This window comes from Pelecanus crispus, chromosome 13 (genome assembly GCF_030463565.1).
Source record: "Pelecanus crispus isolate bPelCri1 chromosome 13, bPelCri1.pri, whole genome shotgun sequence".
Classification (NCBI taxonomy): domain Eukaryota; kingdom Metazoa; phylum Chordata; class Aves; order Pelecaniformes; family Pelecanidae; genus Pelecanus; species Pelecanus crispus.
The window spans coordinates 3,358,414-3,646,111 of NC_134655.1; the positions used below are offsets into that span (position 1 = coordinate 3,358,414).

The 287,698-nt window shown below is 43.0% G+C and overlaps 7 protein-coding genes and 1 non-coding gene across 15 annotated transcripts; 5 read left to right on the top strand and 3 right to left on the bottom strand.

Annotated features, from left to right (window-relative positions):
• The first annotated feature begins 18,083 nt into the window (after nucleotides 1–18,083).
• Nucleotides 18,084–29,567, top strand: FGF16 (fibroblast growth factor 16). The gene is made up of 3 exons (XM_075720725.1): nucleotides 18,084–18,378; nucleotides 24,891–24,994; nucleotides 29,322–29,567. The coding sequence occupies exons 1-3, from the start codon at nucleotides 18,102–18,104 to the stop codon at nucleotides 29,565–29,567; spliced, it is 627 nt and encodes a 208-aa protein (XP_075576840.1). The 5' UTR covers nucleotides 18,084–18,101.
• Nucleotides 29,568–38,161: 8,594 nt separating this feature from the next.
• ATRX (ATRX chromatin remodeler) lies at nucleotides 38,162–127,583 on the bottom strand. Of its 8 annotated transcripts, none has more exons than XM_075720749.1 (35): nucleotides 127,512–127,583; nucleotides 113,046–113,158; nucleotides 109,848–109,903; nucleotides 107,930–107,982; nucleotides 106,161–106,285; nucleotides 104,749–104,868; nucleotides 100,930–101,039; nucleotides 98,908–98,975; nucleotides 95,043–97,972; nucleotides 91,545–91,623; nucleotides 84,733–84,863; nucleotides 84,051–84,230; nucleotides 82,275–82,368; nucleotides 81,625–81,733; nucleotides 80,805–80,984; nucleotides 80,264–80,405; nucleotides 78,970–79,079; nucleotides 74,107–74,253; nucleotides 73,726–73,903; nucleotides 68,182–68,319; nucleotides 67,066–67,241; nucleotides 64,972–65,089; nucleotides 61,113–61,243; nucleotides 60,730–60,818; nucleotides 60,392–60,564; nucleotides 57,802–57,955; nucleotides 57,398–57,501; nucleotides 55,399–55,507; nucleotides 54,142–54,319; nucleotides 52,543–52,737; nucleotides 43,693–43,842; nucleotides 42,367–42,492; nucleotides 41,335–41,430; nucleotides 40,605–40,733; nucleotides 38,162–39,750 (listed from the first exon to the last, which is right to left on the bottom strand). In XM_075720749.1, the coding sequence occupies exons 3-35, from the start codon at nucleotides 109,866–109,868 to the stop codon at nucleotides 39,472–39,474; spliced, it is 7,122 nt and encodes a 2,373-aa protein (XP_075576864.1). In that variant the 5' UTR covers nucleotides 109,869–109,903; nucleotides 113,046–113,158; nucleotides 127,512–127,583; the 3' UTR covers nucleotides 38,162–39,471. The 8 variants fall into 8 exon arrangements, with proteins under 8 accessions (XP_075576864.1, XP_075576861.1, XP_075576860.1 ...); XM_075720746.1 differs by lacking the exon at nucleotides 127,512–127,583 and adding an exon at nucleotides 125,328–125,465; XM_075720745.1 differs by lacking the exon at nucleotides 127,512–127,583 and adding an exon at nucleotides 124,437–124,807 and having other exon boundaries at nucleotides 84,051–84,227.
• A 1,638-nt stretch (nucleotides 127,584–129,221) lies between these two features.
• Nucleotides 129,222–141,374, bottom strand: MAGT1 (magnesium transporter 1). The gene is made up of 10 exons (XM_075720376.1): nucleotides 141,282–141,374; nucleotides 139,979–140,148; nucleotides 138,994–139,111; nucleotides 137,500–137,640; nucleotides 136,865–137,005; nucleotides 136,438–136,527; nucleotides 133,991–134,054; nucleotides 131,876–131,950; nucleotides 131,320–131,410; nucleotides 129,222–130,136 (listed from the first exon to the last, which is right to left on the bottom strand). The coding sequence occupies exons 1-10, from the start codon at nucleotides 141,372–141,374 to the stop codon at nucleotides 130,121–130,123; spliced, it is 999 nt and encodes a 332-aa protein (XP_075576491.1). The 3' UTR covers nucleotides 129,222–130,120.
• Nucleotides 141,375–142,212: 838 nt separating this feature from the next.
• Nucleotides 142,213–142,328, bottom strand: TRNAL-CAA (transfer RNA leucine (anticodon CAA)). Its single transcript has 2 exons — nucleotides 142,291–142,328; nucleotides 142,213–142,258 (listed from the first exon to the last, which is right to left on the bottom strand). It is a non-coding gene; the product is annotated as a tRNA-Leu (tRNA).
• Nucleotides 142,329–142,588: 260 nt separating this feature from the next.
• Nucleotides 142,589–145,037, top strand: COX7B (cytochrome c oxidase subunit 7B). The gene is made up of 3 exons (XM_009479485.2): nucleotides 142,589–142,695; nucleotides 144,170–144,294; nucleotides 144,838–145,037. The coding sequence occupies exons 1-3, from the start codon at nucleotides 142,659–142,661 to the stop codon at nucleotides 144,910–144,912; spliced, it is 237 nt and encodes a 78-aa protein (XP_009477760.1). The 5' UTR covers nucleotides 142,589–142,658; the 3' UTR covers nucleotides 144,913–145,037.
• Nucleotides 145,038–146,892: 1,855 nt separating this feature from the next.
• Nucleotides 146,893–175,587, top strand: ATP7A (ATPase copper transporting alpha). Its single transcript, XM_075720835.1, has 23 exons — nucleotides 146,893–146,924; nucleotides 156,784–156,920; nucleotides 159,942–160,431; nucleotides 161,169–161,903; nucleotides 162,939–163,145; nucleotides 164,211–164,374; nucleotides 164,914–165,075; nucleotides 165,680–165,756; nucleotides 165,928–166,153; nucleotides 166,713–166,946; nucleotides 167,258–167,349; nucleotides 167,772–167,899; nucleotides 168,080–168,234; nucleotides 168,541–168,675; nucleotides 169,575–169,769; nucleotides 169,986–170,168; nucleotides 170,485–170,698; nucleotides 171,357–171,503; nucleotides 171,949–172,091; nucleotides 172,426–172,629; nucleotides 173,242–173,359; nucleotides 174,048–174,150; nucleotides 174,991–175,587. The coding sequence occupies exons 2-23, from the start codon at nucleotides 156,813–156,815 to the stop codon at nucleotides 175,265–175,267; spliced, it is 4,497 nt and encodes a 1,498-aa protein (XP_075576950.1). The 5' UTR covers nucleotides 146,893–146,924; nucleotides 156,784–156,812; the 3' UTR covers nucleotides 175,268–175,587.
• A 12,680-nt stretch (nucleotides 175,588–188,267) lies between these two features.
• On the top strand, nucleotides 188,268–202,281 carry PGK1 (phosphoglycerate kinase 1). Its single transcript, XM_075720605.1, has 11 exons — nucleotides 188,268–188,364; nucleotides 191,149–191,199; nucleotides 192,307–192,462; nucleotides 192,581–192,725; nucleotides 194,866–194,969; nucleotides 195,704–195,823; nucleotides 198,429–198,543; nucleotides 198,846–199,025; nucleotides 199,578–199,755; nucleotides 200,026–200,124; nucleotides 201,835–202,281. Exons 1-11 carry the CDS (start codon nucleotides 188,300–188,302, stop codon nucleotides 201,873–201,875), a joined length of 1,254 nt encoding a protein of 417 aa, XP_075576720.1. The 5' UTR covers nucleotides 188,268–188,299; the 3' UTR covers nucleotides 201,876–202,281.
• A 29,732-nt stretch (nucleotides 202,282–232,013) lies between these two features.
• On the top strand, nucleotides 232,014–265,804 carry AMOT (angiomotin). Its single transcript, XM_009487810.2, is given in 13 exon segments — nucleotides 232,014–232,139; nucleotides 232,142–232,193; nucleotides 233,658–234,576; nucleotides 241,095–241,551; nucleotides 243,387–243,531; nucleotides 244,960–245,052; nucleotides 247,726–247,871; nucleotides 258,330–258,479; nucleotides 260,290–260,480; nucleotides 262,553–262,675; nucleotides 263,354–263,586; nucleotides 264,442–264,666; nucleotides 265,704–265,804. Coding segments are annotated over 13 exon segments (2,961 nt in total).
• The last annotated feature ends 21,894 nt before the right edge of the window (nucleotides 265,805–287,698 follow it).

The window sequence follows — 287,698 nt, forward strand, 5'->3', positions numbered from 1 at the left end:
GGTTTCTGAACAAGAGAAGTGATGATTTAGGAAAATACAATGAGAAAGGGGACTAGCATTGAGATAGGAATGGGAGGACAACAGCCTATAATACAGAAGCTGGGTGAGAGGAGAATGTAGAAGAGATCTGACGGGAAACAGCACAGGAAGAAAATCAAGAGCTTAATGCATGTTAACCACTTATTCAAAAATACAGTTTTGTCCCCAGTCTTTCGAGGACTAACTTTTTTTCCTAACGCTTAACAAAATGTAAATTCTAAAAGAAATAACACAAGGAAATATATGTATATGTTTTCATCTAGACTGAACTCTCAAAGATCACAATTCAACACAAGTACAGTAGAGAGGAAACAAATGATCTTGCAGTTACATTAACATTGGATTATTTAGGGAAAAAAACCCCACCACTTTCCTTTATAATCCAAAAACTTAGAAAACTGATTTGCTTGTTGAGTTGGGTCATGCTATTTCCTGCTGTTCCCATTCGGCATATTTAGAAATACTGTTACTGAGAGAAAAAGCAAAACCACACACCACCATTCACACTAGCAAATACCAATGCAAAAAGGCAGAAAAACAGATTGGGTCAAAACTGCAGCCTGAATGCATTTGTTTCTATCCATAATAATGATTACTATTTTGGCAACACCCTGTATTGAGGATATAAAAACAACATCTTCTCCCAAGAAATGAGTCAATGTCTTCACTGTCAACTATCTGTGAGATTCCTTGGAAAGAATTTGAAATCCTCAGTGCACAACTCTTATTTCATCCCAAAAAGCTGTCGGACTTTGCAGAGCTGCAGGGGAGTGCTTCATCACAATCTCATACCTGTCACTGCGCCTCATGATAGCCACTGCAGCTTTGTGGCAGGGACAACGCCTCTCAGTTTCAAGTTAGGCTCCCAATATTTCTAAGCATCTTCACTGAGAATGACATAGACAGAAACTTCAGAACATTAAAAGACAAGTCAAATGAACCGTGGTTCTGAGCCAACACCCATTAGACTCTATTGGAAAGCTCTGCATTAACTTTCTTTTCTTCACGGTTCATCTTTTTGCACTCTTTTCCAGGATTATCTAGAAATACAGAGATACAGGACTAAGTGCTACCTTGTTTCATCACTCAGTCGTTTTTAAATAACTTCAGTTATATTAACCAGAGCTTTCTTCTTATGCACATTTTACAGGAAAGAGTAGTATAGAAAAGGCTATAGCACCATCTTTTAGCTCAATTAACTGCCTCTGCTACACTGAGGCCGAGAACCCCTTTCTGCTTAAAGCAATTCTTCCGGGCTTTTGAAAAAATACACAAAATGCTGAAAAATCTGCTCCAACAGTCATTCAGAAAAGTGCCTATGTTCCAGATGCAGTTCCTGGGATATGTCCCTAGAAATAAAAGTTTTTCTTAGGCTTGGCAGGTCTACTGACATTTTATTTGCACAGACCTGGGGTTCAGACCGTGGCTCCAATCATGCCCAAATGGCCTCCATCACTCGACATTTACTTCATTTAGTGCATGGCACCTACTACCCCACTGGAGAAGTCAAACTGAAAACAGGATTTTTTTTTTTTTTTAAAAAAAGTGTTTGGCTCGCAATTTGGGCATAATGTATACTGTTTGGGAGCCAAATGGATTATGCTGCATATGCACAGAGCAAATAGCTTGAAAGGCTTTCTAGCCTGAAGGTTCTCCGATGAGGTAGGTAGTTCAAAGGAATGTGCAGTAGCTATTGAACCTGCCCTGTACCCAGTCAGGATAAAAGTCCAAGCTTTGGCAGAAATCTGAAAGGAGACGGCGTGGTGAGGGGGAAGACAGCATATGCGAGAGTTTTCCTCTGTAAAGGGGTTGTTTTTTTGTTTTTTTTTTTTAAACACAGCAGAAAATGCAGAAGGAGCACAAACTATTTTTGAGAGCAGGATTATGCCTGCAAACATCACAGGAGGAAGGAAAGGACATTAAGGCACTGAGTAGGAAAGTGGATTGGGGGAAGAAAACTGAATTTAAAGGAAAAAGGGAGAGGTAAATGGGTAGACAGTGGAATTTGAGGGAGGAAGCGACAGAAGAATGGGAAAACACTACACAATGAGTATTAGGGGCTTCCTGTACCCTCTTTCCACATGAGTTGAGAGGTGTAAGTGTCTTTCTCCAAATCAGACAGCTCCTGAGGAGATCATGGCTGGAATCACTGCATGAGAAAACCCTGGCCGTCTCGGGTTTTTTGTGTCTTTTCCCACCCTTACTTCTGGGCTAGGGCATTGGTGTGGTCTTTGAATTTAAGCTCAGAAAAACAAGTAAATACATAAGACACCTGCGAGGCATCCATGTGATTTAGCAGAGAAATACTTTCCTTATTTTAGGAAGCATTTTAGATGCTGACATAAAGCAAATAGTAAATTAATAGACCTGAATTTGCCTCAGAAATATCAGATTTGTCAGCTGAGTACTCAGCTGAAATTTACTTTCCAGGTAGGTTCTTTTCCGCCAGACTGACAGTTCCAGAACCCAGAGGACCCTTTACTGTCTTGAGTAAATAATTAGTCTACAGCTTAATTTCAAGGTAGAAAGTTGAGTTAGTTCCTTTCAAAAGACCATCTTCAATGTGGAAACATACTTAGGAGGATACAAATGCAAAGCAAAATGGATTCCCCAAAACTACCCAAGAATAAATTACACCTAATATTCATTCACTCAAGAAAGATGCCATCTGGCTTCCAGGCTTCAGAGCAAACATACAGCTGAAGGCAGGAGCACAGCATATCATGTGCTCCACAAACAGCATTCCCATGTCCCTCTGATTACAGTACCCAGAACACCTACTGCTCAAAACTCTCTTATGCACTTAGTCTCTTCAAGCATATCATTCCTCGAAGGTGGACAATAATTCACATTTTAGCCTACATTGACTTCAGCGACTTTCCATCAGACAGATATCTATTTTCCCAGGTTTGATATAAATCCTAAGTACCCTGAAGTTAAGGGTGTTCAAGGTTTGCTTGCTCATGAATTTCTCAAAAAAAAAAAAAAAGTCAAAGAGAAGAAGACATCAGAGGCAGTCATGCTTTTATCCATTCCCGAATTTTTTTACTTGAATACATAGGCCATATTCTGCAAAACATCTTTATGGCCATCTCTTCAAATTACAGAACCCTATGTCAGCTGCAGCAATTGAAAATGCAACTGAGAGCAGAGCTGTTTTAAGGCCAGCCAAGTTGATATTTCATGTAATCTTTCACAGTGATGAGATCATATTCTACTACCAAGCTAATACTATAATCAAGATAAGTCCCTGTTTTAGAGGGGCCATGACTGACACATTCCTTCCTTCTGCCTTAAAGGCACAATCCTGCTTCTACAGCAATCAAGCGTCCAATGTTTTTTCTATCATTTCTTCAGATTTTAGAAAAAAAAAATACTTATTTTGCCATTACATATGAAAATAGAAGAACGAGCTCATTTAATGAATAAAATACCCTTGAAATCCCAAGTCAGATTTTAACTTGTGTAAATTTAGCTAATTTCCTCAGTGGCCCACACTCCGCTTAACTCTGCACGCATTGCTGCCTCAGTGTACAGAAAAGGCTTTTTAAGTGCAGCCTACCTTGCTGCCTTCCAGATGAGGCTCTTCTCAGGCAGCCTCTAAAGAACTTGCGCTGCAGATCTTTGCACCTTATTTGCGAGTGGTCTAGCCAGGTTCACCCAAGCATATTTAGTTGTCAATCTGCAGAAAGGCAAATGTGTTTGTAATTAACAGAGTCCTTAGTTTACTGTATATAAATCAGGAAAACGGAAAGATACTGTTAAATGAAGACAGCTATCAAAGGAATTATTTAGCTTCCAATTAGGCTTATAAGGAAAAAGAGTTTTCAACGACTGGTTTCCGTTGGATCTAACTAGATGGTCTCATTTGTTTTGCAGAGGTCCAAAGATTAGCCCTTCATTAGGGCAAAGTTAAGTGAAATGGCTAATTTAAAACTCATTTCCCTACTCCATAGATTTTTGTCTTCCTTTTAACTGAGATGATTTGCTGGTAGGTCATTTATCTTCTCTGACAGACGCTGCTGTTTAGCTTCTGATCACTTTGTAACGTACACACACTCAAACCCAAAAGATTTCAAAGAAATTTTATGACACGGAAACAAGAAAAAATGGCAGCTTTCATAATGGGGTTGATGTTTCTAAGACATTATCCAGCCACAATAATTAGCTAGCTATATTCTGTTTGTTACAAACCCTTCATTTTACTTTTTTTCCTGTCTGTTTTAGATTTCAGACGTAACACTTGTAACTAAGCAATCACTCAGATCAAACAGGTATAGTCAGTATTTGACAAGGTAGACAGACTTCCAAAGAGCTCTTAAGAAGCACTCTGGAAACTGGCGCAGGTAGACTTGACACACAACACACTTTCTTTTCAAAAAGTATTAAATAAAAGCATTGCTAAAAGTACCATTTTTAAGGACAAGTACAAAACAGTAACTCTCACCATTTGTGGCCCTTAATATAATCTTTTCTTACTTGAGAGAGCATTTTTTGTGCAAACTATGGTTCAGAAGGCTTCAATAAGGAAGAAAGCAACTATTTCCACAATCATATATGAAGGAGGAGAAATGCTACCCTACCCTCATTAAATTCTACTAGAAGAATTACTTCCACCCTCTCAGACTTGTCCCATCTCATTGCAGTTTCTAATTCACTTCCTGGCTCAAATGGCTAAAGCCTAGGTGCTTCGGTAAACCTCTCCTTCATTAACTCTACAGAGGCAGTAGCAGTACCCAGGCAGCTATAAGAAAGATCTTTTTTCAGGATGTAAAGTTCTTGGGCATCATTCGAGGTAACCATGCTGTTATTCATTGCATTAATGAACACAGCCGCCGTTATTCACTTACTCTGGCTACACAATATGGCCCTTAACAGCATACAATTGCACATTACCTCTCTTCTCTGAGCTACGATACCAAGAGTCTCCCTTACCCAAAGGAAAGCTGAGTAGAAACACGCTGATGTTGTTTTGCAGCCCTGTGCTATTTGATTAAATCCCCATTTGTTGTGTTCTTTTGCCACCCCTTTTCTCAAGGCTTTATCTATCACACAGCTGTTCCACATTGAGTTGGGGAATTCATTTGGAGACTCAGGAAAGCAATAGCTTGGCAATTCCAGCACCGCAAAGGCAAAGCTGAAATGCCTTTATGCAGCACCTGCTGAGGGGACCTTTTACTGCTTTCATAATATGGAACAGGAGTTTGGCCCCAAGGGGAGGATCTCACTATACACAGGCAAAACCCCAGGTTCTGCCTCATTATAGTTATTGGCCTACCAATTAACTTGCTTCCTGTGAGAGCTGGGAGGAAGGCATTTTGTTCACTCAGATATTCAAGTTCTACAGTTTGTGAAGTTTTTTTAAGGACCGTGTATGTCCCTAATTGGCGTTTGTCACTAGCCACTCAAAACACTTTTCCTAGGCCCGACACTATACAGAGCATCACGCTTCACTTTTTACAGATGGGTAAACCGAGGCACAGGACAGGACAGGACCTCTGACCACAGTAGTGCAGCATGTCCATAACCCAGCCCAGTTCTCAAGGCTCCAGGCACCGTGTGCAATCGGCTTCCACACAGCTTCTCTGATCGCCCAAGTATCAGATAACTATTTGTATGTGGTTTTAATAAGGAGTGTCAGAAATACTCATTGCTGGAAACACTCTGTGTTTGAGAATATATGTGGGATGCCCGGTCTTCTGTGAGTTTAATCTAGATCATTTAAAATGTCTTTGTGGTACATCATTCAGAGTCATCCATTGGCAATACCATCTGCAAAAATAAGATATTCCATTTGTAATGACTGTAAGAGTGGAAAAAAACATTAACAAACTTAAAAATGCCTGAAATAAAAGTTCTCCTCTAAATAAGCTGCGTAATGCTTGCAGTCTATTTAATATAAGCAGCACGTATGACGTAGCACATACCTAGAAAGTGTTAAACTGTGCTACTGTAGTAAAACTGTCAGCTTTGATTATTTAAAAGGTGTCTACCTGTAGGCTTCGCTTTCATTCACTGTTGTTATTAGTACATCCCACATGTCTGATCAGACTGGCCAATGCTCCACTCCGTTCATATTACACCCGGCCCCTGCTCCTGATTTATCAGCCACAGAGACGAAAGTTTGCCTTACCCTTTCTGAACAACAAAGATTTATTCTTGATGGCATCCCTCTGCAGTCAGATAAAATTCACATACACATTTCTCAACAAATCCACATTAATGCCATAAACATACATCAGCGTGGCAGCCAAGACAATGACTGCTTGTTGTGATAAAAGATGGGTATCACGCGAGTGCTGCAGTTGATTTTAACGTATAATAGAGATGACATTGCATGAGCCATAGTTTCCAGGCTCACTTGTTCCTTCCTGCCCACCACTTCTCTTCAAGTTTTTTCAGCTCAGTCTGCAGGCCCCGTCTCATTCTCCACATCTGCAACTCCCATTTGAACTCAAGTCTAGCCCATATTCATTCCATGCATCACTGAAAACAGGAATACTATCTAGTCAATCTCTACACCAGAGTTAAACAATTTATACCGCCTTCACACCATGACAGAAAGAACGTTTATGCAATCTTTGTGATCCTATTAAACATTAACATGCATGAAGTAATATGGGCTAGATTCTAAGCTCATTGTTGCTGGTGGACATGGGGAGTAAAATACTTTTCTTTAATGGAATTACTCCAGAATCTGTCCTTTCACAAACGCTACAATAATTCTAAAATTTAAGGGGAACTTTGCCTGATTCAGAAGTTTTTAGCAAGAGCTTTTTTGCAACCAAAACATGCTTTAAAATAAATACGGTCTAGATTATCTTTGATGTGAACCTATAGCTGAGATTTGTATTGCTTACCAGATTAATTAGACTAGCCAACATTTTTAATACCATCTTGCATGCCTCAGAGAGACAGAAAGATTAAGATTTACTTTGCTATGACTGGGCCATTACTAACTGTGAAATTGCTTACTGTTATCTACAGCAAAGCTCTTTGTGGTCTAGCTGTATTTGTTCTGCATAATGAAGAGAATGCCAGTGGTTTCCATCTACATACAGCTCTTCACTCAGGGCACTTTACAGATATGGCTGACTACCTTTACTAGTTAAAAATGGAGTTACCAGAGGCAAAGAAGATTTAGCGGTCAAAAACCAAGTCTGTGGCAGAGACAAGAATAGAACTTAGAGCTTCTGAACTACTCCCAAAGGCCTGTTTTAACCACTACACAGCACTATGCTAGCAGGATGCAACCACAGGTCGAGTTCAGCGCCAAAGGGAGAAGCTGTCTACGGTGTTGTCAGCTCCACTGTAGCTGTGTGCGCGTGCACGCTGCCGAGCATGTGTACATGCACATTTCCTTCCCATCCCCCAAATCTTTACGGAGCTTTTTTTATGTGTCACAAGAGAATAAATGCCTGAGACGTTATCTGCCCATTCCAAGAGTCCAGAGAATGTGTATGACATCATGGGCATGACTCCCCCACTAATCACATTATATGCTGTTTAACTTAACACTGCTAAGCTTTGTCTGATAACATTGTAAATACCATTTTATTGTAAATTAGATTATACAAACCTCCTCAGAGTTTAGGTCAGTTCTTGTGTGAGGTCCTCATTCCCCCTCCCCTCTACTACCCCAAATTGAATCTTTTTGGTGTCTAAGCCAGGGCATTTCTACAGAAGGAAGCACAAGAAGAAAAGAAGGCTAAGCCATTATCTGCTTCTAAGTCAGCACTGCAGCTTGCAGTAAGTGGACAGAAGACTCCATACATCTGTTCTTTTTCTCTTTCTTCCCTTGGAATAAAATCAATAGGTTTTGTTTTTCTCTTGAAGCTGGCTGGATTTCATTACAATCTTCCTGTGAGGTAGCATATACTTGAGACCTATCATTTCCTTCTATCAAGCCTGAGCTGAGTTATTCCAGTTGGTAGCCACTGTGTTCTTATCCTGGCCTTCAGGTTTCTGATTCGTTTACAAAGCAAGCTGCAGAAGTATTATTTTGTTTTCATTTTTGCATTTGATTCTGTTTGCTCTAATGAAAGAACCAGACTCCGACTACATTAAACCATGGCCCCAGCATCAGCAAGATTTTCAAAGCAATTGACATGCTGATGCTTCCCAGTTTCTGAGAAGGATATTTTAATTTTCACGTTTTGACACATTTATTGCTGAGGGAGATATCAGAGAAGTTTCTAATCTTTTAGAAAACCTCAGCAACAGGATTTCCCAACATTTTTAGACTACTGCATGAGAAGATGCTCCTCATCTTTCTTCCCTAATTCTATCAAGGCCATACATATCCCATGCTATTAAAGCAGAGGTTTGAGAATCCAGACTTCTGAGGTCTCGTCTCAGCTATGCTCAGCTCTGCATTTCTGTCCTCACTACAGTCAACACCGGCTCTGAGGGTCAACCTGAATTCTGCTTCCCATCCATAGGCAAAACTCCGAGGCTGGTGACGCTTCAGCCAGAGCTATACCACCCGGGACCAGAACTACCAGCTCTCAACACCAAAACAAGGCTTTGGTTTTTGATGTTGGAACCACTGTACATCCTTAGGGTAATTTTCTTGCAAGACATGGTATTAAGGAATGCTAGCAGCTCACAACGGGAATGCAACACGATCCAGGTGACTACTCAGACCAAAGCACAGCTAACACAAGCGCTAGTAAGGCACCAGTTAGCTCCACGGAAGACAGATTCTCATGTCTTTGAGCAAACCACCTGCCTTTTGCATTCCTACGTGTTCCCATCTGGAGAAAGGCAACAGCAATGCTATACAAACACAGCAAAGGATGCAGTAAAATAAACATTTTGAGATCTCACATGAAACTCAATCTACCTGAACTGTGATTACTATATACTGCGTTTGTGTGAGGTTAATGCTATAGAAACTGGATTCTGTTAACTCCTGATTTCTCGTGACAGATTTTAATGAAACTCATGTTACGAAACTCAGGTAGCTGTCCTGAAAAGAAACACCTCTCACCCTGAAGGAGGTTACAGCACATTCCAGCGGGTGTCAATCAGATGCAAGCAAGACTGTGCTCTCTTGAATATGCCCTCCCTATCCTTTGGCCACTTGCAGAACTCATCAAAAATATGCCTTTACAGTGGTTTTCATAACCAGTTAGTTCCTCTCTCCACAGAGTTACAGTGACGAAGCAAGAGGATTTGTAGGGCAGTCGGTTGCTCGATCATGGAATTCTCATACAATTAACATTTATCTAGTCAAGTTTGCAAAGTACGTGGCTGGTTTTTTGACAACAGAAGAATAATGCTGTATTTTGATTCACTAATTCATTAGAGAAAAGAACAAACCTAGTAAGGTATAAAGAATTTATACACAGAAAAGAATAATTACAGAATAATTAGCAAATCAGGTTATTTACCTTTTTAAACATTTTAGGTGTTTCCTTATAAGCATACTATACAAATTAACCCAGTACTATATAAATGAGCTTGAGTAATGTTACTCACGTGTACCATTAGCAGTTAAGCTGAAAAGCTTCAGTCATCAAAAATGCCAAATCTGTAGCCTTTTAGCATAATTAGGAAAAGGGGGGGGGGTTATTTATTTTTCCCTTTTCTGTCCCTCTGTTCTTCATTTTAGGATGTCCCATCTAATCACATACTTCTAGAATAACTTTGAGCTCAGACTTCCTAACTCCACCTCACACGCCAATATATTTCAGTTTTAGCTCTCCAGTGAGAGAACCAGTGTCACTATCCTTAAAGAGAGATACAGAGAAGTTCAGCTACTGGACCAAAAATCCCAAAGCAACTTGACCACAGAAAAATACAGAACTCCGTTCCAATGTGTAAATCTGTGCCTCAGTCTGAATACTACCAAGAGTTGACTGAGGTATTTAAAAAACGCGCCCAGGTGATAAGGCGATAGCAAGAGAGCTCAATGAAGCTTTATATCTATGTTTAACACAGCAACTTACAGCCTTTTTGCAAGGAGAATGGATTTAAGGCAGCAGCACAGATGAAAATAACAAAATGATATGAGGGTTAACTGATAATCCCCACAGGTGCTACATGGGAAATTGCCAGACTGTTAACTATAGGATGAAATATGGTACGAAATTGTTGGACTCGATGATCTTGGGGGTCTTTTCCAACCTAAATGATTCTACGATTCTAAATCTAGCTCATAAACAAGCCTTACTGCAAGATGAATGAAAGCGAGAATAAGTGATATAACGGGTGAAAAGATCATAACCAAGAGAAATAGGTGTTCAATGTCAGCGATGTAGGGAGCTCCCCAGCAGCCTCTGAATAGGGTCTGTGATGTGACTGCTGCTGTTTCATATTCCATAAATGATCTGGAAATGCTGTAGGTAGGTGGCCGATGACACAAAGCCATTCCCAAATACGAAACCTACAATTTATTCCGTGAGTGGGTGCTAAAATAGTAAATTTAATTCAAAGTTCATAAATGAAAAATAATGTATGAGGAAAAAGCCATTCTCGCTGTGCTTTAAGTCAGCTATTACCAGTCATGAGAGAAATCCTGGAGAAGTGGATAGTTCTCTGAAAAGATCAGCACAGTGTCAGCAGTTGCAAAAACCCATCCTGTTAGGAATTTTTAGGAGAAGAATGAGAAGAAAGCAGAAAATGGCATTATTCCTCTGTATAAATCCATAGTATGCCCATCTCTTCAATACCAAGCACAGCTCCAGTAACTGTGGAAATAAAAAGCTACAGAAAGGGCAAGAACAATGGTGCACCAAAGCCGCGCAAGAGATGTTGGAAAGCCTTAGCATAGGGAAAACTGAAGCAAGCCAGAGCCTTTCAACCTGGAAAACAAGGAGAATAACAATTAAGTTCTAGACAAGCTGTTACAGCATGGAAAAGGTAAACAGCAATGATTATTTTAAAGTAGTCTTAACAGAAAAAAAAAAGGCGCCAACTCAAACTGGCAGGCAGCAAATGGGTTCAAAAGCAAACAAAAGGAAGTTCATTTTCGCACAATACCTAATGATGTGGTGGAACTCATTGCCACGGGATGTTATGGCAGCCAAAAATACAAGTGGGTTTCAAAAAAACGATTAGACAATTTTATGGAAAAATGTCCATCAAGGAATATCAAAAACAATGATACAGCTGCAGCCTCCAGCTCAGGAAGGTCTCTAAACCAGAAACCTCTGGAAGCTGGGAGGGTTTACCAAAGGAAGTATCACTCTATACTCGTCCTGTTTTCCATACACAAGTTATTAGCCATTATCAAGAGGCAGGATATGGGGCTAGACAGAGCTTTGCTGTGACTCTTTTTTTATACTTGACCAATACTAACTGACGCAGATATAAGCACATACCCCTACACGCTCGTGGATAATTCTGTAGAAGGCTGCTAGAGTTAAAAGGCGCACACTTAGAAGAGTAACATAATAAATTACAGCATTTTTTATTTGAGCAGGACTAGCACTGGCTTTTGTGTTTCCTTAGGTATGTTCTGAGTCTATGCTTTCCAGAGAGGAGTTATGATGTTATCCTCCTTTTTATTACCTAACTACTGCAAAAGAGACAAATCCAGTAGAAAGAACGAGCTCCAGATTTCAGCTATAAGCTACACAATGACTTATGTCCTGGTGACTGAGAGCTTCTTAGCTTAAGAAACTCTGGAGAACTACCAAAGTAACTGCCTATCAAGTTTGTCGAATACGGCCACGCCACACACGTGCTTTAAAACACAGATTAAAACTTCCAGTCATACTCTAGGTCAAGGACAGAATTTGAAGTCACGGTAAGCCTTCAACAATAGAGTGAAACAGTCCTTTAAGATCTTGTTCCTTACAGACTCCATCATCCTGAACATGCTTTGCAACTTGAATGGCCTCCTTATCTTCTCCATCAGTGAAAAGAGAGAAGGAAGTGACTCACTGCTAACTCGGCACCCCAGTGCCCCCTTAGCAGCTATGAGACTACAAATCAGACAAGCCTGCTATAACACATTACTTACCACCCTTTTCTTAATTGTTCCCCAAACCATGGTTGAAAAAAAAAAAAAAAAAAGAAAAGAAAAAAAAGACAACAACAATAACAACAATGAAGGGATTTTCCCAGGATACCCTTATTCTAACTTCTATCATGCCCCTTGGTTCAACAGCTGGGAAGGAAATGCTGCTGTCTTGGCATGAAATTACAGCATAAACTACAACACAAGAGGTACATGCAAGATACAAACAGTGTGGAGAGAAAAATTGTGCATCAATCAGTAGCCACATGGCAAGTTGCATTGGTGTGTAATATACCAGGGGGTAGAATTACGCAGGTACATATTCTCTGGTACACTTGGCCAAATACTGAAGGCCTAATGACTCAGTAGTCCTGTAATTCTAACCCAAATCCCAAGAATAAAAAAGTTACAAATGGAGATGATTATGTACCACTTCACCCCAATAAAGAAGCCTTCCCCATTCCTCATTCAGTATCTAGCACTTGAGGATGTATTCGCATGAACAATTTGAGTCAGGACTCAAACCTGTGCCTAGCCATGCCAAGGAAAGGTGTAATTTTTCAGGGAGAGTAAGTACCTGCAATTTTCAAATGGGACAAAACCAAGGCAAAACTGTGTACATGAGGGTCAATGAAGCTCTGATGTTTGTTCGCCCATGCTTGTCCATAACTTGTTCCCCTAAGGACTGCAGATCTTAGCCACAGCAATTCGGTCCAAATGGGGGTTCTTGTGAGTCAGAGGTGAGGCAGAACGATTCTGCTTCCTACTTGTTAATCCACACTGGGATTACTAAAACCAGCAGATCCATGTTTGACACCGAAATAACAATAACTGGAAAATGTGGGTACTTCCTCTCTGGAAAAATCACATCATTTATTTAAGCACCTGATCCCAAGACCCAGGTAGGCAAGTCTGGACCTTTATCCTTAGATCTTTACCTTCATTCTGCCACCAAGTCTAAACTTGCCACAAAAAAACATATGTACTTCTATACATTGACTGGAATTCTGTTGCCTCATCCATGTTACCTTCCATTGGAAATCCTTCCACAAGACAGAGCAGTGAGATTCCTCAGGTCAAGGACTCCGGTTTGTTACGCACTTCTTAACGCAGTACCCAGCACAAACAGCGTCTAGGGCCTGGAAGTGGTACTACAAAAGATAACAATAATACTAGCTTAAGTAAAAACAATCAAAGATAAAAACCAATAAACCATCCTCTGCTGCCCTTAAGAAAATTTGTTTATTCACCCCCTCACAAAGGAGGTTGCCCTATTTATCTGCCAGGAAACCTCAGACATTCCTTGCATGTGCGGCACAGATGGTCGCCACACAACAAAAGGCAGAAGGGCTCCCTGCACATGCACGGTGGACGTGTCTGGTTTCTGGATATACAGAAGCTTGGTCAGAGCTACTGCTCCAGCAGGGCTGCTATGCATCCAAAATCCCAAACAAATAAAGCAAGCCATCAATATCCTTTGAACAACATCTCTTAGAGATGTTGAAAAGAAAAAGAGACTGTCTGGGGAAAAAGGAGACGCACAGCGACCCTGGCTGTGAGTCTTAATTCATTAGTGTTTGTAAATTGTTTTGAGATCCCAAGGTGGGAAGTGCTAAGGAAGCAGAAGTATTAGTTATTAAAGCTCAAGGCTCTGTTGTTTCTTTATCCTCAGATATTCTTCACATCTGATTTTTCATTCATGGCCATTGCTACTTCAAATTTTTTTCAGCTGTCTTGATCTTTTCTATACCAAATGGGACTGCCCCAGGCAGAGGATATGCAGTATCTACATTTGCTCATTGCATTTATTTATCTTACTCTTTCCTAATTAATTTACTGCTTTGACCCCAGTCCTGCTCTTCCTTTGATTTTATAGTCAGCTATCAAATGTGGCTGCTCTCCATGAATAGTAATTATTTCGAAAAAAAATGCCATTAACATTTTTATTACCTTGCTAAACATACACTTCTACAGTGTATGGGAAGCGGACTGCAAGGTCCATTTTAGCAAACTGAGTATAAATATCGTTGCTAATTCTTCTGTAAATTGAAAGATGGAGCAGTTTGGCAGTAACCATTTCAGTTCCCAAGGTAGGCAATACAAGCTGTAATCAAAGAATAAACCTGTGGAACTGCATGAACGGAAACAAAGCAGAGCAGAAAATTAATTCTGTAACACATTATGCTCTGTGACACAAATTGTATACAAGTTTCTGTCCTCCTTCAAGAAATTACTGAGTGCAGAACTGTATTCTATGCAATTGAAAAAAAAAAAAAAATCACTAAACATGTTTCTTCTTTTGAAGGAGTTATTCTAGCTTTCAGTCATTAAAATACATGCTTTTTTTTTTCTTCAAACAATACAGGATATAAATCTCTCTGCTTTTTTCTCAGCTTAGTAAAAACACAAATAAACCAGGAAATTAAAGACCAAAAAAAAGAGAAAGCTACCTTTTCCGCATCCTATTGTGCCTAAATAGAACATGTAGTACCAGCCTGTACAACTTCTCAATAAAATGTATTGCGAACATTTCAAAAGCTGACCATAATCATGAGAGTTAAGCGAGGAATGTCAGCTTGGACGGGGGATTTCGCTGCTTTTGTTTTACATTAGTTAAGCACGCAGGTTTGTGTTTTTTACTTTATCCTGGATTTTGCTGTAACGTAATCGAACTCTGTTACCTTTTCCAGTATCCTAAGAGTTCCTCTAAGAGCCTGTATGGATTTGGGTTTAAGGATATTGTAACAGATCCAGAGGCTACTGAAGTCAGTGGCAGAAGCCGCTGCAGCGTTTGGTTAGTCCTTCGGTGCGGAAACTGGTTTTTCCTCTCTCTTCTTAATACCCCTGGGATCAACCTTCAGACATGTTCAGAAATAAGGTGACCGCTATGAATCCAGTGGCAAAACTCACACTTACATCAGCAAAACCAGGCTTTGCAGAAGAGCGTATTTGATTGTAGTGGGATCATTCACATTACATGAATTTCATGCATTAAATTCACAGCATTTACAGGATTATGTCCTTAATACTAATTGCGGGTTTGGGGTGTCCCACCGTTGTGTCTGTCCCCCCCATCTTGGACCTCTGTCATTTCCACCAAGGCACAGTTTATTTCCCTCAGTTACCTCATCACACCTGAGTCTTCACGTAGATACTACAGAAATAAAAATCGTAATCTTTGCAGTGAGATGCTTGAACTCCTCAGACAGTGGTATCTCCATGTAACCACACAGCATAAACAAATAGCCAACACGCTTCTGTAGGTTTTACTACCTCTGGAGCAGACTATATTTCTATAAAAACCACGGTTTTAGGCTTCACGTGTCAAGTTCTGCGTCAAATACACCCCTTTTACAGCCACAGCTCTGACAGGGAAAACCACCCTCACCCCCCGGTTAAAAACCAGATTCCTCACCCACTGCAGGCACACGTGTGAGCGTTCCACGTCACAACATCACAATTTCCTTCGTATCTTCGCAAGCGAGCGCTGCCTGGGCCTGCAGGGAGAGGAGACTGCGTGCCACGGCCCTTTTAACCCTGCCTCTGGGGTGGATGTGGGGAGAAGCACCTCGCTGTGGGGTGAGACCTGATGAGGGGGTATCCACGGTGGGGGAGAGACGCTCTGAGGGGAGAGACCTGCTGAGGGGGTATCCATGGTGGGGGAGAGACTCTCTGAGGGGGTATCCATGGTGGGGGAGAGACGCTCTGAGGGGAGAGACCTGCTGAGGGGGTATCCATGGTGGGGGAGAGACTCTCTGAGGGGGTATCCATGGTGGGGGAGAGACTCTCTGAGGGGACAGACCTGCTGAGGGGGTATCCATGGTGGGGGAGAGACTCTCTGAGGGGGTATCCATGGTGGGGGAGAGACACTCTGAGGGGAGAGACCTGCTGAGGGGGTATCCATGGTGGGGGAGAGACTCTCTGAGGGGGTATCCATGGTGGGGGAGAGACGCTCTGAGGGGAGAGACCTGCTGAGGGGATACCCACCATGGGGTAGCCTTGCTGAGGGGAGACCTGCTGAGGGGAGAGACCTGCTGAGAGAAGACTTAATGAGGGAAGAGCGCGCTGAGGGAAGACTTGCTGAGGGGAGAGACCTGTTGAGGGGAGACCCACCATGGGGTAGCCTTGCTGAGGGGAGAGACTTGCTGAGGGGAGAGACCTGCTGAAAGAAGACTTGATGAGGGAAGAGTGCACTGAGGGGAGAGACCTGCTGAGGGGAGAGACCTGCTGAGGGGAGACCCACCATGGGGTAGCCTTGCTGAGGGGAGAGACCTGCTGAGGGGAGAGACCCGCTGAGGGGAGACCCACCATGGGATAGCCTTGCTGAGGGGAGAGACTTGCTGAGGGGAGAGACCTGCTGAAAGAAGACTTGATGAGGGAAGAGTGCGCTGAGGGAAGACTTGCTGAGGGGAGAGACCTGCTGAGGGGAGAGACCCGCTGAGGGGAGACCCACCATGGGATAGCCTTGCTGAGGGGAGACCCACCATGGGGTAGCCTTGCTGAGGGGAGAGACTTGCTGAGGGGAGAGACCTGCTGAAAGAAGACTTGATGAGGGAAGAGACTCGCTGAGGGGAGAGACCCCCTGAGGGGATACCCACCATGGGGGGGACCCACTGAGGGGATACCCACTGGGGGAGAGGCCGCACTGAGAGGGGACCCACTGCGGGGATACACCGTGAGGGAGACCCGCTGAGGGGGGCACGACCGATACCTCAGCCCTGGCCGCTGCCCCCCCTGAAGGAGCCGCTGCGGCCCGGGGCGCCTCCAGCAGCAGCGCGGGCTGGTGGCCGGCGGGCAATTTCGGGCGTTTGCCTGTGGTTCTCCCTGACACGAAGGAAGGCGTGGACGACACCTTACTTCAGGGACATGGCACCCACGGCTGCCCACCACCGCCCCCCCCCACCAGCTCCCCGCCGGCCGCCCCGCTCCCAGCGCCCAGGGCGGGCGGCGGCGCGAGCAGCAGCGCCGCCTGGCGGGCAGGGCGGGGAGCGGAGGGGGCGGCCGGGGCGCGGGGGCGGCGGCGCCGGCCCTTCCCTGCCCTCCCCTCCCCTCGCCGCCGCCCGCCCGGGCCTGCCCGGGTTCGCGTCCCCCCCGGCCCGCCCCGCACGTCTCCCCGAGCCCGGCTCCGTCTGTCTGCAGCGCGGCCGGCAGCTGCCGTTACAGATACGGTGCCGGCGGGCCGGGGAGAGCGCGGAAACACCTGTTTCCAAGATGGGGAAGGTGGGGAGGGAGCCCGCGGCGGGGCCGGCCAGCGCCGCTCGCCCTCCCTTCACCTCCCGCCGCCTGTAAACCCGGCCCTACAGCCCCGCGGGAGCGCTTTTCAAAAAAAAGATGCCTTTCGATTTTTACACGTTCACCTGAAAAACGCCTCTCGAGCCCTCTCCTCACGTGTTATTTTTTCCACCGTGGTCGGTTTGGGGGGGGGGCACAGCCGGGGCTGAGGCGGCGGCGGCCCTGACAGAGCGGCGGCCCCGAGAGGGCCGGCCCGAGCCGCCGCCTCCCTGCCGGGCCCGGGGGGGACGCGGCCGCGGGGGGACGCCCGCCGAGGAGGGGCGGGAGAGGGCCGGGGGCCGCCGGCGGTGCGGGGGAGCCGGGGCGGGAGCCGGCAGCGCCGCATCCCCGGCTGCGTGCGGGGGCTCCATGATTTCATCGGCGGCTTCGCGGGGACCTGCCAAGAGCTGTTATGCCTCACTGCGATGTGTAGCTTTTTCCTGCCATTTTTTTTTTTTTTCATAATAAAAAGAGGGAGTGAAGCTGGCTTTTTTTCCTCTTCCAAAAAAAAAAAAGAAGCCAAATGGATCAGAGAAGGGGGGGGGGGGAGGGAAAGAAAAAAAAAAAAAAAAAAGCAATAGCCAAAGGGGATGCCAGTGAGGTGTGGCTTGCATTTAAATATCCAATATGTCAATGTAAGGGGAGTGTGTACGTATATAAAGTGCAGCTTGCATCCGACCGCGGGACACATCCCGCTATGGGAGGCGCGGGCAGCGCGGGGCCGGGCCGGGGCCGGCAGCGCGGGGCCGGGCGGCCGCAGCCCGCGCTCTGAGGGGGCCGCTCCGCTCCGCTCCGCGCCGCGCCGCGCCCGCCCGCGGGCCCCATGGCCGAGGTGGGCGGCTTCCTGGGCGCGCTGGACCCCGACCTGCACGGCTTCCCCCCCGCGCTGGGCGCCGGGCTGCCCCTCGCCGACTCCCCCGGTTTCCTCAACGAGCGGCTGGGGCAGATCGAGGGGCGGCTGCAGCGGGGCTCGCCCACCGACTTCGCTCACCTCAAGGGCATCCTGCGGCGGCGGCAGCTCTACTGCCGCACCGGCTTCCACCTGGAGATCTTCCCCAACGGCACGGTGCACGGCACCCGGCAGGACCACAGCCGCTTCGGTGAGGGGGCGGCGGGCCCCTGGGTGGGTGCCCGGGTGGGTGCTTGGGTGCCCGGCCGGGGAGCAGGTGCCCCGCGCCACAGAACTAATTACCCCGCTAATATAAATCATCCCGGGACGGATATAATTAGGCTCCTAAACAAATGCCCTCACTCCCCAGCGATGCGGGATTTTTTATTTCGAATTTCCTACTCTCCCGGCGCTCAAGCCCTTCTGCAGGTGCACAAAAACGTGCCTTAGCCGGGGGGGGGGGGGAGGATTAAATAAAAAATATTAAAATTTAAAAGGGGAGGGGTGGCCAGCTCTAGCTGTGCCTCTGAAGTTAGCGGTGAGGGAGGCGGAAGAAAGGAGGGAGCGCACTGGAAAAAGAAATTCCTAGCTTTTTTCGTTTGTTTGGGTGGGTTGGTTTTTTTTTTCCCCTCCTCCTTTTCTTTTCTTTTTTTTTTTTTTTTTTTTTTTTGGCCTCCGCAGATATTTGCGAGCCGATTTCTTTTACTTGCATGAATCGCACTAGAAAAGCGTCTTCCCCAAAGCGGGCAGGGATCGGTTGGCTGGATGGGTGTCAGAAGCTCGGTTTGGGGAGGTTGTTGGAAAGGGAAGGGGAAGCTTGGAGGGGGAAAAACGCTTGGGGGACCTCAGGGAGAAAGGAGAAGATGGAACAATAGGCAGAGCACCGTGGATTTACCTTGCTGCCCGGGATACAGCTGGAAGACTGCAGCGCCTGTATCAGTGTCACACGAGAGCAGGGATCTCTAATGAGACTGTATGTAATCTTCAAAAAATGCATCCCAAGCCACAGGCGAAGAAGTACAGTAAGTTTGAGCACAGCTAAGAAAAATTCCCGCTACTTCAGCATCTAGTGCAGGTGTCTGTGTAAGCTATCAACAAGTCCCATGCCAGTGATCTCAGCAGTGTTGTCAACAGGTTGCAAGGAGCGCTCGCAAGACTTTTTATAGTTTTCAAGTGATTTAACTCCTCAGTGAAAGGAATTCTTTTTTTTTTTTTTTTTGCCTTTAATTCTTTGCAACCGGTTCTTTCTGATACTTCAGGAACGCTGCTGCTGCTCTTGTTGGTAGTTTAAGGCAGGTTTTTGGAACAATTGGAGAAGCTTATCTGCGTACTGCGCTTTCCATAAACACCAGGTGTGTGCATAGCATGTCCCTGCCTTAATCAACAAGAAAGTCATAACCTGCAGGTCAGAGTCAGGTACTAATAGGCTCGTGGGGCAAGCGTTCTTTAATTACCTCCCGAAAGACACGCATCTCTTAACCTTTCATGCTGCGATACGTGATGGGTTTCCACGTTAAACTGAAAGCAAACCCATTGCATCTGCTTGGTTTTAGTTCAATCTGCCACGTAGTATTTCTATCAGTCCTTTTTACTTATCTTTATCCAAGTAAACAGCCAGTTTCAAATGGCAGCATTTTGTCTCGGCTCTGTTTTTTTATAAAGAGCAAGTAAAATTAGTGTATTTCCAAACAAACTTTGGAAAACTGCGTTAAATGGGCTAAAACTTTTCATGAATTTTGCACGCTTAAGTCACACGGTGCGTTCAATAAATCGAAACACTGGCATTCCCTAAGTGTTTTAGCAGTCAGCATCCAGCTACGTAAACTAGACCAGACTTCAGATATAAAATATTATAGTTTTCTGCTTCAGGGTTTTCCCAGAGGCAGTGTAAAATAAATAGTTATTTGTTGTAATTGCAAGACAAAGCCCCAAAGGATTAGACTGGAATCCTCGTGTTCAGATAAAGTTGGACTAAACCTCGCTTCAGCAGAGACTCAAAGCAATAACGTATTGGCACGCAGTATTCACCATCTGCATTCAGTAGCCATGAATATTTAAATTCCAATGTTACTGGTATGGTTCGTATTAGGATGTCATGTATCAATGCATTCCTAAATTTTGCATGCAGCAGTCAGAGAGCAGTAACTTATTACAGAAATAGGCAGCCTGCGCGATTCTGGGGAACTACAAAACTGTGGTGAGGGATGCAGAGCTAGGCGAGGGTTTCGGGCTTGCAGCTGAAAGCTGCCTTAAATCTAGGGGCATCTGGGGAAATACTTAGAAATCCAGTGTGGTGGTTTGGTGGATCAAGCCCACAGGGCTGGAAGGTGCTCCCCGGTATCATGAGCAGATAATTAACGTGCTCCACGGACGGCTGCGACACCGCAGCAGAGGCACGTATCCAGCTGCAGATGGGATGTAGGGTGGAACCGGACTTTGCATCCCCGTCTCCTAATACTGGAAGGGGTTCAGGAAAAGACGGACAGTATCTGCACCCTCCCATGCGCAGCCATCCCAAAAGTTACCAGATGTGCAAGACATCCAAGTCCTCCAGAGAAGAAAATAAAGAGCCAGAGCCCTGGTGATGCAGAACAGAGTACCAAGGTCCTAACGGCGAGGGCTAAGGGAGGGATTCTTTTGTACCACGGCATCCGGGGGATGCGCCCCTAGGACACAGGGGAGGTAGCAGCATCGTCTCCCCACACTGCCTCAGCAATCACAGTGACTATTCCCTCTCATCTGTCGAGGACTGGAGCGTTCCTAAATAACACCTGTCTTCTGGAATGCGGTATTTTATACTTGTAAAAATTCATGCAAGAACAATGGGGCGCAGCTTATTTTTCCTAAAGGAGGCTTAATGCAAAATTTGGTGGAGCCCTCCAGGATCGTTGGAAGAAAGCTCGTTCTCACAGTAGAGAAGTGCCCAGATTTGCTCTCTGAACTGGCAGCTCCGCCTAAGTCATCCCAGAAAGAATAAAGTGTTTTCAAAGATGTATCTGCTCCCACTGCATCTGCTACAAATCTTCCTGTACAAGGAAATAAAGGACGGTCAAAATCTGGAGGGGGGTCGGACTGACATTAGTGCCCCTACGAGAATCCTGAGAGTGAAACCAAGCTAAATTCGCCAGGAAAATCCCTGCCAGGAGGAACTGCTCCTTTTCTGCCTCGTGTCTGTTTTACAGCAGCGTTAAACAAGTGACACCAACGGTGCTACTCTTAACTGCAAGCGAGGAGAGAAAAAGGCCTTGAGTTTGTACTGCAGACCAATAAAGGCAGCAAATGAAGCTCTTCTGGGGTACGAACCCGCTAATGGATCTGTAACACAGTCTCCTAGAGAAGCTGCTGAAACCTCCAGAGAAAGTTTTGCTGTAGATTTTGACATTCAGACCGCAGTGCACCTGTTGCTGAACAGTTGTTGAGGTTTTTAGCTGAAGCTTTAGGTTTGTAGCCATTAATACAACGTCTGATGTTTCTGCGCCCCTGCTCCTGAATATAGTCATGTAAGAAGAGACAGGTGCAAGGGCTGAATTGTTCTTTGAGGGATGGTTTGTAGTAAGGCGAGAGTGTGCGGGTCCGGCCACGGCAAAGCTCGGGAGATTATTCAGTGCTTTGGTGGTAAATGAATCCAGTCAGAGTCTTAATCAAATCTCTCCAAATATTATCTAGAAAGGCTGAAGGAACAAACAGAATGACTAATCAAAGAGTGAAAAAAGAGGCAAGTCCTCCAAGAAAAAAGAAAAAGGAAAAAAAAACCCCATGTTCTACCACAAAAACACACCGCTACAATTGGAAAGCAAATTCTTGAGCTGGCCCCAGTGGCCGCTCCCTGTGCTGCTAGAGATCAGATGTACAAAGCTGCAATTTTGTCTTAGCAATTGGAGTGAGTTAAGGACAGGATGGATATCCGCCCACATTTTTTCAGCCTTCACTCCGTCTCCTGACTTTTGAGGGTTTAAGTTACGTTCTTAATGCTATTTCAACATAGTCGTCTTCCGTGCGTGTCTCTAAGTGCCACTCAAAGATCAGAAAAGGGGAATATTGCAAGGGCCATTGTCAGAAGAGATTGTCACAGGCACACCTTGAAGAAACTTCGTTTGCAAAACCAGCAAGTATTCACCCGCTGCGCACCAGATGAGGGATTTCTCACCCACCTGCTCAGAGAGGGGAGATGCTGATGCTGCTCCTGGGTTGCTCCTTACCAGGTCTTTGAAGACCTGGGTCCACATACCACGTACAGAGCGTGCTTGTGGGTATACTCAAGAAAAGCTCTTGGTTTCCCTGCCCCAGACATCCCTCAGTTTCTAAATGGGACCAGCAGCATTTTCCTGCTTCCCAGGGGTGACAGAAGACAAATTAAAAAACCCAATATGCTGGTGCTGAGGACTGTGTTTGTACCTATACGAAGGTCGATCAGCTGCTCTCCAGTTATCAGATATTGCTCACTTGAACATCCACTTGTCTCCAGCCAGGGAAAGACTGCCCCGTTTCTGGGTATCCCTGTACTCCTCCTTTCCCCCTGTATTACTTTTCACACACTCTCTAGTTGTTGTCAATCTTCCTTCACTCCCTCCTTTTCGCACAGTGGCTGTCATCATTTCTGTCCTGCAGATGGGAAAATGGAAGCACGCAGCAGTTCCGTAACTCCCTCCACGTGTCAGAACTGGTGGGTAGCGGAGGCAGAAGACCACCCCTCATCCCACGCCTCTTCCCTCCCTATTCATGCTTCCTTTCAGATAAGAAACCACAATAACTACCAGGGAGCGAGCAGAGCAGAGCCAGGGTCCTGGTTTGCCTGCCTGGCTTGGGAGGGCTGCCTTCCCTGCCTGCACTGCCTGCTCCTGGGGTTTCTGAAGGCAAGATGTGTCCCCAGGCCGGGGCGTGTAGCTGGGCATATTTCAGCCTGGAAAATGTCTGCACTGGTCCATAAAGCATGTTTTCTGTCGTTTGCTTCCCTGTTTGGCTCGAGGAATTGCTGCTCCCAAGTCCATATTTCATCTCCCCCCGCACCGGCTGGCTGCAGGGAGGGCTGGATTCGATGCACGAGCCCCAGAGCAGGCAGGGCAAAAGGAGGACAAAAAGTCTGATATAAGGTAGGAAGAATTAATTCTTGCACCCAGCTTAGCTGCCAGCATCTGACTGACGAGTCCGCGTTGAGCAAAGGGGCCAGAGGTGGCCATCGCTGTCTGGTCTGTCCTATATTTAGGCGGTGACGCAGTTATCCTCTGAGAGTTCCTCTCACCCGCGCCTGGCCGAGCAGAAGGCACATGAGGGGTGACCGGGAGCTGCGACTGCCGCTGAAGTCAGCTGGCTCAGGTGGCCGCGCGTCACACGGTGATTTTAGACTCGAGGCATACTTCTAAGAGGAGCTCTGCGAGGTAACCTGATCAGAGTGGCAATCGCTCAGGACTGGCCGGTTTGGGAGCTATATTAAGAGACCTGGAGCCACGCTAAAGGTTAGAGCGACTTTGTCCTCCTGTCAATGCAGGTGTCTTGTCCAGTCATTAGATGGGATGGTCAAGACCCTCTTCCTTCCTCTGCTGCTACCTCCCAGCTAATTAATTCCACACCGGACATGGGCAAAGACTGCCCGTGACCTCTAGCGTGTGGTGCCCAGAGTCTAACACAGTCCCACTAATGCCTTTGGGAGGTTTTCCTGTGAAGTTGGAAGGTCTCCACCACTTGCGAAGTCGGCTTTGTTCAAACTGGTTAAAAACGCACCTACCTGGGGGCCGTTTGGTTTTAAGTGCTTCACCAAGGGTTCTCCTATTCCACATCTTTCCTCCATCAAAACAGCTGCCGTCCCCCTTACTGGCAGCCGGGGTGCAGCAGGCAGTGTGGCAGACCCTGCTAATTTCTTTGCCTGAGGAAATGAGGCTGCCCCTCATTATTTAAAGTGTCCGACACCATCGTTGTAGGCTGAAGCCCACAGGTAAAACGATTGCTCTCGCAGGGCCGGGGACGGTGAGGACTGATGCTGCTGGACCGGGAAGGGGCTGGCACGAGGCCGGGGCAGGCAGCAGGACATACAGGGCAGGAGGGGGGTTCTGGCAGGGGGTGACGGAGGAAGGACCGGCAGCTCCCCGGCTCCGAAGGCTGCAGATGAAGGTGCATTTCTACCTGCGTGTCTTTGAAGCTGGGTTTTATCCCTGCGGCTTGTATATACTTTTGGGGGCAGCAAGTACCCCACTGGAGTGCCAGGATGAAGGTGGCCCTCACAGACATCTCTCCTACTGCTTTTTACTTATTTTTATTGACCTCATCACTTTTAAACCTGTGGGAATATCATCTCAATCCAGAAACCCCATGGCAACATAAATCACTCTCCTTTTGGCGAAGAATAAAACCCGGTGTGGTAAAAGCCTTCTGAAATCTCTAGTGGGCCAGGCACAAGTTTCTACATCTGTCTTCTTGGTGAGAGTTAGGGGGAAAAAAAATAAAAACAACCCAAAGACCAAAACAAGAAAACCTAGGAAACCTTTTCTTGTTAGCAAAGGTAATTGCTCTTGGGCAAGTCAAATTCACAATGCTGGGGAGAAGCCTAGAGTGGAAGTCAGAGATTGCACGCGTATGGGACTATAGATTTAAGAACTGTGTCGTTGTAAATAAGAAAAATGGGATCTGTAGGAAGCTCTGCAAAGGCTGGGAAAGGCTGGTTCACGTTTGTCACTGGAGCCTGGTGTTGGTTTTATCCTCTGTATGATTTGGACTTCTTTTCTGTTTTAGGGATTTTGGAGTTTATTAGCCTGGCAGTGGGGCTGGTGAGCATCCGTGGGGTGGACTCAGGACTCTACCTCGGCATGAATGAGAGAGGCGAGCTGTATGGGTCGGTAAGTTTAAGGTTTTGTGCCGATTACAACACTGTATCAGACACAGCAATACATTGGTGTCACAAGCTGTGTCTCTCACAGGCCTCCCAAGTCCTTGGGCTCCATCCTACCCGCGATGCCGCTGTTGTTATAACATAAATTATATATATATGAAATAGGGTTGCGGAGGGAGGTTACACTCGTGCGGCGAGAGCCCGTGGTGGTGCCCAGCCCCTGGACACCACTTGGGGCCGTGCCGGGGGAGCTGGGGGGGCTTACCGAGGTTTTGCCTTTCAGAACCGTGTGGCAATGGCCAGCTAAAGGCAGAAGGGGAATTTGGCATAAAACCAGGGGCTACTCGTGTTTTCATTGCCTGAGTAACACATCAATTTTATTCTCCACGTGATCAGGATCTGCACCCATCTGCAGATTTTACACTTCTATTAGAGCTTTTTAACTAGTGGAAGCTGAAGTTGTGGTCTGAGTGTTATTTTATTACAACATTGTCTACAACTCCTTTTAGGACTTTAGGGGAGTTGCTCATAATTTTCTAGAAGTGCCCTTTTAAGACTAAAATTTTCCGTGTTTTGCCAAAAACCAAGTGTAAACCCCTTGTTAGTTTTATTACTCCACATAAACTCCTGAATACCTATAAACTCTTCCTAACATCACCTCAAGCAGATTCTGCCTCATCCTGTGCTGCTGTGGGATGGAGAAAGCAGAAGACGCCCTGTTTCCCATCCAGGGTCAGGTTTCTAGTGGCAGCTTGCGAATTTGTGGTTTGTCCCCTTGGTTTGGGCCATGCCCTTGGAGCCGTGGCTCGCGGGTTGTGCTGCCGCAGCCGGGACCAGCTCAGGTCCACCTCGCTGCTTTTCTGCCCAACGTTACCCAACCTGCACCGCCCTGTAAACCACTTTGAACCCGGGCAGGTGCTCTGATGAGCCAGCCCCAAAAAAGAGAGCGTACCTCAGGGTTTTGCTGGATGAATCACCGGCACATGGAGCGAATGCTTCTGCGGAACTCAGCCAGGACTGCGGGGAAGGGGTGCTGTGAAGAGCTTTGGCATCACAGGCAAAGTCTCCATCAGCCTGAAGAGAGCCAAGCTCTCCTCTGCTTCTTTCTATTTAATTAAGTGTTAAGACTTGTCATCAAAATGTCAGGTCTTAACAACTGGGTAGAGGTGCTTCCTACAGGTTAATTTAACTCAATTCCTAATTATTTAACTCAGCTCAATATAAAATAGTTATTTCTAGTTAGCTAGAAGAATCACTTCTATTTTGAAAAATTAATTGCATTCTAGATAGGCATTTTTAAGTTTCCTTTTCTGTAGCTGCTGCACTTTGGTGCTTTTTCTTCAGGTGCCCCATTGCCTTTAATTTGACCCACCACCTGTGTGTGATTTTTTTAAATGCCTCTTTCTAGATCACAGCACTACCCTACGTGAGGATACTGATTTTTAAGGATGGATCACCATCAATTTAAAATTAAATAAAATAAACCAGTTTTAAACAAAAGCGGAAGGCACGTAATTCCTCTAACCCAATCAGATCAATCTCATAGCGTAGAAATTCAAACTCGTGATCTCTGCATATAGAGAAGCCTTCAGAAAGCCTTTGCTTCGCAAACAGTAACAGTAAACCACAAGTTTCTGTCATCTTTTCTTCTCCCATTCCCATCTGAGACTGCCACAGACCCTTTCGGTATTTAACTGATGTTTATATGAGATAATCAAATACTAGCATGCACCCACAACTGTTCTTTTTCCACTTCACTTCTGTAATAACATCTACCCCAAACAAAAGTTAAATGCTGAGACAGCGGTTAAATTACAAATGGGCAAGACAGATAAAAAGTAAAATCACCAGGAATCCATAAAACACAAAAAAAAATCCTAAAGCACGCTTCAGAAAGCAGGGCTGGAGCCTACAACTGTGCAGCAGCACCTCTCCTGTCAAACCCCAAGGCTGCTCGGCAGCTCCTGGAGTCGCAGCTTTTCCTTGTGCCTGCTGAAAAGGAGGATGCAAGCCTGCGTATTCCCGTCTGTGCTCTCAAGCCCTGCAGCTCTGATCATGAATCAACAGTTTCATGATGGGTTAATTAAATTCTAGGGCTTGCGTGCACGTTACGACGCAGAAACAAAAATAGGGTAACATTCTACAACGCTTCATCTGGAAACAGAACTGACCTGAAGACATAATCATGGGACTTTTCTCTCTGTCATTGCATCTTGTACAGCAGACAATACACTGACTGGGCGCTGCAGGGACGCAGTCAAACCGCTGATCCAAACCGTGCAGAAGTCACGAGCCAGGTCCCCAAATAACCCTGGAGTTTTAAAATCCGGGATACATGGGCTGTACAATGATGGCTTTTCGAAATCGAAAGCCACTACAGTATTCTTAATTAAAGGTCCATAAAACAGCGCCTAACAACAGCATTAGCATTACAATGTATTTTAGGAGATGACAGTACAGCGGTATTTTAAAATTTTCAGCAAGTTTATTATTTCCCTCTGTGCCACTTTTGCCTGATCTGTGTGTTGGTATAGCCAGAGGCAGCCATCCCCGCAGCGACACGTGGAGTCCCCTCGGGACAGACAGCTTTTCTGCCTGTCCCCGTTAACCTCATACCAGCATTTCTGTTAAGCTTTCCACCGATTTCAGAGACGCAGCTGATACTGAGAGCAGCAAAAGTCGTGGGCAGCACCTTGCACGCTGCCTGTACGGCATCGGGCTCAGTGGGGACATCCCAGGGTTTGGAAAGAAAGAAATCGCAGCTTGCAGAGTCACCCCCGGCTCTCCAAACGTTTTACACCAACACTGTAGCTCCGAACAGCCCAGGGAAGAGCAGGTAAACTGGGGCAAAGCAGCAGCGCACGAGGTCAGCCGGTCAGCCGTTTCCAACTTATTCTGAGTAGATGGCATCCTAGGGGAAGGAAAAAAAAAAAAAAAAGTCTTATGTTTATTGGCAGATCTGGGAAGAGAAACCCCCGGTTCCCCAGGTCTCAGATGGCAAGGGCTGTGGCACAGGCTTTTGGAGGGCTCACAACTCACCCTGGGGTTTATTTAATTAGCAGCAAAGCATTCGAAACAGGTTCTGAGCGCAGGTGAGCTCCTGGATTGTGTTACAAAACATCGACTGCAGGCAATAACATTTACTTAGCACTCTGTATGCCGCAGATAAGACACATTCCCTACCCGAACGGTTTACAGTGTAGGTACAGTGTTTGTAATATTAGAGCATCCTATGTTTGCAGACTGCCTTTTATCTGAAAGGACTCCCACGTCCCCCCCGGCAATCCCCCCGTGGGACGGGACGGCGTGGCGGGTCCCTCCGCGACACGGCACGGCGGCGCCGGCAAAGCCACCCAGGTCCTCGCTGCGGCTGGGCACGGGGGAGACGGGCGGGAGAGGGAAGGAGCGATGGGCATGAACTGGAAAGCCGTCACTGAACGGCCGCTGCCGACCGCGCCCGGCTGTAAGGGTTGGAGGGGAAGGCTGGTTGCGGCCGCGGTGACGCCAGTGCCATCCGTTCCCCCGGCCCGGCGTGGGATGCGCCGGCCGTGGGCTGGCACACACTCATCGCATCACCTACCGCCGCCGTAAATCTTCCCCGGGGTTAGACATTCCCGGAGCGCTGCTCCCCATCCAGACCTCCCCGGGTCTTGTTATGGCCTCCCATCGCAGCTCTCCGGCGCTTCAGAAGATGAATAGGCCTGAGGAATGCTTTCATTCCCATCGCAGTGTATACTCTTCTGTGCCTTGAACTTCCAAAGCGGTGCTCGCTCCCGTTTAAACCCTTCAGACGCGCTTGCCCGCTGCTTCTCCCGGGGTCGCCTCTCACCTAAGAGAGCGTTTTTGGGGTGTGCGCGGGTACCGGCGGACGTGGCTGCGGGTGGGCAGCCCTCTGCTCAGGACACGGCCCTGCCACAGCACGGCCCCCCCAGCGAGCTCCAAACTCACCCCATTGCCGAGACCCGGCTGTCGGGCTGGGAGTTTTGCTGGGGCCCTGGTTTATTCTTTTATGGGGCACCTTTGCAAAACGCGCGCCCACCTTCTCCTCCTCCTCTTGTCTCCTCCCTCCTCCAACTTCAGAGGTCTTTGGGTCCCGGCTTCTACGGCTTGTGCCCAATTAAATTAAATAAATTTAATTTTGCTAATTAATTTCCAGCTCTCACCCGCGGGAAAGCTCCCCGGCAGCGCTGTCCCCATCCTCGGGGGAGCCAGGAGGAGGTAGTAGCTAGGAAAATGATAGGAAAATAAAATGAAGGAAGGCGGAAAAGATTTATTTTTTTTAATTTTTGACACAAATGTCTTTTTCTTCCCCTCCCGCCTCCGCCCCAACGCAGAAGAAGCTCACCCGGGAGTGCGTTTTCCGAGAGCAGTTTGAAGAGAACTGGTACAACACGTACGCCTCAACCCTCTACAAGCATCCCGACTCGGAGAGGCATTACTACGTGGCTCTGAACAAGGACGGCTCCCCCCGGGAGGGGTACAGGACTAAGAGACATCAGAAATTCACTCACTTCTTACCCAGGCCTGTGGACCCCGCCAAAATACCCGCGACGTACAGAGACCTCTTCCACTACAGGTGATGTTTCCTGCGGCTGCCCCGTCAGTGTACATACTTGGGCTCCCAAGCTTTTTCCCAGAGCACTCTATTAATAGTCATTCCATCGTTCCTGAAAGTGTAGATGACGTAGGAAAGCACTTACATTGAATTCAGACACTGCTGTTCCTCCTTGTTTCAAGCGTATATCGAACCTGGGTTATTTATGGGGGTGGGGGTAGGGGAAGGGAGGGAACCCTACATATAATCTTTTCGTTTTCGTTCACTTTCTTTACCCGGTTGCTACAAGAGAGGCCGAATATTCAATGTTATGGTTGCTTAAAGGAACAAGCAGGTGAGCAAACCTGATCACTAGGGAGGGGAGGAAAAAAAAAAACCAAAACACTAAAAATGAAGAGAAGGAAAGAAAACAAAAGACCACAGAACTGCTGCAGACGCTGCTGCTGAGCTCGGGATGGTTACCGGCTAAGAAAAAGCCTTCCGAACGGTACCCTGCTTAAGCAGCCCGGGAGTTTGCTACATGGATGATGATGCGACATGGACTGGTCCTGATGCGTGGGGTTTTTTTCCTGCTGTTGGGGTGGGAATGGGGCGAGGAACATTATTCAGATGTAAGCATGGATACTGTGCATAAGGACAAAACTATTTATAAAATGTATATGATATTTATTTTATATATTTATTTATTTCAAAATAATTTTATTTTTAATGAGAGATGCTATGACCGGATTTTCATCAGGAAGAATAAGGTCCTACTGAAACAGGAAAAAAAAAAAAAAAAAAAGAGTTTTAAGAGCTTATCGGCAATAAAATTGTCTTTATATTGTAGATTTCTTGCTAGCCCTTTTTTTTGGCGCTCCGTAACAATTAACCCAGTATTTCCCCAGCAATATCAATATTAAGACCACCTCTAAAAAGGCTTCATATGGTAGAGGGAAATTACCCAAACCCCAAATTCTTGTACAAGGATGACATCAAATTATACCTGGAATGGACCTTGGAAGCGTGACCCCACCAAAACGACCGGCTGGGGGTCTAATGAACCATCATTGCCCAAAACGGCAAATCCAGCCCTCTCCTTTCCTCTGATATGGGCAAAGTAGGTCCTCAGGCAACGCCAAGCACCAGGCACGGCTCAGCCCTCGTAGCCTTCCGATGGGATTGCCCCAGAATGCGCGTCACCGTCGCCGCGACGGGAGGAACCTCGCGGGCACGGTCGGCATCCTCGGGCTCTCCCTTGCCTCTGGCCCTGTGAGCCCGGGAAGCGCCGGCACGGCTCTCGGCCTGAGCTGTCGGCAGCTGAGACGCTTCGGCACGTGACGCAGCCGCTGTGGATTCCCTGTCCTGTTGAAAATCAAGTGGTGAAACATTTGGAGCACCTGCGGAGCGTTTGGATGGACCCATCGCTCCTGCAATAAAACCACCACATCTCACATGAGACTCACCTGAAGCATTACGGAAAAATCAGTGAAGAGAAAGTAGAAAGCAGCAAAAGCAATTAAAAAAACCCCTCAGTTATAAGCAATTACCGTGGATGAAGATCATCCCCGCAGGATGTTCATGGCTGCGTGGCCTTTTCCCCTGCAGAAGCTGCCTGGTCACGCAGTCCCATCACCTTTCCCCGGCCCCGGGGCAGCTCCTGCCTCCCCGTTGGGCTCAGCCAAACCCGCCAGCGTTTTGGCAGCCCCGCGCCAGCCCCGCGTTTCCACCCGCTGCCGGCGCCGTGCCGGGGAGCTGCGGCCCTTCTCCAGTCGGGCTGGGGACGCTCGCGCTGGAGGCTTTGCTCTGCAGCTCACCCCAGCAGCCAGCACAGGCCCGCGGTGACGCTTGTGCCACACGTCTGCCCTCGCTGCCTGCTCGGGATGGCGCAAAACTGCAGGGGAAGCTTCCAGGAATGATCCTGGTTTATTTTTTTGTCCCCTGTGATCAGGAGAGAGGTGTTTTTAGCACATGGTGAGAGCAGGAGTGTGGTGTTGTACAGGCGCTTTGCAGCATGGATGAGAACTCGGTAGGAAATGTGGTTCTCCGGAGCGTGCAAAAATCGTACCAACACAGATGTAGTGGTTTCGAGTTGGGGTTTTCCTTATCGCGACTGCATTTTTCACAGCACTGTTCCTCAGCCTCCCCCTTGCAAAGCAGCTGAGGTAAAACCTCAGCTCCTTCAGCTTCAGTCCGTGAATTCCCAGAACGTTTCACTGGCCTAGGGCCGATCCACGCCAGCTTCTTCGCGAGCTGCGGCGCCAACGGAGCGGCAGCCCTGGCAGCCAGCTCCGCTCCTGGCCCCCTCTCGCCCTCCGCGCCGCCTCCCGCGTCCCGTCGCCGTCCCAGCCGCTCCCGCGCCGGGCGCAGCAGCCACCAGACGACGGGCTGCGGGTCACGACGGGGAGATTACAGGAGCTTTACCTTGAATGATCCAGACATGAAGGAATTTAATCCTGTGTTTGAAATAAAAAGTGTTTATTTACCTTCTTCCTCTGAGTCACTGCTGAAACATCTCATCCTCAGCTGCCATGTCGGGAGCACGACCGCTGATGAAAAGCGTCCTAAAATGTACTTTTGACCTTCTCTCACGCGCAGGGGAATCTCTCAGACCTTGAACTTCGGTCTGCTCCCCAGGATGCGCCTGCCTCCCTCGAGCCAGGGCTTCCCATTGCGCTTGAAGGTAAATCTAGCAGTTAAGAGCTTGCTCCTCCTCTTCAAAATGAAGGTCAAAACCAGATCTCAGCAATGCCAAGTACGTTTTTCACCAACTCGGAAGGGAGCTGATGCGGCGCAACGCGATGGACTCGTTCGTCCGATAGCCAAATTGAAGAGCTGCCTCGGCAGGGCCTCCTGCCGCGAAGGGACGCGCAGGCACAAGGGACGACGTAATGCACCTTCTCGGGATCTGGATGCAAAAAACCGATGCTTGCAAACAACAAAATCCACAAAGAATTTCCTGGAAACCCCTTGGTAAAGGTTGGTGTCATCTCCCACGTGGGACATTCTTTAAAGGGGGAATTCGGCTTTGCTAAATCCCACCTGAATGGTTGCTTTCAGCAGGAATTTGCTGGGTTTGGTTCTGGTTCAACAAAACACTCAAAGATACGAGTAACCTGACTGACCTGGGAGCTCAACAGCACCAGAATTAACCACCGCGGGCTTTGGCTGCATTTTGCGCGGCACGGGGAGCTGCCAGCGCGGGTGCTTCCGCGCGGATGCGCTCACCTCTCCAGCCGTCCCGCGGCGCAGCGGGCTGTCGCCTCGTCCCGCCGTTACCCGGCAGCTGCCGCGCTGCCCGGCGAAAGCCAACCGGAGACGCCGGCTGCTCCTGCGGCTCGGGCGCTTTTACGGGGCTGGCGGACGGACCGTGCAGCTGCGGCAGCGTGCGGGGCCGTGGCCGAGGCGCGGCTGCTCCAGCGGTGCCGGACGGGTTCCGGGGGCTCCCCTGCTCCTGCTAGGAAAGTTTTAGAGGAAAATACGTTTGCGGTGCTTCAACCTGAGAGACTCTCTCCTAAATTAGCAAGAGGAAACGTCAACGTATGTTTGGGATCTCGGCTCGTATCGTTTCTGCATGCTTCAAAGTTACAACGGCCAGCGGAAAAAGCTCTCCCAAAGGGAAAGCAAAGGCCATGGTCCTGCAGAAACCCCGCTGCGCCCTTCACCCCCCAGTGCTGTTTTACACGCAAAAAGCCGTGGGTCGGAAAACACTACAGTAAACAGGGCAAAAGGCATTGCTTTCAAGCCTTCTCCTTCCACCCGAGAGGGCTGGGCACGTTCTAAGGGAAACATTATCCTGGGAACAGCTGTGCAAAGCAGGAGGGAGGCGGCCGGCGGCAGAGGTGGGCAATTTCTCGACTCTCGCTACAGAAGGGTGCAGAAATGGAGGGAAACCCTCCGCGGGAAGCCAACATGGCGCTGAGCACATCACAGCGCAAAGCCAGCAAAAGCGTCCGTCTCCCCAGCTTTGGCGCATGATCCGAGGCACGGGGACGGTCTCGGAGGGGGCCGAGGGGACAGACCGACGCGTGGCAATGCACACGTGGCCTCAGGGCGTCCCTGCAGAGACCCCGCTGCCTGCGGGGAGCTCTCCTGGGCGGGACAGGCGCCTCAGGGCTCCTTTCTCCGTGAGGGGAAGGAGCGGAGGCTCCAGAGACTTACCTCCCCTGGAGAACGTGACGGAGAGCCCGAAACTGCGGAGGAAGTCCAGAAAGTCATCGCCGATGGGCCGCGAAGGTGCCTTTCTGGTTAGGTGCTGCCCCGCCTGGCAGCACGTCCGGAGAGAGGCATCGCAGCTGCCCGACCGTGGCCGAGGTGTTCCCCAAAGGGCACCCAGGGGTGGAGCATCCCTGAAGGAGAAGGGCTGAAATTCTTGTTGGTGGTGAGACAAAGACATCCGTGCCCCTCGGGATAGCGCTGGTGGTGGAAGATGAGCCCGGGTACCTCATCCGAAGGACGATGTCCTCTCCCGCAACCCAACAGCTGGAGTCAGCTCGTACATGGTGGGGGTTGGCTGAAACACCAACTATCCCGGGGCGGGGAGCGGTCTGCAGGGCCAAGTCCGGCTTCAGCTCAATCCAGAAAGCTTTATAACGGCAAAGGTGCTGCGAGGAAATAAAGTGAGGTTACCAAGCGCTCCCCCTAAGCCATAGGACATACAGTACACCAAGGGCGATATTTGCATTACCTGACATCTCAGTATCATTTATTAACCAGCGGACGCAGGTAAATTATTTCTCTGCTCTTTGGAGAGCAAAGCAGCGCCGAGGTCTTGCTGGAAAACCACTTGGATGGGAAACAACGTAGCGGGGACCTGTGCTGAAAGTAATTAACGGGCAACTGTGCAACGTAGGTGCAACGCGCTGCTTCTCCAGGTGCTGCAGGCACCCGGCGCAGCCATCGGAGAGGGAGACAGCGTCAGACACGCAGGCGCAGAGCTCGGCTCCTGGCGCGGAGCTGGGACGCAGCAGGCAGCGCCGCGGGAAAAGCACATTCGATGGCTGAAGCTCCACGAACGCAGCCCCTGGTCCTGCTTTTAAGGTAAAGACAAAACACACCTGCAGTCAGGAGGGGAGAACCGACAGCAAAACCCAGCAGCAGACCCGTGATCCGTGCAGCGCCGGCAGCCAAAATGGCAGCGTGAAGTGGAATTGTAGAGAGGAACTTAAACCGAGAGGACTAAGTCGTGCAATAGGGAGTGTAAGGCTTGAATTTTTTTTTTTCCCCCAAAGCAAGTAACTGCTTCGGAGGCATTAAATTCTCATCAAGTAAAATACCAAGGACATAGTCTTGTCCCTGTGCTGGCTGGGTTTGAGTAAGAGACCTGCGAAGTCAACTCCGCTGAGGAGGCTCAGGCTCTTCCCTCTCTGTACCAGGAAGTATTTAGCACCACGACGCCCGTGACGGAGCGTGGCAGATCACCGCCAGGATGCTGCCAGCGCCCGCATCCGCCTGCGCTGCTGCTCGTGGGCATCCACAAAAATCCAGAGACATGAGAAACGCACTTCGTGGAACTGAGCTGCGGAAGTGGCTGTTGTCACCGGATTAAGCTTCGATTAACGCCCCAGGTATGGATTACAGTTTCACATTCAGCATCTCGGATAGTTTTCCTGTGCACCGGTCGTTGAACACAAAGCCAAGGTGGCCTTTGAAGCCTCGGAAGCGGCCGAGCGCAGGCCCAAGGGGTGACCCCACCTCCCCCTGTGCTCGTCTTCCCCCCGAGCCTGCCCTTCCCCAGGGCAGCGTCCCCATTTCGGGCCTCAGCCCTTCCCCGGCACCCTCCTTCGGGCACCGGCTCCCCACGGGCACAGCAGGCACGGGAGCTACAGCCAGATGAGAAACGGCCTCGCTGCGCGTCTGCCGCGCAGCGCCTGCACGCGCGGAGGGGCCCAGCGTCACGCACGGAAGGACGAACCGCCCATCCCGCGTGGACACGGCAGGCCGGCGGCTTCTCCAGACCCTTCGCTGCAGAGCGCCCGGCCTGCGATGGCCGGAGGAAGGCCCCTGCACGCCTCCGAGGCCCAAGCCACCTCCGAGGCCACGGCTCGCTCCCGGCCTTCGGCAGCAGTGCAGCTCTCCCGAGGACGCGCGCGGGCGGCAGCCTGCCCGTGCTCTGCCCTGGGACGCGTGGCCAGGGCGTGTTCCAGCGCACGGAGGCTGCACACGGGGTTATTTCAACCCCTGAGCGCGTCTGGGAAGTTCAGATGCTGCCTGCTTACGTGGCCGATGCTGCAACACCAGCGTTTTTCCAAACATCTCCAAGCTGGGAATTGCTTAGGACATTTGTCTTTCCATAAATACTGAAAATTTATCCAACTCCAAAACTCTTTTTCCTTGAACTGATGGGTTTCTTTACGTGCCCTGAGCGGTTCTGCTTTGAAGGTGAAGACAAGGAGCCCGCAGGGCCAGCATTAGCACCGACACAGCCGGGCGCGGCCGCGGCGTTCCAGCAGCTGGCAGGGCTGCTTCCGACGGGCGCTCGCCCAGGACGCGCCCCAGCCCAACACAGACAGCCTGCACCTCCGCCACAAGCCTCCCGCTGCCCTCTGTCAAAGTACTGCACCGAGCTCAAAGTTACGGGGATATTTAAAACCACGTGGCCCACGCTGCCCCTTGTAGCACAATTTTCAACCCCGGACACCATTTCCGTGGCATCCGTCCCTTCCCAGCTACCGGGGAGGGCAGCGGCGCCTCCCCGAGCAGCGGCATCCGGGGCAGGAACGCGGCCGCGGCGCTGGCCAGGAGCCACAAAAAAGCCTCAAGCACAGGGAACGAGCGTAGGGGCGGATTTCAAGCACAACCGTCACGCGATTTTGTCTAGGAAAGGGTTTTTTGCCCAAGAGGTGGGATTTAATAACTAAGAAAGAGAGGCGTACAGTTCTGAGGTTAAAATATGCCAGTAGGTTATTCTAATTTGACCAAGTCGAAGTTCACCTCGCTCTTAACCATTTCTCATTGCTGGGCGATAACTCAACTCTTCGTTTTTAACAGAGATTGGCTGCAGAAGCTACTATTAATTACAGAATCACAGAATCGTTTAGGTTGGAAAAGACCTTTAAGACCATCCAGTCCAACCATTAAATTCAGTCAATCTGAAAACCTGGACCACAACTATTTTCCCTAAAAGAAATTAACGGCTACATGCGGTAGCGGGTACCTCGCTGTACAAAGAATCCGAGAGCTTCAACTCACAGCGCAGCGCGGTTCTCAAAAGACACGCTCTCAGCCTGGATCCCTGCGGAGCTAAAGCTGTATTCCGAATGTAGCACAAGGCACGTTGATGTATTTTGGTCACTTTATTAAATGAGATATTAAATAGTTTAAGTTTCAACTACTAAACAGCACTTTGAATGGTGAAAACACAGATAGTATATCGTCATACTTGAATGCTTCTTCTCTTTAAAAACACATTTCCAGTCCTTATATATATTACAAAACAGCCTTATAGGAAGAGGTGACACCTTTTCTATAGTACTTAGGATATTTAATACAGAACTGAAAAGCCATCTAATAGAAACAAAGGCAAGTCTTCACAGCTGTATGATTTCAGCAGCCAAAGCTGGTTGATGGACTGAAACATTACTATACAACTGGGACAAAACATATACAATATCACAATACTAAGCAAAAACGCTTTACATCCAAAGGAATAAACAGGTTACAAAATGTGGAGAATTTAGCAGGCAAAACTGTATTACAAGCAACATTTTTATTCGTCATCTTAAGCCATTTCATCTAGTTAAAACATCTAAAACAAATATAAAAATGAGCCTTTTATTATCTTACTGATGTACGTTCTGTCTTTAAATATTTGTTAAAGCTTGATGTTATACTCAAAGCACATTGTTATGCAGCTAAAATGTCAAGTGAGAAACATGTATGCAAAGTGGTCCAAGTTTTCTTTCAATGCTTTTCTCTGATGTCTTCTTATGCGTTAGGCTTCTGTTATCCAGAGTTTTGTCCAGAATGAAAAAAAATGTGCCTTTAAATGTTGCCTAAAACTTCCACATTTAAGTCTTTGAGTTACTGTAAAACTCCATTGAACATTCCCAGGTTTGGTAGAAAGTATTTCTCTTATTCACGATACGTAGGAATATCGGTGAGAGTTGCCCAGAGTACATTTGCCTTCAAATGTTTGTCTCAAAGTCTCACGTTTTGTTTCTTCTAGTGTGAATACGTCTCTTTTTGCTCCCCTCCTCCCAAATTAAATTTAATTGTAGAGCTGGCAAAGCACTAGAACATACTGAGGTTCTTTTGTGGTATCTTGTAATAAAGGAGTCCAAGACAGCAACTTGTGAGCTGGTTTTGCAACAGATCAAACAAACTCTGTTCAGATCACAAACCAAGTTTCCAATCACAAAACGAAACGTCGCGTAAGATTTGCATATTTAGATGCAAAAACCACTTGTCCGTTCAGGGCAAGAACTCAAAACTCCTGCAAGAAACCTTCCAGAAACCAAAACAATTTTAGTTCACGTCAGCAAGTCGAGGAGTCCAGCAATATCTGGAGCAAATGCCTCCGTCCGCTCGTTTCTCCAGAGTTCTGTGTAGTCCATACACCGTTGCCTCAAATGTTCCTGTCACTTACTTTTACCCCCAGATTATCAACTTTTTTTTTTTTTTTGGAGGGGGGGGGGGAAAGAATCAACCAAACTATATTCAAAGGAAAAGCTCTATTTGTATTTAATTAGATCTTCACAAGCACAAAAAGTGTGGGTACAGAGAGTCCTAATGATACATAATGAACCAGAAATTTCTCTCTGGTCTACATTAAAACCAAAACCAAAAGAAATCAAGCTCTTTGTGTACTACGTCCTGTTTGCACACAAACGAAAGGGACCGGGGAGGAGTGCATAACCAAATCTCTTACCTAATAGAGGAAAAGTTCTTTCACTCTTCTGGCAGCTCTGGAAGTTGCTACAGCACTTTCTTTGTATCGATTTTAAATCGGCAATGGTTCTGCCATTTTAAAGTTCTGTATATAACAGGGTTTGACCCTGGCCACCATCACTATTTTAACCCCCCAAATACCAGGAATTTCATTTTCTTGGCCCGTCTCCCATTGCCGGCAATGGGAAGAGACAGTAGCACCAGCATTAAGGAGTTAACAGAAATGTGCTTTGTATTGGACTCCGCATAGAGTAAATTAGCGTGTGAAGGAAAAACATCTCCAAGTCTAAGATCACCGTTTGTTATTCCATCACATAAAACTGAAAATAAAAAATGGCAGAAGACTGGGGAAGAACAACCACCTTCCCCAAGTCACTATTTAAGGCTGTATACACAGTTTCTATGTAACTGCACGACTCAAAAGTTTCAGAGCAGTAGTATTTAAGAATATTGCACTCAATTCTGTTTCAAAGAGTATTTTCAGTTCCTGTTTCATTCAGCATAGATGACAAGAGTATGAGTCCAGACCTCAGTCGAAAGGAAACCAGACTATTTCTGTTACAATATTCCCACTAATATAAAGAAATGGGTAAGCAGAAAAGTATTCCATAATTTGAGGAATCAACTCTAATCGAGAACTCAGCTGTTTACAATTCACATATGGTATATACTGAAACATACAGACCTGCAGTCCTTCCTAAGCTTCTCAAATCTGATGACAGCTTCGCAGCTACTAAAAGCAAGCGTAGGAGTTTAGACAGGAAACCTGTGGAGATGCTACTATTACGGGAGGACTTGTTTTCACTGAAAACAACTGCTTATCTCCTGTACTCAACATATGTAAGAAGATTCTAGGCAACATCACTGACAATGGGGAAAACATTATGTCCTATTTAAACAAAGCTGAAACACCAATATGGAACATGGCATTTAAGGGGACCAACCAAACTTTTTTTTTTTTTTTTTTTTTTTTACAGTTGAGTTCTGTTAAGCCATTGATTCCTAAAAAAATAAAAGTTCTTTCTCTGATTTTAACAATCCTTTAGGCTTTTAGTGCAAAATCACATTGATTTCCCTTGGGAAGGCCCTGGATTTTTGCCTCTCATTGGGGGTGGTGCTCGTTGTAACGGCGGTGGCTGCATACCACCCGACACTGACTGATACATTCCTCTCATATCTATCTGTTGGTAGTTGGAAGGATTCATGATTAAATTTGGAGGCTTTGGCATCATGAGATGACTCATTGCTGCTTGCTGGTAAGACATTTGCTGCTGTTGCTGCTGATTGTACTGCTGCTGTAGTCTTCTGTTCATAAGTATCCTCTGAACACAACTGATCAACTGTGAAGGGAAAGCAGAGCTGTTACAACTGCATGACCCGTCGCAATGCTGCAAGTATCAAGTTCAGAGTTAAAATCAATTTGTTAGGGATAGCGTGGCTGAAGGAAGAAAGCACCATTGTTATCACCATCACTAATGCGATGGTATTCACAAGCTCATTACTGTAGAAACCATTTAGTAACACCATTTAGGGCTAAGCTCTCTTAATGACTTGCCTATTGTATTGCAGGCAGCATTTAGGTAAGTTACTACGGCAACATGCACTACACTGTGAAATTATTCCCAGATATAAGTTACAACGTTATTTGTCAGGTACCATTTATCTTCCCTTTGAAAGTCCTGCACGCGGACTGTCGCTAAATGTTTCTTTGCCTAAGAGAAAACTCTTCCCATTGACATAGTCTGGGCAACTTTCAGATTTTGCAAAATAATTCTAAGCTAAAAAACCATTACCAATACTTTCTAAGATGTGTGTTTCGTAAGTTGCTTTCTGAGCTCTAGGAATCAGATTTCTTTTTAAGCCTCATGACCTTCAAGCAAACTACTTCAACAGAAAAATCTGGCAAGTGTTTTTTTTTTTTTTTTTTTAAATGAACTTCTCATGGAGTCTCCTTTGACGAGGCTGAGCAATGCAATCCAACACACCGCAGAAGTCACCGCCTCCTCATGTTACGTCACATACACCGTTACACAATGCCAGCAAATACCTGACCCGTTGAAACACACATTCTGTAAGCACACATTTATGTACTTAAACATATACTTCTATTTTATGAGCACACAAATGCAAAGTCCATACTCAACATCCCAGTTCAAACACAGACAGTTGATCAAATAAATATTAGATATTTTACCATCTGTTGTTTAGTAAGGACGTCGTTATAGATGGCTTCTCGGCGCTTGACATCAAGCTCCTGGCTTGCCTGCCTGCTTAGTGCCAGGGCCTGTACTTGGCTCTCTGTGAGCGTAACATTTTCTTTCCACTGAAAAGGAAAAAAACCAAAACCTTCTTGGCACTAGTCATTTTAACAAAAGCATAATGGTAGCTGAGGTCTTGCATTATGTTCAGAGTTGCATCAAGAGTTAAAACACAGCCCGACTTCCAGTAAATGCAATATTATGCTTCACCAGAATTGGAACTATGAGTTATTAGTTCTTCTAACTGCTAATTAAAGTAATACACCTCTAGATTATTGGGAGCAAGGGACAAATGTGGCAGCCCAAGATAGACAGATAAGGACAAGATATAGGAAATACATCTTTTTTGTGTGTAATTATTATTCTTATTTGTAGAAAATCAGCATTTTCAGAGCACGGCAAGTAATTATGGATCTAAACTGTTAGGCCTCTGAGGCTCTATGTCATCTAGATACCATTATGGGTTACAGCAAGCTGCAGGGATAAAGGTATAATACATATATAAGGTATAATATATTATATATATATAAAAATACAAACTGGAAATTGTATTCATTAGTAATGCAATTAGCTGAATGACCATATACAATGGTAATTTCTTTGCCTGATAATGTTTAACGTTTCCCCATCTCCTGACCTAAACCTACAGTTACCCGCATCACTCACTATGGTTGAAATGATGTCTTCAAGGGGCTGAATTCTTGCTGCAGTTACACTGTTGGTTGCTTCCACAACTTTCTCTCTTCCTTGATTAATAAGGTCCTGAGAAAACACCAGAAAACTAATTATAAAGCACAGATACAAATAACACATCTCTTTGCCAACCTTCTGTAAGGTTTCTTCATTTTTGCCTTGTGTACCTAGACTTTAATTACTTTTTCCTCTCAATTTGCACAAGTCAATGAGTCTAAGCTTCCACACAAATGAATTTCAGCATAGAGTAACTGCACAGCATGTATAAATCTGCCAATCTGTACAGTGGACAGTATTTGTAACAACTATTTTTGTACCCAAAGGTTTTCAGACCATCACAGGAGTTCTACATTTCTACCCAGGCAAATTTTCTGTGATACTGACTTTCATGACATTACAGTTTCAACTCATTCTATGTGTTCAGAATATTATCTATTATGCTAAATTACCTATTTTAGCACAATACTGGCATATATTGCGTATTATTCCGCAACACAGGTCCCCCTGGTTTGCACACTTTGTTAGAGGTTTTCATTCTTCGGCAGCGACTCCCCACCAGGCACCAGCAGGCATCCTAAGACAACTGTGCTTCACCTCCTGCAGTTTACAGCCTGGCATCTTATTAGGAAGAAATGCCCTCAGCTACTTCAGCTAAGATGGCAAACCAAGACCTGAGACAACTGGGAACAGAGCATGCGTTCCTCTCCCATTCCTCCTTGGACAGAAGACAGATGGAGGTAGAAACCTAGATGTGGTCATTCATGTCTGCAAAGAACGCAGTTAATCTTCCAGAATCCTGAGATACTACACAGGTATAGGTTTATACGCATACAAGTTAGGCTTCAATATAGCTACACACACGCACAGAAATCCTATTAAAAATAGGATACAGTTACCTAAATATCAAGATATTTAAGAATGACATTATCCATTATTTGTGACAGAAAAAACCCACGCACGCCTACAGCAACACAGACACGTTACACTACTCGGATTGCTACTCACCTCCAGCTGTTGATTACTCATTGCTGACAGAGCACCCAAATTGAAAGGAATATATGGTGTTTGAGAGTTGAAATTTGTGGGAAGCATATTGGTCCCGGTTGGCATGTTGAAACGCATAGTCAAGCCCTTAAAAACACAAAATGCGCTTACATTTGAATAACTCCGGTAATTTGTGGTCTTCTATAGTAACTCATGAAATACCATATGCAGACAAATCAGCACTCAGAGAAGACGACAAGCGCTGCACATTGCGCATGAAGGCTAACCTGTCTCAGTAAACCGAAGATCCTTTCCAAACCTCAATTCAGAAGGGACATTTTAGTCACAGAGGAACCTAAGTTCTAGTCTTGAGCAATACGGGAGTTTAGCTTAATTATAATTATTTGGTATACTAAGAAAAAAAAAAAAAAATGACCAAGGCTTATCTCTTAAGTTAAGATGCATTTTGAATATTGCAAACCCACTACTTAATGTTGAGTTTGAGCTCACTGTAATCAAATTTTGAAGAAGTGAAACGCATAATTTATTAGCGGGAATATAACGCTTATCTCCCATATGGATTTCTCAGAGGGCAATTGCAGCGCTAACTGTATTATATCTTCCTATTTCTTCTCCCTCACAAAACCCTCTCCCAATATTCCATTTCACTTGTCATTTGTTCACTCAAGATGGTCAGTGGCAATTTATACATCCGCTTTTTGTACTTTCAGAATACTGATCAGATCTGAATACCAAACTTTGCCTTTCCAGGAATTTTCTGCTATTAGACTCCAGTTACACCAAGTTACCATATTCCTTTTGCAATAAAAAAAAAATCCCAAACCTGTAGCCAACTTACAATTTTCTTCATTCTACCACCTGCTTAAATATCAAATAAACAAGACACAGGGAATAATGGGGGGTGGGGTGGGGGGGAGCAAGCTTTTAGGTCCTTTCTGGCAGATGCTTATATGTGTGTGGGATCGGGGCAAAAAATTCTGAAATCAATTGTATACCTTTAATGGAGCTAGAAATTTCCCATAAATGGTGAAACAGAGGTATTACACAAGACAGCAATTAGGTTTTATTATGAAATAGAAAAAAATGTGTCTGTAAAAGGAAAAAGTAACTTTTAAATGAAAGTATCAAAGAAAATACACACAAAAGGCCAGCTCAAAAGAGCAAACAAGATATGGTGTCTCCGTTTTTCGTGTCAAAATTTGCTTTACATATCCATTTCTTGGCCTGCAAGAAAATTAATTTCCCCCAAACAAACTGAAAAGGTAAGCGGTACTTAAATCTGGAAAGGTTATTTTCATATATGTAAACCTGATTAGATAGCTTTACCTTCTTTTCGGCTTCATATTCTGCCCATGCTGCCTTCCTTTCTTCTTCAGTGAGCTCCTCTTCCTCCTTATGGTCCAGGAGCGAATCATGTTCGTGATACCCAACTATATACTCTTTATTGATTTGAAGCAATTCTGCCAGAATTGTATCCTGTTCAAATGAACAGACGATAAAACGAGAAGTCACTGGGTAGCTCTGCTATATTTACTCTTTCTGCATGCCTAACTTACTGCTTTGACCCAATTTCACAAATAACAGCTCGGAGCACTTCACAGCAAAACAGAATTAAAAATGATTTAAAAGTACAATTTTCCTCAGAGGGAGGGTAATGGATTAACAATCTGTTACAGAGATGACAGTCCAATCACTTAATGAACCACAGGAATGCACTCAGATTCCACAACAATAAATGCAGTTTAAGAACCTAAAAAGAATGGAATGTGCTCAATGATTTTTTCCTTTGCTTAGGCTGGATACCTGAGAGGACCCATCAATAATCTGCATCTATAATATATAAAGAGCACCTCTACCGGATTTAAAACGCTAAGTAGTACTTTGGTCCATCAACTGTCCATCAGCATTCAACAAAAAAGGCTGCTTCTTAAAACTCGTCGAGATAAATAGTCCCCCACCCATCTGGACGAAGAAAGGTCAAATCACCGCTATGAACCGGATTTGATCAGCAGGTTGCACTTTAGACCTCTATATTCCACAATGCCCCTAATGCTTAATTGCTTTTAAGATTAACCGAAATATTTACAATGTCCTTTATAACGGTAAACTCTTGCGAAGGTTTTGGTCACAGGCATACTAACATTTTATATACATATATCTTTATTTTATCTTTTTTATATATATATATGAAGAAAATTTAGTTTTATATATAGTAAAAAAAAGAAAGCTCCAATAAAAGAAACCTCAGTGTTCAGTCTAAGATTCATAATACAAAAACATTATCGCATTGAACTTTTGGACCACTCCTGAAATGAATTACAGTGAATACACGGAATATACTTTTTGCAGTAGAATTATAGGAATACCACTCCACATCATGCCTTTATTCTGCTAGGCATTTGTACAAACAGGAATATAAACTGTCCTACCCTGACCTTTTTTCATCTAGATAGAACAACAATTGGGAAGAATGGCTTGTACCCACAAGCAAACAGATTTTTGCAACCCTGGGAACTGCATGTGGAAGTCCTGACCAGTGGTTTTGTCACAACAGCTACAGAAAGTTGTTTGTTTTTCTGTGTGTTTAAAACTCAATTATGTTAACCAATTACATAAGCCAGTCTTTGTTTCCTCCTTCTACTATCTGGTCTCCCTAAATTTGAACCAATGCTTGCAGCGCCAGCTCCTCAACAAAATACTCAGTGTAGTATCTGCATGCCTAACGGGCACAAGGAACAAATAATGGGTTTTTTGGGGTGGTGGGAGAGAAGGCAGAGAGAGAAAAGGGAAGCAATGATAGGATATGATGAAAACATCTACAGGAAGTGGGTGAAGAAGTCAAGCAGATGTTACAAAAGTAAGCTAACACAATTCAAGCGCTCCCAGCTTACCGTAGCTGTACATCAGTGCGTGGAGGGTTCCTGGACATGCATATGCATTAATTTCCATGGTAACACTATTATTGAAAACAATACTGGAATATAATCCACACTCACTTAGCCAACGCAGTCTTCAAAATGTGGTTTAAATTACATCCAACTGTGTGTTTGCTTTTCTTTGTCTAAACTTTATTTTGCATTAACTTTAATGATGGAGCTCAAAAACTGGGATATGGAAGGTACTGCCATTTAGTCTGTTTAATTTTACAATGAAAAAAAATTCACCGTACACACGCAAAATATCATCAGAATAAGTATTCCTGTTCATTTGTTTAGCATGTTGATAGAACAATGATTATCAATTGGTTTATAAGCTTTAGGATGAAATCCTGGTGATGAATGAAAAAAAATGAAGAGATACTGAAAAAAGGTTTTGAATTTTAAAGAAAGGTTTGTCTTTTTAAAATCCTGATGGAAATTAAATGCTATGGACAGCTAAATGTATTAGGAAGGAAATCTTCCACGAAGGAATGCAAATTACATTGTAATTCATAAACAAGTTTTTGTCAACGAATTGAACGTTTAATACCAAGGTTAAAAATAAAAATAAATTTAAATAAGCAACAAATTCTTCCGATTCTGAGATCAACAGCCTTTCAAAATTCACAAATTGTCCCCTAGTATGGAACTACAGTGAAACACATGCCCTGAGCTAGTATAAAGTAATGATACACTATATCCAACTGAATCTGAACTACTATTTTAATCTGCTTTTCCAGTCTGCGTTACATGACCTCAACTGAGCCAAGTTTTCATTTCACATAAAAATGGGACTGCGACTCTAACGCACTGAACACGCTGACGTGGGGAATAAGCAAGGAACAGAGGGTGCAAGAGTGCCAGCTCCGAGGGACACGCAGTGCCCCCCTTTTGTCTTTGTCCAGCCCCTACCTCATAGATACGCTCTGAAATACGTATGGCACTGGCCAAGGTAAGGCACAGGTATTGCACTTACTAACAGTATTTGTGGTGAAAAAACTTCCCGTTAGCTACGTATCAGCCAAGTCTACCCCAGTATACAATCCTTCGGGAGCTGAGTGTTAAGAGTCTGTGAGAACCTACTTTAAAAAAAAAACCAAAACGATAGCCCAGTCATAAATCACACAGATTTAAAAAAAAGACTGCAGATCCACTGTTAAACTCAGAGCAAAGTAAAATGTAACACCCGAAATACAATCATAATACATTAAACCGCATTTTCTCACTTCACACCATCTTTTCCTTTTGAATTGCTAGTCTGCAGAAATAACAAAACCTGCTTATCTCTTTAGTCTGTGTTAGATAATGAGCCGCTACATCTCCATAAAGCTCATAGCCTATATAATTATTTCTATACTTAAAACACAGCAACTTTGAGTGATTACTCGGTCTTAAGACACCTGTTACACCTTTTTGGGACTGACTTTCTGAAACAGTCCTTTTGTCGGGGTTCAGCCCCAGGCAGCAGCTCAGCACCACGCAGCCGCTCGCTGCCCGATGGGACGGGGGCGAGAATTGGAGGAGTGAGAGCGAGAAACACTCCTGGGGTGAGATAAGAACAGTTCAATAATTGAAATAAAATAATAATAATAACAATATAATAATAATAGTAATAATAATATCCAAAGCAAGTGATGCCCAATGCAATTGCTCACCACCCGCCGACCGATGCCCAGCCAGTTCCCGAGCAGCGATCGCTGCTCCCCGGCCAACCCCCCCAGTTTCCATACTGCCCATGACGTCATATGGTATGGAATAGCCCTTGGGGCAGTTGGGATCAACTCTTCCGGCTGTGCCCCCTCCCAGTTTCTTGTGCGCCTGGCAGAGCATGGGAAGCTGAAAAGCCCTTGACTGGCATGAGCAGTGCTGAGCAACAACTAAACCATCAGCGTGTTATCAGCATTCTTCTCCTACTAAATCCAAACCACAGCGCTGTGCCTGCTGCTAGGAAGAAAATTAACTCTATCCCAGCCAAAACCAGGACACCTTTTCAACTCTGCAGGAGAGCAGATGAATGAAATCAAGCGGTGGAAGTTAAGGCTAATTTAATAATTCATGTGAACAACACTCATAATAAAAATATCCTGTTAAAACCAAGTATTTACATTTTTCCAGATGCAGAAGCTGTTTCGGAGAGGTAAAGGCAGATAAATGGCACTATGAAGTTACAGCTGCAGTGCAATAGGCGTTTTCCCCTGAGAACCGCATGCACCAGCTCCTCAGCACTCCTCGGCAACCTGAAGGTCTCGTTCAGACCGCAAAGGGCAGAAAACTGCTGCTAAAATTAAAACTTGACATGAAACTTTGATAAGCTTCCAGGAAAACTACATACTGCACATTCGCCGTGTGCCTTTTTTATATAAAATAGCAACATTCAACATCTTCCCCCCCCTTAACAACACTTTCTATGAAAACTGGTCTTTGACTGAAACTTGGATTATCACAAAACCAGAATTCTCAAGGATATATTTTAAAAATCAAGCAGTATTTGTTTCTTTACTCATGTAACGGCTTTACTTCTGACTTTTAAAACAATATAGAATGAATTCTCCTAACCCATTAAAAGCAAAAGAATTAACCCCCCCCCCCTTTTTTTTTCTTACATCAAAGAAGTTGAAAAGTGTGTTAAAACTAGGAGTTACCAGAAGAACCCTAACACTCAGCTCTGAGTCACTCCTCCTCAACATACATTGGGTGCTGGTCTCTTCTCCCACGGAGTTAGCGGTAGGACGAGAGGAAATGGGCTCAAGCTGCGCCAGGGGAGGTTTAGGTTGGATATTAGGAAAAATTTCTTTATGGAAAGGGTGGTCAAGCATTGGAACAGGCTGCCCAGAGAGGTGGTGGAGTCACCATCCCTGGAAGCGTTCAAAAAACGGGCAGAGGTGGCACTTGGGGACATGGTTTAGTCTAGTCTACCCTTGATTGGTTTAGTGTGGACTTGGTAGTGTAGGTTAATGGTTGGACTGGATGATCTTCAAGGTCTTTTCCAACCTAAACGATTCCATGATTCTATGATTCTACACGATTCCTGGCTGTATTCCTAAGGAACCTTCCTACTGTGGGGCGTCACTGAAGTCAAGAAGTTCTCTGACTTAGCAGACATCCCGCAGAAAACCTATTACCCCTCCAGGTTTTTCCACATTCATGCTTAGACAGTTGGAGAAAAGATGGGAAACATTTCACCTGATTCCTATTCGTAATTCCCTCTAAAAAGCATGCTTGGAAGGGGTCCATTCTAAAATGCATTATTTTTCAAATATCTTTGTACCCGTGTTCTGAGGAATCTGTTCTTTCAGAGCCTAGCTGGATCTCCACTTGACACTTTTAGTATATTTATGTGTTTTTACCGTGCATTTCACACCAACGGTAAGGATTACAAAGGTAATCCCTTACCTCACTGTCTGCACAACAGTAAAATTACAGTGATAACATTGTTCAGCAGACTATGCTTTGAAGATGTAAAAGAGGCCTGAAGACAATTATACACAAAACCTGTAAAAGGCAGAACTAAAGCTTTCTTTTAGCCTAAATGCTTATTTTGCTTTGCTGGTAATTATAAAGGAACAGCTCAGTCTTTGTAAGGAAGGGGTAGACAGCTCAATGATGGAAGAGTAATACAGGTAAAGTTTTAGTGGCCTTTGTTTCCAGCTGAGAGCTGCAGAGATCGGGGAGGGGTGCTGAACTTACCATGAACAAAGCACCGGAATATCATGCAACATGATCTTGAAGAAAATTTTAATCTCCAAATGCTGTGTAATTAATCGATGTTAAAATAAAATGTTTCCATAAGCATTATCAATAGTCTTTTTAATAAATTTAAAAAAAAAAAAGCTATGAGAGTGTTGTTAAATTCATTTGTTAAGAACTTTTGCAATTATAAAGCTAAATCATGCATTTCTGCTAAAACTACACTGAAATAAGGATTAGTTAACTTTCTGAATGAATAACCTTGCACAATTTCAAGAATAACATCCACTGCAGTTATTCCCTACATCTGATACTTGCTTTTCATTGTTTATGTAGGATTTTAGAGAATTGGATAGACCAAAAAAAAGACAGAATAGGAAATAAAACATAAAGTTACGCTATTATAAATAAGGTATGAGCCACAATTCAATTAAACAGATCACAGGAATCAAGTAAGGAGTCACTGCATCTACTGGAATAGCTCGGCTTTGTGTGCAAAGCAAGAACCTAATTGTGGATAAAATCAAAATCAAATATCCCAATCAGCTGAGCTTCACAGGGAAGACAAACGGAGCCACAAATAATTTTAAAAAAGTGGGATAATCAAAATAGTACCAAATGAAACAGAGTTCTCCAATATACATTCGTTCGTGACGGTTTACTACCTTGGCACTAAGCCCTGTTCACCCAGGCGAGGCAGGTCAATCAGCAGTCACCCCACATGGAACCATTCGCTTGGCATTTTCCCTTGGCTGAACCACCCCGGCTTCGTTCACGGCAACTCGCCCCTCGGGCACATCTGATGGCCTTACAGGACAGACTTCGCTCCTACCCTCAGACTCCCTGCCCAGAGCCCAACCGCAAGCAATACTTTACATGATGACAGCTACTGATTTTTATTAACACTCCTAGAAACACTCCCTCTAACATTTTGAAGAAGTTTTCACCGTGACTATACCAACAACACACGGAAACACCAGCTACCACGCATGCCACAGCCTACTCTGGCAGCCGGCTAAAAACGTGGATTGGGAGTTACGTACTTCCTCCGGCACGTCCCACCTGCAGCGCTCCGCTCCCAGCTTCTGCAGGAGCTGAGGCAACTCAGCGTCCAGCGCGATTCTTTCTCACTACCCAAGACTAATTCAGGGGGAAGAAAGAAAGGGGAAAGAAAATTTGGGGGTTAATGACTAGCTTCCCATATTCTGTGAGGCTATCAGGAGTGCAAAGCCCTGCTTTCAACAAATAAATACAGAAACTGCTAAAACAAGATGAACCTACCTGATTATTTACAGCCTTTTCAACCAACAAATGAAAAAAAGGGATTAGAAATTTCAGTATGTACTAAGATGCACATCTTTAAAAGGATGAAATTCCATTCAATACCATTTGCTAAAACCAGGAAAAAAACCAAAGAGCATTCCAGTACACAGATTTGCTCTATTCACAGCCAGGGACTTGGTTAAAAGCTTGTACTCAACTTAACTTACATGAACCTTACACTGATGGTTGGAAGGGAATTAATATGGAACTTAATATTTAAAGCTGAATGATAAAGTAAGTTTGGAGTTTATAAACTTGGCCTTTTACATTATACTTCGTTAACTGATTTATTATTGTAAAAGAAAACAAGTAACTTTCAAAATACAATTATTGCATTGGACTGATCAATGCTATGAGTAAACATACTCAGTTGCTTCCTAGGTTTTTGACCTATTATTATTTTCTTAAAAATAAGTGGCAGCAGCAAATGGTGATGCATTAGCTATGATTTTGTGGAAGCATAAACGTGTATAGCATAAAATAACTAAGAAAGTAAGAAAGATAAAATAAATACTATTAATTACAATGTAAAGGAAGATGTTTTAGGAGGTAAAAAACCCGAATTTGCCAAAATAAAAATGTATAGCATAGTAAAAAGGCAGAATAAAATTTTCAGTTATCTACAATTTACTGCTTACAGAGAGAAACACTGCAATAAAAAGAGCTTAGATACAGTCATTAAAGTTTGTTTTCAAGGGTTTTAAAATGCATGTGTAACAGTGACTAACACTTACGGGCTAACACTTCCTAAATCCCCCCGGCAGCTGCACTGACACTGTAGGTGGTCTAATAGACTGTTCCAGAGAACGGCTTAACTATTAAGAATGCCAATGTGATGCCTGACCACAATTTATTATATTATAGCGGTCTACAGATAGACTAGAATGGAAAACATACCATTTTTCCTTGGAAATAAATAGATTTACAAACTGGAAAACCTCCCTCCCCACACCCAGATGCTGTATAATGACCTAAACACAGTAGTAACTCGGAGATTTAACCAGTTAACTAACCACAGCCCACACATTCACATGTTACTATACTAGCTATTCACCTGGTACGAAGCAAAGATAATTGCACAACAGCTTAATGATGAATTAGTCTTTACCAGACCACATACACAAAGAATATATAATATAATATAAATTAGAACATAAATTGGACGAAGTACAAAACCGCAGCCTAATCTTAAATGCAAACTGACTTGGAAAAAAAAGAATAAAATAACCGAACCAGTTATTCTTTCCCCTGAAGTTTACTCCTGCCTGACTATAAAAGTTGTAGTTTTTATTTTTAAATTCAGTTAGTAAATTTTTCGGTTCCCTAAGTATCACAGAGAATAGTGAACCACTACTATGGAGAGCAGTGACAATGAACCACTACTACACACACACCACACCCATTACAAATCGATTTAGGCAGGCCTCAGTGAAAACAAACCATTGCGATCTTAAAAGTTCATTGAGCACCAAGTCAGAAAACGGTCTGACATCACTACTTCGTATTATCTCAGAGTACAGAATGGCAGCATTCTCACTAAGTTGTGTAAATGCTGTAAATGATTGCCTACAACAACGTCACTGGTCTCTGCTAGCACTGGCGACACTAAAAATAGATCACAAAATCTTAGCTTGTCCACTTTTCCTCACTTAAACAGTAAGTAAGTGCAACTTTTTCCCTATCTCTACTGTATCTCTATTAATGGTCCCTTCAACAGAAACAAGGAACTAAAAACCAAAAAGGCTTGGCAAAGGAGAGCATGGATTAACTTGGCTCTTACTAAGTCCCACCTAGGTAGACAAAAACCAGACCCTGCAGTACAGTCTCACCTCACAGACTGGTTATCACAACTCGAGGTAACGCTAGGTATGACCAGCACCCATCTAGATATTAATTTGAATCTTGGCTTCCACAGTTTCCTGCAGTAAAACTTTTATTCATTCAAATTGTGTGAAAAAGTATTTTTGTTTGTTCTGATATCAAATTTTTGTCTTTTAACCGCAGGTCTTTTTCTTACACTGTCAATTACATTGAAGGGAACCTCATTATCTAGCTCATTATACCATCCATTATATTAATTACGTATTTTATTGTGTCACCTGCTATTCACCTCCATTCAAAGTGAAAAATACTGCTCTGAAGCGAAAACACAGCACTCTTCTCCTTCCAAGGAGAAATACCTCACATCCTTAAAGAGATGTAAATTATTTTTATAGCATATAATTCCTCGTGATGTGCATCAACTTACTTTTGGCAACATTGGCGTATCTCTCTTCTTCTTCTTTTCTGAATTAGGATCATCCAGCAAATCTGGCTCAAAAGTGTACAGCTCTGTAAGTTCATTCATAGTAAAATGACGTTCAACTTGCTGTTGGTCGACAACCCGGAAAGACAATGACTGCTTTGTTACCTGACGATCATAGATCTTATCTTCCATCGTTCCCTAAAAAACAAGGCGCTCACTTTCATACAAACACTGGACCTTCTTGTCATATAGGAAAAAAAATTAATAGATGCAAAAGAGCCGGAATAACAACATAACAGTGCCCTATTTTCCTTGCTTCTTTGACCCTGTATCTACAAAGTTACCTGAAAACAAATTTGCTGACAGAAAAGAAAAAAGGAAAAAAAAAAACCCTCCTGGAGGTGAACACAAACTAATATGAATTGCGTACATGACGTCATCTAGCTATTGACTAGAGTAAGAAATGTATTTTTTCATTAGTGTTTTGAAGAGATCTGGTTTTGCTTCAATTCCCCAAAGCAGGATTATGACCAAAAAAATGGCAATTTCCACAGCATGTACCTTATTTTGCTGCTTTGAGCAGCCTGTAAAAATGAAAACAGATACCATATCACTGGGGTGGAGAGGAGAGGGGAAGGGAAGCAGTCAAGTCTAATTCATCACAGCTGTGTATGAAAAAATTAGATCCTTGGTGAAAAAAAGAAAATTACTTTTTTTAAGGGGAAAAAAAAAAGATTACTACGAGAAGTATGAGAACAGCACAGCCTGTTCTGAACATCGTAATTTAAAAAGGGTATCAACAGTTCAAAAGTGCACATAGAAAACTACAAACATAGACTGAAGCCTGAAGAAAAAAACCCCATGCCTGACAGGAACGTGTTACAAAAAGTAATCTATTGAAGTTGGCAAGTAAATAGTGACTCGATCAAGAGTTAAGCACTCTTACTGGGAAAGGCCTTCAGTCTACTCTATAACACCTCAAGAACTAGAAGATGAAGCAAGGTACTTCCTAACAGAGATAACAGCATTATACTTAAAAAAAAAAACATAGACCAGTGACCATCAGAATTATTACACATCTTTAATATCTGTAGGGTGTGATACAAGTTTTCAAATCATGACTGGATGCCTTTTTATAAAAAATTCTTTAGCTTCCTGTGTTCTCATTCCAGTTAGACCACCAGGCGCCCACGGACCGGGGGTCTGTAGAAGACAGCGACACTGAGCAAGCCTACAGCCTAAACAACAACCATCCTCTATGCAGTCTCTTCAATTAAGAACTTTTAGTGGTGTGCAAATGAAAAAAGCCAAGAACACTGTTCTGAGGCTGGATGTGTGAATCACTGCTAGAATTCCAGAATTTATGCTACACAAAGTGTCAGATGAGGTGGGCTTAGCAGGAAATAATGTCAGTTGTTATTTATTTTACCAATCTTTCCTTCAAGAGCTTTTCCAGTGGCCAAATACTGCTATCAGATTAGGCCTGGAAGGTGACCGGATCACTGTGGACCACTACAGACTTCAGCACAAGTCCAAATAGATACAGTTTATAAATTTGATTGCAGGACCAGAATATGACAAAAATATCAGACAGAAACCTACCTGAGCCAAAAACCTGTACACAAACACAGGTTTGTTCTGCCCGAAGCGGTATACTCTGAAAATACTCTGGATGTCATACGATGGGTTCCAAGAAGCATCGAAGATGATTACTCTATTAGCAGCCACGAGATTAATTCCGAGGGAACCTGCTTTAGTGGATATAATAAACAAGCGGCCTCTGGAAGAGAGAAAAGTTGCAAAATTTTAATGTTTTGGAAAACAATTGTTCCCATGTTGCTGTGTTACTGTGGAGTTGTTCATACACTGAAGTAACTCAAAAACTTCATTAAAATACTGTATTAAGCATAGAAGAGATGCAGGTTTTAAAAGGACAAGACTTTTAGCAAAATATACACTCCCAGAAACACAGATCACGGTCTTTTGCAAACCAACTGTTAACAAAAACTGGTGGATAAGAAAAAATTTTTGGTTTTGCATTTTAATAAATTTAGTTATAGCAAATTAAACTATAATTTTAAACAGGCATATCCCATGCTATTGAAACTGTTTCCTGGCTAGCGCACTTCCAGAATAACTCTAGAATGACACTGTCCCTTTGATTTATCTGTTTTTTGAATACCATCTTACTCAGGTTCAACTTCAAATGAGCTCTTGACAGATACCTGACAGAATAAACTAAGAGTATTAACACTGAATTAGTTTACTTTGTTCCATTTAACTCCCCCCCCCACCCCCATACATTATATGCAACATAACTACATATTTTATTTTTTAAACCAATCTAGGAAGGTGAAGCTCCTCAATTTCACTAAACTTGTGCAAGTTTGTACCTACCTACCTATCCAAATCAGACTTGAAAGTCCTGTCTTGTATGAACAGTGGATGGCCAGGAGACAACTCTGGAGATAGCCGAGCGCTACATGCCTCTGTCTGGCCACGCGACTGCTGTCTCCTCGCCAGACCCCACAGGGCTCTGACCTTCCTAGCTCCTTATATCCTTCTAAGTAATTGTAATAAAAAGACTGCCTCTGATCCAAATTACTTCCATTTGTACTCATCAATACTTGTTCAGCGTTTCCTTGCTGGTTTCATTCTTGTTTAGATTGTAAGCAATCTCAGGAAACCAGAAACCTATTGCTGTTGCACATTTTTCGTGCAAGTTCTGCACTTGACAACATTGTGGTATTTATTTGCCTAGCCTTAAGAGGTCATTAACCTAATACAAGTAACAAAGAAATAGGGAACAAAAGAAAGACAAAGGAGAAAATTAAGCATATGTATCAGAAGAGATCTCACCTCACATTAGTTTCATCATTAAATTCTTCAGCCCATTTCTTTCTTGACTGAGCTGTAGTTGAACCATCTAAGCGATAGTAATCAATGTTTCTGAACCACTTTCCTTCACCTATAAATGTAATAGTCAAGTTATTAAAATGCTGATTGTGTAAGTAACCAGACTGGTAATACTGGATATACACAACTCTCTAAATAGTAAAAGAACAAATATGGAACATAAAACACACTATCCTCTGACATTTTAAAACAACAGGAGAAGACTATAGGTTATTTAAGACACAGAATGTTTTTGCAGGATATAGGTGCTTGCCACAGGCACGCCTTGGAAATTGTGTAGTGAAGTTTGCGTAACAAAACATAAAGTATGTAATATGACAGAAATAATAGCAATAGCATTTGTGATGACAATGATCATCCACAAGCCTGCAACAGCTCCTACAAACCCTAAACCAATTTTGTCTACAATGATTCAAAAATAGAATAAATGTTGTCAATCTCATTTTGCCTTGCAAAAAGTATCCAGCATCTATCACCATCCATTTCTTCTGAAGATTGTTATTATTTTACAAAAAGATCAACTGATATTAAGTGAAACTCCTCAAAGCAGTTTTATACAGTTTGGAATTTAAAGATACGAATTTATAATCAAATTATGTTCCAAGGTTAAATTTTAATTGACGTATTTGAAAAGACCTGAGCTTTTTTTGGGTAGTTCCTGTTTGTCACTATTTCTAGTTGTATATACACGTCTGTAGAGACATGCCTTAACTTGGAGCCCAAGTTAATCTAAAAAAGTAACTACATCTAATCTTTAGGCATTATAGTACTAATTGTACTTTTCTAATTGATCTGTGTAGTTTCACGTTTCATGTTCTTCTCTCCCCAATTCACACGTAACCTTTCATTTTCATGGGCCATCAAGGTGTATGTACACAAAATGAACCCCACTGTGCCATCAGTTATAAAGAGAATAGTGTTTTTAGGAGACAACACGGCTCAATACAATCAATCATGAGAAAGAGATTGTTGACTCATGTCAGGAAGGTCTCTATATGGTGAATCTTGCTGTGATACATAGTCTAACTGCTTACCAAAAGAATTACCACAAATGAAAAAAAACCCCACCCCTTAAAACATTATCTCAGACTAAAGGCACGGACTCCACAAAATACACAGCTCGTAGCATCTGAAGATGACAAATGTTCAGAAGCTAAGGAAGCAACAGCCAGAAACAATAAACCTGAGAGAGAGATACCAGAGATCTTCATCTAACTACGGTGTTGGTATCACTAAGCCACATTTCTCTTACGCAATTGTTCAACATGGTTACACTTAGAAATAAGATACTTGAAAGGAATGGCAGATTCAAAGGAATTCTTCAATCAACACGTACTGGGAACTGAAACTTCACATAAAGATGAACTGCATCATCAGCTCTGGGAGGATCTCACAGAGTAAACAGAAGAAACATCCTCCGCAGAGGACATCTCTGGCTAGTGAGAAATTCCTCGTCATTTGAGCATCACCAGAATAATAATTAATGCAATACTTTGCTCCCTTATGAAATCTGTAAAACAATCTACTGCAGTACATATAAAGACTAAATTCACATTTTGCATGTTCTACACCCAAAGTAGTCTAATTTTCTTCAATTATCTCTCTCCCAGTAGGAAGGATCAGAATTTGCCACGCATCAGCATGTAACATCATTTTTGTACAGAATTTAACAAAATGCCTTCTCTCCTTTCAGATGATGAACATTTAATCTGCTTAGGCTATATTAAGCACGGATGATACAGAATGAAATCAGAAGCAGGAGTCCATAATGGGATAGCAGAGACCACCTGCAGAGGAGACCAATAATCCTGCCAACTTCAGGAATAGTACAGAGCATGCAACACTTCTAATGAAAACAATTATTTCAAATCCATTCCCTCTGGACCGAATAGAGACTTGTAAAAGAGTTATTAGCTTTGCAATTGTTCAAGGGGACACTCACCTTTATAAATAGGAGGCTTCTCTTTGTCAGTTTTCTCCCTGTTTGCCAGCTCCAGAAAATCTTCTATCAAATCCAGAGATATTAGGGACTGGCTAAACACTAGGCTGAAAACAGAAACAGTGAAACACAAAATTTGCCTCTGAGGTTATTATAATTATTGTATTGCTTTATTTTTCTTCCTTCCTCACCCTGATACTACCTTTGAAACAAACACCCTTTCTAGACACAGAGAAAGACTTTGGTGGAGTACATGCATGTACGGGGAAACTCACTTATAAAAATCAATGTAGCATGCACATTTGATTCAGAAAACTGAGCTACAGCATTATGAAGACTGAATGAAAGAACACTGTCAGACTAACATATTTATAAGGTCATTAAAAATATTTCTAGAACTGACTTACACTTTGTCTCCAAGCTCTTCTGCCATTCGAAGAATTTCAAAGAGAAGCACCATTTTCCCCGAATGTTCCAACACTTCAGCATCTGCATCAGTGACAAAATCTTTGTACCAATCTGGCGCTGGGCTACCAGGATTAGAAGAGGATGTAGCTTTGCCTATAAAAAAAGAAATAGAAAGATTTTTAAAAGATAAAGGCATGGTCTTTTAAATGCTTTGAAATGTCTGAACTACTGAACTGTTTCTTCGTTATTGGGCTTAACTGGTATGAAAAGAGTTAAACAGAGAAAGAAAAAATAGTGTTTGTGCTATTAGCATTACCAGATTAGCAGTTATCAATAGCACAAGTCATCAATTAGAGTCACAAATCCCCTTTCTGCGTTGCACGTTATTTGGACATCTACCAGACATCTGCAGGTTCTACCATCTCCATCTTTTCCCCAAGAGTATCTATCAACAGCTTTGTTTCCAACAAGTACGCATCTTTGAAAACTCATCCATAAATGTTACAGCCATTGAAAAGCAGCTTTCCATTAAGAAAAGTATTTCGAATCTCAAACAAACATCTGAAATTGTTGGAAAAAGAGAGTGGTCTTTTGGGTTACCTAGTTCATCTATCAAGATGAACTCTCTGGAAGAGTTTCCAAATGTTACAATAGTACAGGTGTTTCAGATGAAACCCATAAAGCATCTCCTCTTACTTCTGTTAGGCTCACATTTAGGATCTTTTTTTCCTAAGCTAATTTAGAAGACAACATTAGCATATAGGAAAAAAAATACACCCCCCCCTTTTATATTAATTCACAATAGAGGGGGAAAAACCAAACAAATTCCACCATCATATTCTGCTTTTTTGCAAAGTTCTTTAAGCAAGTTTCTTGTCTGCTCATCTGCTAACACACTATTACACTAACAAAACCTGTACAATACATACATGGGAACAATCCCATTTTTAACATGTTACTATTTTGTTAATTTGACCTAACCCCTTAAAAATATAGAATTACTAGAAAGAATTACAAAATTCAGTTTGTCATTGTAAAAATACACCACAATAACTATGCACCTAGCAAAACAGGTCTGTGGGGGTCTGTATCACCCAGTCCGTGCTGATCCTTAAGGATACTCCCATTATGTTTATTCTGAATTGCACCCGGAGAAAGCATGTATTCAGCATTGTAATCAGAACCAGAAAGGCAGACAAGAACCATGAATTATCTTGATTTACACTACTTCTTTAATGCTATTTCTATGATCTTCAATTTAACCTCCTTTGCATTAGAGTGATAACAATTGATTAATCAGATTTATAACTCTAACTTTTTTCACATAAAAACTTTGATCTACTGAAACATTTACTTACATAGAAGTGTTCTATCTCACCAACAATTCAAAACATTTACATTTTCAGACTATGCACTGCAAATCAATCGTGACACACCAGGAGATTTCAGGTGCAAGACAGAACTGATCTTGACAGAACTCACATTTGAGCCTTCCTTCATACAACCTTTTAAATAACGTATTTTTCAATACCAGAACAAAGAATGAACGAGTTAATCAAATAAGAGACCTAGATGTGCTGTGGGAAAACCCTATACACATGACCTATTTATTTCTAACTTCACCCCTAAACTTTGCAGAAGGGCCTCCAACAGCTGCAGTGAGATAGAAACTTGCCCACAAGCCTCATCCAGTGCAGCATCAAGTGTTTGTTTAGAAATTCCGTACCTACATTAAATTGAAGAAGGCTGCATGAGAGAGGGAAACATTTAAGTGATCCAGAGACAGAAACTCATCCTGCCTATATGCAAGTAATTACTTTAATACATTTAATCTGTATGTGCATGTATCTTACACACACACTCTTGCCCTTACATGTCTGCATTATGTCACTGGGATGGGGACCAAAAAAAAAAAAAAAAACCCAAAAAAAACCTTCTCACCTTAACTGTCCCCCAAAAAATTGTTTATTTAGTGGAAGTGATTAGATGGACAATAAATGATGCAATCAGAAAACTAGCTCTGTGATACTAGATACGTGACAAAAGCTAGATTATTAAAGGAAAACCCAAAAATAAAATCATAGAATCATAGAATCATAGAATCATCTAGGTTGGAAAAGACCTTTAAGATCATCCAGTCCAAAGTAGTTTGAATAACAATCTTTAAAAAGGTCTCGTATTCCTTCTGCATTGTATTTGCTTGCTCAACATCCATTTCAAATGCCAGGTGCAACAATGAATGGCATGCATATTTCTTAATCTTTCCATTAATCTTTCACCAATATGTTTAACAAGAGATGAAAAGCAGCACAGTTCCTCTGTTAACTTTGTATCGTTTTGTACTTATGAATTAAAAAAATTAACTCTGCAGCTTCCCTGCCACAAGATGCCCGAGTTCTACATCAATGCCCCTTGTTTTCCTAGGACAAGTATACTGTTAGAAGTAACAGGAGCTGTAAGCATAGAAGCTGTTCATGGAATTAAGGAATTGGCCATTTTGCAACAAAGCAGACTCCTGACAGCCCTCTCAAATCACCTTTTGCAAAACGAAGCTGACTTGTGCTTTACTTACTTGTATACTATACTCACCTTCATCAGATTTTGTAACAGATGGAGGGTTGTTTACAAGTTCTTCTGCATTTCCTTCTCCACCTCCACGAGATCTTGAATTCCAGACTTTAATGACTTCAACATCATTGTCACTGCCACTTCCACTCGAGCTACACTCTTTCTTCACTTTTTTCCCCTTGGATTTTTTTTTCCTAGAAAGGTAACATTGTACACCCCATTGTTTTTTAAAAATTCTACTGCTAGAGTACATATTCTAACAGCTATATAAAATAAAAAATAAACATTCACTTTTACAGAAATCAGTTAAATTCTAAGAGGGAAATCCAACAAACAACAACAAATAAAAGCTCAATTACTTTGCATAATCATCAGAACTTAAGCTCATTGACGTTTCATCGGAATCAGAAGCTATGAACTCATCCAGACTGTCTTCATCAAAATAGCCCTCAAAAGAGAAAAAACAGAAATTTTATTAAGTATGGTCATCCAGAAGCTTTTCTTAAACATTTAGCCATCTGCTTATTCTTCATTTAAACAATGGTAAGTTCTACAAAGGGTAGGCCTTGCAAAATGTTTTAAGAATGACAACATACCCAGAAACAAAAATATGACAAAACCAGCAGCAAAATTACCCCACAGCAACAAAGATTTCCATTAATTTGACGAAACTTTACCTAGCATTTGGCAAAGCTTATTTGGAAAGTTCTCAATAGAGAGTATTTTGATATATCTAATTTACCTTATTTTCTTTGCTAATATAGTCCAGCTGCAAACACCAAGGGTGAGTCCAGATTCTGCTCAACATCTGGAAATCCTGGAATAGTTTAGCTCCAGCTTTGCCTCTTCCACCTTCATTGCCACTACCTACACCTGACAATAAAGTTCAGGTTTTAGAATGAAACCTTGAAGTAAGTTTGCCACATACCATTCCCCCTTTGAACAATCCATTCGTGCAGTACTGAGTGTTCTTTCCAGATGCACATCATATTGTAACGTCTCTTGTAAAAGAGGTCAAATTACTGAGTCACAGGCATTTTTTTCCTAGTTAAAGTTGTCAAAATTAGATTTTCCCCTTTTTCTTGATAATGAGAAACATGATTACATTTTTACATAAACGCGCATTTTTCCCCAGTATAGGAATGAATCCAAATCCTCTTAAAAGGACAGTCATGTCTATTTAGGTTTTGTAAAAGCAGCCCAAGGTAGAAAACAAAATAAAATCCGCAGTTAGGTTTCAACGAACTTGGCTTACTATTTTGAGCTACCTTTATTTAATGACTTGTAATGCTGTGTAGTATTCTGTTACAATCAAGCATCTAAAAAAAGCCCAGCCTATTTTTATATTGTACAAGCACAAGTTAATGCAAAGTCGTACAATGTTCACAGAGTTAAATTTCTTTTTTGTAGTCTCAATGTCTCATTAAGTAGCACATTAACTTTAGGTTCTTGAAACAGATTGGTTTTCATATTTATTATATGCATCATTTAAGGCATGTCTACGCACAAGAAAATAGTATTTATTGCATCACAATCATCAAATGTCTACAGCAAAACAGGCACAAAGCTTATTTGGTGCCTTTGCTCAATGCACAAGACAATCCCAGTAAACGTCTACAGAGTATAAATATTTTAACAAAGCAAGCTCTATGTTTTAATCATACAACAGCTTCAAGTATCTTCCCATTTGTGCTCCCCTATGACTTTGGAAAATGGAATTGTAAGGACGACAGATATTCTTAGATTTGACTTCCCTAAACCTTAGCTACCATCAGAGAAACTTGCTGTCAACAAGTTTCAAGTTAACAAGTCCTATACACTTTTTAATTTTCTATATTACAGATGTGAAAGAAAATATGTATCATTTTCATTAAATGAAGGAAAAAGTTGGTAAAATTGCATCTAAAACACGTATTTTACTTTATGCCTGTTACAGCGCACAGAAAATCGTAAATTTAAAAATCTGCAAATGAGCAGCAATTCCCCTTTTGTATTTATCTTCAGTAGCAAGACTCCCTTTTTTATTGAATGAAAATCAGAAAGCATGTTGTCATCTTTTGAAATACTAAAGTAATGCAAAGACTTGATGTGGGCATCAACAACTAGCACAGAGATTTGCTCTGAAGACTTGAGCCATGGTCAGCTTAAGACAGCTTTTTCCCCTCTAAAAGAGGCCGTTGGTCTTCCCTTTCTCTTGCTTCCCCTCTTCTTTCTCATATTGACTCTGGCACTGACTGAGCTGACCAAACTGGCAGGACACTAACCCAAGACGAAGACAGAAAAAGGCAGCTAATGCTCCCTACTTGCTCAGGGAGGTTAAGCAGCCCACAAAGGGCTGGTAAGTCATGGAACAGTACAACCCCTCTTGACAAACGCAAACTTGGCTAAACTCAAATAATTCTGTTGAGCCCTTGAAGTCTAGGCAGATTAACCGACCTACCTGTTAGGCAGCGCGTTTTCTTACAGTTGCACGTACAACCTGTTAATAAATTAAATGGCTCCAACAACGCAGCAAATTTGAAGCTCACTGTAAGAGGCTTTTTGCCAGAGCAAACCTTTCCCTTAACTTTAACAGACACTGGACTAGGGGCTACTTCCTCTTATCTGCGGCCTGCTTCATTAAAAAAGGAAGTATTGAAAGCTGTTGTATGTAAAGGCTTCCATAAGGAGTAAGAGAAAACCAGCTGCAAAGATACAGCGCTAGCTCTTACGCTAACCAATGATCTGTAAAAGATTTACATTGCCATCTAAAAGTACAGCAGACTAACAAAGCCAGTGTTGGGAGAGTCTGAAATTACAAAACCAGCCCTGCTTTGTATTGGAAATAGGCCAGAGATAACCTACCAAACTGCCATAACCGATGCGATTAAAAAGTTCCTACGAAGAGTGACAAAGATTTAACCTAAACCATTTAGATGCACGCCTGTAGAGTAAATAGCTAATGCTTGTCGTTTTTAAGCTACTAGCTTTTGGAAGGCGTTTCGCATGATGCAGAAATAACAGAACACAAATAATCTGCTTTTCAGAACATTTGTCTAGAGAAGAGCCAACACAGAACAGACTGCAGCACAGAACTAATTAGAAATCGGCACTATGCATATAGGTTTGGGCTTGTTTATGTACTGTTTTGAAGTACCATTAACGTAAGAAGGGGGGGCTTGCTTTGTTTTGGTTATTCTGTATTTTTTAAAATAAAACACAAAGCTGTTACTCCTTTAGAGTAACAGAGCAAAGTGGGCAGTTGGCTTTTAGGCATCCAATTATTACTGGAGGTATCAGCAGAAGTGAAATTACTTTCACTGGTCCTTCAAAACTCTTTCCTTCTATAACTTAATCAAATAGAGGCAACAGACAACTGTGGAAATGCAGTCTAGCTAGCAGTTGATCTAGGAGATCACAAACCGCACTATACAGAATCTGAAGTCATTAAAACAACACAGTGAATTTCCTACTACTATAAATCATAGCTTAATTTGAGATACAATTAATCTTTCTTGTAACTAACCTTGGGAGAGTAACCAGAATAGAAAAATAGAGTTAAAAAAACCCCCAAAACATCAGCAACAGACAGGCATTTTAAGACAGGTGGCGTAGCAAGTGCAAAAAACCAAACTGGCACAACAGACTATGTAGTATGTTTTGTAATGACTGCAAAAACTGAATACACGCTTCAAGCTTTAGACAAAAGCCTAACAGCAGTGCCTTAAACTTTCTTGACTATGGAAATCAACCCCTGATCATTAAGTCGATTATTATAAACGGTATTTAAAAAACCAGAATTGCTCCAGAACCCAAAAACTGCTGCTGAGGAATCTGGCTGCAAGAAGCACAGCAGTACAGGCAACCTCACTAAGAGTTCCTTGAGATTGCCATTCTAACAGTCTAACACCTTGATATACTAAAATTTACAAGCTGCAGTGGCTTATCTCTAATATAAGTGAACAGCACACCAGCCCACAGCAACGTATTTTGGGTGGTTTTTTTTCCTTATACACCTTTTCAATTAAACAAATATACATTTTATTGGGAAGATGCAAGTCCCCAAGACAGACCAGTCAAGACCCCACTGAAAGCTGATGAAAAGCATGGTGGTTGTGAAAACCAGACTTGTGGGTTTTGAGAACAAAAGAAGAGAGAGTTCCACAAAAGAGCCAGTATTTGACAAATAACAGCTTCAGCCAGCATAATGACAAAAGGAAACTGCAAGGCTTGGCAGCGCGCTTACACCAGGACATCTCAATTTTGCATTCTCTCTGTCCAGTCTTATTGTTAATATCTTGTTTCTTGGAAGAGTAAGACATTAAATCAATTACATTTTATGTTTAGAAAAGGAAGAAAAGAGAGATGAAGCAAAACCTGAAGGCGGACTACTGTTAAGAGATGCAAATATTATTATTCCTCAAAAAAAAATTTTTTATATGCAACCAAATGTTTTGCTATAATTCAAGTTTCAGAGCTAAGGTAAATCTTACAGGAAGCAGAAAAATACATCTGTATTTTATATAATACATATAAAAAAACCCCAACCTACCAACTATGGCAAAAAGCCCCTTATTAAACGACCATCAATCTTGTTACCCGAGAGAATTGTAGGCACATACCTGTCAAATGATCCAAGTAGTATTGGTAGAGTTTGCACTGAATAGGTGTCATTCGAACTTCTAGAACATACTCATATTTTGGTGGGAGGAACTTTGTTAATGCTGTGTAATCTTTCCTCTGTAATTTTACAAACAGTACTTTAGCCATATAAACATGAAAGCGACTACTGAGAGCTTAAGAACTTCTGGCATCTTAAACGACAAAGCACCATGCATGAATTACAATGATTCAGATGCTTTCCAACCACAAAGGGAAAAAAAATAGCCCACTAAATACAATCCAATTACAGGCACTGTCTGCAGAAGCCCATCTTACCTAGTCAATGTGGTTGTCTCGTCAAAAGCCTATGACCCGTTAACCCCATGTCCCAGTTCCAAGTCCTTGCAAAGTTGACTGCAACTTCAGTAGCTGCTCTGGTAACTACTTTTGTGGGGTTTTTTGAAATACTAAAACCTTTCTTTGTGAAAGCGTGGGTAAGTCAAGAAGCTAATATCAGTGTTTGGATCACAGATGGACTCGCTCACATTCAGGTTAACCGTTTTATGTTTTAGAGTACGTAGTTTCTGAATACTTGCCTGGGGCAATGCAAAATTTATTTCTGTTTTCATTTTTTTGACTCTTAATGCTAGGCTACTTCTATCCACCCACCCCTTCATCCAAATGGTGAACAATGTATTGATCCTGACCGAGAGACAGCTGCATGTTTAGGAGTTAAGTGACCTTCATCAGAGCTAAGCTGTCCGTGCTGTGCTGCACAAACGCCTTGGCTGCAGGATAACCTCAGCCCGCTCGCTGCAAGAGAGGAGCCCACGGGCAGCTCCCACTTGGTACTGGCGATTACGCCACCTGCATGGCCTGCTGTTATCTAGCAGCGTAGCAAGCAGCTCTCATGAGAGCATCCTTTAGGAACAGAGTTGTTTTCTTCTAAGGAAATTACATAGCAGCTCGAAGGACCAAAAGGGAGAGCTGCTCTCTATGGACAGGATCTGCTCTGCGCAGCGCACTGTGAGAAAATCCATCTGGGCTCCGTCTGATGCTGCACAAAACACGGGGTGCCCACCATCTGAAGGCACGCAAGATTTACTTGCTATTTATGTTCCTCTTCTCGTTCTGTCTTTCCGTTTGTGTTCCTGTACCGCTGTATAGATGTGTAGAATTATGCATGCTATCCTCTCACTACTATTCGTATTTCCAAGATCATAATTTTACGATGGGAGGTCCTTTACCAGCCTTACACATTGCCATAAAACATTTTTATTTCTGTTAAGGAGAAATAAGTAACTGCTTGTGGGACTATCCAACTATAGCCATTTCACCCAGCTCACGCCCACTTGGACTATTTAATCAACTACCAACAAGTCCACAGCCAGGAAGAGGCACTTCGGTGTCACACCTTCGATCAGGCTGCCGGTGTCTGGGTTTACAAAGCAGCAACACCATGCTGATAGCACACGAGGTGCAATACCATAGCAGGTTAACTGAGGAGCAAGGCATCCAGCCCTCATGCTGGAAATCCAGGCAGTTTTGGGGTTTTTTTTTTCACCTAAGGTCTTTAAGATAAGAAGTTCTTAACCCTTTCAGACCTGATTAATCTTCCTTCTCTTCCCCATTGTTCTGATTCTCACAAATCAGAAAAAACAGGAATTCAGAGCCAAGTGACAAACTATGCATCACCAACTTTCTGTGCAGTTCTTAAGGCAGTCGAGTTTTTAAATGTGTATTCTTTAAATGTGTATATGGAATTAAAAGAGAGTATTTCAAAGGAACTGATCTCCTACTCTGCTATATAATTTTCTAGTCTCCTAGCAGGAAAACAGCTGTATTCTCTAATGTACGTACCTGTCCAGCTTAGGATACACTGACATTTGGATAAAAGCTATGAAATTTTTTAAAAAGTTTTTCTGGTCACAATAAATAATGCAGAGGTCTAGCAATCAGTGAAAAGATTTAAGTCAAAAGTAATAGCTGGATTCAATGGAGCTCTCAAATAGCAAGTGTACAGGCCTTTGAGTGCTCATCAGAATGAGATGAAATAACTCCTCCCCCTCCCTGCAGCTAATTCAAGTAATCAGTTATAGTAAAACTGTTCTTACCTGAACACATCCAGCTAACATCTCATAGAGAATATGGGCACGCTTCTTCATTACTCTGACATCTACCAGAGTAGAGTCTGCACACTGACCGTTCTGAATTGGATTTATAAATCGATTCCGGAATTCCTTAATTGAACCGAGCAAATTCTCCTTAATAAAGTTAACCATGCAGTGATCTAGGACAAAAAGATCAGACTTTAGTTGTTCAAAATGGAAAGTACAGTACTGGGATTAATCCTAACAGAAAATAAATGTGTCATATCTAAAACTAAGAACTTTCTGTTGAGCAAAAAAACCCAAACCACCCCTATGTTTTCCAGAAAGGGCATCTTAAATTGACACATAGTCCAGGCACAGAGGCAACTTCTAAATTTAATGTCAGATTTAAAACTACCTCATCGTGTTTGTTACGCAAAGTTTGAAAACTGCTGTACACCAAAGCAATCATATAACAAATTCATACTTGTTTTTTAAATAGATTCAAAAGCATGTTAATCAATAGGAAAAAACTTTACAGCACATTAACAAACAGGAGCAAATGTTACAAGCTAGTTTAGAATGAAATCCCCAAGACAGTAACATAAATCACTGTTTAGTACGTTCACGAGGAACACTGCTCTCCAATGGTTTAAAACCATTTAAATTGATGCTGCTGCACAACCTGGTCCACCCGTTTCCCCTCTGAACATTCTGTCCCTTCCCCATTTGACATGCTGAGACTCATCTGATCCTTTGGTTGGCCAGATCAAGGAACTAAACCGTCGGAAAGCTATTCACTTCTGCATTGTTCATGTTTTGATACTCCTCATACAGGCTCCCTGAGGAGTCAGATGTCTGTAAGGCCACGCCAAGGGAAAGGATGGAGCAGCGGCCAGATTCCCAACAGCTTCATTTTAATTTGGCTTAAACCATCATGGAGCCACATCTTGAGACAATGTTTTAAAATGCAAAACGCAAAACCAGCTTGTTAGGGTTTTTTTAGCTATAGAAACCTGGCAAACAGCTTCACCGTATCAAATTCTTTTCTTCTAATCAAACTAAATCTATCTATATATTGCTGAAAGGCAAAAGTATATTCAAGGAAATAAACAGTTCTTAAACCAGAGAACTACTCACATTCTATAAGATTATTTTGCAGTGGTGTTCCTGTAAGAATTATTCTTCTCCTCGATCGAATAGAATTCATTGCCTTTGAAACAGCAGATGCTTCGTTTTTTAGTATGTGCCCTTCATCACAAACGACAAAATCGGGGCCTAGAAAGAAATAACATTGAATCTCTTCCATCTTTTATAACCACAAAGAAGCTGACAGCCTAAAGAATCCAAAATTTGTTCTACTAATGTTATTAAGTTTGGGTTTTGTTTTTTTTTAAACTTTTGTGTGTGTGTGTGCGCGTGTTCTGTGGTGGGTTTTTTTAGCACCGTTAAGGTTCTCACTCAGCCTCTGCACAAGCATTCCCAGTAGCCATTCTGGTAAACTGCAGGCTATTGCTTGTAAAGTCTTCACGGGAAGGATTAAATACAGCTTTGCAATATATTCCTATAAAAATTATCTGTCCATGCAGGTACTGTGTGCATGTCTACATTTCCATTCACCCTGACAAAAAAAACTTCATAAAACTGTTTCTTAACTCCAGCTTAGGCTGCCATCTACTGGTGCCCAGTCAATTTTAAAGAAAACCAAAAATCAGGTAACCAGTAATTTTTCATTAAAGCAACATGTCAGTATCAATAGGGGTAAACTGTGCAATCAAAAGTCTTATCTAAGACAAGACACAATCAAATCTGATTTGAATTACAGACAAGTGAATTGCCACCTTCCAGCTGAAAGTCACCACAGAAATGTCCTCAGCTTTCTTCCAGAAGATAAAAAACAAGGATTCTAGACTGCTATTTCAGGCTAGTTGCATCAGGAATGTCAAAACCACACCACGATACATTTCCATGGTATACAAAGCAACTCTTAATAGTATTATTAGGGGTTACAATTTGGGGTTTAAGATAAATAATACCAAACTTGGCAGAACAGACTTACACACCCTAATGGTTTTCATATTTGGGGCAAATTCTGGAATCTCTTTCCTTCAAAGTAGTAGTAAAAGATCTTCTAGGATCCTGCTAGTAACTTAGAATGAATGTTTTACCAGATCTAAACGTGACCTCAATTCCAGTACCATCAAGCACAAAGTCAGCTGAAGTTGAGTTTATGCACCTTTGAAAAACGCTACACAAAGCCATCAGCTGGGCTCATCTATTCAGCTCTAAAAAGGCTGGTATTTGAGGTGGCAAGGAGTATTTATCAGCATGGATAATCTAACCTTTTATAACTTTCTAAGAACAGTTTTCCTCCGACTAACTTTAAACTGCCTTGTAAAGAAGAAAGTTAACTCTAGGACAGTGATCAACAACAGAGAATCAATTACACCTTTGACCACTTGCACGATTTAATTGCAGTGCCAGTCATCTTAATCATGCCATTTTAAGTGTCAAAAAGTGATCCGAATCTTACATGCTAACAGAAAAGGAATCGAGAATATATTTTTTCCAAGCAGAAAAAATATGTCTGTCTAACCAAGTCTAGAGGACAATTATGAAAATCCACATATGAATTCCGAACACACTTCAACTTGTCCAACCCTACTTATTTCTGAATGTTCACACCTCACAGAAACATCTCCCCATTTCCTTCATGACTTTTGTACCTTCCCCAGTTCTGACAGCATGCAAATACTGAGTGGCTACACACAAAGCCTTCCTTTAATTTTAGGCAAACATCTCTTAATAGCAACAGATGCTTTCTCTAGTCCTCATGCTGGTATTTCCTGAAGAGTAAGTATCTTGCAAGCAAGCTGCGCATGCGGTGTACAGTACTACTGAGATGGTTTGGAGCCACTTTCTAGAACTGAAGCATTTGCAAGGCTTTGCAACATCTCCCCACCAGATGTGAGGGCTTGCACATCAATGTATCATTCTCAGAAACAGATTTGGTCTAATACATTATGTTTACAACCAGAATCAAAGTACATTAGAGAAGAAGGATAATGAAGTCTTAATGATAGATAGCAATCAAAATTGTGCAAATACCCCAGAAATCAGTTTCAGCAAAGACTGCGATTCATTAACATGAAGCGGTTAGTTAAAACAAAACCAAAACCAAAACTAACAAACCCACCCCACAAACTATTGTTTAGAGCAAGTGAAATGATAGTAAAAATATGAAAAAACTATCTTAGTAAAATTATTTGTGGTTTGTTTGGCAGGCGTGCAGCCTTGGTATCTTGAACTAACATCTTGGCTACGATTCAGTGGCAGGGATTTTCATAAGTCTGTGGGTTTTTCCCTTGTTCTTAGAAAACATGAATGCAATTCATTATGGACAGAACATTTCTCAAAATATTATAAAGGAATGTAAAACTTAAAGGGACCTTAAGGGATCATTTAGTCCATTTTCTTCATCTGAATAAGAGTCATGAGAAAGGGACATATCCTCCCTGACAGAAGTAGGAAACTCCATGACCTCTCTCTTTTGCTAAAACGCTATGCAGTAATACCTGATTTAAATGATCTTTGCTGCAAATCAGAATAAATTCTGCTCTTTCCTTTCTCCAACTGATGTAAAAAACAACTGATAATGGTCCTTTCAGTAACCAGCTCTTACATGGTAGGAAATTTGTCAGTTTAGTCATCTTTTTTCTAGGCTAAAAAGCCTTACTCCTTCAGTCTTTCCTCAATGATCACAGTCTTCATCTTCTTATCCTTCTTGCAGTACTTGCACGTTACTATATTGATATACATGAAACATACTCCATGATAGATATATAGATATACACACAGTTCTCCTTTTCCTCTGAAGTCTACAAGAACTTAAGTCTGCTTCATACAACTGCCAATCAAAGAGCAGTTTCCAAGTCAAACAGTAATGGAATGTTTATTAGTAGCAATAAGTGAGAAATCACGAAGTTATTGAAATGCTGCAAGCAAAGCACGACAGCTATCAATAAACCAAACGGCATTTCATCAGTTGCACAAAGCATTATGGGAAACCATTTGTTGCTCTGCATGGGTATATAATCCCGCTATTATTTCACATAGCAGAGCTAGTTAATTAATGAAATCACTTCTCCACCATAAACTTTGGCTAAACCTTCCCTCTCTGGTCCCCTCTTCTGTAGCACACCGTGCAATACAAGCTTCTACTATAGAATATGTCTACCCTAGCAGTATTCATTTTAACCAGACAGATATCATTAAATTATCGCTCAAATACCACATTTGCAACTTTTTAAATGAAAAATGCTCCCAGAGGCAAAGGTTTTCCTGTTTACAGTCACAGCAGTAAGCCACCACATAGCGTCGTAACTCTTTTACTGGCAGCCTGCCATATGGCCAACGCCGCGATTCACAAAGATAGCAAGAAACAAATAATGGTCGTTACAAGATACCTCTCACCCATTTAGCCAATCCAAATGTCTCCAAAAACTGATGGATAACAACAGATGAACACTTCTGGTTTTTTGTAACTAGTTAAAATAGAGAAGATATGAAGCAACCTAAAAATAATTACGGAGTTATTTCAAGGTTAGTTTTCCTAACAGTCTGATTCCATCCTACCGACCAATTAGTCCAAGAACAGAATAAAACAAGGGGTTCCATGTTCATATGAAATTATTCAAAACCTACAAGACTCAATGTGCTACAGTTTTTGACCTTGACTAAATCTACGAAAGTCAATAACCTAATTGCAAACACTGCTCTACGATGTTGTCCTAAGCTGTCTAAAGAGGTCTGGAAGTAGAACAGAACCACACCTGTAAGCAGGATGTAAAACCCAAGAGATTCAGAAGAGATGGGACAGGGAAGGTTACACAAGTCACCATGTCTCCTCCATAAAACTGCATGCCCAACATGCCACCTCACGCCACAGTCCAATATTTTTGAAGTTACATAAATACAAATCCATGAAGGAAGGGACAATATTACTGTAAAGAGACATGTCAACAACCCCTATGTTTAGCCTCCCTCACACTTTCTGCAAGGAAAAAAACCCACAAAAATCAATCACTGTAAGAGTGTATAACATTTTGTTTCATCATTGCACCAGAACATGACCCACTGAATACAAAGCTCCTGTCCTGTCAGGCTACTGTCCCGTCACCGCTACTTCAAGACAGCAGTTCACACCTTTTCTTCTCTAGCTTTGACTTTCCTGGCACCATTCTCAACAACTGCAATATCCTGAGCAAATCACATACAGAATAAGACTGACAGCACAGGGTTTCCCCCCCGCTTTTGTTTGTTTGTTTGTTTTCAGTAACTGCAGCATTACTAGGAGGAGTCAGAAAACCCCCTGGCAAGAAGTGCATTTTATTCATTGCTTAAATAATGCGTGTGGATTCAACATGATCACAAAAATAGTTCATCAGCTACTGTACTGAAGCTTCCCTGACTCCACTGTAATTATGTGATTTAGTGAGTCAAACTGGCAGAAAATTAATTGACGTTTTAGCTGCTCAAACAGGCGTTCTGTAGAGCTGGAGATGCCAATTCCAATTGGCCAATGCCAATAATCACCAAGTTACTTTTCCCATTAGGAGAATCCCTTTGTCTGTTACAACAAAATTCACAGCCCTACTATTATTTGAAACTTCACAAAATCAAGCTCACCAAGTTCAACTATAAACCAGACCAATGCTGTACTTCATCAATCAGAAAGGGGAAAAAAAGAAAAAAGAAAATCAACCACACTGTCAAGAAACCTAAAGTCCAGCCAGATAATTAAAACCCAAGAAAACCTAGCTCCAGAATCAAAGAAACCATATACCCTACCTACCGTATCAGCATTCTCAATTTAAAGAGAAATAGCAAAGTTACGGCAAAAGTGCCTTTTAATAACAGTTTTTAAGGTACACTGCATGCTGCATAACCGTAAGTTGTTTTCAGACATCAGTTGCCAGTTCAGAATCTGTAGGAAAATTTTGCTATTCTGGTGAAACTTGCTAATCCTAAAATGTTTAGTTCTTTTTGGTGACCACCTGATTGATTGGTTCTATCAACTTGGAATATTTTCAAGTGCTTACATAAGTTTGCTCAGTTCAGCTGAACTTTAAACCAGACATCTGTTTCTTAGACTGAAAAAATGAATTAAGTGCTTTACCTGCAATCAATTCATTAGCACTTAATTAACACTTGTTTGTTCACACTTGTAAGGTACATCCTCAACTATTTTTCATGTGTAGTTGCTTCCTTAACGGTAGATTTCTATCAAGGATGAAGCAGCTCGTGGTTGTAACAAATTAGCAGATTAAAATAACCTTAGGTTCCCAACAGTCACTTCAAATTACCTTGCAAAGAAAGCAACGCTAGCAAAAAAGATACCTATTAGGAAAAGTTTCCAGTATACATTCCTGTGGTCATTTCTGTATTTGATCTAATAGAAAAGGCTGTTACAGAAGTCTCTTTATAAAAGCAGATGGGGTAGTTTCTGAACAACCATTTCTGTAATTCAGCAATAGCCAACGAAGAAAATCTGACAAATCTTGCTAACATTATTGTCTAAAATTATTTGCCCAACAGATTTCCATTTGCAAGATTACTTAGCTCATATACGTAATCCAGAAAGTACAATATATATAACACATACTTGTATTAATTTTCACTTACCTGGATCAACTAAAGCTTTATTAAATATTTCTTTAAGTTTTCTACTCTTCACATTCCTGCCTTGTGCAAGATTACGATACATCTCATAGCCTATTATCATCACACCTCCTTCATCTTGCCAACGCTGGAGCATATAGCTTCTCTCTTGAGGACGTTTCACAGTTGCTAGTTCACAGACCTTTCAAAGGGGGAAAAACATGCTTGAATATCTCTCAGAATACTGAAGTACTGGTGTAACTTTTAGATACCTAAGGCTTATTAATGCAAGCAGATTTTTCACATAAAGTGCATTCCTTAGCCTATATTTTGAGTGGTGGAGCTTCCCAATTACGTAAACCGTTCAGTTATTTCATTTTTAAGAACTCTTTTTAAGCCTTATACCTCTAGTTTTTCGTCATCTTCTAAACCTTCTTGCCATTTTTCAAACTCATTCAACCAGTTCAAGGCAGTGTTCAGCGGACACACTACTAGAGCTGTCCGAAAATCCAGCTTGTCACACAGCAAGACTGTGTGAAGAAAACTTACTACCTGCAAGAGGAAAAAACAGACAAAATGCCAAATAAAACACTGAGAATTAAACACTAGGGAAGAAACACACAAATATATAATCACACATAGAACTTACCAACAACAGTGTTGTTCAAACATTCTTTTTCTGTTTGTTAAACAACTCGCTGCTTAAAATTTAGGACACATGTATTCTGAAGTCATACACTTACCACTCTGCGTTACCTGGCTGCATACAGCTTTCACATACTGAGATACACAGTTTTGAATTGCATCAGATAGCTTAAAAATGACCTCACAGAAATTTTTAGTTTATGAAAATGATTGGTGAAATGTAATGGGAGGGTTCCTTATTTATGAAGTCGTTCAGCTATCTCCCAATACTCGCCCCAAAGATTAAATAAGTTCACCTCTCTGGACTTCGTAAATGTATCAAGTTTCTCGAAAGTAAACTTCAGTCTCAAATCAAAGTTTTCCACATTTTTTCAACATACTGGCAAATTCTCTCAAAAGAGCTCTGAAGCAGGTTATTGAAACGCTTTCCCAGTATTCCCCTTGTAGCCAGACTGGCTGTATGCTGCAGATGACAACACCTCCTTGAGGCCTGGGAAAAAAACTTAAATCTTTTGATGTCACTCAAGTGTTTCTGCTGGACTGCCTATTTTTGAGCAGACAAATAAAGATAGGACTCGAGGTAACCTGTAAAAACCCAGGAGCAGAAGAGTCGGTGATCCCATGGCAGCTCCAGCTCTCACACCAGACTTCTAATGGTGAAGGCTGCACCCTAATCCACATAACTGTACAACATCCGGAAAGTTCTTTCCAAATCAAATCTTGCTATCTGGCAATTCTGATTTGATAACACTGTTCAAAGCAATTTCAAACTGCATGACTATGCCTGGAACACTGGGCAACAAACTGCTTTTAGATGCATGAATATAAAAGGAATTACCAGTGGTTTAGCGATCAAGACCAAAGCATCTCATGTTCAGATGCAAAAACTACCCACGAAGACTGATCACAAAAGTCCTACATCCTGGACAGCCAACAAGTCCCTAATTGCCTTATTTCTCTGATCCTTTACTGACATTCTCCTCGGCAGTTTGCAAACTCTGCTAAAACTTATCGCTGATTTACCTCTTTCAAGAGCTAAACAACAAATGGCATTAGAAAGTACAGTAGAAGGACTGGCAAATGACCACATAAGGAAAAAGCCAACTACCTAAGCTACAAACACTGGCCAGAAAAATACTTGATACACACTTGCAACTGTGGCTTTCTTTGATTATCAAGAAGTTATAGTCAAACAAATGTCATGAACGCATCTGGATCACATACAAAAATACCTTCTGCTGTGAAATATTTCATCAAACTATATAGCGTATAAAGTGTAAGTGTACAAAGTCAGCTAGACTGCATTGCTACATTAAAGCACAACAGTTCTGCAAAACACTGCAAATCTCCAGTAAAAAGTGTAATTAACTCCTGAAGAAACATAACACCTAAGCTAGAATTAAGCATGTAAAAATAGACTCTTCAAAGGTGATTTTCAAAGTATGTATGAAAGTCCTCTTCTATAGGACTGCAGATTGTCAAAATACTGTGTCTGTCACCCCAACTTCCATAAACAAAGCAAAGCTACATACACTGCAGCTGGAGTTCTTAAAAACATGCTGTCCACATGCTGTGCACAACCACCAACCAAGACTGCAGCTTGTTTTACCTAAACGGTCTACAGTGAATGCCCACAGCCCCTCTGATCATCTACAGCTCTGTGTTACTCAAAAAAAACCCCACAACCCCACGAAAACTCCCAAAATCAGAAAATCACAAACCCCAAGCTGCTCTTAATACCCTTGAGCCTGTTCTTTGCAGAGGAATCTAAGGGATCCAAAGAATCCGAACTGTTATGCCAGCCTATGCGCTCCATGACTAGATCCTGCAATTTGCAGGTCAAGAAAGAAGATTCTCAGGATCAGAAAGTCCTAAATAAAATTTGTCTGAATTAGGTCAGGAGAGCAGGATTACGTATTTCTCACGTAACTTCACTTTTTGAAGAATCCTGGGTTGCAATGGTTTAGAGGGAAGACACAAGAATAAGGAAGCCATCTGACCCAGTACAGCATAGCTACCGCTAGCAAAGAGTAACAGGTATCTCCTGCTAGATTCTCTCTGAAGATTTTCTCTCTGAGCACATTTCAGGTCTCTAAAAATAATAAAGACAGACTTCAAGCCAAGCCAAGTCTGCTCTCTAGCAGCATCCAGGTGTGCGGACTATGTCAAACCCCAACTAGCAAGGCAGATGTGAGCCCTACAGAGAGTAAAAACTCCTGAGACACCTCATTCCAAAGATACAGGTGTCAAAGACTAACTGCTTGTCAACAGGATCTGACAGCATTTTGTTTGCTAAGTGACTAACAAAGTCATAAAGCTGGCTGTTGTCACTTGCTGACTATGAATCTAGCTACGGCACAAAAACGTTGCGACATCTTTCATACAGCTTGGAATTCCAGTACATTGATATACTGACCTCTCTACGAATGAACAGATCTTGAGCCTTCAGGTCAGGTGATAGGGCTTCCCAATCCAATGGGGAAGCTTCTACCACAACTGACCAAGATGGAAGAGGATGGTGAAATGGCATTTCCTCACAGACGCTTTGAGGATCCCATCCTCACTGTAGGAAGAAAATAACCTCTTTGAGAACCATCATCACCATGCTAAAGAGACTGTGCTCCAGGGAATGCGTAAAGTGCATCCCTATTTGGAGTGTGAGAAGAAAGAATTTAGAATGAAGTGTTGTGCAAGTGCTGGCTGCTAACATGATCTAGACTTGCTGGTCACAAACTCCCCAGAGCACTAGGCAGATCTCCTGTCAAGTGACTTTATAGCCAAGAACCACTCCTGGCACAGGAAGGCCCCGATTGATCCCGACTTGAAATCGGTTCTAATCAATTCCAAAGTCTGCAGAAGCTGTAAGTTAGATTTCTAATGATTCAGTTCGAGCCAGAGATCAAAAAGATTCACAGTAATTCATTTCAGTAGCCAGTTGTCCTGATAAAGATACGGGAATATCTCCCTCCTCCAGAAATGGTTCCCCATTTCTGGGGAAATTCTGTTTCCACAGAACATCAATGAAGGCTAACAACAGGGAAACCAAAGTGGCCTTGCTTTCCTGAGGGCCTTTTCAAGCACAGATAAGGTTGTTACCCTCCTTTCTTCTTCCTCCTCAGAGTTCTCAAAAATTTCCCTTTCTCTTTCCCAGAGTCACAGGGATTCTGTGAAATGCATCAAATGACTTCTGCTAAAGAAATTCTCAGGAACAGACCGGGCAGCAGAGCAGCAAGACAGGCAACTCGCCCCAGTTCTTTGCTCGTACTATTTGTGGTGATGCTACATCTGGTTAAATGCAAAACCAAAATTTTGCATGGACAGATAAATACTTGGAAACAAGCAAACACAAAAGAAATTCAACACTCCTGACTACCCTGAAAAGGCACCAGCATGAATACCGAGATGCAGGGAATTCAAGAAAACTTTTTGATCTTTTACCTCTTTTGAAGGTCAAGGGCATAAGCTTCTCCTGAGGCCTGCAATGATTATACGAGGCCCAAGAAAAAGAGCAATGAGCACTGTTTTACAGCAACTGCTTGGGTGATCAGTTTCAGAAGAAACATTTTAAGATGGGGACTGAGCTTCAGATTTTGAAGACTAACAGAAATGATAAGTTGTTCACTGTGCAACTTTTAACATGGCAGAAGAGCCACTTCTACCAGACCAAGACACATGGAAAACTTTTTTAAGAAATGCTACAATATTCTGTTTTTAAGATTTTTACAAAGCAGTCTTCAGGAGTGTAAAGGAGAAGGACCATGCGCTGAAGTGACAATGAAGGTTTGAACCTGAAGGGCTCAGGAAGCAAAGAATTGTAAAGCCAAAGAAAGAAAGAAGTGAAAAAGGGGTTGAAAGTATGCCCTATAGTTAACTGCCAAGGCAATGAAAGTTTCTCGTCTTAACTGTTTGTGATGCAGAATGACCCAAAAACATGAATGTACATATGGACAATTACTGGAATAGAAAACAAATGCCCCCTGTCCCTCAACCCAGAAGAGTCTAAATTGTAGCAAAACATTGTTTATACTAAAACACAAAGCATCTGACTTTAGACACTAAAAGTCTGGCATAAAAAAACCCAAACCAAAACAAAACCAAAAAACAAACAAACCCTGATAAACCTCTACTTTACCAGTGAAACAAATAAATCAAAAAACCACTGAGGAAAATAAACAATTTAAGGAGCAACACATGAACGAAGAAGACCGTAAAAAACACAACCTGCTGAAGATTAATAAACTGTCTTAGAAACACAGGTTCCAGAAGCATGTCTCCTACTAGCTGTATTTTCTTGTTCTGAGTTGCAAGGGAGCTACACATCACTTACAATTAAATATGACCTTTTCATATGAATATCAATGATTACCTAATTTCATTTTAGATATTTTAAAAGTGGAGAAAGCACAAGCATGTATCAGAACTTTCACAGCTGTGTACTACAAAGCCAACTTCTTTCTCAAGACCTCTTTACAAAATGTTTTCCTCCAGCAACCCTCATCAAGTCACTGCCCAGGAAACAGTTAAGTTTTACTATGTTCTGAAAGTCATCAGAGTTGCCTTTTGCTGGATCAGCTTTTGAGAGCAAGCTACAGACCAGAAAACAAGAGGACTTTTGTTTCTTACCTGTAATGTTTTCCCCAGACCCATACAGTGAGCAAGAATGCATCCAGAACCAGGAGATGTCTTTGTTTTTTTTACAGACTCACAACAGCAATCCCACATGAACTGCACACCTGAAGAAAATTATTGAAAATTACACATTCATTTTATTAAAGTTCACCTGATAAGAGATAGGTGTGATCACTGTAAGATGATGATAACTCTTAGAAAAGCAGTGCTCAGGATAATTATTGATTAATTTCTGTCCAATGGGTTGTATGCAGGGTGATCTTTGTCTTAAACATCATTGTGTTCACAGTTTTCACTGAAGAAGTGGCAACTGGGTTAGAAAATACTACGGTGCAGACTGCAGACGACTGTCATCTTGGGGACTGGGAGAAAAGAGGACACAGAACGAAAAGTGGCAAGGACCTCATGAAAAGACTAAAATGATATTGGTAAATTAGCAAAATTATCTGAAACCAACTACAAGAAATTCTGCCAAGACAGATCAGATGTGAAGTTCTATGCTTAAAAAAGAAAAAAAAAAAATCAAGAACTGTGACAGCTGAAAAAGGAGAGGAAATATATGCTACATAACAAAACACATTAACATCATGAGGGTCTGCTGGGGGATTTTTTTGTTCTTTGCAATATATTTATTGGGGAGTTGCATTCTACTGTGCTGTACTAGCACAGATGAGGCTTCATGTGACTGGTGTGTCTGGTTCAGGCCACCTCCCTTTAAGAGCTGAAGCAAGTCCAGAAGTTTCTTACTAAAATGGAAAGGTTGTAGATTATGAACTTCGAGGAAAATTTAAAATAACAGAATGAGCTGTGAAGAAAATTGTGACTGGTTATTCTCCTTTTCTCCTTCTTCACTGGAAACAGAATACGGAAAGAAGTTGCCTTGATGTGCAGTCATGTCAGGTATCAGAAAAAAAAAAAAATTCTGTTGAGAAACCCAGGAAAATACTGCAAGATTTTTAAATCTTCACTGAAAACTGTAAAAAGTGAATATACTAATTCCTCAAAAGAATGGGTAAACATATATGTGATTCTGCCTCAGTGTGGAGAATGAGACAATCCTGAGGACCCTTCCAACTTTACATTTCTTAGGTTCTTTGCTTCTAAAACAGAACCATGTATTGCTGATCTCATTTACTTTTGTTCAGATGTTCCAAAAATACAACGTTAAACCTGACGTTCTAGCATTTGCCTGCCAAGGAGTTTTTCTCATTATTCCAATTCAGGTTGCATAAGGTGCTGTGCCAGTGGAGGGGGAAAAAAAAAAAAAATTAAAACTTTCTTTCCTTACCATCTACTTGGTGTGGTTTCAGTCTGGTAACTATATTCCTGTGAACCTGCACTAATGGTTCTTTGGTTTCTTCATCTTCATCTAAAACCAGCTTAGTTGTAATGGGACATTTCAGAGGTGAAGCATCTTCTATCTCTATCACCTATAAGCAGAAACAGGGCATCACAGGAATACTTCACACGTGAGTGGTACCAAGCATTTGACAGAAACTACCTTTAGCAAAATGGAAGTCATAATTTATTTAGCAAAGAGAAATCTCAAATTCTTTACTATGCATCACAGCTTACTTTGGGAGAGTGCTTTTCCCCAGGGGAAGTAAAGCAGTAGGCAATTGAAACAGCTTTCTAAAGATCTCAGTAGCCTTAAATAAAACTTACCAATGTTAACCTGCAGGAAACTACAGATAAAACTTGTGGCGTACAAGGCTACATATAAGTACTTTTAAAATTACTTATCAAATTAAATTGAGGTAGAAATATGTTGTCTTAAACATCATCATCAAGTCAACTTCCTAGCATTTTGCAAACAAAACAGAACATACCTCTCTCAATTTCTCTCTCTCCCGTTCTCTTTCTGCTATACGTTTTCTTCTTTCTTCTTCTTCTTTAAGCGCATTTTGTGTTTCTGTTCTAAGCTTATCATCTTTAATAATTTTCCTTATTTTCTTCCTGCCTTTTCCAGGAGATTTTGAATCATCATTGTCCTCATCCTCAGAATTACTCTATTACAAATAAAATAAATTAAGTATTAGCAAGAAAATTACGGCACAGACCATCAAATCCTTGATTTTTAGACAAGCTCCCAAAAATTTTTATATACACAGCTCGTAAGAAAAAAGGTACTTTTTTAAAAACAACTTAGCCAGCATGACAGAAGTGCCACCTTAACTATAATGTATTCTGAGATGTTAAAGATTAAGCCCAACTGTGCTAAGGCAGTACTGAAGGTACTGTTATCATTTGATAGTAACTAATGACTATTAATAAAGAACTGTTTTTCTGCTCTAGTGGTGCTAGACCAGATCAGCTATCACCTACTCCACAAAGGAAAAGAAAACCTAATCGTAGGAGAGTCTTAAACTACTATTTGTGTCATCTTCTACATTTAGTTTAAAAATTCCGTTTACTTAAAATATATCATGCTTTTTTTATCAATATCTAGACAGGAAATGGTTGTAGTTAAATGCAATGTTTTTTCTCCATAATGACGCCATTTGACAAATTTTAGCACTGTACTGACATTGAGAAAAGTTGTAATTTTTTACTGTACTTGGTACAGAGCTGTTGGAGATACCCAAGTCCCTAAGCAGCTGGCAGAAGAGACAGGAACTCCTTTTCCCATTTATTAATTCAAAACAGTACCTTATTGTTGTTTTCACTCGAAGAATCCTCTTGAACCTTTATACGCCTTCGTTTCTTTTTCTGTTTGTAACTGCGCTGGTTTTCTTCTGCCTCAGCTTTCTTGGCAGATCTATATAAAAAAAAAAAAGGCAGTATTACTGATTAACAATAATAATTCATTGCCTCACTGAAAACCAATGATAAAAAAGTACATGAACTACATTGCTAATTAATAGAATATATATGCCTTTTTGTGCAATCAGGGGTTTACTTCCAAATTCGTTCCTCCCCCTCAACTCACTGCACACACATAGCAACAGTCTATTCCAAATGACCCTGAAGAATCTCAGAATAGTTAAGTGTGAGTTTTCTACCGCGATCCACTATTCTTCAATTTTGACGTTGACATATTTGGCATAAAGTGCTCATTTTTTTGGTTAATCTTTTTTTCGTACTGGCCCATCAAATTTGTACCACATACTTTGGTACAAATGAAAATTCTTGCATTTGCTGCGAAGTTAATCAGCAGGTATGGAATTATAGACAAGTATAATCAAAGGTTTTAAGGACTGATCCAAAGTCTTTAACTTTCACCATCTCACTGCCTAAACTGCACTATTAAATACCAAAACCCAAAACACAGGATAAGCATAGTTAATTTTTATTTATACCTCGTTCTTGGACGTTGGTCATCTTCAGACTCACTGACTTCTTCACTGACTGCAGACTCATGAAACTCCGAGTCATTTGAATCATCGCTGCTCACTTTAAAAGTAAAGTATGATTTCATGTTGAATATTATTGCAAAGTTAGCAACAGTACATATCTTCTAATTATACAAAAAACTGTTTAAGATCAACAAGCACTGTAAAAGTTCATTTCAGACAGTATGGGACCCATTAAACATACTAATAAGAAGCAACAGGTATCTAAGGGGTACAGAGTAGAAAAGCTTAATATGTAAGCACTAGCTGAGTCCTGATAGATGGCATATTATGCCAACAAGACTTGAGGTCTTTAGGCATGAATGCATCTAAGTATAGTTTACAAGCAAACGACAGACAGCATTATATTAGAAAGCGTCACATTTCGAAGACAGCGGGTGAGGAGGAGAGAACACAATGGGGAACAGTACAGAACTTGAGAAAACAAAAGATTATTTTTAGTTAAACAGAAGCTTTTGTTTCAAACGTTTTGGATGTAATTTTATAATCATACTTCACAATTCATGCAAACCACCCTTATTTACTAACAACGTATGCAATTATTTTACTGTATTTATGGCTTGAAGTTTCTTCAGGTAACGCAAGCTTAAAACTGACTCAAAAGACAATTAAAAATACACCTAAACTAGCAGCATTAGGTAGTACTTCCATAACTACTTTTAGGAGCTGTCACTGGCATTTATGGGTAATTAAAACCAGCGTGCCATTTAGCACCATTAGAATTTCAGTTTGACCTTGAACACAGTGGAAAGCTTAACTGTTTTATGAATAACAAGGCTTAAAACAAGGATTGTTTTACATACATGGGGAAATGTAATATTAATAACTTAGGGCTAAAAAAAAGAAGCAAGCTGAAATAAAGTATATTGTTCTACTTGAGACTAGTGAACTGAAAAGACTTACACTAACGAATCCTTAGAATTAGTCTGCCTGCATCTTATTTGCACACTGCCACTGTAATTTACAATTACTCTTCTTGCAAGAAATGTTGTTGGCAGAGTTACAATTCCATAAGGGGGGAAAAGCATGAAGATACATTCAGATAAAAATGAGAGTTTTCATGAAGGAAAACAATAAACGAATCGCATTGCATCTTTTAGTCTGTGGAACACCGCAAAAGATGGCTAGCGTCAGCGCAACACTAAGGACAGGAAAGTACCGTGCACCCTTACTTCTGCTGCCCATGAAACACTATCAACGTCTACGCTGACCAACATGGTAGCAAGCATTTCTCTTTGCTGTCGTCCCCCTCCTCTGCTCAAAATGATTAAATGCAAGGGGCCGACAGATTCTTTGTTCTTGCATCATTTCACAGTGCCATCTGGTGTTCAGCTAAAACTTGCAACATTTAAAATCCAGGATGGAGAAATTTGTGATGCACAAGGGCCTACTACCAGTTCAAGTTGAAGAGAGAAATTACGTAAAGGACAAGGTTGATTTTCGCAAATTAGATGTACCTGGCTTGCCTCTTATTTAAGATTAATATTCTAAGACTCAACAAGATTAATCCAATTCAGAGGATACAGTAAGCGGAGAGAGCTGCACTTGTATTCAACATTTTAAATAAAACTATTTATCAAATACAGATAAGAGAATTCTAGATTTAATCCACAAGGAAGTTTATACAGAGATTTTAAATTTCAGATCTCCATTCTGACATGCTTTGGACTTATTTTATAGAAGCAAGTACTCTTTGTGACAAAAAATGTTTGGATTATCTACCTTTCCTTCTATTTCTGCGCTTCCCTTCTTTTTTGTCTTTTGGTTTCACCTTTTTTTCTTCACCAGATTCTCCATCACTCACTGTCAGCTTGTGCCTCAGCAGTCTGTGTCTGTACCTAGGCTTCTTTGATTCTTCTTCCTCTGAATCCGATTCAGAATTATCTTCCTTTTCATTCTCTTCTGTCAGAGATAAAAGTCAGTACAACATGCACACTGGTCATTTTTTTCTTATTAAAATCTGAATTCATTTCGGCTATATTCTCTGCTTTTCCAGGAATTATGGGCAACAGCATACTGCTGCTCCCTCAAATTTTAAGTATTCTACGCTGCCTGAACACTTGGAATGTCTGTTCCAATGACTGTATATGTTAGTCAAATCTCTCCTGCGCATCTGCATGTCTTACGTTCTGTATAGACTATTCCTCACACATCCCTAGGACTTCTGAATTGGTTACAAAAATCAGACTATTAACAAAAAAATACACTTACAGAAGAGTAAAAGTGATGGTAATCCTCATGATCATGTACATTGGCCTCTATTTGGCAACTACCTATCAACATCAATGACATTTTTTTGTTGAAAACTGAAGAAACTTTAATAATTATAATTTTCCCAAGTGACCTTTGAAATTATGACAAGTGCTACAGCACCACCTTTTCCCAGATGTTTTTTGGTGCTCACCATCATCTCCTGTGTTTTCATTTTGCTTTCCAGTTTTCTTTTTTCCTTCATCCGATTCATCATCTGAAGATGCATCCTCATCAGAGGAAAGATTGGCTTTGATTTCTTCTAAAAGCATTTTCTTGGCAATTCTTTGAAGTAAAACAGAAAAAACTATTTATTCCATTGTTCAAGAAAATCTATGAACGCTTAAGTGTAATCCTATACCATTCAGAACTTAAAAAAAAAAAAAAAAGTCTGAAAGCTGAACAAAAAAAAGACACATGATGAAAAGTCACTGTGGTAAGACAGGATATATCAGCAAAAATCTCATGTTAAATGTAACCTGTTAACTTGCTTTTAGAAAGCAAATCTGTATAATGCTTCTTAAAAAGGAGTTTCATGCTTTACAGCAAGACTGGAGATAGCTATAAAATGTACAAACTTAAACATTTCATTTTGTTCATGGTCTATTTGGATGAACTCGTCAGTTCTGGGATAGGCACCTATATGAATTCTAACTGTAACAAGAACGTGAAGATGCTGCAGACCAAATCCTAATCCTCAAATCATTCCCCCCAAAAATGGTTATCATGCTTACTTGATTTAAATCAATGAGATTAATTTCCTGAGGCACTGAATCTACTTGACTGGTGTATATGTGAACAGCAATAGTTTCAAAACCAGCGTATCACTGAACACATGTTTTAAGCAAGGAAAAGGTTATTGCAATATGCATTAACTCGCAGGTTAAAAAAAAAAAAAAAAAAAAAGACTTTATTACCCTACCTCTACATAGCTTGCCTTCAACTGTGTTACCATTCTAATTGCCCGGGCCCACCCTACTGCAAAGAAATACTGTAGTAATTGAAGCAACTCATGATGTCTCAACATGAACCGATATTAAGTGCCTCGGGAAAAAAAAAAAAAAAACACACTGAATCCCTCATCTAACTACAAGCACTTGCCTTAGAACAACTATAGCAAAAAAATATACACACAAAAAAACCACACACACAAAAAAAGTGCTTTATCAAACATTATGGGACCTCAACTTCAAAGCAAAATGAGGATCTTACTTCCCGTTCCACAAACTGTTCGCTCAGCTTCTCAGAGTTTCATTTCAGCACAAGAATGTTTTCAGCTAACGTACAAGAAGTTACTATGGAAAAATGATTTCTTTACATGCTCTTGCAACATTAAAAAACCCCAAATCTTATATGAATCTATCCAAGGCAAAATACAAAGTATGTCACAAGCACAGGAAAACAGTGGACTTATCTGAGAACTCGTACTTCCAGGGGGGGAAAAATCCTGAAAGAATGAAACCAGGCCTTCCTCAAATAAATATCAGAAATATTATTGTTCTCATTCCTTGGTCGTCAATTTTAAATGAAGATTTTTTTTTTTTCCCCTAGGTCAAATCTGGTCTGTCTTGCCTTTCAGGAGAATTAATGTATACTGTATGTGCATAGTTCCGAACAGGACAGCTTTTATACCAGTCAACACAATAGTTCAAAACCCATGCAACTCAGCCACAATCTAGGCTTCACTTGGAAATGGCAAAGACAAAAACCAGCAATCTCTTAAGTACAGCTTCTTATACAATAGAAAATTAAGTTGTTACTTTTATGTAGTATTATAAAATAGGTTTTAAAGAATCCGCATTTCATTTTTCAGCATGTAACGTATCCCTAAAACAAAGGAACTTTTCAAAGGGAATTTTCCCAAGGTATCTTTCCTAACACTTCATACAGTATTTTCTGGTTTTTGAGTGGCAGGATATTTTCCAAAAAGATTCTAACACTAATGTATATTCAGTTATTATTAAAAGATGGAAGTAAAATGGTTTAATAAACATTTAAGATAGCTCAGTGAGTCACAGACTATCCATGAGCATCCAAACCACGCCCCCCTCTTCTGAGTGATGGCTTGTGAAGAAATAGCCGATTAAAACTTTAAAATGCATTACTTCAATTCCACATACATCAACAGATCACAGTGTGAACCCAAGGAAAACTTCCTAAAGTCCACAGATAACTAACAACCTCTTCCAAAGGTTTTTTGCATTAGGCCCTTCCAGAGGATTTGGAAAAGGGACTTAGGTTTTGTTGTCGTTGTTTGTTTGTTGTTGGGGTGTTTTTAAAACCCACCACATCATCCATAATAGCAACAGGAATAAATAGCTCCTTATATAAGAAATTAAGACTATATTTCTTCCATCTCTTAATGGTCTGAAGAACTTTTTCTTCAAAATTAAGCTGCTTGGAATATCACAGCTGGCTTCTTTTTAAAAGCTTTTAATGTAAATTATTAACCTTGAATCCTACTCCAGAAAATGCAGAGAGCAGCAGTTTGGCAATTTTTCTTGTTTTAAAAAGAATAACAATATCATCAGCAACATTTTGCTTTGGAAGAGGGGAAAAAAAAAAGTAGAAACACTAAAAAGAACTGCAAAATTGTAAAATTAAATCCTGAAAAGTACTGCCTAGTAATACTGCCTTTGACTTATTTTGGATTGTCCTCAATTGCATTAGCAAAGTTAACACAACTTGTATGTGGATAACAATACTTACCTTTCATACAAGTCACCTTTAAAAAATTATTTATATATTCTTAAACAAAGGTTGACTTTGGTTCTTAACAAAAGACAACACACATTTTTATTTATTATTTTCTGAAATATTTTTTCAAAGAGAAAAAAAGAAGACACAAGTATATCATTCACCTAAACATACCACGCACAACATCTACTATACATGAACAGCAGATGCTGTTATTTTCCTACTAATCATCACCATTAACCACCAACCAGGCTGGGTAAACTTATTAGTTTCTAGTTAATTATTTATAAGAATATTGATTAGTAAGTTAGTGGTTTTATATTCTGAGATAGAAAAAATTAGATGTATTTTTTTAGCTAGGATAGCGATTCAACCACTTTGAATCAAACTGAGATGGAACTTTGTTTAGTGAAGAAAGCTACATTCTCTTCGATGCGTTCTACTGGTATGATGTTAGGCTAAAAATGTAAGACATTGTTGAGATGTTCAGAATTTAAAAGATTCCTATTTTTAATGTAACTACATCTCTGATAGGAATTAAAAGTGTAAGCAATATTAGAACCAAACAGATTAAGCCTTGTAAATGCATCTGACAAATGACCGATGTAACAATTGGCTCGTATGAGTTAGAATAAATTGAGTACTGGACTCCTGAAACTGGTTTTAAATTGAATTATATGTGGCTCAGGATAATATATCACATTTCTATTTGAAGATATAAACCCATTTAAAGTGACCAGGTTTCTAAGCTAAGAAACTTCATATGCTAGCTTTAACATTTTAATATTTGCATTAACATCAAACTGCAAGTACCAAGAAAAACAAGCTATGATAGTGCAAAAACTCCCCCGCTTGCATTCTTCCAGAGAAACCCATGAAAATCAAAAGATATCGTAGTATTTACTCGGGTCAAGGACATAAAAGAGATATTCTTGGCCAACCAGATGTAATAGTTGAACACTATAAACAAATTTAATTAAGAAGCACAGAGAGCTATATGACCTCCAGCACAGGACTTCAGGTAGTATTAAGAAAAAAAAAAAAAAAATCCCTGCATTTCATTTATTTCTGCCACTGATCTGCTGTGACCTTGAACATGTCATGTAGCCTAGCCCCTCTCCATCTTATCTAAACACATCATGAGATTTGTAGAAAGGACATTTTCCCAACACGTATTTGTACAGTGCCTTATAGAATGGGGCTGTAATCTCAACCAGGACACATAAAACCAACTCTAGAATAAAATAAGAGTATATATAATTTTATCTAAATCAGGATTTAAATATATTTCACCTCTGTAAGCATGACACCAACAATACACATTTATAAATAATGACTTGGTTACGATGTATTTTCTAACTTACACTAAAAGAAAACATTTTTTAAAAGAGACAGGCAAACTGGAAGTTATGTGGGGGTCGCTTAGTCACAGAACAGGACTACTTTAGCCTTCAGACATTTCAGCAAAAATGGAATAGTAGGTGCAGCCTCTCATGATGTGGAGTTAAGTCCACAGGATAATTTGCACCATTCTTGTTCATGAATTTTAGAGTGCCAATACGATGGACTCATTTACAGATTGTCAGAAATCTTGGTGAGACAATGCCACCGCTGTAAAAATAGTTTTTCTTCTTAAAAAGTCATAATTTTAAATATTGCTTAAATATAATTATCGTGACATATTATTACCAATTAGATTGTATCAACTCACACGTAGTGTTCATAAGTACCTACTAATTATATGTAGAAATAAGGTTGCCCAAAACAAGCCTTTGGGGTGGGGCGGAGGACGTTTTTATGTGGCTAATAAAAGCCACCATTCTTTCAGCTAGAGCACTACTGAATTAAATGGGCCTTTGGTATATTACTAAAAACTTAGAACCATTTAAAATCTATTTTAAGAGTTGAATATTTGGATGAAAGGTCACGTTTAAAAAAAGAAAGTGAAAACTGCCAAACACCTTGTTCTAAATACTGTACTGTCTTTGTTCAAACAGTCCGATTTTCAAGCTGTCAAGAGTTGTATTAAATTAAATGCTTGGACAAGAAAAATGTTTTACAAAAATTTATTGCAACCATCAAATACTTAAAGGCATTCTGCATTAAATACACTATTAACTTCTTAATAAACAAAACTACTGCAAACATATTAAACAGTACCATTTAAAAGATCAGAAGGACCAATAATAGATAATTACACAACATAAGATGAAAGCATACAGCACTGTATGTCATATTATGACCCACTTGGATATTGCATTTTGGCAAAGATGATTTCAAGACTATTAATATTCATGTCATGCACATCCAAAGGTATGCAAACAACAGAACATCTAAACTAGAGACTTGCAAACACGAGAGTTCCCACACTATAAATACCCGGTAGGTACTACGTACCCTCTTTGGCCTGGAAGAAAATAGGCAACTTATCTGAATAGTAGGTAAACTATTTAAACACTTTGTGTTGAGTAAACAGAAGAACAAGCTTTTAACGTCTCGAAATTTGTTCCATCTTTTTACATTTTATATATCTGATTTTGGTGCCAAGTACAACACGTGATGAATGTAAAATTAGACTGCAGTTACCAGTTCACATGTCTGAAGGTTGACAAAACTGTTTATTGACAAAGTATCTCCCCATCTCATAAATATATATTCAAAATAGTCCCTAAATAAAAACTTCAGCAAAGATTCAGCTTAAAAACAAAGTACAGAAACTGATTTTTAAACCCCAAATCCACAGTACTGATTTGTCTGTTATCAATTGGGTTAACTCATTTCCCAATGTAGCTCTTAAACTAATAATTAAGATCTGTCAGTAACATTCGTATGGTAAATGCTGACCTTTGACAAAAGTGTATTGGCTTAGGTATCAACCAGAAACACTTAAGAAACAAACAAAAAAGGGAAAAAAGAAAAAAATCAAAACAGGACTAAAATTAAACCATCATTTTAATAAATCTTGTATTACCAATGTTTACATGTTCTGCTTATGACCCTGTGCTGTCAAGTCCCTAAAGAGCATCGCTCTTTAAAAGTTGAATTTTTGATTAAATTTGATGACTGAAAACAAGCAAGAACTACATCAGCAGCAACATTTTGATGCCAAACTAAAGGATATAAAACAGTGTTTTTAAAATTTACTTCAGCCACAGATCAAAACATACAACTCTGTGAAACAAAGATACCATATTCTAAACTAGTAAGGCTCAGAAGCAGAAAAAGACTCCATCAGCAACTGTGCAAAGCTATGAAGCTGGTCCCATACATGCTATATGGCAAAAAAAAAAAAAAATCAGTTTCTGAAATACTGTATAAAAATTTGTTGAACAACTCTTTAGTCTAACTACAATAACTTCCAAAAAGAAAGTGGAGTTCCAAAAAGAAAGCCATTACTGTGGCTCGTAATTGAGCAATACTTCATGTTGTGCACTCACTCATTAGGAAATGAAGCTTTTACATTTTCTAGCCAGGCTAATTTTGGTAACTACAGTGGTACTGGTGAAACATGACATGTCTTAACTAACTCTGTCTTACACAGATTCATTTTTATTGAACTTGAAATTGAAGCAATACATATAAGCCACAATTCTGAAAATACCTATGCAAAGACTTAAAATTTCTATGTATAATTAGTCTCTTTGATACCAGTTGAGCCTATGCACAGTGCTTGTAGAATCAGGGCCTTAGCTATCACATTAGTCACTTCAGGTATTGTTTAGTGGATTAAAACTCAGTTTAATTAACAGCTGAGAATATCTAATACTGTTTTCTCCACATTTGTGTTTTCTCTTTACTGAGAAAAGGTATTTCAATTAAAAAAAACAAATTATGTAACAGTAATAACCAAATTCAATCTAAAAATATTTTAGCACTGCATATTGCACAGATGCAAATTTTACCTCCTATTCATAAAACTAGCTGAAATTCACATTTATCAGAAGTAGGTTTTTACCTGCCTGAATGAAATGCTTGTCACAAACCTCACACTTTCAATGGGAACATAAAATGGACAGTGCTGCAGTGCATTTATAACACACCCTATGCAAGGTGTGTTAGCTAACACTTCTAAATACTTTCTTTGCATTTCTGGATTTTGGCCTCTGTTTTCTGGCCCCTTGTTCAAACTTGCGGGAAGCCCGTGAGCGAGTCTTTACAAGGCAGGCAGTCGTGGTTTTTACAACCTGCTTGCTCTTCCGTTGCGCCGGTTTGCGCCCACGCCTAGGGTGTGTTATAATCTTTTTTAAGTCCTTACAGATGGTATCATACCTATTCTCAGGATCGTCATCATCATCATCTTCCTCCTCCTCCATTGGAACAGCCCTTGATTTAGTCTCTCCCTCATCTCCTGGGGGAGGAAGGGGAAACAGAAAACCAGAAAACATGAACACTTAATACATGTAAAAGCAGCAATAAACACCACAGCACATGAACTACTGTCTCCATCAAGAACCCCCATATAAAAATAGCTTGGTAATACCACCACTTTACTACTAGCAAACAAAAAAGCCAGTTACCTATCTTGATGTGTAAAAATAAGTATTTTTATTAACAGAAGTATCTGTTTTTTCAAGCAGCACTTTCATCCACGTTATCCTTGCTACTACACACAACTTACAAGTCCTTCCTTATTACATACTGTGAAATTTGGTTTTTTACACCAAAACACACAGAGACTGAATACTCCACTCCAGATTCAGAAATTAAGTTTCCTAAGAAGTTAGTAGCTCCACCTTCAGAAGCTCCACTACTGAATTTGTGTAAATTGAAAAGAAGGCTCAAACACATACGTTACAGAATCACTTACCAAACTTAGGAGCTACCCTACTGCCATCAGGAAGTACTCGAGAACAATAATCCTTCCCTATTTTTGCCTTCAGGGTATGAAATACAAGGCATGTACAGTTGCTGTGTATGCATGAAGACTTCCATTTTGGAAACTACACATGCTCTGCTTACAGCAGATACCAACTCAGCTGCACCACATGGATACCATCTCACATGGAAAGCACATCAAAACCAACAGCATGGGACATGTAATAGAGAAAGAATATTATATCTGCCTTTAAGCTCCTCTGCACTCTCCTGGCTGAACTGAGAGGAATTCAGATTATTTCCAGCACGCTCCCAGGCCTTTCCCCTTTCTCTTCTCTCGTTCTTCTAACTCGCAGGTAAGTCAAATCTTCTAGTTAGTAAAATTAAGCTTAGGAAGAGAGACCTCAAAATCCTAATGAGCCAAGATCCCCTCATTCATAATTTCTGTTTATTTTCTACCTCTGGCAAGTAGACTAAAACTAGGCTGTGAGAGGCTTGCTCCAAGTTGTTTTAACATCCACTTGCCCTAGAATTACCACTAACCAGATGTCCGACAGGACTGTATAAGAGCTGATCACAGAAAGTCCCTCACTCTTGGGCTTAGATAAAGAGAAGTATCCAGATTCTAAGTCTCATTCAACGATCTACCTACATAGCTTGTTCAGATGCAGAAAAGACTCCTTTATTTATTCACCTATTCAGCCAAAAGCAAACTGAAGAGACAGGGCAAGTTTGTCTCCTCTTAATATAACAAAGGCACATTCTCATAGAATCATACAATAACTAATGTTGGAACAGACCTCTGGACATAATCTACTCCAACTCCCTCCTCAAAGCAGAGCTAAATTCAAAGCGAGATCAGTTTTTTCAGGGCCTTGGACAGTCAAGTTTTGAGTATTTCCAAGGAAAGAAATTCCAAAATTTGACAGGGCAACCAGTTTCAGGCTTTGACCATCCTCAATGTAAAGAATTTTCTCCTAGTATCTAGAGTTTTCCTTGCCAAAACTTGTATCCATGGCCTCTCATCCTTTCGTCATGCATCTGGCTCAGCCTTCTCTATAACTACCCATTAGGTGATTAGAAGACAGCAATTAAGACTCTCCATTTTTAGCATTCTCTCTCCAGGCTACACCAAACCACTTCTCTCTAACTGTATCATCAATCATCCCACATCACCATCTCATTTTTCCCATTTGTACACTGTTATCCGTCTCCCATCCAGTAATTATCCAATCTTTCCACTTGTGACTTGCAAATAAAACAATCACTCCCGCTGCCTCAGACACCTTCTGATATATTATTACAGCCAACTTTTTCCTCCTGGGCCATTTCAATAACAAGTCTATGAACATACACTGTACATGAGCAATTTTAGTTTTAAATTCTTTGATGGTCCAGTGATGCTGAGAACTGTTGCTCTGAGTACCATCAATCGTCTTATTTACGGGAAGTCTTTTAACAGCCATGACAGCTACCACACGCAAGACGCTAGTTCATTACTATGCAAACCGTTCATTATTTGCAATCTCCCCCAGCAGCGACATCAGTGGGGAAAACACTGTTTTGGCAGCCTGCAAGGAAAAGCCTAAAAGTCCCAGTATTACACGCACAGAGACGCAACTAAACTTACTTCATCAGAGGACCTCGAAAACCAAACATTACAGGGCTGCATAATATGCAGAATAAGAAACTTACTTCCCAACTGTTACTCTACAATGACGCAAAACACCATTAATCAAAGTTTGCTTTCTTACAGGGCTCTAAATGCAAAGAAGCACAGCTCCTGTGAAAAGCCACCTTTGCATCTGCAAAGATTAACAACTCTCCAGAAGCTAAACTGCAGGAAAACTTAGGCAAGAAGTGGGTCAGCATCAAGTTGGTAGGGAAAAGGAGGAATGCTGTGTTTAATTTAAAATCTGGGTGTTTTGTTTGTTTGGGGCTTTTTGTAGATTTTTTTTTTTCTTTTTTAAAGAAACTACAAATAACAGTCACCTCATTTTGCATTTAGTGTCTGCCTACAAGGGCTTTTCGGGAAAGCCAAAATTCAATTATGTCCCTTCTGCTATCTCCATAAACATATTGCTATTTTATTCATTTTTCGTTTAGTTGCAGTTTCGCAAACTACTGTTATCTGAGCCAACAGTTACCGTAAAGTCATGGACAGAAAGTTCTATGAAACATCATTAGAAGCAAACAACGAGGAAACAATTTATCTGTCACGGTAATTAAAACAATAGATTTCGTTTTTTCTAGTTGAAAATTCATTTATTTAAAAAAAGTGTACTGTCCAAGTACTGTGAAAACTACCCTTCTAAGTTCTTTAAACCCAAGTGTTCAAATTCAGCAGTTCTGAATTTCTTTCGAGTTTCCCAAAGATATAATACAGTGATAAAGTAGTCAAAAAAGAATTATTACTATTAAACCAGCTATGAAAACAGTAAGCAATGACAGATTTCTGTTAACTGATACCAGCTGCTCTAAGGCTACATGGGTCTCGCGAGGCACAAAGATCATCTACTTGATTTTTGAAATGTATACTACAGTGCCACAAGTCTTCAGAGTCATCTCTAGTGCATAACGGTGAGCTGACAAATTTGAATTCACGGGATACCTACTGCTTAAAATCAGCTTCTGCTAAATAGTACCTGGGCAGCCAAAGACAGGAACAGGCTTTTGAACGCTGTGCTGCGAGGAAATACCTGCTGGAATTACAGATTATAGCTTCTCAAGCTTCTCCATTTCCAGTGACGCCCTTTTTTCCCCAAGTGACAAGCTGCACAAATTGAAATGGATGCTTCCGAATCAGTATCGGAAAACCTAACTGACTGCAAACATTTAAATGTGTAATTATCTACTTATGAATATTTTCACTTCTAGGTTATTGTTACCCAGCTGTTCTAAATTTCCTGTGAGCGTGTTAATAAGACATGTAGATGAACATCTTTTGCACACCTGATGACTGACAAAATCCTGTACCAGCAGACAGCATTAAGTTTTCAGTCACTGGCATAATTTTCTGCTCATCACTGCTTCCATCACCTGTTGAATTCTGTTCATCATTTTCTTCCTTATCAGATGAGGAAGAGGAAGTGACAACCACCTTCTTTTTTGACACTTTCTTTTTTAAGTTACTCTTTTTACTTTCTTTCATTGACCCTCTTTTGATCTTTTTCTTACTGTCTTCATAAGACTCCTCATCAGAAGAGGACAATGAGGCATTCTGTTCTTTCTTGGAAATTTTCTTTTTGTGACTTATTTTTTTCTTTTCTTTAGTTTCAGTTTGTTTTTTACTCCGCACAGCATCTTCAGAAGAACTCTCCTCTTTTAGGGGAGATTTCTCAGCATCAGAGGATAAATCAATCTCTACTCTTTGAGATACTCTCTCTCTTAAATTCCTACTTGTCTTTTCTTTAAACACAGGTTCATTTTTAGTTTTGTCATTTTCAGAAGAATTGCAACTTCCTTTCTCCGGAGATGACTTTTCAACATCAGAAGAGGAATCATCTTGTTCTTTCTTGTAACTTTTCTTTTTCAATTTTTCAGATTTCTTTGCTTTGCTTTCTGATTCTTTTTTGTTCTTGAATCTGTCTTTTGAAGAATCAAAATTGTGCTCTTTCTTTGCAGATTTCTCAGTACTCTCTGAAGAAGAATCTTCCTGTGCCTTTTTCTTCTTTAAATCCTTGCTCTTCTTCACTTCAGTTAGCTTCACGCCTTTCGGACAACTCTCCTCTTTCTCCAGTAAAGACTTCTCAACATCAGAAGACTCATCATGCTTTCCCTTTACAGTTTTTTCTTTTAAGTCTCTGTTTAGCCTTTCCTTAGCAGCTGACCCCTTACCAATTTTTTTATCTTTAGAAGAATGATTAGTCTCCTTCTCCAGGGAAGACTTTTCAGCATCATCATCTTCAGAAGATTTCTCTCTCTGTTTCTTCAAATTTATCTTTCTCTTACTACTTACTTTTTTCCTCTGGTCTTCTTCAGAAGAATCATAACTATCTTCTTTTCGTGAGTATTTTTTCTTAGCTTTTTTTGCAGACTCAATTTTACTCAGAATTTTTATTTCTTTTTCTAATTCAGAATCATAGTTTGAAGAATCTGAATAGTTTTGTCGTTTCTTTTTAGCAGCAGCAGAATTTTTAGCTGATTTGCCTCTCTTAGCATCTAAATCTGAACCAGAACTGGAGCTTTTTCTTTTTCGTTTTCCATTTTCATCCTTTACTGGTTGATTCTTTAGAAAATTTGAAGTCTTCTGATCATTCGTTGGTGCTTCACTATTGCTATCGATATCTGAAGAACTGTGACTCATCATAGCTACTTCTTTAAGAACAGCTGGCATCTCATCAGAATCTGAGCTATGGTCTAATATATATGGCTTTTTTGATTTAGAAAGTTTATTAGGGCTAGGACCATCAACAGTACTGTCAGAAGAATTTCTTTTATCATTTTTCCTCCGTGGCTGTTTTGATGATTTTCTCTTACGTTTTTCATTACATGTGTCATTGCTATCTTCTTCTGAATTGGATGTTAAAGGATTGATGTCTGTTTGGCGCCTTAGAGGTGTGGTCTTCACACGTGGTGATCTCCTGAGATCAGATTCCTCTACAAGTGAGACAGTTTCGTTCTCTGTGGAAGGTTCACTGCCAGCATTATGATTTTGTTTTACAGAATCACAGTTTTCTGCTCTAGGTGTTACATTGACATCCTTACTTCCCTTTTCTAGATTGCCGTCTTGATCTTCAGCTTTAACTGTAGACTCTGAAAGGGAAACAGGAGTCAATTTTACAATCAATTCTTTTGTTCCTTTAGCGGATGATTTTAACTTAGTACCACCTTTGGTATCTTTCATAGGAGTGTTCAATTTTGTATTTGAATTTAGAGTCTCATGATCTGTTCCTGTATTTCCACTGTCTTGCTCATCTGATGTAATCTGAACCTCCATACCAGATTCTAGAGTCTCAAAAATATCTTCAGGAACAGATGAGGGAATGGACACTATATCCATGTCTAAAGCCTCTGTACTATTAGGTTCATACTGAGGTTCTTCACTTCTGCCAGACCTTTTATCTTCACCAGAAGTACGCTTGTTATCTGTTTGTTGCGCTGTTGGAACACTTTGATCCATGGGCTCGCCGTCAGGCTGTTCCGATACAACTTTTTTCTGTGTCTTTACGGCGTCATCCTCTTTTAATGCCACATGTTCCTTTCCTTCATCTTTTTTCACCTCATTTGTTTCTGATCTAACATCAGTTTTTTTCTCTTTGGTATTTTTATCTTTGATTTTAACATTCAAAGCTTGAATCTCCAGGTTCAGACCTTCTTCAAGTGCCAGATGAGCTTTTTTCATGTCACTCAACACAGATTTAAATGCTTTTAGCTGACAAAGTTGCACAGTTGGGCTTATTTCTACATTTTCTGCAGCGTTTTTCAAAAAGCTTACAAAGCTAGAATTCAGATTTGCTGTAGTTTCAACCAGTTTTTTTGTTTTCTTAAGCAAGTCTTTTGGCACCATTAGTGCTTTATAAGAATATGTTAGTGAACCTGAATACGAATCATCTAGTTTTTTTTCTTCACCATTACAATTTGAATTATTTCTCTTTGGAGAAAACTTGACTGTGTGGTCATATATTTTACTTTTTTCATTTTCAACTCTCATCTTTTTTTTGTTTTGTTGCAGTAACTGTTCTAAATTTTCAAAGACACTGTCACATGCAGTGACCAAGTCCAACAAAGGCTCCGGATGGCAAATATAGCAGTGCCACTGGTTATTTTCATCCAGTATAGTCGACAGCTCCTTTCGACCCAGGTTGCGCAAAATGCACTTTTTACAGAAGGCGTTATGGCAAAAGTCACAGCAAATCAAATTTCCACCTTCAGCACACCACCTGAAATGAGACATAAGAAATGTAAGAGTCTTATCTCCACATCAGCAAGGTGAGAAATTTGAGGAGTTTACATATTTTTCACTATTTGATATAGAATTTGCATTTTAAAAATTCAGGTGGACAACAGACAGCCATTAATTGAAAACATTATTAAAAGCATGACTGAAAAGCACTCAGTTGAGAATTGGAAAGTCAGAAAATTAAGGTATCAGATTAACAGTTCACAAAGCTGAAATGGTCAACAGTATCCAAACACAATTTCAGCACCGATTTTAAATAACAGAAGAAATTAATTAAATTTTATTTTCCACGGTTCTTCTGAGATTTAAAAAAAAGTGATTTCTTTTCTTTTACAGCAAAACAAATTAGCTTAAGTCTTTCTAGCCTTAACTGGTAGATTACTACTGCAGGCACTTACGGGAAAAAAAAAAAAAAGTTTTTTGATCTACATCTAGATTGCAGTGTCTTTGATGAAGACCTGAAAAGCAGCTGACAAGTAAGCTCACAGGCACAAACTGCACAATTTTGACTAGATTACACATTTAGCTATTCGACATAAGGACAGAGAGGTACTTTAGTATCTCAAAAGTGGGAGACGCATCTGGAAAAGTAAGTTTCTGTGGCTCCCAAGGTTTAGAATGTCAGATTCTATCCCTACCTTTAAAGTATTTGTAAGGTGACAGGCTATTTAGTTAAAAACATGATGTCTTGCAAGTGTTTGCTATTGGATTTCTTTATAAAATGTTTTCCTGTTAACTACTAAAATAACAATCAAATATTTACAAAAACCCTGGGGTTGAGCATTTCTTGGTGAGAAACAATTGTTGATTAAACTCTTATGTACTGGCCTTTATCTGTCAATAATTTCATTATTGCAAGGAAAACAAAACAAAACAGAAGAGCTGTGGGCATTATTTCAGTTTTTGTACACTTACCTACACTGTTCATCCATTCCATCTGAATCACGGCTAATGTCATCGCTCATGTAATACTTGTAGCAAGTCTGTAAAGAAAGAGACAGGACAAAGAATTTTTTATTAAATCTCAGCTGGACTTCAGTAATTCCTATGATTTCAGCATGTCTTAGAAGCAAGCCGTTAAAAGCAGCAGCTGCAAGGTCTTCAGCATTCTAACTCTTTTACATTTGAGTTAATCTAAAAAACATCTTCCATAGATACAACAGGTCCTAAACCATGACTTCTTATTTAGATGGCTCAAGGTTTATTTGAAAATTAAATAGGCTTTTGTTTGATGGCTACGTATTTGCATGTTTTCAAACATCAACTGAATGTTTCTCTTCAAATCTGCAAGCTTTTTCCATCTATTTCCTAGGTAAATCAACACCACATCTTCCCTGACACAATTAATCCTACATAAATTACAATTTTCAACTGCATGCTCCTTATGTTAGCAATCGATCCCATAAAGCTTTAAATAAAAAGGTCTTCAGTATTTATCCTGATGTTAACATCCAAGGCTTCAACTTCCAGGTGCAAACTAAGCAACTGAAAAAGTGGTAATCGTAAGAAAAAACCCACAGGACTCAGCTAGTAGTAGCAGTGGCTTCAGTTGCTGAATTCTTTAAACCGAATTTTGAAGGTGTGGGGTTTTTTTCCCATTGCTAGTTAAGAAAGTTCTCCCAGACTTGAAGCTCTACTTTGAACAGGGATTAATACAAGCTATTAGCTAAATTCTGTCCTTTTACCCAGTGAATCGGTGAATTCAGAATCCAGAAGAGGCTTCAGCACCTGAATTTAAAATGATGATGCCCCTTTATCCAGAACAGAGTTATACACCTGTTCAACTAAACTAAACTAAACTAAAGAAAAACAAACAACAAAGCAAAACCAGTAAAGCTGATGTTTAGACACTTGACAGAACATTTATAGTCAAAGGAAAACAGCTTCTCAAGTCTGGGACTGTTTACCTAAGTAGGAGAAAAATAAGGAAAGAACTAGGCACACTAACTAATGGAAGACATGGAGTACGCAGATCAGGGACTTCCATTCCTCGCTCTCACATTAACATAAGGCCATGTTCAATTAAATAAAGATACAGAAAATTTATGGGAAACAACACGTGATATAATTATCTAGCAGAGCTCACAGTCAAGAGCTGCTATTGAACCCAACACCCTAAACAAGTTTCAAAAACGGATCAGGTAACTTGCATGCATCGCAAGAACATGTACAGCTACACGTTAAGGATTTTCAAGTCTAGGAGCAAGAGTTAGGACTTCAAGGAAGACTGAAAACAGTCGTCTTGTAAGCTGCTTTTTCTCTACAACTATAGAGATATAGAGAGATACAGAGATATCTCTTTGACAATTAAAAGAGGTCTCCAAAACAGGAGGTAGGGATGTTTCCTTCCTCGCCTGTTCCCCACCTCTTCCCATCGCAGGCAACTTAGGGCCTAACTGAAGCCACCATGAAACCATGGAGCTGAAGACCCAGATGCTGGTTTGGGGTTACCGACTAGGCCATCATTGCAGAGGCTGCCATAAATTAACAGTCCAGGAGCTGTACACAAGTGAAACTGAGATGGCTTTGAAGCTACTTCTCCGCTTCTTATTCCGACATTGTTTTAAATCCAATGCTTTACCGGGAGATCCAGAATTTAATCTGCTCTTACGATATATTATAAGTAGGCAGAAATTTCAGACAGTTCATTTAACAAAAAAAATTCACTAAAGTTATAGCCTTAAAACTGTAAAAATAAATTACAAAGAAACCACAATGAGTTTAACTGGGGTATAAGAAAATAGGAATATAAATTTGTAAGCTGTATTTGCCTTTTCCTTTTCTGCTTTTAGTTTCCTTAATTCTAACGGTTAATGACTAAAAAGTTTATTGTCTAATAAACAAGAACTACTCCCACAAAAATCCCACCCAAATCAACTAATATGACATTTCAAACAAAAACAAACAGTACAAACTGTAGAACTGTTTACCACATACCTTACAAATAAGAACTTTCAGTGTAGGATGTCTATAGATTGAATCCTTTTGAAAATGGTTCACCTGTTGCCCACAAGCTGTACAGCTTACAATTCCATGTAGTCCTTCCTCTATAGAGAGGATTATAAACCACACATTAATTGTTTTCATTTTTATTTTTTTAAGAAATCTGTATATACCTATTTCATTTTCTTACAGTATTTTGGCCTGTTAGGTTTTTCATATGCCTTTATTACTTTACCACCCAGCATTAGGAAAAAAAATCTTTCTGTAACCACTCGCCATTTAAAGACTGAAAGAATTTTCCTCTAGTTCCTATACTCCACTTGGGGCCAAGATACAATTTTTTTTCCTTTGAGAGATTTAATTTGGATTAACTAGTCACCTCATGAGAACACACCTAAATAAGAGTCATCGCTAAAACTCTTTCAAAGCAGCCCTGATATTCCGTATAACCTTCCTCATTTAATCTTTGTTCATAAAATATGATTTTCATGTTTGTATTATGGTATTCCTTTCACATACAGTTTTAGTTTCTCAAAGAAAAATATGGGAAACCATTACAGAAGATGCACGAAATCGTTATAATAGTGCCTGAAAAATCTTTTTTCACTTTTTGTTCCCTTCTTGATGGTGGGTTTTGTGGGTGGGTGGGTGTGTTCGTTTTGGGGTTTTTTAAACTACAATTTTGCTGTAATACATGTGTTCTCACCATCTTGCTGATTGCTCCCACAGTTTGCGTACCAGTGTGCTGCTGCATCTACATTCGGTCAAGAAAGCATTTCTTTAATGTCAGTCCCCCAACTCACTTTGAAAGGTGGTGAACTTGGGGTTGGGAGGCTCACTATATGCCAGGCTGTTAAATCAACTAATTAATACTATGAGACCCTTCTGTTTTCAACAGCAGTGATGCTTTCAAGAAAAAGGAAAATAATTTGTGAAAGAACATACACTCAGTTCATACACCTCCAAAAACTTAATTTGGGATCAAGCAGATAGAGGTTTGATACGGGATCACTTAACTGTGACTTGTCCTTTGCTGTCATGTTCAGTAAGCAGTATAAGGAAATTAACTCAAATGGTTAACTTAATGGCTACAGTCTGGAGTACAGACTTTTTTTTTTTTTTTTTTTTTTAAATAATCACTACCACAGAATTAGAACCAAGCACCAACACCACAACGTTAAGGAACTGAATGAACATTCTCAAGACACAATATAAGTTACTAGCAATTTCCTATTGAAGCACAATCTCAAACAGCCTACAGGCCAGTAAGAACAACTAATACACCCTTACAATTCAGTGAAAATAGCAGGTCTGAAAGCTTGAATACAAGATTTGTTGTTTTCAACTCCAGTGCATGCACGGTTGCATGTACCGCAGAGCCCGTGAACTTGCAAAGCACCTCTTATGACCTCAAAACCAGCTCAAACACATTTCAAACGCTGCTGGTAAACCTCAAATAAACATAACCATCGTATCGTACTACTTGGAAAAGAATACCACGTTCTATTATACCAAGCAGCACAGAAGCCTACCCAGGCTTTTTCAAACATCACAGTCCTTGAATGGGAGTAAGAATCACAGAGGGCAACAGCCACCTGAGGGACAACAAGCTATTGCTGTGAACTCCCAAACCACCTTCCCCTTTTCTGCAACTTTAAGAGGAAGCACTACTGCCTCCTTCCTAAAATCTGCAAGTTGGCACCAGAAAAAAACAGAGGATAATTTATGAAGCAAACCTTTGTAAACCATGTTACTACTACAAATGATGATGATCCAAAGAAATGAAACAACTACTCATTAATACCAAGAAAATATTTACTTAAAAAACATTCCTAACTATATGTTTATTAGCAAAAATAGAACCATAACCATTCTGCAGACACAAAACTTGAAAATAAGGACTGACACAATGCCTCTCACGGTCTTGGATAAGAGCATTTGGATGCTAGAAAGAGTTCTATTACAACTACTATTTCTAATATAAACAGGACATATAACTCCTAATAAAAATGCGAAGGTGCACTCCACAAAGAACAAGATGGACTGGCGTTTTTTATTTTATTGTTATTATTTATTTACTTGCACCGTGCATAGAGTTCAGGATCTTAAGTAAGTTGGGACTACACGCTTACCTGCTTAAACCAGTAACGCTTAACTGTGTACGTGCACAGGCTAGGCACCTCATTCTAGCAGCAAGAGAAAGCTAAGTGCCACTTCAGGTAACTAGACTTGCTGCATGCAGGTGTCGAATAAATGGATCTGCACTACCTCTTCTGTTCTTTCACAAAATAAAACTATTTTGATACATTCCTAATCCAGCTGCTCTCAAGGTAGACTGCAGCCATGTCCCTCGCCTGGCTATCTTTCCTGGTCTGGAAATGGGGACAGCACAGGAGCAGGCAGTACCCCTCCCGTTTCCCTGAAAGTTGACTGGAGCTTAACGCTAATACTGGATAGCTTTAAAATTAAGTCAAAGATTATTAGTAGTGACAAAGATACAGCAGAGCTTGCCCTGGATAAAGGTATGGCTTAAACAAACTCTTTATGTCCCTTCCAAAACTTATCTTATGTCAGGCACCAGTAAATTAGTAACCAGTCCAAATTAGACAAAGGAAAGCCTGCAAATTCTCTAGGGATGGAGAAAAAAAGAAATGGAAGGACAGGTCATACGAATTGTCCTGGGGATGCAGACACAGGCCACAGAGCTCAAGCAGAAGAGTCCTACCTTTTTAACACTATACCCCTGAACATTTATGTTGGAACTCTTGTAAAATTGTTATAAACAAAAATGGAAAAAGCATTCCTATATGCTGAACAGGACATCTTGCATGAACAGAACAGAACTGACTTTCCAAGATTAATAATTTATAAAAGATGTTCAAAATGCGATTAAGATCATGCGTGAGCCCATACGTATGCACAAGCACATTTCCACACAGTCACATTTTACTCCTCTTCAACCACAGATGGAGAAACAGCACTTATGAAATTACTATAACACTTTAGAAGAGAGCAAGTATCTCAAATGATACAATGGGAAGAATGAATAGTGCGTACCAGAGGTGTTTGTCTGAATATCCTGGGTACTGCTGTAGGTGTGTGAACTAAGATATTGCTAGTAGTAACAAAAATATCTGCCTTCTTACTGGCTACTTTATACATAATCCTCCCTCTCCTTTAGTTTTGGGAAAAAAAAAAGAGAGAGATGAATTTCTGTTACCTACCTAACTTCTCAGTTTTAGCAGCGGTTATGGAACACCAGCTGGCACTGCAGCTTTTCAAAGACAATCCTTAGAAGGGCCCACTGGTAGGGAATTTCCCACAATTTAAAAACAAAACAAAAAAGTCTTTGAATTGCTAGAGGTTTTAGGTTCCTTGTTAGCTCACTGATTGATAATATGCCTATACATGTCCCTGCTCAAGCCTTCCTGGTGAGTCAGTGAGCGTTCCCGTACCAATGGTGTTCCAATATAATTCCTTAAAAAAGGAATACCTGTAACACCTGGTCGCAACCAAGCAACTGTTCTGAATACAAAGCAAGAAGGGTCCACATCGAGTACCTAATGATGCATCCTACAGCTACTGAAAGTAAGAACTTTAATGAGAACTCATCTTAGCTTTCACTGCTGCACTGCAGGGGCAGCAATGGAGGCTAATTTCAGCCAGCTAGAATCCTTAATGAACAAAAAGCCAGAAGAGTGGAGGTATTTTTAGGATAATTTATTAGAAATATTAACAATTTTTAGATGTACCAAATGTGGTCATAAGCAACAATTTAAACCCGTTTTAATAAATGTTTTAAATTGTATTTACCTCCACGCTTTTTGGGAGCTTCAGGTTTCATTTTAACGGCATTTCTGCTTCTAAATTCAGGCCCTTTAAAATCATCTTTGTCTTCATTCAGCACTGGCTCAGGCTGTACAACCACTGTACCTAGAATAATTTTATTTAGAAATTGGAAACCATTACACATCCAAATGAAGTGCAAAAGTCCCGTTTAAATAAAGCCAACATAGTACCTTCAAAAAAAAAGTGCAATCTGTTGACTAAAACTCAACAAAGTTTTGAATGCACAGATGTTCACAGAAAAAAAACCAAAAACAAACAAAAAAACCCCCACCACACACTTCAAACTATGTCTGTTTTGCAGCTGCAGGACAAAAGCCAAAGACTGAATGGGCCATGAGAAGCAAATTCTGCCCTCTCTGCCCTGATGTGGCACATGCAGAACAGGACTGGCATACTGCTGGGTTTGTGTAGTACAGGAATTCACAGTGCAATGCTACAAATAAAGGATTTTAGTTAGGTCACTTAAATCTATCAAAAGCCTTAGAGTAACTACTCTTTTCTCTCTCTTTTCCCCCTTCTATCCAGTTTCCCTGATCTTAATGTATTCCGGCATGAAATAAATTAAAAAGCAATAGAATAAAACCTTTCACAAACTTCAGAAATTCACTTCTTTGTTTCAACAGAGAAGAGTACTAATCAAAACTATGTGAATGAAAAACCATCTTTCCTACTTAAGAGCTCAGTTTTCATACTTTCGTTGTGAGAACATGGGAAATAATCTAATATTCTGAAAACATAATTTTGAAGCGACTGCTTTAAATACTGCTACTCATGCAGTAAACAGCAGCGTTCCCTCTAATTTCTCCTGTAACTTTCACAGGTAAGAAGTGGAAGAGATTAATCAAACTCACGCTATAGTTAAGAAGAGCAGGATGTACGCTTATAGTATTAGATGTTTTAAAAGGGTGCTTAAAAATAGATCCAATGACATCTCCTCCCGAGATTTAGTTTTGCTTTTGTTGATCTAATTGTTAATAGCCTCAAAGACAGAACAGTAAAATAAATAAGACTTGCAAGTGACAGAGTTTGAGACTTCTACAGAAGACTAGAAATAAATCATTCCCCCCGTTTCATGTTGGTTTTATACAGATGTCAGTAGACATTTGAAATTAAGCCACCAGCACATCCTGGCATGCCCACAGATTAAAGTATGCTGGGTTCAAAACTAAAGGTGCTTGGTTTCCTCTTTTAAATGTGTGTGCACAGGGTGTGCGTGTATGTACGTTCGTGCACGAGCGTGTATGTTTATATATAAAAGCCAACAGAACCTAAGACAGGCATTTTACTAATACATGTGCATTCTAGTTAATTATTTATGCTGCATCATAATCTTGGCTAATTTGCTGAATTCAGAAACAAAGACAGACATGAACTACCTTTAGGCAAGCTTTTCATATCAACATCGTTTTCTGAGTTTTCATTTGAAATATCTTCATTTACAGTTTCATCTAAGATTTGTTCATCATCTGATCCAACATATTTTGTTACAATTGTAGGTTTCCTGCACAGACAGAAAAAAACCCATACCATGACAAATATTACATATTGCAATACAGGTAAGTCTGGCACTTTGCAAGCAAAACATGGTACTAATTGGGGAAACCTATGTCCTTTTTAAATTCATTTAAGACATTATGAGATGGGATGCTCTGAGTTACTACAGTAAGTTGTAGGCTAATTTTCTTGTTAGGAATTCTCCCCTCCTATGTGAAATAAAAAGATACAATAATAAAGTATTCTTCTTTCACAGGCTTGCTGTATTTTTTTTGTAAAATCAAGGTTTGATGTGTTTTTGAGAAGGTATGCAGGAAAGTCGCACTTTTAGGAAAAAAGCCTGAAAGAAACACAAGTGAATGCCTGCTCAGAAATTTCACGTATCATTCCAAGTTTAACAGGCAGCGCAAAGAGAACACACAGATACTAGCAAATGACAAAAAGCAGCTTTGCAGAAAAGATGCTTGCAAGGAAATAAAGAAAATGCAGAAAGAAATGGAAAAGCTGACTGTTGAATAAAAAGACCAGTTGCCAGAATTTCATGCAAATGTAATTCAGAACTGAATCCATTAAAATGAATTTACTATGTCAGGGCAGGGAGGAGAGAGAAAAAAAAAAAAAAAGAATGTTAAGCATAATTTTCAGTAGTCTGAAGGTTAATAGATGAACTACTGCAGGATACTGTTTTTGTCACGCACAGTATGATAAATATATGAGTGAAAATACCTTTACTGATAGACAGGAAGCAAAAAACCAAGACTGTAAAAATTATATAAATGAAAAAGAGTTCAGGAGGACACTGTATTCAGAAGATGAGGGAGAAATTAAAGCCAAATATAAAACCATGCTTGCAAATATGGAATCAAGACAAATAGAAAAGCGAGAATGAAGGATATTACTTAATTCCAGCAGACATGATAAAATAAACTTGGATAAAAAGCAGAGTGAAAAGAGATATACAACACTTCTAAAAAGCAGTAAGGCGACAGCTGTTGAAACTGTGCATTTAGAAGAGCTCACCTATCTGTACAGTATACTAGGATTTAAAAAAAAGTATGAAGGACACAACTTGAATGAGCATCAGCTGAGAGCAAAAAATGAGTAGTTTTACTGGAGTAAGTCTGCTGTTACTTAGGTCACAAATAATTTGTCTCCTGTAGGTTCAAACTGGTTGGTAATAAACAGTTAACTCCATACTTTTTTAAATCAAAGAGCAAAAAAGGATTAAGCAGAGATACAGCAAATGGCAGTTTATGCACAGGCCAACTTAATAGCACGTTTTGATTCTACACTCTCCCAACAGTAAGGTATATAAAGCCTTTTTTCCATATGACCCAATTTACATTTTTGGAAGAATCCTGCATGTAGAAACAGCAAGAGTGAAGGAACAATTGTATAAACACCTTTGTCCTGAAGATACAGGATAATCTTACTGTCTTTGTTAATAAAAATCAACCTGTACGATCTTAACCTTTGACCCTGAAGGATGGTTTGCATTTTAAGTGCACTATGAGGCTTTTTTTTTTTTACCAGCACTCTGCTAACTTAATGGATTTATACTGGTGTACACTAAAAGCATCTGACGTAGTGCACGGACTTTGCTATAGTTTCACATGCCAAACAGTAATTTATTTTTATTTTCCAAACCAACCTTTTTGAACGTGATGATCCTAAGGATTTGGTTCTTTCTGAAGAACTACTGCCCTAAAAACAGAAAAAAATTAAGAAGTCAACACATTTGTGACTAAGTGACCTGTCAACAAAACCAGTTTCTTATATTAACTAGAACACATCTCAGAAGTCACCAGCGTTCTTCCCCCCCCACACCCCAAAAAAAGGCAGGAAAAGCATTAACAAAAAGTAACACATAATTTCAATAGTCATGCCAGTTCAGTTAAACTAAATCTATGGAGTTTCAAATCAGTAGTAAGAATCCAAGAAGTCATTATTCTTTTAAAAACAGATTTAAAAATAGGTGTCACCAAACTCTAAGCTAAGTCACTAATGCTCACTAACCTCCCTATGTATGTAGCTTAAAAGAAGTTATTACTGTTGTAAGTTGAGACGTTCAGAGAGAAACACTGCACGTATCTCAAGCACCGAGTCTTCATGAAATTGAGGGAATTCTCTCCTTGCAATTCTCAACTTGCACTACCTGCTGAAAGTTCTCTCAGCTTTCTGGAGAAGGGACTGAGAAAGGCTCATGATCACTGCTCGCTCCTAACCATCGACAGTTCTGGGGCCTCTTGCTCTGTGTATCTTCGCTGCAATGTTAACTTCCATGATTAAAGGTCTTTTCCAACCTAAACGATTCTATGATTAGCACAGGGAAGAATGGCCTAACTCACAGGTACCCACCTGCCTCCACCTTGCTGTGCATTTTCACTTTTTTACAATTCACCAGCATTCCTCGCAGCACTTAGTGCTGCAGTAGCTTATGCAGGTCTACGAATGTTTTTCATTCTATGTGAAGAAACCATCACCTTTGCTGACATACAGATAGGGAGGGTTCTTGAAGGCTGGCACTAGGGAGCTATCACTAGTATGCACCCAAGAACTGCCAGCAGAACACAGACACTTGTTATCTGGCTCGTATGCCAGAAAGGGCTGGCTGTCTTTACGGAAAAGGTGACTTTTCAGAGGTTTGTGCACACATATCATAACTAGGTTTAGACAGTATCAAATAAATACCTGAATTTACTGCAATAAAGGCAAAGTAAGGCGGGACACTGGCACTTGTGCTTCCTCTACAGATTAACATTGTCAGCCAGAATGTTTCCAATAGGAGAGCAGATCTTAGTAAGATGTACCCCATGAAAAATGTCTTTCACGTATGTAACACACCGTATAGAAGAAATTTGCCCATGTTTAATAAAGATCCCGTATCTCCTTTTTTTTTCTTTTTTAAAAAAAGGAAGCATATGTGCCTAAAAGGACAACCAAGTACCTACTGTTACCCGAATAACAGGGTGTAAGTACAAATATGAGATAGAGACCGATTCTTTTAAACCAAAAATAATTAAGAGCCCGCTTACACATAAGCCAAAGAACAGAATATATATACTTATAAAAGAATATTAACCGGATTTCTTTAAAAAGAAAAACTCACTCTGCAATATACTCAATCTGAATCAATTAATGACCCTTTGCATTTCTGAACAAAAATGCAATCACATACCTCAGGTAAGTAAAACCTAACTCACTAAACTGTGTTAGAGACATTCTTCCCCAGAATTATCGTCCATCAGAAAGACAACAAAGTCGTCCAAGTAAATTAGTGTATTTCAATAATTTAGAAATAAAGAAAGGGGGGGGGGGGAACAGGATTGCTTGCATATGCCTAAATCAAAGTGAGTATAATTCAAAATTTCAAATTTAATCTTACATTTATTTTAAAATATTTTACAGCTAGTGTTTCTGTTCAGCAGATACGATGACATTTAGTGCACAGTTCTGACAATATTCTTTAAGTATTTATTGTAAAAGCAACAAAATGAACTCAGCATTTCCTATACTAGCCATTCTGCACTAGTCATGCAACTAAAATTCAAAAGCATTTTTATTCCTACCTCTTCTCTACTGTTCTCCATTGAAGCTGGACTACTTTTAGGTTCTCTACTTTTACCTGTGGAGAGAAATTAACGGAATCCACTGAAATGCAAGAAATATCAAAAGTTCTTCACATTGTATGTCATAGCATTGTTTATGTTTCACCAGCATGAATAAAGATGACTGTGTGACTTTCAGAGACCAACTGCTGCACAACAAAACACAGTCCACTGTATAGCATAAATTTTACAGAAATCATTTAGAAATTATTTTAAGTCGCCGACAGGCTGAAAGACAGCTTTCCCATAGCTGAAGGAATACTGAAGAAATGAAAGTGCAACTGTATACACAGAAATAATATAGTCAGTGCCTTTTTTTAATCTCTAAGAAGTTACTTTAAGTATTTTCTCTTACACATCTTGACATTAAAAACACAATATTAAATCTGGGATCATGGAACCACAGACAAAAATCCCATTTGATACAGGGTACGACAGAAAATTCCCATTTCTCAATCTTGGTAACTGTGGAATATACAAGCTAAAGACACGCAACCTATTAGTATCTGTTCCATCCACCAGTCCAGGTAACGGAAGGGAAAAGTTTCAAGTTCAGTGATTCAGTGATACTTGTATGAAGTTGCTCAAAAGACTTAATAACTGCAGTATTTTGATAGATGCACTACTGAGAAACATGCAAGTAAAGCGGTAGTATAATTACAGGATATGTATCATGACCATTTGTGATTTTAACATAAGACTGCTAGCATTGCAACTTACTATAACCTTACACTTCAGTTCTGGGAAAACCAAACCATTTTCTTTTACACTTTAAAAAATTAAATCACTTTGATCAGAAAATTTAATGCTGGGTATTTGACCCAGGCTGAATTGTTTGGGTAAATTTTAGCCCAAATTATCCAGCCTTTTCTGCATGTGAAGCTAAGGTAGGTGGAAATAAAAAATGGGAACAGACACAATTTTTTGGCCCTTTTAAGTACCTGGAATTTCTTCTCTGGAGTATTACAGGCATTCTCCCATTCTGAGGAAAGAACCTGAAATTTGGAAGAAGGGCGACATTTCTTCTGGAGACTAGACACTGCCTACCTTCTACTCGACCAGTTTTGCCCAAGTGATAAATATATGGAAAATACCAGTTTGTACACGCTCAGTAGAGATTCCTTTGATTCTGGCAGCTGCAATCTCTGCAGATTCTGCATTCAGACTGCTAACCAGACTGCACATGCGCTATTCCCAAAAGCAACTGAACATGCTCCCCTGTCAGTGTCTAGGTGTGACCGGACCGCACATGTGCCATCCCCACAGAATGACCGAGCGTGCTGCACGCCCGCACAGCTCCTAGTGCTGACCCAGCCGCACACACTCCAGCCCTTTCAGGGCTACGACAGCACAGGATTTCCCCTGCGACTGCTGCTCCAGGGCAGGGGCTGGTCACTTGAAACAAGAGCAGGAAGTCGGTCTCTCCTACGCTCTCAGTTATTCTCCTGCTGGCACCCACGCAATGTAGAGGAGTGAGACATCCCATTTGAATGCCGAGAGGATAAAGAAACATTATTAAGGCTGTAAAATCGAGTCCTCAAAAATTAAGAAAAGCCAGAATGAAAGTTACCAGTGCAATTTCACTTTACTTATTCCTAGCACATAAGCATTATGGTACAGTTCAGCTCCGCAGCAGTGCACAAGATGGAAGTGCTCATATTTTAATTGACCTGTGTGTGTGGCACGGACATGTTCCAACTCTCTTGAGCCACACTTAACCATCTTCATCATCATCTCCCTCCTCACAACACTCCACCTAGTAGTTCACGTATCCTCCAAATGCTGGAACAAAATGAGTTCCATTAGTATATAAACCTGATTTGGCCCCAATCACATTTATCGCTTGTACACTGAATGAGCATCCTGTGGATTTAAAAAAAAAGCACAGTTGCTGAAGACACTACCACTATGCACAGAAAGCTGGGAGGGGAAGTAAATTTGCACAGTTAATTCTGGCATTTCCTAATATTTAAGTATTTAATTCTTGACTTTTCAACTGTAATATGTTCTTTTTTAAAAAATAAAATCTGAGATCTCAAAAACAACCCTGAAACATGTGTAAGTGCACCTATTTCAAAGTAAATCTGTATTTTAAGGCCAGGAGCCAAGTTTTACTCCGTAACTACACAGGGTAAAGCAAAAAGATTTCTCTTTCCCAGTGTGCTCCTCAGGAAAATTTCACTTTGAGATGCATCTACATCACAGTTTAATTTATTATTCTGCTGAAGTATCACATGAATAATTTCTTTTTCCTGTGTTAACAGTTCAGTTTGATGCTGACACAAGGAGGTTAGCACCACATGGCAGCAGACTCTCTCTCAAGACAAAACATTAAAAGATAACAACTGCACACCAAAACACCTATGTAAGTTTATTACTTAGGACACCAGGAGTTTGAAAACAAACTCCGTAACACAGCCAACACACTCTCATTCTCCTGTACTCTATCACTTCAGCACAACTTTTAGCTCATTAAACAGCAGAGACTGAAAGGTTTTGCACCTGTATCCAGTCCTAGTTAAACAAGGGAACAGATTTAACCTAGTTAAATTTGCAAACAAGCTTTATTCAGTAGTGTTATGAAATAATTTCACTTTTTATGACTGTAATCAAAATGTTTAAAATCCTTTACCTATTTCTAACTTGTAAGTAAAAATTTCTAATACCAAATTCAACCTAGTGTAGGACTCAAAGTTTTTTTCCAAAGTATTATATTGTTTTCTCATGTTTCCAGATTACATGTAGAAATCTTTTTCAAATAATTATGAAAGCATAATCTCCAGAACTTCTTCACAACTACAAGGACTGCAAAAGCTTTACTTCAGCAGAAAAAACAAGATACTGCACTTACACGTACAGGAAAGCTGAACAAGGAACCCCTACCACAGCACATGTGTACATGTTTGTCATCTCACGTTTCACAGAAGGTAAATTACCAGTAGGATTAGCTTTTTTCCACATTTAGAAAAGATTCAGAACTGAAAAAAAATACTGTATCAAAGGCCTGTTGGATATTTGTTAAGATATCACCACTGAAATCACATTAGGACTTTGCATAATTGCTCCAGTGAAGTGCGATATAGTGAAATATCAACACAAAGTCATTTGACTTTAGAATCATGTATACATTCAAAATGAAAACGTAAAATATCTTTTTACCTATGGTTTTGTTTTTAGATAATGCTGGAGGAGAGTTTGCGTCCTCAGATTCTTCCGATGACTGAGCCAAGAAGTCATGAAGTTTCTGCACCAATGTATTCAACTTGCTTTCACTGTTAAAATACAAGTAAAACTTGAAGTTACCTATATATCTCGCCAATTTAACAAGCTTGAAAGAAATTATGTTTAGTTGCAATTAATACACACCTACATGAGAAACTCAGTTATTGCTTAAGCATTTCTTTCTGCAAGAGAGTATCAAAGTAAATAAAAACCATACAATTTTGTTAAACCCTGAGTAAATTAATAGATGCAGCCTTACTGACAAAAAGGCACTAAGGACCCTGTTAATAATAATAATAAAAAGCCTGTTTTAAATGGTTTTTACCATTTAAAAGTATTTACAAAACTCAAGAAAGTCTGAGTGGTAATACTGCTATGACATGAAGATAGCAAAAAATTCATTTAAGATTCTACTTTGTCAGAAGCTGAACAGGTAAGAATAGCAAAATCTTTACTTTATTACCAAAAATGTAAGCTTTGGGGATATAAAACGCAAAAAACAATAGCAAAATTTCACCTACAACTTTAGAAACAAACAGGTCCATTGACTGTAACAGATCTACATGCTTATGCAAAGCTTGCATTAAATCAGCCACGTGCACATACGCTGCGTATCCTGTATTTTGTCAAAAACAACCACGTAGGATCAGATCATTTCTTGATCTGCTTGTATGAGTATTCATAATTTATAAAAAGTATTACCCTAGGAATTTGCACTAGACAGTTTTAGGCACCAGGAACCGTTAGTCTTGTGTATACATACTCGTTACAGTAAAAAGGCAACACCTTTATCCTATGCTTTTTTTAAAAAGCTATACCGCTTCATAATGTGTATGTTATTCCCTCTCATTTTATGCTGTTTACTTCCGATTTTCTCCTCCCAAAGCTTCTACAGTTTCCTGAGAGAAGTGCCTTTTCTAGCTGCAAGCAGCCAGCCGCCCCTCCAGCCCGGCGGCAGCCGCCAGCGCTCCGGGCTGTTTGTCACCGCTTCCCCCCGGACGCTGTCGCGCCCCTCGAACCTGCCAGCCGCCACCTCCAGTCATCGCACCCCATCTGCTGCCGGATACGGGCCTCCGCGCTGCGCTGCGCTACCCCCTGCCGAACTTAACCCAGGTAAAGGACACAGGCTTCCGTCCATCTCGCTTGTTATCTCCCTGTTACTTTCAAAACTGTCTTCTGAGAGCACCAGGAAATAACATTTTCTGTCCCTGTTTTACAGGTTGCAGGAACTTTTGAATATTTACCGGAAGCTCAATCCACTCACCTTTACCATCTCTACTATTTCTCTGAACACATTAATTTATTAACTTCTGACTTTCGATTTAACTGTTATTGCTAAAAAACCAAAAAAGCGCTAACCTGTTCTACAAGGACATGCAGGTGAGCACTCTCTTGAGCAGTGAGTGAAAGGGTATCACCACATTAATGCAAACGACTATTTAAACCAGTAAAAATAACCACATGTAAAACAGCATAAAACATCCATTTAAAAAAAAAAAATCTGCAATTTCTTTAAATCTTCTGAAGTACTCGACCAAAACAAAATAGCGCTTTGGAATGGAAAGATTTCTGCGCGAGTAAAGGACACTTCTTTTGAGGCTGCATACAGACCATCAAGCACTTAGGCAACTCTGAAAGAGAGTGCAACAAAGCCTGTTTTACTCTCAAGTGTATCTTAAATTTTTTCTCTCAGTCTGTCTAGAAGCCTTTCCCTCTAATTACTGGACTCACGCTGCCACACAACTGCCAGTCCCTAAACTCGGGCTTCCCTTTTTGTCATGGATGGAGGGCATACTTGGAAAACATTACAGATGATGATAACGGTACACTTCAGTTTTCACAGACTGCACGCTCTACTTTAGAAAGGCAATTTAATGACAATTCACATTAAGTTAAAAAAAAAAAAATTAAAGAGTTGTTCAGAATTATGTGATATTAGAAGTACATGAAGAGATTTTATAACCATCCCAGATGGTCTGAAGAACTAATGCACATTTAGAGAGGCCGCAAAAAAGTACATTTTTGGTAGTAAAAACAAAAACAAAAAAACCCCACATGGGGAATACTGCTCGTTTAGTTTATAAATAACTTGTTTTGGTAACGTTTTAGAAAAGAAAATGGGAACTATAGATGAGTTGTAATATTATTGTTCTCGGTACAACACATTCAGAATAGTATGCATGTGTCTTTGTGACTAACACTTGGAACATTATCTCCTACCATTTATTAACTCTTACCCTAACTAGCCTAAAATTATCGTTTTCAGAGCAAAATGGTCATGCTGACAAACAATAAGCAAAAAAAAAAAAAAATCTACAAACTAATACTAAAAAGTCTTCTCAACTTGCTTTTCTTCTTGATTATTCAGCATTTTGTACCTTAAGTCTGTATTAAGGAATACCAGGTCAAATATAAGGTGTTACACTTAACTATACTTCACCACAAAGAAATTTTAATGTAGGGCAATGCTTTACCTGTTTTTGTACAAAAGCGATTTTATGTCATGCATTTATAGTTGAGAATGTATTATCTATAATCTTTTTTAAAGCTTCTACTGCAAAATCCTTATTCTTTGTAATATATTAATAGACCCACCTACTATGAGATTGATCACAACCTATAAAATAGGTGTTTTTTTAAAAAACATAGGAACCTAAAAATTTAGAACCATCTCAGAAGCACTAAATGAAGCAAGCAGTCTCCTTCTACCATACAGCAACAGTCCCTACACCAGTGTTTTCAGGCTTACATGTTCTAAGCAAATGGCTTCACCACCAGTCTGGAGCTATTTCAACACTGCGTAGCCTAATTAAAACAGGAATGAAAGGAAAGGTGTCCTACTATTATTGGTTTGGCCGTGAACCTGATTTATGACCTTGGGAAACTATCTTATAAGAATACTATTTCTTACCCAAATTCAGAGCAAGTGCTGTAATCTTAGACAGTAAATGCCTGGCCCTTACTAGGATAAAGAAAAAAAGTACCTATTAGGCAAACCACGTATTAGGCGAAATGATTCTACAAATCAACAGAATATATAAGAAGAAAATGAAGGGATGGGTGGTGTCCTAATCTAGACACGACATACTTAATTCAATCTGGCTGTTAACTGCTGTCCCCTTGTATGGGCTTACCTGTATTGCGTTTGCGTGGCAAGGTTTTGGTAGCAGGGGGCTACAGGGGGGGCTTCTGTGAGAAGCTGCCAGAAGCTTCCCCAGTGTCCGACAGAGCCAACGCCAGCCGGCTCCAAGACGGACCCACCGCTGGCCGAGGCCGAGCCCATCCGCGACGGTGGTAGCGCCTCTGGGATAACATTTTTAAGAAGGGGGAAAAAAGCCTGCTGGAAAAAACAGCAGCGGGAGAGAGGAGTGAGCACGTGTGAGAGAAACGGCCCTGCAGGCACCCAGGTCCGTGCAGGAGGAGGGCAGGAGGTGCTCCGGGCACGGAGCAGAGATTCCCCTGCACCCCGGGTGCAGCCCATGGCGAGGCAGCTGTGCCCTGCACCCATGGAGGCCCACGGGGAGCAGGGGTCCCCCTGCACCCGGGGAGGAGCCCACGCCGGAGCAGGGGATGTGCCCCAAGGAGGCTGGGACCCCGGGGGAAGCCCGCGCTGGAGCAGGCTCCTGGCAGGAGCTGTGGCCCCGTGGAGAGAGGAGCCCAGGCTGGAGCAGGTTTGCTGGCAGGGCTGGGGACCCCGCGGGGGACCCACGCTGGAGCAGTTTGTGGAGGACTGTCTCCCGTGGGAGGGACCCCGCGCTGGAGCAGTCTGTGAAGAACTGCAGCCCATGGGAGGGACCCACATTGGAGCAGTTCATGGAGGACTGTCTCCCATGGGAGGGACCCCACGCTGGAGCTGGGGAAGAGTGTGAGGAGGAAGAAGCAGCAGACAACGTGTGATGAACTGACCGCAACCCCCATTCTCCATCCCCGCAGGGGGAGAAAGCAGAGAAATCGGGAGTGAAGTCGAGCCCGGATAAAAGAGAGGGGTGGGGGTAAAGCATTTTTAAGATTTGGTTTTATTTCTCGTTACCCTACTCTGATTTGGTTGGTAATAAATTACATTTCCCCAAGCCGAGTCTGTTTTGCCCATGATGGTAGCTGCTGAGTGATCTCCCTGTCCTTACCTCGACCCACGAGCCTTTCATTGAATTTTCTCTCCCTCTTCCAGCTTTGGTGGGCACCTGGTGCCCAGCCAGGGTCAACCCACCACATGATTTCATCACCTGTGTTAGTTAATGACCATGCTTCTGCAAAGTGAGTCAAATCACCTTGAACAAATAAAATTTTAAGGAACATTTTTCATTTGGATCCAACTTGCCACACATTCACATGATCATTCTCTCTGATGGCAGGTGAGGTGCTGAAAATTCATAGCCAGGGCAGGGGAAAGAGCAGGGCTGCCCATTTCAGCAGCAAACCTCGGTCACATTGGATTATACTGTGAAACTGCACTGGAAAAACCTTCTTATTGCGCTCAGTTTCTATCTACTTTGCTCAGGCACTTCAAAAATGTAGGTGGGGAATGTCCCAGTTATTGTCAACATCTGGAATAACGATTTTAAAACTCTATTTTCTTTAAACAAATTAATTTCTCATTCTTCCACACGATCCTACCAACTTTTAGTCCAAATAAGTGCCCCTCATCTGAATTTCAAGCGGCTGCTGAGAGTCAGTGAAACAGGAGTGCTTTCCAGCTTTTCATCTATCTCACTGTTGACAAATACGCTTTCGCAAAAATTTTCCTATCTTAAGCACTCACCTTCCTTAAGTTCAACACTTGGCTAAAATTTATCTATGTTTAAACTTTTAAAATAGTTCAACGGCACAAGTTTTTTAAATTCATCTTTACAGTTGCTTAAAGTTAAGTCCCAATCATTTTTCACTTTTGAAGCTGAAATTAAATACTTCAGAACAACAAGCACTGAGCAGACAAAATTAAACAATCCTTAGGAAAAAAAAAAAATTTAAAGAAAAAGAAAACCAGATGTGCTTTTAAACTGCCGGTCTGTAGACTACCATCCTCTGCTTCAGACTGCATCCCTATGTGAATGACAGAAATCCGACAACCCACAGCAAAAGTCTGAATATTTTAATTTAGCCAGTGGGAAAAGGAATGGGAAGAACTACATCTACATCAGAACACAGGCAGGTTTGGTGCTGATGACCCGATCCCCATGCTACATACATTGCAGTAATTCAAACTAGGTGTGGTCTGGTTCTGCAGACTGAACAAGCACTAGCAGTCAGAGCACAGAACGCTGGAGCGCATCTTTCAGCTTAGTTCCACCCAGAAGCAACGCAGTTTGTGCACTCCAAGCCCCCCCACGTTATCAACGAAACTCAATAAGCAAGGACAATCTGGAGACCTTTCTCTAAAAATGGACTTCTTAATTCAGATGCTAATATGGATGCACCCAAAGTTCTGAAGGAGATCAGAACATATTTTTCCAAAGCATTTCTATATCTAATGTGTTACAGTAATTTTAAAAGAGGATCGTGTTTGGTTTATAGTAAATAAAGCTGAAATTTATGTAATTTAATTAAACATACAATTTCAAAACTGGTACTACACATCCTTCCCCCCCCAATGTATAATTTCCTTTCTTACTACCTAAGCCTTAATATAATCAGGCCAGCATTCTGTCACTTGCAAATCTTCATAAAAGTTTTTCCTGATGAGAAGGAAAAGTGTTAGACTACCCCAATTCAAAGAGTTCAGTTACAAGGGCAGAGCCTACATAGCTGTTTCATTCGAAACATGTCAATATTGTGGCTGAACACGCGTGAATGAAATAGCTTAAGACTGTTGGAAAATGTGAAAGATGATAAAATCTACAACAGAAGTTCATTTTCTTATCCCTAGTAAGAAAAGGAGTGAACACACCTGCAATATCCTAAGACTACTTCTCTCAGAAAAAATACGTAACCAGAAAATAAAGTCAGCCTACCACTGTATCAGTTGAGCAAGTAAAAGAATATGGTTTTCTAAAGGTGGGGAAACAGAGCACTGCTATCCTGGTGGTTGTTTTTTAACTCAACAATGGCTTTTCAAGGGCAAAGCAACATGATATTGTATAGCCTAAATCAGATTAGTATTTTGTAACTTATTTATACGGATATACCTATTACACCAAAACAAGGGAGGCTTTACAATCAGGATTCACACAATCTGTCCGAGTTGGCGTGAACCAGCTCTGCTGCCAAAGGACACAAACCCTCACGCCCCAACACACACACCCGATGCCACCCACACCTGATGCCACCCACATGCTCAGTTGTCTCCTTTCTCCTCCCTTTCAGCACAAGTATTTGTTCTGGCATACGCACAGAAGCTGATCCATATTAAAAGTAGCCATTTTTTCTACGGAATGTAGATAATTTCCCTAATCCAGCACACTGCTCACTGCTCTGAATGTTCCTGCAAGCAGAGGTGATGACAGTCTGAGCTGCGGAGGAAGGGACTGTAGCTTCAGTGGCAGCAGCACACTATGTGAGCTTGACCTATCATGCAGCAGCAAAATTAAGAGTTGGTCAGGTAAACGACACCAGGAATCACAGAATTATTTAGGCTGGAAGGGACCTCTGGAGATGGCTTAGTCCCACCCCCCAGCGCAAGCACAGACAGCTACAGGAGGTCACCCAGAAATAGGTCCACGCAGGTTCCGAGTACCTCCACAGATGGAGGATCCACAACCTCACTCGGTGACCTGTTCCAGTGTTTAACCATTCTCACAGTAAAAAAGCGCTCTCATGTTTAGACAGAATTGTAGAACATTAAACTTACTATATCAGATACAGCCAGAAAATACCTGAATACCGAGGCGCTAACTGAAAAGAGATGCAGGCATCTAGCACGTCATCAAACTCGGAGATTCTATGCTTAAGACTTCATTAACACAGATTCATTCTTTTACTTTGTTTAGAACCAACTTTAAATCCACAGGGGCTTAATCAAGTGGTATCTAGTACAGCTGAAGACACTCAATGATGTGGATGAAGGAACTTTGGAGCTTAAGTACAGCATAACAGGTTCAGACAAGTAAACAGAATTATTTTCCTCCAGACACACAAGGGGAATGAGAAAGCAATAGTTCAAACTCACTAAGAGACTCTTTATTCTGTTCAAGGAAGATTATACAATTTCTTTTTGTTGAGATGGTATCCAAACAACCATATCAGGATTTGGCTGAGAGTTACCATGCTTCACTAAAAAGTGAAAAATTCTTTGGTTTTTTAACCTGTTTCTTTAATGGGAGTTTAAAAACAAACAAACAAACAAAAAAAAGCCAAGACAAACAATCTCACTGTTAGGTTGGCTTGAATGCCACACAGAAGTCTACAACTTCAATGGCAAAATAATCTTCAAACTGAGAAAGAATGACTGGCGTCAACCACTTGAAAATCTAAATACAGTATTTTCACCTTTACAAGACAAAAATCACAAAAAGCAAACTGAATACCTTACTATATTAACTCAGGAAAGGAAGCTGAAACTAGCATATATACATACAAAACAGAAAGTTGTATTTAAAAAGCTTAAACGCATTTTCTTTAAAGAAAGAGAAAGAGGGGCTCCACATCCAATAGCATCGTACCCCTCTAACTCTACAACTGCCTTCTCTTTTACTTCATTTGCCTTCTGCTTCCTGGAGTTTATCACAGATTCTCAACAAGACATCGTTCATTACAAACTCCGTCTACGAATTCAAGCGTGTCCCTTTGAGTCTCCCAGACATTTCCAATCAGGTTTGCTACAGGTTTTAAGGGTTGTAGCCCACCTGAAGCACAGTTTTTCTATTTTACGAAATAAAAAGTCATCTCAGTTTACCCCACTGTCAGTCCTGAACTTATTGCCTTATTTTTTTTGGCTTTGCTTTACATGTTTTTACTTTCATTATAAATGATCCAGCCACCAAGCCAGGAGGCATGGGGTTGCTACTCTCCCCTTAACTGGTTTAGTGGTGGAGTTGGTAATGTTAGGCTAATGGTTGGACTGGATGATCTTAAAGGTCTTTTCCAACCTAAACGATTCTATGATAGATATATTTGCCCAACAAAGCTTCTACAGTTGAACCTATTAAGACCTACAGTTGGACCTACTAAGATAGCAATTTCTACAACTGTGCAGCTTTCAGACTTGCAAATGAACTGCCTAAATAGCACTAAAGTTGACAGCGGTCAACAACCTGTGTAACCAAGTTCTTTATTTTTTCAAGGTTTCAATCCTTTTCTAAAGAAAAAAAAAAAAAGAAGAAAAAAAATCTCAACATCAATCAATCCATCATCCATCTTGAATGATAGATGCCTGGTGGCTAGCTGTTGTAACAAATATGAAAGCTTTATACTCTTCCTTTAGTAAATCAGGGCGCTTTACCTACCATCTTTTGAAGTCAATATAAAACCTTCCACTATATTTGCCACTGAATTTCTACAATTTCTTCTTTCACCTCCTGACTCACCACTGGAACAACTTGCCACCGACCTATCCGTGAACTGATTCATGTTTCCAAATCACCTGCAGGCACAAGCTGAGCTCCAGCGATACAAAATGTGATTGCACGAGGTTCGGTAGTATCCTTAGGCTTTCCCATTTATAAAAGACACATCTAGCGATCCAATCTAAAAACATACTTTGTCATATACTGCAGGCATTTGTTTTTATGGTGAACACACCACATTTTAGCATTATTTTGGTATTTTCTTTTGGTGAGGTATATCCACATAAAGAGCACTAACTTTTCCTCCCTTCAAGCAGAGGGTGCAAATGCTCATCTATAACCGAACTGGGAATTTCAAGTTTCCACCATGTTAAGGCCATCCTGCCACAGAATTTGTATGATACGCCCCTTTGTCACACAAATTATTTCGCAGAAAATGAAGACACCTTCAGTCAAGCCCCACAGAGACCCTGACACAAAGTTTACAAAACCCTAAGAGAGACACTATTGTACTAAAACAGAAATAATGAAGTCTCTGCAGTAAGGTCCTCTCTTAGAGAATTTAATTTAAGTAAACACATTGGCTCTGGGGTACGTCTGGCACAGAAGACAACAGCCAGCCTAAAGTTTTGCTCCTTTTGGAGGAAGAGTCAAAGAATCTGCTTACGCCCATTCCACATGATTGTGTGAAAGACAGCTACCTTACACTATACCTTCCGAGAATACGGAAGATTGCTACTGACTTATTTCCAAACAGATTATTGTGGCTTTAAATAACATGCCTCAGACGATCCTGTAAGTCAATGAGAACAAAGAAACTCAAGTGACTCAAAAATGCAGAAAATTTAACAAAAACATTAAGACCACGCTACCAAAATACGATACTTAAAGTTGAAAAGCCTGAATCAGAAAAAAAACGAAGTTTATTTTGCCAACTTAAAACAACGCTAGTATCACTACATTGACTACCAGATGGTTCAAGCGAGTGAGATTCAAAACTTGTCTTCTTTTTCTATTGTTGTGCTTATTTTGTACAATGTATGAACTGATCGGTAGGAACAGGTTAGGTCACTACGACAAAGATTCCTCCACTTTAAAAAAAAGGAAAAAACCACCAAGTTTTTTGGGCGAAAGTTGTAGAGAAATCTTTATAAACATTTACAGAGGCAGCATTTTTTTTTTTTTAAAGTTTTTTAGGAAGTTACTCCAGTTTTCATCATGCTTTTCAGTATTCCAAACTTTTCATCCTAGACATTGGAGACTTCTAGGTTCTTATTATTAAATAAGAGTATTCCTTATAACAGAAGTTTAAAACTTCATAGCCAGCAGACTAGTATTGATTGACTGCTTTCCTTGTAAACACTGTAAGTCTCCTTCAGAAGTGCTGGGAAAAGATTTTCCATCAAAGTTCTACTGTTTGCATATCTTCCAAAGAATTGTAACAACAATCTCCTAGCTTTATTTCTGTACACGTCTTACGTGAGCGAAACTGCAGATAGCAGAAGATGAAATGAACGGGTAGGGTGACAGTGCAGGGTGACAGAAATGCAGGCAGCTGACAGGCCAACAGGACTTCTGGGAAATGGGAACAAAAGAGACAGAGGGTGTGTTTCTTTTCCCTCTGATTCCCTCTAACTTTAAGTACAACTTGACTTGACAGAAAATAAGGAAAAGCCCATGCAGTGTGTTCATCAGCTTATAACCCTGAAACCACGGCACCCTACAATGAATGTCATGCCTAGTTCCTGGCATGGAACTGTTCCTGTAAAATAAGAACAAAATGTTCAGAATGAGCTCTATATGGGATGAGAATGATAAAAAAACATTTAGACTGAATGAGAACACAAACAGCAGAAAAGTCTGGAGCACCAAAAAAGTATTATGTCCATCAACTCAAAAGTAGTTTGCCCCAGGGCCTGCTTATTATGTGGGACAGATCCAACCCAAAGCCTACATACAATCTCAAATCTATTTTGTACATACTTTTTGATCTTCAAGATTACAAATAATTTGAAATAATCCAATTTACCTGTCTGTCTGCAGGTAATCTGAAAAATGGCACAGAAAACATATGAGCTTCTGTATCCTCTTCCACTGAAGCACCAACTAAAACAGCCCCTTAGCAGTAATGCTAATTGTTGCAATAATGACCAGGCAAGAATATGGAAAGGGTTAAGTACAAAACCTTCATAACTTAGACCAGGAACAAGTGGTTCAAAATAACACAACAGTCATCGTAAAATAAAAAGCAAAGCAGTCCAAATGGAAGAGCATTTTTCAGAACACGTACTACTAATTATGACCATAAAACAGTCAATAAACATTAGTAAGGCAGATCTTTTTGCTATATAAAAATCAAACTCTACCCTTGATTTTCAGGGATTGGAGAAGAAAAAGGAGAAAGCCCCTTAATTAGTATTTCAGTCAACACACAAAATAATCGATTCAACACTAAAGTGGTTTAAGCTGTCAAAGTACTTTTAAGAACACAGAGGGGAGAAAGTGGGAGTGAGAAAAAGAAAGGAGACAGAGATGGACAATTCCTGTCTTACAAAATAAGGAAGAAAAGATATGCAGAAGAAACTACTAACCGTTGTGAGGCTGTGCACCAAATAACGTGTATTTGCAATACTCAGGACTTGCATCCAGCATGTGAGCAACATCAATAACGATGACAAGCTTTTAAAAATCTCTTTTTGCTAGAAGCAGACTACACATGCACTACTTCCTCAGAAATGTTAAGGCTTTAAAATCAAGCAATACAGAAGAGGAGGAAAACTACCATCCCTTTAACTTCTGGCTGAAACTAAACAGCAGTTACGAACTACTCAAAAAAAGCCTAAAAGTGGGTGGTGAAGATACACAAATAGGACAACAGAAAAAACTTTACCCAAGGCTCAGCACTTCAGACAGCGTGATGCATCCCTGTAACGCTGTTCGATTGCGAAGATACATGCAACATTCGTGAGGGTCAAGTGACAATACTTTATTGTTTATATAGCGCCGCAGGCATTTGGAATATTTGTGGGTGACGGGCTGTGCTGATCAGACCCCTTGAGAGAGCGATAAACTGGGAGCGCACAAAGCCAACTATTTATTAATAGTTTAACATGGCGTCTTGCTTAAGACTGACTTTACTCGGTGTTTTGTCGGCTTACTTTACGCAGCAAAACAGGAGCCGTTCCTAACAACGAAGGCGGCAGGAGGCAGCTCCTCAAGGGTAGAGGGAGATGTTTGTAAACCAGCACGAAGAGATCCTTCCCGGGGGGATCGGCGGGACTCTACTACGGCACCAACACGTGGGGCGGGGGCGGACGACCGGAGGGCGCATCCCCGCGGCACCCGGCGGCGAGGGCATGGCGGCCGGCGGCGGGGGGCGATGGCGGCCCCGCCCCTCCAGGCCTTCCCGCCGGAACGGGACGGGACAGCCCTGCCCTGCCCAACCCAGCCTTGCCCGCCCCTCGGGCCCGGGCCCGACCCCGCCGCGCCCGGGGAAGAGCGGCGTGCGGCTCCGGCTCCGGCTCCGGGCCCCGCCGCCCGGATGCGCCCGGCCGCCTCCGCCCCCTCCCCCTGCGCTCCCCGCCCGGCCGCCCGCCGCCATCCCGCCTCCGGCCCGACCGCCGCCAGCGCCCGCCGCCCCGGGCCCGTCCCCGCCCCAGCCCCAGCCCCGCCGGGCGGGAGGGGGGGGCCGCGGGCCGGGCCGGGCCGGGCGGTGCAGCCGCGGAGGCCGCCCGCCAGCAGCGGCCGCCGCTTCCCCGCAGGGGCGGGCCCCGCGCCGTACCTCACGGGCTCTGCGGTCATGTCTCCGCTGCCGCTGCTCGGTGCGGCCGGCCGGGCCGGAACCGGGCTCAGGCGCTGAAAGGAGACAAAGCCGCTATTGCCACCATCGCAAGCTCCGCCGCCATCTTATCGGAGGGAGGCTGAGGGAGACCTGCCTCCTGCCGCCTTCCTCCTTCGCCGGCTCCCATTGGCTCCTTGCCGCCCCCAGCGATTTTCTAATTGGGCGGCTCCGACGGGGCCTGTTGCTAGGGTCCTTCACGTCACCGTCCCAACCTTCCCCGCTCTGATTGGCTGGAGGGAGGGTTACATCACCGGCAGGGGCCTGACGTCACGCACCAAGTCCCGTGACATCATTCCAAAACAAAGTGTACTGACGACTTTGCCCAGCAGGGGGCTCCAGCCCTCGGGTGCCCCGGTGGCCGCGGCCAGCGCGGCGGGAGGCGAGGGGCGCGTCGCGAGGGGCGCGTGGCACCTTCTCCCCCCGGCCCAGCCGCCCCCTTCGTCGCCAGAGGACAGCGGCTTTGGGCAGCTCCGCAACCTGGCTTCAACGACATCGCGTTAATCGTGGCATTTCAACGCAACAGCCAGAGGCAGGGTGACGCGGTGGAGCCGGCCCAACTCCCGGAACAGCACCAGAACGACCCCGATCCGCTGTGGGGAGCAGCCATCCAACGCACCGCAGACCAGGACACGAGCACAGGAGCTCTGGAGGAGTTTCCCACGTACCGAATAAAAAGACAGCAAGATATGAGCAACGTAAGCTACACTGAGAATTATCGAGGTTGAACTTGTTGAACAGCACCCAAGTTGCGCTGCTAGCTAGAGCTTCACTGAACCCCAGCTTCGCTAGAACTTTTTTTTTTTAAAAAAACAGAAAATTCTTTAGATAAGGAAACGCGTTGTTGGCAGCTTCACAGAAGTATGCCAAGATAATTTTCCCTGCTTGTACTAGCAGCTTCATACAGATTTTAACATCTGACGGGAATGCAGAAGAGAAGACGACTGGAACACATCCCTATTCTGAGGGAAAGAAGCTACGTGCTTTCACGAGGCGGCTACCGAACTCCGCTGGCTGGGGTTTTCATGGGAACATCCATCTCCCCACATGACCAAAACAGAATGGATGACCAAAACCAAGTCCAGTACCACACAGAATTTGAAACAGGTGACACAAGTATTATTCACTTATTATAAAGATAACCAGTTTTGAAAATTAATATATTTTTCTGCAGAAACTAAAAAAAAAAAAAAGTACCAACTCACCTGGTTTCATAACGCAATGTGCAAAAGACAAGAAAAAAAATCGTAAGTGAAAGCCTTGACATCTTAAGTATAACTACTCCTTAATATCTATTTCATTCTAAAAGGCAATGATAATAGAATAAATAGCATTTACGCACTTCAGCACATACAAGCTTACACATCCCAGGGAAATTCTACAAACTGGTCTAAACACAATTTGCTTTAGAATTTAACATTTTACCCAAGAACTGCATCCTGTGTTTGTTGAATTTCACCAAAGAGCAGATTTAATAACAGCTTTCATGGTCAATGCTACAGCTTTAGAAGACCAAAGCATCACCTGCCTTCTAGCTAAATTTTAGAAGGAAAAAAAATAAATCCATGTTAACTGGCTGCTACAAATTCTATTAAAAACCTGCAAAAAGCCATTCTATTTTTTTGCCACCAGACAGATAAATTCAACCAGAAGCATTACCTATTGTTAGCTTTGCATTAGTATTCCAATTGTGTGATTAAAGTAAGAACACAAAACATTTTTCCTCTTCAAGGGATTTAGTCTGCTTTATGGACTAATATCCTACTGATTTAGAACAACTAAATAGATACATTTATTACTTTTACTCTGTAATTTTTTTTTTTTTTTTACTATTTCCTTGGGAGATGGAAGAACGTATTTGAAAGCAGTTTAAAAAAACCCAAATTTAATTGCCTCCAATTCATAACTTATATGTAAAGTCGCACATGAAAAAGAAATCCTACGGCGAGAAAAGGTCAAGATAAAGTAAGAATGGAACCGTTTCCATCTCCCAACAATTACCGCAGAAGACAAAATCTGGCACTATCATGAGGTTGTCAAAAACCAGATTGTAGAAGCACACCAAAGTCTGCGTATGGGCAGCTGCTGTGTGCGTCCGTAGAGAAGCATTCTGCACATCTAACGTACCTACGGGTAGTTCCCCCAGCGCACAGGACCCCTTCCCCCAGCGCTCTACTAGTAGACACTGCCGGCTGCTCCAATATACCTGGAAGAATGAGGATTCAGAGCTTAGTTTGCAGGACAAACCAAGGGCCACTGTAGAGTCTCATCACACCGATTATTTTTTTCATAAGCGTAGTAATTAGTTTTCTTAAGTAGGTATTAGCCTACTTTTAAGAAAAAAATGTCTGAAAGACATGTAATCAATTGACAAGAGAGTATTTTAATAACTTTATGTGCTCCTGACCTAGAAAATGCAAACTACATATACATCTTTTCCAGATTATTATCTGTGATAAAAGTAGCACAATTAATCCAGAACAATAAAACACTATGCTTAAATGAAGTTTATAGGAATGGTCAAGATCTGAGCTTTTAAATGGAATAGATTATGTGAAACTCATTCTCTATTCGTCAAAGAAAAAGCACGACAAAAACTGAAAACAGATGGACCACTTACTCAAGAGCCTCAAGTTTGTTCTTTGTTTTGCTGTTACTCTATTCCCCTTAATAAAGTTCAAAGTGGTGGTATGGCATCAGTTGAGTAGTGGTTTGTATTTGATGATTAAACATTCTCAGTATCAGAAAGCAGTAAACCTCAAGATCCAATACAGAAACAAACACCAGTACTTTTCCAAATCCTTCGTGAGAATTCTCATAGCAGATGAAAGCACTTTGAAATTTTAACTTCTTAAAAAATGCGATTTCAGCATGAATTTCCGTTACAGACCAGTTAATTTTTAAAACACGCTATCAGAAACCATTGCTGATAAACGTAATCTTGGCTCCAGAATGCTAAGATTCTTCACCTCAGGGACAGCTGTCAAAGTAAAAACCATGCAATCTTTATGCTATTTGTTGGCTACATGAGAAGATCTCTAGTATTGACGTTTTGGGCTGTAATTTCCTGCATAAACACATATATGCTACTAATCCAGTCTACTCAGCCATACTCAGGTTATTTACTGTACACAGACATTTTTACTAACACACTGAAGCAACAGCGGAAGAAAAGAGGTTGGTTTGTTGTGTTTTATGTTAAAGTTCAAGAGACACAGGAGCATGGATTAGACTAAAAAATTTTATTGAAACTTGTCCAAAATCCAGTCAGGCACACAATTTATCCATTCCACTAAGGCTTGTCATTCTGTATGGCATAGAAAAATGCATCTCAACAAGTTGAAACATCAAACAACTAAATTAGTGAAGTTAAGGCACTTGAGATGTGTGTTAATTTAGCAAAATTGCATAAGAATAACATTCTACTTTGAATGACATAGTCCTGTCCAAGATTCGATCTAAAGCGTCCAAATTCTGTAACCCCTTGAGACAGGGGCGAGGCAGAAGCAGGAGACAAAAGTCTCATCGTATTTTCCTCTGACTAGTAACCTCCAAGGCCACCACAGCCTACGGAAGGAACTATTACTGCATCAGGCTGCAAAGATTTCCTGTAGTACAGGTGCTGAACTACACAACAGTTTGGGCTGAGGCACAATGTCTTCCACTCAAGAATACTTAAGGCAAAGTATCTTTGTGAGATGAGAGAACAAAAGGAGAGCGCAAAAAGCACACGCATTGAATTGTAAGGCTAACAAATCCTTCCTGGGGTAACAATATTTATCCTGGGATTCAATCTCTCTGCCCACTCCCATGTCCTCCCCAAGGATAAAAACTTGGAGACAGTAAATGGATAACGCAAGAACTTACATAGTGATCAAAAATCTGATACCTGTTGCTTTGTCAGGTCTCTGAGCAGTAAGTCGAAAACCAGTTAGCAACCTTTAATTCATGCTACAGATCACTAGTTACCTTTGTAGCTTGGATTTGTATTTTTGAGAGTGTGAGCACTCGTCAGTTAAGAATATGTTTTGTGTCTCCGAGCCAATGTTTACAACTTAAATGTTGCAGTTTCAGCATTTGGCAAAGAAAGTTTTTAATGAATAATTGAATTAACTCGGTTCTGCCTGTTGAAAATTCTCCCTTCATCTGTGAAACAACCTCTTGCATCATACAGCAGTTAAGTACTCTTCTCAAAAACGAGATAGAGCTCCAGGATATATACGCTCCACACTGGAATTTAGAGTATGGTCCAAGGGTCGCACACAGAGACTGAAGGAGAAGACTTCCAGGTACATGAAGATGTTTTCTCAACCATGAAAAGGCACAACAGAGAAGCTATGGTCACTTGCTATGCACAAACAGGAAATAAAGTGATAAATATTTGTGGGGAAGAAGAAACATAAGGGGAACAGATGATCCAATTGAACTTAGAGTACTGTTTCTAGTTAGTCTACGGAAATGTAGTTCTAAGCATTAAGTTCTGAATTTCACTAGAAGTAGAGTTGTTTAAGAAGATGTAAAGCTTATGAAAAAGAGAGTGCATCTTAATACTCTGTGTCCTTCAGAGCAAATTGCTTGTTATATTTAAGGCACTGCATGTCATCTTTGGTTCAGTGTTTAACTATCTCATTCAGTGTAAAGAGAGGTAGCACGAACCATACATATTTAGCTCTTCCATTCCATTACACGCAATTTCAGAGTCGCCACCTTTCTGATGTTACAGATTCTGGAATCCTTTAACTCATTAGGAAACTGCAGGAACAAAATAACAAACATTCTTATTAATTTTCTAAGAAACAAAGGTGTGCAACATTCCACTTAGCTTTCAAATATGCAAAGAAAATCAGAATGAGAAACTGGGCTTGATGCAGCTACGAAGTAAGTAGAAGTAAGGAGAAGTCACTTAAAAGTGAGTCTTCTAGCAACTCAAAAGCCAAGACAACCACATCTTAACTACAACAAAGTTAGCAGAGGTACGTAAGACCATTGCATAGACTAGAATAAAAGCTGACCAATTATTAAACAAGGAGTAAGTTCAGCTCTCTTCTGGTCTTGAGAAAAGTCTTTATGAAATAACAAGTTCTATTATTTAGATATTTTTAAATAAGAACTGACTTCTCATAGAATGGGGATAATATTTGCCTATGGGATTAGCCTTCCAGACAAATTAAATTCTTTGCAGAAGCTGAGATGGTTAGAAGCTGGTCCCTCAACGTGTATGTATTTTGAAGGAACAAATAAAACCCAGTGAAACCAGACAAGATCTATACCAATCATATATATACACACACACACACATAAAAAGCAGTCAGTCAATAGTGCTAGACTCTTTACAGAAGCAATCCCAAAATGTATGCAGCTTTAAAGCATCAGCCATCTTCCCTGTTCTCACAAATAATGATTAATAATCAAGATGTACAAATATGGAAGAAAAGAAAAGGGGAGGGGGAAGAGACACAGAAGTTGTTGAAGAGCTCAGAAGTTGTCTGAGCTATTACTATGAAAACGGAAATATTTTATACTATGTAATGACATGAAAAGGAGAGTACCACAATCCTTCCTTTGGCCAGACTGAAAAATCGTGATATCCACTAAATACCACTATTTCTGGTGATTATATTGACCAATATTGCCACTCTCTGAGAAGCAAGTAGAGCGTTTTTAAAAGAGTTTTTCCCACCAAATTAGATTTCAGAAAATAGGCCCTTTGCCTATTTCTCCGTTCTGGTTTATATTAATATTACCAGACAAGGAAATACCAGTCAGCAAGAACAGATTCGTTTGTAAGCATACAGTCCAGATAAAAACCCCAAACTTCTAGTATCACCCTCAATCTTTAAGTCCTCATTTGTGTTTACCCACTTCCTTCAAAAAAACTTGTAGCAGTATTGCAATGCACAGGAAAACAATGACTGAAGCAGCAGAAAAAACGTACCTGTACGGGTAGCCATGGTATTTAGATCTGAAGACAGACAGCAGCCAGCTGAAGAACACCACCACCAAGCCAATACCAGCAATACACATGACTGCAAGAGATGCAGGGTAAGATTCTGGTAATGTGACAGCTGTCCCTGAAACCACCACAGTGATGGGGTTTTCAAAAGCATTCTGTAATATTTACAGATTTGATCAGATGAGACCTCTATTAGAGTCACTGAGAAGAACTAGGTTAACACCGATTTTCTTTCAAATTCCTACTGTAAATCTGTTTTATACCATTGCTTTAAGAGAAACTAAGTCCCTTCTTCTCTCCCTTACTAGCAAAATGCTGCAAAGCATCTTTATATCGCCCCTTCTCCCAAAAGGGCTTTGAGTTTATCTTGCAGTTTGCTAAGCAACTCCAAATGCTGCCAAAAACCCAAGTGATTCACTTCTGCTTAGAGGTGGGAAGTGTACAAAAACCCACAGTGCAAAAGCATTTCTATTAAATAGTGGATCAAAAGCCTTTACTGAATATGCCTTCTCTAACAGAGAAAAGCATTAGTACTTACTTTTTCTTTTCCCCACATCCATGTCAGAAGTAGCAGCTTCGTGGAGGAGTACCATTCCTAAAGTAACACCACCATCTACAAACGCTGTTTAAGGCTAAATCAACAAAGTACAGTAGACTCAATATGCTCATTCCCAATCTCGTAAATTAAGCTCCCACTCCATACCTGGGGCATTAAAACTCACTGGAAAAATTAAAGACTTCCCAGCCAAACCAGCAATTATGGGGGGAGGGAGGGGGGGGGGGGGGGGGGAACCCGACTGAAAGGCATTCATAATGGCAACTTTTAAGACAAAAATAAATACAAAGTTTAAAATATAAACTGGAAGGTATAGTAGGTCTTGACACAAAATTAAAAACATGCATTTGTTATCTCAGCTTGTAATGAAACAGCATTCCTTCCCAGAAAGCTCAGTCCACTCCTACTACTGTTCTACTCCACTGGAAAATCCCCAAAGGAATTCAACTTCTGCATTTTACTCAGCTAGTAGAACGAGTAAAATGCATGCAATATTTAATCTAGCAGGGTATCTTTCAAGTAGCAATATTTCAGTCTTTTCTAATTCTTCAATTAAAAAAAAATTAAAGCTTGTAAAATTAAGGAAACACAGACAACTTAAAAGGCCTGACATTTGCAAAGAATGAATCCTAGCAAAATAGTGGATCCAGTGGAACGAAAGACAGAATTCCCAAAGATTTCATTCCATTTCACTGCAGATGTTCAGTCCCAATCCTCCTCCTGAAATGAGAAATACTTATCATTGACTGCAGTGGGACAGCTAAGAAATCTTTCCATTTCAGATGCGCTCTACCTTCCGCACAAGAGAAAAGCGACTTCAGCCTACAGGAACCTTGCCAGCTTCTACCATTTTAAACGTCTCCAGCAACCGGTAGATTGGGTCCATAATGCGACGGATAGCAATAACACAAATAAACATCAACAAAAAGTTTCTAGGTTGAATTTGACTGAGTGCATCAGAAGTACAGTAATAATTAGAAAAAGATCCCAAGTCCCCCTCCAAATGGATGTTTTAAGTTAAAAAAAAAAAATCTTTGATAACGAATACACAGCAAGAAAGTAAAGTTCTTTTAACACCAGCATATTTAAACATCAATTGCTTACTTTATATTATTTTATTACAAAAACCCCAATGCATCACTTGCTGAAATTGGGATTTTGAATAGATAAAAGGAGAAAAGAAAGAAATTAGCAGAAGTGTCTCTGTTAAACAACACTGCTGTTGCAACAGAAAAGACTCGTTAATCACTGTCAAGCAGTGAAGAGGACAGGTACTTTGAATGAAGTTCTGAAATGATGTGCCTGTAGTAAGTCTGCTATTCTGTACACTTCTGTACTGTAAGATGTAAGCAATTTGGGACCATGAAGCTGAAAAAAAAATAGTATTAAATAAAATAAAAAATCCTGAATAAAAGATAAAAGAATGCACAGGCTAGCACAGGTGATGAGACAAGGAAGAAAAGGTTGAGTCAGAGATGACTAAACTTACAAATGATGGATCAAAAACATACACGTGGGAACAGAAGAACACTGAATTTCAGAGTATTCTTATGACTCCAAAGAAACATTTTTTTATACAAATGAGAAAGGCAAAAGCTCTCATCCTGCAAGTTTCCATTTGCCTTTCTTAATGGCTTAATACTGGCATAGAAAAATCCTGAATCATTAGCATGGACGAGTGTAAGATTAAAAGAAGGTAAGCAAAGAAATAAAAAAAGAAACATCAGTAATAGCGGAAGGAATTCAACACCAAAGCAAGAACTAAGTAAGTGAGATTGAAAAGAGACATGCACAGAGGAACAGGGCCTATCCTGAAGAACCTTATGATTCTACAAAGATCCACATCTCTAACGCTGCGTTCAGTTCAGTCATTAAGCAAGGAAGAAGGCGGTGAGAAAGCAGTAAACGTTTTCCTATGCAACTTAAAGATCACTGGCACAGGAAAAGCATAGCTGTCAACACAGAAAGGCTCTACAAGCTTCTGCATCAGCATTAGGTGACAGTGACGAGCCTTGACAGAGTACTCATAGAAAAGGCAGCAGCACAAGCTAACAGGAAAATCGTCACCAACCACATGCTTCTCAGTAGGAAGGATACTAAACAGAAGAACAATGTGTGTTTCTGCCACAAATTGGGCTTGGCTGCTTCCATGGATGTAGTTCTGTAAGAGACAAAGAGAAATTGAATTTAGAAAAGACTGGAGTCAACTTTGACATGATTAACAGCAGCTACAGAGCTTGGAACTGGGTTTTGCACTGTCTCAGGAGACAGAAGTTGGAGCACAAACAATTTCATCTATTGACTGTTGGTTTTTGGAGGAGCTGTGTCAGCATCAAAAATCCTTCTTCTATTACCATGCGCAATCAGCCCAAAGTACCATTCAAATTATAATAAGCACAAGTGCAGCTACAACCTTTATACTCCAGATCCCCTGTTCAGCAGGGCAAAACACCATAATTATGCCCCCCTGCACCCACTGTGATCCAAGTCTGATCCATTCCCTGACTTAGATTCTTAGGTTACGTACGTTGCTCCTCAGTTTAGGGACAGGCTCTTCAATCTGTGTGAACCCTACTCGCTTGGCTCCAGAACCAAGCATTTGAAATCTTTTTCATGGCATACCAGGAAAAGGAACATCACTACCAATACCATTGAAGCTTTATTCTTCAGTCTCAGAAAGGTTTAGGAATGATGTAAACAGAAGAAATAAAAGGCAGTGTTTTCAAGAATTAATGAATCATTGAACAAAAGCCTGTAGGACTGACTTTCCTATCAAACATTTAAAATATGAGAACTTCCACTTAGTAAGTTGGCTCAGTTTTATTTACAATAATAGTTTACTAAACAACTGGGTCAACAGAAAATTTGAAATTTGTGAAAGAATATAATTTTTTAATCCCTTACAGGAAGCTCTAAAACACTATGCTTGTGATGTTATATCTAAATAGCAAAAAAAAAGCTTGATAAGCAGATCCATTTTTTACAGAAGAATACAGAGGGCTTGACCCACCTAACTGGGTATGAAAGGACATTTCACCAAATTAATTCCCTTCTGAGTGAAATAAGTGAGAGAAGCCAATGTGTGATGTGTAAGCACTTGAAGAGATGCAACGCTCTCGATATATTCCGAGTACTTTTACAGCGTCTCATTCTATATTATGTGCAGAGCAGTATATTTCAAGTGATGTTAAAATTGATTTTTCTCCAGGAAAGAGATTTCATAAGTCTAAGGTCACTAGACACTGCTTTACCTCAAGAATCTCAAAGAAAGAAGTTTTTATATGGAAGTCATTAGATGGGTGTATGAGCTGAAAAGACCAGGTTAAACATGAAATTGCCAGGCTCAGCAATAGGTCTGTTTAGCATGTCAGACTCAACATAAACACCTTTATTTTGCTGTTAGCAATTTAGAACTATCATATCTCTTCACTGCTAGAGGTACAAGGTATGTACAAGAAACAGGAAGGCAAATGTCACACGTAAATAAATGCTGAAAAGAAAACGTGAAAACAAATAGGAATGGTTAAAAGAGGCATAGGAGGTCAGAGAGATGGAAGAGATTAGGTAATTTAAAAAGCAAGGGGAACCCCCCATCCAAGTAACTTGTTATCAAATAGTTTTTGTTACCCTGTATGCTGTCCTCTTTACCCTAGAGCATTATTTCAGTATCTTCTCAGCTTTCTGTGAGTACTGGAATAATCAAAGTTTCTGCACACAAAAAGACCTTGAACTCTCTGGGTATTACTACAACAAAAATAAACTCAGAGGTAACGCTTTTGAACCAGTATGTCCCGTTTACAGCAGAGTACCATCCATATCACTGCTGTCTAATGCTTTATTGCACGGTAAGCACTTTGAGCAGTCTCTAAGAAAAAACTGAACATGCTGCTAAATAGTACATCATTAATCTTAATATTTCTCATCTGATTAAGAATTGCACTTCTTGTCCTATCTCTTAAAAGCTTATTACTGAGCACAGAAAGCAATACACCTAAAAAACTCCTAAGCAACGTTTGTCCTTACTCTGAGAACATCACAGAACTAATTCTTACAGAATTAATGAATCATTGAACAAAAGCCTGTAGGACTGACTTTCCTATCAAACTGGAATTCTAGGTAATGGCTGAAGTTACCACACAGCAATTACACAACAGAGCACTTTGGTTTGGATTAAGATCAGTATTTTGTGATTTCTTAGTAGTAAAATACGAGTTTGCAAACAATTTCTTCTTCTATTTGAGCCAAGAAAAGGATAAAGCTAATTGGAAGAAAATCTAAATCTTGACTGGAGCTCTAACACGCCTTCTGTTCCAAACTAAACAAAACCCCTCTTTCACAGGCATATTTTAAGAGAAGACAGATCCTCTCTGAACTAAGCAACAGCTCTCTAATTTGCCTTGCTCACTGCAGGAGAGGTTAGCCTCACTGACTCACAAAAAGAAGCCAAGAATAGGATTTGCACTCTGACTTGCTTCTTTTAGTATCACCTTTATTCTGTAGAAATACAACAGAAGTGCAGGAAACAAAACGAAGAAAAGACTTACCACTTGTCCTGTATGGGGATTCTTATGAGCATAGGGTGGACCTCTAATGTGGTTCCACATCTGGCCTGATGTCATTGCTAACACAAAACACTGAAAAGGAAAGAAGTAACACTATTTAATAAGGAATTTCATTATTATTATTTTTTACCCCATTTCTTTTCATTTCATACCAAAATGTACTGGTTTGGAATACAATCTTAGGCTAGGCATTGTCCCACCTCTTATTTGTACAAAAGGCATTAATCAAGCATCAGCTGAGCTGAAAAGGCCAAGATCAAATAGTATTATCAGACTACCAAGAAGTAAAACTAAATGCACCTCATTTTCGTCTACCTGGTTTAAGCATCTCTAAAATACACACGCTTTTGAAGACCTGAATTGCTACAAAACTCAAGACAACAGGCAGACAAGAGTTATAGTTACTCACCAAAGCAGCAAATGCCCAGCCAGTTTTGTTATACAGAAAATCCAGATTGCTTCCACGCAAATATACGAGGCCTCCGATGACAGCCAGCAGCAATCCTAACATCAACGGTCCAGCATAGTTTGGTGGCCTTATCACACGAATCTAAACGGAGGATATTTAAATTATTTTCCCTCAATGGGATTATACATTGTACCCGCACTCCTGCTAACAAAACCCACAATATATTGAGCAGAAAAAAATACCAACACACAAAACAACTCTGTATAATAAATCTGACTAGGGAAGTAAGTATTGCTTTTCCCCCCCGCTACTGTAACTTCACTTTTATACACCTTTACCCTAGCTAATAATTTAAAGACTGGGTTTTTTTCCACAGCAACAGAAGAGGGAGAAGGAAGGAGATGAGTTTTACCATCTTATTAAAAACAGAATTATGCAAAACATTAGAACACAGAATGTAAGAAAACTTAAAGATGTAGTCATGTGCCCAAACTAGATTTTGTAGACAAGAACTATTTGGAGTATCTGAGAGCAGATCGTTAGCCACAAAACACAAATGACATATTTCACAGCTGGAATTATATAGTAAGAGCGCGCTGCAGAGGTGGTGATGGGGAAAGTCTGTAAATACTTACATTGACATCAGTTCTGTCAGCCACCCAGCGAGCAAGCTGTTCAGCTGCAAAGCCGCGCACCTGAAGTTCGTATGTGTCACCCCGTTTAGGCTTCCCTTTAGCAGGGAAGTTAATGAAGGTTGGAGCAGAATTCATGTTTAGCTGTATTTAGAAAATTCATAGAAGATAACAGCACCATGAAAGGTCTACTTAGTAACACACAATTCTATTCCATTTGTATCTTGCACCATCGTCACTGAATCAATCAGAAAAAAGTAACTATGCAATAAACAGATTTCACTGACAATGACTTAAAAGTAAAGACAGCACACAGTAGCTTGCATTTCTCTATTTCATAAAAAGTAATCAATATACTCCTGCAATTTCCCTTTTGTGTTCCATGCTGTTTTCTCCTTTTAGTACTGAGAAACACAATTTTGTCAGCTCTGCCCACAGCTGTTCTGGATGTCTTAGAAAAAAATTGTTACTTCTGAGTAGGCTTTTTTTTTTTTTTTTTAAAAACCACAGTGAGCATGCTTTCTAAAGTGACTGACATTTCTTTGTTAGTACTCATATCTATAACTACCGATTCAAAAGATTCAGACCGGTTAAGAGGAGATTGTAATAGGTAAATAAAAGTAGTTGTTTAATAAAATGCAGTTCTATCTTCTCCTAACACTGTTTTTCCCCACAGCATTTCAGTTTTTTTGAACCTGTTTCTTCTATAAATACTACTTTTGGGAGAGAAATCTGCAAAATTGGAATATATACAATAATCTATAAAGGCCGTAGCTTGATGAATGAATATTTGATGTAACGCTATGGGAAAATTTAACAAGAATAAGAAAAGACATCCCTTTCCACTCCTCCAGTCAAAAAACTTCCATTTAATAAAATATTATTTTTTTATGTACCTAAATTGTGTAGCTTTTAAAAAGAGATGAGTATTTCTTAAAAAAAGAGTTAAGATTTGCAAAACTATAATGAACTATTAATTTGATCTACAATTGCAAGCATACATGGAATGTTCTCATACATTTAAAAATAAAAAATCTGGTAACATAATGTTAGTAGAAGAGCAAAATGGCCGGGTACTTGAAAAGAAATAAGTTAACCAATACTGAAAGCCTAATCTATCATCCCCTAGTAATCTAAAAATTGTAATAGCTGTTCCTAACGATATCAGTGCTTTCTATCTTTCCTCTTTGTGTATCATAGATGAATTCCATTTAAAATTACACTGTAAGTTATTATAGGAGACAAACTTGGAAGAAACAGTCAGAGCAGCCAGGCACTCCTTGTGCCTGTTCCAGATTTGTCAGTTCTGTTAACGTTACTGCCAACATGCTACTGCCCTGTGCTCTTTACCTCACTTCTGAAAGCGGCAGCTTTTAACTTTTCGATTACTTCTTTAATCGTTGTAACACTAGATTTTGTACACATCTTCACCTTCTTGACCCAGTCTCCAAAACCCGAGTTAAAAATAATATTAGAAGAGAAAAAGAAAGACATTACCATCTGAAATACATCTGAGCCTTCATCAAAATCTACCATAGCAAAAAAAATCTTATTGGTAAATGCGCTGGAATATCGCCAGGAGTTTGCCAGAATCTGGTATTCCTCATCAGCTTGCCTGTAAAACACACGAAGTGAAATGCTGTATCATACGGCTGTCCGGAACACGAGTTACAACACAGCTGAGGGAGCTGCAGCCACCCACCCCACCCCACCCCATTAATGGGTGCATCCCACACACCCCTACATTAATTTTCTAGTATTAAAGAAAAAGTTTAAGGCCAGACACTCATCTAGCAATCAAGTGAAGCATTTGGCACCGCTATTTCTTTAAATGCAAGGGCAAGTTTTGTTGAGTCCATGAACATAAGCAGTGGTAATTTCTAACTGAAATTTGAAATGGAACCCAGCAGCTCTTAATTTGCTAGTCCACAGAGCACCAAAAGAAGTATAGGTATGCTCTCTTTTCCGTGTCAGACGACAGGAAGCCAATTAATTTCAACTAACTAGGTACAAAAATCATCTTTACAGACCTCTGCCACCTCCAGATTAACACATGAAAGCCATAATATGATTAAGGATCCAGCATATTATAATTGTAAATAAGTGCCAATCAATATATTAATTAACAACAACTTTTAGACTGCATGGCCAGCAGTAATTCTACAAAAATTTCTTCAGCAGCTTATGCCAGGAAAGTTGAGTTTTAACACCATCTTTCTCCAGAAGCCTGTCAGCGTGAATATTGTTTCTACAAAGCAGGGATTATTGTAGGAGGAAGACAAATAATTAAGGACTACATTGTTTTCTCAAATACATGTTACAAATATTCCCACACACTTAATTTCAAAGATAATGCAACTATCATGTGCCCTACTGTATTCCTCCCATGTACGCAAAAGTTTTACCCTATTCTTAAATCTAATTTCCTACAAAGTATATAATGACTGTCAAGTTCTAATTTAGGACTAAATTAAGCCCGTACTTGCACACAACACACTGTCTGTGAGGCTGAAGAGCAGTGAACATCACAATCACCGAGTAATTTCTGGGTGGTGCCTTCACAAGGCGTCGAAATTTGTCTCCATTCATTCGAATAACCGATCTTTTACTAGCCCACTCCATTAGCTGGTTCACTTTTTCCGATAACACCATCTGAAAATAAAGTCAGAGAAACACTTGGGGTTTTTTTTCTCCCCCAATCTCACAGTACCATCTTGAAGATTTTTAGATTTGAGGTAACAAACAGCTGCACTGTATTTCGTAAGAACACCGACCACAAGATGTGATACTTCATCAAGGTCCTCAAAGGTTTTCACAGACCCTTTAGACAGTCACGTTAATATTATTCATTTACTTCAAGCACTTGCTGGTTAAGTACTTTTTCATGTTGCTAATGGTAAGATTTCTTTTAGATGTACAAACTGCCCCAAATCACTCCTCGGTATTTGTTCAATACTAAGCATCACATTCTGTTTCAGATTTCAAAATGTGGTGGAAGTGGAATCAACGCTAGAGATGGAAGCATGCTGGAAGTGAGCTCAACGTCTCGTTTTTAGCATTGCTGGAAAAAACTTGATTAAATACATATTTAGAGAACTCAGGAGTGCTCAGCACTAAGCTCTGCTTTAAAAATGAGCCAACCAATGCTGTAACATTATACAAAGAAGTATTAAGTGACAAACCCCAAAATGTTACATTTATCATAAACTACTTCTCTACTCCTTACGAGCACCCTTCGCCAGGTAAATACTTTAGAGCAAGTACAAACTACCTTTCCTTGACTTACAAGCGACACAAGCATATAGAGAGGGATCTTTCCAAAGCCTAGGAGCCAAGCGTGCGGACAGCTGCGACATCTTGGCGATTACAGCCAAAGCCAGCCGGCCCACCCGCCCTCCCCCTCCAAATCTCACGCGGCAGGAAGGCAACACGCTTTTCACGGGAACGGAAGAAGCAGGAATCAAACACACTCGAAAATAAGAGGGAAAATTAGAATCGCGGGATTCTAAAAAGACAACGGCTCCGCTCGGCCCCCAGGCGTGCCCGCGGGCTTCCTCTCAGAGCCCGGCCGGTGCCGCCGAGGCCGGCCGAGCCTCAGGCTGCGGGGGCCGGCGGGCGCCCCAGGCCCGGGCCAAGCCGCCCGGTGCGCGGCCTGCGGGCCCCGCCTCAGCCCTCAGCCTCCCCGGCGCTCTACGACCTCCGCACAGGCCGGCGACCGCGGGAAGCCGGCCCGCCCCGGGCAGAGCAGCGGCCGCGGCCCGGCGGGGCTCCCGGTGCCGCCTCACCTCCTTCCGCTTCTGCCCCGCGGCGCCCGGCCCGCCCCGGGCCAGCAGCAGCAGCGCCAGCAGCGCCAGCACCGGTACCGGCACCGCCGCCATCGCCGCCCCACTCCGCCGCCTCGCGCCTATTGGCGGGCGCCGACCCACTGGCGGCGCGGCCCCGCCCTCGCACTTCCTATTGGCGGCGGCGACTCGCCGCCGGCCTCCGATTCGTTGAACCGGTCTCCAGCCCGGGCTGCCGCTAGCCCATAGGAGCGAGGCAAGCTGGAGCCGCTCGATTGGTGGAGCCCGGAGGGAGGGCGGGCACTGCCGGGCTGAGGCGGGCCGGGACCCCCGGGGATGGCGGCGGTGCCCGTGGTCTCCTCGCCGCCCGCCTTCGGGAGGTGCCGCGGCTGCCCTGCCGCAGCAGCCCCTCACCTTGAGGGTACACCCAGGCTTTTCTCAGCGCCTGCGGCTCTTTAAGCATGGCAAACACAGCCCCGGTGCGCTCGGGGTCCCGGGGGGCGGCACCGCGGCGGGAGGCCAGGCCTCACGACAGTAAAGACCCAGGAAAGCAAAAAAGGGGCGTAGAGTAAGACTCCAAGGAACTTACATCGGTAGCTCCCCAAAGGCCTACGCTTGCTTCGTTTTATACGCGCACGTGTATTGCTGGCTCGCCTGTTAAAAGGGTGGTTAAAATCGTTAAACGCGCTGGGGAAATGGTTAGCTGGCGTGTAACGGGTGACGGGCTCTCAAGCGTAATCGCCGCGGAGAAACGTGGTTTTGCGTGTGCTTCGGTTTTTCTTTCTTTCTCTGAGGACGTCTACGCTATATAAGTTATACCCGGCGGCGCGGGCGTCGCTGCATTCTCTATTTGCCCTAAAATCTCTGGCTTTAGCTCTTCGGCCCTTTTATGAATTTAAAGTCGGGCACAAAGAAAGGGGGGAAAAAAAAGTGGTGTCAGAAGTGGGATTCGAACCCACGCCTCCATACGGAGACCAGAACACCCAACCCGCCGCGGGAAGGCGCGGAACGCCTTGAGTCTGGCGCCTTAGACCACTCGGCCATCCTGACACTGCGGCAACAACTCCCGCCGCCAGCCTCTTACCGCTTCCCTCACGGCCGCGCCCGCCTTCCCCCGCCCTCCGCGGGGAGCGCTTCCAGCCCGCACGCCGGAGAGGAGCTCCTGTGCGCGTCTCTCTGCCGGCCACGGAGCTTTCCCCGCTCTGGCTGCGGCCCAGCGAGGCGCTCCCTGCCCTCCGCCATTGCGCGGCGGCGTTACCCACAGGGCCCCGCTCGCTAGCGCGCCGCAGCGGCCACTTCCGGCGCGACCATTTTGTTTTTCACCGCTCGCCAAGGGTAGCCGCGTCCCGCCGGCGGTAGGGCCGTGCTCCGCTTGTCACCATGTTCCCGGTGGCTAGGGCTGCTCTGAACCTCACTGGTAAGCAAGGAGGAGGCTTTCTGGAGTCGAGGGGTGCTGGGGGTGTTCCGCGGGAGCGGGCGGTTTTGTCAGGGGCTCTCCCCCCGGTTTCTTGCCTGCCCTGTGGGGACTGTCCCTGAACAGCCCCTGGGCTCGCTTCGCCCCCGGGAAGGGTTGTGAGGGCAGCTGAGGGGCTGCGGGCGGCTGCCTCCTCCTCCTTCCTCTTGCTGCCTTTTTTTCTTTCTTTTTTTCTGCGTCTTTTACTTCCTAGTTGCTTTTACTTGAGCTGACCTTGGGTTCCCTTCCTCGGGGCTTTTCCTCTTTGATAGTAACTAAAGGCATATCCAGGTTTTGTAACCTGAGGTGGCAAAGTGTAGTCAATGACCAGCCCTTAAACTGAAGGGTAAAGTTGCCTCTTCACTGATAGACTCCCCAGTGCTTAACCCAGTCCTCTCAAATCTGGTCCAGATTCATGATGTGCTTAGCCCGAGGTGCACGCATCTAAAGTAAACGTGCTTAGCAGTGTTTCTTCTGGTAGATGTTCAAGCTTTTCTTTACTGAAAAAAAAAAAACCAAAACAAAACAATTTGTGCAGCCTCACAGAGCGTGGTAGGGATGTAGTAGCATTCTGGGTATTGCCATCATCTTTTCTAGTCATGTTTGGGTAAATGTGAACCATTGACCTGAAACTAAAAGATTAAATTTTGTAATGTCTATCTTTATGCAGAGATCAGTGTCTCATCAGCTGCTTTGCACGCAACTACTAAACAGTCTCTGTGTTTTGAAGCTGGTGGTTTGATTCTTCATGCTGTCTTCTCCTTAACAAGTGTACCTTTTATAGTGAACATTTATAATATACATCGTACATTCTGTCATCTGAAGATATCCTCCTGTATTTTGTTCTCTATGATTTACCTCATGCGAAGGCCCACGGTTATTTCCGCTTCCTTCTTCACCTCCCTCCCCTTCCTTCAAAAATCTTGAAGGAATCAGAAAGGTGTTACCCGTACCCACTGTCTTCAGCTTCTTAATTTGATCATGAGCTTCATCCTGAAAATGCTTATATTGGGTACACATACTGGCAAGATAGATATTTACGTATAGAAATCTGAAACTTTTAAGTACCAAACAAAGTATTTTATTAGAGAAGTAGTAATACGTAAAAGTGTACTTGAACTTCCACACTGAGGGCCCAGGGGAAACATGTTAAGAAAGAAGGTAACTTAGAGGATTTTCTTACTGGAATTAGACTTCAGGAATAACTTTCTAGAGGGAGATTGGGAGAGCTGAAACAAAATGCAAGGCTTTCTGGATATCCTGTGGTTTGGAATCATTCCAAAGCTCTAAGTCCAAAAGATTAATTTTTTTCAGCTTTTCTTAAAGTCTTTTAATGCTTACACTTGCCTCTCTGTGGGTGGGAGATGAGGATTGTGAATGGTTTGAATGTGTATTTCAGTTGATTTCTGTACTCCTAATTCTCTTTAACATGCATTAGCTCGTAGCATTCAGCGTACTGCGGTAAGACAAGCTCATCGCAAATATGAGCCTGACTTCCATGATAAATATGGAAACCTGGTACTCCTTGGTGGAGCCGTAGTTTTTACTGCTGTCTGGGGATATGTAAGTCGTCCTTTTTTTTACCACTCTGTTGTGACTATAGCTGTAAACTTGCAAACTATTAAGTTTCACAAGGGCTTACTTGTTTGAAATAATTTAGGTGGTCAGAATTTAGGCACTTTTTATGTAACTGAATAGTAATGTGATAGAGGTGAAAGTTGTGTTCATATTTTGAGTTGTTACACAAATTTCTGAGTCAGTCTGTTGCTTGGTTTTGAAATGTAGTAGAAATGCAACTGTTCGCTGTTTTACTGGGGATTTCTAAGCTGTACAGGTAGAGGTTTCAGCAGAAGAATTTATAGATGAAAATAACAGTATGGTGATGAGGTTTTTACATTCCAGATTCTTTGTTCTAAAGCTAGATATTTTGAAATGGAAAACTGAAGTATTTAAGTATTATTCAATATAAATATATTGCACTTGCTTTCTTAAAAGATTAATGAGATGTCATGTTCTAATACAAGAAGTCTAAACTGAAAAGAATAGAAATATCAGAAGGTTTCTTTGATTTCAGAGTTAATAATCTTGATTTTTATCTTCCTACAGGTGTTTACACAAGCTGGAATTGAGTGGGGCTTGTCACCTGTGGGCAGAGTCACTCCAAAAGAGTGGAGGGAGTAACAGCCTTTGCTTGTAATGAACTGGTCCAAACTTTCACTGAAAGAGTGATCATGTAATGGCATTTGTTCCCTGATTACCACTTGTACAGTGGCATTCCTGGTCTAATAAACATACCTAGAAACCTCTCTGGCTCTTCGAGGTTTCCTCTATGCTCAGTGTCTGCTGAAGTATAAGAAACAGTGTAAAAAGTCAAAATAATTAAGTCATATTTTAGGTAGTCGCAGTTGTGCCTGTGAAGGTCAGTCCTGGATAACGGGCAAACCCAAAACACCGTATAGTTTTCCATTTAGCCAGATGTGTGTGCTTAAATGAACCTCACATGCATTCCCGCTGCAGAGTTCACATCGCTTTACCTCTGTCTTTGGCTGCACGTCTGACAACAATGCTTGTGTTTTCTGTTGAGATCCTGTTTTCTTCCACAGAAGTGTTTTTATGTCTTGCATCACGCTGCGAATAAGCTGCTTCTCTCTGAGGCCTTTGAGAGTTGTGAAGAACTTAAATAGTTTTTGAGTCAGAGACGCTCCAGCAGGCAGTATCCCAGCACTGCCGTTCACCAAGAGAAACATAACTTTTCTAATGAGTTCTTGTGTAATCAGAACTTGTTAGGAAATAGATTGCTGTAGATGCAGACTCTGTAAATGTCTGGATCAGTTTGAATCCCTGAAAAACACAAATACCCTGCTTTTTGATGCAGCAGAGATGTACGAAATGGCTGCCTTTACTCTCCTCAGAGATTGTAGTTATGAGTTTCTTCCCTACTGCTGCTTTTCCTGGGCTGAAGGTGAAAATGCGTGTGTCGTGGTTTAACCCCAGCTGGCAGCTAAGCCCCACGCAGCCGCTCGCTCGCTCCCCGTGCCCCAGTGGGACGGAGGAGAGAATCAGAAGGGTAAAAGTGAGAGAACTTGCGGGTTCAGATAGAGACAGTTTAATAATTGAAATAAAGTAAAGTAGTAGTAGTAATAATGATGATGATGAGAATCATAGAACCATAGAATCATTTAGGTTGGAAAAGACCTTTAAGATCATCCAGTCCAACCATTAACCTACACTACCAAGTCCACCACTAAAGCAATTAAGGGTACAGTAGCAATTTCATGTTTCCTGGCTTGGTGGCTGGATTATTTATAATGAAAGTAAAAACTAGAAATCATTAAGATTGGAAAGGACCTCTAAGATCATCAGTCCAACCATCCACCCAACACCCCCATGCCCACTAAACCATGTCCCAAAGTGCCACCTCTGCCCGTTTTTTGAACACTTCCAGGGATGGGGACTCCCCCACCTCTCTGGGCAGCCTGTTCCAATGCTTGACCACCCTTTCCGAGAAGAAATTTTTCCTAATATCCAACCTAAACCTCCCCTGGTGCAGCCTGAGCCCATGTCCTCTTGTCCTATTGTTATGTACTTGGGAGAAGAGACCAACCCCCACCTCACTACCCCCTCCTGTCAGGAGCTGCAGAGAGCGATCAGGTCTCCCCTCAGCCTCCTCTTCCCCAGGCCGAACACCGCCGGCCGCTCCCCACCAGCCCTGAGCTCCAGACCCCTCCCCAGCTCCGCTGCCCTTCTCCGGACCCGCTCCAGCACCTCGGTACCGAACGCCAGTGCGGCACGGTGCCTCGCTCACCCGGCGGGGAGCTGATGCCCAGCCGGTCCCCGAGCAGCGATCGCTACCCCCGGGCCAGCTCCCCGCGGTTTATGTACCGAGCGTGACGCCGCAGGGTACGGGAACACCGCGGCCGGTTGGGGCCAGCCGTCCCGGCTGTGCCCGCTCCCAGCTTCTCGCTGGCCGGGCACGAAGCCGAAAAGCCCTCGGCTCGGTGCAGGCGCTGCCCGGCACCGCTCTGCCCCCGCAGCCAAGCGGGGCGGGCTCGGCGGGCGGCCCCGCCCGTGTCACGTCGGCGGGCGGGAGGAGGCGGCGGCCGCCGGCGGTCACGCGGCGCGGCGGGGCGGGGGCGCAGCGCCAGGCGCGGCCGCGGGCCGGGCAGAGCCGCCTGCGCCGCCCGGAGCCTCCGGTGAGTGCGGCCCTGGGCGCCGGCGGGGCTGCGCCGCCGGCCCTGCGGGGAGAGGCTCCCGGGGAGAGGCTCCCGGGGGGGCCGCGGGGCGGGCGGAGCCGGCACGCCGTCCCCGCGGGGCTGTCGCTGCCCGGCGCCATTGTCACGGCGCCGCGGGCTGGCGGGAGCGGCGGCGCGGCCCGGTGGTGGCTGCGGGGAGCGGGGAGGGCTCGCCCGGTGCTTCCCGCGGCGGGGCCGGGCCGCGCTACGTGTCCCTGAGGCGCGGGGGCGGGGGGGTCCCGCCAGGCCCTGCCTGAGGCGCGGCGCGGGAGCGGGCGGTCCTCAGCCACCCGCGGCGGGGTCCGAGCCCGAAACCGGCGGCTCGGGCTTGGCCGCGGGGGTCTGCAGCGCCTGCGGGCCGCCCGCCGCGGGGGTCTGCCGCTTCGGGGGGGCGAGGAAGCGCGGCGAGCCCCCCGCCCCGGGTCTCAGGCGAGCCGGGCGGCGGGGCAGTACGGGAGTGACTCGGCGTTTCAGGGACGGCGAGCTAGCCAGGGCTCTGGGGCCAGAGCAGGGCTCTGAATCCAGAGGCATTTCCTGCTCCGCCGCCGCCTGCCTTCCGCTTGTTTCCCCGGTGCCGAGCGAGCAGCGGTGGCAGGGGTGGCCCCAGGGCGCCGGCGGTGCCCGTGGGGTGCAGCCGGGCCCGGCGCGGTGAGTGGCTGAACGGGGCCGGCGGGCGGCGTGGCGGGCTGCTCCGGGCCGTGGGCATCGGCGGCCGACATCTCCTCGCTTCTTGGGGTGCGGCGCGTGTGCGCTCGCCCCTGCGCTTGAAAAAGTCCCTCCGCTACCGTTGGCCATCTTCGGAGGAAGACTTACAATGAATTTTAGCCTGGAGAAGAGGAGGCTGAGGGGAGACCTTCGCTCTCTGCAACTCCCTGACAGGAGGGGGCAGGGAGGGGGTGCTGGTCTCTTCTCCCACGTAGTTAGCGATGGGACGAGAGGAAATGGGCTCAAGCTGCGCCAGGGGAGGTTTAGGTTGGATATTAGGAAAAATTTCTTCTCGGAAAGGGTGGTCAAGCATTGGAACAGGCTGCCCAGAGAGGTGGGGGAGTCCCCATCCCTGGAAGCGTTCAAAAAACGGGCAGATGTGGCACTTTGGGACATGGTTTAGTCCAGTCTACCCTTGATTGGTTTAGTGTGGACTTGGTAGTGTAGGTTAATGGTTGGACTGGATGATCTTCAAGGTCTTTTCCAACCTAAACGATTCCATGATTCTGTAATTTGACTGCGCAAGTCGCTGAGCCTCTTCTCCAAGGTCCTTTTCCTCAAATCGGAGCTGCTTCACTTGCGCCTCTGAAACACCTTTACTTAGCTTTTTGCATTGTGATGGCAGTGCTCTGTGCACAAGTACATTTTTCCGATGTTTTCATTAAAAAAACCAGCATAGATATTCTGGAAGAGGGCAAATAGTTGTTTACGATGCTTTGGGGTAAAATCTCATTAAAATGAGTAAGAGCAAACCCAGCTTAACTATTGCCTCCCTTGTATCCACATTCTGGAAATGGCACACAATTATTTTTAGTGTGAAGTTCCTTAAAATCTTTTATTCCATCACCAAAGACTGCGTTTCTGTGCTTAAATACTTGTTGAATTGTAATTGTGGATGTAAGTAGACCAAGAATTGTTTCTGTTTGGTAATGTGGAACTTAGTTGTGTGTATTGCGATGCACTGTGTGAGCACAAACACAATTAGACTAGAAATTAATAATTATAGTGTATTTTGTTGTAGAGAAAAGACCTGAAGTTTTTTTCCTTCCCAGGTGGTGAACCAAGAAAGTAAAAGCTAGCATTACGTGTCATTTACTGGTTTATTCTTCTTATTTTCACTTGTATAGTGCATTCTACATTGTTCTGCCTTGTATCTTGAGACTAAGCCCAAGAATGAGGAGCCCCAGTTGGCCTTAGTACGCTCACATGACAAGCGTTCATAAATCGTATTCTGTTCCTAATACTTGCTATGATTCTTCCAGGGGAACATTTCATGCTCTCCAAAAATCTGACTTGAAGAGGTAGTGAAAGGACACGAACAAGTAAAAGGATTTGCTAAGAATTTGTGTCAAGTATTATAAAACCCTTGTTAGAAGTGAAGTAGAATGTTTGCAGTGTGTACTTCTTTTCTTTTTTTTTTTTTTTTTTTTTTTTTAAATCCAGCTTGTATAGAAATAAAGTTCCTTGGAGCAATTTCCACAGTCTGCTGACCAAGCAAGGCTTGTTAAAGTCTTGAGCAACATGAATTACAGCCTATTTAGAGTATCGTGTAGCTGTCTGTGACAGGTATTTATTACAGATGTGCAGTTTGTCCCTCAGTGATTAAGCCTCATCTGTCTAGTTGTACTTTCAAATGTATCTGTTTGCCAATGAATGTAATAAAACCTTGTTCTTCCTTATTGGACCTGGTCTCCTGTAACCCATTCTCCAGCCCTTCTGTAAGCCCAAGGGTGGGATGATACAGCTTTTTCCTTTCATGCCGTCTTTTGCTCTTTTTCATAGGTCTTTGCGGACTTTTAGGGACAGGTACCTTTTTTCCATTTAATGTAATTAGTAGTTCATCTTTCTGCTGCCATAAATAAAGTGAGCTATAATGCAGGACTCAGCCATTTAGAAATTTAATAAAGTCTAAAGGCTGTAGTTAAATCTGACAGGTTCTGTTTCTGGCATTTGTGTGATTTTTCCCAGCTTTCACCTCTTCTAGTTTCAGCAGCTAAAAATTCAAGATAATTCTGTATAGAAAACTTTGTCAAAAGCTGAGGTTGTACGCTTAGCCGGAAACATTGTGTGCTTCTCAGTTATGTATCCTTGCTGATCCTAGAACAGGCACAAAGCGCGTTTGTGTTGCACAGTGCTTGGTTACACCGTGATGCCTGGGTTAGCTTGCATACTGGAAACACCGAAGTGTTTTTTGGTGGGGGGGTAAAGGGAGAGTTTGGGTTTTTAAGTCTTGTAACTTCCTCTTTGCATTGCTCATATTTTCTTTATTTAATTTTTTTTTTTTTTGGTAGTGTGAGGTTGTGAATGACTTAACTTTGCCGTCATCAAACCTTGTCTTGCTTCAGATATTTTACTTACAGACTGCTTTTAGCACATCAAAAAAAAAATGGTTGAGAGATGAATCTGAGTTTCTCGGTCACCTTGTGCTTGATCACTCTTTAATTTGCCTTTCCGTAAGAAGAAATTGCTGTTGGAAGTAGAAATTACTTTTCTTCCTGCTGCTTCATTCACTTAATAGAAACACTAGTTGACTTTCTTCCAGAAAATTAACTGTTTGGATTTTAACTTGCACGCAGGCAACCCAAGCATTAAGCCAGGCATTAAGCCAAGCATTGTACCTCAAAAATACCATGCAAAGACTTCTGTCTATTCCCAAGTATTGTTTTGGTTTTAATTATCCTTTATACGCCTCCTGTTCGTTGCTCCTCCACACATAGCCTACCGTGTTCGGTTCTGCACTGTTGCAGAGCCAGATTATTTCTAGGGCTCTGCTGCTTCATTGATGGTGTTAATATACAGACAAGGAAGTACTGCTGCCTTGTGTACTGCAAAACAGGTGAAAGTAATGAAAGAGAATAGAAAATGGGAGTTTCTAAAGCTATTAAGCAGTAAATAGTATAGTAGAGAATACAAAAAGCTTTTACAAAGTTTATTCAAAGCCAAGGCTCTTTGTAAGATGAAGCCGCTTTAGATGATGTTCCAAAACAGTAGTAGTTGAATTGAAGCCTTTTGGTTTCTTGTATTCTAAATATGCAGCTGTTAGATTAAAGGAGGGGGGAATGCCATTTGTTTGCATCGTCAAATCCTAAAGTTCTGTACTAATTTACTAATTGATGATGAAGGTGTTTTATAGATGGAGCAAAACATTGGCTAAGAATAAAACCATTCTCTAAAACAATGTGTGATCCATAACTTAGTATCTCACTTAAAAGAGTACGTCCATGGTAACTTTGAATTACAAGTTATTTATTAGCAGTCATTTGCCTTGCAGTCAGTGGTAATAATTGAGATCTTCCCTGTCAGCTTATAAAATACATGTTGTCACCTAGAAAGCCTTTTAGATATTACAGAAGTTTTAGATTTGTTGATTGTTTCAGCTGCATCCTGCCAGAACCATAAACGTCCCTTGTACAGTGAGGTTCTCTTTTGAGCTGATGCATACATATATGCACATGTGTGTAGATGCATTTTTTTTATATATAGATATTAAAAAAAAAAATCAAAAATGGGGGGAGAAAACAAACACAGCTATATAGTGATGGATGGCAAGAGTGAGGAAACGGGGTGTTCCAAGTTCAAGCCACCACTGTGGTGGACGTGGATTGCTGCACAGCATCACGCAGATCTTTTGACTTCTGCATGCATTTTCATGTGAACTTGGTAAAATATTAAGACATATAAGGAGAACTAGGATTAACCGTCAATATTTCTCCACCTCTGGTGTGCATCTAGTCATAATTTACTGGTGTAACAAATATTTTTTAGGCTGCTTGTCATGAATTTTTTCTTAATGTTGTCAGAAGGAGAAAATTATGGCGAAAATTTCTTTTACGTTTCAGCCAGAGTATTTCTACTGGGAAGCACTCGTAAGGGAGGCAGAGCGTTGGAAATGAAATAGAATATGACAAGGTCAGATGTAGGCATGTATTAGCTTTTAAATTTAACTCATCGTCCTGGGCATTTTGTAAGGGGAGGAAAAAGGGTGTGTGTATACTTGCAGTCACTATGTATTGACCCTATACTTTCTTCTGAGAACAAGATCTCTTTAAAGCATTGGGAGCACTGGAAATCCGGACAATTTGGTCTTCAGAAATTTCAGTAAGGCTGTACAGACAACTGAGATTGTGAAGGTGCTGTTTCTCAGTTCAGTAATACAGTGTAACTGATGTGAAGAGACAGTATTGCTTACAAATGGCTCATTTTCTACCTTTAGGTTTGGACACAGCTCATTTTTTTTAGACAACAGCCTGTTTTTAAAAATGGTATGCAAAATGTTAGCAACTTGCAACAAAGCAAATAAAAATCCTTGTTTGTTGCCTTCTCCACCAACAGAGAGCTGTTAATGATGAATGTATCGTATAGATCCAGTAGTGTTTCTTAATTAAAAGTCAGAGAACAAAAAAAAAAAAAAAAAGAGTCAGTTGGATCCAACAGATGAATTCTGTGGTGGAAGTTCTGGCTTCAGTCCCAATACCTTGAGGCCTTGAGGGGTAAAAAAAAAAATTCTTTTTTTCCTTATGCCTTTATGCTTTTTGCGTGTTTGAATTGCAATCTCTTCCAGGACAGGATTTTCTCTACTGTGTTTATGCAATGCTTAATGCCTTGGGGCCCTGATCAGTTGGTCCTAGGAGAGCAGTCTTTAAAAAAAAAAAACCTCACCAACCCAACAAAAAAACCTTCTTGGGGTAGTGGAATGGTTGAAGCTTGATTGCTTTTGATTGATTATTTAAATCCAAGCACAAATAGCAGATGATGTGTTTTATTTTAAAGGAAAGATCGTGTCTGTATGAAGCATACACTTGAAACACAAATAGGCTATTCTGTTGACGTAATAGGATTCTAATGTGCTTTATAAGTGGTCCTGAATTACTGCAATCAGAGTATTTTCTTCCACTTCTGCAAATACCATCCATCATATTTGAAGTCACTTTACAAACTTTATTTACTTAATCAGGCCGCTAAGGCAGAATAGCTCTAATAATTCCCATTTTTCTTTCCACATGTTACCTTTTAAGTAGGAAAACATGAGACTGTGTAAAAAATGGTGGAAGTGATTATATGTGAAATGAACAGCAGAAAGGCAAGGAAATAAACTGAGACAATGGAGGAAATACTTTGTCCATAACAAACTATAATAATAGTAGATGTTTTTAAAAAAAGTATAATGTTATTTTTACATATATAAGCAGTTAACTTTTTTTAATGCTTTGGTGGGCATTCAGTAGCAGTGCTGATGGCTACTGTAATCACTTTAATAGTAGTAGGTCACTGTATTACGTGCATGGCTGCTGTTTGACATATGACTTCTAGAAAAGAATTTAATGCTGTATCCTAGTTTCTTGTAATAATGGATATTATTGTCCTGGAGCTTGAGCCTCTTGAAGAACAGACAAGACAGACAGGATCTCAGCAGACTTTCTCAGACTGGCGTACAGCTGTACCCCAACTCTCATCCAAGGCAGCATCTTACCAACCTTTGATTATTTTAGATAGCAGCTCACGGCCAAAGTATTCCCTTTTTTTTTTTTTTTTTTTTTTTTTTTTTCAAAATACAATAATTGTGCAGTTGTCAAGGCGGTTCAAGTCGATCAGGTACTTGAAATGCTTTTACATTCACTTCTGTCCAAACCTTACTAGAGGACGGATTGACTCTGTGATAGACTATTGTGTCTCATGTTAGTTGTATGTGTCTGGTTGTGCTCACAAAACACACTGTAAATCAAGTTTTGAAACTGTATTTGTACTTCAGCCTTGTGGGAGTATTCATTGCTCCCTGACTGTGGAGTTACAGTTACGTCTTTGCTCTATATGGACTGAGCATTCCCTATGGAAGAGCCGAGGTAAGCAGTAAGGATCATATTTCAAGGTGATGACATGAAAGCATGTATTTTTGGGGGTAGCTTGATAGTGTTTTGAAAAATATCTTGTACCTCTGAGTGCACAGATGAGCCTGAGAAAGGACCTACCGGGTGAAGTGTGCTTGATATATGCTCTTCTGCTGATTCCTAATTCTCCTGTGTGTCAGGTGATAGGTCTATATTTCTGTAATATGTGAATAATTACATACAAATATTTGCGTGTGTGTTTCTAATAACTCAGATCTTGGAAGAATAGGCGAGAAGTGAGATCCGTAGTGACTCTTCAGGTAGAATCATCGAATCATTTAGGTTGGAAAAGACCTTTAAGATCACCCAGTCCAACCATTAACCTAACACTACCAAGGCCACCACTAAACCAATTGAGGGTAGAGTATAATTAATTTCATGTTTCCTGGTTTGGTGGCTGGATTATTTTTTAATGAATGTGGAGTTGTCTTATTTCTGTTCTTAGCCAGGATGAGTTACTGTTACTGTTTTCTACTGACTACAGCATAAAATGATGCTGCCTTTAGTAATAGTAACTTACTGTCACTGTTTTATCTTCCGAGGCAGCAGCGCCCGGTTAGTACAGCCAGTGCACACGTTAATGCTATTTTCTTGGCCAGCCTTAGCAATAATCAAAGCTCTTGCTGCCTCCCACTTTGTGGGAGCTCTTTCTTCTGTCTCCTGGCACTGAGACACATCACACCGCAGCGTCCGGCGTGCGCCCACCCCTGCCTACATCCAGACGCGGGGCGAGAGCAGGACGCAGCTTTTGATTCCGATCCCGCAGCCACCGACCGTCCCGAGCCCATCTATATGTTGCATCCCTTCCTTGATGGCCTCAGGCGTCATGGGCCCACCGAGCTATAAATAATCCAAAAAGGACTGTCGTAGTTTAGCCCCAGCCAGCAACTAAGCACCACGCAGCCGCTCGCTCACTGCCCCTGCCCCAATGGGATGGGGGAGAGAATCGGAGGAGTAAGAGTGAGAAACACTCCTGGGTTCAGAGAAGAACAGTTTAATAATTGAAATAAAGTAAAATAGTAATGCTAATAGTAACAGTATAATAATGATAATAATAATAATGATATCCAAAGCAAGTGATGCACAATGCAATTGCTCACCACCCGCCGACCGATACTCAGACAGTTCCCGAGCAGCGATCGCTGCTCCCCGGCCAACCCCCCCCCAGTTTCTATACTGCCCATGACGCCGTATGGTATGGAATGGCCCTTGGGGCAGTTTGGATCAACTATTCTGGCTGTGCCCCCTCCCAGTTTCTTGTGCCCCTGGCAAAGCATGGGAAGCTGAAAAAAGTCCTTGACTGGCATAAGCAGTACTCAGCAACAACTAAAAACATCAGCGTGTTATCAACATTCTTCTCCAAAACACAGCACTGTGCCTGCTGCTAGGAAGAAAATTAACTCTATCCCAGCCGAAACCAGGACACTGCATCCAGACGCAGGGCGAGAGCAGGACGCAGCTTTTGATTCCGATCCCGCAGCCACCGACCATCCCGAGTTGCGCTTGCAGCCCTTACGCTTCCTAACTTCATCCGTGATTGCAATGGAAGGATGAAGCGTTAGGCTTTACGATACATTCAGAGTAAATACTTGATGCTTTTCAGGATCGCGGGTCGTTCAGGGTTCTGATCAGACTTAAATATCTGGGAGAGCGCTGCTCCGGCTCTGCACAAGTATCGGTGAAAAAGGGTCCTACGTTGTTGCATACAGGTGTTCAAAGTCCTTATGGCTACGAGGTTTCCTTCATGCCTTGCCAAATGTTCCTGTCCATTAGCCGTGCTTATCGTTAATGTGCGCTAATTCTTGATTTGTCTAGCTGTTTACCGCATAGCTCTTGAACAAAACTCTTATTGCCTGTCAGAATACAAAGGTTTATGCCACAGTTTAGATGAATTAGCTGGTTACTTGAGGATTTTAGGAGATGCATTAGGAAAATAAGTCTTTAAAATCAACTTCTCAGACTACTCGCTTTCATGTTGTTTACACATTTAAACTTTTTTTCTTTTTTGACCTGGAAGTTATAGCTAAATTCTCCCACAGGTTAGCAGCTGAGAGAAATTTGTGGTGTGTTCCTGGCTTTTCACGCAAAATGCAGTTAAAGGAAAAATATGTTTCATCAATTGGAAACTTCACTAATTCAGAGGTTTAGACTGTCTTTACTTCCTGTTGATCAAGTTTCAGCGTTTAGTTTTGTGCGTCAATGAAGTCAACTTGTTTCTATGATAAAACATCCTTGTATTACAGGGTTTGTGGCATGTCTCAAAGCAAACCCAGACAATTTCAGACTTTCTGTAGCAGGGAACAGTTCTGAAATGTCATCAAGGAGCAAGAAAAATTAAACATTGTTAATACTTAATGTAATTTAGTTTCCAAGATTAAGTCCCCAGGGTAAAAAAAAAAAAGCAAGTGCTTAATTTTATTCAGTTACTCATGAAAACTTGCTGTTGCTTCCACTGCAAGCAAACATTAAGCAGTTGACTGTGATCATTTTCCTGGTCACTAACCTCTCTGTCAGTGGAAAAAAACAATGCAAATTTTCACAAGGTTAAAAAAAAATCTGGAAATCACTTCTTTTGCCGTCTTTTCCCCTCTGTTACTTAACAGTTTATGCGTTGGACAAAAGAAGTCCTTTGCATTAGCCATTATTTCTACAAATTAATTTTATTTAGGTTCAGTCATTTTTTTTTTTCTGGGCTTGTTTTTATGAGCAAATATAATAATGATAATTTTCAGAGGAGCAGAAATTAGACTTTTCTGAATGAGATGTGGGAAAAGCTTGATTTGCTTCCTAGGGCTAATTTCAGTATCGCTTGGTTTTGCTAGAGTAGGATAATGTAAGAGAGAAATGTGGAAAAACATGATCATCGCCTGTGCCGCTGTGGCTTACATGCCGTCCTCTATCGTTCTGGTGTTCCAAGAGCTGGTGTTTCTCTCTTGACTCCTTCTCCCTATAGTTTAGACTCGCGCATCAGTGAATCACAGCTTGCTGCATGCGATTTAATAATTTCGATTGTAACACCAATCAAATAATAGATGTCCAAACACTTTCCCTTTTTGAAAATTTGTAGGAATAAACACCTAAAGTTCTCCTTCATGTTCAGCTTTGCTCAGATTTTGACATGTACTGGAGTTACATGTGGCCAAGTACATCATCTGTTAAATCCCTGGTTTAATTTTGATTCTTTGTGAAATGATTTAAGAACAAATGTCTTAATTGTTTTTGGCCAACAGCAATGCGAAGACTTGAATAGAATTTGAAAATGGAGGCAAAATCCATAGTCATCGGTGTGGAGGGGATGACATGCAACTCCTGTGTTCAAACCATTGAACAGCATGTTGGGAAGATGAATGGTATCCATAGCATTAAAGTAAGTGACACCATCACTATTTCTTACAAAGCTTTGCTCTTATATGAGAAACCACGATAAAGTATGCACCAAGGGAGGGAAATATGTGGAAGGAGTATGTTCTGTACATTTCCTGGGAAGCTGATGTTACAAGTGCAGTAGTGTATTTCTGGTATAAGAGAAAAACAAGTGCTTACTTTACTGCAGTGGGAGCTAAGTGATTAACTGCTACTCTTAAGTAATTTTCTGCTTTACAATTAATTCAGTATTGTGTAGTAATGAGAAAAAAGTCAAAAAAAGCCAAGAATAGTGAATTTTTAAATAAGATAAAGCAAAAGCCCTAGAACTTTGGTGAAAAAAGCAAGCTGTCCTTATCCCTTATACTGAATGAATGTCAGTACTTGCTCACAAGCCTCCAGGCCTTTTCTTTCAAACTGATAGTACACAAAGGTCACTTGCACAGGTTCAAAAGCATTTGTGGGCTTGAGGTGTCCTGTTAATCATGTGGTAGTTGGCCCACCATGAAAAATAAAGCTGTTTCCTTGTGGTTCATGAAATAAGAGTAGCAGATAATCCAGGTGACAAAGGAAAGTCTTGCTAGCTCTTTCAAGCACAGGACATTTCCTTTCCTTTGTACTGTCCATGAGGAAATGAGAGAAGGAGCAGCAGAACTGTAGTCTTGAACTGTTAACGGAGCTACTTGGTTTGCCCTTCATCCAAACTTCCTTGATCTGACTTGATTTTAACTTCTCCTTTCTTAGCTCAGAGGAGATATGAATATTTTGTTAGTATTTTTTCTATCTTGGGCAAAATATTGGCCTGTAGAGTATTCCAGGGTGAGCTGATTATTCCTTCGCAATACATCATTTTACAGCAGTTTTAATAATGGAAGTAATATAAAAGCTGGGAGATTCCTATTACTTTTATGACCAAATTTGTGCTAGAAAGAGCAGTCCTATCAATAGCAGCAACCGAAAATTGCAAAGTTTAGTTACTTTGTATCTAGGTTCTGAAATTATGCTGTAACATCCTGTAGTGGTTGATTTTACTCTAAAGAAAATAATATCTTCCTGGTATCATCAAAAGATAGTTTCTATTTTAGTGGATATGTCTTAGATGAACACTTTCCTTCCCAGAATAGGGTACGCTGTCTTAATTTGGGGGGCATGTGATCATTACCTCTGGCTGATTTTGAAGGGCTCATCGTGGTGCACCATTCTGTACAAAGGCAAATGATGCACTGGTTAGCACAGTTTCCTTTTTGCCTGCAGTAGGTGTTCACATACACACACGGAAATTTTTGGTGAACAGCAGCAACATTTACAGGACACATCATTTTTCATCTTCCTTCAGCTTTAATGAGCTTTAATGTGATACGAGGCTATGCTCTTGACACCAGAACCCTGGATCACTGAACAAACTGTTTTAGAAATAGGGATACCACTGTTAACATCTGTGGCATGGTATGGTCAGATAAATCACTTGGTACCCTCAAGCATGAAGTCAAATGAAGGCTAAAAGCAGCCTGTAAAATAATACCCCAAATAATCTGACATCAGAATGCTCCCTTTCTCCTTGATTCTAGCAAAAGATTTAATCTCGTCAACCTTGCATTTTTATTGTTTCAGCTAATTTCTGAGAATATAGAGATGACTTGAGATAGGAGAAGGAGGAGACGTTCGTACTTTATTGAAGACAGTGTGCATACCATAGTGTCTTTTACATAAGGAATGAAGCAGGTTTTTAAAAGGACAGTATTAAGAGTTTTATATTTAGATTTTAAGGTAAATACCTTATCCCAAAGCTGAATACTATTTCTAAAGCTACTCTTGGCAAGAAAATATATTACAATAACTTAGTCTGAGTAGAACAGGACTACAGGAAACTTTAAGAGGTCATATTTAGTAATTATCCTCATTACAGCATCAGAACTTCAACTTAGCCAGATCATTTGTTTCAGAAAAATCTCTGAGAATAGTAGAATGGGGGTTTGCTTAGTGATTATGAATTAGGTCAGCAAGGGAGATGAACGTTAGATGGCTAATACAGACAAACAGAGCTGCATGTAGGTTATTTTGCCTCCAGCTGCAATGAAACCAATAAATGTCCACATTGCTAATTCTGCTAAGGCCCGTAATTGGGACAAAAATGAAGAAAGGTGGTTCTTAAAATGATTTACCTGGTGTAATTTAATCATGACTGTGGTCTTTAGGTTGTACCTTTGCCCGGAGGAAAGATAGAATTGAATGATAATGTGTTGGGCCCCTGGCAGGCATCAGCTTTCCCTTTTGGAAACTGCAATAATTGTGTTTGATATATCATCAGTTGGGAGCAAATTAAATTGAGGGTATTTGTACCATCTGATGTGAAAGGTTAGTACCAAATCAGGATGTCTCTGGATCACCAAAATGTACAGAGAGAGGAAAAACAGCTTTAATGTTTGTCATATATTAAATTTCGAAACCGAATTTTGTTCTGTGAAGTCTGTTGCACTTCATTGCTCATAGCACGTTAACAGCCTGTGCCTAAGATGCCTAGAAACACTGGACTCCTTTCACTGCTACTTAAATCTGTGGGCTTTTTCAGAGTGTTTTCTTCCATCCTTGTAGCCTAAGGGTAATTACTGCGAACTGCAGAATTGTACATGTGATCGGTATTTTTTCTGTGGGCTGTTTTGCTTTTGGGATTGAACTGGGTTAGTCATAATTTGGGAGAGTTTGGCTCTGGAAGTTTCATTAAATGTGTTGATGCTGTCTGGATGTCGTAAGTAAAAGTGGCTAGACAGACTTGTAAAGGATTCTGAAACTGGGGGCGGGGAAAATCTGTTCTTTCTTGCTGTGTTGTTGCACAGATGAGAAGTTACTTTATGGTGGCTATTGGTATAGCTTTACTCTTCAAGGTGAGTAGTGATGGATAAAATTAACTGGACGTGTATTACTAATATATGCGAGTAAAAGCTATTTCTAGTCTCACGCAGGTTATTAGTTCTTATTTCTTAATATTGCAGTTTGCTAAATTGTTTTGTTTTTTTTCCCTTGCAAGGTGTCTCTAGAGAATAAGAATGCAGTCGTCATTTATGACTCAAAACTGCAGACTCCAGCAACACTGCAGGAAGCAATATATGACATGGGATTTGATGCTACGTTAGCTGATTCAAACCCACAACCTGTTTTACCTGACACTATTTTTCTTACCATTCCTACTCAGTCAGCTCTAACATCTAAACAGATTTGTAGTACACTACTAAAGAACAAAGGTATCGTGGACGTCAAAATGTCCTCCGATCAAAAAACTGCAGTGGTGACTTTCATTTCTTCCGTTACAAACGGCAAGCAGATTATCCAAATGGTCCCAGGGGTAGATTTAAACATCTCGGCACCAGAGGTAACACCGGGAACTTGTGAAGATTCCAGCTGGTCTCAAGCAAGTAGCGTTGTGCTGCGCCTGAAAGTAGAGGGGATGACCTGTCATTCCTGCACCAGCACCATTGAGGGGAAGATTGGCAAATTGCAAGGAATTCAGCGGATTAAAGGTAAAACCTTAGTGTGTTTTTATGTAAGTTGAAGTTGACCATGCTGTTCTCTGATGGCATTGTGGAGACATCTTGGGTTTAGATTAGATGGCTTAGTGTGACAGTTACTCTTTGTGGTACCAGGTATTTAGTTACATGTTGTGAAGAAGTAAAGAAAGGGGCCCAAATTGTGGTGAGGCTGTTGCTGTTGCAGGTGTGACAGTATTCAGTGGTTGCTTTGTATTTTGGTAGGGAGCCTGGAGTAGTCACGTTCCACAATTTTATTACCAGTTATAGAAATCTCTAATACCAGATGTCTCTTTTTGCATTGTAATTAATATTAGTTTATATGTTCTGTTCAATTAAAAATTAATATTGGCATATATGTGATTGTATCTAAAAGGCAAGACAAAATTATCTGTATAAATAGCTTTGGCATAAATGCAATGCCACAGACCCCTGATAAAAGGATAAATTTAGTAAGAAATAGTAATGCCATTTGTGAAAGTCCTGGGAAAAGGGCAAAAAATTGAGGAAAAGAGGAGCTGAAAATTGTTGTAGTATTAGAGAAAAAGTGTGTGAACAACTAAATTGTTTTATATTTACCAAACCAATTAAATCTCCTTTCCATTGCAGTTACATTTCTGACCATTTAAAGCATTCTTGGAAAGCTTTGACAGGATTTGTTGTTCTTAGGGCAACGTGCTTATTATGCTTAGGGCAGTAATGCACACTTATTTTTATTGATTAACTTTCAGTGTCCCTGGACAATCAGGAAGCTGTTGTTGTCTACCAGCCTCATCTAATTACAGCAGAAGAAATAAAACATCAAATTGAAGCTGCGGGTTTCACAGCATCTTTCAAAAAGCAGCCTAGACCCCTCAAGCTCAGCACTATTGACCTGGAAAGGTTGAGGAACGTTCAGACCAAAGGCTCCGAGATGGCGCTGAAAGAAAACTCAAATGTGAATGATACAAAGACAATTGTCTTCAGAATCGATGGCATGCACTGCCGTTCATGTGTCCTCAATATTCAGAGTACCATATCAGCACTCCCATCAGTAACAAGTATAGTTGTTTCATTAGAGAAGAAATCTGCTATTATAAAGTATAACCCAAACTTAATTAGCATAGACGTACTGAGAAGAGCCATAGAGGCGGTGTCTCCAGAGACATTTAAAGTCAGCCTTCCTGACGAATATGAAAATGCAGCACTTTTCAGTGGAGACGCCAGCATGGGAAAATCTCCTCATCCAGCTTTGAAGGACGCTAGCCAGCCACTTACTCAAGTTGTTGTGATAAATATTGATGGAATGACTTGCAACTCTTGTGTGCAGTCCATTGAGGGGGTTGTATCCCAAAAGGCAGGTGTAAAATCTATTCATGTCTCTCTCGCAAATCGTAATGGGACTATAGAATACGACCCTCTGCAGACGTGCCCAGAAGACTTGCGATCCTCGATAGAGGATATGGGATTTGATGCATCTTTATCAGGTAATGACATACTAAACTTTTAAATTTGAAAGGATTGTGCAGTTCTGTTTAGGATTTGGTACCACCCAAGATGAAATTTGGCAATTGACGTATACTTCGTGCTTGTCAAGAGAAGCTTTATATCTTCGCTGTCAGTGGGATAATTAAATATACGTGCATGTCCTTTAATACCTCAGATTAATTAAAAATGATTGAGATATCTGGAAATATAAATATGTCAGATAAATGCAGATGTTGTAATGGTACTTCAGTTTGCTATTGTATAATATTCATGGCACAAATATGGAATTGGAGCTTTGCTAGCTGCGAAGAATATTACGGATTGCTGCGCTGAAGTTTCTTTACTAGCAAATTATCAAAGACTTGGCTCCTGTGGAGTAACTAGTGCAGGGATATTTCTCCAGGCTCAGGCGTGACTGAGGAGTGACAAGAATCTGAAGGGTGTGGGCACCACTGAGGAAGTTAAGATCGTGCTGTTGTGAGATAACCCTGGCAGGCAGCTAAGCACCACCCAGTGAGGTGTTCCCATTTAATTCCTTTCATACTGCTCCTGCATAAACATAGCACCTCCTGAACTGCTGTAAGAAGCAGTTGTCTGTACTTAGAGAGCCTTTCTCTAAGGTCAAAACCACTGACTTTGCTTACGAAACATGCACTTGCTTACAAATTCAGCTTTGTGCCCCAGGTAAAGTCAATAAAATTGTGTGTAAAACTAAGGTTGCAATGCAGAGGTTTAGCTTGCAACCTACAGAAGAGGATGAAGGGTGTGCAGCAGAACAGACAAATACAATGAGGAAAGGTAAAAGGAAAAATAGTAGCAAAACAGTAAGTTAACCAGTGGCCCAACCCTTTTGTCATCTTTTCTTTTGCTTACCCTTAATTGACAGACGGATGAATCTGATTGACAAGGCACGTACAATTACCATTTTTTTTGTCTAAATTTACAGCAATGTGTATTTGTGGCTGGTGCAGTACCAGCTCATGCCTCATTGCCATGGCTATTCCTAATGTCATGAAGTGCAATCTCCTTTTCAGCAGAGGCAGAACCGCCTGTGACAATAGCTCAGCCCTCACCCGAAGTGCAGCTGGAATCTCACAAACCCGAGCCTCCCTCCAAAGCGTCACCAACCCACCTCGCTAGGCAAGAGACAAAGGCTATATCAAAGTGCTACGTCCAAGTCACAGGAATGACATGTGCTTCATGTGTAGCCAACATTGAGAGAAATTTGAGAAGAGAAGACGGTAAGATGAATGTCGGTCTACTCTGTTAAATTTCTAAGCGTTTCCTTCAGAGAATCCATCTAGCTTTTGTGCAGCATTTTTAATGTGTGGGTTGTCGAGAAGTACCGTTGCTGGTGTGTTTCATGGGTGAGAACATAGTCTGCTCGCTGTTGGTTCATAGGATAAAAACGATGTCCTTCTTGCTGCTTCGTGGGCGTGCTGGCTGGAGTCTGCTTTTGCAGAAGCAGGAGATGGAGTGCTCCGAAGAGAATATAGGGATCAGATACAGAACCTTTTGAAACTAAAACAAGTCTTTTCTACTGGAGGGACATGCCCAGGTCTGCAACTTAAAGGCAGAAGTATGCATGCCTGTATTAGAAAGGGAGGTATTAGAGAGGGACAGTATTAATATGGATTAGAGAGACATAAGTTAATTTTAGCTCTGCGAGTCAGGACAACTAGGTCTGTCTTGTGTCAGTGTGATGATTATATTTGCAGGAGCAAATAGTTGCATGGCTATGATGTAATGAAGAGTCATTAGTGTAGACTGTGTTTAATTATTGTAATGAAGATGGATGTGTTCCAAGTTAACCTGGAATTTAATTTTTCTGATCCTAGAAAATGGATGAATCTAAATCCTTTTCACTAGCGTACGGTAGGATTGCACATTGTTAGATCTACCCTTTCTTGTACATGTTCTCTCTTGAAGCGAAGGCTTTTAGAAATGCTAAATGCAGATCAGAAAAATATGCAGAACTGTATTTTAGAAGAACTTCTTTTAAATAAAAATAGATCATCTTTTCATGTAGCATAGATTGAATGTTCGTACTTAGACTGTTAAAAATACACAACTCGTGTAGCGTAATACTTTCCGTGCAGAGTAATACTTTCATCCGTCGCACCTACACTTAGATGCTTTTGTTGCATTGTTGATGTATCTTTAAAAAATGATGATGTTTTTCTTTATATGTACCTATACTATGGTAGCTTTCTCAATTTCAATAAATTGTTATTGTGCCATCATGTTACCGTAAATGCAGTGTTTTTCTTAAGCATAATCTGCCACGCACACATTTTGTTTTCTAGGAATACATTCGATACTTGTTGCCCTAATGGCAGGAAAGGCAGAAGTGAGGTATAATCCTGCTGTCATACAGCCTTCAGCTATTGCCGAGCTCATACGGGAACTGGGATTTGGAGCTACTGTAATGGAAAACTGTGGTGAAGGAGATGGAATTCTGGAACTTGTTGTAAGCTAGTAATTAAAACCAACCACCCCCGTCTTTATTACTTTTATCTACTGGATGTGCTTGTGTATGCGTCCACTTCCTAAAGTGTTAATCATGTAACAGAGCTTAATTTACAAAAAATAAAGTCTAAGAGTACGTCAGGTATGCATCACAAACTATATCTTGTCCTGCAGACTGCTGGCTCACTACTATGCTGAAGTCAGAGAAATATTCCTGTGGTTTTTTTGATTACTCTGCCTATTGCAGGAATTTGATTTTTGTTGTTGTTTGTTTGGTAGCTGAGTCTAGCTCGGTACCCCAGCTCTGAGCTTGAAGAGCCAGCAGAGCTGTAGCAGAGCTTAATAACGTTGTCTCTGTGCTATGTTTCCTCTATAGTCCTCATCCTTAACTAGATTGCTCCATCTCGCTGCTTCAGACCCCAGAAATGTGCAATAAGTAATTCAGGATAGTCATAAGCACTTTTTCTTTTCCTTCTTTTTAAGATGCATTTACCAAGTAACCTGTGGTTTTGATAACGGGAAGGAACCTTTATGTTACAGGTGAGGGGAATGACATGTGCTTCCTGTGTACACAAAATAGAATCCACCCTCATGAAGACTAATGGTGTTTTATACTGCTCGGTAGCTCTTGCAACCAACAAAGCTCACATTAAATATGATCCTGAGATTATAGGTCCTCGAGATGTTATGCAAGTGATAAAGGTAAGTTTCATGAAGGCACCAAATCTCATAAAATATCCAGTGTGCTCTGAATTCAAAGTTACCCCAGAAACAGAAGAGAAGGCAAGACTATTAAAGTAAAAAATGTGTCTCTCTTATTCCATCTGCTCTCTGGTTTCTGCAGATAATGTGTGTGTTCTGGCTCAAAAGCAATGCTCTGTTATGATTTTGCCTAAGTTTTTAAACAGAAATACTAGGAAAGCCAGGGTGTGGTAGAGTTGAAGATACCAGCTGTAGGTTTGCCCAAAAATAAAGCACATCCATGAGTACTGTAGCAGGAGAGAAGTGAAATAAGTTTCTTGGCTTTCTCCCTCAATTTCTCTACTTCTGTGCTTCAGGAATAACCATTTTGGAAAGGCACATTTTAGAATAGTATTTTAATGTTCTAGAAAGGTCGATTTCTACATCAGATTGCTTTTCTCTCTTCACAAGGTAACTAAAAATTAGTAACAATCATATCAGAAATGTTAATAAAGTAAGTCAGATGTAAGGGTGGCACCATCAATAATCTGGCAGTAACTTCATATGAGCACGAAGTGTCTTTAAAAATTAACTGTTCTCTTTTTTATTATGCTTTTTTCCTTAGGATTTAGGTTTCACTACTTCGTTAGTCAAAAAAGATAGATCTGCTAGTCATCTAGATCACAAACAGGAAATAAGGCAGTAAGTATTTCTGAACATATTTAGATTCTAGAAACATATTTGATTCTTCTTTGTTAATCAACAGTAAAGTTACATATTTTTTTGGTAACTGTGCAGACTTGCTAACTAAAATGTTATCCAGCACTTGACTGCAAAACAAATTTTTTCTTCTTTTTTTTTTTTTAATCTCAGGTGGAAAAGGTCTTTTGTTGTGAGTCTTGTTTTCTGTATTCCTGTCATGGGGCTGATGATTTACATGATGGTTATGGACAGTCAGCTTTCAGATGCTCACGCCCATCACAACATGAGCAATGAGGAGATGGAGGCCCTTCACTCCTCTATGATCCTGGAATACCAGTTCCTACCGGGATTGTCTGTTATGAATTTTCTGTCATTTTTACTCTGTGTCCCCGTACAGGTAAGTGGGAATATGGCAACTCTTAGTTTATTGGGCTTAAGCACTCAAAATGGAAGGCGATGAACAAATTAAATTTGAAAAGTGACTGTAATTATGCTGATTCAAAATGCTTTTGAGGTTGCTACGTGCTTCTGCTCTTGCCAAAGTAAGCAGTGCTAGGGACCGTATGGGCAGGCAGATCAGTGTAGAGCCGCCATGCAGCCAGCAGCATCCGAGGCAGCCTGCCGAGCCGCACTGGTGGGCACGGGGAGGAGCTGGTGGAGCTGCGTGGAGCTGAGAAGACCTGAGAGTAGTGTGGTAGAGATCGTAGCCCTCGGCTGGAGCTGGGCCAGGAAACATGAAATTGCTACTATACCCTTAATTGGTTTAGTGGTGGACTTGGTAATGTTAGGTTAATGGTTGAACTGGATGATCTTAAAGGTCTTTTCCAACCTAAACGATTCAGGAAGAGATGGAGAAGGCAAATAACACAAATAAAATGGGTGTCTCCCTCTCTTACAGAAATGCTGCTGCGTGTTACAAATGTGTGTGTAAAATACAGCTGATGCTCTCATTACAGGTGTTTGGAGGCTGGCACTTCTATATACAGGCATACAAAGCACTGAAGCACAAAACTGCAAATATGGACGTGCTCATTGTTTTGGCAACCTCCGTTGCGTTTGTCTACTCGTTCGTTATTCTTCTAGTTGCAATGGCTGAGAAAGCAAAAGTAAATCCTGTAACTTTCTTTGACACACCTCCTATGCTGTTTGTGTTCATCTCGCTGGGCCGGTGGCTAGAGCATGTTGCAAAGGTAAGGAAAATAAAAGCCCGGGATATCTACAAGCTGCAAGACACTAAGAATCTTTTCAGAATGTTGCATAGCTTTTTAAAAAAAAAAAAAAAATTCCCATGAAAAAGCTTTGTTAGGATCTTTTAACCTTCTTTGTTGTAAAATCATCTTCAGTAACCAAACTAGTAAAAATATGAAATGACTTAATATAAGTCTGTTTGCAGAAAGTATTTTCTTAATAGGGTAAATTGCAACATACACAGTTGTCATTTACCCAGCATTTTTTTTTTTTCAATAGCATAGTCAGAAAAATATGAAAATTATTATTCTAGGGTAAAACATCAGAAGCACTGGCAAGACTAATTTCATTACAAGCTACTGAAGCTACTATTGTTACCTTGGGCCCTGATAACGTTCTTTTAAGGTATCTTGCTTTGTCATTTGCTTTTTCTGTTGTTCCTTTTTTGCTGTTAATATGCTTAATTCACAGACAAATGTTACCATTCTGTAGACCTATGAAGCAAATAACTTCAGATTTGCTGGTAGAGATTTGCCAGATATAAATGTTAAAATGCAGAAAAATTAACACTGCTCTGATTTGTTTTATTGAAATCTTGCTAATTTTTGCTGCGATAAGAGAATTAGTGGATTTTTCTCAACTGGAAAGTAAATAAAACGATGATAAAATAATTGTAGTGCTCTTTAAAATGGCCTTTCTTCTGACAATTTTTGTATACATTAACAATGTCAACCAATGGGATTATGCTTTGCGTATAGTGACAACTCCTTTTGCCTGGGTAACTTCGGTTAACAATCTCTTATTAAAAACACTACACATCATTCTAGCGAAGAGCAAGTTGATGTCGAACTGGTTCAACGAGGTGACATTGTCAAAGTGATCCCAGGAGGCAAATTCCCGGTGGATGGTCGTGTTACTGAAGGTCACTCTATGGTAGACGAATCTCTTATCACAGGTAAGCAGTTGCTTTTTGCAAGTGTAAAAATGTTTTTCTTTTCCTTTAAACATATCTGAAGAAGGGAAGTTGAAGTTGATGTTCTGCTCACTCTTCTAATTGCATGTTAGGAGTTAGTAGCTTTTATAATACTGCTAAAAAATACACCTTACTTAGTATTTGTTGTTGACCTTCTCTTAGGTGAAGCAATGCCCGTGACTAAAAAACCTGGCAATACAGTTATTGCAGGTTCTATTAATCAGAATGGATCACTACTGATTTCGGCAACCCATGTCGGAGCTGATACAACTCTTTCCCAGATTGTTAAACTTGTGGAGGAGGCCCAGACCTCAAAGGTAGAGTATTATCAAATTAAGCATTTGGGTTTTGTCTTATCATTTAGGCATCAGCATGCCAAATCATTTGAGGAGTGGTTAAGAACGTTTAGATTTCAACTGCAGTTGCATAATGAAGTATCTTGCTGAATAAGGACTTTGGTACGGTCTGCTGTTCCAAGTCTCATCGTATTATTAAGTAAATATGTAATTAGAAAGTGTGGTAGGCCAAATGTGCTGCAAACAAGCTGCGATTATATCTGTGTCTGAAGGCATAGAAGAGAGTAAGCCTAATGTTGCTGGAGCTGACGTGTTTCTCCTTCCTAGGCTCCTATCCAGCAATTTGCAGACAAACTTAGTGGCTACTTCGTTCCTTTTATTGTGGCTGTCTCTGTGGTTACCCTTTTTGCCTGGATTATAATTGGATTTGTGGATTTTGAAATAGTAGAAAAATACTTTCTGGTAAGTAAGTCTCCCTAAACACCTTCTGAAACACTTAAAAAAAAAAAAAAAAAAAAAAGTTAACCTACAAGTCTGTTCGACTTCAATGGTTCCCTTTCTGAATTATCCTTGCAGGCAGTTGCTGACTATAAATATTATATGATTATTATTGTTATTGTCATTATTACATTTTTCATATTACACGATTTTTTTACACTGTATCACTCCTGTATTTATACTTAAAGAGAATCTGCAGTAATTAATTGACTCCTGAAAGTTAGTATTTACAAAAAAAAAAAAAAAAGAATTAAAAAAAGTAAATACTAAACACCAAAATGTCCCAATTTCCATTCCTTCTCTGTGGGGAAAAGAAGTCCCTTGTGTCACAAGCTCCAATTCTGCATCTAGTTTTGTTAGCCTAGCTCTGTGTAAATTCATCTTTGAAATCCATGGAATTCATCTTCGTTGCAGATGCCAGAGGTGGATCAGGATCTTAACTTGTCCCCGAGGGTTGCTTAGTTCACAGGTTTCTTGAGTCATTACTATCTCTGGTTAGAGTTTATTAGTTTCCAGGAAAGCAATCTTCATCTCCTCTTTCTTTGTTACTGTATATATTGTTGATAGAGTTTCTTTTATTACGTTACAGCGTAAAAGAGTTATCATAGCCTGTGGTACCTTATTTAGGAAAATGTCTTATAAATAAAACAGATTTCAGGTTTATGCAGTACAGAGCAGAACTTGCTCATTAATTCAGTCATTAATCTTAGCTTTGCATAATTTGCCTGTGCTTTCCTTTTTAATACTTTAGCTTGTATATTTGCAGATTTTTTTTTTTTTAACAACAAAGGCCGTGTGTAGTTGAATACGTTGTTTCTATTGTTCAATTTCTTCTATTACTAAAATAAACCCTCTGTCGCTAGGGTTACAATAAGAGCATTTCTGCAGCCGAAGTGATCATCCGCTTTGCTTTCCAAGCCTCTATCACAGTCTTGTGTATCGCATGCCCCTGCTCTCTGGGATTAGCCACCCCGACAGCTGTGATGGTCGGTACTGGAGTGGGAGCTCAGAACGGCATACTGATCAAAGGGGGAGAGCCCTTGGAGATGGCGCACAAGGTAGGAAAGCTGGGTTAGAGTTACAAGAACTTTAAAGGCTGCTGCCGGTGGCATTTTGCCCGTTGCTGCCTGAGCAGATCCTTACGTGTACGTCGGTACGCGTTAGTGATGTACGATCGGGACGCGTTAGTAAGTCTCGTTAAATGGGGTGGTTTGCTGAGGAAGCTATATGTGAAAGCTTTGTTCACTGAATGAAGTCTTCCTGTTTTACTGCAGGTAAAGGTGGTTGTATTTGACAAAACAGGTACTATTACTCATGGCACTCCAGAAGTGATGCAGGTGAAGTTTCTAGTGGAGGGTAACCAACTGCCACATAATAAAATGCTGGCGATAGTGGGGACCGCCGAGAGTAATAGCGAGCATCCTCTTGGAGTAGCAATAACAAAATACTGCAAAAAGGTAAGTTATTTATACAGGAAAAGTGTAGTTTGTGTTACGAAAGAACCTCTCTTGCAGTGCTTAATGTGTATGAATAGTCTTGTGTATTTAGGAAGTAATCCATTTATTTATTTGGGAAAGCTGAAAATTGTGGAGCCGCATAAATCACTTAATACCGTATTAGATGCACTGGATACTCAAACTTACGTTTTGATGATTGAATGTTTCTCTGCTCCTGTTAGAGGTAGTGTGACTGCACTTTATTTTGTGAGGTTTGTAAATGCAGCATGCTTTTACATATTTAAAAACATTCTCAGTTTGCATCCTTTTTCTTTAGGAACTGAACTCGGAAACCCTTGGGACGTGCACCGATTTTCAGGTAGTTCCAGGCTGCGGCATTAGTTGTAAAGTCACCAATATTGAAGCATTACTCTACAGGAAAAATAAAATGGTTGAAGAAAACAATATTAGAAATGTGACACTTGTGAAAATTGAGGAAAATATGGACGAATCAGTGCAGCCTGCTTTGATTATTGATGCTGAACTACCAAGTAAGCTAACTCTGGTTTATAGAGTAAAATGGGTAATTTTTGCTTTTGTCTTTAGGTTCCTTAAGAATAAGGTCACTTTTTCCTGCCCTGGAGAACTGCGCTTGCATCAAGGCACATGTGAAATAGCTGGTCATCAGTTTATTTCAGGCTCACACATCACTCGGGACATTTTGATTAAATACAATTTGAAGTTAGGTGTTGAATATGGGACTGGAAAATCATACAGGAATTGTCTTTCATCTCCCTCTGTTTTTACTTTGCTCGTCCCACGTTACCATTTGCTAGCCAAAACTATGTATATTTGCACGACTGGCTGGTTTTCAATCAAGAACAGCTCATTGTTAGATCTTTCAACTATATTGGGCTGTTAGATATAAATTAGAAGCACTGAGAAAGGGACTTGGTCCTTTACTGTCCTTTGAGCTGTGATTCTTGGTCCACTGATGTGGTAACTACCCACTACTGAAGAAATGTTAGTGTCTGTCTTGTCAGGAACGCATGAAACGATCGGTAGGGCAGAAAGCATTGAGAAAGACTTTTCTCTTTGGATTCTCTGTAATGATGTTTCGGTGCATACTAGGGGAACCTGCATAGGCTTAGCTGGAGGGAAGCTTCCTGGTAATCCCTATGACGGTGGGATTGTATTTTCTTCCTTCAGCTACTATGACTTCTCAGAAATACTCTGTTCTCATTGGGAACCGGGAATGGATGAATAGAAATGGCCTCCTTGTTAAAAGTGAAGTCGATAAAGCCATGATGGAACATGAGCGGCGAGGTCGCACAGCAGTTCTAGCAGCTGTTGATGGTAAGTTCAATGCTGTCTTTTTTTTATTCAGAGCTTGATTTGTCACTATTTAAATACAAAGTAATAAGTAGTAATGTCAGCGCAGTTATACGTGAAGCACATAATGGGATGAAAAGAGATCATTAGCTAGTTTTATGACGCTTTCACGTGAGAAAGACCTCTTCCTGCCTTTCTTAGTTGACAGGAGAGTTGGACATAATGCAGAGACTTGAAAGAGAGCAAAAGGGAAGAAAGGAGGAAAAAAGGAATTTTTTTGTTGCTGGACAGTCCATGCTCTGTATTGCCTTAAACATTGCTGCCCTGGTACCTGTTCTCATTCTGCTTTTTACTGTCGGTATTACTGTTTCTGGAATTGGTCTTACCTTACTGGGGAAAAAAAGTTACGTTTTTTTCTTGAAGCAGTAAAGATCTTTATTACAAACACACTCTTTCTTTCTGTTTTTAGGAGTGCTTTGTGGCTTGATAGCTGTTGCTGATACTGTGAAACCAGAAGCTGAGCTGGCAGTCTACACTTTGAAGAGTATGGGATTAGAAGTTGTCCTAATGACTGGTGACAACAGCAAAACAGCAAGATCTATTGCCTCTCAGGTAAGCGGTTATATGTGTGTCTGGGTTTGAAGCTTGCTACAACCCACTTCCAGGAGGCACGCTGTGTCACGTTGATACTGCTGGTGGCTGGCACAGGACCGGTCTATTGTGAAAAATGGTAATGTAAACAAATTCAGAACAAGGGGGAACAAAAGAAGCCTTTTTGAACGGAAGCAGCATCAACTTTGGAGCTATTTTCATATCGGATGGGTTTGGTCTTTAGCTCATGAGTGATAACATGGGCTTCAGCCTTCCTAGCCACACTATGAAAGGCAGAAGCTCTGACAGCGAGTAGAAGAGCTGCAAGACAGTTTTGTACTTTCTCTCTCTTTAGGTTGGCATCACCAAAGTGTTCGCAGAGGTTCTTCCCTCCCACAAAGTAGCCAAAGTGAAACAGTTACAAGACGAAGGAAGACGGGTGGCCATGGTTGGAGATGGTATCAATGACTCCCCAGCTCTTGCTATGGCCAATGTGGGAATTGCTATTGGCACGGGTACTGATGTAGCCATTGAGGCAGCTGATGTGGTTCTAATTAGGGTAAGAAATAAGAGTGCTTCATTAAAATGGGATGATAAGAGGGGTTAGAAGGCCCAGGATGTCTTGAATGATTCAGACCACTGCTGAGGTGTACAGCCTTCATAAGCCAGGAGAACTGGAGCAGAGAAGAGATTGTCTTCATCACGTTTGTTTAGTGTATTGGTAATTATCCTGTGAAGGAAAATTACCCATTTTCTGGGTACTACAAATTCTGGGATAATTAAAGTTTTTGAGAGTGGGCGAAGGAGGAAAAAGTGGCCTGACCTTTGGCAAACGTAAACTATATTTCAGTAACGTACCACAGTACCTCCAAGGTTATGGTCACTTCTTCCTACAGATCAACACCACCTTGACAGAAATCGTGGTCGGTGTCTAGAGCTGTACTGCATGGTGCTGTGTACGTTGTTTAGATTACGATGACATTTGGAATAAGATGGGCGCCGATTGTATGGGCTCTATGCAGACAAAGTAGAGCAGTCTACAGAATACTTACTACACGTAGTCTGTTACATCCAGTGTATGGTGGTTAGCTTTAAAATAGGAGTATGATGACACTACGTGTACGTGGTTTTTTTTCTCTTTGACTTCTCCAATAAACATATTAACTTGCAGGATGACTTGATGGATGTGGTAGCAAGTATAGATTTATCAAGGAAAACTGTGAAAAGGATCCGGATCAACTTTATCTTTGCTCTCATTTATAATCTCATTGGAGTTCCCATAGCTGCTGGTATGTGGATGTTTCCCTGCAGTAATAACATTGTGCTTAGGGAGTAGAAGACTGCAGTGACTTACTGTGGTGTGGAAGAGTATCTGGTGGGTTTGGTGGGGGTTTTTTTTATTATTCCTGACTGTCAGTAAGTGCAGAGTTCTCTGCCTGGGGACGTTGCAGTGGTATATTTGTGAGCTGTCCTCCTCCCACGTTATGGCTATAATGGATATGCTCAGCACATCAAAATAACTTTAAGATAAAAGGTTTATTGAATGAGCCTGATCCTGTGAACAAGCAGTTCACTGCAAGGCAGGCAAGACATGCCTACCACTGAATTTCAGACTGCGGAAGTGACGCGTCCAGCTGTACTCACCTGTAGGTTCTAGCTGGGATAGAACACAATTACATGTGTGTTAAATATTTGTTGTTTAACACAACTAAAATCCTATTTATTAACATGATCCAGCCACCAAGCCAGGAAACATGAAATTGGTACTCTACCCTTAATTGGTTTAGTGATGGACTTGGTAATGTTAGGTTAATGGTTGGACTGGGTGATCTTAAAGGTCTTTTCTAACCTAAACGATTCTATGATTCTATAATGAAACACAACTAAAATTAGACAGTTCATGTGAAATTGTATGTGTTAATATATGAATAATGCTGTGTTCCTGCTCTGAACTTAATTGCTATTTTATTTTTCTAGGTGTCTTCCTGCCCGTTGGTTTGGTTTTGCAGCCCTGGATGGGATCTGCAGCGATGGCTGCCTCCTCTGTTTCTGTTGTGCTTTCTTCTTTGCTGTTAAAGATGTGAGTATGAACAATTTTGTGGCTAGTAATTTGGATTTGAAGCTCAGGTCTTTCACTTTTGAGTGGCAGAAAATAAGTGTGGGACTATGACAGATTTCAAAGCTTTTTGAAGAACAGTTCGGGCAGGTCTGTGTTTAGCAGCAATTGGTTTTCTTCTTGCTTGAGGAGTCAGTTGGTCCAAAGTGCTTCAGGCAGTAGCGTTTAAAAATGTCATTTCTAATGTGAAGAGATGTACAAATCAGAATTGTGTTCAAAATAGAAAAATCCTTAATGGCCTTGGTATATTTGTGAGAAATCTTGCCAGGATATGCTGGCTTCTGAGCCAGTGCAGCTGTAAACGCCACGCTGACGCCGAGGGTTGTTGCAGTAAGTAAACCAAGCTGCCGCGTTTGTCACTGCATTGCTGTTCCTTACTCCGCAGTTAGGAGTAGTGTAGCACTGTGGTGGGAATGGTATCTTTCGCTATTTAGTTAACACATGAGGTTTCAGAAGAAGGAGAGCAGAAGAGCTGGTAAATGATAGCTTCAGTGGTCCGGTCTCGGTAGATCCATTTTGCAGATGCTCAGCACCACCGAAGCAGTTAAATACTGAGCGATGTGTGTCAGCTTTACCTGTTCCTCTGCGTCCTGGCCAAAAAGCACTGAATTAGCTTCTGGTTGCATAGTAGCCTTGCAAAATTGGAAACTTTCATCACTGTATAATCGATCAAATTACAAATGTCTCTGGCTTGTGCGTGATCATAGCATGTAGGCTAGTTTCTTTCCATATTTTCGTGTACTTTACTTCAACCTGAAACTTACTGTCTTTTTTTTTTTTTTTTTTTTTTTTTCCTTTCCTTAGGTACCAGAAACCAAGTTCTGAGAAACTCGAGTTCCGGGCCCGTGGCCAAATGAGGCACAAGAGCCCGTCAGAAATCAGTGTCCACATTGGAATCGATGAGACTGGGACAGGCTCTCCTAAACTGAGCTTAATGGATCGGATCATCAACTACAGTAGAGCCTCTATAAATTCCCTCTTTTCAGACAAGCGTTCAGTGAACAGCATAGTTCTTAATGAACCAGATAAGCACTCACTTTTGGTGGGAGATTTTGGAGAAGATGATGACACAGCATTGTGAAAGACTTGCCCCTCCCCTCCCACCCCTGCCAAGCAAAAAAAAGAAAAACCATGAAGCAAAATGAAAAAAACAACCAAAACGGCTGTCTAGAAGTCTGTGCGTGTACTGATCATTTCTGGAGGTCGTTTCAGGTGTATTTCTTCTTTAATGTAGAAAGCTAGTTTATTTGCAGTTTATTTCCAGGGTATCTATTTTTTTAAAAAAAAAAAACTAGACTTACCAAAAAAAATGTTGCAGGGGCAGTTAATGGTTGCAAACAGGGCTGTGTCACCATTCCATGAAGCTTGCAGTGTAGCTTTTTTTTTTTTTTTTTGGCAAAATACAATTAAGGAAACTAAGGAACCAGAAACTTATTTCCCAGCCTTATAACAGGCTACTTTATGCATAGTCAAGGTTAGTACTGTGTTAAAAAATTATAAATCACTGAATCTGCAAAATACTGAAGATTCTGTGTTTGCAGATAGATGGATGTGCCTTTCCTTCAAAACTTCCAGGCTCCCTCTTGTTTCCATAGCTTGCCTTCTGCTGGAAATGGTTCCTCTCAAATGCCTTTTCTTTTTACAAACATCTGGTTCCAGCTTTTCACGCTCCCAGCTTCAAATCAGCTCGCCATTTGTGATCTGGATTCCTGCAAGGCAGAGATAACAGAGTTTTTTGGGGGTTTGCTTTCTAACATCATTCCCACATTTAACTCTATACATCTGTGCCCCAATGGATTACACTCCTACTACTAAGATTGTCTGCGTGCAGGTTGAATGGGTTGGCAGGTTTGCTCGTTCCCAACCTCTCCTAAGCCAAAAACTCCTGCAACATCTGAATATGATGTGAATGTGATGTGGTGTTTGCCAAAATATTTCGTTTTTAAGGCGGCGGCAATGTAGTTAGTGCTCACTGCCAATATCTAGTAGCACTCCTTAAATGAACCCGAATAGTTGGGGTGGTGTCTTGTAGACTACCTTTAAAATCTTTACAGTTCAGTCTTTGCAGGTATCTAACACCACCAAAAAAATTACTGTGTGTCAGATACTGCACTAACATCAGTTGCTTGTAAAGGTGTTAAGTGTCTGTATACCAGGAATGGTCCAGAATCCACTCCATAGATTGATCCAAACCCCCTTTGCTTGGGATGTTCAGATCTAGGCTTTGTGAATTAAGACAGTCTTCATTTATTACTCAGCTGAAATATCAAAATGCAGGTTTTGATCATTAAATCATTAATATTAAAAATATTCTCAATGAGAGATAAAGGTGTTCCTCACCCAGTAGCTAGCTACCTGTTTGTAACTAAATAAACCTTGTTCTTTAAATGCTCTGCTGAGACAGCTATCTAAAGCAATTACTAGATTCAATAATGTTGAATTACATTATGAAATACTGTCCACGATGTAAACATGTAATTCCAATTTGTGCTTGCAGAGGAGAAATACTTGGTTCAGAATACGGTAAACAGATCTCTGTAATGTTCTGGTTTTTAACTTGGAGTCTGATGTCAGTACATAGATTGTGTGTGTAAAAAAGTCGTGAGTAAATAGCTTTTGCATTTTTATCTGAGAACCACCAGAAAAATACCAGTGTATGAAAGCAGAGGAGTTGTGCTATGGAATATGTTGTTAGTAAATCAGTATGTTTGTTATATTGCAGTGAGGAGAACAACAGAATTTGTTGCTGCCGCTAGTTTAAGACACAAAGTATTTCTGTTGCAGGATTTAGGTTCTTAATATCTCTACATGAATATAGATTATTTTTTTAAATTAGGTTATAGCTGTATTTATATATTGTAGTGTTAAGAAATGCTGAGATACGTTACTGCAAAACCATTCCATTGTTCTTGGTTTTCAGCAGCAAAGCTGTTCCCTACAAAGCAGATAGTTACCTAAAAACTGTTTGATCCCATTACGATGGTGTTTTGGTGCTTCGCAACCATGCAAACTGTTTCCAAAGATTTCAGTTTTCTTGTTTATCCACGCCTATTCTCGGTGTTGTTCTTGGCAAGATTCTGCAGGTGAAAGGGAAATATTCTACATATTTTTGTCTGGATTGCGCTGACGGGCGATCTTAATCGTGCAGTGAAGACACAAGGCAGATCCTAGCATGCTTCCAGACGGGAGTTTCACTACTGCGGGTGCTGGTCCAGCCCCTGGTTATGGTATATATGGTATATATGGTATAATGTGAGTGACGGACATCATGCTCTTACTGCAGGAAATCGAGTAGTAATTTAGGGTTAAATTCCTGGTTGGTAGATAAAACAGAATGAAGAAGTTGTTAAATTATTTCCGAATATATTTTTAGAGCACTTTGGCTTCGACCTTTTGTTGTCCGAATTGTACCTAGGTTGAATGCTTACAGTGCAATGCTGGCTTTGTCACCAACTTTTTCCCAATAGCGATGTTTTTCTAGGCTTTTCCATTTTCTACGAAACCCAGCATTATTTCAGTTAAAGCAAAATAAGACTACTTTTCAAAACCAGGATACTTAATGAGGTGCAGAGGTGATTATCGGGGAATAAGGAACAGTCAAATGCTGGCTGAGAGGGAACGGGGTAGCAGCTTGTAAGTACAGTCGGAGGATCAAACTCCGGAGAGAGGAAGTGACTGAGCTGAAGACTAGCGTTAGCTCAAGAATGAACGGGTGTAAGGTGGTTGTGATAAATCCAGGCTTGAATTGAGATCAGGCTTTCTAACTAAAACAGCTGTTGGGTTCCGAGGCGGCTGCTGTCAGAGCTAGCACGGGTGGAAAGCAAATCGCTCTCATCTTTCTGGAAGAGGCTTGTACGAAATGATGCCAGCAGAAGCAGCGGTCAGGACTTACTGACGCAGGAAGCCCCTTGCAATCCAGTTTTCCTCTTCAGGAAAATCTGTCTGGGCTTGTCTTTTGAACTTGAGTTTAGTACACAGCGAGTTTGAATAACGTGTAGCTGATGAAGAAATTCAGAGTCCAGATCTTTGAAGACCGGTTGTCTGTCCAACACCCTCCCTAAAGGCTTGATACTGACTTACAGATGTTTATCTTATGATTAAAATATTAAATAAGGTGCTTTATGTTGACGAACCAAAATATTTTTTCAGTTTGAATGTACAGCGCGAGTGAAATAATGTGGGAGCTAAATGTTTTCACAAATGTAAATGTTTTAATATGTAAATATGTTACTCCTGTTGGAGACAGTTTGGAATTAGGAATTTAAAATATCACTTGGAAACACATGGTTAAATGAGTAATACAGTTTCGTTTGTGTCTGTTTTCTGTAACTAGCTATTTATAAAACATGTGCTCTATTTAAAAAACAAAGTACATATGCTCAAGGCTTTAAAAATTGCTCTTTGAATCTTACCAATAAACTTTTAAAAGAGTAGACAATTGAAATTTTCTATGAAAAAGAATGTGAAGCGAACAAAACACAACGGAAGCAAGCAAGCTTTTTTATTTATTAAAAAATCCAACAGAATGTTTTGAACTTGAGATTTTTTTTATCCAATTTTGGTATGAAGAATGGAGAAATGCATGCTGTTGCGGAATGTTTACTTAGTGCTGTTACATTTCTTTACATCTAGAAACATGTAGTCGCACACCTCCTATTCTTTTAAGACTGTGCCTCCATCATTATAACAGCAATTCCAAGCTATATAATAAAAATGTAACATCTGAAGACTTTTAAATCATGTTCTACGATCTCCTTTAAATATTTATTTTGCTGACTTAACAGATTCCACTGCCAGCTGTGCAAAATTTCTCCCCATTCCTTCCTCTGCGCTGTTCAGTGAAAAGGCCAAACACGGCGCCTCGGGACGCGATGGCGTTGGATCGCCCTGCGGCAGGTTGAAACGCGCGCCGACGGGATGGAGGTTCGGAAAGCAGCTCTGCGCGTCGCGCGCTTCATCCTCCCCGAGTAAGAGCGCGCTGGGTGAAATGGGAAAGGTGAAGCGCTGCCGGGTGCTTGTGCAAAAAGCTCGAGCTTTTCGCTTATTCAGCAACAGGCTGAGCATCAGCGTTTTGTACGTTTTCAGCTCTGCTAAACTGCGTGGCCTTGAGCAAGACACTCGGCCTACGTGGAGCTGTAGGGCTGTTGGCAAGCGGTGCTAGTGAAAGTTGGGAAATTGTGGAATAGTTATCGTGTAAAGAGCATCGCTGTGTTACGGAATCGTGGAGTAGCTGAGGCTGGAAGAGACTGCTGGAGGTCACGTAGTCGAAACCTGTCCAAGCCGGTGAGCTGCAGCTGGTTGCCCAGGACTGAGGGTTTTAGCATCTCCACAACCTCTCTGGGCAGTCTGTTCCAGTGGTCCATCACCCTCGCAGTAAAAAAGCGTTTTCTTACGTTAGCGTGAAATTTCCTGTGTTTCGGTTTGTGCCCCTTGCCTCTTGTTCTTTCACTGGGCGCCACTGAGAAGAGCCTGGCTGAAGTGCAGTTGCTTCGCGTCCCAAAGAAAAGTGGTGGGGAAGGGTCAGTGCGAGCGCTCCTGTGTTCCCCTCATGGAGATGGCCAGGCTCCCATGCCCAAAATAATAATTTGGGTCAAAATCTAGCACAAATCTCCTGCCAGAGCCTAGGGATACTATGCTGAACAGCGCTGGAAGCGATGAGGAGCGGTAGCGGGAGATCTCCTCGGCTCCCCGGCTGACCTTGCCCGAGGAGGGCCTGGCTGCCTGGCGGGTGCCCAGGCTGTGGTCTGATGGCCAGCGCATCTCCAAGGAACTTTCTACCTTCAGTTTGGCAGGATAGAAAAAAAAAAAAAAGCCTGTAAAGCCTGAACAGGTCTTCTATTTTTGAGTTTTCTAGAAGCACCTCTCAAGCATTTTAAGTAAACCATGACTGAATGCTCCAGTGCTCCTTTGAGCTGTTTTTTTCATTTAAAAAGAAAAACCAAAACCCGCACTGTCCAACCCACTTCTCGTTCCCTGTGTTTGCCAGGCTGCCTCTCCACCGTGCCGTATGCCCGTTCACAGGTAGATTGGCCAGGCTGGCGTCTGGAGTTTTGTGGTGCCGTTCTTACTGTATTGCCAGAAGAAAAGTTCCTTTTTGATTTTTTTTCTGGCTCGCCCGGGCCAGGATCCTGCAAAGATCTGCTCTCTCCCTTGGGACCTCGGCTCATCCCTGCCTAGCGCCGAGTTGGTCTCGCTTGGAGATAGAGCGGAGGTTTTTAGTGCGATGCTGCGCCTTGAAGACCTCCCCTTGTGTCTCCTCCTTCCGTGTCGGAGGTGGCTCGCCGCTTGGCTGGCGCTGGCTGGGCAGATCCTGCTGCAGCGGGGAGCAGGCTGGCAGAGAGGGTCCGTGGGACCATGTAGGAGGTGGGTACCGGAGGCTAGCTCTAAACGAGCGCTGCGTAGGAGAGCCCGTGGGCTGTACGGGCATGTTCAGTGGCCGCTGGTTTTAGGCAGAATGAGTCTTTGTTTTCACTAGCTCTGCTGTTGTGTAGAAGGCCAAGTTTGCAGCCAAGTCTTTCCAAGATGAAGAATTTTCCTTTCAATGAAGACACAACCCTGTAATTTTATCATCTTGGACTGACTCTCATTGGCTTAATATGCCCTAACAGGTGTGGAAACCTCCAGTTTTTAGCACTTGTGGTTTTGAAAATACAGGCTTGTTGCACAGAAATAGTAACCAAAGCGTTTAGGTTTGTTTAATTTCAGCCTTTAGTTATTTTGGGTTAAGAGACTGTGTGAACCTTCTCATTTCAAATTGAATAGTCTATTTTAGCTATGACTGAATTTACAAAAAAAACCAAAAAATTCACTAGAACTTTTTTTTCATATACATCCATATCCAGCTACAGTTTTGCAGCAGATTGCTTAGTGAAGTGGATCAAAAGCACCTCAGTCTGCCGCCTCAGGCTTCCGTCGCTGTGCACAGGATGGATACAATACTTGCCATGTAACTTTACTCAAGCTTTCCTTACACAAGCCGGAGTCTGTCTCCCAAGGTACAAAATGCACCTCAGCCTCAGTTAGGATAAGGTCAAACATTTGTTTTCTGGCACCTTTGGTTTTTCAGCAGCTTTATAGTCACAAGGCTAAAATGGAATGAAATAGGCTGTATCAGTGAAAGTGTGTTTTGAGATCTGGAAAATCTTTATCTTTTGAATCTCGTAGAAAACAGCTCATTTTCGTGGGTCAGTTCAGACTGGTCAACCTAGCTGCAGCGTCATGGTAAGGTGTCACCCATAGCAAACCAGGCCTTTACAGCTGCTGCACAGAACACAGCCATATATCCAAATTATCTGATGTCACTGGTGGTACCGAGTATCTTCCATAACTGAAAGTCTTTTGTCTAACACACAATAGCGTTTCCCTTATAAGCTGTGCTTCCCAGGTTCTGGCATCTTGGCAAGAGAAATACCCACGTCCAGTTAAGTTACCCTGATGTGAAGCTGCACAACCTCTCTGAACAGAAAACTCACCAGATTAACACATCTGGGTCTTAAGATTATCTCAGTGGAAGGTTCAGTAGTTTCAGAGAAGATCACTGATTCATCTGGAGGACCCTGATCTGGAGTCATTGAAACGCCTTATTTATAACAACCTGTATTTTAAAAAATAAACAAGTGAAAAAAACCCCAAAACCTCAGATGCTCGTTAAGTAGCCAGGAGTCCCCCAATCCTGTGTCCAATGTTCTTGGGAACAAGGTGTGATCCAACACTCTCTGCATTCATCTGGCTAATACACATCATCTGGGACAAGTTTAATAGATACAGAATTAGAAATTAAGACTCTCCTGGAATTCGAAAATGCCTCTCCTTCACTGAAATCTGACAAGTCAGTGCTGTTTCCAAAGTGAAAAACTCTTGAGTTGTCACAGAGTAAATTCTGTTGCAAGCCACTGATGTCAGTTTTACATCAGCTCATACGGGTGCTTGGTCCAGCAGCCTCTCGCCTGCCTCGCGTCCCTTGGTGGCAGCAAGCACCTGTGAGAGGGGTGAGCACAGCTCTCGCGTTCAGTATTTCTGGTTTGTTGAGAGGAAAGAAAAAAAAAAGGGCTAAATTATTTGAATCAAATACAGGTTCATTTTACCATGCATGAAATCAGTGGAATAAATACCAGTTTCCAGGGCTCTGATGGGAAATGATATAGTAGATAATGATAGGATTAATGTTATCCTAAAACTTATTTTCTTGTTTGGCATTATAGAAGCATGCAGAAATACGGTATTCCAGCAGCCCACCGTAGCCTGGTACTCCACTGGTTAATAGTGGAGCCTCTGCAGCTGCTGCCTGAAACATCGTGTTTCCAGGCTTGATGGAGCCCATTTTACCAGTGCACAGCTCCTGCACAGAATTTCTTTTTTTTAACCACACCCTAGATGCTTTCATTTTAGTATGGCTACATTATCTTCTTTTAAGATGCTCTTTTTTTTTTTTTTTCCCTTTTTACATAACATTTTTAGAAAGCATCTCTGCAGAACAGTTTGACACACCCTAAAGGTCAGGCTTTGATTCAAAATTCAGCATTGGTCTTGATACCAGAGCAATGGTTGGGTTTTGTTTGTTGGTTCCCCCCCCCCCCCACACTTCCAGTTGACTGGATAATTTAAGTAGTAGCTGTGAATTTGTATCATGTCTACTAGGTCATGAATGAAAACCACTGAAGAGGTAAGATTTTTTTGGTTTTGTATCCTATGAAACACATCTCTCAAATTTCCTAAGGAGAGTTTGAGAGCCGTACACATACGTGCTCAGATGCAAGAAAAAAGAGACCATGTATACAGTGTAGGCTTCTTCAGCATTTTCGGTTTAACCTGCTGTACAATTTTATGCTTGGACGGACCTGAAGCCCTTCGTTCCCTGCTAATGTTAGAAACGAGATTGTGTGGAACCATTTGCCAACCTGCTGACATTAGGCAGGTGATGGGAGCAGCCAGGAGAGATGTACGCGTTTGTTCTCTGGCTCCAGCGATGCTTGAAGCTTAGAATTTTGCCCATGCTTTAGGCAGTTTTTTCTACAGTGCCAGACTGGGAACTCAAACTGCGTATCCTAACAGATCATTAAAAGGAGGAGCTGGGAAGGATTACAAAGCCAGAGTGAGCTGGTGAGAACGTACGGGATTTGTGTTCACATAAACTTTAATCTTCAGAGCAGTAGTAGGATTGTGGGTATAAATCTTAATATTTTTGCCTAATTTGTCCTTAAATTCCAATGCTCCTACCTGGTACTGCTGACAGTGCAGTGAGTGCTTTACAATCACATACGGAGGCAGTGGCCCTGCCTCTCCCTGAAGGGCAGAGAAGTTTGCCAGCAGGTAACTCCACTTTTTATTTAGGATAAAAAGGCAAAAGCTAACCTTGTGCATGGACACTGTAACAAATCCCTTCTAATTTTTCTACCCCTAAGTCTTTGCTGACTCCACAGAGCCGCAGCTGGCTGATAATTTATAGAGTACGTAAAGAAACGTTCCCTGCTGTAAAATGCTCAAGTTCAAAGTAGGTACGGTCACCTACGGAGCTGAACTCAGTAGACATCCATGGTGAATGCAGAACAGCCCAAACATAACATCTCCTCTGTCTGGAAGGCCTGATCTGCACGAGCAGCAGAGCGCTCCGAGGAGCTTCTTCCCATTGACAGTTTCAGAAGACAAAAGCCAAGCAGAACTGAATCGATGCTTCCTCCTGTCTCTTCTCTTTTACTTGGTGCTGGGACGGCTCTTTGGGGTGTCACCTCCGCAGCCTGCCTACCCCGGAGCACCCAAACTTTGGTTTGTGCTGTAAGAAATTGCCCTCGTTAAGGAGGTAGGAGAGAAACTGAGAAAAAGACAAGATCTGCTTACTCCTTCAGTGCTCAGTGGTTCGGGAACTGAGCGAATTACGAATTAACAAAGCAGACTTGTAAGTTCCAAAGTTTAAATTAAGTGTAATTTAAGAAATATATTTAAGCATGATAAAATGGAAAGCCTATGAGTGGATCAGGTAACTAGAAATAGGGAAAGAGCACCTGGCAGAGTTTTGGTGAGGAATCTTCTCACCGAGAGGCAGAAAAAAACCCCCGTCCATTGCACCTTGCAGGAACTGTGAAACCGCAGAGAAATATTGGTAGAGCGTTAGCATTTCCTAGTGGGTTCTCACCCACCTTCCCCTAGAGGGCTCTGTTTCTCAAAAAGTCCAGAAATAGCATCTGCTAAATCAAAAGTGGGGATGTCCCGGCGGCAGCCCCGGCGTGGGCGGCGGGCGGGGGGCAGATCCCCCAAACCTCTCTCACCTCTGGTTCGTTCCGTTCACTGAACGCACGGTTCAATGGCAAATCTATTGGGAGGCTACAACTGGGCTTTTGTCTTTTTATTAGTTGGTGGTTATTGTTAGACTAATTTGTTACCCATTTTTTAAGTAGGCAGTATTAAAGGTCTAAAGCAAAAGAGAGGAGCTGATTGCATTAAAATACATAAACGTGCAGTTAAGATTGATGAGGGGAGTATGTCTGATATTTATATTGAATATCAAAATACATGCCCCAAACACCATCGGCTTTGATTGTCCAAGAAAATCTGTATTACAAATCAACTCAATTTTAAACTGTAGTATTAAAACCCCATAGCAAAATACACGATACATGTGTAAAAGCCTTTTAATGTAAATGGTCTTGCTCTAGACTCATTCAGTGATGCTCTGTTTCTGCAATCTAGGCATATAAGGTTGAGAGCCTGTGTTTGGGGGAGGAAAAAGAAAAAAAAGGCTGTTTCTCAGTCTCCCTCCTGAAATTCTTCTGTCTCTCTGTCTCAGGAATGCTCTTTTATCTTTCCTGCAAGATACCTGTGCTTGAATATTGTTCTACTGCAAGGAGAAAAGAAAACTTAGACCTTGTGCTGAAGCCTGTTTTCCAGTGGAAGCTTAAAATGCAGAGGGTGGTTATAAAAGCAGGAAGTTTCTGAAGACTGGATCACGCGATACAGATGACGATGCAGATTATTGGTCTCCAAACCACGGCCCTTCAGTTTGATTCATATAAATATGCAGGCCAGCGCACCAAAGCCCGTGATCTGTCTAAACTTGCCGCGATCCCATTCTTTTTGGCTAAACGAAGCGGGCAGGATTGCGCAGGCGAGGGCTATGTCAGTCTAAAGTACAGCTTCTGTTTCGTATTCCTAGAAATTACTTCCTAGGATGGTCACAGGTCTAATGCCCAGATCCTTGGGGTTTTTTCAGCCCTTTGCCCTCCTGGCTTCGTTGTACTGGTTAATTTAAAAGTGCAGGTTTTGAACTGTTTGCATGGGCTTTTTTCTTTAAATATTTGCAGTATATTCTAAATATTTCGCAACAGGAGGGAAGGACCGAAAGGTGACTCAAGTGTGGAAATGAGCTTTGAGTCTCAAGCACGTGTCGGTAATGCTTCCCCTTTCCTTGCAACTTCTTTATAATGCACAAATCCTGGTGCCCTGGTCATATCCCATCTGGAATTATGTTCTGCCGCCACAAGTTCTCGCAGGACTTCCTCCCTATTCCCCTACCTCGTTCTTCACCAAATGGAGAAAAAGCAAGCAAGCAGTAAAAACAGAGTACACTTTATGTTCATAAGGGGTTCATACGGCCGCAGTTGTGTCCAAAACAAGAGACTTTACACGGTGCTAAGCTTCTAATTTCAGATGACTACAGACTTCTTACGCAATGCCCTACTAGCCGATTAGATGTATATAGCTGTAGCGGAGTTAGTCCTATTGAGTAGAGCATTCTTGGTGGGTTTTATTTATTTATTTTGATTGATGGCTTGCTTAGTCCTTTGTTCCTGAATGCTCCCATCTAACCGGGGACTAGCGAGTGTCCCACTGCCCCCTCTCCTTAGTCAGCTGTGGTATGTAGCTATCTTCCACCTTACATTACTGTGGGTGCTCAAGTTACCATGCTCACGCCGTGCACCGTGACATTTCTCCTCCGCGCTTTTTTACCGCTAGGAGATGGCATGCAAGCTATTTAAAATAAAGTCTTGTACTAATGAAAGAATTCATTTACCGGGGAAAGTAATAGGTGACGCAAGGATGCGGTTGTGGGCTGCATCTGAGAGGAGCCTTCCTTTCTGAGTCAGCATTAAGGAATTTAACCGTTGCCTTTGAAGAAAGCAGCACGAAGTAGAACGGGGAGAAAGACATAGATTAGAACAGTTAAATAGTTACGGCTCCTGTGGATCTGGAAGGATACCCCTTCCTTTCATCTTCTCACCCAGAGTGCCTTTAATGTGAGTATTTATTCACCTGCTGCCGGTTGTGCTTCAGGCTCTGCCGGTAAAAGCGGCTCTTAGCAGTCGTGCTTGTGTGCAGGCAGTCCCTGCTCTTGGGAGAGCTCTTTCGCTGAACAAACCCTGGAAGAGGATCTGAAAATGGAGCACTCCCAGACGCTGGGAAGGCTGGATCCAGGACCGATTTAGGATTTGACTCTTGGGCCTTGGTGAATGCTGTATTGGCATCGATACTTCCAGAACGTCCCTGCCCACTGGTGATACCCCCAGAGCTGTCCGGGTCCTCTGGTTCACAAGGACCCTGCTGGCTATTGCAAGTGCAGGGCTGCTTTACTAATTTGCAGGGGGGACCCTTGGATACACGCCAGATTCACTCTGCAGTCAATCTTGAGACCATTACCGGACCTAATTTAATTGGAACCCTGATTGCATGATTTATAGCTATAGATGATAAACTATGGTGACACACACTGATAAACTAAGGTCTGGTCTTCTCTATCCTAATAGGTGACTACCTGACAGGTGATTTCACATCACCTATTAGTTTGTTCCCATTTGTTTCAGCTTTTATTGCTGTTGGGATTGCCATGTAACTTGGGTAAACTGATGTCTCTAACCTGTTTTTGAGGCCCATCCAGGCTTTTCCAAGCCTTCTGACAAGCCTTGCAGCAGCAGGCTCGGGCTCTCGATCCTCTGCAGCAGGGCCCACGCAGGCTGGATGTTTTCACCTGTGGGTGAGCAATGCATTAGTTTAGCTCTCTAGATATCTTTGTATTTTGTTTCTTGTAAGCGCAGGCTTGTTTTCTTCCATTTTGCCTGCGCCTCACTTGCCCGTTGTAGGCTGTTCCTCTAAGTTTGGCCTTTCTGCCAGCAAAGAGCTGATTTTGTCAGGCGCTCAGCTTGCCATCGCAATTTTCTCAGCGGCGTCTGCATATTTAGCGAGCGTGGCAAAAAAAATAAACCTGCCAGGAAACAGAAAGGCCTCGCTATCCTACGGGGAAAAGTCAAAAGACCGTGAGCTCCTTTTTCAGAGAGCACGCAGTGCATTACACTGCATTATAGGCTACACGTGTGCGCGCATATGTGTTGGGCCAGGCAATTCTCTGACAGCACACACAAACCATCCCTTTTAAATGGGTTTTTTTCCTTCGTTGTCTTGAAAAGTATTAGGTCTTTTAAAAATTTCCTGGGTTTTGTCCTGTACTTTGAGATGCCAGCTACAGCAGAGGTAGGTGCCCGCCAGGCCGGCGGCTGGCCTCCATTCGAAGGCTTCCTGCCAGCTGGCCCATGCTCAGCATTTATGGGTAATTTGCCCTCAAATAGGATCCACAACTGTTAATTCGGACGTTTAGCGATTGGAAAGAGGATTCATTTCAGTGAAACCTGATCAAGTACCGAAGGAGGGCACCAACCAAAGAGGTGATTATTCCCAGAAGCTGGAGGAGCAACACCGCAGCGAGACCCGGCAGGTTTATGCTACCTGCAGGACCTGCTGCGCTGTGTTTTCCAGCAAAGGCACTTCGTGTGAGGCGCTGGCAGATGCATCCCGAGCCCCAGGGCCGCACAGCGCAGCGGGGCCCTGGCAGGGCCGCGGCCCGGGCCGGCCCCTTCCCGCCGCTCTCCCCGCGCCGCGGGCGCCGAGCCGGGCGCTGCGTGCGGGACGTGACCGGGCCTCCCGCCGCAGCCCGGCCTCCCGCGGGGGCGGGCAGAGCGCCGACGGGCGGGCGGCTCGACCAGTAGCGACGCGCGGCGGGCGGCGCGGTCCAATCGGTGGCGGGCAGGGGCGGGGCGGGCTGGGTGCCGGCGGCGCTGGCGGTGGCTGCGGCAGAAGCGCGGGCGGCGGCGGAGCAGAGCGGCGGTCGGGTCGGATCGGGCACGGAGCAGCCATGTCCCTCTCCAACAAGCTCACCCTCGATAAGGTGGACGTGAAGGGCAAGCGGGTCGTCATGAGGTGAGGAGCTGGGGCCCGCCGCACGCATTCCCGCCGTGCGGTGAGGGGTTGAACGGCCCGGCCCGGCCCGGCCTGGCCATGCCCGGGGCCGCCGCCCCTGGTGCCCTTGTCCCGAGGGCGGCCCTCGGCAGCGGCCGGGCCCCCCGAGGAGGGCGGGAGGCCGCGGGGGTGGCGGGCGGTGGTGCCTCCCGGGGATGGAGGGGTGTGGGGAGCCGCCCGCGGCCTCCCGGGCCCCGGCGGGGCTCACCTGCCCGCCCTCCCCGCTGGGCCCGGGCGGCGGGGCTCGGCGGGCTCCCCGCGGGCGGGGGCCGGTTTCCGCGCAGCTTTCCTCAGGCAGCAGCAAGTGTTCTCTGTCCTCAGCAGCTTCTTGTCTCAGCCCGGCGAATTATTTTCTGTAGGGTTTTGGTTTCGGTTTTTTTTTTTTTTTTTCCCTTTCTCCCGTACGCCGACTGTTGGCAAGGCCCCGTGCATCCTGGCTTACCCGTCGAGGCAATGTGCCTGTTTCCCCGTGAGGGGGGATGTGATTGACGGCAGGAGCGTAAATCCAGGCCTGGCAAAGCCGAGGCGGGCCCGCACCGCCTGCCCGGGGAGCTGCAACCGCAGGGGCTCTGCCTCGGGGCTTCCGCTGCCTGCACAGGTATCGCCCGCGGGCTGTTGGAGGGGAAAACTGGCCAGTCTGGCATGCTTTTATTCGGGAGCTCTACAAAAAAAGGTTATTCCCCCGTTCCCTTTTTCCTTCACGCAAATCCAAAAAGCGTTGCAATAAAAAAAAAGTGAAAATGTGGTTCTGGCCAGCTGCCCAAATACAATGATCATTCTGCTTTTTGCAGTAAGAGTCGAATCACGGGTATTCAGCACATCCTGGTGTAAAACCCTAAAAGAGGAATTCGTAGCTTATTTATAAACTATTAAGGCCTGCTGAAAGCCTAATGTTGGAATTGCTGCCAGACGTTAAGAGATAAGGGCACTGAGGTAAATCGTGGTACATCCTGCTCAAAATACTCTCATTGTGGGATTCTTCGCCCAAGGTCACCCTAATATGACTAGTATTTGTCTGTTATCTTGCTCGATGAGTAAGCAAGTGTAACAAAATTATAGCTTCTCCTCCCTGTAGCCTGTGTCAGACAGCTTGCTCTTTTTATCTTGTCTCTCTGTCGTCTTTTGAAGTTGTTCCCTAGAAATTGATTACCAGAAACCGGTCCTCGTAATGAGTACTGAAGAAGCTAGCTCCTAAATCTGGTACAATAAAAGATCTTTTTATTTCTGTAACAACTGGTTTGGGGTTTTGGGGTTTTTTTTGCCATCTGACTCTTCTTTCCTTTTGTGAGCTGTGGTACAGAGAACAGTCTTGCATTGGCAGAGGATGCATTAGCCAGCTCTTAGTCTCTGATGATTAATGCACATACTTGTGCAATTCTGTGACGGGCTGCTAGAACTGAGCGAAACAGCAGATGACACACTGATCTTTGTGTTTCCCGCCTGCATCTTTTTTCCCCGAAAAGAATCACCATGTGCTCTCAGTACTACTAAAATCGATACTTCTTTTTTTCCTCTCATATTCATCATGATTTTGGCAGACTCATAACCTGCTAATCTTCCAGTCCTAGTGCCAAAGCTTCAAGAGAAGTTGGGAATGGGGAGGAGAAATGGTTCAAGGGGAGCTCAGATTTCAGTTGTCCTGCAGTGGGGAAGAAGGGTGAGCTGGGTCTTTCTTTTGTAGCTCGATGGTTCTGTAAAGCAAGCTATTCTTTCATTCTCTCATTTTAGAATAATAGCATGATAATGGTGCTTTTCTTTCCCCTTTCTAGAATTAGTCCACTGTACTGTGGGGCTGCCAGTTCAATTTCTTTCTGCTCAGCTAGTCTGGTTGTGCTGGCAGCTTTTGTCATTCTTCCCATCTGTTTCTCGTGCTGAGCAGGCTACAAGAGAATTCAAGCAACTTCCTGAATTTTGTTGCTCTTTAATACAGATACAGAATGATGAAGAGTGAACTGTAACACCATATTTCACTTTCCTCGTTCTGATACGCTGTTACAGTCGGTTAGATGTTCCCTTCCCCTCTGTAGCTCTGTGAGTAATTTCTGCCTTTAGCTGTTACGCAGCGCAGCTTCCTGCTGCCGCTAGTCAGCACATGGGCACAAGGTATGCTAGTGAGGAATGGCTGATGAAACTCCTCCCTTCCATCCCTTCATCTGGCATGAGTAGGGAAGTTGCCTCTAGATCCACGTCAGGTCTTCCAGTGGGAATGTGATAAGCCGCAGCACTCAGCTGCAGAGAACAGAAATTCAAAGTTGTAGGCAATAAGTGGACAGCTTTTTTGAGCCTGCCTGCTTGCTGTAGTAGTCCAACCAAGTATTTTAGGGGCCTCGTTAGAGAACACAGTGTCGTTTTTCATTATTTGCTTCCTTTCCCTTGGAAGCTCCTAGTCGGTGATTTGAGAGCATGTTGTTTAAAATGAAAAGGTGGTGGGGAGGTTGTTCAATCTCAGTTTTATTTCCTGCTCCAGCATCATTGCTGCTGAGGTCATGAGCATTAGGATGTATTGGTGGCATAGTTTTACTAAGTCATTCTACCAGATGTTTGTTCTCCATTTGTGTGTTATTATTACAAGCAGAAATGGCTAATAACATACTGATTTCAAAACAGAACTTGTGTACAAGGCAGAGCTAAAAATCTTATTCTAATTGTAACGTTGCTTTTCTAGCCAGCGCCTTTACTGGCAGGTTCTCCCACTCTTTGTAAAAGAAGTTTGTTGAGTATCTAATTTTATTTCTGTTTTTTTAGGGTTGACTTCAATGTTCCAATGAAGGATCACAAAATAACCAACAATCAAAGGTGAGCCATAATTTCCATCTCAGATGGAAGCCCCAAAGTCTGTTTTCTCTCCGATTTTAGCCCAGTTCTGTTAGCAGTACCTGGAATGCTACCATGATTAAGCTGTCATTGCTCATAACAGAATATTAAAGGTGTCTCGGAGAAGGTCTGAGAATTGTTAATTAAAAGCCCTGTAGCTATTAGCAAACTACGCTAACTACAAGGCTCCTTCTCACCATAGCTGCTGTGGAAAGCACATAGAAAAAGTCTTTTAATCATACAGATCCTAAACTTCATTCTTTAAATACAGTTGAAGCATTATGACCATTTCACAACCACATCCCTTTGGCTGCGTGTGAAAATTTGCTGTATTTGTTGGTAGGATCCGGAAGACTTTCTGCTTCCTGGTTACCCTGTGGTTATGTTAACTTGTTGGCTTATGTTAGAATAATTGTTCTAGTGCAGCATACAAAGACACAGGGTTTAGGTTTAGAAACAGTGATATGAAATGTTTTGTCTTGCCTCTCTGTCACTTGCAGGTAGGTGCCAGTTTTGTTCCCCACAATATGCTCAGTGCTCAGCGTTCACCTCCTTTCTTTATTGGTTCAGGATCACAGGCTAAACCAGGAAGCCCGGTAATGTTCAAGTGTGTCCTGGCATTTCTTAGCTACAAGCAATCAGCAGAATTTAGATTACAAAATGCGTTTTACTTCCGCATCCTGCGTCGCATGGAAGATAACAGTGAAACATATGAAAACATGCTGGGGCGGAGAATTTTGTTGATGCTTTCTTGACCATGCTTCAGGATAGTCACAGTCCCTAGGAGAAGAGCAGGTTGGGTTAGCTCCACAGGGAAAGCCATGCTCTGTGGGATGTGGTTAGTCTCCTAGATGGTTGTTGTAGCAAGGACAGGTTGCTAAGAAGCCCAGTGTCCCTTTTGGAGACTTACCAGTGGTGATGCCCTGCTGTCTTTTCATGAGGGGTAGGCTGACCCATGAGAATGCCAGAGGTAGGATTGAAGTATTTTTGAGGGACAGCTCCCAGGGCTCTTGTGTAAGTGGTCACTGAGTCTGCTTGCCTGGTAAACCACCTGAATCCTTTTTCATTTATTCTTCTCTGCCATTACAGAATCAAGGCGGCTGTTCCTACCATCAAGCACTGCTTGGATCATGGAGCCAAGTCAGTGGTTTTGATGAGTCACCTGGGTCGCCCGGATGGTGTTCCCATGCCGGAAAAGTTCTCCTTGGCCCCAGTAGCTGTGGAGCTTAAAGCGCTCTTGGGCAGGTGAAGTAGAAGAGCAGTCCAGCACGCATCAGGCCCTCTCTGTCAGCGGGCCTGGATGCTTTCCTTTCTGAAGGGAAGAGTCACTGGTAGGATGACAGCGTATATCTTGTGTTTGCAGGGAGGTCTTATTCCTGAAGGATTGTGTTGGTCCTGAGGTGGAGAAGGCCTGCGCTAATCCTGCCGCTGGCTCCATCATCCTGCTAGAGAACCTCCGATTCCATGTAGAAGAAGAAGGGAAAGGGAAGGATGCTTCAGGGAACAAGGTGAAACTTCAAGTCTAGCTTTTGTGCATAACCTTTTCTGGTCTTACTACCTCGTTTGCTGCAGATTGACAAGGAACCAGCAACCTATCAAAAATACTGTTTATGAATTTGATCTCGGAAAGATGTCGGAGATCTTTAGTTCAGCGTGTCTGACCACTTGTACCACGCTGTGCAAAAGTTTGAGCCAAATGCGTTGAACTTCCAAAATGAAACAGCTTAAGTGAAGGGCTGTAGATGACTCTGCCAAAGGTGGTGTAGTCCATAAAAGAAGGAAAAAGGAGCGAAATAGGGCTGTGCAGGATATTGTTTGCCGCTTATTAGACTTTATTTTGGGATGTCTAAACCAAAAATGAAGGTCTGTTGGAGATAGTTTGTTGCCACTAGGGCCATAAGAATGGCACTTCTTTCTTGGTTATCTGGCTAATGTTTTAATATAATGTTTAAACATTCTGCAACATAGGGATTATCAGACCCTTTTATAAGCCTGTCTGCTCTTACGAGTAGTCGTCTAGAACCAGGCTGCCTTGCACCTCTGACATTTTGTTGAAGGTCAGGAAGAATGCTTGCTCCAGACAGCTGCTTTTCTTAGCGATGGTGACCCCGTTGACTTTACGCAGGCCTTGGCTCCTTTCAGGTTCAGTGCGGGGAGTGGAATGCTGATGGCCTGCGGTGCCCTTTTTGGGCTGACACAGGACTCCTGTCCCTTGATAAAATAGCCCAGAGAATTAGTAAGCCTTTGCAGATGGCAATGAGAAACTGAGCAAGTCTGGAATTACTCGCTACTAGAACTGTGTGCCACTGAAAGCCAATATGGTGGCAGGGAGAAGAGTGGGGCAAGGACTTAATTTGCTTTGGAAAGAGTTTTGTGCGTTTCTGTACGTCTCGGGTTATTTAACTGGGTGTATGCATATGGAAGCACGCACTGCAGCTGAGCGCAACAGGAGAGGTGCTGTTGACAGACCTGTTTCTCATCCTAACAGAGGTGAAAGGCAGTGCTATGGGAATAGTGATGCAACACAAGACTGCAGATTACTAACTGGCGCTTAGAAACTGCGGCTTTCCAAAGCAGATCAAGTGGTAGTGGTTCCTTCATTCAGAGCCTCTTGTGTTCTGCTTACAGATGTTACTGGTTTTAACAGGAGCACTTAATCTCTTTGTGTAAAGCCGGGCAATCTACCAAGTGAAGGAGTGGCTGACAGCATTGTTCTGCAATCTGTGTTGTCCCTTGGCTTGTCTTCTGCCCGGGCTGTGTGAATAAAAGGGCACCCAAAGCCACGCTGAGCCCACCTGCCATGCATTAGAGTACCTTCCTGCCGTCGTCCCCACGGTGTGAAATCTGGGTGCTGGCAGAGGTGATCGCCCGACTGCCAGTGTGGGCCTCTCTTCAAGAGCAAGTGCTGTAAACTAGTCACTAGTGCAGTCACTTACTGCCAAAGTGAGCACCGCTGTCCTGTCATGGTGGGAGAGAAAACTGAACTACGTGAGCCATCCCCTGAGGATTTGGTAGTTTGCTCGGAGGATGGAGAAAAAGTCTTTCAACAGAAATGCATCTGTTCTTTCCCACTACACACTAAGCTTATCTGCTCCTTTCACTGTGGCCTGTTGTAGTGTGCAGGTTATTTATGTTAATCCTCAATGCAGTCACTAAATCAATCCTTCAGGAGCTCATCCTTTTACCTGTGGCACCTGGAGATCACACTTTCTTTGTTCGGCAAGCGAGCATGAGTTTGTTTAGTCTCACCTCAGCATTGCCTCATCTCTGCACACCCTTTCTGTGTTACCTATGTTCACTGCACAAAACTGGAAATCTGTTGGAGAGAGACTGGAAGGTTGGTAGTGCTGCAGTTCATTCCTGCTCTGTTGCTGGACTAGAGACTTGAAGTGGGAACAGTCCTCAGGCCTGTAATAGCAGTCTTGGGGAGTTTAATGTGGAGTTAAACCATTTAAACCTTTTTGTTGCTCCTGCTGGACTGGGAAAGAGTGTATGAAATGCAGTGACCCACAGGATGAACTGATGAGTTTCTCCAGCTGACCTTTCTTTGCTTTGGGTTTACAAGTCAAATGGCTGACTTGGACTTTAGTTTCAGAATCAGCTCTGTGTACCTGAATAGCACAAACTTGTCACTCTCTCTCTTTTTAGATCAAGGCTGATTCTGCAAAAGTGGAGGCTTTCCGCGCCTCTCTTTCTAAACTGGGAGATGTCTATGTCAACGATGCTTTTGGGACTGCCCACCGAGCTCACAGGTGTGTATCCATTCTCCCTCCACAGGCAGAACTGCAAAATGGTGTCTGCCATGGAAACACATACAGCTTTGCCCCCAATGAGTTTTAACTTCTTTTTGGGCTTATCCCGTTATCATTCTGCTGTGTTTGTTCTTGTGTAATGGATTTAGTGGAGGTAGCTGTCAGTAACATATGCTCTTTCAAGTTTGCCTCTGGGAACAGGAGATGGCTGAAACTCTGAAGACTTGAATTGACTTTTTAGGCTTTGAAGATACAAGAATTACTTGCTTAGGACTTGTATAAATTGTCCTGCAATTACAGCAGACCTCTTTTCCAAAAGATTAATGGCTCCAGATTGATTATTCTCATGGAGTGCATTTAGATATGTGTACTTGCAAACTGTACTGGTCCTCTTTCAGCTTGATTTCATAATCCAGTGCTGTTGGAGGAAGACATCTCTGCTCTTGCCATGCTTATTTGTCCCTCAGCGTTTTGGATCACTAGTTAGTTAACATTAGAAATGTCTTGCATATCAATATGTCTGTGCAGAAACCATCTTGGAAAGTAACTATGTACAGCCATCTTATCAAACTAGGAAAACAAAACCCTCATGTCTGTTTTCAAGCAGGTAGTAGCCATTGTCATTGCTGCGGTTGACTAAAGGATTTGGTTTATAATGCTGGGAGACACAGAGGTGTTTGGACCTGTACTGATAGAAAATTTTTCCTTTCTGCACTCTTACTTTTATTCTGCAGCTCCATGGTAGGTGTCAATCTGCCTCAGAAGGCTGCTGGCTTCCTGATGAAGAAAGAACTGGATTATTTTGCTAAGGCCCTAGAGAGTCCGGAGAGACCCTTCTTAGCAATTCTTGGAGGGTAAGACTCGAGCATATCAACTCTGTATTTTTCTTTAACTCCTCTGTAAGAAATGAAAAGTTACTTTGGCTTGGTTCAAACAAGCGCTTTCCTTTTAACTGTACCTACAGTTCAGATTTGTAGATAAATCCCAAGATCTCTGTAAGATGTGGATTAGAGAGGAGCTAACTGACCATGTCCGCTCCTGTGATGATGCGATCAGGGTCTGCTTGTTGCATCTCCTGACCTGTTACATTCCCCAAATTGAGGTGGTCCACAGCAGTTTGTTGTAGAGATGAACGAGAAGATAGATAGATAGATACACGTGATGGCCTGAAACATTGGCAGTGACCTTTCCTCCGCAGTTCAGAGTACAAGCATCCTGCAGGCTCAGCACTATGTAAGTTGACACGAGCTGTCATTATGCAACGGTGACCTGCTGCAGCTGGATGGGCCTCTGCTCTTCCGCAGCAGCTCGTGTGCAAAGAAACTTGAAGGTGCAAAACCAAGTGACTGGTTGTGTGTAGAAATATTTCCCATCACTGCTGATTTTTGTCACGTGTGTACCCAGTTTAGCACTGTAGTTCTGTGACAGTGTATTTCAGTTCATCAGGTGAATTAAAATACTTTGCTAAGTAACGCAAAGCTGGGACACCGTAACATTCCTGTGTTCTTGATAGAAGTATGTGGCTTATTCCTGCTCTTTGCACCCATAAATATGTTTTTTAAGAAGTAGTATTCGGTTCTCACAGTAGTATTCAGTTCTCACATAAAGTTTTAAACTTCTTCTATGACCTTGGTTATATTGAACGATGCTTTTTTTTCTTTTTATTAGTACCCTTCCAAGGTTTACAGCTGCAGGTGACCCATCATTAAGTGCTATACACTCCTCATTGCCTTTGATGGAAGTTGCAGGTATATCACCAAGAGAAAGCTTGTTAGTTACATTATCAGGTGTCCGAGTTACAGCAGCAGCTGGGATGGCCAAAATGTTAAAATATCCGGCCTATTAGTAAAGTCTGGCAGTGTTGTAAATCCAGTGGGAACAAAATAACCTTTTTTGAGGGGTGCATAACAGGGGTGACCAGCATGTCCCAGTCTAGGAGCTGGCTACTGAACTCATCGCATGGCCAAGGACTGATGAAAGCTGATTGCATCTTAGCGAGTCACGGGAGGAGCTCTGAGAGCAGTTCAGAGCCAGAAAATCCCTTTACCTGTTTGAAAGCACCACCTTTCCACTGGCAGTGCAGCCAGTTCTGAGGGAGGATGGCAGATCGAGCAACTCTTGCTCGATTGTACCAGAGGGAAGTCACACTTGAAAGGTGCATGTGGTCCAGCTGCAGGTGTGCTACTGCTTCTATATAACAAAATTGGGCCTAGAAGATGAACTGAGAACAACTGTACTAACGAGTAAAGTGGAAATGAAATGTGTTGGCAAAGAAAGACCATGCGTGGGAAAGTAATTCAGTGGCAGGAGCAGGGTATGTGCAAGGGAAAGAAACAAAAATCTGATTCACCTTCACATCTCTCTTTGCCTGGAGCTGCACACGGCAAGATGGGCCCTGCAGGGTTTTGCTGTGGCTCTGTCCCATCCCATCACCGCTGCTTTACCAGTTCAGCTCCCACAGCGTGGCAACATGAGCAAATTCGCGGCTTAAACTGGGGTTGGCGGCTGGTTCACACCAGAGCTCTGCATGGTCACTAAGGCTGGATTTGTAGAGGCAGTACCTATTTCTTATGGTTAGGTCTGAAAGCACTTTATTAAATTCGTATCATTGTCCCTGTTTTAGAGATGGGGAAACTAAAGCAAGAAGAGGAAATGGTCTTGTCTAATGTCACCAAGCAGGGCATGGTCAAACTAAGACTATAATGCAAGTCTCCTGAGTGTCAGCCTAGGTTTAGCTCGGGGTTGTTTCCTAAGGTCTTTTATGAAGCTTTCTTTTAGATAACAACAAAAATTCCATACATGGCATTGAAGAGGGAAGAACAGGAGACTTGTGGCTATTTACTGCCTCCTCTGCCATTCCTATATAAAGTAATTTTGACATTGTTTTTCCATTATTATTTGTATCTTGTGCCAAAAGCAGTCATCTGCTTTTGGGCAGGGCAGTTCTGTATCACAGATCATCCTAGTAGCTTGAAGCTGTACTGTGAGCGTGATGGGTTGCAGGAGCTGGGCGTATGGTAGCTGGTACGGAGGATCCGGGGGTGGGCAGTGGCTGTGAGGGGCAGTGCTCTGGTCTCTGCTCTACCTTGCTGGACTGTCAGGGGAAATCAGGCTCTAAAGTGCCAAACAGCGTTTATATTTAAATAGGAAAAAAATGGAGGGATGAATAATGCTGTTGTAAGTCGATGTTTAACGCTGGCCTGTTAAGTTGCCAAGTTCCCTTTCTGCCCACTCCCAACAACTCCTTTGTTGGATCATTCTCTCAGGATGGCCTCGACATGCCACAGCCACAATATTGCCATTACTGAATAGCAGTTGCTTAATTCTGCTTCGATCCAAGAAGTCTTTGTGAGGCTTCATGCTGTCTTAGCTAAAGATTACTAGAGAGTAAGTTCTGTCTGAGGAGTTTTGGGCAGTGGCTCTACCTTATTCATTCTTTTTCCTTCTCTCTCGCACCAGAGCCAAAGTTCAGGATAAGATCCAGCTGATCAGTAACATGTTGGATAAGGTCAATGAGATGATCATTGGTGGTGGAATGGCGTTCACCTTCCTCAAAGTGCTCAACAACATGGAGGTATGAAAAGAGCAATTCTGCATCTGCTTCTAGTAAAGAATACTGTCAGAATGTCTCCTGTATGTTCTGGTATTGAGAACTGGCTACCTCGACTCTCTGCAAGAGTAGGGAGCACTGAGAAGTTACTTGACAATCACTTTGCAAAAATTGGATTACTGCCTATGTCTAGTTAGGTGCTTTAAGAAAATAGTCTTTCAGAAGTGCTGTCTGAGCAGTTCGGCTTGACTGCTGCTGTTCTCTTCCGTAATGACCAGTAGCTAAACAAACACCTGTCTCTTACTTTTCCCAAATAACTGCTCTAGATTGGCAACTCTCTGTTTGATGAAGAGGGATCAAAAATTGTCAAGGACCTGATGGCAAAGGCGGAGAAGAACGGTGTGAAGATTACTCTGCCTGTTGACTTCATCACTGCAGACAAATTTGATGAGCATGCACAGACTGGGGAAGCCACAGTGGCTTCAGGCATTCCCGCTGGCTGGATGGTAGGTTTTAGTAGGCAAGGGACTAAAAGAAGTAAGAGGCAGTAGTGGGGTGGGAAGGACACCTCTTAAAGGAGTAGAAATTGTGATCCTTTGCAAATGTTTCTGAAGGCAGTCAAGCTGCGTAGAGTTGTGTTGGTTTAATGAAACTGAAGCCCTGTTTCTCCTGAATTTTTACGTCTAAAGTAGCTTTTGTGAGATTTGGATTAAAACAGCAAAATTCTCCTAAAACCTTGAATGCAGTAGAAATCCCTTTTATTTGACTGGAATGTAAGTAGAGTTGGCAAAAGTTTCTAACGAAGGCTTCAAGCATGTGATGTTGATTTAAAAATATAACTTACTCGTACTAGGAAGATAAATACCACACCAGACTCCACCCTTCCGCAGCAGCTGCTGGCAGATCTTTCTGCTCCTCAGTATTCAGTGCATACAGGGAAACTCTTGCTTCGTATCCGGGGGTGAGGGGGAAGCTTCTGAGGGTCCCAGCTAGACACTGGTGATTTGAGATGAGGGTTGGCAGTAAGTGTATCTCTGGCTTCTCTTAACTTGTCTTAGGGCTTGGACTGCGGCCCTGAAAGTGTGAAGAAGTTTGTTGAAGTTGTGGGAAGGGCCAAGCAAATTGTGTGGAATGGTCCTGTTGGTGTCTTTGAGTGGGACAAGTTTGCCAAAGGAACCAAAGCCCTGATGGACAAAGTGGTAGAAGTAACTGGAAAGGGCAGCATCACCATTATTGGTAAGCAGTTGTATGTGTGTGTTCTTGTCTTTCTAAATGCAACAAGGAAGCTTCTGTTTGCCTGTACCACGTTAAAAATACTCGTGAAATTGTTTTTCTTTCCTCATGTTTTCATCTGTCCTTCAGCTTGGAGATAAGGGCTTTAAAAACTGCTGTATGTACTAATGCTGAGTATTTGGGAGCGGGACCAGCCCAGAGCAAGGCTCTGGCCCTTAAGCTGAACAAAATCTGAATTTCTTCCGTCTCTCATCGATTTTGTTTGTACTACAGGTGGTGGAGATACAGCTACTTGCTGCGCAAAGTGGAACACTGAGGATAAAGTTAGCCATGTCAGCACGGGCGGTGGTGCCAGCCTGGAACTGCTAGAGGGTAACTGTTCTTTTTTCTCTTAACTTGTTTGAGCAAATCGAGTAGTTCTGGGCGCTCTATCATGTGTTGATATTGAAGAAAGCACAACAATAGAGTGAATGTCTCTTCTGTTCCGCCATGCGGAGTTGTGTGTAGCTTTTGAGCAGTGAACTCCTCACTGCTCTTCTTTTGTAGTCCTCCCAGAGGAAGAGAGGCAAGAAAATGGAGTGTTCTTGCAAACAGCACAGTCCACCACTCCCAGAAAGCAAAAATGCTGGAATAGAAAATAAAACGGCCTTGAGAGCAGGCTCGCTTCTGTAGATGATCCCCTGAGACATGCTAACCAGACGGTTTAAAATGCCCAGCTTCTGTAGGGGAAATCTCATCAGAATAGTCTGGAATTTTTGCCAGAAGTCTCCTTTTCAGCGCATTGTTTGAAATTCCCTGGGTTTGGGGAGCCCTCTAGTGATCACTTACGAACCTGCACGGGGGTACTTGGAATTCAAAATGGTGAGAATTTACAGGATTCTTCTAATGAGTTACATTGTACTCTAAATGAGTTTTCATTTCCTCTGGTAATTAGCTGTTTCCCGATATGTGTAAATTATCTAATGCTGTCAACTTCTCTGTAGAAGAGAAACTGCAATAAACTGCATTGCAGCTGTTAGTTTCCAGCAGTTAGATGCGAGCCGGAGCTTTTGTTTCTGTTGCCTAGGGAGTGATGGTAAAGGGAAAGAATGCAGATGGCTAGAAGGAAACACTGTGCAACGGATTTATTTAAAAGGACAAACTTGTCTAAGTTTTGGCCCAAAATGTGGGTTTGTGTGTGTGATCTTTTAAATGTAACGGAAGTCTAGCTAATTAGAAAAGCTTCTGAAGATTTAAAAAAAAAAAAAAAAAAAAGCCCCCCCCCCCAACCCAGCAAACTAGCGAGTTGTGAATGGTGTTAAAATTCAGTACTGCCACACAACTTGAGTATTAGAAGGTAGGTTTTCTGGGAAAAAAAAAAAACCCAAACACAAAATCAAAACCAGAATGGTCTCTCTTCATAACTAAAGTAGGACAAATAGCTAAAAATGCTTTAGAAAACATTGCACTTCAATAATCTGGGCCCTCATACTCAAAGATGAGCATGTTCCTTGTTTCCATCAGTTGGAATGAGGCATGTAAATATCTAGACCTGGGTGTTTTAGTCCCAGTAAAAGACTTGAGACTTGTAGGAGGCTTTGTTTCTTTTTCTTAATTCAGTGTTAAAATTTCCACCACACACTCCAAAACTCTTATTTACACGCCACTAGAGATTGCAGAAGGTATGCAGCAACTCCCTAGATCCAATCAAAAATCTGTTTGCCATCAAACTTAATGGAAAAAGATCTTCGGTGTTTGGATCTGACCCTAGCAGAGAACTTGGATAGAAATTTACCGTTATTGTTAATTGAGAATTGATGACCGTGGTACGTTAAGAATCTGCTGACGTACGAGTGCAGCTGTGCTCTGGACACTCACTACAGTCCTAAAAAGTATTTACTGTGTGGAGCAGTTTAAATGTAACCCATATGCCTTAAGAGCCCTGGTCATCAACAGGAGTGTATGTAGAGCCAAGCTCTTCCATTTTTAACCTATAATTTCTGATTTTTAATCTGCTTAAATGTTGCAATTGCAAGTGTAAAACTTAGTTGTTTGAGGGCAGAAGGGTTCTTAACTTTATTGGTATTTTTTAACCGCTAACAGGTAAGGTTCTTCCCGGCGTGGATGCCTTGAGCAACGTGTAGAGAGCAGAGTATCGCCCCACTTCCCGGACCCGTGCACAGCCCCTGAGATTCAACACTTCAGCGCTTCTGTATTTCAGCTCTGCAACAGGCAGATCACAGAATGTAAACCGAAACTGGACAGGGTTTGAGGAGAAGACAATAGAGATATTTTACGACTGCAGTTTACATGATGTGGATTTGTCCACTGTTATCCCACTTGAATTAACGTAGTGAGTTTAAACTGTTGTTGTGAATTTAGAGTGTATATATTTATATTTTGCCTTTTCAAAGAGATGAATCCCTGTTAGCCATGTCTGTTTCCTCAGAAAGGAGTGCACTGTTTAGCTTCAATGTTCTTAGCAGGCATTTTCATCACTTGACACGGTTCAGAAACGAGAGGGGACTCCAGTTTTTTGGAGGCTGATTGTAATAGCTGCTGAATAAACAGATTTAAAGTGCTTCCAGTTTGTTTATGGTCCTTCTTTCAGATTTTTAGAATGGTCCACATTAAAATACCTTCTTCCTAGCATCAGGAGTTGGAGATATGTTTCCTTTTTGCATTAATTATAATATTTATAAATATGCTTTTATTTTTGTCCAGTAGATCTATCAGCACCCAGTCATCATCATCAAAGTGAACTTTGTTGGTAAGGAAGTAAATTGTTACAGATGTGCTGTTACGTTAAAACTTCCATGCCATCAAGTAATAAAGTGAGATGAAATTTTGAATGTGCAAGTCTAGTAAAAAAAGTGCGAATTGAAAGTGTTGCTCATCTAGAGAACTTGCCTCACAGTAGGCAACTGAATATAGGGGAAACTTTGAAGACAGAAGCATGTAAAAACTGAGTCACAGGCAACCAGAACTGCAGCGTGCCTTTGCTCAAGTTTGTGGTCCTAAAAGCACTAAAACTAGCGTAGTAAAACCACAGTGTCGGACAATTAGGCTTGTGTGTGTGGCTTAAGCACATTGCAGAACCGCAAGTATTGTCAGTGCAGGACCACCAACATGCTGCAAATGTATAAAGTTGGTATTTCCGTTTTGACTGTCGTGCTTTGGCTCCTATGCTTGCTGCAGGACCCAAATGTGAGCACAGGGTGGCTCTAAACCAAACCCAGGACTACTCCAAACTCAGATTGGCTTCTGAGCATCCAAAAGCGTGGTTTGGATTATGTTAGCAGTCACGGCTCTGCTCATAAGAACTGTAAGAAGATGCAGTGCTCCAGCTGCACTGCTTGTGTATCTTCCTGCTGGATCAGAGAAAAGTGAGTGATGTAAAGCGGCGATTGCCTGTTTCTATTCCTAGTGAATTCCCAGCGGTATTGTTAGGGTGCTTCCCAGGAGGCTTTGAATAGTATAAAGCAGCCAGGATGAACCATGGAGAGAATCTTTGAGGTAAGCAGTAAGCCACAACACAGAGCATGCTTTTACGTTAATTTGTATGCATGTACATAGTATTACCAAAACAAAATGAAAGCATGTGTTATAAACAGACACAGCCTATTTGCCAAATTTTACTCGGTCACGGTGGGATGCGAATTAAAACCCAGTAACGCTGAAGTGTGTATAAAACTGCGTATGGAATATCTACTCGTTGCGTTTTAAAGCTAAAAGTGTCTATTGCAAAGAAAAGAAACTAGAAATAATGCAAATGACTGCGGCGCTGTGGTTTTCTCCTCCTTCCCTCCTTTGTAAATCTCCCAAGCATTGTCTGATTACGCATGAATGATGCAGATTTTTGCTAGGATTGCTTTCTTGCTGTTACTCATGTTTTCCAGGCAGGGGTGCAGACCTCCGACAGCTGCAGTAACGAGGCAAAGAAAGGAGTGAGCTTGTCGGCCACAAAAAGACGATGGATTTTGGAAATCCAGTACTACAAAAACAAACATTCCACCATGTTTTCTAACAGATCATTCTTGTCTAGCTCTGGCAAACAAGGCCTCGTGACAGCACGGCCCATTTTAGTGTCACTCTTACTCCCCCATGTTGCTGGATTCCCATGGAGCAATAACAGGCTTTCCCTCCGTAGCTCCTTTCTCGGTGTTTACAGTGAACGGTTGGTGTGTGGCTGCTACCTCTGCTGGGTTTTTTTCCACAAAAACCAAAACAAACCCAAAGCTATCCGTAATCAAATACGGCAAGGAGTAGTAATGTTCCATGAACAAAGATGTCTGCACTTAAAAACATTTTTCCACCTGCTTTTGGATGCTTGCTACTCACATCTCTAAACTGTCCTTTTGTTTGCACATGGCTTCTTTTAATTGATGCAAAGTTCAGGTCTATGTGCTTAATGTAGCAAACCTTGTACAGCAAGGCCAGAGAGAGACTTGGCTTTATGGGTTGTACACAAAAATGGGTGAAGCATCTCAGCGTGAGACGGCAGGAGCTGTACACTTGATGACCAGCAGCTGATTACTCAAGTGACAGAGTTTCCGGATTTTTTTTAAGCTTTGCCTATTAATATTTTTTAGCACCTGGCTATTGCAGTGATAAAATATTCTTAAGGCGTCTAAAGGTTCCTTCTCTCACTAAATTTTACATCCTCTAGAGTCACACCGGTCTTCCTAGATTACTTTTGCATGTGTTCTGACAACTTTTCTAGACCTGACTCTGACAGTTCTGCTTTTACATTTTTATTGTTTTTCTTGAGAGTGTTTTTGGGGCAAGGAATGTTGCTAGTTAGAAACATTGTGGAAGACATGAGAAGACAAAGCTGTCGCAGAAAGCTCATGATGTTATGACGGTAATGGATTTAGCATGTAAGTAGGCTGATAATAAGAGCCGGGTGAAATAATAAGTGAAGAGCTTAAATCCTCATGGCTGAGATTACGAAAATTTCAGCATGGAAGACTTCAATTTTGTTGTCAACAAAATAAGCTCCTCTTAGGCCAAAATACATGAGCTCTCATACTGGTGTCTCCCTGCATAATTTACAATCTACTGTTAACTAGAGGAGGTAGAGAAAGCATTTCCAGTGTTGTAAAATGTGCAATCAATGCTACTTGAAAAAGTTAGTGGTAAAAACAGCGGTCACCCTGTGGGGACTCCGGCCACGTGCAGGGCCATCAGCCCTGATGTGGCAGAGGGGGCCCAGATCATCCTTAATATTTGCAGAGCAGGCTGGCCAGGAGGCCAGCTGTGGCAAATGTGCCTTCGTAACTGCTAAAACATCAAAACTTTGCTACGGCTCTGCCTTTCCAAGGAATGGGGCCTCCTGTGGGCAGCGGCCATTTTGTGAGTGAGGCCATGAGGGTGGGGAAGGCAGCCCCCTCTCTTAAAGCGAAGGACAGACATGTCCATCCCCTCTTTTTCTGTGCGTTCCCCTTGGCGCCTGCCTTCGTGGTGTGCCTCACAGCCCAGAGACGGTGTTTCACGGCGGATTTTTGCGCTTTTAGCCCGCAGGTGCCCGCGTATCCCAAGAGGAGCGGCCTCCATGGCGCGCCCGCCCGGATCACCTCTCCTCCATCGGCCAGGACGGGGAAACCTCAAGCAGCCCACGGAGGTAGCTCCCTCCCGCCCGGGGGCCGGGCAGCGAGGGCTGTGCTCCGCTCAGCGCTCGGGCGGTGAGGGCAGGCGAGGCGGGCCGGCAGCTCCCGCCGGCGGGCGGCCAGGCGGCGGCGGGGCGGGAGAACTACACTTCCCGGCCGCCTTTGCAGGCGCCGGCCCAGCGGGGGATGCCGGGTGCCGTAGTTGCAGCCGCCTGGTGAAAGTTAATAACTGAATCTGGGGTAGGCACTTCCCAGAGCTCCTCGGTGTCTCTCATTGCCATGCCGGCTTTGTCACCTCGGAGGGAAGAGGAGCAAGATGGATGAGCGGGCGGCCGCCGGGGCAGGCGCCCGCGGGGTAAGGAGCGGGTGTGGAGGGGGGGGAGGCTCGGGCCGCCGCTGCGAGGCCGGCTGCGGGGAGGGGAGCGCGGCTGCCTGCTGCCCCCCGGCCCCCCGCGCCGAGGAGAGGGGCCGCGGCCGCCCTGGCCGGCCGGGATGCCGGGCTCGGGGGCAGGTGCAGCGGGGAGCGGCGCCGGGGCTGCCCCGCCGGAGGGGCTGCTGAGGCGGGGGCGGGCGGCGCCGGCTCCCGCCTAACGGCCCCCGTGGCCCCGGCCCTCGCCTCGGCGCCCCGCTCCTGCCCGCGCCCCCCGCCTCCAGCCTGAGGTAAATGCGCGGCCCGCGGCTCCCCCGAGGCGGGGGTCTCCCCTCAGAGCCCCGGGAAGGGGCTCCCGTGTCTCTCCGCTGCCCTCACGGAGACCACCTCCTTCCCCGGGCGGGGCGCAGTTCTGTGGCTCAGCCCGCAAACGCCGGGACCGCGTCCAGGATTTGGGGGTCGCCGGTGGTGTCGGGGAAGCCTGGTCATGGGCAAGCGGTGAGGCGAGGAGAAGGCTGTGAGGGCTTGCAGCGGGGACGGTTTGATGTGTGTGGTAGTGGGGACGGAGGAGTTGGTGCGAGGGAGAGAGCAGAGCCGCCCTGTCCCATCCCAGGTCCATTTTCAAGTCTAGGTAATGCAAGGGGATGTTTTGCTACCTGCAGTCCTGCGGAGGAGGTCCAGGGCCTCTGCCCCTGCCACAGCTGCAAGAGATGGTGCCTGCTGTGCCCTCCTCATCCCTCCAGAGTCCCCGCTCTTGCCCTCCCCGGACACCCACAGGAGCTGATCGGCCTCTGCCCAAACCCTGAATTAAGCAAAAGTGACTCCAAATCCTCCTGCTTTGATCTCTGAGAGAACAAAATGCCAGTCTGTGGGTGATAATCCCCAAAGAGTTAAAAGCTTTGGGTTTGCATCCTTGCCTGGTAGAGAGTGAGGATCCCAGCAGCCCCTCGAGGCTCTGGGTTTAACCATTCCCGCTGCTACTTCACGGTCTGCCCTCGGGTTGGAAGATAATGCCTTTCATTAGCAGACTGATTCAGGTAGGCCCATAAATATTCACCGTGACATTTACTGCATGGTGGAAGCAGAAGCACAAATCCCGTCTGTCTCAATTCCAGGATACTTTTTTGAGGAAGGCGAGGGCTGGAAGGCCAAATCTTTAGTGTGGAGGAGCTGTGGTGGACACAGGAACTTGGGTGACCTTAAACACCCATTGCTTTTGCTTGATGCTGTAAATAGCCCCAAGAACTGACTGAATTGCCAGCGTACGGTCGGGTAGCCCAGCAGTGCGGGCTCCTGGGGGGCTGTTCTGACTTCTCATGACATTTGGGCCCAGGCTCTGGCCCTTGGCATCCTTGCCTGGAATCTCCCATTGTGAGATGCGTAAAGAAGATCCCTATTCAATTTTCAGGTTAAAATTTTCCAAGTGTCACCTCAGATAAATGATCCTCAATTCAGCCCTAATGCAGTATAAATCAGCAAATTCCATTTTAGTTCACTTTTCGTTTTCATTCCACTTTTTAATGATAATTTTTCATTAAACATCTAATCCTGTCCTAGCGTTTCTCATCAGTAAGGCTCAAGGTGCTTTACAAAAGAGGTAAAAATATGATAATTCCAATTATCCTTATTAAGGCTTAGGTTTTGGGCAGCTTCTTGCAGATAATATAGGTCATAAATAATTAAGAGTACAATCTAATTAAAAGAAATCCCCAGTTGTAAACCAAAGTGCCACACTGAAGAAGCCAGTCTTCAAAGGCACGGCCTTGTAACCTAATCTCCCTGATCAGAACGGTATCCCATTAACCTGCAAATCTTCACTCTCCTGACCTGTCTGCCCCAACAGCGGGTACTTCCACGTGCCTGTGCAGGACCCAAGGGAGGGAGATGGTCAGGGGGCTTCAGTGACCGAAAGCAGTCTGGAGGGTGTTCTCCTATTCAAGTCCCTTATCTTGTCATTTGAATAAAGGTCTCATGTTCGGAGGCTTGCCAAAATGTGCAGCCTGAACTGAGCAAGGTTAGGTGTAGAACTGATTTAGTTTTTTAGCAGAAATAGTTATTGGAAATTAGAAGCATTGCTCAAACTGGAGTCCAGAAGGTACAAAGAAGATTGTGGCCTGGATCCAGTTCATACATGACCTAAATAGAATTCTGACCCTGAAACTTGCTCTGAACACCTTGGCAAATTTCATCAAAGTTGGACAGGAACTTTCATGTTTGGGAGTTTAGGCTCTAGATTGCTAGTGCTAAACTGGGTCTGTGTATCCTGACACCCGCATGGCCCCTCTGGAAGCTGACTATCTCAGGACCGCTGTTTGTATCTACATAATTCCGCAGTAGAGCTACGTGGATGAAATCCTTGTTCTCATTCCAAATACCTGCTGTCACATATTACTTATTCTGTGGGAATGTTTTTGCTCCGATTTGTGGTTACGCAGTGTTCAGTGATGACCTAATTGCAATGTTCTCATTAGGCAGAGAAATTTCGGAGTCTGGCTTTATAGTTCACCTTCTCAGTAAGTAAATCATTGCTCCGTAACGCCGTCTACCATCAGTGCTGTCACTTTAGCCCAGTGTTTTATGAGGGATCATAAAGCTGATGAAGGCACTTTGAAGCGTGTGTATCTACAACAGCTTCTCACACTTTACCATTGTAACGTGTAACTTAGAGCAAGCGTAGACCATCTTGTTGATGAAAATGCGTGAATCTGATGACCTATACCAGCTTTCCTGCCACTAAAGAAACTGCACCTACGTTAGTTTGGTGTTGGGTAATTTCCTTGAAAGTTGGCAATATGTGAGCAGCTACAAATAAAGCTGAAAAAGGCCAGACTGCCTTTCTGACTGTCTTGTGATGAGGCTTAACCTTGGCCAGGGAATGCTGGTGTAATTTTCAAATGTTACTCAAAGGGATGTTGATTGCAAGTTACATTAAAATAAGTCCCTAAGTCCCTTAGGGTCTCAGAGAGACCTATATCTTGATCTATCTGTGCCGTAATTTCTTCATTTGTATTGTGTTAAACTGTAATTCAGTCTCTCATGCTGGAAGCTTTGACTAGTAAGGCATGACTGGAGCTCCAAGTAATGCTGGTGGTACTGGAAATGTACTACAAATGACAGAAGGGAACCTACAGAAATAAGGAAGCAGGGAATGCGGACATTTTGAGGAACAGAAATAGGGAGGGTGAGTACAGGAGAAAGGGGGGAGGGACAGAGGGAGGAAAAATATAAAAGGAAAAGCAGGAAGAAAACTAAAACACCGCCGTTCTAGGTGACGATCGGTGTGGTGTGGGTGAGGCTTTGCAATTGAACCAAGTTTCCCTAAGAACATTATCATACGCCACTTATGGGAGGGAGGAGAAGGGAAGAGGGTTCCTGGAGAGGTGCATATCCACACAATGAAGCCTTTCGTTTCTTCCCTTGCACATTTGTAGAGCGCTCACGTCTTTCCCTTACCCCAGGAGACATTCCCATTTCCTTTCATTTACCAGTGTTCAGAAGGCGGAAGGAGATGAGGCACTGTTGGGTTCCCTTATTAACTCAATCTGTGGGAAGCCCTACATAAATCATTGAATTTCCTAGTTTTGATAGAACAAGATATTTGTACAGTGAAGTCAAACAGAAGATCGAGGTTCCTGGACAGGGAGGCTTTGACGCTGTTCCAGTCCTGTGCCTGTGACTCTTAAGCGTGCATTTCTTTGAAGTCTGAAGCTTAGGAGTCTGCATTAATGATCAAGGGACAGAGCTGAATACGGAATTCGTATGGTACGAAGGTAAAGGTGTGGGTATGAATGTGGGAGGAGAATATTTAAGAGCAGTCTGGCATGTATAGTTAATAATATTAAAAAAAAGTAATCATGTTAATTTCCTACAGTTACTCAAGTTCTCAAGGCTTTTTGCATCTTCTCATTCCTTGTAGATCAGTGATCGCTTGCCGGGTCCTGTCTTGTCCAAAATATTAACTTCCTTAAAAAGTAGAAAACTTCAGGTGTGAAGCCTTTTGTCCTTTTCTACAACGGGAAACTTGCTCTGATCCCTTAGGCAGGAATCTCCGTCCCTCATGCAGCGTTTTAGAATGCTGTGCTTGGCGTTGGCTGTCGCTCTGTCCCACTCAGCCAAGTGTTGGTGATCCCTGAATGCTTAAAAAGTTCCGTGGGACTCTGCAGATGTGAAGCTCTTCTGAAGTTTAAGATTTGTCAGGAGCAGAATGCATTAAAACAATTATTTTGGATTTTGACTTACAACTATGTTAAAATTCAGTTATTTTTATCACTGTTTGTTCCTTTTAGAGCTCTTGGCTGCTTCTCTAACTCAGGAGCTGTTCTTCCTATTTTTTACTTCATAAAGTAAAATAGTCAAAGCAAAATGCTGTGTATCTTGCTACACTTAATATACAGATACCTACTGACTGAAACAGTGAAATAGACCCTGGGTTTCAATTTCTGACCTGCTATTTTAACTGCTTTTTCCAGAACTCCACCCTAATTGCTGCTTTTTCGTGATTGAGCAGCAAATCGGTTCCCCTCTACGCCCCAGGATTTCCAAAATTCAGATTTTTCTGAAGAAGCAAAGGTCAGATTTTCAAGACTCTGCTTATATGTAGGACCTTGTGAAGCAGATCGTAAGGTGGTATTTATGTCCTACCAGACACGGAGCTGCTTTCAAAATACTGGCCCTAGGCAGCAGGAGATTTACAGTCTTGCTCTGGATGTCTCCCATGCGATGGAGGGGTACGGACCTAGCACAGGGCTCTGGGAGCACTGGGCCCTCGCTGGGATCACTCACGCTCCCACGTCGTTTAATTTAGCCGTGGTTGCGCACTCCACCGGCTATGAGGGTTGACTGTGCCCCTCAAATCGAAAAACTGGAGACCCCAGGCCTCTTCCCGTGAATGACTGGGACCCCTTTCTCCAGCCTGATGTCACTGCTGTAAACTGAATCTCCTTAGCATCCCGAATACTTTGAAGCCATCCTCATTACCAAGTTCCTGCTTGCAGGCATTGAAAGGGAGGGATGGCAGGTCCAGCCCCAGCAATGCCGAGCTGCGCTGGGGCAGTGGCTCAGAGCGTGGCAGCCGTTCTCCAGAAATGGCTTTACTCTGACCCAAATCAATAGGGCTGCATTAGGAAGTGTCTTTTTTTTTTTTTTAAGCATTGGATTTCTTTATGTGAGTATTTAATACCATAGTGTAAGTGAATATTTATGAAGGTGTCTGAGGTCTTTGGCTGAGATGTGTCATATAAAGCTCTGATCCAAAGCGTGCTGTAGCCCAGCAGAAAAACCCCATCTCTGACATTGTTCTCCCCTCTTGCCCCCAGGGAATTAAAAAAACAAATTATTTTAAGCAGTTCAACATGTACTGAGCTTTAGTTTGTTAGCTAAGAAAGAGTATAATGTCTTTCCAGGACTATGTTCAAAACTAAAGAACAAAAAGCTACCTTGAAAAATGGCCATTGGGAAGCAGAGCAGCAAAAGCCAAGAAACTTGAGCCCTTTGCTAATGAATACTCTGTCCTTAACTCACATTGTCTCTTTTGTTTCCCACACTTTCATGAGCTGCACATGGATTCAATTTGCCAGTCTTTAACCCTTCTTACTGGTGCCTGATCTGTGCATAGTTTGGAAACTGGGACAGCTGTCACTTAGGTGCTTGGCTTTGGGGTTTTTTTTTTTTGCTCCGGATCTGTTTGTCCCTGTGCAGTCTCTGGCTCAGATGCGGTAAAGCAATCCACGAGGGGTGTGGACAAGGCTTGGGTGCACGCTGAGGAGAGGGAGTCAAAGCTTTTCCAGCTCCCTGGCAAAGGGTGTAACAGAGGCAGGGCTGGGAGCAGGTTTGCTTTGATTAAAACATAGCAGCATTTCCACTGTGACTACCTTTGGGGAAGATGTTGGAGCTATACTAGGACTTTGTTAAGAAGAGCTGTTTTTCTTGGCATCGCTCTAAAATTGATGGAAAGTCAGGGTGGAGCCAAGGGATTTGGCATCATGGGAACTTCTCACACCAGCTTGTCTGTGTGCTACAGCACAGCAGAAGTGCTTTCTGCAGAGAGAAGCGTTAAACATCAGATGTTTATTTGCAACAGTGAAATTTATTCCAGTGAATGACGATTGCCCTTAGTAAATACACTTCTTAGTAATGACTGTATTGTTTCCAAAAACATAAGCTCCTAGAGTTGCTGTTTGCTAAATTGATAGGGATCTAATTAATCATCCATTTAAAACAAAAATGGCATTCCATATCAAAAACATAATGCATTTAATTCCTCATTTTTTCTCTACATAACTATTGAACAAAGATCACCAGCAGAGAGTGCTGGTGCTCTTCCAGAATGTGGCAGTGGCTTCTGAAATTGGTTGTAAAATCTAATCAGACTTTCTTCCATAATTCTATTTTTAGTTTTTCATTTCTGTGAAAATGAAATGTTAATCAATTATCTGTAACTTGTATCAATCTTTTTGCAGCTTACTACAGGAGAAAGATTGTTCTTAGGAGCACAACTATGTGCTCAGAAAAATTATAATTGCTGCTTTTTGAAGCAGTTATTTAACAGAATTTCATATATTTTGTTCCAATGCATTTGACCTTTTTTGTACATAGCATTATTTCTCTTTCATTTCTCTTCTTTAATGTTCAAAATAATCTGTTTACTATTCAGTACAGCTTCTGTGTAGTTGGGGAAGATGGCCCTGCTCCTACAATTAGTAGAGCTCTAGCATCTATATGGCGCTCATTGTTTCACTGAGACCATACTTTTAACCTTCCCAGGCAATGGAAGGTTGTTTCCAGCCAAAGATTACTTTTGGTTGGGCCTCTTTCATTTCTCGGTTCTGAGTCTGATTCTGACATCAATATTAAAAATGAGTTGCAAAAGCTCTAAATCAAAAAACACCCCCTCTCCCCCGTCCCTGTGGTATGCACCATTGTAAGTCCTGGAGATTTGAAGAGGTTAGGCTTTTTGGTTTTGAATCAGCTGTGGTTTTCCCCTCTTAATCTTTATAGTCATTGAAATATCAGGATTATCAAATCTGTTTTTCGCTGCAGAACCTGCTGTACATCTCGTGCTCTTGTGATTTCATACATTCTTTAGTCATCGAGAGCAAACAAAGACTGCGTTGAAGTGCGGGGCCTCCGTGCCTTACTCTTACAGTTCACTGATCCAAATCCATTGAAGTTGAGGGAATCTTTTAATTCATTTCAGCAGATTTTGAAGAGATGTCTCTTTTTAAAGAGGCATGAGAGGCAAGAGTGCAGAGAAATGCAGGAGATGGTCAACTTTCATACATCAAGGTTGTTAACGTATGATAGGCATCAGTTAAAGGCTTGCAGATCCTTCTTTGGGAGAACGGTGTCTTGTAAGGAAATCCCTTTGTCTAGCCTAGCCCTACTGTCCTTATTTTGCCAAGACTACATTTCTACGTTTAAGTCTAGGGGAGTGGGATGTGAATGTGTTTAGAGCAAAGCTGAAACATTTAATTTGTTTTTCCATAGTTGGCAGTTGTTTATCACTCTTCTGGTTACACAGCTTTCTTCTGAAATTCTGCATAAACAGGGGCCAGGGTTCAGCAGTTAGAATAATTCTCTTTACAGGTGGTACCTGATCAATCAACCCATGGGCGACACATCACTGCTGACCTCTATATTCCATTTCACTAGGGTAAGCTGTTCCTTTTCTCCCCCTTCCTGTGCAGGCCCTTTCTTCACCCAAGGGACCATGCTGAACTTGAGTTACCCTCCATTAGAGGTACCATCCAGACTGACCTACCTTTAAAAATCTTCACATGCAGTAGCATACAAAACCTTAGATGAACAGGAGCCATGTTACAGTGTAAATCACAATATTGACAGGACACGAAGTTGGCTCTGCAAAACTCTCTGTAGCAATTACTTCCCTCCCAGAAGTTATGTGGTCATTAAAGTTTTGTTATATAGAATAATAAACTTGTGTAGAAAGACACAGCAATTACTTAGTGAAAGACAGAGGAATACACAGTGCATAACTATTCCTGCTCTTGTGTTTTGAAAAGTAGAATTTTTCTAGCGATTCCAAGCATGTCAGGTTTCGTGGTAGTAATTTCTGGTGGTGTGGGTCTGTGAATACCTGTCATTACCACCTGCTGCTGAATGATAAGTGGTTTTATGTATAATTAATTCATGCCTCAATCTTGTGTCTATCAGATTGATTTTGTTTCTCTTCAGAAATCATAGCTGGTCTCCAGCTGTACCCAATGGCAGGGCCTGAGGGAGCCTTTCAGGGTTTGTTACGGCTCGGGGCTGCATAGAGCAGCAACATCAAATCCTCTAAATACGACTTAAAAATGGCCGTGACCAGCCTGAAGGCCCTGGGTGCTGTCCAGCCCGGTGGGAAAACGGCAGCAAGAGCTGCAATGCCGTACGTCCAAGTTCACCGTACGTGCGGGCAGCGAGGCAGGGCCTGTGGCTCTACAAGTCGAGACTGAACTCCCAGCATGACTTAAAACCGCTTAACCCTCCTGTACCTCAGTGCCTTCTCCACACATTTCTTGTGATTCTTACACGGGCTTGAAATCTTCTAATCTTGTTTTGATTTGTATCCCCTAATGTATTCGTTCATTTACTTCCTTTTCTTCAATAGATATATCTGTCAAGCTGACTGTTTGGCTTCTATGGCAAGAAATATAATCACCCTTCTCAGAATTACCTATTCCTTGCTCCTGCTCACCTAGGAAACTTGGCCTCATCTCCTCCTCTTAGTGGTTTTTACTATTGCTTGCATTACTGTTTGTTTACTGTAGGGCCATTATTTCACCTAACAGCGTATGTAGAGACTGGACAAAGAACCCCCCGTGTTGGTGGTGGTGGGGAGCTACTGCCCGGTCCCAAGAGCTCGATGGCACTTCTGAGCACTGTTAAGAGTTTATTTTTATGTGCAAGAAGAAAAGCTCTGTTAAACTGGCCCGAGATCAGAGATCCACGGAAATTAATTTACACCCCTCTCGGCCGCACTGAATGGGCGCAGGGCTGAGCGGTGACTTCTCTCTGTACATGAGGGATAATATCAGCAGCTTCCTGAGCTCCAGCTGCTGTGGACAAAGGACGGCGGAGTTACAGCGATTCCTGGAGGGAGGAACTTTAAGATGGAGGAATTTTAAAGAATGTGAAGGACAACCTCTTAAAAAAAAATTGTAGGTGGAGCAATACCAGGTCATCCAAACACTTCGTAAACCCAAGATTTATTTTCCTACTTCGAACTAGTTGCCGTTGTGGCGTTTATCTTTTGTGCTTTTTAACACATCTACCGTGACCTTTGTATGATTGCATAAATTGGCCCGAGTATGCTGGAACAGTTATTAGGAACCCCTTTCTTGTGTTGTTTCCTGAATTCCCACATTGTGGCGTGATGTGTGTATGGAAACTGCTCGCTTCCTCCCCTGGCAGCCGTTCAGATGTGTGCTGGAGCTCCTGAGGACTGGGCTGGGCGGGGAGCTGGGTGAAGGGAGGATGCAGGGGGAGAACGTTTTAAGGAAGAGAATGCGGATTTCACGCATCTTCCTTCTCTTCCAGTTCCGATAAAGCTGTTATCTCCAATTGTGTGGGTTAAACATGAGCAGCGCGAGTGCTCTGTAGAATAAACAGCGGCAGATGAGTTGAGGTTCATATGCCTCGGGCAAGGCTAGCTGCTTTTCAGTGTCTGCATTAAGCAATATTTTTACTTTCCTGATGACTCTGCCTTCTCTCTTTACTCCCCACTATTTTCTTTTAGCATGTGGGAGGGAGACAGGATGTGTGATTGAAGCATAGTTCATAACTCTCTAACTCACTGAGGCTATATATTTCCCTTACAACTCCACCCCACAGCATCTAGCGAATGTGTGCTTCATTAGCTTGTTCTGCATGGTCTTTCTTTTGCGTTTGCAAACTGTAAGGTTATGGGATGTTAATGAGCTGTTTACATGCGCTCCTACATTTGTTCCACTGCAATGTTCCAATGAACGAATGTCAGTTACGAGGGGAAAAAATAGATATTTATATATGCTGCATTTGGGATTTCTGAAATTTGACTTCCGGAATTTTTTTCCCAGATCTTTCTTTTCAATGTTAAGAGTTGGGAATGTTGGAAAGGATTCGTTTGCTTAGAGCAATTACAAGGTAAATGGCTGAATCATGTTATCTCTTCTCACATGAAGAGCGCTAATGAACTCCAGTAGGCCAAGTTGCACAGTGCAAGGATTTGACATGTGGCCAGTTTTTGCACATTTAGTACTTCTGGAAACTGGTGTCATCTGACTGCCAAACTTCACCAAACTGGGACTGCTTACTGGGCTTAAGGTTTGCACGGTCAGGCCTTAGTGTAGCAAGTCAGCTGTGGACACACCGTGACAGCTTCTCTCTTTTTTTTCTTTTGCTCTTTCTTGAAATGACGAGTGAGTGAACGGGAGACAAGTAGAAGCTGTCGCTCGGAGGTCATGGACAGGAGTGACCTCACGGGGGGAGGATTCGCGTGCATTGTATGCAAAAGCCAGCGGAGGAGGTGGATTGTGACAGGCAAGGTACCATTGTTTGTACACAGATATGTCCCTACTGAAGGACCCGTTTGTTATCTCGGGCCTTGTTTAGACTGGGGATTTGCCCTGATTACAGGCATCAGGCTAGGAGAAGTTAGAGTTGCTTGCCCCGTTTCGGAACAAGAGCTTTGCCTCTCTGATACAGAGGTTGGTGCCACTGCAGAGGTGACCGCGTTATTGCCATTGCCAAGTGCTATTAGATCTTCCAAAACAGGGAGACTGGCTTGAGCCTTTTTTTTAATCAACACTTTGGGATCCTTTTAGTGGCCTTTTTTGAATGGGGAGACATGCAGAAAGGTGAGACCTTCATGCTTTTCTTTGAAGGTTGTTACATGTTTGAAGCCAAACTGTTTTTTAAGTTGAAATTCTACAGTGTGGTTCCAGGCGCTAAAGCCGTCAAACAAAAACCACCTCTGAATGTGGCTACCAGCTTTTATCATGCGGTAAAATGATGACACACAGCAAAATGGTGATTGCATTTTGGGCAAATCCCGATGTCTCTTCCATCTCTTTCCCCACCAACCGTCAGATCCAGCTGTGGCGGAGTAGCGGGGGTCCCTGCATGTTTACTGTTAGGATCGACTGAGTCTTGCGAGACTACGTGGTGTATATTTTAGCTTTAAGCTGCACATGATATACAGGGAACTCCTTCAATATCCTGCTTATATGCAGTCAGTCGTGATCAGTTCTTGCCACGCTTCCCATTATTTTCAGCATTTGGCCAGCAAAACGCGGGTGAGTCAGCTCCTTGGCCGGCGTGCATCGGCACAAACCCATTTAACTCCACTGACTTAGCAGAACGGTTTTGAGACCTCGGGGCTAGCTCCTGCCAGCGCTTTCCGCAGGTGGCCAAGCGGCCGGTCACATGAAGTCCTTGCAGCCTCCGTGCTGAGCTGCGGGCTGCTGCGGGGCAGCCCAGCCCGGGGCAGCCGGGGCCCAGAGCCTCACGGGCGGCGTGGCCGGAGCTCCTCGGCGCCTGGCCGGCTCGGCCGGGCAGCACCGCGGGCTGCGCTCCCCGCCGGGGCCGGGGCCGGGGCCCCGCCGCTGCGCCCAGCGGCCACCCGGAGCTCGCTCGGAGGCCCGGCGGGGGCCGGCGCCGGCTCCCGCGGGGCGCGGCGAGCGCTGCTCTCCCGGGCCGGGCCCGGCTCCCCCGCCGGCGGCGGCCGGCACACAATAGCGGCCGGGGCAGCCCCGGCAGCGGGGCGGGGCGGGGGCGGGGCGGCGGCGGGGCGGGCCGGGGCGGGGGCGGGGGCGGCGGCGGCGGGGCGCTTCCTGCCCGCCCTGGCGCAGCGCCGGCCCGCGGGGCGTCCGCGCCGCAGAGCGAGGCGGAAGGAGGCGGAGGAGGCAGCGGAGCTGCCGGCCCGGCCCTGCCCTGCTCTGCCCCGCCGGTGCGAGCGTGTGCCCGGGGGACGCTGCCGCCCCAAGCCCCGCGTCCGGCCCCGCGGCTCCTCCGTGCTCGCCTCGCCCCGCTGCGCACAGGTAACCGCCGGGAAGGAGGCGCGGAGCGGCGCGGAGCGGCGCAGGGCAGAGCAGCCTCCCCCGGCCGCGATGCTGCGGGCCGCCCTGCCCTGCCGGGGCCGCGGGCGCTGCCACTGACAGCGGAGCCTGCGCCGGGCCACCTCCACCGGGACGCAGACTTGCCCTTCTTCTTGTTTATTCTGCCATTCTTGAGATACCGCTATCCTCCTTCCAAGGACTGCGGGCAGCTCCTGCCTGACCGCGTTGGATTTTTACCCATCTCTCTCGATTGCCTGTCTGAAAGTGTATTTATTTTTAATAAAAGGCAAAAGCGGAGCCACAAATCCAGTTGGTATCGCGTCCCCCGTTCTGCGGAGTCCGGTTTATTTCTGCAGTTAAAAAAGTTTACTCCCCCCCCCCTCCAGTTTTATTGACACTGAGGATGAAGAAGGATTTGCAAGTGAAAGCGCCTTGAAATACAACATCTTTTAGAGAGAGCTCTGCAGTTCGCCTGTTGAGTCTTGAATTCCACCCTTTGCCCCCGCTGAATCCACTGTTCTGCCCTTTACTCTCTGGGGTAAAAAACCAAACAACAACAACAAAAACCCGAGGGGAAAAAAAAATACCTTTGGCAGCAGGGAAGCTTTGTGCGACTGACCCAACGAGCTACAAGTGTCCAGTTTCTGAAAAGAAGAAAACCCTTTTGTCTTCGGCAGATCAGTAGGTAAGAGACGTGCTCATGGCGCAAGGGACTCGGCATTCAGTCTTGCAGCCTAAACCTGGGAGTTAGACTGGCTCTCTTCTCTGTCAGCTTTTGCCCATCACTTCTCTCTCCTGTAAAGATTACTCTTCATCTTGCAAAATTCTTGCAAAAAAAATACACTCGTCTGCCCATTTCGCCACTGGCAGTAAATAGCCAAAATTAATAGCGATGTACTTGTGTGTAACTGGATAAAGTAAGATTCTGTGGAAGTCGCTGAAATGGGTTTGTGTCAGGCTGTGTTTGAAAGCAGCCGTGTTTCTCGCAGTGCTCTTTTGAGAAAATAATCGCAGTCATTGTGCTTGTAATCCACGTGTCAAGATTGTCTTGGCTGGTCATGCTTCACAGAGAAGCATGTATGTGCGTTTACATATGCACGTGTGCAAACAGGGCTCCCACAATCGGTTGAGATTTCTTGTTTCACACTGGAATTTGTTTTACATTAAGTGCTTTACTACTGTGTCACAAGGTGTAAAAGTGTTGAACCCATAATTAACACGCCTTAACAGATTATTGAACATGGCTTGGCACTGTACAGTGAGTATGAGGATATGTTTTCTTTGTTTTGAGATTTTTTTTTTTTTTTAAAGTAAGACTGAAAACGCAGCAGGGACATGTGCATATAATAACTGGATGGAGGCCCAGTCTCTGTGCAGGGAAACATATTTTGTAGCATACTTCTTTCTCAGGGGGCCAAGTGCTGAATGTGTGCTGTTTCACAAGTGAGAATACCGTTCTAAATTTCTCATTTTCCTTCTCCCCCAGCTCTCTACCCACATACCCGCTCCCCCACGGCCAGAGTTTCATCACTACCAGTCTTTTGTGCAAGCGAGGGACCTGTGGAATTTTCTGTGGCTGGTAGTAGGACTCCTCTTTGCAGGGAGGATTATATTGTTCCCTGTGGAAACACACAGCATCCCCCAGCAGGAGGATCTGGCTGTTTATGTGGTGAAGCCAGCCTTGACATCATGCTCTTCCCCACTGTGTGGGTTTTTCCTGTAGATGATACAGGAAATGCTAAATATTGGTCTGTTGTGGTCCCTGTTCCTCTTCCTCCCCCCTCCCCCCCTGCTCCTTCCTCTGCCCTGGAGGAATTTCTGTGGGGAAAAAATGTGGAAAAGGTGTCCCGTTGCTCCTTGGCGGGGGGCAGCAAGTCAGCGTGCTCTGAGCTGATGGACGCTTGGTTCTCTTTGCGGGGCTTCTTGCAAGGGGACTGGGGCAGGCGACTGACCAGGATCTATCCTGGGGGAGAGGATGTGGCGTAGGTTTTGGCTGCTGTCTCACTTTTTTCTGCTACCCTTGACTTTTTCTGGGGACTAAGCCTTTCTGCCAAATCAGGGTGGGAACACAAGAACCATCTTCTTGAGCTTGTCCTACACCCTTGTGCAGCTCCTATGTGATGGGCAGCATCACGTCGTTTTTTCAGGGCTGATATAAAAACATGAGCCCTACCATCAAGACCATGACCCTGTTAAATCTTTGGGTCAGACTTTCACCAGGGTTACCTCAGTGACTGCTCCTCCTAGGAGCAGGGTCATGAGCTGACCGCGGAAAAATTTGTCCCATAGCTGACGTTGCAGGTTCATCTGGGGCACTTGGTCTCCCTCTCTTTTTCTCCAGGACGCTTATTTGCAACATAACCCCTGTCCTTAAAACATTCCTGGGAGCCACAAACACAACACAGAATGATTTGTTTCTGCTCTGGTGCTTCTTTGAGGAAGGGTAGGACTTCCAGGAGGAGGGAAAGGGGCACCTGGTCTTCCCCCAAGCTCGTTGGCTTTCTGATTGCGGAGATGTTTTGCAGGCAGCGCTGCCTGTCCCGGGGAGGAGGCTGGAGGCAGAAAGGAAGCCGGGCAGTGCGGAGTAGGCAGAATGGGCCATATAGCAGGACATGGGATTGCAGCGGTGCTGGCCCCTCGCAATTTCGGTATTGTTTGGCATGACACATATTTAAATTGTGACGGCTGGTTAATATACTGATAGCGTGGTTCATCATTCTACCTATTTATGCTGACACATGACAGCACATTGTGCCATAAACGTGGGAGAATCAAAGTATTGCTCTTTCCTGAAGCATGCTTGAGCGACTTTGGACTGACGTATGCTTTGTAGCACAGAATGCCGCGGCTGGGCCACAAGGTTTTCATATGCCTGTAATACAAACGTATAAATATTCTCTGTAGTCTGTAATACAGCTCAAAGGGCAGCTGATGTAGACGTGCTTGAGTGTTAAGGTCAGGAGATCACATTCCATGAGTTACTAGATGAAAGTGCTTGAAGAGGTTATAGCATAAATATTTGATTCATATAGAAGGGATTGGTGCAAATCCTTTTGTCCCTCCTCCAAAGATGTTCTGTAAGCGAAGCGCTGTTAGGAGAAAAAACCCGCCAAACAATGGAAAACTTGTACCTTCTTTGTGCTAGAGAAAGTAGGGCAGTAACATAGTGTATTATTGTTGAATTCCGCTAAAATTCTTCTCATGGGATACCCCATCTTCAAGAACAGCTCAGAGAACTAATGTTTTTAAATGTAAAATGACTCATAATGCATGGGCTCTTGAAGTTGGGTTTAACATTGTATGCAAACATTGACAGCTGGTGGGGATCTTTCTGGATAAATAAGAACTATATTTGTACAAGAAGGCTTGAATGATATATTTCAGATGCATCCTGATTAGCATAAGCCATTCACTTTGCAAAAGAATAGCAAGAATCTCAGAAGTGTAGATAATTTAATAGTTCTCTTGTTCTCTTTATCCTGTCTTTCATCAGCAGACTGACCAATCTTTTTGTTTATTTAGAAATAAGGTTGCATTGCTTTACTGCCACCTTTTCCTAACCATGGCAGTGAAATTGAGAATTTGCAACTCTCAAGTTCTCACAACATAAACGCTTCTCCCCTCTTCTGTCCCTTCCTTTTGTCTCCATTTGAGTGTAATATGATTTTTTTTTGGGGGGGGGGGGGGGGGGGGAATGTCGGTGGTGGGTTTTTTTGATGGAACAACTTGCACCATTTAACTCTGTATAGCACCCAGCACAACGATGTCTTGGTCCATGGCTGGGGCGCACTGTCACTACAATGAATGAGCAGCTGAAGTAAGATTTCAGCTCATTAAAGGTTTTATTTTCTTAACGTGGAGCAAAATCTGATGGAGGTTTAGGTTGTTACCGTATTAATGTATATGCAGAGATAAGTCTTGAATTCTAGAATTATCAACAGTGTATGTTAAAGTAGAAACACTTTTAGCTGTGAATGAATTTATCTGCTTATACCTCTCTTGGGGCAGAACTCCATTTTGCAGTTCTTGCTTCATTCTTACTGACAGCTTTTAAAGAGCTGCAGAACTGTAACCCGATGGAAAGACAGGCCAATACAAGAAAGTTCTTACATGTTAAGAGTTTGTATTAAAGTAAAACCTGGCTCCAAACACCTGTAAACTATGAGATTCTCCATTCAGTGCAGAATATGGTGTGTGTTAGGTTCTGTTCTGAATTAAAAAGAAAACTGACCTTGTTCTTGGCAAAAGGTTCTTGGATTATTAGATGTTCCCACCTTGGGGTGAAGTGTAAATGCTTTCAGAATAAGGAAAGATGCCCGTTTTCCCCCATCTAACTGTTGTTGCACATTCCCATATTTCAAGGTATTTTCAGACATTTACTTTTGAAGATGTCTTCTCCAAGGTTTCCTAATCAAAACAGCCTTATGGATTTTTTTTTTTTTTTCCCCCTCCTTGGTGTTGCAGACGATATTGTGGGAGTGGAATGTCCTTGGTTGCCAATGTTTGCTGCTAGGTATCCCCCTTCCATGGAGACCAAATGTTTATAATAGTGTGAGAACAGCCATTCTTGGTGATTGGCAATAAGGTTGAAGGCTCTCTTTCTCCTCTTCTATCCAGTGAAATACAAGAGAGGACTCAGATCTCTTAGTGCTTCATAGAAGTGTTCCACATTGCCTATTGCTGGGGTTATAAAGTTTCAGGAAGCAGTAGAGGATTTGTCAAAATGATTTAATCCATTATGTTGAATCTGGGCCACAACCGATTTCTGTAAGCTCGGTTTCTGCGAAAGCAAGAATTCTTTGCTTGTCTTACTTTCTGATGAGTAGTTTCTTTCTAGATTAGACTTTCGTTTCCCTCTTGTGCCTCATCTTCTCTCTGTATGTGCCCCGTATATGGCATCATCATGTTGTAGGCTTTCAATCATTGTCTTTATGAAAGAACAGGCACATAGCTGCCCTATGAGTCCAGTGTGGCTGCAGGAGCTTCTCAGTTGTTAAACCCTTTTAGTCGGGAGAGAGTGTATTCCCAAACAGCTCTGGAATGCAGTGCTGGCCACAGGAAGAATTGCATGCTGCAGCCTCCACGCCGCAGCCTTACCTTCAGCTTTTGCAAAAGTCTTTGGTTCATGCTTTGACCAGATCTGATGCTGAAATTGTATCCATGTGAAAATACTGTACCGTGTGGAGAAGTCTAAAGTCAGCGAATATCCAAATCTTGCACATTACTTGGCTCTCCAGAGTAGCCTTGAAATGTAATCTTCGAGACAGAAAAAGAAATCTCAACAGCTTTGGGGAATAATAATGTAAAGGAGCTCCTAGGACCGATTCATTTTTAAATATCCAATGTAATATTTGTCTTACTTGCCTACTGAGCCTGTAAGTGAAAGGGGTTTTTCAGGGTTGATGAAATTTGCGTTTACCTAGACACTTGGATGTAATTTTTTTAAGAATATGTTTGAAACTTACCTGTGTATAAATGGCCATTCAGGGCAAACCAGATGTTTGATGTAAGTGGGAGATTGGTGAATGAGGAATGAATAGGTGAATGAGTAGGATTGGAAAAGAAAAAGTAGCGAACAAAACAAAAAACTGAGAACAAAATAAAAAGGCCTGTGGAAACAGGGTTCTCAAAGCCTTAAAATCATGTCTCAGAAGGGCAGTGGTTATGTGAGGTGCTTAGCTTAAGTGGAGGAAGAACGTGTGTTGGAGTCTGCTGTAGCGCCTGGGGATCGTGACTTGTGGTCGTCCTTCGTGCTGGTTGTTGGATGCGTCATGCTTTGTTGTGAGCAGCTCCCGTATTGCTAGGCTGGCGCTGGAAAAGTGAGTGCTCTCTCCTGTTTCTAATAGCTGAATCGTCTCATATTTTACTGGCACGCAGTCTGCATTCTTGGTCCTGCAGAAGGGGTTCAGAGATAAATACTGCCATTCATACTTGTTGCTTTTTTACTTTCTCATCCTCTCTCAGTATGACTGTTGTCTAGTTTGGTTGTGTCTAAGCTTAAAATAACCTTTTATTTTTTTAAATACTAAGTATTTGAAAATGTTTGGCAGTTTGGAGAGGTCTTTGGTCATTTTCCTTGATAATTACTGTTGAACTATATAAGGTTCATCAGTATTGGTTAGAATATAGAACTGAGACTTTGTTTAATCATAAAGGAATTCACTGATCTAATAAAATTGGTTCCTAAAGGCCTTGTTATTATTTGTATTAGCACAGCACTTACAGTGTCTAATTGTAGACCAAGATGTTGTTGAGCAGTTCTCTTATATGAATGTCTATGAATTAGGCCAATTTAAGTTTTTGTTTAATGAATTAACATTTGTAAGACCTTCTCTAAGAGTTCTATCACAGTAATGTTTGTTTGCTTTAAAATGCTTTGTGTCTCTACACAACTTGTTTTTTAAAAGAATTACTTAATGTCTTAGGATTATTTACTGTAACCCTCAGGCAAAGTACTTCCACATTTCAGTGACTTTGTTCACTTCAGGGTTTGGTGGACTTTTCCTGCGGTTCTAATTTTGGTGGTTCTGTGTCCAGCTGAAACAAATTTTATTGCTTTGTACTAGGGCTAGCCCGTCTTGTTGTGGGGCTTGGGAAAAACAGGGTGGGAGAAATATCTTCCTAGTTTTCCCATTGTCTTTTTGAAAAGAAACAAAGCTGAAACCTCCTCTGTATTTCTGGAGACACAGAACATAAAAACAATGTAAGACAGCCTGCGGAGGTGCACAAGGAATGGGAAATCTGTAGTTTGCTGAAATCATCACAACTGAATGCTGATATTTGTATTAGGTAAAAACAAATTTGAAACACTTTCTACTGCAGAATGATAAGGTTGAAGAGAGTAAGAGCAATTATCTAGCCTATTCCGCCCTTCCTTTGGGTAAGAGCAGGGAACCGTAGAGAGCAGGCAGAAAAGTGTACTCCAAAGTTACAGGAAAAAAACCCAGCTTTTGCTGTTGCTGAGTTGGGATCAGGTGTGGAGCACTCTGATCTTGTTTAAAAAAAGAAAAAGTAATAAAAAAATCTTAGCACCCGTGGGGGAAGAGTGGATTTACCACCTGGCAAAAGACCAGCGCATTTCTGATTTGGGGAAGTAGGGATGGCAAGAGAAAATTTGTATGGAAGGCCGCTGGCCCCATCCCAGAGTGCTCAGGTGGCGTTTTGAAGGGATGTTTCTGTGAAGCAATCTCAAAAGGCTGACCTGGAGACCAGGGCCCAAGATGGTGCCTGTGGGAGGCGGACGGTTCTGCGGGAGCACTTTGGCTATGTCTTGCCTTGCGAGGCACAGGGCAGCAGGTTTTCCAGCCCGAGCGGGGCGCTACCCGTCACATCCCTTCCCTGTTCCTCAGGCACTGGAGAGCTCAGTGCATTTCCTGCTGCAAGCACTGCTGGCGTTGACTGAGCAAGAGCTGGGGCAAGGGTAATTATTTTTGATTTGTGCTTAAGGAGCAGTGCGTTACCTGTGGTTTCTGCGCGTTGAGTGAAGTTCAGTTTAGCACATCTCAGTGCTTAAGTGGCATAAGATCGTGGTGTGTTATTAGTTGCTGACAGTGCACCATCAAAACACGAACGTGCAGGTTTCCTTCATTAGGGGAATATTGTGTAGCTCTAACTCTTTGTGTTTGCAGCTGCTAGGGATACCTTGCAGAAGTATCTTCCCCAGAAAATACTCGGGAAGTTCCCCTGCCTTCTGCTTTCACAAGTTCTGGGATGCCTACATCCTCGATCAAAACCATTTCGGCAGGATCTACGCTTAAAATATTTGCTGCTCCAGTTATTACGGAAAATCTTTCTAGTAGTGATGAAGTTTATATTAGCAAGGAAGAAGTTTTGCTGGTATGGTTTACACAAGGTTTCCTAAGTAATATACCCCAAAACAATTATTTCCTAGTGTAACTGCATCTGCTTTAGAGTGGTTGCTGGAATAGTTACATTGAAAGAAATCAATTCCTGAGTGACATAGTTGTGGCAACAAAACCATACATGTAGGCCAGGACTTAGCCAATCAATGCTGCGCTAAAACGAACGTAGTAATATCTTCCTCCCAGTGTGGTGGTGAGGCGTAATTAATCATCTTACAAGTAATTAAAGGTTTTTACAAGGTGTGCATGAAAAACCCAGGTGGTTATGATAAAAGAACAACACCAAAACCACTTTTATAACATCCTTGCTTTCTAAAAATTTGGTGGTCTGGATCTTCTGTTGGGTTTTACTTTTTTAAAAAGAATGCAGACCCATCTTTTTAACCCAGTCTACCTATTGAGATCACCAAATTGGCTTGCTCCGTGATACTGGGTTGTCCCAGTAGTGCATTAGGTTTGTTCCCTCCCTTGAGCCACAGCATCTCAGAACAAGCATTGCCAGCTCTGTTAGGCTGACTGACAACTGATAAATTAACTGTATTTTAACTGTTTCTTTTTATAAAGGAAAAAAAAAAAAAGCAGCCCTTTGAAAAAAGGAGGGCCCATGCCTGCTTGCTTCCTGTATTCTGTGACTAGTCCCATTAAATTCTGTAACTGCTTTGTGAAATAAGAAGAGCTCCTCCATATGGGGGCTTAAAATAGTTTAAATTGTGGTAATGCTAGAAAAAGCCAGAAAATTCCATGCTAAAGTTAGGCCGTAGTGATTGTTTTCTTCTCTACATCCTTCTCCACCTGCGGTTTTTATTTGTGTCGACTTAGGATACAAATTTTCAAGATGCCAGGATGGACATATGAGGAAAAACTACCTTAAGGTAGCATAAAATGGATGTATCTGTTCGGGGAGTGTATTGCCATTGTTTTCAGGACTTAAGCTTTTAGGTTCAAATTTTGACTTGATTTTTAATGTGGATGGTGATTCTAATCTTTTTTTATCTCACCAGCAATTAAAACAGCCTGATCCTATCTGTAGGGACAAATGATGCACTGTCAACGTTTTGCTCCCTTCTGATAATGCACATGAAACTGGTTTGCGTGTTTGAAGATTACATTTTACTCTCACATGGTTTTCATTATCTGAGAGCCCCGAGGAGAGGCCTGGACTAAATCAGTGAAGGAATGGAGAAACCACACAATGCAATGAAAATGGTGCTGAGGCATACTTGGGATAGTTGTGGGACAGGGGCTGCTGACGACAGAAGCAGGGCTCTGCCTGAGTGCTAGCAGCAGCAAGAAGTGGAGCATTCTTAAAAGACAAAACAAAAGTTGATGTTGAATTAAAATTGCGGCTTGGGTTTACAACAATTCCCCAGTTTTACAAGGATAATTACTGGAAATCTGTGAAGTTCGAAGCAGATGAATCTTGCTCGGTATGTGCTGGGAGGCAGTCCTCTGAAAAGAGACCTGATGTGACTAAGCCTGTGTGAGCTTGATCTGGTTTTATCAAGAAGACATCTAAAAGGTGAGATCTTGGCCTTTATGAAGTTCGTAGCAGAGCTCCCGTTGCCTGTGCTGGAAGTAGTGTTTCGTTACATATGCAGAAATTGCAGTACATGCCACTAAAGGGTTGTCTCTCTGCAGATGTGCGAGTAGTGCTTGGAGGTGCTGCGTAACAGTTTAAGTAATGGAATGGCGTGATGGATTCACGTAGAAATAGTCCCAGTAAAAACAGCTGGATGAGTATACCTGGACTGGTTTTGCTATTAGACCAATATATTCAGACTAAATCCTCCTGCCCCTCTGACTTTTGAAATTTTATGGAGGAACTTGAAATTCCATCGCATTCTTATCAAAATGCTTAAAAGCCATAAAGCATTCCTATTTATACCAGGCTCTGTAAGTGTTTATTCTCTTTTTCTTTTGTTTTTTTCTTTTGTAATATAAAACCTAAATTATGTTGGTGAAGATTATAGGTACTTCCCTGTGAAGAAATTGATACTTTATAGTGAGGGAGCAGTAATGCAAAGGTCAAGTAAGGTCTTTTCAGTTTTTTCCATAGAGATGTTATTTAGAGGGGGTCTTCCTATGTTGATGTCTTATTTATCTCAAGCCAGACCAAACGACTTGCTGCTTTTTCTTCAGGCCTGCCAGGCTTTCTTGTGCTGTTCTGTGCTCAAATCCCAATACCAGGAGCGTTTGAGGAGAATGCTTGGTGGCTCTCGGCGAGGCAGCCTAGTCCTTGCTGAAGGTGGACTTGGTTTGGCCGGGAGAGTTGTTAGAACAGTCATCAGTCTTCGGGTGTTCTGGTGGCCTCTTGCTATAACTGCCCCATGATCTAATATAATGGGTATGCATATTATTTGCACCCCTCCGGGTGACATTGTTCTTGTTTTTAGTTAAAAGAAGGAAGTTTTTCTTGTTTGCCCAGTGACTCTGTCCTTCTGGCATGAAGATGAGTAATGTTGGCACTGCTCCATGCACCTGCTCGGTGCCACCCTCCGAGATCACCTGAGCCGCAGTCAGCAGATCTAGGCAAGCAGGGATGGGATGGTTGAATGAAAGCTGGGGAAGTGTTTATGGTTGGGAGTCTGAAACCCACTTTTGGTTAGGAGCAGGTGCTAAAATGCTATCACTGCTCTGGGATTCGTTGTGTGCCGCCTTGCCGGTTTGGGTGTTGGCGCCAGATATTGGGAACCTTTATTCTCAAGGACTATCCTAGTGTGTATTCTCTCCCCTCCTCCTCCTTGGGTAGGGCTGAAATGAAATGAAGAGCATTCAGTGATAACCTGCACTATTCATTAAATAATTCTGGACCTCACCCTTGTGAGTCTGGTGCTCCTAGCCACATCAAAGTGAGTGTGTGTGCAGAATAGCCATGTTTCCAGTGGTCTTACAGACACTCACGTTAAGCGAATTTTGCAGGGTCTGGCAATCAGCCTGCTGGGTTTTGCGTAGGCCGTGTAGCAAAGGCATATTTCTATTAAACAGCAGGTGACTCAGCATGTGAGCTGGTCTCTGCGATTGCCCGGGGACTTCACAGCCAGTCCTTTCTATACTATCTCTGTTTTGTGTTCCCCTCCTCTATTACAGTGTGCAGGTATGTCTGAAGATAACTCTGCACCTAAAAAAACAACCCAAGACTTCATCTAACTGATAGCATCCCATCACCTGCTGCCAACCAAGATAAGCAGGATCACATGCACATCTTTTAAGAAAAACACAGAATTACTTAAAAAAATTTCCTGCTTGAGTTTGAAGACTGGCACTGGATTGGTTTGTATATGAGTGACACAAAATTTAGTAGTAAAACTGAAAGTGCTTAACTGTACTCCAGCCCTTTTGAGGTAGTGAACCTGTTCCCATCCCACCTGATGCGTAAGCTAATTAGCTTCTTGGCTAAGCAGTAATTCTGGGCAAGTATGTACAGGCTGTCCTCACAGGGACTCTTGCATTCCTCTTAGTTTCACAAGCTAAAGAAAGATGCTTCTCTTCGCTTGTGAGGTTATTATTGCTCCATGCGGGTTAATTGAGCTATAGCATTATAGCCACTCATCAAACAGTGGTGAGTAGCTCACTTGTCTAAGCTTGTTTATTTTTATAATGCTGAAAAATATTTGCATGCTGCACAGAAATGTGCTGCTTTGGTTCCTTCCAGCCTGGCAGTATTATCATTTTAAATTCTTCATTAATCTTTCTTCCTCACGAGGGACTGGCAAAGCTCCTGTGCATAATTACATGATGTTTAAGACAGAAGCCTCAGCTACTGTGTTTTTACACAATGCCCTGCAAACATGGGTCTTCTCTTTCTTAAATAGTACCTACACTACCTCCCTTTTTATGCCCATTCTTGATCTCAGCATGGTTATGTGCAACACTATTTGCAACTCCTGTGTTAGTTCTACCAGTTCTAGACTCTGATGTTTTGCTCGAGAACATACAACTACAAAGTTGCCATGGATAATTTCAGACTAGCAGTTAGGGTAAGGTAGTAAGATTGTAGAGCTATGATGCTGAGGAACAAGTAGCAAAATTGGTTCAGCCTGGGAAATCTACCTCACAGTGGTTCCTTGGAACAGAATTGGTCTAAAACTGAATTTTCCACTTGAAAAGCAAGGTGTTTCTAGGCTTTGTGGTTATGAAGAGTGCACCATCCAATCCATAAGCCAGTACAGTTTTGCAGAGTTGTTGGTAGTCTGAATTCAGCCATATCCATCCTAATAGATTGAGGCTAAACCCCCAAATGTGTCCGTTTAAAATGTCTACAGAACCTATTCCAATTTCCTTCCAGCTCTATCATGACAACTTTTCCAGTGCACCTCACTAATTTCCATCTTTGGCACACTGAAAACTGAAATTGCTGGAAGAGCCTAACACAGATAGAATTTGGTGTCCAAATAAGTAACACATGGGCTTCAGTACCAATGTATTGTTCATTTTTTTGTTTCATTACATAAAAAAGTTAACTCACTGGCTCTGCCATGAGTTTCCAGCTTGCTCAGAAAGCAGATTCCAGGAATGCTGCCACCCAAGTTAGTTGCACAATATTTTCTTTGTTAATTAAAAATAATGGGATAAAACTGGAAAAAATAGGCTTAATGCTGACAGTTGGTATTTAAAGTGGATTTGTTGGCCAGAATATCTTCATATTGTATCTCAGTCCACCTTTTGTTTTGGATTTCCAGGCTGATTCCTAGTTTACATCCACACTAAAATTAGTAGTACTCAGTTCCAGCAAATACTTTCGGTGTGAACTGTGCCCTCCCTTCATCGGATCAGCGGAATAAGCTTGTGTTGCTGTGAAGTGAAACTCTGTGTGTGAAATGGTTGCATACAGAATTACTTCCTTGAACGTTTGAAGGAGTTAAACATGCACAGATTGGATTTGTCTGTTGAGAAAATCTTTAAGGCAGAGAGGCAGAATGTCAAGCTGGGTTGTATCTTTGTATTAAAAAAATAAACACCACCACCCCCCCCTTAGATTTTTCCAGTTGAGACAAAAGAAATCTTTGGGTGGAAAGGCAGCATCGTATTGCATAATAAAAGCCTTTTTATGCTCTAATAGAAAGGGTTGCTTAGGGCAACTTTGTTTAAAAAAAAAAAAAAAAAAAAAAGAAGAAAAGTCAGTGATGATACTGGTATGAGAGGGACAAGGAATCCCTAACTTCTGTTGTGCAACACTGGGAAAAGAGGCTAGAAATTGCTCTGGTTATCTGCTATCTTAATGCCTGGTTTAAAGGTTCTTTACTGCATATTTGCTGGCAGCTGTTTTCAATATATCCCTCTCAAGCTAAGTCACCAGTTAAGAATTTGACATTAGATGTTTTTTTCAACCACCATCTTGAAGTACCATACCACACAACACAGCCTTGTTCCCTAGTTAGATATTGTTCATGTGCCTTGAAATTGCTGTTGACACCTCAAGTATTTAACTTGCAGATCGGAGATAATTTTTGTTGGGTGTGGATATGTGCCATAATAAGACAGAGACAGAAGTATCCACGTCTGCATTCCTTCACTACATCTGTTCACTGTATTTTTTGCAACAATCCAGGAAATGAGGTTAAATTATACATCTCAGTATTTTTAATTTCACTAGTTCTGTTTTAATTGCCTGCCCTTAAAGTATAAGCACACTGAATGCACAAGTATGCTCCGTTCCTTTTGTGTCGTTTGCCTTTTTCTTTAGGACACCTTCAGCAGTAGATTTAACTGCTTCTTGAGTAACACACCTAAATACACATTTTTCTACGTTCTCCTGATTCTCCCCTCAATGGTTAAAGTTTCTTTAGTGCTTTATATTCTGAAAGGGAAAAGTAATGCAATTAAAGAATGTTTTGGGAATTGGAGCTCTGCTCTGCAATATATTTCTGGCATATACTTTGTCAGTGTCCTTTTCTTCCGCTCACTTTCCCAGTCTGTAAAATAAAGCTAATATTCGTATACTGATCATTCTCACAGTCATTTCTGAGGCATAATTTGTTGACGTTTGTAAAGCATTTAACCATACCGCCTTTCATCAAAGGATTTCTGCTGATACAGTTTGAAATATACAGCACCACTGGAAAAGGAGCCATAAGCACAGGGTATGATCATCTGTGCTGCAGCTTTCATTCTTAGCAAAAAATAAAACAATGGAGTTAAAGAATTAGCAGGTTTTAATCACTGTTTCACTTGGAGGCACAGATGGGACGGAGCATTACTTGGCAACATTTAATCTTGGAGCAGAAATTGTCATGATTAAAGCAGCAGCTGGAGTAGATTGCTAGGGACAGGGGGGTTCATTCATCCTAAAGGGATCAGAATTGTTGGGCTCTGGGAGAAAACAAGAAGCTACAAAAGAAAAATCTGAAATAAGGGCCAAGGTTTATTATTTCTAGGGTCTTATCTGCTGATTAAAATGGTGTTTTCAATGCTTTCCTCAGAATTATTTTGGAAGCGAGGAGAGTATCAAGTGATCTGGCCTACTGAAGAGGAGACTGAAGCCGTCTCTGAGTGGAGATTTTGGACTTGCAGGAGGAAGGCTCTGTGTGTCCCCTCCATGTGGCAGAACTGCTCCTCCTTACCAAGGAAGTCAAAGTGAAGGAAATAGGTATGTGCCACTTCAAATAGGATTTCAGAAGAATTACGTGTTCCAGGCCAGTTAACAGGGCCTGAACTCCTAGTTTGGTGAGGTAGCGTGGAATAAGGTGGATTTTAACCTCCTCTTCATTAACGTTTGCAGAAGGGTTCTGTCTGCCTGATGCGTCGAGGCCTTGTGTTATGGGGGTAGACTCCTGCCGTAGGCTGGCCTGAAGGAAGAAACTGGGTGGTTGTGGAGATGCAGAACAAAGCAGACCCTTCAGGTCTCCTGACTGCTGCAGTCCATCCTTGGTTCTGCCACGGAACAAACTGTTGGGAGCAAGTTACCTTTTGCTAAGGGACAATGTTATACAGAAAAAAGGTGTCAAAGTGCTAGAATACCAACGTGCCTTCTGCTGTCAGGGCAGAGCCACAGCTTAGCCAACAAGTAAAGCATACTCTATTCTGAACTGTTCTAGCTCAAAAGTAGCTCTGCTTTTAGTTAAATGTCTCAAAGGTATCATTAATTTCGGATGTTTCAACTCACGCAAGGCCAATGGGCTTGGGTTTCCACGACAAATTCCTGACTCCACTGAAGACTGAGCAAAGTCAAATCACCGTTGACCACTGACTTAATCTGTACTTAGGATGTGCTTGACATTGGCTCTGTGTTTCTCTCATTGGTACACAGTGTTTTTTCCTGCCACTCAGAGGTCTTTTTCTGTTCCTTAGATCAGACAACTCTTTTTTCCCTCCTCTTGCATTTGCATGCATTCAGCTGACGACATTTAGATGTGTGAGGATTTGGTTGCCTTTGTATAGCAGGAAGTATAGCAGGAGTCCTCACTTGCACCAGTACGTTGTGTTTTCTGCAGCAGGGAAACTAGGTGCTGATGTCACTCTGGGTATTTCATAACTCTGAAAACCTGCTGGCTAACAAGTTACTCATTAGTTGCTTTAAACTATCTAAGCTAAGAGATTTCTTTGCTTCCTTTCAACCACATACTATCTCAGTGTCTCAGTGGGCCTCTCTTTTTTTTTTTTTTTTTTTTTTTTTTTTTCTTCCCTTAAAACTGACAAATTGCTCATTCCACCCTTTAATCCTTGTCTGCCTGGAAATACGGGAAGTGTATTTCACTGTTGGTAGCCCTAAGTGTAAAGCAAAACAGGTCTTAGGCATTTTTACCATCATCCTGTGAATTATAGGTCTCCTTTCTGCCTGAAAGCAGCCTTGCTGTCTGAGGTATTCGGCATGCATCCCTACAGCTTGCAGTCGATTGATATTCCTATAAACTTGCAAGTCACCTTTCATCACCTTTCAAGGCTTTGCCCCCTGGCATGCACGTCCTTCTTAGGTCAAGGGCCTTAATGACCCTCATTGTTACAGGAACCTTTGGTAATCTAACCTGCTTTTTCTCTGTATTTCAAGCCATTGCTCTTAAATGTCTCTTGCTTGATCCACTCAGGCGCTAATAACCGTGTCTCCTTTCCTTAGGTCAAGGGCAGCTTTTACATTCCACCCAAAAGGCACCACAGTTTGAGATGAGGAATTCAGAAGAGCAAGCAGCTACGACAGTTTTACAGCGCCTGCTGCAGGAGCAGCTCAGATACGGAAACCCAAATGACAACCGTAACCTTCTTGCCTTACACCAGCAAGCCACAGGAAATGCCCCCCCTTTCAACAGCACTGGGAGTCCAGCATCTCAGAACGAAGGGCTGAGCTCCCAGGACCACCAGCTTGTGACTCATGCTGCCCGTCAGGAGCCCCAGGGCCAGGAGATACAGGTGGACAACAGCATCATGGAGAAGCAGCTCTCCCCGCGACTTCAGAACAGCGAGGACCTCCCAACCTATGAGGAAGCCAAAGTCCAGTCACAGTATTTCAGGGGCCAGCCGCATGCTAGTGTCGGGGCAGCGTTTTATGTAACAGGGGTCACCAACCAAAAGATGAGGACTGAAGGGCGGCCCACGGTTCAGCGGGTGAGCCCAGGGAAGGTCCACCAGGATGAAGGACTTAAGGACCTCAAGCAAGGGCACGTCCGCTCCTTGAGCGAGAGGCTGATGCAGCTCTCCTTGGCTACCAGCGGTGTCAAAGCCCACGCGCCTGTCACGAGCGCGCCGCTCTCCCCCCTCTCTCCGCTTTCTCCTCAGCAGTCCAGCGACCCTTATAAAAATTCTGGCTCCAATGAGTTCTACAAGAACTCAGTGCAGCCCCCTTCCCAGCCCAACATGAAAGGAATGGAGCAGCGGGGTCCTCCTCCGGAGTATCCTTACAAAAATGTCTCCACCCCGTCTATGAACTGCAAACCTCAGGACTCGGGACATTTCTATAGTGATCATCGCATGAGCCAGCAGGGAAGAACTGATGGGCCTATGATGAGGTATCAGCATCCCCCCGAGTATGGGTCAGTCAGGTAAGCAAGATCTTAGAACAAACTCCGTGGCAGCCATGTAAGGGAAGGCGGTATAAAACTCAGTCCGTTGCCCTTGCTCCTGCGGCAGGTTTTCTTTCAGCAAAGATCCCAACTTTATTATGTGAGAAGACTTACTGTGTTCAGCTACAGACTGTGTCTGGAAGGACTGTAACCCATTTCAGTAGCTTACCTAAAGAGGCCTGACCCTTTTAAAAAAAAAAACCACAAACAAAAAAAACCCCAAAACAAGCCAGCTTGATTTTATGGCATGGGGAAGTTTAATGCTGAGGCTTCGGAGCCGTACAAAAGGTTTGCTGCAGAAGCCAAAGTTATGGTGTGATTCATTGTAGAAACTTGCAGTTGCTTATTGCAAGGCTTAAGCTGTTCTTTAATTACATCTGCCCAGACAAAAGATTTTTTTTAGGTTTAAACTGCATCTAAATGCTACGTAGGAAGGGAGAAAGTGAATGAAAGCAATAATGGTGCAGGTAACAAAAATCACCTGAGCTTCCTTTAGAGTTTTTCAGATTTTATTTTCTGTGGACCAAAGTGTAGGAGTGGAAAATGGAGCATGCTTTGTGCCTCATCCCAGACTTGCTTGTTTAGCTTCGCTCATTTTCCTTGCATCATTTGAAATCTCAGCCTGTTCTGGTTCCCTCTAGATAAGGAGCTAGATTTGGCTTGAGCCAAACACGGATGTCCGTGTGGGATGAAGTTTATACAGGTGGGCTGAAAATACGGCTTTGCTTTACCTGGTTCCTTACCATCTCATCTCTGTCCAAGACCAGGTGGGCTTTGGTGTGATGATTTTGGCCTCATTTTGAAGCTAAAAGAGTAATACAAAGGAGCAACAGAAGGGCGTTGCTACATAAGTAAATGGTGAGGTCTCTGTGTGTTTGTGTTTGCACATAGTGTGTTGTGTTTTGAGGGGGGCATGAAGAAGAAACCAGCCTGTACGTGGGAACAGGGTCTGAGCTTTGGGGAATTTGTATCTGCTCAGAACCTTCCTAGTCCTATGGGGAGCTATTTTCAGAGTTTGTCCACCATTGTTTGTGATCTGAAATGACTTCAGCAGCATACAAGCCTGATGAAAAGGCCCTTTGATCTGGCTAAATAAATAATAAAGAGGCCAGGAAAAGGGGAAGTAAAGGGTTTAGGGGGGGGTAATGATTGTAGAAGCTCGTTGCAAACGTTTTTGAAAATTCAAAGGCCTCAAATCTCTGTGCACACAGGAAAGGGAAGCAGATCCTTAATGGTTATGCTGCATCAGAAATACTCATAATATCATATATAGTGAATCTGTGATGTAGCCTGCTTGCTGTTTAAGGGAGAGGTATTTGAAAACACGCCAACAGTCAGCTCCTCTAGACAGGGTGATTTTTGTCTGTATTGGATGGATCCTGGCTGCTTTGAAAGAACATGGGGGGGGAAAGGGGGGGAGGAGAAAGGTTCAGCTGGCAAGGTTTCCAGTAGGGGAAGCAACTGAAATTTGTCTTCAAAGCACTGGGAATCTAATGAGGTTACTTTTTAACCTAAATAGCTGCACAGAGAAGAGGTTTCCTTTGCAAGCAAATGCTGTAGCAGTAGAACAATTGCAAGACTAATCCATAAATTACAGAGCAGCGTGGCAAAGGAAGGGAGCGAGTCCTCTATTCCCCTCCCTCTCCCACACACTTATTTAAGAGAAACTGTCATTTAGACAAGAAACCTTCTGTGTTACTAAAGGTGCAGCTGGGTAATAGTGTGAGGATTTTAAAGGCATACAACTTTTGAGAGTGCGTTTGCCTCACACCAGGCAGTGCTAACGAGCGTCTTTGCAGCCTCGCTGGAGTGATAAAGTATTTTCAGAGACTCCAGTTTTCCTGCGCTGCAGCTCTTGTGTTTATCAGGATTAATTTGGATTGGTAAAATGTGTGCATTTTTTGAACCGTGCGTCAAGGAAACAAAGCCCCTTCTTTCTGCTCATGAAGCCACACCCTTTTCTGCGGGTTTTTCCCCTCATTGTTCGGGGGAATTTGAGGGTGACCTAACGATGCGGTTAAATAAAACTCGTTGAGCAAGATAAACATTGGGGAATTCACAGCATTCTCATGCTTCACCCTCCCCAGTCTGGGAAAGGAATGGGCCGTGTGGTAAGTTTAAACCAGTCTGCAAACAGTTTGCCTCACCTGCTCTTGGGCGGTGTAAGTTTGGGAACATGTATATGTTCGTAATGATGTTGGTTTAATGTAAATACTGGGCATACTGGAGGCATCTGTGCTGTTATTTGGAAATTTTAAAGAAAGTTCAGAAGAGGGCTGGCTCCATGTGTGAAGCTCCAAAATTCTGTTCTCTCCTTAATATCTCAAGTGCACTGTAGCATCGGTGATGAAAACAAACCTTCAGGTCTAAGAGGAGAAGATGGGTGCCTTGGGCTCGGCGTCCTGCGGGGTTGCAAGGTCCCCTGTGGCAGAAGAGCGAGAGAGAGGGGAGAAGGGGCTCCTCGATGCAGTTTTGGGTGCAGAGGAGGCTGGCTGTCTCTCTGATTCAAGCGCCATCCTCTGTTCGGAGCCCAAATGACTGAGCTCCTGCTGGGGTGATTAATCCCATTGGCTTCACAGAAACTTTTTGAGAAGGAGGTCTGCAGAATTTGTCCCATAATTAGTAAATCACTTCTGTGCACTGCGTTCCCCTGAGCAGCATCAAAGTGGGGGATAATCAGGTATGACTAGGAAGCAGAACAAAAATGCATCGGTTTGATTTCAGCTGTCTAATCAAGTGGAGCCTGCTCCCTCCTGCAGTCAGCGTTTTCCGGTTTGTGCAGGAGGGCTGTGGAAGAGAGGGGAACTGTAGCTTCTTGGAACATGAAACGGGCAGGAGAAGCTGGGAAGGCAGGAAAAATTTTAACGAGCCAGAGACCTTTCCTGATCTTTTCATTCTTCTGCCCTCCCCACTTTGTTGCTCTACCAGCAGATCTTCTGCGTGACTTGATGTTTGCAATCCTGGCAGCCTCAGGACTCCTGATGGCTAGGTTTGCTCGCCGGGCTGCCCTTACTCCATATCTCTGTCTTCATTACTTAAAAGCTAATGTGACCCTTGTAGTTGCAGAACCATAAATCCAGCCTTGTACTTGGCGCACATGGTGTGTTTCTCCGATACGCGCCAGGGATTGTAAGGGAAGCAGAGATTCTTGCATGATACGGTCTTCAAAATGAAGTGGCCCTTAAAGTTATGCTTTCAAACTTAAACACTTGTGGGAATTATTGCTCTGAGTTTTTTTCCAGCGGTCGGGGTTTTCAGGTCTTTATGACCTGAGGGAAATGAAAGGAGATTGCGTAATTTTGTTTCCCGTGTATTTTGAGAGTCTTTCTGCATTTTTGCACGAAGTGGTTAGTTTGGATATAAATCTTAATTACTACTGCAGGGTTACCCGAGGACTGATTCTTTCATGGAGGGAAATTTCTACTACCATTCTATCAGCAATTCTGTTAGGTGACCCCAGTAGTGATTTGTACTTTAAAATTTTGCAGCATGGCTTAAAAATCTTGAACAGTCCAGTTGTGTTCATTTACCTTTCTGAATCTCTCGGTCCAAAATTGGTGTACCAGAGAAATAAATGCCTCAATTCTCATGTTAATCTGAGGGATCTCAGAGCCAGGTATTTTGAACCCACAAAATATATATAAGCGTTTTAGAAGACAAAATCGAAAGTAGTGGGGATGATAAAAAGTTCTTTGAATGTGTATGTAAAAGTTTGCATACAAGATGTTAAAAAGGTCTAGTTGTCACTGTGAGGCTCCTAGGATTTTTTCTGAAAGATTGGATGTATTATCCCAGTTGCATTATCTTGTTTTGCTGGGAATATAAACACATTTGTGACATTTTGGAAGCTCTAGTGCTGTTGGTAATGTAACAGAACTAGAGGCTCCCAGCTCTCGTGTTGTAGCTTGAACCCACAAGACTGGTGTAATTTCAACATGTGAGAGGCTTCGGATGTGAGTGCCAAGATGCTGGAAATCTTGGAAATGTATCTTGTTTAGAAATACTCAGCCATGATTTCCTAGAGTTGTTCTTTACAATAGGTTTAAAAAAAAAAATGTCATTACCAGGCATGTCAATACAAAGACTGTCCCCTCAGAATTTAGCTGCCGCTGTTGTTTTTCTTTGGCCATCTTTGTGTTCCTTTCATTAGTGCTCAGGTCCTGCGGAAATGGCGAGATTCTGCCCATGCGTCTCTGATGGCAGAGTAACGAGATGCTTTTAGTCAAATAGCTCAAATTGTTCACGTTGGCATCTAAATAGCCCTCATTAGGCTTGTAATATTAACACACTGAGATCAGCGGAGTCAGTCTCTCTGCGGAACTGCTTCAGGTTTTTTGCAGACTGGAGGAGAGTATTTTGTAGGTTCAAAATTGGAAAGGTGGTTTTTTCATCCGTGAGGCAGACTGGCAACGTATCTCTTTTGATCTAACCTCTGTAGGTCATCATGGATTAAATGTCACAGCAAGGTTATTCCCTAATTGATTATAACATCAAAAGAGAGGTGCGTGACGTTAGGTAAAGAATAAGGTCAAGGAGACGAGTGGTTTCTGAAGATGCAAAGTTTTAACTCTGTGCATAACTGGGTGAGCTAAGAAAGGAGCTGGAAACTACCCGAGACAAACCAGATGACCTTGAGCATGGCACGTGACGGTTTTGCCTCATTCCTCATATGAGAACTGGCAAATAAAGGTAATGAAGTAAATGCAACGATAAGTAGAGCTGACCTCCCAGGAGGGAAGGAACCAAATTGCTGCTACTAATCTGAACATTCCGGGGGAAATTAATTGCACATCTCTCTTCTGCATGACCCCTGAGATCCTCATGCTGCATATGATCGTGTCTGGGGAAATACAGCTCCTGAAATGACGTTGCTGACGGGGACCACAGTCACCTGTGTGTGAGAAAGAGAGAAGCAGTAACTAAAGCAATAATTATTTGTTTTTCCCTAAGTGACAAAGGCTAGATTTGTTTCCCTGTTATGGAATTTGAGCATCAGCTTGGAGGTTTCTATGCACCTTCTCTGCTGGAAAGCAGGGAAAATGAGGCATAAGATGCATGATATTGAAATAGGGAACCCTGCACTGGGCAGAGAACGTACGAACTCCTACATGCGCTGCCAGCCAGATGTGAGTAATGCAGACGTTTCCTCTTTGGACGGGTATGAAGAGTTGATGCGTTCTTTCTGCAGAGAACAGGAAGGATGATGCTGAGTGTTTGCACATCGGCTGAGAAGCCCGTTGGGTAACCCTTTAGTTCCCAGTTCGGCTTCGTGCTTGCTGTTGTCAGTTGACATGCCACTAATGCTCCTGGTGTGGTGGGAGAGCTGTGCTGCGGGCTGTCTTGTACGTCCAGTACCCCTACTGCGCTCAGCAGAGCAAGCGCGTGGGGTCCTTCCTGTGAACACAGACAACTGTGGGGGTATTCTGTAGCAGCTGTGGCCAGGTGGAACAACAGTATGTGATTTTCCATCTGCAGGGTTGAACTGCATCCCAAAGGGTGGGAAATTTTATCAGAAGGACCAGGAGTGTTTCAGAACGTGTTGAACTGCCAGACTGGGTCTGCACCAGGCTGAGGTCTGTGCTTAAAAAGAGACTGGCTGCAGCATGGAGAGAGAGTGACTTCAACTGTTAGAATAAAGAACATCCAGAGAAGTTAAAGGTTGAATGTCTTTGGAGGAGGAAGCAAAACCTGCCTCCTGAGGTCATCCAAGCACGATAAATCCACACAATCTTCTAAGAGAGGTTTCTTACTTGGCTAATACAGCAGAAGTTAAGCTGGGGATCTCCAGCGCCTGGGAAATGTGAGCTGGTGTAGCTTGGAGTTAGTTCTGTGATAGACTCAAGCACATTATAGATTGCTAGATCTGTCTTTGATATCCTATAGAGGTTATTGTTAGGAGCAGTAAACGTGCCCCCTGCATAGGGCTGAGGGTGGTTCTGAATCAAAAGGCTGCTTTTCAGATCCTTTAACTGTCTCATTTGACCAGGCTGCAGCTTGTCGGTTGATATTTCAGAAAGCTCGGATCAGTGGTGCTGGCATACTAACATAGAGCTTAGCCAATCTCTTTAACTTTGTATCCTGAATTGCAGAAGAAAATTCATTGTTTTCTTCATGAGAGATGGCACATTTCAGGACAGAACAAAAGAGCCCATTCCTAACAGGCCTCAGTTTAGCTGTTTTATCCACAAAGTGTGGAGAAAAGTTATAAAAATAATTTTGGTCAGTAGTCATTGATGGAGTTTCTCTTACTGTTTCTGTACAAACTAGACTCAAGAGGAAAGACCTGCATGCACTTAGAATGTATTTTCTGACAGTGATTTGACTTTGAAGCATTATTTTAAAACAAACTTACAAAAATGAGGAAAACCTCACCTATGAGTCTTTTGCGTGGGAAGATCTGTGCGTAGGAGCTACGCGGGTCATCCCACGCCTTGTCGCTGGGCTTGTGCACCATCTTCTGCATGACTTTGATAGAGCTTCTGCTCTCTGTTTTCCAGGCAGAACCCAGATGTGCAGCTGCAGTTACAACAGAGACCACCTCACCACCACAGCCCAACTTCTTCCTTGACGTCCCTGGGATCTTTGACTTTGCTTCAGTCTCCACCACCGTCCAGGCTGTCCCCTTCCCAGCATCAGCAACCTCTGACTCCAAGCCAGGGAGATCCTGGCATTCTGCCACGGACCCAGCAGCCGTTCTTGTCAAACCAAGTCCATCAGGGAGATTTGTACCGACTATGTCAGCCCTTCCTAGGCCCGCAGCAGCAGCAGCAAGGCGATTCCTATTCAGTAATGTCCCGGGCTCAGCAGATACCTTCCCCATATCAGCAGATGCAAGTAGATCCTTTTGCCATAGTTTCCAGGGCCCAGCAGATGGTGGAAATCCTGTCAGAAGAGAACCGGTCTCTACGACAGGAGCTGGATGGGTGTTACGAGAAGGTAGCCCGGCTGCAGAAGGTGGGTGGTTTTTGGTTATCAGGCACTCTCCTGTGTCTAGTATTGTCCCTAATTGAATCATCTCATCTGCAACTGTTACATTCCTTGCTTAAGGGATTGATTATCTACTTCAGAGTCTTTTACATGCAGATTGATTAGTCTGTATCCTGTCCCTTTGGGCAGCAGCTTAACTTTGTCAGAAGATAGAATCCTGCCTTTGGTTTTATTCTAACAGCTAATTGGCCGTGCTCAAAAGAGCATCCTCATCAGCTCTCTTGAAGAGGCTGACTGCTTGGCTTGCTTGGTTAAATTAAAGCTAGAGTTCTTATGTCCAGGATAGAAACAGGCTTCATTTTCCCATCAGTCTGAAAGACTTTTAGAGACTGCAGGAAGGGCCCGTTTGGAATGATGTGAGACCATAGTCACTCAAGGAGACAACAACAGGGGACCTTGCTACAAAACTGGTTGGCAGGACAGTGTGCCAGACAAGTACTGCTGCTATGGCTACATGAAAGACATTTGGACTGCAGGACTGAGACTAACACCTCTTTTGTCACCCCCTCAATACCACACAACTTCCATGAAAACTTAGTATCTTGTTTTGAATCGAGATATTTGGCACCTTTGGCTTTATGAAACAAGTTGAGTAAACGATACTAAAACATTTTAGAAAAAATATCCCAGTGAGAGCCATCATTAACGTGCATGTGTAGAGGTATTTTCATTGCAGCCTCATAGAAATAACTTCTGATGGCCAGTGGTTTAAAGCTGTGCAGCAGGTCAGCTTTGCTTTTGCCTTGCAGCTGTGAAAAGGCTGAGGCACTTGCAGTTTAGGACTTTGTGGGCCTTGCCGTGCTCTTTGCATTGAGCAGTCTCCAGGGCCATAAAAATGTGTGGCTGCTTAAAACACTTGTCGGAGTTCAGGTGACCAGTGTGGCTTTCCACACTCGTGTATTCCCTATGTTACCTCTTTCCAGGGACATACGTTCGTTTTGTTGTATTTTTTTTGGAAGGTTACTGGCCAGGAAATGCTTTAGAGAAGTGTTTGACGGCTTCCTGGTAATGAAAGAAGGATAAAAATGTACTTCCCTCCACCCCCCTGTTGATCGCTTGCCATAGACACTGCAGATGGGGTTTGCTATTATGTGGATCCATACTTCCGTAGCAATGCAAAACTCTGCCTGGTAAGGAGAGTTAGAAGTGAATCTCCTTCTGCTCTGGGTGATCACAGAAGCTTTACACTGAAGGTTAGAAGGAAGGATAAAACGTATTTTACTGCAAACGTTTCCCTCCCCCCGTTTAGTAAATTGAGCATTTAAAAGCACAACTAAGTTGTTGAAGTGGAAGCATAGAACATCAGGAGGTTTTATTGTGAATTTTGGATCACAACAATTACAGGTCTGCAGAGTTCAACAGTAATGCAAGATCTGCCGCTGGCATTTTTTTAGCATAGTTTTGTCTGCCTTTCTTGATTTATTTTACTTACTCAACTTGATATCGCATGAGCTATTTCTGTAAATGCGTTTTGCCCAAACTAACAGTAGTGCCAACCTGCCCCAGTCTTTGAAGAAGTGCAAATGTCATCTATTTTTTTCTATTTGCTCTATCTATGCTCTGGTCGTATTGGGGAAACAGAGCCAGAGTCTGGAAGGAGAGTCCAGATCTTCGTTTCAATCACTGGTATTCTTTATACGGAAGGATCCATCACAAACCTGGGACACTTGTTTTACTTAATGTATACGTGTAGGTTTCTTTCCATAAAGAAAACTTGAGAGAAAGTAATCTCCTTTCTGAGACTGAATGAAAAGAATTGTTAGTGATAAAATAGTAAGTGCTTGTTTTCACTTCCACTGCAGCTGGAAACAGAAATTCAGCAAGTTTCAGAGGCTTACAAAAACCTGGAGAAATCATCCTCTAAGCGGGATGCCCTGGAAAAGGCCATGAGAAACAAGCTGGAAGGAGAAATTCGTAGGCTTCATGATTTCAACAGGGATCTAAGAGGTGAATGAAGTAAAACTTCTTCAATTTTTTTTTTTTTTTTTTTTTATTGTTGTACTTTCTTGGCAGGACAGTGTTTTGCTGCAGAATTCTCTGTGTCTCTTGACACAACTAGAATGTGACAGGATATTCGGGTATATTCAGTAGTCTGAGATCTTAAGCGCTTGCTGGGAGTATGGAAAAGACAGGTTTAGGAGGGTGCTGTAGTCTCTCATTTCCAGCCTGTTTCTCATTGAGAAGAAACATGTGATAAGCCAAATACCATAAACCAGATGCAAGCCTGGAATTCTCTCTTGTCTTATATCCTAGACACAATTTGTACAATTTGTTCAGTTTATACAAATGGAAAGACGTTTTGCTGACTGCCTAATCCCACACCAGGCATGTTCACTTTATTTCCTGTCCAGTGACCCTTTTGCACTGACATACAAACTGCAGACTGTCTGTTCTTCCTGAAGGTCTTGTCATTCCTTATCAATGTAGGCATCTGGTTTTTTGGATCTCCCTTCCTTTTCCAGAGTGAGATGTTATTAGCGTCTGGTTCTTGCTAAGAGGCTGAGGCAGTACGACGGCTGGCAGTGGAGAGTGATGTTGAATGGTATTTGACCTTAACATGGGTCAAAGTTGAAGCATTAGTTTGAAAGGCAAAAACCATCTGCAGTTTGGGATGTTTAAAGGTGCACAATCAGTCTTTTAAACTGTAAGTTTAATTTTTTAATGAAAGCCGCTTGATGGTCCTACATGTCATCTGTTCTCGCTGCCCCTAGTCTCTTACTAAGACTATGTTCCCAGAAATTGTTTTGCATCCAAGAAGTAAGGCCATACAGTGCCCAGTGCTATCGAGAAGGGCAGTACACAAAGGCCTGCATTAAATAATGTTATTCATAATAAAACACAGCATAAACATCTCATTCTTATTTTCATAGACTGATACAGATTTCTGACTGATATAGATTTCTAACAGCCTGAAGCAGCAGAACTGTTAAGCTGTCCTTAGGGTTTTACACTTTTCCCTAAAGTCAGGTAATTGGACAACAGTGATTTAATCTTCTAACTATTAAGATTTAGTGGAGAATTATAAGGGAATCTTTTAATTGCATGGTGAAATTTATTTGGGTGGAAAAAATGAAGTGTGTTAACATTTTTAAAAACTGAAAAAATAAACTTCTTATGTGTTATAATTGTTTAAAGTAATTTCTTTGGAACTTTATTTAACTTGTTTTGTCTCATTGAGAATATTTTCTCAAGGACATAATTAGAAACATGTCAAAAGTGAGTGCCAGCTTCTGATAGGCTTTTTACTTTTGGCTGTGTAGAATGAGGAGATCCTAGCTTGCATTAGAGATGTCCTGAGCAGATGTGACTTGAAAGTTTTTAATTGCTTGAAAGTTTTTAATTATTTAGTGTTCCTTTTGTTGAAAAATTGTGCAGAACGTATGGAGACAGCCAACAAGCAGCTTGCGGAGAAGGAATTTGAGGGGTCTGAAGACAATCGGAAAACCATCTCTCAACTCTTTGCACAAAGTGAGTTACACAATCATTATGGGTCAGTAGAAATGCTCCAGTCATCCTGGCAAGGGTAACAGTGCAGCAGGTTAGCGGAGTTCAGATCTGTTGGTTTTCCACCAGGACAGAAATCAGGGCAGTGACAGTTCCAAAACTGGCAGTGGAGAAAGGAGGAGAGATTCGAGAATCCCTTTTTTGTCAGTATGTAAAGTCCATTTGATGGCATTTATTAGAGATTTTGGAGCAACTGTAGTTTGCGGTTAAACTGTAAAATTAGTGTTTACCCCATAATGTACAGGATAATTTGTCCACCTGTTTTGTCCCCTGAAAGCTTTGGAATTAAACTTTTCCAGGCTGACAGGAGTCCTGGCATGAGTTCAGGCCAGTGGGATGGAACCTGGTAGATCTCCTATCTCTGTCCTCTTTAATTTGCCACTGCCCTATCCAGTTCAGCAAAAATAAAGGGGGTGAGCACTGCCTGCAGTATGCTGGGCTGGGTAAGGGTCATGAATTCTGTCCACAGCAGTGGACTTATCACAAGGCAGACCAAAATGATGGATGTGAAATGCTGCTTTTCCTTTTTACTGAAATGTCTCGAGGCTGATGGCGGCGAGACAACTTTTCTCTCATCCCATAGTGTACTCCATCCTTCTGACAATGCTCACTTTTCTCCAGTTGTTATATAAAAAGGTAATGCAATAAAATTGCAAAATAGAGATTTTTCTGTGGTGTAACACACACTGCTTCTAGTCAGACGAATGCTGGTGTCCCTCTCTTGTGTTGTCTTTAGCTTATTCCTTGTGGCTTACCTTGCAAGCAGATGGCTGTCAGGGTGTGAATTCGAAGCTCCTGTTGGTAGTGGACAGTCTGTGTTCAGTTTCGCATTCAAACTGCTTGGGTGGACTTTGAGGTTCATAGGTTCATCCAGAGAGATGGGAAGGTCAAAGCTGTGAGGCCTTACATTCAATTTATGCTTTTGGATGAACGTGGAAACCATAGTGCTATATTTCATCGGTCCCAGCATTTCTAGGGGTGCTGTACGCACTTGTCAAGTGAAGCAGTACTCGTTTGGGGAAAAGTCTGGAACAAAACCTCCAAAAGCCTCGCTGCAAACGCTTACAGATTACCAAACAGACTGCTGGCACTGATTGATACCTGCTGGCATAATGCCACCCTGTCTCATCTCTGCCCATTTTCTGCAATACCTTTTAGCATGCTGACACTGTCAGCAACTCATTTCCTGGGTGGAGGAGAAATGCTGGGGTGGGAGAGGTGGGGAAAAGAATAGGCAAGTGGTGACATTAGCCTTTGTCCTTGTGTATTATGTCACAGGCTAGCTCTGAGTTGCAGTCAGGGTTTGCTCTGCAGAGTTCTGGGTGCTGTTGGTGGACAGGTTTGTTTTGCAACCTGTGTGTAGGCTGTGTTGATTCCCTAGCAGAAGGGAATCTTTAGCCACTCCGTGTTGCTAAAGCTTTGCTCCTGGCTCCCTGCTGGCAGAAGAAAGGGAATAATTGTGGTCCTGTAAATATAGTTATGCACATGCTTGCACAAACGGGCCTGTGTACTCCGTATGCAGTCTGCCCTAACACCCAGGATCTAGTTCCTGTTTTTCAAGCCTTCCACTCCTTGTCCTCATTCCTTTGTCGTGGGATATTGGTTTCTGGAATGCAGTTTCTCCGGTGTCATCAATGCTGGGTGTAGATCACTCCGGGGAGTATTCTGTGGTTATGTATCCAGCAAGTGTGTTAATGTTATCATTGTAGCTGGTTGGCTTGAGCTGGGAATGACAACATATACAGAGGACATCAGCTCTGTGTTGTGGCTTTGCTTTACACCCCTGTGTGATAATTTCTCCAGTCTCCAATTATTTTACCCTATTTATTTTGCCCTGTTCCTGAAACACATAGCATAGCTGCTCCCACTAGGTGCAGCTCTTTCTGGAGAGCGGCAGAAAAGGACCAGCTGCTGTGCTTGGGGGGCCTTTAAAGCATCAGACGTGAACTCTCAGTGCTGGGCGAAAGGCTTTCGTGAACCGCAGGTCCGCTTTGCGCAGTGACAGAACAGATACACGTGCCTCAGTTCTGGCCCAGGGGGTCATTTTTAAGGGCAGTAGAGGCAGACTGAGGAGTTCTCATTGCTCACTTGTTTTCTGACTCCTCTGATGGTACTGCTGGCAAAGTGGGACAACCGGGTGTTACTTTGAGCAGGAGGACAGCTGCCCCAGGCAGAACAGCCTTCCTGTTTGTGGGGTCAGTGTGAAAAAAAGGAGCACAAGTTTTTCAGGCACAGAAGTCTGCCATCTCCTCTCCCCAGCCTGGGATATTAAAATTACCCAGTTTGTTTTCCACCGCTGAAAGCTCAGATGTAAAGAGGTGCCAAGTTTCACTAACCATCTGCATAATCAGAGCAAATTACCTAACTGTACTGAGTGATGCACTATCTATTCCTTCTTACTGGCATTGTGGCACATTGTTACTTGAAGGTACCATGCTTGTTTTTCAGGGTTACAAGTCCTCCTCTTCCTTGAAAGTCATGTACTTTCTCCCCCCCACGCCCTCAGCACTAGATTTGCATTCTCTCTGTTGTGAGAAGTTCCAGTACAATCTTCCCTTCACCTCTGGAGTGAAAGACTCCGGAAAGCTGAGTGGAGATGAATGCTGTCCATTGATAACTCTCATTTTGTTTTGATAGACAAGGAAACGCAGCGGGAAAAAGAGAAACTGGAAATAGAACTTGCTGCTGCACGCTCCACCAACGAGGACCAGCGAAGACACATCGAGATCCGAGACCAGGCCTTGAACAATGCTCAGGCCAAGGTGGTGAAACTGGAGGAGGAGGTAAGGATGCTGGGAGAGAGAAATTAGGGTAGCTTGGGTTCCAGTAGAAGTGACTGTGGGAAGGAGTTTGTCCTGTGCAAATTATAAGGAAATCTGCTTGCTTCAAAGCTATTTAGGTCGGCTTAGCTTTGTGTTGATTAGCTAAACCGCTGAACTGCGCACAGATAAGCCACAAATCTGTATTTCCTTGGAAGTGCTTTCGTCTAAGCAGTCATGTTTCGTTTTCTTTTTGTTTCAACTGATAAAAGTGGGCTAGAACTGAAATCCCAGCCCTGGCAACCTCCTGAACTTGGCAGAAATTCAGATCTGGATGGACTTTTAACTAATATCAAATGAATGCAGCTTGTCCCCTTGCCAGGTGTTCCACTTACACCAGGATATCGTGGTGCACAGTGCAGATCACCGTCTGTGCCCAGCATTCGTAATAAGCTGGGCATGACCTTGGTTGTTTTCTCTCCCTTTCCTCCCAAGAGGGGGTAATGCATTTGAGCTGCTTAGCTGGGCAGCTTTCACAGCAGTTTCTGTTGTAGCCTTGTCCCTGCCACTCACACATGGCTCTCACCTCGCTGCCCTTCTGCGTCACAGTGTCCGTCCTCTTTCCTCCGGCCTACTCCTTTCCTCTCAGGCTCCATTTTCCAATCCCAGCCTCTGCTTCCTTTATTCCTACTCTTCCTCCATAGAGAGCCTCTGGAGGAAATCTCGTGACCAAGCACACTTCCTCCACTGCAGATTTGTTCTCTCCTCCTTCAATTCTGCCATCTTCCTGCCTACTAGCACTCACCATCACCCTCGGTTGAATACAGTGCCTGTATCCACCTGCATCTTGCTGTCTTCAGAGACATTCCTCAAACCCTCCCCTTGCCTCCTTCTACTCGTCTCTCTGTTCAGGGTGCCATTGTGCCAAGAGAGGAGGAATGATCAAATACAAAGTGAACATCCTCCTACCTTATCTTGCCTGCCTTCCTCCTCTCCCAGGTACAGATGTAGCCACCTTCTTAATTTTCGCCTGCTCTTCTCTAAACTCTGTATTTGCCTCAGTAGCCCTTCCCCTGGCTCTTCCTTTGTTTCTTTCCCTGGGGTCCTTAATTTTTGCCCCTTGCTGTGCCTTTCTTTTAATTTCTTCAGCTTCATGGGAGCCCTCCCTCAATCTGTCCCCTCCTGGATCTGCTCTGCTCATTCAGGATGTTATTGCAGGGTTACCTGCTGTCACACCTTATTAGCCTTTCTCCACCTTGCTTCCCTTTCTCCACCACATCAAATTCAAGCAGTTCCTTTTTGCTTTCCAGGCCCCTCATGGTTTACACAACCCTGTTTTTCTTCTCCCCTTGTTGCTAAGAGGATGTCTTCTACCTTTGTCCTTCTCAATTTCCACCCACCCCTTTCTCCCCACCCCAAACAAGCACTACTGTGCTTTCTCCCAGGCTGTCCTCACCTTCACTGCAAACACTGGCAAGGCCACTTGGAAGCATCCCTTGCTGTGATGCTCACAACATGGTTGGCAGGGGCTAGGCCACTGGTCATGCTAACCCAGAGACTGTCTACGTGTGTCTTTCTGCCTGTTGTCTCCAGTCCCAGACCCAGGCTGTGAGCTTTGAGGGCAGGGAGCTTTCATTTGTACAGCACTGAGCATCGCCAGGCTGGGGTCCCTCACTGGGGAACCAGGAACAAATTATAATATTAAAAAAAGAAGAACAGAGGAATACTTAAATATCACTGGCCACATTCAGCCTTGCTCAGAGTTGACGAGTCCATTGATTTCACTGAAATTGCAGCATCAACCTGGCACCTTTGTTGCTCAGGGGGACAGGGAGCATTAGCTTATAGGGTAATTTAAACGTGACATGATTCTCTTTGGCTCTAAAACTATTCTGTCATTTGATTCTGCAATGTATTGGAGCTCTTTGGCTTTCATTCAGATTTCAGCACTTTATTACACTAAAAGTCTGATGTGCGACTGACTTTAAGTACACAGGACATCCTTGTGGCTTCCCTGGAACTGCTTACATGCTTGGAGTCACCGTGTCTAGAGGTGCTGCGGTCAGCCAGCACACACAGCACTTGGCTAGGCTGAACCTCTGTGTAGGCACTAATATTGGCTCCCTCACAGTAAAGTTGAAGCCTTTAGATAATAATAATTGTATGTTTTCTTCTCAAAAGATGTCTTGTTTTACTGGAAGAATTGGGTTCAGTGCTGTTGCAAAGTATTTCTGCCTAGGTAGAATAGTAAAATAGTTAAGTAACTCTGAGCTAGATTGCGTGATAGCTTAAAACCCACACATATGCTGATATACAGCGAAATGCCCTGGTCTTGATTGCATGAGGGCTTGTGGTCATTTGCATCCAACCTTTGCTCGAATCCCAGGGTGCACAGGAAGTGCCACCCATCCTGTTGTAGATAAATATGGAAGCGTCTCAGTGAGGGAGCAGGAATTAACTCTGCTTTTTCCTAGAGTTGAGGGGGAATAAGGGGAAACAGAAGGACTAAAGAGTCACTTTTGCAGGTTTCCCAAATCACTTTTTAATGAAATACTTAGGATTATAAAGCATTTGTTGCCTCATTAGTGTTAAATTGTGGGAACTTCTCAAATCCCCAAGCTGTTTGGTAACTTTCCGAAAGACAGCCAAGCAAGCTGTTCAGTGCTCAGGGCACCATTTAGAAGGGACTGTAAATGTCGGCCTGAGTTAATGACATTCAGTGACCAAGATACATGAACAATTTGTCAATTACTTCTTTTATTCCTGCCACTTTAATCTGAGTTACTAGTCCCTGTAATTGTCAGGAATTTCCAAACTAGTCCTGCAGAAGAGGGTGGAGTTTCTTAGCTAAGGTTTGGCAGCCACTCTGGCTCAGGGCCTGAGGGGGGTGTGCATATTTCGGTTGTTGTATCCTGTAATGTAAGTTTTCAGCTTCTTTCCCCCCTGCCCCCTTCCATTTGGACTTCCTATTAAGCAGTTACCCTGCCTTATATTCACCAGATTCTTTCTAAAAAGAATATTTCTGTTCTAATGAGAGCTATGAGCCATATATCACTATAGCTGAATTTAAATGTTGCATTGGAATTGGAACGTCCAGATTCTTTTTAAAATCCTTTGCCTGAATTGCCAGTTTGGGCAAAACCACCCAGCTGTAAAATGTAGATACTTGTCTACTCCTATGGAGCTTTGAGAGCTTTTATATATATTGCATTTTAGCATCCAGGTTAGAGGGAAGGAAGAGATAAAGGGATGCTAAATGTGATGGAGAAAGGAATGATCTTGGAGATACCGAAGTACAGTGTGAAGCAGTTGGAAGCAAAAGGAGGCATTCCCAGAATACTTTCCCTGGTCTGTTAGCAGGGGTGAAATGACTCTTTAAATTTAGAACAAGCTGCCATTAAAGTTTTAGATAGTGTGGAGTTTATTTCTGCAAAGCGCTGAAAAGGGTGAGTGATCATGGGTATTTAAAACAAACTTAAATATGTCTACAAACAGACTTGCTAAGTATATATATGGTTTATATGCAATATTTAAACTTTACTGCTTCTCTACTATACATAAAGATACCCAGTAATTAACCCCTATTTTCACTTGTCCATTTTCATACTTCCCTTTAGATGTTCCACAGTTATGCATAAGTCAGCAGCTTATTAAAACTGTTTCTAGTGAAGTATTAGTCTGGTTTTTCAGATTATTTTCATTACGTGCAATAAATTTGAGATAAATTGAATACATTTGAAATAAAATGCATGTTGCCTTAAAAACATATATCACAGTCAGAAATTGTCAGTGATAATATTTGCAGCTAAAGCAATGAAACATTCTCATTTTGGAGCAGGGATTGCCATGACGGTCTCAATTTTGATGTCAACATTTGAACGGCTGCAGTGTGCAGCAGGTGGGTAGCTGGTAGATGGTCACAGATGGCCTGTGTGTGTGAGCTTTTAAAACAGTCCTGTTACCATGCTTTCACCAACATCTGCTAGCATACACCTTGAGAGCCTTTAGCAAACACAGCAGATGGTTAAACTTTGCTTTACTCTGGGCCAAAGGAAATGTTGCTGGATTTACAGAAAGGACCATCGTGACCAGCCTGCGACTCTGGGTAAACGCTGGCTTATTGTGAGTCCTTACCAGGCTTGTAATATTGCAGGAGGGAGTTTGATGCCAAATACTTTATCTAACCGCAACTGCTGGATGTAGAGGGTACAATTGCTACTGGTTTTACACTTTTTTAAAAAAAAAGCAATTTCCAGAACTTTTATTGAACTTGGTCATTTCTGCTCACCCTGGTTAATTCATACCATGGAAGACCACACTTCAACTTAAAAAGTTGGGTTTTTTTTATAGTAGTGTAACTTGTACTCCTTTGCTCCACCACTTTACAAGCCACTGTTTTAATGAGTGCCTGAAGGAGACAGCTTTGAAAAATAGTGACTACCACCAAGAAGATAGAAATATCTACTCTTTGCCATCCTCATGCACACACCTTGCAGCGGAAAGAGAAGCCAGACATCCTCTCTAATGGGTGCAGATTCGGGGAAGGGAAGATGTTTGAATGAAATATCTTTTCTAGAAGTGCCTTGTATCTAGAAGCTATAAGATCTTTCAGCCACCAGAATTGAACATAAACCAGATATCAGAGCTAAGATGTTATATTCATTTCCCACTCAGCTATTGTGGAGAGAAATAGCACACTATTTCTGATAACACTGAGGGTTCTGTCTGTGGGGAAATGTAAAAACGTTCATTTCCAAATGACATCTATTGTACTTTATATGCTGTGTCTGAGATACTTTCAGAACAGAGCTCTGGCTTGTAGGGAAGAGACCCAAAGGAGAGTTTGTGTGCTTGAAGGCGTCTCTGGTTTTTTCCAGTCACTTCTCTGGGTCTATAAAAAGATATTCCTAGTCTCCACAGCTTTGTCTCACTTAAATGCTTAGATTCTCAGAGCTACATAACTGCTCCTTTCAGGACAGAGATGCTTTTAAAGGGGATGCTTTTTGGATGGCTTCTCGTTCATGGATGGGTAGGGTGGAGAGGAGAGAAAACTCCCTCTCTTCCCTGTAACTAGTATGTGTGTGTGTCTTTAATGACCTGCATTCTTGTAACGATGCAGAACTGGCTTTTTATTGCCGTGTCGCTACCTCTCATACTCTGCCTTGTTAGTAATTTTCCAGAGGTGGCTTTGAGAGTTATAACTTATTTTAACGCAAACAAACGGAGAGACAACGTTATGACATTCCCATGCAACAAACGCTATTCCCCAGCAAGATAGTGTTACCAAATTGCTTCAGCCTGAGTTCTTGCTGAGGCCAGTGGCGCCTTATGGGGCCTGAATTCAAACAAACTGAAGGTTCAAAGGCATCCTAGAGGAACATATTCCAACTGCAAGAGGGAGAGGTGGTTTAAACGTGCTGGCTGTCTTTTTTTTTTTTTTTTTTTCCTACTACATTTCTGCCATAGTAGACAAATTCTTATGGGGAAACACATTTTCAGCTGCATCTGAATGGATTCAGCTTTAGGATAAACCCAGAATGTAATGAAAACACCCTGAATATATTAAACAAAGGACTATGAAGACATCAGAAATAGTGGGTGGGAGACAAGCAGATGCTGACGAGTGTTACCAATTTGCTGAAATAGGAGCTGTCCAAGATGAAGAAGATAATGGCTGGGTTTGTCAAAATGCCTGGGAGGGTTTCTGAATCATTGCTAGCTATGCAGGAAGTCTTCTCTTCTTCCCCAGAAAAACTCTTTGCTGAGTAACGCATCTGGAAGCGATGAATCTCTGTACAAAAGAAGATCCTTCCTTCCCCCTCACCTGCTATGTCCAGGACTGCGTTTGTCCTGCAGAGGTAGCTCCAGTCCGGAGGATGTTTCCGTCTCTACTTCCCTTGCTTCTAGTGATTTGACAGTGAAAATTCCTCATTCCTGTACGCCCCTGCTCCCCGTGCTGTGTGCATGAAACCCCTGTGCCCTCTTCAGAGCCTTTCTTCTGCCAGGACCTGGGATCCCTGAAAGAGATTGCATGGTTTCTTGAAGCCTAAATCAAATGAAGGAACAGGATTTGTTTGGCTTTTAGAATGTTAATCCCTTTTCTGCTGGGCAGTTGTAGTAATAATCAAATGTCCCTATTCCCTACAGGAATGCTTTGTCCTTGGCTGTTGATTTTAGACCATGCAAATGCTCTCTGTAGCAGGTTGCCTGCTGCCAGGCATTACATTGTCTTAGGAAGTCTTTTTTTCCTGCGAAAAGATTCTGAGGACTAGTTTCAGTTTTCTAGGTTTAGTGAATTTGTTTAATCATTTCATCCCTGTATGTTTAGAGCAGTTGATTCATTTTCGATTGCTGAAAGCCCTGCAGTTCAGGGATATCGGTGCGCAGACATTTTCAGGCAGTAAATCTTCCTGACTAACTTGGAAACAGATTGCTCTTCAGGTCAGCCAGACTCTCGTGAGCAATGAAGCATCCGAATCCCAAGTGTATCCTGCTTCTCCCAGCTGGCTCTCAACTGCAGAAAGCAATCTTGACAAGGGATAGAGGAAATAAAAAGACAGAAATACTTGACTGGGAGGCCAGGGAATCTTTCAGGGGTATTCCCTGCATCAATTCACACTTCTGCGTACTAGATTTCTGCAGAGTCCCAAGCCAGTCCTTGCCGCCTTTATTTTTCTTGTCCTCAGTCCTGTTGCAGAATTTACTTAAACGTCGTAGTGGATGTGAACTGGAGAGTGATTGCTCTTGTTTACAATGGTTTAATTAGACAATCTTGTTGATAGACTTAAAGCCTGACCTCTGATACTTGGTTAGGACATTTTCCAAAGCAGTCAGGGATTGACCCGGAGAGGATATGCGCACGATTAAAGTTGTGCCATGTGCTGTAGGAAATGCTGGGAAGAGATACAGTCATGCTGAAGTGCTCTGCTGTGCTTCCAGACATGCACTGAGGTTATTTGAGATTTCACCGTCTTAAAAGAGGTGTTATAATAAAGATATTATTATGAGTAAAATGCTCTGCATTTTCAGAGCACCCTTCAAGGCAAAACAGTTACAATACATTATGTGAGCCTGAGCTTGCTTCTTAGTTAAATGCAGTACCATCAAAAGGAAAATTACTATCTTGTCAAATTTATTTAAAATTATATACTGAAGGGAGTGACTGCATCCTTTTAAAGCTTCAGGAATGAACTCTTATCTAGAGCACGTGTTGACTGCAAGGCCTGTTGCAGAGAAGAGGATTCCAGCATCCTTTGATGCCATCTCCCCCATGGTAGATGTTACTGTGGCCCTTGGCACTGAGCAGCCAGTTTTGGTTCTTTGCTGGAAGAGGGAGGGTGGGGAATCCATGGCAAATGACCAAGAGCAAGCCTCAGCACGCTGCCTTTTTTTCTTCCTCTCATCTCACTTATGTCTGCAGCACCCTGGCAATACTCAGGAAACTCCGTTTCCAATTCCTGTCTTAGGAAAACATGATCCTACTCCCAATTTATGGTAATGAAATCCCTCTGTGCTTGGAAGAATTATTCCTGATCCTCTTTACGTTGAGAGGACAGATCCAGTCAGAAAGATTTTAAAAAAAAAAAAAAAAAAAAAAAAAATTAGACTTCACTACTACCACTCCTGGAGAATCCTTTTTCACAGAAAGGTAAATTGTTTGTCACAAACACTCGCAGTAGCAGAGATGGCAGAGCTGGAAATGAGTGACCTGCCGGAATATGCAGTGGGTTGCCTGAGTGCAGCGAGTGCATGAAGTGAAACAATCTTGTATATAAAAGATAATTGTGTCAAAAGACATATTAGGAAAGCTGAGTTGTCTGGAGCCCATACATGCCTTAAAGCTTACTGAGCATCTGTGGTCCAAAAAACTGAAAATGATTTGAAGGACTCCTGAATTAATTCTGGGTTTAAGCCCTTAAAAAAAATACAGACACAAACCCCAAATTTTCTAACATTCCTAATTCTTCCTGATGCTGGAAGATGAAGTGTATTTTGTGAGGGGGAAAAAAAAGTTGTCTTTATGAAAAGCCACTGAACAAGCCGTGCCTGTGCTTTAGGACTGGTACATGAGCTAGGCATGTGCAGGCAGTGCTGGTTAAGTTGGGCAACAGCTTCTGTTGCAACGTTTCACCTGCAGGTTTGGCTGATGGGAGCACTTTCAAAGCGAACGTTTCAGTGGAATTTCTGTGTCCCAATTCTTTTTTGGCTGGGCTCTTGGTATTCTTTGAATGCAGGCCAAAGCGTTAATCCACACATATGCATACTCGGGTTTATTAATTATGAAACTAGTAAAATGTTGTCAGCGGCTACCTTTTGCAAGGAGAATTTTACCTGTGTGTTAAAAAGCTTTTCAGAAATTTAAATGCTTTGTGTAATAAGAGACCGAATGTCTGTCCTTCCTTCCTTAACTTTTTATATAGAAGAGTGGGGGAGGAGAGGTGATCTTCAAGAGATCATTATTCAGCACGACGCATGATATTTCACTGTTAGCAAGTTTATTAGGTTGTTCCTTACTCTTGTCCAGGTCAGTAAGCTCATATGCAAAACCGAGATATTGGGTGCTCTCCATTTCTAGGTTCTGCTGCTGACTCATAGTTTATCATTTTTGGCTGGTTACATAGCTACTAGTTGCTGCTGTTAATCTCAGTGTAAAACTAGTGCATTAATATACACTTTATTGAAGTCTGCGAAAGCTTAAATCAGTGTTATTAAGCACTATGATCTGGAATGAAAAGATCTATTAAGTGTAACATTTTTGTTGATTTTCTGCAGAGCAGCAGTGGAATATCAAGTTGTATTAAAATGTTCTTGTCCCTCCCATTCCAAACAAGCTTGAAATCTTGAGCAATCAAAGAATAAAAATACCTTTCTACTGTACATGCACTGATGGGAAGGCCTTTGGCTGGCTTACTCTCTATTGTAACTTTTATTATAAAATACTTGTTTGGGGAAAATCCTCTAGGGCAGCAACATTCATGCTGTGAGATTAGATGCCTGCTGACTTGATGAAGAGAAGAAAAAGATACCATGTCTGGGATTAATAGTGTTTGGAGATTTTTCTCTCTCTGCTATTCACGTTGCAGTCTCTGGATTGCCTCAAGGAACAGGAGTGTGAAAAGGGAAAATTTTGAAGAAACACATGATAAGACCTTTTCGGAAGGACGGTGCGATGTAAGAACGGCTCATGTTGTTCAGATCAAAGCCCAGCAAGCCTAGAATCATGTCTCCACCGAAACTTACAGCGATTCCAAGGGAACACTATCAGAATGGGGCCAACAAACAGCGATACTTTCCCAAAATACTTTCCGCTTCCAAGAAGGACTTCCTGAGCCAAAAGTGGTGTCTTTTGTCTTTAATATCCCTCAGTGGACTTTTCTTCCATGAAGCTGTAGAGTAGCTCTTTGAACTCACATAAGGGAGTCTGTGTTTTGCATTGTGGTGCTTCTCTAGAATTTGGCTCTGACTGTTGGGAAAAGTTGCCTTCTTCCTGCTGTTTTCATATTTCAGGGTTTATGACAGTCATAGCTAAAAACGCAGTGCCCCAGATTTGCTGCAGAAGGCCAGCTAATTGTGATTGTTAGTCTTTTCCTTAACAGAAAATTATGTCCGTAGGTGTGCAGTATTTTATATATTAGAATAGAGCTGGGCCCTGGGTGTGTTTTATTCTTTTTTTAAATTCATATTTTAGTTTGGTTTTATTCTGCCTGAACTGTGGATTAACCTTGCTAAGACAGTTATCGGGGGTCTCAGCATGGTAGTTTTCATGGCTTATCGTGAGACAGGATAGCAGCTTGGTTTGCAGGATGAATGATGGAGGAGGACAGAAGGGCAGGGGCAAGGAACGGAGCAGGACCTCTCGGGTCGCACTGGGCCACGATGACCGAGGTGAATGTCCAGACTGCTAGAATAAAGCTGGCTGCAGCGTGGAGAGAGCACAGGCCATGTCTAGTGTATGCTTTCATCCTATTCATTATTTTATTGTTATGGGACTGGAATAGGATCCTGCAAGTTTTGATTCTGTTTCTGCTTAATCTCATAAAAACACTGCCATCAATTTTCAGTATTGCACTGAAAAGCGTTCCCAACCTGTGGACCAGCTCTAAATGCTGTCTTTGCTACAGTTACCTCGGTAACGTGTGCTGTGTCACTTAAACGCTCTCTATTACGAACCCAGATGCCCCTTCTAGCCCATCGCTGCTCTCAATCATTTGCAACAGATAATTACCTCAGTTTCCCCATCATTGCCATGGGGTCGCTGAGGACAAAAAGAACAAATACACCTAGCAGGAAAGCAGAGACAGGAAAGACCTGCAACCTCCTGATGTCAAGTCCAGAGTAGGCGTCTGAGGCACACCAACAGCAGTCAGCTGGACGTGTTCTTCCCGGCTGGTGTTTCTGTGCTCTGCAACATGTACAAAGCCAGAAGTTCACTCACTCGTTCTCATTATTTAACTTACGTTGCATTTTCTTCCTTTGTTTCAGCTCAAAAAGAAGCAGGTCTATGTTGAGAAGGTGGAGAAGATGCAGCAGGCCTTGGTTCAGCTGCAGGCAGCGTGTGAGAAACGGGAACAGCTGGAACATAGGCTGCGGACCCGGCTCGAGAGAGAACTGGAATCTCTCCGGATGCAGCAGGTACCTGCTGTTTCCCTGTGCCGTACTACGCTTCTTGTAGGCTTGTACGCTATACCCTACACCACACATAAGGGCAGTGGTTTTTTCCATCTTGTAAAATTAACACATTTTTCTTTTAGTAGCTATAATCATGGATTTGCTGGCCCTTGTATTGTTTTTTACTTGATTTAATTCTTCCATTCCAACCAGAAAATTTAGATAAGAGAGCAATAGGGGATCCATCACGTGACAAGATTCAGACATAGCCATATAGCTAGATGGTGTTCTATCTTTAAGTACCCTAGTTATATATACTTTTAAATTATTTTAAAAATATGGTTCACAGTTTGACATTTTATACAAAAATTCATTAACAGCTGGCCTGAAAAGAGGCCCTTCAAAAAGCTTTTGCATTTTAAAAAAACCAAACCAAACCAGCAAAACCAATTCTATAAATGCAGTTGATGGAAACAGATGGGAGCTTCACACAGAGTATATTCTTATGATTGTAACATGAGTCTTTTTCAGTGAAAAAAATGAATGAGAAGTAGATTGTGCAGTGGTCTTATTAATTGGATGTGAAGTTTTGGGTTTATTTCAACTTATGTCAAACATAGGTGAACTGTCAGGTTTGTAAATTTTACTGGAAATAGGATGCAGGCCTGTGTTCTAAATCACATTTAGTTTCAGGTTACGTTTATCCCCCAACTTCCACCTCTGCATAGGAACAGATATTTAAATCTTACTTTTATTTTTGTGTTGGTTTTAGTAGGAGTTACAGTAATTTGATGACCTTTTCTGTGTTACCTTTGGAAGATGAGGTACTCTGAACCCCACAATTTTTGACATTGCACCTGAGTCAACACAAAGAAACAGCTTTCTTGTCATGGTTAAGAATTTTGAGCCGAACATAAAATAGCTTGTCTGCACAATTTCTTTTCTTTTAAACTATTTTTTTTTTGTTTAAGTCAAATATCCTTCCAATCCCAGATGAGACTTCCATATAAAACTATGCCTTTTGTCCGTTGAACTGTTAGCTCAGCAAATCTCCACTCTTTCTTGTTCTGAAAGGGAACACTGCCTGTCTTCCAAATCTTGCTTTAGAACTGAATTATTTTTAATCCCCAGCTACTTACTCCACAGGTATACACTGATCATATTGATTTAATAACCAAATCCTTTAAAAATATTTTGGATGTATTTTTTTTAAGGGTGTGATAACTCTTGTATACTAGTTAGTGTTTTGCTGGAATGGTGTTGGAAGTAAGTCTGTGTTACTTTAGGCGTTATGGATGGGCTGTAGACATCAGACCTGAGTAGCGTGATCTAGGTCTTGGATGCACATGTGGGGCTTTGCACATGGAAAAAGGCCTTAGGAGGAATATTTTCCATCTCAGATACTTGCTTGTTAGTATTGACGGGCTCTGGAATGGCACCAGGAAGCACTCTAGCATGGGTGCTGTGAGTTAAGCTGTCTTTCTTGGGAGCAGTGCTTGATGTTTTATGACTTTTGAGCTTCAACATTTGGAAAACAGAAGGAGCCTTTCTTGCATTATATGAGCTTGTTTCCTGGTTTTGACAGAGTGAGGCTGAACTGCCCCTGCAGATGTTTCAGACTGAGCTCTAGAGGAGACGGGTACCATCACCTAGCTGCCCAATGTGGCAGAGGCCTCTGCCTTTCACTCGGGGGAGTTCTTGTGTCAGGCCAGTGCTGCTCTGGACCAGCCTCTGTCCTTCAGACAAAAAGCAAACAAACCAACCCTGAGCCTTACAGACACATCCTGAGACTTCTTTTTTTTTTTTTTTTCTTTTCCCTGCTTTTGGAAATCAGCGTCAGGGTACATCTCAGGCTGCCAACGTCTCCGAGTACAACGCCACGGCGCTTATGGAACTCCTGCGTGAGAAGGAGGAAAGGATTCTTGCTCTGGAAGCTGACATGACCAAGTGGGAACAGAAGTACCTGGAGGAGAGTGTGATGAGACAGTTTGCTTTGGATGCAGCTGCAACTGTGGCTGCTCAGAGGTAAATGCGACTTTTCATAATACAGGGATTATTTTCTTTTTCCAGTTGAATGTCATATTCCCCACCAAGGAATGTGGTCATACCACCCTACCATGATACCTCGCCTTGTGGTCTGAACAGCTTCTCAGACTTCTGCATGCAAGTGGAGCTTGGCTGCTTTTCCTGGGAGCTGTGTAATTGCCAACAATTAGAAACTTTTTTCCAGGAGAAGATTCCTTCGCATGCAGGAGCCGTTTCCCAGACTAGAATTGTTCTGAGCCATTCCTAGAAGCTGTTGATTCAAAAATAGGTGTATGAGAAGGGTTTGGGGGTTTTATTTTTTTTAAACAGGAATCAATCCTCGCTGAAGTCATGTGAGATGGGGTAAGCTTGGTGATTCACATCATTCACTCTGAATGGCTTGCTTGTTCTCCAGCATGTTTCTGCAAATTACTTTGTGGTATTGTCCTCAACATGGTTACTAACCAGAAACATCTACTAGGAAATTCTGCTCAAAACATTCTGCTGTGTATGGAGAGCACTGCTTGTGGGGGTGGGAAGGGTGTCTGAAATTTGGTAACAAGCTCACATTCCAAGACAGCTGTACAGAAACGCTTGTTATGGCTGTAAATAGGCCCAAGTGCTTCAGCTAGTTGGTAAACAAGAGCTGTTATTGGAGTGCAACTCTTTAGCATTAGGTATTGCTTACATATAATTTCCTTGCTTGCTAGTTTCTAGTTCTTGATGGCAGATTTTATTTTAGATTGTTTCATGAACCAGATTCAAATAAGGGTGTTACTGTAACTGGCTTCCTAGCTCGTAAGATCGTACTAGAACTACATGGGTAAAGTTGCAGATCTTTGTGCTAGTGTTTAAAGACTTATCTTATCTTGCTCCAGAAGCAGGCTGTTATTTTAGGGTATTGATGCTTCTTGTGCACTGTTTTCTGCCTCCCCAGAGATTCTCTAAAGGCTCTTGCTCCTGCTTGTCTTTAGAGGCCGTGTTATATTTTCAGCTTGCACTGATAAGTAGCAGTCTGGTCTATTGTTTATCATGGAATGAGAGGGGATGTGTTAGGCCTGTTCAGGTTTTGTTAAACGAACAAGAATGCCTTCCAGTCAGGAAAGAGCCAACCCCTGTTTTTCCATTTCCTTCTAGCTGCTTCTCCCCTAAAAGAGAGTATTCCATTAGTGTCAATACTTCTGCAAGTTTATATGCAATTGGCACCTATAGTATCTCCTTCAAAAATATAGGCTTTGAGGGATGGCAACCTTGTCTACACTGTGCACAGATTTCCTCCCATTTTCTTTGATGGTGGAAAAAGCATCCCTTAGGAAGTTGAGGTTGCAGGAAGGATGCTTTACAGCACAGGCAGGAATCTGGGTCAGGTTAGGTTTCTTTGATGAATGACCTTCTTATGCCCTTCACATTGGTGCTTTGCTGCTCCTGATCTGAACTTTTGCAGAGTTAAAGGTACATTTACCAGACAGTTCTTAGACATGCTGGGTCTGAGAGAACAGATTTCTTACTACAGTGAATGGGAGCTCTTGGTAACTCCAAATTTTTTTGTGTGTTTGTTTTTTTCTAATTATGTTGATGCATAGCTATGTCAGTAACATGCTCTTAATGTTTTGTCATACATTGATACAGAGCGTAGCACAGCGACTTTGTTCTGACTGAACAGCCACAAGTAGAATGAAATACTCATTATGTTTTGGAAAACAATTTATATGTGAAGCAAAGTTTGTGCTGTTTCAATTGAAGAAAAGTGCCAAGTGTTTTATACCATCCTTCTCCCTCCCCATGTCCTTGGATTTGCCTCATCGATCAGTTTACAGCAGTACAGTGAATCAGTTCGATTATAGACTGGCCCGAGGTGGACGGCAGATTGACTATTGTTGTAATGACTTGCATATTTTTGTAATCCTGCTTTCATTAGGACTGGGAATTGGATTTTTGGAAGACACTGAGCCAACCTAAACTGAAAAAAAGTGGATGTTCTTGTTTGTTATTTTTGAGCAATAATTTTGTGCTGCTGGGAGGAGTGCAGGAAACTTAGCAGGTCCTTCATCTGCTCTACTGCTTGTTCTCAGGGACACGACAGTGATCAGCCACTCACCTAACCCTAGCTATGACACCTCGCTGGAAGCTCGCATTCAGAAGGAGGAGGAGGAGATCCTGCTTGCCAACAGGAGGTGTCTCGACATGGAGGGAAGGTAAAATGCAGTTTGGTCCTATCTGGCTTCTTTAGGATAGGGATTTTAAATTAATTGTCTGGGTAGATGCCTCAGAACCAGAAATTCTTGTGTCTTCACCAATAGCAACAATGTAGGATGCCAGATGCTCATTTGGCCAAGGAATTATCTACATAGCAATCCAAAACCTGTCTTGATACTGAGGGCTAATGCCAAAAAGTCTTGTCTTAGATTTTTTGCATCTAGCTTGTTCTTCTCTCTTCAGGGCATCTTCATCACACCCCAGGCTCCAGCCACCTACTAACAGTCTCACAGAACTGTTTTCCCTGGGGTTAGGTCCAGCGCAGACTCCCCAAAGTGTGTTAATCCTCTTCTTTCTGTTGGTCTCGTGTCCTGCCCATAACTATCAGCTTTGCCTCAAAGCCCCTTCCATGGCTGTTTAGGGCAGGTTCCAGTAGCCAAAGGTGGGTGGGTATCTCGGTGCCGTTCTCTCCTGCATGCATACAGGAAGTCTCAGGCATGATTTGCTCTGGTGGGCCCATGATCAGGCAGTATTCAGGGCAATAAGCTCACTGGCATCCTCTCTCTGCCTCCCCAAATGCCTAAGGGAGCCCTAGTCACAGCCATGGGGGCACTGAGGCCTCAGTCCAAGGAGACAGGAGTACAAGTACATTGTTCTTCTTTGTGCTTCTCAAAAAGGATTAAGACTCTGCATGCTCAGATCATTGAGAAGGATGCCATGATCAAAGTCCTGCAGCAGCGCTCCCGGAAGGAGCCTGGTAAGACAGACCAGCTCTCCTCAATGAGACCTGCCAAGTCGCTGATGTCCATTTCGAACGCTGGCTCGGGCTTGCTGTCCCACTCGTCGACACTGAGCAGCACTCCCATCCTGGAGGAGAAGAGGGAGGACAAGAGCTGGAAAGGCAGCCTCGGTAAGTTTTAAGTAACAGTGGCAATTCAGACATGCGAGTCGCTGCTTAGCAGGGAGGCAGGAGCAGCAGAAGGAAGAAGGTGTGTTGGACAGACAGATCAGCTGGCCTCGCGTGCGGTAAAGCTGACTGCAAGCAAGATGGAACACATTTGGAACAACGGCTCGTTTTATCGCTTTTGGGAAATAGTCACTTCTGATGTCCAGGCTCTGTCATTAAGATATGTAAGCCTTTATTCCCAATTTGGTACCTGACTTCAGGGATATTTGAGATACAGTTTTCAGAGTTCCCAAGCACTTGCTTTCAGCTGGGTTGTTACAACTGTCTGAAGGTGTAAAGTCTCCTTGAATGGGAGCAGAGATACTAACCAGGATTGCTACCCTGTAGTGTTGTGCCTGCACTAACGTGACTCCTGTCTGGAATGGCCCAACACCATTGTTCAGAGAAAAATGAGTTGTAACAAAGCAAATCTTAGATTATTTTTTTCTTCTTTTTCTGCGGGGAAGTTAGACCCAAATTCCCTCCATATGAGACTAAAAGACCCTGAAATGTAAATGAGAATCTGTTGCAGCTGATTTCAGAGTTTGCAGATTTACCCTGCCCTAGACGGGCCACTGCTTAGAGACAGGGAGGTAAGGTGTTAGTGGCCACTTGCATATCTTTGCATGCAGCAACATGAGGATACCGCTGTTCTTTGGGTACTTCAGTGGTGAAAGGTGCTATAGAAAGGTAAATTAATGCTGTCTGCTGAAGCACAGAGCGCTTTCAAGATCCTAGAGCAGGTCCTACAGAGGGGTGCAGAACTGATACCAGTTAGTTTTCTGGGACTGTGAAATTTCCTTCCCTTTTTCTACAAAGGTGTTCTGCTGGGAACAGAATATCGCTCCGAATCCATTCCCTCCACCCCCTCTCCTGTCCTTCCTTCCACACCGTTGCTGTCAGCCCACTCGAAAACAGGCAGCAGAGACTGCAGCACCCAGACTGACCGGGGGAACGAACAAAGCAAAGCTGCACCTTCCACTGCAGCTCCCACACCAGGACGACTCCCCAGTACCAACCTGGCCTACAGTGCAGACAAAACAGGTAACAAAGCTCAGCTGCTCTCCCAGAGGGGCCCTTGCCACTGACTCGCCGTCAGTTGTGCGCTGTGCGGCAGGCCCTGCCGTCCCTTTTTGCATTCAGGAAGACTGGGTTTAGTTTTTCTGAGGACAGATGTGTTTCAGAGGCCAGCCTGACAATGTTCTGAGGGGTCTCAAATGCTCTGAAGGAAAAAAAGCCTTAAGAGTGGTAGCATAAGCATGGACACACTGGGCAGAGAGGTGTAGTGCGATTTAAGAATTGGAGCAGGTATATGCAAAGCCCAGGACAGTCTCTGAGTCAGTGTCTACTCTGAAGTAAATTGCGAGCAGCATGCAGGGTTGAAACAGCGTGTGAAAATAGGCTGTAGATGCTGGCATTTTAGTGGGTATTCAAAGCAAAGCGGACTCAGATAAGGGGGAGGAAGAGGAAGGAAAGGTAACTATCATGATAAAGCTATCTTGTTATTGCACTGTCCCAGTCTCAGGACCAACTTCAGCATTGGCACAAGTAGATCCAGTTGACAGTGACTGTCACAGAAGCTGAATTTGCTTCCCACAGAGCTCCGAGCTGGCAAGAGCTGCTCATTTTCCAGCCCACTCTGCCAAATCAATGCAGATTACACAACCTTGCCTCTTCTACTTACAGGCGCGTTACAATTATGTTGTTCTTTATGGAAGAGTGAATTTGGCTGGTCTGCTGTGCATCTTGCCCATGCTCTGCTATTTAATGGGTATCGAGGGAGACCGGGGAACAGGTTTTGTGGAGCTAGTCTACACTGACTACATTGGTTTAAATGCAGTCACTCCAGTTTTATATGCCATTGTGTATCAGTGGGAGATACCCAAAGGGAATGTGATAAAATATCTTTATTTGTCTGGCTACATACATGAAGAATTGAAATTTTTAAAATGAAATAAGGAGTTGTTAGCTGTCTTTTGGCGAATGATAGAAGATGACTTTTAAAATGTTAACGTCATTTTTCTAACCTCATTGAAGTTACAGCTCTGATTGTCTGTCTCTTGTTTTTCCTCATCACATAGATGGGCCACTCTTCCACTCCAGCACTCTTGAGAGAAAAGCCCCTGTTCAGACCATGGGGCAGGACCTCCCAGATGGAGAGATGGTAGAATACCTCATCTGAAAGGCTGTACCAGGATCTGAGCTGGGCTACAGTAGCAAGAATTTTTTAAAAGACATTTTTATTGGGAAAAAATTGTAGTACCTGAGTAATAAAAGAACACTCAGCTCTTTGCTCTTGTATATTATGTCTCAAAAGTATGGACAGGTTAATTTATCATTTGTTCTAAATTATAAAAAACCCGTAACACTTGTTCTTTGAAAGTTTACCCCTTTATTTTTTAAATACTGGATCTGGTAACATCTGGAGAACAAACAAGAACTTAGATGCACTACATCTGATATTTCACTTCAGTATTTTTAAAGTCTCTTAAACGGGAGTACCTACTCTCATAGCTGTTGGTTACACGTCTAGCTTGAACTCAGTAAGGTGAGCGTAGTGGCCTTATGACGAGAACCAGGGACTTAGTTGTGAGATCACTTAATGGTTTTGGAATACAAATGTTCTAAGAAACTTCTATAAATTTGAGCTGTGATCAAGGGAGATTTCTCTTTACACTCAGTGTAAGAACTCAGAATAGGTATTTCACATTCATAGGCTGGAAAGATTTCCGTTTTCAGTGTGGTAACATTTTTTTTTTTTTTACTTCCCAAATTGTGTTATTTCTTTATTAAAAAAAATGACTCCGGTGATTAATGTCGCATTTCACATTTTTAGTTTCATTGAAAGATTTGCCACACTTTTATACTTAAGTACTTTTTCAATAATTTATACAGTGGATAGTAAATAATATATTGCATTCATGTTTTACGTAAATTAAAAAAGGACAGTTTACAGGCTCAGTCCTGATCCGTTAGATCAGATTTCTGCCATTGTAATTCCATTGGCTTTAGTGGAACTACTCTAAATTTACCATAGCACAAGTGGCAAGCCCCCTTGCTTTTCAGTGTTAGTAACTTACTCTACTGCATCTGTGGAGATCTTTCTCCATAGCAGATTTTCCTGTTCTACTTTGTATGTCCCTCCTTCTCGGAGATACTAGATTCTTTCTCATACAACAAAGCCTCAGAGGTAGAGCTTTGAAGAGGAGCTCTGTGTAAAGTTTCAGGTGGCAAATTCTCTACTTCCAAAATATTTTCTTTTTCTTCATCTAACTGGAGAGAGCAGCTTCAAGAAAGTCCCAGAGGCATTACAGAAGAAAGTTACACATTTAAGTCACCAGGTTCACTTTCAGATTTTTGGGAACTAGCACAGATGCAGCAATGCTTTGGTTGCAGATGCTACAAGGAGATATTAAGACCAATAGAAGTAAATGAGTATTTTTTGTTACTGTCTTTTCATTTTATTTGAACACTTCAATATTGATTTCTGTTAAGAAATTAAGAAAGTACTTTTTTTTACTTGAATGTCAAAATATTTCATTAGCCAGTTGGGAATGTTGTTCCCAACATGTTGGGAACCTGGCTAGTCTCAGCTTTCTGTGCAGCATTGGAGCAGCCAGATTTTCATTTCAGATCATTTCAACCCAGAAATAAGGAAAATCAGCAATTAATCGTTGAACAGTTAGTGAATGTCCTCAATTCCTACTTAGTCGACACTACTGATGTGGTGTCCAATTGAAACAGCCTTACTGGATCAACAGATGTAACATGAATTTCACAGTGGAGAGTTGGGAGGTGAAAGGAGCTGCCTTCTGTCTGCCACGTGGGTGACTTAGCAGTGCCTAAAGATCGGCTGTGGGTTGGATTCTGTTCGTCATCTAGTGATAATCACGTAAAAAACAAAGAAAACACTTCCCATCATTTCTAGCAGATTTGCTGCTTTGTTAGTGTTCTTCAGGCTATATTCCTAGACCCACAGAAGTCAGAGGTGGCAAAATGCATCTGGTAAGATACGAACTAAGTCTAAATAGCCTGGCTTTACCAGCGACTGCTATAACAGGCAGCGCAAACTCCCTTCCATCACCAGTACTTAAGACACTTCAGAGCTGCACTTTAAGGCTTTGACTGTCTCTGCCATATGGGACAACATCTTTCTGGACAGTGCGGTAGACCTGCCCTAAGTGTATTCTAATAATCTGTCTGAATTAGTTCTCCACCCTTTTCTAGACAAACTGTTCACAGCCTCTTTGTTCTCATCCCTGAGAATGTCTTACATTTATTTCTCTTGGCTTAATTCCATCCCATTATATGAAGTAATGCCCACTCTGAATGATTTGAAGTGATTTCTCTGCCTCCTCCACAGTTGTTGGAAATGCAGGAGAAGCTTTTCTCATTAGCTCAAAGCGTCCATCTTTCTGCCATTTCAGCATAATTTTCTATATTATATTTTGTGGTTTGGGCTTAGAATGAACAATAAGGGAGATCAAATGCCACTGAGTGTGTGAGAGAGGGGGAGAGCTGTTTGAGTGCTCTTCTTTTAAAGTCAGGAAAAATTATATTCCATCTTTACAAGTACTTCTCAGCAGTAGGAAAGAAGTTTTGCAACTGTGGGGCTCTAGATAAACAGTTCCAACTCGCTTGATTGACGTGAATTCTGAAACGTCTAGGAAAATTTGGATCCTTTACAGATAAAATCTGTTTCAGATAACTGATTTTCCCCAATTGATATTGGCTGTTCAGCTGGACTAGGTAAAAAAAAAATTGTTTATCCTCCTTGCAGCTCATTGTTTTCAAACTAAATGCCTCTGTAATCTATTTTTACAAAGAAAAAAATGACATAATAGCTTTCTGTGAATAAAATACACATTATGGACAGCAACTGTCTCCTCCAAAAATGGAAGCCAGACAGTCTCTGACAGTCCCAAGCCATGAGGACTGCAGGAGCCTTAGCAGTTCTATGCCCGTGGACATAAATTTGGAAGAAGATGGTGCAGTTTTATGTTGTTTAGGTCAGGTTCTTTGCCCTATTTTGTAGTTTTGCTTTCTTCCAAAAGCAAAACCCCCAAAACTTTTGACATGGAAGTTTGAGGTCATCTTCATGTGCTGACAAACTAGGAGCCATCAGGAATGTCTTCTTTCCCTCGAGCTTCCTCAGAGCCGTCCTGATGTGAATATAAAAGAGCTGCTTGCTTTGAGGAAGATGTGTACTATAGTCTTCGGTCTCTCTGTACAGATTTTTATTTTGTTTTTAAACAGAAACTGCTTTAAGGAGACAAACTGCACACCTAGTTCCTTTTCCTTCTGTAGAGCTTATTTCTAGTAGAAAGTGATTTTTAACACAATGATTGCAATGACCTTCCTTGCAAACCAAAACTTTAGACTAAGAGTTTTTCTTAAACTCGGGTATTAGAAGCAGAATTGTAGCTTTTATAAAGAAAGCCACATATTCTTCTTTGTAGAACAAACCAAGAAAATCAAGTTTAGTTATTTTTCCTCTTTCCTTTCACTGCTTACAGAATGGCCAAGCTCACAAGTCCTTCCCTTGGGCAGTTCTTTTGGGATTTGACGGCTCAGGGAACTGCCTGAGATCCAGAGGCTTTTGTTCCCACCTAGCCCGATGTCATTATGAACTTCAGATAGCTCCTACCTGGCAACTCTTGCGGGGTCTAGAGCAGCAATTTTCGGTCTCTGGTCTGAGGACTCATGGGGGTCTGTGAGTTGCTCCTCAGGAGTCTGCAGAGGGTGGCTGAGGTCAGCAAGTACAGTCAGGGGGCTGAAATTCTTTATGTGTGGTCTCTGCCTCTGGTGGCAAGTTTGTAGAGCGAGAGGCTGAAAACTGGCATTAGCTTTGCTTCGGTTTTGAGGCTGCCCGAGTGAGGGGACTTGCAGAGTTTCAGGCCAGAACCATTTCCAAGGACACCTCCTGCTCCAGGAGCCCACACCGATGACCAGCAGTGCGTGAAACGTGTAACAACCGCATCCCGTGAGCCATGACACCCTCACAGTGAATCCCGACGGCTGTGGCCAGACGATGTGCTTTTTCCATCGCTTATAAAATGGTGGCGATATAAACTCGGTGCAGTCAGGGCAAGCAAAACCCCGGGGGTAATTTGGCTTTCTCTCCCTCCCCACGAGGGCTGGCACAGGTTAGCCCGGGATTCACTGTGCTGCTTCACGCCGCGGCTGATGGTTTTGCTCCGTGGCAGGGGCGGGGGGCTGTGGGGAGGGGGGGCTCTTTTCATGTATTTGTATAGGAACTCTTTTTTTTTTTAAAAGCTAGCATTTTTATGTCTAGAAAGTAAAAAGACATTGTAAAATGTAATTGTACTGTATTTATGAAGAAAATACATTTCTTTTCAAAAAGATCTTATTCTAAGTTGGTTTTAGAGTCTGACTTCCAACAACATCATCTCTTAGGCTTTCAGAAGCATTGAAACCCATCTAGAAGCATTGAAACCCATCTGGTTTGCACCGTGCTGTCCAGCCATGCCGTTAGGGCTGTGCTAAACAATGGAGATTTAAGAAAAAGGCGACCACCTGCCCTCCGAACTCGAGCAGAACCTGCGTCGCTCCGAGTTCTGAAGTATTTGAACACTTGATTTCATTCAGCTTGGGCTCTGCTCAGGATCAGAAGTGGAGATGCTGAAATAAGCGGAGAGTGGTCTGGAGCAATGTAGCTTCCAAGCCTTGCCTCCGGGGAGAGCTGGGAAGTAGCTGCCCTTTTGCTTTGACTGCAGAGCAGCATTCAGCCCCGAGAGAGGCATCGCTCAGGACTCCCGTCCTGTCATTTAGGTCTCTTCCGTTTGTAGAGGAGGAGCTTCGGGGGGCAAATGGCTTCAACCCAGTTTCCCTTTCAGCAGGGTTGTGGTCTAAAGGGCGAGAAACAAGGGACCGGTTAGCTGCTGCTCTTTAGGATCCAAAACATGAAAGCATCAATTAAAATACGAAAAGTTGGCCGTTTCACAGCCTTAGAAAATGTGTCACGAGAATGATCTGTCCTGTATAAACCTGTATCAGAGTGAATCACGTGGAGTATTTTTTCCTCTTTATTTAAACCATTCAAGTTTATTTTGTAATTTGTGACTGAGCTGTTTTGTAATTCAGCTGTTGAAACAGCCCTAAAGTCTTTGAAGATTATGGCAGCTTTAATTCTAGGAAAGAAAACAAAAAAGTAAGTGTAAATATGCACTAACAGATCTTGTAAATGTCTATCGTTACGTTTGTAGTTAGCTATAAAAATATTTTGTGTGTTTTTAAAGAACGGATCCTGTGTTTTCAATTTTTTCCACCAATTTGCTTGTTTTGCAGTAAATTTTCTTAGTACGAGAACCTTATTGATTATAAAACAAAACCAATCTTCACCTTATCTAGTCCTCGCTGCTGCTTGGCCTCCGTGTTTAAGTTTTCAGCTCCTAATTGGAGATGTTGCAGGATAAAATAATTGTTCATTCTTGTCTCTTCCCTTAAGCATCACTTTTTTATTCTTTCCTCTGACCAGCCCTGCAGCTGCACGCTTTCACACCTTTTTAATAATCAGATTTAACACTTTCTTACTGTAACTTTGAGCTGCGGTGACAGTGCCAGTCAGCTCTCCTTTGACAGCTGGGCTGTTTGGCAGATGTCTAAGGGTAACGGCACGCGAGTAACCTGCAGCCATGTGAGTATTTTCCACATCACAGTCTTCAACAGACCAGCGTGCTTTTTCTCCATACATTTTTGGTGCGTTTTGTTGCCTCCAATTTATCTTTCCTTTCTCGTCGTGCTGTCGGAGGGAAGGAGCAGGGGTTACTGGGAAGCTGGTTTAAAGTGGTCAGCCTTGATGCATTTTCACTGTTGACTTTTGAAACGGATCGTAACGTAGTTGTAGCCTCCCCTGGTTGCCAGTGCTGTAATAAATACCAGCTTGACAAATCCGGGGGCCAGTGGTCAGTTTAGCACATACATCCCCTACGCTTTCAGGCCTTTTGATGTTGTTTCTATAAATCTCTCTGGCATGCCGGAGTAGAAACAAAAAGACCAAAAAAAACCCCAGCCAGACAAAAAAAAAAAGAAAAACCCAGAAAACCAACCAGCTACAGAAGCTTGCTAATAGCTGGCTTATTTAACAAAACAACTGTGGCCCATCTGCAGACTGGTGTGAGCAGAGTGTTTGGACATTTCACAACGCCCCTGGTAGCACGACGGGCCGGTCGGCGCGGCTTCAGCCCAGCCGCCTGCCGGGAGAGCGGGCTGGGGCGGAACACCCGCTGAAGACAGCCTGCGACGATCCCACCGTGGCTCCGTGGGGAGCAGCGGGAAGCCACGCAGGGATCCTTTGGGGTTTCCTGTCCCCTTATCTTTCTTGGAAGCGTGTTGACCAGCCCGCTTGGGCGTAACCATCTACCGGAGGCTGTCCTGGGTCTTCCAGCTGGACCCGGCGCCAGCCCCCGCCGTGCGGGATGCGTCTGTTGGACACGTGCGTGGCAAAGGCATCTCCTTCCACCCCAGCTCCTGCTACTCGCCGTGCCAAGATCTGGGGCTTAAAAGGGGAGAAAAAGATTAAAAGGTTGGTCAGGTTGGGTGTTTTTTTTTTTTCTTCTCACTTGGCTCAGCCTTTAAATGAAAAAAACGCTTTGCTCCAAAACTTTACTAAGTGCAACTCAGGTAGCGGTGGGTTGTTTCCCCGTCAGTCCCGCTGCTCCCCGGGGTGCCGGAAGGCAGCTGGAAGCTAAGGCAGCACATTGCAAATACAGCACGGTCCCAGGTGTTGCGCTACCGGCTGCGTTATTTTAGCTGTTGTAAAGCATTGCCTGGCATTGCTTTTAAATACTTAGGAAGAAAAGCAAAATTCCATAATAACGCAGGACCTTCCTAGAGACAGCTCTCTGCCTCTGCTTCCTGCTCCCCGAGACAAACAAAATTTCAGCATTTTATAGATTCTGGAACATTTCTCTGAATTCTGTAAGAAAGAGTAATATAAAGTGGCAACAAAAGACCGGCCTTGTAAAGGTGCCTTTAAAGTGATATTTAGATACAGTGACATGTTGGAATGAGATAATCTTCACTTTGTACTTTGGAGGTAAACTTTAGAGGGAAATTTTCATTGATCCCTTGCCAAGAGGAGTACTAACCTTTCAAATATAAGGCCTTTTTATATATATACACACACATATAAATACATACAATATATGAAAGCTGGTAATTTTGAGAACCTCATTGTACAAGATAAAATTTTCTTTTCATCCCTAGTCATTTTTTAAACATAAATGGTCAGCTTTGGAACTTCATTATTTCTCTACCCTTCTGTTTTCTGTTACATTTTAGAACTAAAAAAATATTAAGAAAGGAACCCTCCTGCCTGCAGCATTTCAGTTCGCTCATTCGGTGTTTTGGGGGTGTTTTGGTTGCTTTTCCCTCGCTGAGGGGCCGAAGCACGAGAGGACAGGGCAGGGATTTGCCTCCTGCCGAAGGGGCACGTGGAGATGGGGCTGTCGTGGCTGTTCGTGCTCTGAGCGCGACCTGGCCCTCGTCCTCGCTGAGCTGCAGTGCCCAGAGCAGGGCGCGTAGCAGCACACAGCCTTTTTCCTCATTAGGTTTCAGTGTTAACAGGGCTCACCCAGGCTGCCTTTTTGCTCTGCTTCAGGCCTCATGCAGCACCACTGCAAGCACCCAGCGCAGGCTCTGGGGCTGAACTACTTCCATTTGTTCTCGTTTTGAAAAGGCAGCGCGCTCGGATCGCAAGAGCTAGCATCATTTTTTATTAAATTAACCATTTTCGGAGGTTGGCAGGAAGAAGCCGCGCGCTGGGGCTGCCCGGGGCTGAGTCAGAGCCTTGCCAGACAGCAGCGACGCTACACGGTAACAACCCCAAAGGGATCTAACCCTTTCTTCACCTCCAAACACCGCAGGCTTTTTTATTTCCTTTGTTTGAAAGGGTTTGGGTTGTCTCTGACCACCCCGCAGGGAGAGACCGTTCCCAGTTTGGGGAGAGGAACGCTTCTGCCTATTCCCCTGCTTGCGAAAGCTCCCAGCGTGACTCCCTGCAGCTCCTGAGCTGCATTTCTGCTCGCTGCCCAGCCGTCCCCGACCCCAGCCCCGGCGCTGTCTGCAGCAGGAGGAGGAAGAAACCACAAGCATTTTCCTCCTGGCGCTGGCCAGCATCAAAGGGGCAACCTCTGGCGAGGGCTGTGCGACCGCTGCGACTGGCACCCTGCGTGCTCCGGGAACGCATCCCGTCGGCCCGTCCTGCTCTGGGAAAGCCCATGGAAATGCGGTAGGTCAGTCGATGGGGTTTTTCCAGATAAACTTTCATCTTCATTCAACTCATTCCCATCCCTTTGCCTTCCCCACACAAAGCTGAGAGCACTCCGGACCCTTTTATCATCCTCAAGAGCTTTCCTAGAGGGAAATACCCTTTCGATTCAGCTCCGTGGTTAAATCCCGAGTCGATGGAAAGACCCCCGTGCCGAGCAAGCGCGGGGGAGCCGGTTCGAGCACCTCTGCTGCTTTCCAGCCTGCAGGCACGCCGCCGGGGGCCGGGGGAGGCTGGCGGGTCTCCGTCCAGGGGGTTAATCAGGCAGCGAAACGAAGACTTCCCATCAGGAGTCACAGAGCGCAGCATTATGGGTTGCACAGGCCTTGGTTTTTTAAATGCTGAAGAGTTCCAGGAATGTCACTTCCTGGGGGCTGGGGGGAAGCAGCTTCTGCCCCGCCATACGTCCCGTCTCCCCGGCCAGGCAAGCCCCATGCTGGGACAGCCGAGAGGGCACCAGAGGCTTAGAAAAAGAGAAAACAGAAGGATTGGGAATTGCTTAATTAGAAACAGTTTTCTCCTTTAATGTTCTGCAATTACTTTGAGGTCAGTAGAATTATTAGTATTATTAATCACTGAATTTCCAGAGAACTAAAGTTAATAGTACCATAATTGGGGCATACCATACAGCATTAATTGCTAAGTGCCAGCAGGCAGCTAATTAAGTCTTCCAGCCCTTCTCTCTGGGCAGATCTTCGTTCTTCTAAGTCTGCATCATGGATTGCTGGGCTGCAGAGGGTTAAAAGTTGGGGTAAGCGCACCGGCAGCCGCGGATCGGCGAGGCTGAGGCTTTCAAGGACTCTGCCCACGTTTCCAACCCTGCCGATCACATCTCAGGCCACCGCAGGTGGCGGGCTGCAGGATGCTGAAGTAAGGGATTTCCCAGTCCTTCGTCTGGAGAGGGAGATCCTTGTGGATTTGGTAACCCTCGGCCAGCCTCAGCAGTAGAGGAGAGCCTCAGCTTCAGCCTCTTGCGAACGTAGCGTGCCCCCGCCCACCGCAGGTGCTGCGGCCCAGCCCACCGCGGCACTGGGATGGATGGTCTCTTGGGGTCCTTCAGAGCCAACAACCAAAAGAAAAGACGAAGACAAACAGAAGAAAACAGGTATATTCGCTAGCGCGGCTCTCTGACTGGCACCGTGGCGAGCTGAGGGTTAAGATGAAGGGTGAGCGCTCATAGAGCCCGGGGTGTACGGGACATACGCGAAAGGCTGGCGGCAGGCAGCGGGAGCTCAGGAAGACACACCGCCGTGTCCACACCCTCCAGAGCAGCTTCTCTAACGCCAGTCTACTCCATCACAACTCCAGTCTACTCCATCACGACTCCAGTCTACTCCATCACAACCCCAGTCTACTCAGTCACGTGCGAGACACCCTCGTCCTCCTACAGCCCGCTTTGTAGACCCCCAAACACTTCAACCCCTTGCGTTCTGCCTGTCCCCGAGCACCTGTAGCCTTGTCCTGGTTTCGGCTGGGATAGAGTTAATTTTCTTCCTAGCAGCAGGCACAGCGCTGTGTTTTGGATTTAGTAGGAAAAGAATGTTGATAACACGCTGATGTTTTTAGTTGTTGCTGAGTACTGCTTATGCTAGTCAAGGACTTTTTTCAGCTTCCCATGCTCTGCCAGGCGCACAAGAAACTGGGAGGGGGCACAGCCAGAATAGTTGATCCAAACTGCCCAAAGGGCTATTCCATACCATATGACGTCATGCTCAGTATATAAACTGGGGGGGGGGTGGCCGGGGAGCGGCGATCGCTGCTCGGGAACTGGCTGGGTATCGGTCAGCGGGTGGTGAGCAATTGCATTGTGCATCACTTGCTTCGTGTATCATTATTATTATTATCATTATTATACTGTTACTATTAGCATTACTATTTTACTTTATTTCAATTATTAAACTGTTCTTATCTCACCCCAGGAGTGTTTCTCACTCTTACTCCTCCGATTCTCTCCCCCATCCCATCGGGGCAGGGGCAGTGAGCGAGCGGCTGCGTGGTGCTTAGTTGCTGGCTGGGGCTAAACCACGACAAGCCTAAAAGAGACAAATCTTATGATGAAATTCGTGTTACCTGACCGTTATGTGAACGCTTATGATATATGTGACATGTATACATATATAGAAGCTTATTAGGGAAGTATGAAGTAGGCTGAGATTTGTCAAAGAGACAAGCTAATCTTTAAGCTAGGTAACTAATCACTTCAAGGCCTTCCTAAATGTCAAGTAAGTATTTCAATGAAACAACAAAGCCGCATTAAAAACTTGGCAAATGTCAAGTCAGCAAAATTGGTGTCCTGAAAAGACTTGATACCTTTAAAGGACAATTAGAGGAAGGGTCTCCTACTGCCCATGACCACCAAAGACCACCAGAGACCCCGGGCATGCGCAGAAGGAAATGCTGACTTAGCCATAAAGATTTGGTGATACAAATAGTAACTCAGTAGTAATGAATATGTATTAGATAGGTGTTTCCCACGTAACCGCCTGTGTAAATGCTGCAGAAGTTGTTTGTTGGTGTGCTTGATTTGTGGAAATATTCCACCTTGCACCCGGCGCCGAACAAAGCAATACTCTCTGGACTAGATTAGTTCCCAGAGTCTTATTTCAGGCAACACACCCACCCCTCCCGCTGTGTCCCCGAGCCCCAGGCTGGCTCCGGGAGCAGCGGTGCCACCCTCTCGCCAGCTTCCCGGCAGGTCCATCCCCTCGCTGCCTTCCAGGGGGGATCCTGTCCCCGCTGAGCCCCCAGCCCTTGCTGCCCCAGCAGCTTTCGCCTTGCCCCGGGCTCTCCCCGGGTGCCGCAGGGTCTCGCTGGCCGTGGCAAACAGCATCTGCCTTCACTCCGTGCTAGAAACCTCAGCACATTGATGCCAGAGCGTTTCCAGAAATTGGAGAACACGTGAAAATGTTTGCATCCTAACTCTAGAAGGAAATAGTAATTGCAACGTGATTGCATTAGTGCCAACTGCAAATTACCCAGGAATGGAAAGTGAGGAGGTTAAAGCTAAGTAAACAATACGAATAAAAGATGCAACAGCCGGCATAGCCATGCGTTACAAATAAAACTCGCGTTTAACCTGGAGAGTCAAAACAGTTTGAGGTCGTTTGGGCAGACACGGGGGGTAGCGTCTGCTCTCCCCCACCTACAGCCCCGATGAGCGCCGCTGACACCCTGCACTTACAGACCTGAAATCCAAATTTAGCCCAGCCCACAGCCTATTAAGATAATGAAACCTGAATTTCTGTTTTATTTCAAATGCCCGGTATAGCGAGGATAAGCAGCCGTGCCGTGCCCCCTCCACTCGTGCGCGGCGGTTTGGGGGTTTAACCCTCGAATGCTGCTGCTGAGCCTTCAAAAAAGGCACCCCGGGCCTGGGTGGGGGAAAAGCGCTTTATGGAGGGACTGAGCAAATCGGGCTCGAACCCGAAAAAGGGAAAGGCTTCAACGCCACCGCATGTACTGATTCTTTATAATTACAAACCAGGGGTTGAGGGCGCTGGGGCCGCGCTGCCCGAGGCGGGCATTGCCGACAAGCCGATGCTCTGCCGTACTCCCGGTTGCCCCTCGCCCTCATCGCGGCGCAGCTATGTCGATGGGCATTAGCCAGCTTTCCGGCGCCGGCCCAGCAAAAAGGCACGTTGCCCGGCCCGAGCGGGACAGGCCAGCCGCGGGCCCCGCCGCGGTGCAGCGGCGGCTGTGCCGGAGGCACCGCTGGAGACGCCCGTCTGCGCCTGCTGTGCCTTCCTCCCTCTTCTTCTTCTTTTTTTTTTTAATGTGAAGGAAGGGAGAAATGAAACCATATGTCTGGGGAGGTCGGGGATGGATTCCAGGAAAGTTTTGTTCTGGGTTAACGTTAAACATTTCACTGGCGCTTTGTCTCCGCGCGCGTGTGCGCGCGTTGTTGCTCTTCGTTTCAAGCGGGCCATCGTCGTTATCCCACAGCGCTGAAGGTAAAATAAGCCCCCAGCAACGCGTTTGGGCAGCTTTCACGGCTAAAGTCATCCTCCCAGCTTTTTTTTTCCCCCCTTTGCACAGGGGCCATTGAGCAAAGCAAGCGATGTTCACCTTCGAGGCGCAGAGCTGTGCCGAAATCGTCTTTGTTTTTTTAATTATGCAACTTATTCATAGAATCATAGAGTGCTTTGGGTTGGAAGGGACCTTGAGAGATCATCGAGCCCAACCCCCCCTGCAGTGAGCAGGGATTGAACCTGTGCACTTGGCGATGGTGGGGTTTAAGCCCAATCCCAGACTTCACTGCAGAGCTTAAGTTCTTCTTGTAAAATTTCCTAAAGCCCCTAAGGCGGGAGCGCGGGACCCCCGGATTTCCCTGGGGAGGTGCCTTGCGTTCCGGCTGGGCCGCAGCGCCCGGGCTTCGTGTGGTTTGAACCAGCCTGGGCAGGAGGGGACCTGCCCAGCGCATTTTGCAAAAAAAAACCCCAAACCCTTCGTGGTTCCCCTCCTGATTTTCACAGAAAAGCATCACTTAGGAGGAAATCTCCAGCCTGGTGAGAGATGGTATAAAAAGCGGCTGCGCTTCCCAAACGAGGGGTTTCTGGCTAATTCAGAGCATCGTAGCCGGGGGCTGCCTTATCTCCTGTTATTGCCTCGTACAAAGGTGTTCCTCTGGCTTCACATCCTTTCTGCTCCTCCTCTCAACCTCCCCCCGCCCTTTCCTCCAGCTTTGCTTCTAAAACCGCCAAAATTTCCCATTTTTTTCAGGTTTCCGTTTTGGGTTTCCCCTGCAAGCCACGGGCTCCTCTCCCACCCCCGGCTTTCTCCCGGCACCTCTGCTTCGCCCACCCCGGGGCGGGTGCCCGTGTCCCTCCGGGCAGAGGCAGCACCTTGACTCGGCGCCGGGGACGTGCACCTTCCCTGCCTTAACCACGACACCCAGCAGACGCAGCAACAGCAGTCCCAGCCGGGCTGGCACCCACTCCAGAGGACAGGGCGGCACGGCCGGCGCAAGGCAGCCGTGGCCCTGGTGCAGATGGGACGCTCGGCTCCTGGGCTTCGGTACGGCGTAAAATGGGTGTTTCCAGCGGCGCGGGATCTCGAGCAGTTATAATGCCACGGCACGGCGAGAAGGCTTTGGCAAGGGCTGAGGTTCCCAGAGCTGGAGCCGTGACCGTGCTGCAGTGATGCTGGATCCATGGGAGCTGCAATGGGAGGCTTTGGTGAGTCATAGAATCATGGAATGCGTTGGGTTGGAAGGGACCTTTAGAGCCCACCCAGCCCAACCCCCTGCAGCGAGCAGGGACAGCTTTAACCAGAGCAGGGTGCTCCGAGCCCCGTCCAACCTGGCCTGGGATGTTTCCAGGGATGGGGCAGCCACCACCTCTCTGGGCAACCTGTGCCAGTGTCTCACCACCCTCAGCGTAAAAAAATTTCTTCCTTATACCCAGTCTAAATCTCCTCTCTTAGTTTAAAGCCATTACCCCTTGTCCTATCCCAACAGGCCTTGCTAAAAAGATTGTCCCCATCCTTCCTATAGGCCCCCTTTCAGCACTGCAAGGCCGCACTCAGGCCTCCCCGCAGCCCCCTCCTCTCCGGGCTGAGCACCCCCAGCTCCCCCAGCCTGGCCCCGCAGCAGAGGGGCTCCAGCCCTTGGGTCATTTCTGTGGCCTCCTCCGGACCCGCTCCAACAGCTCCATGTCCTTGTGCTGAGGGCCCCAGAGCTGGAGGCAGGGCTGCAGGTGAGGTCTCACCAGAGCGGAGCAGAGGGGCAGAATCCCCTCCATCGACCTGCCGGCCACGCTGCTTTGGGCGCAGCCCAGGATACGGTTGGCTTCCTGGGCTGCAAGCGCACATTGTCGGCTCATGTCCAGCTTTGCATCCCCCAGTACCCCAAAGTCCTTCTCCGCAGGGCTGCTCTCCATCCCTTCGTCCCCCAGCCTGTACTGATACCGGGGGTTGCCCCATCCCAGGTGCAGGACCTTGCACTTGGCCTTGTTGAACCTCATGAGTCCCACATTTCTTTTCCTTCCACTTTTCACCATTTCCCCTGTATTTCAGCTGTGACTCCTTCTGTTGCAAACTCGAGGCAGTTTTCATTTCTCACTGGTTTACAGCACCAGCACAGCCCTGCCCTTGGCATAGGCCAGCACCCATGGGTGCTGTTTCTGCCCTTGCTGGAGACAACGGCTGTAAACCAACCAACTTGCAGCCATTCGTGCTTCGCTGGGTAAGCGCCTTCGAAGCAAGCGCTTCACTGCTCTGAGGCAGAGCTCCCGCTGGAGCTGGCATTTGGGATTTTTGGAAAGCAGCATTTATTCCAAAGACGTTCAAGCAAAACACCAAAGTTTAGCAGCAGCGTTTGGGCTTGCAAGGGCATTTCCACCTGCAGCTCAGCATGATTGCTTACTGCCTACAGCAAGAATCATAGAATCACAGAATCGTTTAGGTTGGAAAAGACCTTTAAGATCATCCAGTCCAACCAGTAACCTACACTACCAAGTCCACTAAACCAATCAAGGGTAGACTGGACTAAACCATGTCCCAGAGTGCCACGTCTACCTGTTTTTTGAACGGAGAAACATAAAGGAACCAAGTGCTGACTTTCCTAGACATCCATGCTTTAAAAAAAAAAAGTATTTCACGCTTCATAAACATGCTGAATGAGAGGCACTTCTCATTTATCACCTAAATAGCACTATCAGTGTCCGCTCTGTGCTGCGGGCTGGATTCTGGTGCCGGTGATGGACAGTGCTCTCAGCACAGCCGATAAACAGATCGATAAGAAAATGCAGCCCAGGGGGCTGGAGGTGCGACAAGGCAGCTGTGGTTTCAAAACTTTGCCAGAACCCTATTAAATTAATTTGTGCTTCTGAAAACAATCGGTGCCTTGTTGGGTTACACGTAGCTGTGACATATTGGTCTGAAGAAGGCATGAAACATGTCGCTGCCCCAGGAGAGCAGCTTGGGGCTCTATCGGAAGACCAAGAAGCAGGGAAATCTAAAACATAATTAAGTTTCAAAAAAAAAAAAAAAAGAAATCAAAACACCCCCCACCCTTCTCTCACTGAGCACATCGAAACCTGAGAGCAGACTGCAGGAGGACGGATGCAGGTTTGCCCCGGTGTCGCAAAAGAAACTTTTCAAGTGACGCGATACTGAAACGATGCATTTCTGGGGGGTGAATCTTTGCACCCTCGTCTTTTTTTGGACCATCTTTGCCATCTCATGAAGCAGAGCCCACAAGCTACCCCCGGGGCAGAGACATTAAGCTACACCTGCTGTCCATGGCTTGGGAACAAGCGCAAAGGCATCCCTGCTACAGAGCCCAGGGGCTGCGGCTGCGTCACCCGGGGCTTATGGCAGTGTGTCCCTTCTCCCTGCAGCCCCTCGGGGCCCATGCCGGGAGCCGCCAAATCCAGCTGGAATCGGTCCTTTCTTTCGCCATCTGACCTGGCACCAAAGCCAGCGCCCTTGCTGCCGCCGCAACCGCCTCGCCCCGTCCCAGCCGCCGCGGTGCCTTGGGGCTGGAGGGCACCGGCTGGGCTGGGGTTCGTGGGGCATCACGGCCACCTCCAGCCTTGGAGGGAGTCACCCCATGTCACCCTGGCCGGGTGCTGCCCGGCTCGGGCTGTCTTTGTGGGGTCGAGGCCACTCGTTTCTCCAAAGCCTCTAGATGGCAATCGCTTGCAGCTCTGCCGAGGCGCTTCTTCCCAGGCTGCCGACTCGGAGCTCGCTGGGAAAACTGTGGCTTGTAGAGCCGCCGGCTTTATTGCCAGCCTGGGAAGCCACAATGCTTTGAGCCTGAGGTTATTTCTGAGCATCCTTTTTGCGTTGCTCCCCGCTCGTTCGCTGCGCAGGGGGGTACGGCACCTCCCCGCTGCCGCAGCCCCTCTCCCGGGAGCCGGCTCCTGGCCCTGTGTTTTGGGAGTGTCCTGGTTTCGGCTGGGATAGAGTTAATTTTCTTCCTAGTAGCAGGCACAGCGCTGTGTTTTGGATTTAATAGGAGAAGAATGTTGATAACACGCTGATGTTTTTAGTTGTTGCTGAGTACTGCTTATGCTAGTCAAGGACTTTTCAGCTTCCCATGCCCTGCCAGAGGCACAAGAAACTGGGAGGGAGCACAGCCAGAATAGTTGATCCAACCTGCCCCAAGGGCCATTCCATACCATACGGCGTCATGGGCAGTATAGAAACTGGGGGGGTTGGCCGGGGAGCAGCGATCGCTGCTCGGGAACTGGCTGGGCATCGGTTGGCGGGTGGTGAGCAATTGCATTGGGCATCACTTGCTTTGTATATTATTATTACTATTATTATTATATTGTTATTATTATTATTTTACTTTATTTTATTTCAATTATTAAACTGTTCTTATCTCACCCCAGGAGCGTTTCTCACTCTCACTCCTCCAATTCTCTCCCCCATCCCATCGGGGCAGGGGCAGCGAGCGAGCGGCTGCGTGGTGCTGAGCTGCTGCCTGGGGCTGCACCGCGACAGGGAGCAAGAAGGGAGGGCGAGCGGGAGAGCGCGTCTCAGGCCTGCCGTCAGCCCCAACGCCAGCGGCTGCGTCCTGCAGGGACCCAGCGTACCTGGAGAAAAATAATAATTACATCGCCCATTTTATTCCTAGCTGGCTAGAAAAGGCTTTTCCCATCGCATCTGAACTTAAAAGTGTCTTTTTAAGAGCAGAGTGACTGGCCAGGCAAGGAAGGCCTCGCAGGCTGTCTCGCTGCACTGGGTGCTGGGGTGGGCTGAGCTCAGGGCACCCCAGATTTGGCCACCCCCCACCCAGGAGCCGCTCGCTGGGTGCCCCACGCCGGGCTGTGGTGGGCAGGGGCCAGCTGGGTCCTGCTGCGGATGGGTGAGACTGGAGCAGCTTCAAGCCAGGGAACAGCAAATATTGGCCTCCCCCGGGGACGGGCAGAGCTTTAATCACGGCACAACATCCTCAAGAACAATGACACGACCGGAGCGCTGCCACGCGCAGCACCGCAGCCGTCCCTGGCAGTTCCTGGCGATGGACGCAGTAAATTGCATTTGTTGTGGTAAAGGAGAGCGCTTCCAGCCCAGGGAACTGCTCAAAGCAGCTGCCAGGCAGATAATATAGCAAATATTGCTAGTTTTCTCTGATAAAAATATAATCACAGCTTATTTCAGCCTCAGTGATGGGAGATGGGGAAAAGCAAGAGTCGCCTTTTGCTTCGTTTCTGCACGCTCACACTTAGCCACAGGCACTTTTGCTCTCTGATTTCCATCTCTGCTTTCTGCAGGCTGCTGAGCTGCTGCAGGAGCTGGCAGCAAGACCGCGGGTTTTCACATGAAGCCCCCCAGTTTGCTGTAGCTGCTGCATCCTACCTCCAGCTAAGGACAAGGCTCGGCTCGTTCTGCAGCCCCGGCTCATCCTGCTGCCAACCCTCCGCCTTCAGTTTCCCAGGTAACAACTTTTCTGCAAATACGGGTTCAGATTTTTCAAGGCAGGTGCTTGGGCTCTTTCCGCTCCCCAGGTACCTCCGCCCTTTGCACCCCCATGAGAACCACTCGCAGGTGAAGGTGCAGCACGCGTGGGTCCGGGTGGGAAGCGGTGAGAGCCCCAGCAGAGCAGCCCGGCACGTGCCACCCGGCATGGCTGGGCACAGTCACCACTTAAACCCCCAAAAAAGGGGGCTGCTCATTCACCCCAGGTCAGAAACAGGGTGACATGCTGCGTGCCGAGGAGCTTTCCCAGCATCTTTGGAGGACTGGTTTTCCCTGGTGAGACATTTGCCCAGGGCTGGAAATTCACTTGGCGCCAAGGACAAAAGGGCTGCGGAAGGGGGCAAATAGAAAATTGTGAACCATTCTAGAAAATGGCAAATCATTAGAATAATAAATAATGCAGTAAGAGGTAATTAATTATCTCTATGCTGTGCTGCCTGGTTATTGATTTAGATGCGTTTTCAGCCTAGGTGGCCCTGATTCCTTCAGGATTTCATCTGTTTTTCCATCTTCCCTTTCTCAAAGCCCGCCGTGCTGCAGGTCTGTGCGGGACCGGCAGCCTCCCGGCCGGGGAACAAATCCCGTATTTCCCTGGCGCAGACCGTCCTACGCCAGCGCTGGGCGCGCCTGTGTCTTTTGGCACGGACGTGGCCACGCGTGTGAAGATCAGACTGTAGGGACAGAAAAATAACCCACGGCTGAACCCTGGGAATAACAGCACGGAGGTGGTTGCATCCCATCCCTTGCTGGCGCGGTGATGTCAGAGGCACCAGTTGTCTCCGTTACCGCCCGATTTAACGGTGCGTAATGAGGTCACTTCCCTGAAAGAGGCAATTATTTCCTGGGAGCCATTTGCTAACATGATTAAGTCTGCTTTTATGCCTGGTTTTAGCAACTGGCTGAGAGCAGGGCACTTGTGAGAAGCAAAGCAAGGAGGGACCGGTTCAGGCATCTCCTCCGCCATGTGTCAGTCCATCCAAAGCAGGAGCTTTTCCATTTCTCTTTCCCAGAAATGGGTCGGGTCGGCTCCGGCTGGATCCAACCGGCAGCCTCCGCAGCAGGAGCTGAGTTTCCCCAGTAGCTGCTGGTTTGGGCTGGAGCGGTGAGCTCGGGGGTCCCTGCCAGCTCGGGCTGGGCCGTAGCCGGGAGCGCCGGATGCGGAGCATGGTACCAGCTCAGCTCGGCCGGCGCCGCTGCTGGGAGCGGGGCTCAGGGCAGTCGAACGATTTACTGCTCAGGTTCGCTAACACGCGCTCACCTGCGACTGCTGCTGCTGCTGCGCCCTGGGCTGGGTTTTCATCCTATTTCCCCGCAGAAGCGACAGAAAGGCCGTTCCAGGGATACACCACGTGCAATGTCATTTGTAAGTGTAAAAGATGGGGTTTAATGACTTGTCATAGCTGGTATCTTGGAGGCAATGGAGCCTGGAGGAGTTTCTTCTTTTTTTCTTTTTTTCTTTTTTTCTTAGAAAATTGACGTAGTACAGATGTCACTCTGAGCATTTTTATTAAAATAAATAGGAAAGGGCTGTGCCCCCCGAGGCCATCCCGCTCTTTTTCCCAAACCTGATGGGTGAAACACAACCACGAGCATCTGCCAGGGCAGAGCGGCCATAGAAACAACAGCTCCAGCTCTTCCTGCTCGAGCGCAGCTTTAATTAAAAAATAAACTGTCAGACACCATAAAAAATTAAAACTTAAATGCCTTTAAGACCCATCTGCAAGTCTTCTGTGCAAGCCTGCTGAGTCAGCGCGGCTGCCGCTCCCTCCTTGCCCTTGAAAGGCTCCGTGTGCCCACGCAGGAGCCCGGCTCCCGCTGCCGGCACCTGACGTTGTCCCCCCGTGGGGTGGCATGCGGGGAGCGTGCCCACCTCCCGGTGCGGCCGTCGGCAAGAAACAGGGGAGCCTGAGCCCCTCCTGCAAGCTCCCAGGCATGCTTTAAGTGCTTTCATTTAATTTTAGAAGGATTTTTCCAGCTCCCTCGTGGACGAGGCAGATGTTGCCCAGGTGGGGAGGAGTTTTGTGACCACACAGCAGGGTCAGTGCAGGGGGAGCTGCCACCGTGCCGGGGAGCAAATGGACAACAGGTAATGGGTGCCAGGACTGGCCCCGCTCTGTTTTGGGGGTCACAGTGGTGGAGACAGCCAGCAATGCCACAGGGGAACTTTTCATCTACCTTACCTCGCTCTTCGTGCTTTGATCCTTTCCCCGCACCGATAACTGGGGCAGTTATTACTGCTCTGCAAGCGGAAAGATTTAGAAAATGACAGTGCTGCTTCCCTGCCAGGCCACCGCTAAATTATTTAATCTCTCCTGAAAAATCAGCCTGGAGTCTGTTGTGAAGGGAAACTCTCTAAGCTCTGCCCGGAGCCTTGGTCTCTCCTTTTACAGAGCTTTTTTTGCATTCATCTGCTTTTTGCCATTACTGCTCCCGGTGAAGGCGGACGTCCCCCTGTCCAGCACGCTGGCGTTGATAAAACTTGCTCAACTCCCAGGCAGGCTGCTGCTCTTGTGTGATTATTCCTGTTAATTACTTCCTTTGTAGCAGAAGCCAGATGCAGAGCTGCCAGCTCTGAGCGCTGCTTGGCTTTTGCCCTTGCATCTGCAGCCGCTGGCTTTGGAGGCTCCTCGTGGAGCAGCGGCGCTCGGTGCTGTTGGCCGGGAGGATGAAGAGCAGCGCTGCGAGGCACGTCGCCGGCACTCTGAGCCATGGCTGAATTCCTGCTGTGCTCACCCAGCAATGCCCTGAAGTTTCCCCCGCAGCCGCTTTCCAAATGTTATTCCAAAATCCTTCCCTTCCCAGTGGTTTCCTGGATATTTGGGTGTTGGACGCGTAGGGATGTGTTGGTCAGAGCAGAGGATGCAGAGCAGAGGCCGTGGCTGGGTACCAAACCCCATCACAACTGCCCCGAGCTGGGGTGCTCTGCCCGCAGGCACCCAGGACACGTGCCCGACCCGTGCGGTTCCCGGACACTGATCCGCACGCGCTGCCCGCACCCGGGCGAGGAACGGGTTTTGTAGCAGGCACGGGTGGTTCTGGGCAGCAGGTCCATTGGCTGAGGCGGAGGGGCTGCAAGGGGAGCAATTACTCGGCAGTCCGAGCAATCCCGGCACGGCTGAGAAAATCGGTCCATTAAACCCCAGACCTAACAGAGTTTCCTCTCCCTCTGGATCGATTTGCCGAGTGTTTGTTGACTGGCGGGAGCGACAGGCTGTCCTAGGCACATCGGCTGTTTCTGCTTCTCCTTCCTTCATCCCAGGCTCGCTTGGCTCTTGCTGATCGCTTTGCCCCAGTTGCCACATGAGAAAACCCCAGCTCGTGGTGAAGGACAGGGAAGATGATACTCAGTAGGAGCATCACCGAGTCATTTACTCCCTACTCACTCGTAGGAGCACGCATGCCGCAGCCCACAGGCTGTACGATGGATCTGTTCCAGGAGAAATCAGCCTAATAAGGTTCCCAGCAGGGCTGCAAATAGAAAGAGGATTTTATGCCGCAGGTTGCAGCTTGCCCTGCGCTGAGCTCCCCCCGTAAAGCAGCAGAACCCCCCGAGGCTTTGCTCTCAGGAGGCTGGACAGTCCTTACAGGGGCCAAAGCCGGCACTGCCCTCTCTGGTCCGCAGGCAGGGACGCCGGCCGCAATCACGGCAGGGACAGCACACGTGCCGGCTGGGACGCCCGCCACAGTCATGGCAGGGACAACACGCGTGCCGGCTGGGATGCCCGCCGCAATCATGGCAGGGACAACACGCGTGCCGGCTGGGATGCCCGCCGCAATCGCAGCAGGGACAACACGCGTGCCAGTGGGACAACACGCATGCCAGCTGGGATGCCCACTGCAATCATGGCAGGGACACGCCTGCAAAGCGCTCACCTGAGCCAGCTGTGAAGGAGCGCGGGATGGGGATTATTTGCAGGCACTTTTGAGTAATGACGTAATTTGGGGAAATTTGCGGTCCTTTGCGAGCCGAGGAGCCCTGCCCGGCAGTGGGACACCTCTCCCACCTGCACATCATCACTCTGGGACATGGTTTAGTCCAGTCTACCCTTGATTGGTTTAGTGTGGACTTGGTAGTGTAGGTTAATGGTTGGACTGGATGATCTTAAAGGGCTTTTCCAACCTAAACGGTTCTATGATTCTATGATTCTATGATCATTCCTCACCCTCCATGGCCGGCGGACAGGAGACATCACTCATCTCAGAGGATAAGAGACATTTTAAACAGCTTTGTGGCATTAAATACCCAAGACCGACAACAGACCTGGCATGAGAGTTGCCACCCACTCAATGTCTTGGATAGGTTGGAAAACCATGGGTTTATCCTCACCCCCAGCTTGTTGCGTTGCTATTCTCCGTTCA

Excerpts from the sequence above, each read along its gene's own strand:
- ATRX (XM_075720744.1), bottom strand. The coding sequence starts at position 124,501 with ATGTATCTTCGCAATCGAACAGCGTTACAGGGATGCATCACGCTGTCT. Across the intron at positions 106,286-107,929 it reads GGATCATCACGTTCAAAAAG|GAAACCTACAATTGTAACAA; the intron begins GTTGGTTTGGAA and ends CTGTCTGTGCAG. Across the intron at positions 65,090-67,065 it reads TGTTAGCTGGATGTGTTCAG|AGGAAAGATTACACAGCATT; the intron begins GTAAGAACAGTT and ends GTAAAATTACAG.
- FGF16 (XM_075720725.1), top strand. The coding sequence starts at position 18,102 with ATGGCCGAGGTGGGCGGCTTCCTGGGCGCGCTGGACCCCGACCTGCAC. Across the intron at positions 18,379-24,890 it reads GCAGGACCACAGCCGCTTCG|GGATTTTGGAGTTTATTAGC; the intron begins GTGAGGGGGCGG and ends TTTCTGTTTTAG. Across the intron at positions 24,995-29,321 it reads GAGGCGAGCTGTATGGGTCG|AAGAAGCTCACCCGGGAGTG; the intron begins GTAAGTTTAAGG and ends GCCCCAACGCAG.
- MAGT1 (XM_075720376.1), bottom strand. The coding sequence starts at position 141,374 with ATGGCGGCGGTGCCGGTACCGGTGCTGGCGCTGCTGGCGCTGCTGCTG. Across the intron at positions 140,149-141,281 it reads CGGGGCAGAAGCGGAAGGAG|ATGGTGTTATCGGAAAAAGT; the intron begins GTGAGGCGGCAC and ends CTTTATTTTCAG. Across the intron at positions 131,951-133,990 it reads ACACATTGTTCTTCTGTTTA|ATGGTGGTGTTACTTTAGGA; the intron begins GTATCCTTCCTA and ends CAGCGTTTGTAG.
- COX7B (XM_009479485.2), top strand. The coding sequence starts at position 142,659 with ATGTTCCCGGTGGCTAGGGCTGCTCTGAACCTCACTG. Across the intron at positions 142,696-144,169 it reads GGCTGCTCTGAACCTCACTG|CTCGTAGCATTCAGCGTACT; the intron begins GTAAGCAAGGAG and ends AACATGCATTAG. Across the intron at positions 144,295-144,837 it reads TTACTGCTGTCTGGGGATAT|GTGTTTACACAAGCTGGAAT; the intron begins GTAAGTCGTCCT and ends ATCTTCCTACAG.
- PGK1 (XM_075720605.1), top strand. The coding sequence starts at position 188,300 with ATGTCCCTCTCCAACAAGCTCACCCTCGATAAGGTGGACGTGAAGGGC. Across the intron at positions 194,970-195,703 it reads ACTGCCCACCGAGCTCACAG|CTCCATGGTAGGTGTCAATC; the intron begins GTGTGTATCCAT and ends TTTATTCTGCAG. Across the intron at positions 198,544-198,845 it reads AAGTGCTCAACAACATGGAG|ATTGGCAACTCTCTGTTTGA; the intron begins GTATGAAAAGAG and ends TAACTGCTCTAG.
- ATP7A (XM_075720835.1), top strand. The coding sequence starts at position 156,813 with ATGGAGGCAAAATCCATAGTCATCGGTGTGGAGGGGATGACATGCAAC. Across the intron at positions 160,432-161,168 it reads AGGAATTCAGCGGATTAAAG|TGTCCCTGGACAATCAGGAA; the intron begins GTAAAACCTTAG and ends ATTAACTTTCAG. Across the intron at positions 173,360-174,047 it reads TGGAGTTCCCATAGCTGCTG|GTGTCTTCCTGCCCGTTGGT; the intron begins GTATGTGGATGT and ends TTATTTTTCTAG.